General features: G+C 40.0%; 10 protein-coding genes and 1 pseudogene across 14 annotated transcripts; 4 read left to right on the top strand and 7 right to left on the bottom strand.

Moving 5' to 3' along the window:
- Positions 1 to 2,062: 2,062 nt before the first annotated feature.
- Positions 2,063 to 5,754, bottom strand: LOC135465507 (uncharacterized). Its single transcript, XM_064742746.1, has 2 exons — positions 4,570 to 5,754; positions 2,063 to 3,709 (listed from the first exon to the last, which is right to left on the bottom strand). The coding sequence occupies exons 1-2, from the start codon at positions 5,752 to 5,754 to the stop codon at positions 2,063 to 2,065; spliced, it is 2,832 nt and encodes a 943-aa protein (XP_064598816.1).
- Positions 5,755 to 24,969: 19,215 nt separating this feature from the next.
- Positions 24,970 to 29,531, bottom strand: LOC135465506 (solute carrier family 52, riboflavin transporter, member 3-B-like; annotated as a pseudogene).
- Positions 29,532 to 42,932: 13,401 nt separating this feature from the next.
- On the bottom strand, positions 42,933 to 44,721 carry LOC135465505 (solute carrier family 52, riboflavin transporter, member 3-B-like). Its single transcript, XM_064742745.1, has 2 exons — positions 43,519 to 44,721; positions 42,933 to 43,139 (listed from the first exon to the last, which is right to left on the bottom strand). Exons 1-2 carry the CDS (start codon positions 44,719 to 44,721, stop codon positions 42,933 to 42,935), a joined length of 1,410 nt encoding a protein of 469 aa, XP_064598815.1.
- An 11,067-nt stretch (positions 44,722 to 55,788) lies between these two features.
- Positions 55,789 to 58,627, bottom strand: LOC135465504 (solute carrier family 52, riboflavin transporter, member 3-B-like). Its single transcript, XM_064742743.1, has 2 exons — positions 57,383 to 58,627; positions 55,789 to 55,986 (listed from the first exon to the last, which is right to left on the bottom strand). The coding sequence occupies exons 1-2, from the start codon at positions 58,625 to 58,627 to the stop codon at positions 55,789 to 55,791; spliced, it is 1,443 nt and encodes a 480-aa protein (XP_064598813.1).
- Positions 58,628 to 75,064: 16,437 nt separating this feature from the next.
- On the bottom strand, positions 75,065 to 78,473 carry LOC135465637 (solute carrier family 52, riboflavin transporter, member 3-B-like). Its single transcript, XM_064742918.1, is given in 3 exon segments — positions 75,065 to 76,553; positions 77,053 to 77,358; positions 77,361 to 78,473. Coding segments are annotated over 3 exon segments (1,482 nt in total). The 5' UTR covers positions 78,336 to 78,473; the 3' UTR covers positions 75,065 to 76,352.
- Positions 78,474 to 82,134: 3,661 nt separating this feature from the next.
- On the top strand, positions 82,135 to 84,308 carry LOC135465503 (bromodomain-containing protein 9-like). Its single transcript, XM_064742742.1, has 3 exons — positions 82,135 to 82,238; positions 83,788 to 83,950; positions 84,249 to 84,308. The coding sequence occupies exons 1-3, from the start codon at positions 82,135 to 82,137 to the stop codon at positions 84,306 to 84,308; spliced, it is 327 nt and encodes a 108-aa protein (XP_064598812.1).
- On the top strand, positions 83,796 to 103,237 carry LOC135465636 (bromodomain-containing protein 7-like). The gene is made up of 15 exons (XM_064742916.1): positions 83,796 to 83,950; positions 84,249 to 84,468; positions 86,513 to 86,657; positions 86,938 to 87,048; positions 89,181 to 89,356; positions 89,838 to 89,949; positions 90,585 to 90,657; positions 91,111 to 91,221; positions 93,460 to 93,595; positions 94,762 to 94,873; positions 96,440 to 96,508; positions 97,345 to 97,444; positions 100,248 to 100,412; positions 101,649 to 101,689; positions 102,244 to 103,237. The coding sequence occupies exons 2-15, from the start codon at positions 84,356 to 84,358 to the stop codon at positions 102,517 to 102,519; spliced, it is 1,740 nt and encodes a 579-aa protein (XP_064598986.1). The 5' UTR covers positions 83,796 to 83,950; positions 84,249 to 84,355; the 3' UTR covers positions 102,520 to 103,237.
- A 12,208-nt stretch (positions 103,238 to 115,445) lies between these two features.
- On the bottom strand, positions 115,446 to 152,762 carry LOC135465866 (probable E3 ubiquitin-protein ligase MID2). Its single transcript, XM_064743233.1, has 8 exons — positions 152,678 to 152,762; positions 140,235 to 140,434; positions 121,986 to 122,141; positions 119,569 to 120,113; positions 118,375 to 118,470; positions 117,666 to 117,964; positions 116,692 to 116,813; positions 115,446 to 116,291 (listed from the first exon to the last, which is right to left on the bottom strand). The coding sequence occupies exons 2-8, from the start codon at positions 140,311 to 140,313 to the stop codon at positions 115,732 to 115,734; spliced, it is 1,857 nt and encodes a 618-aa protein (XP_064599303.1). The 5' UTR covers positions 140,314 to 140,434; positions 152,678 to 152,762; the 3' UTR covers positions 115,446 to 115,731.
- A 2,004-nt stretch (positions 152,763 to 154,766) lies between these two features.
- On the bottom strand, positions 154,767 to 169,019 carry LOC135465605 (uncharacterized). The gene is made up of 4 exons (XM_064742879.1): positions 168,445 to 169,019; positions 161,867 to 162,064; positions 159,482 to 159,616; positions 154,767 to 158,928 (listed from the first exon to the last, which is right to left on the bottom strand). Exons 1-4 carry the CDS (start codon positions 168,934 to 168,936, stop codon positions 158,803 to 158,805), a joined length of 951 nt encoding a protein of 316 aa, XP_064598949.1. The 5' UTR covers positions 168,937 to 169,019; the 3' UTR covers positions 154,767 to 158,802.
- Positions 169,020 to 169,311: 292 nt separating this feature from the next.
- Positions 169,312 to 195,778, top strand: LOC135465711 (protein VAC14 homolog). The gene is given in 18 exon segments (XM_064743025.1): positions 169,312 to 169,497; positions 169,766 to 169,913; positions 170,316 to 170,483; positions 172,505 to 172,567; positions 173,232 to 173,336; positions 173,987 to 174,096; positions 175,679 to 175,706; positions 175,708 to 175,786; positions 178,279 to 178,417; positions 179,159 to 179,485; positions 181,139 to 181,268; positions 181,685 to 181,750; positions 183,533 to 183,756; positions 185,051 to 185,225; positions 187,590 to 187,708; positions 188,653 to 188,732; positions 189,197 to 189,353; positions 194,914 to 195,778. Coding segments are annotated over 18 exon segments (2,370 nt in total). The 5' UTR covers positions 169,312 to 169,393; the 3' UTR covers positions 195,062 to 195,778.
- A 30,474-nt stretch (positions 195,779 to 226,252) lies between these two features.
- On the top strand, positions 226,253 to 282,573 carry LOC135465907 (protein MTSS 1-like). Of its 5 annotated transcripts, none has more exons than XM_064743284.1 (16): positions 226,253 to 226,649; positions 238,260 to 238,321; positions 238,701 to 238,774; positions 264,618 to 264,702; positions 265,902 to 265,993; positions 266,307 to 266,387; positions 266,862 to 267,016; positions 267,850 to 268,020; positions 268,315 to 268,452; positions 270,650 to 270,772; positions 272,475 to 272,904; positions 273,317 to 273,483; positions 276,426 to 276,569; positions 278,424 to 278,610; positions 279,300 to 279,428; positions 280,758 to 282,573. In XM_064743284.1, the coding sequence occupies exons 1-16, from the start codon at positions 226,578 to 226,580 to the stop codon at positions 281,666 to 281,668; spliced, it is 3,021 nt and encodes a 1,006-aa protein (XP_064599354.1). In that variant the 5' UTR covers positions 226,253 to 226,577; the 3' UTR covers positions 281,669 to 282,573. The 5 variants fall into 5 exon arrangements, with proteins under 5 accessions (XP_064599354.1, XP_064599357.1, XP_064599355.1 ...); XM_064743287.1 differs by lacking the exon at positions 276,426 to 276,569 and adding an exon at positions 274,280 to 274,294; XM_064743285.1 differs by lacking the exon at positions 270,650 to 270,772.
- The last annotated feature ends 5,785 nt before the right edge of the window (positions 282,574 to 288,358 follow it).

The following is a 288,358-nucleotide window of genomic DNA, read 5'->3' as shown; positions in this document are numbered from 1 at the left end:
ACTGCTAGTTGGCAGATAATCAGAAATCGAATCCAGCCTCTTGTCAGTTTACCTTAGCCAGGGTTTTATTCTAACTGTACATGCTTAAATAGCGGACACACCTACGTCCTCTTGTACCATGACTTAAGCAGAATAAGTCATAAATTTTCAATGATATTAATTTCATTTTATTAAACGTCACTCGTCTAAATCCAGAATGACCCAAAATGCTGTGTTTTCATTACATTTAAGGTACAATATCTCTCTGGACACGCCCACATGTTCTTCCTCCTTCTGACAAAACATAATCCCAGCTCCCCTTGATGATATGCCATAAAAGGCTTTAGTTTATTAAAACAGAAGGTGCAGACATATGACACATTTGAGATGTGCATTATTTTATGAGATATGACTTTTATTCTTAACATGCGTCGTTCAAAGTAATTTACAGATGTTAGTGATTTAACCGCGATCAGTGATGCAGTGCTGAAGAAATTTCCGTTCGTCCTCTTTCGTGGTTTGCTATAAGAGTATTCACACTACCGAATAGAATTGTGTCACGAATGATTGTATACTATTGACTGTTTTCTTTTTTTTTTTTTTTGTTAATCCTTAGCTTGTTCGGAAGTTATGGAGGTTCCTGTGATAACACCCTGCTGTGGTCATTCCATTTGCACTGTGGTTGCTTCAGTGTGACAGGAATTGCAGCACCAGGGACCAGATTTGTTTACGTTGACCCGGTAAATGTGTGAGCATGTTTTATTCATCCTACAATGCCTAATGCGCATGTCTTTAAGACAAATTGATATGCACACCATGAGTTCCGTGGTGTTGTCTTAGCTCACTACCTCACCATGTCGTGACGGTCCTTCAGTCCATTTCATTTGACACACAATGCAACATCTACATATTATTATTATACCTCGTACAGTGGTTGTCGATTTTCATTGCTTAATACACGGTCACATGATATTCCACAAAACAATGATGTACAACAATAACGTGTTCAAAGAGCATTTATCTCCCTTTGTGTGCTCTCTGAGGCCTGCTTGTTTATAAAGTAAATATCTGGCCGATGGCTAGCTGCTGCATGGACCTATATTTCGGGGATTTATACTATCAACGTGGGCAGGTGCACTGTTTCCTTTTTCGAGTTAATAAAACGGGTGCGCTCCGTGATACCGAGCCTCCGAACCTCCGTGGCTCAGTTGGTTAGTGCGCTAGCGCAGCGTGATGAACCAGAAGCCTCTCACCAATGCGGTCGCTGTGAGTTCAAGTCCAGCTCATGCTGGCTTCCTCTCCAGCCGTAAGTGGGAATGTCTGGCAGCAACCTGCGAATGGTCGTGGGTTTCTCCTGGGCTCTGCCCGGTTTCCTCCCACCATAATGCTGGCCACCGTAGTATAAGTGAAATATTCTTGAGTACGGCGTAAAACATCGTAAATAAATACCTCAAAGAAAAAGGCTAGGGTTGACAGTGTTATTACGAACAGTAGCTTTGCATTTCCGTCAAAATTCTTCAGTTCAGATAAATTGAGATAAAAGATTATTATTATAACAGAAAAAATTATGTCACACCCGAATAAAGGCAATTTTGGTAGCTAGTATGACTGATTTGACAGAAAGCTGAATACAATCGACAGGCTAAAAGAAAAAGACTATAGTTATCACTGTGTCGTCACTGTTTCGCCGGCCTTGTGTGACAACATGTTAATTATCACACTGTTGTCACTGTTTGGCCGGCCCAGTGTGACAAGACCATATTTATCACACTGTCATCACTGTTTCGCCCGCCCTGTGTGACCAGATGCAAGTTATCAAACTGTCATCACTGTTTGGCCGGTGTTGTGTGGCCAGACCATAGTTATCACCGTGCCATCGCTCTTTTCTTGTGTGACCAGATGCTAGTTATCACACCGTCATCACTGTTTCGCCAGTGTTATGTGACCAGATGCTAGTCATCACACTGCCATCCTAGACTATATTTATCACACTGTTGTCACCCTTTGATTTATTTTTCATTTTAAGTTTGAAAATCACATAGATAGACGGCAAACAAACGCAAGAATGAATGTCGAAATCAGTTTATAGAGTGGTGTCTGTAGAAGTTGTGTATCTGGCTCTTGAGGTCATGGAGGACGGGAATGCCTTATCACCAGATACTCTGGATTTTAGTTCTGTCCAGGTACGCTCATTCACACAATAGGCCAAAAAGATCATAACGCCTTGACTCCCTGTCAAAACGGTAAAAACGTACTCTAGTACAGTAGACTGTAAAATGGCAGCCAGAATCCCGAATATCCAAGTAAAGCCGAAAAGCAGGGACAACTTGATGTAGACAAAAACATGTTGCTTTTTCGATTTGTTGGAGGCTTCCGTCATGTCAGGCACTGATCGTATCACAAGGATTGTCTTCGTGAAAAATATAGCGTTCAGGACAAGAATAAGACCTAGTGGCCCGATAAAGAAAACGCCAATTGCCAAGGGACTATGCAGAAAGCAAATGGTCCCGCCGTATCCGAGGTCTCTTCCTTGGCTTTGAACCGTGTGTGTTACTAGACAAGATGTAATGGTTATCATGGGAACGAAAATGCTACATAGTGTGTACATCATCAGCCTTTTCAAGTCTCTTTTACTATCGCCGACGTAAGCTCGAACACTTGTGAAGACGTTGTACATATGGTATGCAGAGACCAACATCCAAGTAAATGAGGCTATCCAGAAATAGTGAAGAAGTACTCCAAACACCTGACACAATACGACGTTTGTCGTCCGATTAGATGTCGTCAGGAAGAGAAGATGAGAGCAAAACAGATGGAATACAAGCGCCATGCTGTTTTTTCCAGGCAACGTGCGAAGTTTTGGTATTGCGCAGTAGGTGAGGAAAGTCAACAATAGGCCGACAAGAGATGAACTGATGCAGATCAGGGACACGATGGAGAGAGCCATATCTTGAGCATCCCTTACTGGATCTGTTTTGTCCCCAAATATAACTTGAGTGATGTTGGCGATGGTGTCCACACAGATCCTTAGGACTCTTCCACAGCAACGGAATTCGTTTAGGTTTAGCGAAAAGGAATAATTTTCGAATTCCAAAGTGTACGTCAGTGGGTCGAATGTAAAGTTTTCCTCGAAACGATCAGAGTATTCGACAAACGGACAATTTAGTGGTATGGTTTGATACGTCACATTCACGAAGCATTCAGAACGATGACATTTGGGAAATTTCTCAATTGACATTGAGAAATCTTCAGAAATGTTGGTTTGAAGTTTCATACCCGTTGGACGTTCAAACGGTCGTGGACAAAAGTATGGTCTGCTTAGTAATGGGATGAGTTCTCTAGAGACGTTAAAAGAGAAATCCTGAGACAAAACATTGGACAAAGTCTTTTCTAGTTCTGTGGAATTTGCCTGACCGTGTGTAAAGATTTCTCCGCTGACAGTAACGAGCTCTCCTAGCTCAGTCATCTCATATTTCTCATCTTTACCAATGTAGAAGGAAACTGTTAAAAGTGTGACGAGACTTCCGGGGAAATCCATAAGCTGTTCTTGAATTGTGGTTAAGTACTGTCTCATGAAGAGTGATATCTGGGGAATGCGAGCGGAAGAGTTGACTGGTGAAAGAGTGACGTCAAACAGATATCCAATAAAATCCCCACGTTCGACAATCTCTTTGCAGATTCCATCTTTCAAGCTACTTCCATCAGAACAGGTAATATTACGACACTTGTCCTACAAGTATACAATAATAAGAATTCATATGAAGATGATCATCTAATCTGCGGTTCTTAGAATTGGTTATTTAGTTGATTGTTTTGAGCCGTGTGAAATTATTTTTTTCATTTATATCACGGCAGTTCGGTTAACTGCTTCATAAAGGTGAAATGCCCGGATGAAACGACCTAATTCGGCCCCTGATAGAGCTCCTGACTTAAAACCGTTGCATTAAGCGTACATTCAAGTAGAGTATATGTTCAGAGGACAGCGGCCAACCACAAAATCTAGTCGGACTTCAAATGAAAAATTAAAGGTATATTTAATATATACAGTTGCCGAAGGATGTTTTCTCTTACTTCCTTTAAAAGGGCCAAACTTGAGGTAATCTCAAAAAGCAATTGTGTACCGTTTTGTAGCTCACAATATCAACTACAAACGTAATACAGGTGCACAAGTTGATACATGTTTAAAGTGTAAGCACATAAAGTGAGTAAACATTAATGTTCCTCTGCAACTTGTGGTTTTGAGATACACATCTTATGTGTTTTTTTATACAAGAGGGTATTTCTTTGCATATAGTTTCATTTATATCAGATTAAGTATCATATCACTATAACATCAAAATGTATCGCACTCTTTACCAGGGGGCCACTTTCACAAAGATTTCGTGCTTGTACCATATTGCACATATAGGACAATAGTTCGTTAATAGTGACGTAAAACATATCGTACGACAAATATAGGATAAATATACTTAGTACACCGCTTTGTGAAAGTGGCCCCTGTACCATAACATGTAATGTGCACAGAGCCATATTAAACTCCATATGGTCGTTAGGACCTTTTAGATCTATAAACTTAGCGGTAAAACTTACCGAGAAGGGATCAAACACCTTGTCCCTGTCACACATCCGTATTTCCTTCCCAGCTGTTTGAGGCTGTCCGGACTTTGGGTTGAAATCCAATAACACGTTCAGAGGCAGTGGTATAAAAGGACTGAGCACTCTGGTACAACCCATGGATTTGCTCAGCCTTTCTCCGTTGCAAGCAGCACAAAATATATTTCTATACGAGGTGTAACTTGCATCTTCACCGTAATAATGCAATGTGTTTTTAAAAGACAAGCATAGGTTTTCTATCACTGGATCGGAGTTTTCCTTACATGTGTTCACTTTAGAGTGGTAACATTCCCTAGGAGTTACCCCATCAGGTGGATAAGACTCTACTTCACACCATTCATCCGCCAACACACGACGCCACAAATCAGCCTTTGACTTGGCAGTGTTAAGTGCATTATTCGTCCTACAGGCGACATGATGTCTCCAAGCCTGGGCATCAGGCACATCGTGACACTGAGCACAGAATTTGTTCCTATAGGTGATCTGGGAGTTCAAAACCGACACGGGCGTGGCTTGGTCTTGATCGTTTTTATCGTGTCGCTCGCATTTATCTGCTATGATGGGATCAGTGACAGCTGGACACGAACTCACCATAAATAGATCTGATAAGTTCCCCCAAATTGTCCAATATTCCTTCGAACAGGATACGTAAGAGAAAGGAGTTGACGGGAAGTGAGGAGAGTCGCTAAATAATAGATCTGGACAGCAGTCTCCGTAGAAGTGGCACATTTCGTCACATTGACAAGGCATGCATTCAGCAATACAATGACCACTATCTGGTGTTTGGGTTTGATTGCAGAGCCGTCCAGACCCACAGATATACTTCGTAATATCTGTGGCAAGAAACCTGTTAGTGGCGGCCAGATTGAATTCATAGTCCAGTTTTGGAATGGGAGGTGTTAAGAAGTGTTCCTGGGCTCCAGTGTTCCCGTCAGTCATACTGTCTGTGTCATTCACCTGAGATATGCTGTCAGTCGCATTTGTACCGTTTTCTGTTGTCCAGGAATAAATTCTAGACGAATCAGTCTCATTTTGCCGGAAAGGGTCAGAGAGCGCCCAGAGAGGGGTTGTGTTGATGACAGTGTCATTGTTATCGGACCAGCCTAAAAACGACTCTGTCGAGTTATCTGCGGATAACAGGGGCATAACAGCCAATACCATAACTCCATTCAAAACTGTACATCTCCACAAGAATCGCCAACCAGTCGTCATGTCGAAAGCAAGAGATCTCAACCTAACTCCCCAATCATGTGGCGGTATTCGGTTATTTAAGAGGTAGTGGAGGGAGGGGAGGGGTGGAGGAGGGGTTGTGACTCCGTTGTCGTAAGAGCTGCCCTGAAATGTCAATATCACCACTCCTAATGCACTCACCACTCTCAGTACCCTGTGTATCCAGTGTGAGAATTCTTGTCCCCGAGGAGGATAGACAAGGGGATTGAGCGATTGAGAGTGGCGATTTCGAACTGCAAAGTAAACTCCCCTATGCCTCTGTTAATGTACCTCGGAAGAATGAAGTGTGTTGTTGATTTTATACTAAAATGTCAGACCAGGTACCTGGCTCCGCCTGAATTAATCAACGCCCTCGTGTATTTGAATATAGAGTGTGAGGGTGTTGTAAAGCTTGGGTGCATCACTAAGGCAAACTCGTTAGTGTGTGTGTGCGCTAATAACCGTAGCCAGTATCTATCAGTAAATGGATGAGTCCTGATGACCCATGTTAAATTGAGGGTTTATAAATCATCATGCATTAACAAGAAATCGAGAAACAATAAACAATGGGTACAGTAAAACATGGTTATCTTTGTATGTACATTGTCTATGGTTTTCATTATTTCTGTCGACAGTCTAAATAAACATACATTTTAGCAATGTTACATTATTTATGAGAGCGACAGCTGCGTTGTCTATGTCGAGAACTGCTATCAAGTAAACAGCATGTGTATTGGTGTATTCTGAACAGCGTGTCAAAGCATAAAGCGTACTGGAGGAGTTGAATAATCCGAATCAACATGCTACTTTCCGATGTTAATGATGTTACAGTGGTCGTAAATCAACTGGTTTCTTATCTTTGATTAATAAAATTTAAAGATGACTGCCCCGATTCGGGAACAGCCATTGCTTGCTATTCTAATTTCATTTTACATCTTATTTTGTGAAATCACATCGGAAACATAAAGAATGGTACAAATTAGAGATTGTGAACATTATGCTCCCAACTGAAACAGCTGATAACTACAATATTAGCTGATTAATATGCAGATTAATCTAAGGTTAGACGTGAAAAAAAAAAAAAAAAACGTCAATCCCGTTTATGCGTCTCAATCGACACCTCAGCCAAAGTTCAAGGATTTCCTGTGCGTAGGTTCTCAGATATAACTGTCACAAAGACGGACGGACTGACGGGCGAACGGGCGGACGGACGGACGAATGGACGGACGGACGGATGTAACAATAGTCCTTTGACCTACATAAGTCCGAGGTAAGGAAAACTATATATTTAGATGTTTGAATGTGGATATTCTCTATTGGCTTACTACATATACAATCAAAATGGCCGACGGTTACATCGTTTTGAAATAACCAAGCACAAACGGACTGTCCACAGAAACAAACGCAATAAAACAGGTTGGTATTGAAGGGATCGATAACTTAGCATAACTCCAAGTTGTCTTTCGTTCAAATTGTAATTGATAATCGCTGTATTTGTTTGTGCTAAAGCAAGGTTTGTGTACGTTCAATTGCGCACAAACATTTCTCGAATTCTGTACTTTTTTCCAATGGTGCTCTATATGTTGCAGCGGGCTCTAATGCTATAAACGCCATCCGACGGCAATACCGAGTGGAAAGGATCAACATATATACAAATATGTCATTTCCTTCTTGCAAGGAATTTAAAAATTCATATATAGATTAAGTTAGCCTGTATCATATCATAATGAAATCTTGGCCTACTGAGCATATTCAGCCTGGATGAGCATATGGTGTGCACTGGCCAAAAACAAACCCAAAACATTCTAGTATGCATGCACGGCCCAAGCCTTCGGACCAGGAAGATTTAACTCCCATGCTTTTAGCTCTCTTTTCATCACAATACAGACCACAAGTTGGACACAGATCCCATTACAACTTCCGTTTTTCGGGAGGTAATGTAATTACACGAATGTAATTCTGTGTATTTTAGGGTATAAAGTCTTTTTTTTGCAGCCTGTCTGCCGTTTTTGGTGTGCAGGTGCATGCTTGGTATCAAAATGATAGAAATTGTCTAAGCTTTGGGCAGGTATGAGTTTTACTGATGAAAGTTTGAAAGTTTGGGCGAGAGACACAAGGAGATAGGTGGCGATGAGGCTGCAAGTGACATCCCCTTGGCGTTGCCAGGCACCCCTCCCAGCTGCCGGCATAGAAAGGTCCAGATTTTGACGGTCAACCTATGTCAGATTTTAATGGCTTCTTTCTCACAGGCTGGGTCAGGTATGCACCAAACCTTATTGGCCACAGAATTTTGGGTGCTGAGCTACAGCGCTTAACGTTAACATTGTCGCTTATGGAAAATTAATGGGCGTCTGTGGCTAGTTCAAGGAGGAAAATGGTTGATCAGCTTGCAGCATTTGTATTGAGAACAGTATCATGTGCACTGTGTTATCTTTGTGTCGGTTAGTAAGGTGTCTGGTAGGGCAGTCGGCTTTGGGTTGAACACCCTGTTGACGTGCTTAATACCTAAGAATAAATGAATAAGTTTGTCCCGTAAGTGTTAAAAAGTAAAATATCAGTATAGCCAGTACGCATATATCTTCCAGCAGTGATATGTTAGCTTACCGTTAGAACTGTAAAGCAGTATGGCAAAGCATGAGAACACAAAGAATGTTAGCTTTACTGTCAAACGTTGGCCACTTGCAGCTATCTAGATGATCTAGGCAACCGTCTTTGGTGCAGCTGTATTAAGGTATTTTCATTTATTCTCCATCAGATTCGTTAATGCAAGTAGATGACCCACCGTTTTAAATCAGTTTGTTGTCGTTTCTGTCCGATTGTGTTTCTAATACCAACAGTCGAAGTCTGAACAATAAAAAGCATTTCTTGCAATGGGATTCTGTTCCGATTCCGATTCTCTTCCCGGCATGTTTGTAAGATGTCTCCATGCTTTACTTTTAAATTATCGTTCAGAGCTATTATTATCTTTTAGAAACTAGACAATATGTATGTGTTAAAAAATGCAAAATATTTCCATGTTGTCACAATTCGGATAAAGGGAAAAGAGTAAAACGAACACGTTAACTTATCTATGTTCAACTCACGAACCTTACCTTTGTAAATATAGCGATTTGGCCTCCCTTCCGGCTTTGCCAACACTGATGCTGTACCTATGAATAAAGTTAGAAGAGCGTAGCGAGATGCAACGGGCAGAAACATTTATATTAAACCAGGATGTATTGATATTTGAACTTAACGTCGTACTCAACAATGTTTCATTTATATTTGTTTCTTTATTTCTTTATTTCTTTATTTGATTGGAGTTTTAGGCCGTGCTCAAGAATATTTTATACAACGACAACCAGCACTGTAGTTGTGGGAAACCGGGAAGAGCTGGTGGCAAAGGCCATATGGGTTTATATACTGATGACATCATTGTCTAAGAGTCAGCGTGCTAGGGCAGCACAGTGACTCCAGACCCTCTCACTAATGCGGTAGCTATGATTTCAAGTTCAGTTCATGCATGGCTTCTTCTCCGGCGGTACGGGAAAAGATCTCCCAGCAACCTGCGAATGGTCGTAGATTTCCTTCGGGATCTGTACGATTTCCACCCAACATTATGTTGGACCCTGTCGTATAAATGAAATATTTTTGAGTGCGGCGTAAAACCCCAAATAAATAAATAAATAAATAAACAAATAAATAAATCATTGTCTTTGCAGTTTGTTGACATCAAACAACAACCAATAGCCCCGCTATTTACTGGGTGACTGCCTGTTGTTGGATATCTCAGATCTCAGATCTGTTACTTCCAGCAAGACTGATGGTTACCCCCAAAGACCTCAATACAGTAGAAGTAGCACGTCCTTGTGTGAGACTTGGCTGGTGAGAGCTGACAACACTGCACGTTCTCATTTGGCCTCAGGGCTGGATTGCCGAATTACAGCAATGTAATTTCTAGTATCGTGATATAAAAGATTTTTATTGCAACACGTATGTATGTATGTATGAATATGCGTGTAAGTATGTATTCTTGGGGTCTTTCGTCGTACTTAATAATTGTTCATTTACATGACTGTTGCATTATGGCAACACAAAATCCAGACATTTGCGAAATGTTTCACTTACTTATATTTTGGGAATAAATTTAATATATAGACAGCTTGTGAATCAAAAACCTCACAATCAATATACCTACTCCGTAACAGCGGGATGTTTTACGTCAGGGTAAGCCACTCCAGTTTTTCCGAAAAATGGGCTGCCCAATTCATGAAACATAGTTTCCCGCTTGGATCGAGCTTGGATTTACCGGAAGTTTTTATAGCAAATCTGTTACTATGATTTCAAGACCAGTTCATCATGACTTCCCCTCCCTCCGTACCTTGGAAGGTACGCAGCAGCCTGCAGATGGGCGTGGGGTTTGTTCCTCGCGGTTTCCTACCGCCATAACGCTGGCCGTCGTCGTACATGTGAAATATTCATGAGTACGGAGTAAAACACCTATGAAATAAATAAATAATTCTTTTAAAAACAGTATGTATTTGTCCTTGTCCGATTTCAGCGAGGACGCGAGGAGTGGGGATGTAAAAGTCTATTTATCGTACGCTAAGAGAATGTGAGTGAGTGAGTGAGTGAGTGCTTCGGGTTTAACGTCATACTTAATAACTTCTAGTCATATGACGACGAAAGGGAACGTGAAGTACCTGTAACGTGCTTTGGGTCGTCCGAAACCTGTCGGCCTTCGTAAGCGGTCTTCTCTTCACAGCCTGTCATTGTGTTAAAACACATTCGTAGGGAACCAATTGAGTAAAGCATGTATTTTCGTGATTTCCAGGACTTTTGCCATAGTATTACGATGTTATAATAGAAACAAAAGGATGTTATATTACGATACTAGGGATACAAATTTGAACATGCAGTTACTTGATTGTGAAGATCTGTCTTGAACTCTTGATCACAAGAATGAACAACGTAAAACTGACAACACATTTCACTTTGATCCGTGTCGTAGGATGCTAGATCATACTATAGTCTAGTGAGAAGCTTTCGAGTGGCTGTTTTAGGCCGATTTTACCAACCGTTGGCTGATTGGTGAGTTTTAGTTGCGGTTGCATGCACAGTTCAGATGGTTTAAATTCGTCAGAAAAGCATGAGAGACGAACCGATTCGTGAGTTTTAGCTGCGGTTTCATGCGCAGTTCAGATGGTTTAAATTCGTCAGAACAGCATCAGTGACAAACCAAGTGGTGAGTTTTAGCTGCGGTTGCATGCGCAGTTCAGATTGTTTAAAATCGTCAGAACAGCATCAGTGACAAACTGATTGGTGAGCTCTAGCTGTGGTTGCATAGACAGGCCACAGAAAACTGTACCTAAAATGCCGTTTCTTCCTTTTTAGATTCTTTTTACCGAATTAAATGCAGTCAAATGGTTTGATGGCAAGCTGGTCTTACAAGATCATATTAATATGTCGTCAAAGACGTCACACCCACTTTTCCCCGTGAGGTATAGTTTTCCGTCCATAATGGCACATCGCATGAGGAAAGACCTCAGTGAAGCTATTCAGACATCAACGTAAGGTGTACAAAACGTTGTCCCTGGAGGTTCAGCCATGTTTGACAAACGAAACACGCTTCAGCCATATATTTAAAGTTTAACACGCATCAGCATGTACATGTATTACAAGCATAACACGTTTCAGCCATGTACATGTGTTACAAGCATTGAACGTTTAAGCCGTTTAGTACAAACTTAACACGTTTCATCCATGCACATCTATTACAAACATAACACGTTTCAGCCATCTATTAGAAACATAACACGTTTCAGTCATGCGTTACAAGCATAACACCTCCCAGCCATGTATTACAAAAGTTTCAGCCATTCATTAAAACATTCCACGTTTCAGTCAGATATTACAAACATAACAAGTTTGAGCCATTTATTACAAACATTGCACGTATCAGTCATGCACATTTATACAAACACACGTTTCAGTCATGCACATCTATTACCAAAATAACATGTTTCAGTCATCTTTTACAAACATAACACGGTTCAACCATGATTTACAAACGTAACACGCATCAGCCATATACATGCATTTCAAGCATTGATCGTTTCAGCCTTGTAGTAAAAACTTAACACGTTTCAGCCATGCACATCTATTACAAACATAAAAAGGTTCAGCCATGTGTTTAAACATTCCACTTTTCCGTCATGCACATCTATACAAACACGTTTCAGCCAAGCACATCTATTACAAAAATAACATGTTTCAGTCATCTGTTACAAACATAAAACGACAGAGAGATTTATTACAAGCATAATACGTTTCAGACATGTATTGCAAACATAACACGTTTCAGGCATGCACATCTATAACAAACATAACACGTTTCAGCCATGTAATACAAGCCAACATGTACCAGCCCTGTATTACAAGCATAACAAGTTTCAGTCATGTACAATCAGAAGACGTTCAGTCATGTGTTACAAACATAACACGTTTCAGCCATGCACATCTATTACAAATATAACACGTTTCAGGCATGCATTACAAGCGCACTACGTTTCAATCATGAACATGTATTACAAGCGTAACACATTTCGGCCATGAACATGTATTACAAACGTAACACGTTTCAGCCATGAACATATATTACAAGCATAACACCTTTCAACCAAGAACATATATTACAGGCATAACACGTTCAGCCATGAACATGTATTACAAGCGTAACACGTTTCAGCCAGAAACACGTATTACAATCGAAACACCCTTCATCCATGTAATATAAACAATATAAGTTACATCACCATGAAATATATGTGAAACAGAACGAAGCTACCACTGATGGCGATCGGTCTTAATACAATGATCAAGATGGAAGTGTCTACGAATCATGGTTTGGTTGTACTCTCGACAATCTTTCACTGCTCTTTACCGGTTTGATCTCACTATTGTGTCCCAGCCTGTTAACATCGCCCAATATTCCAACGTGTGACAACACTTTTTTCGAACCAGAAGACGCTGGAAACATTTTCAGTTTAATTTCAGGCTTTTTTTTTTAGTTTGTATGCTATCATTTTTCAGTATTTATTTCAAAGTAAGGCTTGGTATTTTCTTGGCTTACTAATTAAACTTTATTTATAATCAAGAAAATTAATCCATTGTATCTTACCATGCTCGCGGACATAAGGAATCGCAATGGAACGCTTTTCTTTGCTCCACAAATAGCCACTAGTCAGCAAGAAAAAGTTTGTCACTTGATGTACTCTCATTACACTCATGCATACAGTTGTTGTTTGTATCAGAGATATGAGGGTTTCTGACGCCTTATTCCAGGAAATAACAAAAAGGTCAAAGAACAGCTGATGGAGTGCTGACTTGGCATTCAAAGTAAAACCGATATTCAAAAATGTCGTAAAAACTGCAGCAATATAGACCTGGCAAAGAGGGTGTAATATTGTCAAACAATTTTTATTGTTCCCGTTGTTGGAGAAACACCCAAAAGGTCATGAAAACGATTTATCATTGCAGATTGTTAGCTCATATGTTCTCACTAACCGAAAGAAACGAACGACGATCTAAACTATATAGACATTATTGCTCCACTCTTTGTTAATAAATCATGTTGTCGATACATACCGTAATTCTTCAACCTTTTCGCATTTTTACAAGGTGTATATTCAAGCATATAATGAAGGAATTATTCTGTGTTGATAAAATTGTGTTGATTGTCAAGCACTGAAACTGACCAATCCCAAAAATGTTGCTTGACCTCCAAAATAAAATGGAAAATGTGCATGAAGTGCACTGAATGTTGCTCTTTCATATACGAAAAGGTTGAGGAATTACGATACCACCTGACCTTCACAATGAAAAAGTAAACGATAAAGCTATTTACCCTTCCTTTGGGTAATTGCCCATGGGCCAGGACCTACGGTGATACCACCCAAGGTGGTCAGTTCTTTGTCAATTTATATTTCTGCATGATAACCCTCACAGATGAGTACTTTGGTGATCTCCCTTTTAATTCACTTTCAAGGTGCTGACTCACAGCTGTCAATGAAGCCGAACTGACTGGTCACTTATTCCCGGTTCCTTGTTGTAGCCTGGGCTGCAGAACCGGGTCATCGCTTACCGCTACATATATGTTTATATAGAAGACATTCATTATACTTCTGTGCACGTATTGTGCACTGGTATAAAGATTTCAACTTGTCCCTCCCTACAACCTTCGTCCATCCATCCGTCTGTCTCTCAATCAGTTCGCCCACCCGCACGTATGTTTGTCTGTTTGTCTCAAATATGCAACAAAAGATTAAATTCTAATACGTGTAAGGTAAATCAACACTTTGGGATATATAATATTAATGGCTCTTTGTGCCGCCCTGAAAGGAAATTGCGTATCAAAAGGATTAATTATATAAACGTTCCACCTCCGTTATATTGGGTAAATATGGGGTCTTTATTATATTAAGGTCTAATATGTATAATGTAAATGGCTCTGATAACAAAACTGTCCCTTGTACCACTCTAGAAAGACATTTTCCAGTGGGTAAATATGGGGTCTTTAGGTTTTCTCTGACCCTTAATTAGATCCACCCACCTTGATCGATCTACCCATAGCTGTGAAAAAATGACTGTGAAATTGAATTAGTTTCCTGTGTGCCACTCTAAATGGCTATTAACCCTGTTCAAATGTCCTCTATCGTGCAAACAAAAGCAAGTTCAAGTCTAGAAATTGGGGTCTTTCTCTCTTTCTGTCTGTTATTGACTCTGGCCATTTGTGCTACTCTAGAAAGACATTCTGGACTGAAAGATTCAATATATGAACGTCCCATCCAATTTTTAGTGAGTAAATATGGGACTTCATGTCCTCCGTAATCCTTAGTTAGAACTATCCATCTGGATCGCCCTGTCCATACCTGTGAAGAAATGGGTATGAAAGCATATTAATTTCCTTTGTGTTGCTCTAAATGCCTATTAAATCTGTTCAAATGTCTGTCCTGTACACAGCACTTAGTTCAGGCCAATAAAAAGGGGTTTCCTGTCTGTAAAGACCCCCAAATGACTGAGACATATGGCAAAACACATATGGTAGTGTGTGGAATAAGCACCAATTGCGCTGTGCTAGAAAGGCATTGTTGACTGAGAGATTCAATATGTGAACGTCCCATCCAAGATTTATTGGGTAAATATAGGGTCTTCATGTTTTCATCGATCTATCCATACCTGTGAAGAAATGGCTATGCAATGGTTAGTTTCTTATGTGCCTCTATAATTGGCTATTCAATCTGTTCAGAGGTCCGCTGTTGTAAAATCCTTGATGGAACGTTAATATGTTGAATGTTGTAAGTGCACAAGGTCCTCTTAGGGCAGCACAATTGGTGGATTTGCCCTAGAGCCATTTAGATAATATATATCAGACCTTAATGCTTTACTGCATATCTAAGTCATTTTGGGTCTACAGAGGCAAGAGGCATTTTATTGATCTTAAGTTTGATTGGTGTTCACGACAGAGAACATTTGAACAGATGTAATAGCCATTTAGAACGGCACAAAACTGGCTAATGCATTTCCATAGTCATTTACTCTTATATATTGATAGAACCTTCATTTATTGAATCTTTGAAGTGCACAATGTTCTCCTGGAGCGGCATAAATGACAGTTTTGTTATAAATATGTGTCATTTTGGGGTCTATATAGACAGGAATACCCCATTTTATTGACGTAAACTTAATCTGGCGTGCGCCACACAGGACTTTTGAAGACATATGAAAGCACTTTACAATGGCAAATTAAATAAATAAAAAATAAAAAAATAAATAAATAAATAAATAACGTGATTCCAAATCATATACTTCTCATTGATGGATACCATGATTAAGATAAAGCTGTCTTCCGGATGACACACAGCCTAACTAATGGCCGTGGAGGACATGAATACCCCATATTCACTCGATGAACATTAGATAGAACGTTCATATTTTGAATCTTCTAAGTGCATAATGTCTTTCTGGAGGGGCACAAGTAGCGGTTTTGTCACCGAAACCATTTAAATTTTACATATTAGACTTCAATCCTTTATTGTAAATGTGGGTCATTTTTGGGTCTATCAAGACAGGAAAACCCCATTTTATTGACCTTAAGTTGGATCGGTGTGCACAACAGAGGACCCTCGAACAGATCTGATAGCCATTTAAAGCGGCAGAAAAGAAATTAATGCGATCATATAACCATTTCTCGACAGGTGTAGATAGGACGATGATGGGTGGGCTTACTTGAGATTCCTAGAGGACTTGAAGACCCCATAGTTTCCCAACAAAACTGAATGGAACATTCATGATTGAAAGCTCCTGGTACACAATGTCTTTGTAGACCCGCACAAATGCCGGTTTTGTCACCAAAGCCATTTACATTATAGATATTTGACGTTAATGTTTTGCTATATAATAATCATTTTAGGGACTATACAGACAGGAAGACTTCATTTTATTGACCTTAAGTTGGACTGGTGTGGACGACAGAGGACATTTAAACAGATTTAAAAGCCATTTTGGAGGCAAAAAAGAAGCTAATGCGACTTCAGAGAAATTTTATCACAGGAAGATGAAGACCCCATATTTACCCCATCAATAAGAATTGCATGGAATATTCATTACTGAATTCTTCTGGTACAAAATGTTTTTCTAGGGCGGCACAAATGGTGGTTTTGTCACTAGAGCCATTTATGTTTTATAGCATGTCTGGGTCATTCGGGGTCGATGCAGACAGGAAATCCCCATTTTATTGACCTTAAGTTGGATTGGTGTGCACGACAGAGCACCTTTGGACAGATTTTATAGCCATTCAGAGCGAGCCAAAAGAAACTAATGCGGTTCCATAGCCATTATTGATCGGACGATCAAGACGGATTTGCCGTAATTAAGAGGGGGGGGGAGGTTCCTCCTCGGCTCAGTTGGTTAGTGCGCCAAGGCAACGTAATGACCCAGGAGCCTATCACCGATGCGGCCGCTGTGAGTTCAAATCCAGCTCATGCTGGCTTCCTCTTGGGCCGTAGGTGGTAAGGTCTGGCAACAGCCTGCGGATAGTCGTGGGTTTCCCCGGGCTCTGCCCGGTTTTCTCCCACCATAATGCTAGCTACCGTCGTATAAATGAAATATTCGTGAACAAAACACCAATCAAGTAAATTAATAAATAAGAATCAGAGAGATCATGAAGACCCCATATTTATCCGATAAACACAATGTCTGTCTAGAGCGACATAATCAAGACTGAAACTAACTGATGTAACGGGTGGACAAATGAGGTATATTTAAGTTTCCTTCTACGAGAAGGTGTTCAGAAAACTCGAGTATGACGTGGAAATGACCAGACACCTTGCACCGTTAAATAAGGGAATAGTCGACATGCGAGTGCATCGTCTGGACCCTCACCTATTTCAGCATAAGGAACCTGGAATAGATAACTAGCCGCTAACTTCAGCTTGGTCAACTATGATGTATTTACCAATAACGTAGTTATTTCATTCCTTACTTAACTTTGAAACAGCTTTATTTTCCCTTTGGAAACATTTCATTTACAGACGTTTTTGTTGCTGACTAAATATATCTTAAGCCTATAACAAATATGTTACCTAGAAGATTGGGAAAAGTATTGCACTGTTGCAATTGCCTGCGGATTTTATTTTACAAAAGCACATTCAGAGGCTATTTTTAAATAGTTTTAGAATGAAAAAAAATGAACTGTATAAAATCAGCCCAAGATGGCCTAGCAGACAGTTTCACAACGGAAATAACTAAATCATAAAGTGTTTTTGCATTCCTAATTTTCATTTGAATTCAGTGTCCCAGTGGTTTTCTGAATGCATTGAATGGATGTATTTTTGAGTGTAGCGCTGCTTTGCGCATTAATGTATTGGTATTGCTTTACACTTCATTTATTCGTCCCAAACCGGTACCTGATTGTTTTTGTCTACACTGTTTTCCAAACTGTTTTCAAAACGAATCATAGTATTGAATCGGAACTTGGTACAGTCCTTTACCTTAGCAAGTTATACATTATGTTCCAGTTTCAAACCGGTGTGTCCAGTTTGTGCAACACTGTAACCTTTTGTCCTAACAGTATTCCTGACTTCAAAACGGTTTATCGTGATGCACGATACTGGTTACAGATCATTTTGGAGTGACGGACCCCTGTATGCGTAATTTGAAAACGATGTTTGACGAAGCACGAATACTATAGTTGAACAAGAAAAAATTGGACAACAATTTACGATTTGTAACTAATTTAGTCCATAAGAGTTTCTCCATCTGCAAAGTTCCACGAAAATCGGTTGCAAAATGTAGGAAGCCTAGTGTGACAAGTTCCCGTTTCACTTATGCCGAGGTTTCCTTATCAAACAGCTGTAACTTCATTATCAAACAGCTGTAACTTCATTATCAAACAGCTGTAACTTCATTATCAAACGGCTGTAACTTCATTATCAAACAGCTGTAACTTCCTTTTCAAACAGCTGTAACTTCATTATCAAACAGCTGTATCTTGGGAATCTGATGAAATGCAAGCAAACAGACACGTGCACATCTAAGTGCACGTCAACACAGCTGTAATGTTTAATCCAGATTGTCGTCTTCAAACAGCGATAACTTGAAATATAACTTATAACTTAAAGATAAAAGAAATGCAACAAAATGCTATCATGCACATGTTCCAACTTCCATGAAAAAAAGCAAATGTGCTGACATGGCCTGATGGCATTGAAATCTCTGTATTCTATTACATCAAAAAATATTTCACGGAATGAAATAATGTTTACCTAAAAATCATATTCAAATTAAAAAACTGATACGCAAAAGTAATCAAAGTAGTAGAAACTGAATGATACTAATTATATATGGAACATATATCGAAAGGTTACATGATAATGGTATTATCTTACTGTCTCATCAAAGTGACAAATCAATGTGAAATTGAATTAGCACAAGACTTCAAAATAAATAATGTATCAGTGTTGAAATAAAATCCACATTTAAAATAGCAATTCACTTCTGAAATATATATTGACATTTTTGAAATCATCCTGCTGCCTACTTTTGAAAAAAGTTTTTAAAATGGTCAATATTTTATCATACAATTTAAAAACAAAACAAAACAAAACTGGCATATGTTTCCAGTACGGCTTCCATACACAACAGGCTTTTATCTACATAAGAGCTAAACGTCTTTATTTATCAGTTTATGCTTTGAAATGTTTTGTACTGGCTGGGCAAAGAGTAAAATATGCTTATTAATGAACTTCTTTAGAATGTCTTAACGCTTCAATGAGTTATTAACACCAATAGGTTTAAAATAGTGGGAAATACGACCAAAAAATGTAGACCATAATCCACAATACCTACCGGTGAAATACAAAAAATGGTGGTTCTGGAGAGCAGAGAAACCAGTGAACGAGTCGTAAAAGTATGTAATAGGGGAATAACAAATAAAACATAATTAGCAAGCGTAAATTACCATCAACCCAATAAAAGCTGCCATCACGTTCGTTTGCACCAGCCCATGTGTAGGCCTGCTTTCCATCAAGACTGCGGCTACTATCTCAAAGATGTGCGCTTTGAACTACCGGCCACCCATGTCTCTGTACTCATTGGCCACAGCTGACAACGTGCGACTCCTCTCGTGCAGGACGTAGAAAAGGTGTCCACGAATGCAGTCCTCCATCCTCCAAGGTTGTTACACCATCCTTGCATTGCGCCCTTGTTAAGGAGACGCTCTGAAGAACAGTATGTGTTACATTAAATTTAGACCAAGTTCGCGCATTTCTTAGTGTAGGCCCTATGTGTTTTTCGTTGTGAATTTCTTTACCGATAAAATTTCGATAGATGTATATGTAGCACGACAACTGTTACTTGATACTTGCCATAATGTTAGTCTTTGCATTGGCTGTCACGTGTATGGCGAGTCTCCTGTGCCAGAAACAGACGCGATAACTCTCACTGTTGTAAAATGGTAATACTGCCGGTCAGAATCATGGTCAGTACATTTGTTTTAACGCTTTACCAAGAAGGCAAAGTATTAATGTGTTATCAGTTTCTTACCAATAGCTTTCATATATTCCCGTTACTGTGATTGAGTTGGCCGTTAAAAGATTAGTATATACGTTAGAATTATGTAAAATAATGGCCAGTAAAAACTATACAAGCTAAAGTTCTTTTCACTTTTTAAAATTTTTCAAAATGTGTTATAATGCATTAGATTCTACGATGACCAGTTGTGACCATAAACTCTCGCGTGACGTCATTTGGCATGATTTTGCACCTTTTAACTGCTAAGTATCTATATTCCAAGTATGTGTGGAAGTAGTGTAATTAGTGGACGCTGCTTATAGTCTTTAGAATTAGCAATTGTGCAACAGGAACGTTTTGTGTGACGTCATTTGTGCTCCCATAGAGATATATTAGCCCTGAAATATTTGGAATCATAAAATGTTTATAGAACGTTCTTAAGGAATAAAACAAACAGTTTCCTTGGACAGGTTTTGATGGCTGTTCTGTTGATGTAAACTTCATTATTTACGAGTGCCTTTCTTTTAAAATAGCACTCCAAATATTATCAGAAAAACTTACCAACGTTGCTGTAGACAATGGGTATAACCGACAGGAAGATGTAAATATACCGATACATCATACTGCCTCCTCAAGTAGGAGTCTGCTCTGGCATTCTTGAGTCTTCTCGGTCAGACCGTGCCCTGAAATTTGTCCAGGTCGTAACTTCATTGTATAGCGAGGTAAATACATCCGTCAGAACACTGATGAATAATGAAGCGGAATGTTCCATTAATTTATAAGTACATCCTGTAAATAGCCGTCAAGAGCAGGTAATGAAGTGACGAACATTTGAACTACGGTGGTTAACTATTCATGCTCCATAATGATCGAGCTTTTGGACAAAGACAGTTGGAACTGTTTTTCTTGTACCGGCCCCACCCCACTCCCAACAAAAGACGACCCAGACTCATCTAGCTTGAACACATCAACCCTGAAATCCACCTTTGCGACTTGGGTCAATTGTATTTTTGGCGACTGGAAGCAATTAAAGAAGGACGTAGGTCGACTTTCGATCGTGAACAACTGGATATAACTCGACGCAGTCGACCCACGCGTGGCGCTTATGTCGAAAAGTTTGACAAAATCTTACGATTGTGAGCCACTGATGGCTTTGATCAGATTCAGTTTCGGTACAACTGTACACAGACCTTTAGCAACGTCACAACATATGACCGGTTCATGATGGCGGGGCCCTTGTATACGATGTGTGGATGTCATTGATATAGTTTCTAATATACCTTTAAGTTGTCTTTTCTTTCGAAATTAAAGGTTTCTTGGAAAATTTTCTTATCCTTTTATTCCAACTTTTCACATTATACCCATATTCAGAAAAAGGACAGACAAATTAACAATCTGTTCTAATTATAGCCCCCTCCTTCGTTTCACTGATCCATGTAGATCAGATGCTTTGTCTGTGCCTTGCAAAAGGTAACGTACAAGCACGGGCTAGGCCTCCACATATCCATGATCTTATTTCTTGCCTCATCTGTGGTGTCGATTTCCATAGCGTAACATATGCATGTAATGCACTAAATGATGCATCACTGTGACCAGTTGAACGCAAGCACGTGTAGATCGACGGGACTGGGTAGAAGTGTATGCTCCGAGTCGCAGAAAAAATAGGATATGCATGGTCAACTCCGAGAAACTGCTGACGCAGCAGTTATCGGTGACCGCAAGCGCGCGTAGATCGACTAAAACCCGTGTCCGATCGTATGCTCACAGTTGCTTGCTGTTGCTCCAAATTGTTTCCCAGTCGCCAAAAAAACCAGTAACTCCCAGTCGCAAGGTCGATCTACGCCCGTCTTCAGAATTATTGATACAATTTTTTTAATGAACGTTACAATGAAACTCGCAGTGAAATAAATATTTCAGTAAGCTTTGGAATTGAGAAACTTAATGAAACAGTGTTTTTACCCGTGTTACATTTGCAAGGATTAGATGGTAGTTCTTACGACTACGAAGTTTGTTCTGACTTCCCGTTTTAGCCTTAGCAGCTGTTTTTAGTGGATTTATATAATATTTAGAATTAAGATTTATTATTTCATAAAATTCTATCGAATGAATTTCAAATTATAGTAAACTTTAACCTGTAGATAGAAAACGTTTGCTGATCGAACACGTTTGATTGTTGTCACATTTTTTAATTATTAAACATGCAATATGCCAGCCGGTGTCCAGTCGGTGTCAGATTCATTTCAGTATAGACATTTTAATTTAATTTAATTTTAATTTATCATTCTTTTTAAAACACTGTTTTAAACACAAATTAGAGTTTACAGACCTATCGCCATAACAAATTCACAACCCATGCGTTCTATTCATGCGGCGCCATAAATGTGACATGTTTAGAAAAAAAAAGTGAATGGAAAAAATTAACAACACAAATTTTAAGGTTTCAGTTTTTTATTAAATAAGTCGTTCGCTTAGTAATCTTAATAAAGATCTCGTGTGCATGAATTAATAGAGATCTCTAGAGCACGTCTTCAAACTGGTGGAATTTAACTTAAGTTATAAGCCTCTATCAGAACAGACACAGGCTGCATTATTGTTTAATGTCGCGATGTACACCCATCGTGTAAGGTTAAGCAAAGAAATACAGTGTAAAGTATTTCAAATGCATCAACACCGCCAGTAAAGCATAAAACATACTTTGTGCTTCAGTTATTTCACAAGTAAGATTTGGAACAAAGCTCAAAACTAATATCACACGGGTGGATCTTTAAAGATCATCATACCAGCCACAGTGGTACATCCTGTGTCAGACCTAGCAAAAGGTTGCTATGGGCGTGACTACCAAGCGTGTGGGCGCGGTTAACTCTCCGCTGCCCATCGTTGGAGTCCCCGGGGCACAATTGCATTCTACCAATTCGACATACCTACTGGGCTTTCCGTACAGGTGAAAATATACTCGTCAAGTGGGAATGCCGGCTAGTAACGTGTCACAGGCCGGTGGTTTAGTCAGGTCATTCTGGTTCCCTTCAGCCATAAAACTGACCATCCTCGGACATCTATGCCTATATGTATAAATATATATCGCTGAATGGATGATACTTCGGCCTGGGACGTGGCTCTACGTGTAATTGTGGGACAAATGTGATGGGCAGATGCGGCTTGATAGATTCTCAAGGATCACGACTAGATCTTGGCTCATTAAGTCGCGGGTTTCAGTCTCCACTGGTTCGGCTGTCTCTGGAAATGAGGAGACTTTTCACGAATCACCATGAACTTGAATCACTTGGGAAATATCCCATTTCCTTCTCATATCTTTCATCGTGATGCATATAATGCATACCTGTCTGAGAACAGCATAACAACACCCGTGAGGACATCAGCAGCTTGCCAGAAGTCTTTGGTTTACATCATGCAGACACTCCGGTGTAATACAAGCCTAAAACTACAACCATCGTATAAGTAAAACACTCTTTAGTACAACAATCAATGATCAGTCAATAGGACAAACGACCAATCAATCAATCAATCAATCAATCAATCAATCAATCAATCAATCAAACAGTCAATCGACCAATCAATCAAGCAATCAATCCATTTATCCTTCAACCAATCAACCAAAGAGTCAATCAATCAACCAATGAATAAATCAACCAATTAACGTCAATCGATTAATCAATCAAACACAGTACTGCTCTTGTGTCTATCTCATATATCGATACATATTTTTCGTACCAGTGAAAAAACCTTGCGCAGTGTGTTTAATAATTTGTTTATAGGGTGTGTAATAACATGTTCTATGTCTTTGAGCGTGTGTAATAGAATGTTCCATGTCCTATAGCGTGTGTAATAACATGGCCTGTGTCCTATAGCATGAGTAATAACATGGCCTATGTCCTATAGCGTCTGTGATAACATGGCCTATGTCTCATAGCGTGTGTAATAACACGGCCATATGCCCCATAGCGCGTGTAATAACACGGCCTATTTCCTATAGCGTATGTAATAACATGGCTTATGTCCTATAGCGTGTGTAATGACATGGCCTATGTCCTATAGCGTGTGTAATAACATGTCCTATGTTCTATAGCGTGTGTAATAACATGTCATATGTGCTATTGCGTGTGTAATAACGTTTTCCATGTCCCATAGCGTGTGTAATATCATAACCTATGTCCTATAGCGGTTGTAACAATATGGCCTGTGTGCGATAGCGTATGTAATAACATGGCCTATATCCTATTGCGTGTGTAATAACATGTACTATGCCTCTCACAATTTTAAGAAAGTGGAAATGTTTTACTTTTTTGATGATTTGATCTATCTTCACTGTGTTCAGTTTACTTGTTGTAATCGCCATCTCTTCATTCCTCAACAAACACAACAAGTAGTAGTTTTCAGGGGAGATAACTCTGAAAAGACCTTCTTATCTTGTTCGTGATTTGTATGTATGTCTTGGGTTTAACGTAATGCTTAACAATTTTTCAGTCATTTGACGACGAGAAGCCATTAAGTGTGTTTACATATATTGTGTCATCTTGTGACAGGGCCAGTCCATGCCGCCAAAGTGCTGCCGCCACTGATGTATCATGCCGAAGACACCAGACATGACACCCCTCCCCCCTCGAATTCACATTATACTGACACCGGGCCAATCAGTCCTTTTTCCTTGCTCTGACCTCTTAGGGCTGAGGGCCAAGCGAGGCTGCAGCAAGTGCCATTTTTAAAGTTTTAATTTAGTTACGACATAACCCGGGCTGTTCGTGATTTATAGTTAGCCCCATTAATGTGGTATGTGTCGCACAAGGCCACCCTAAGTTATCCACAAACTAAAGTAATCGTTATAGACCACTGGTCATTGTAAGTTACCTAAGGCACCCAATTCCACAACTAGGATGCCTGAGGTGGGTGGATGTGGGAGGGGGTGGAGGGGAGCAAAATGGAAATTTAGAAAATCCAAACTTAACTTAGTATGTTCTCGCGCAGACAAGTTTTTGGAAATCCAAGCTGTTCAATATGACAAGATTTATTTTGAGACTTTTACCAAATATACACCTCAAGCTGATATATGGTACAACAGTCCAGCATGCAGCCCACATCACTTAAGCAAGGTACGAGCTAGTGTCACTCTATTGTACTTTCGCTGTGTATGTAAACCTCCAGTGGGCAGGGTGGGGCGGAATGGAAGAGCTGGAAGACATTAATGAGCAAGAAAGTGACCAGAGCACCGAGAAGTGACCCAATCTGTGTGACTACACCAAACCACATCAGCGCGCGCCGACCCTCGCCACGACACACGGTTGCTATGGAAACCTTAGAGTAGGTGATCAATCCCATAGCCAGAACTTGAGACAGTATCTGAAAAAACAATAAATGTGTAATATCATTCCCTGTGAGTTATTATTCTATACAAAATAACTGAGATTGTTTTTTGATTCTTGTTTAACGCAATATGATTTTTTTTATATAATGACGATCTGTGCTATGGCTGGAACGCTTGAAGTCACGAAGGCACTGTTAACATTAGGTACCTGGGGAATCAAAGAGTACCTTTTACTTCGTTTGCACTATTTGAGATGTGGTGCAGAAGTATCAATTCTGGTTTCCCAAAGCATTCTTACACTCAAAACCACTTACCGCCAGGGCTTCTCCTGGAATTTTTCCGACGAGGACGGCTGTGGGGCTGAGGGAGGCCAGAGCGAGGATGTACGCGGCCACCAGAGAAGACAAAAACGTCAGGAAAGCGATGGTGTACTTGGACGTGACCGCCAAGAAGAACGCCACAAAACATGCCACTGGATTAGCAATCTGAGCCAGCGTCACGGCCAGGTGGTAAGTCTCATTGCCGTACGGGAGACAGGCATAGGACTGTAAGGAGGGTAAAGCCCCATTTCCTAGCCCGTTCAACCAGGCCGTCAACACCAGCAGAAACCCGTACTCACATGCGCTTATATTTGTCAATGTGTGCGTTTTTGTCTTTGTTTCCCTGGGTTCCTTGAATGTGTTATAGGTGACAGAGTTTATCTGAGCGGTGTCTACACTGGCCTGAGGTTTGGCTGGGTTAGTGTGGAATACCCGCTGTTACGAGACAGACTTGGACTAACGAAATCCTCCGTGTCCTCTTTCGTGATCTCGTGCACGTTGCACACCTGTTCACGCTTACAGTGTGGGAGGAAGTTCAATAGCGAGAACGAGCTCACGGAAACTACCATCATCAAGAACAAGAACAGGAAAAAGTCTCTGGGAGGGAATCTCGGTGGAAAGTACACGGGTTGTACAGAGTAGCTTGTTTCATTGAACCAAGTTCCATTCAGCAATGTTGCGTTGACGGAAGAGACATTCTTGCAGGACATGACCCCGACCCCCTGTCCAATCGCCACAAGGCTGGGCAGCAAGCCGCTGAGCCCCTCTCCGATAAAGTAAGACGTCATGTAAGGCGTCTTGAAGAAGGGACATGAAGGTAAGGAATACGATAGAGGAGGTGCAATCGACGGTACCCAGAAAGAAATTGAGGAAGAGAAGTGGTGTGCTATGTTCCATTCCACCGATCTCCGTCGTCCAGTTCCACAAGAAGGCGAGGAGTAAGCAGGCGACTGCACCTACGGACAACACAATGAAAACGACAGGCCTCTCCGAGACGATTCGCGGGGCCAACAAGTGCCCCACAGTGTAGAGCAGTGGTCCAATATTCGCCACCTGGATGATGATGATGAGGTAGGAGCCCAGGTTCCACCCCTCGGGCAGGTGCTCTACCAAGATGGGCAGCTCCACCCAAACCCCATTAATGTCCAGCCAGGAGCCGATGCCGAACAGAGCGGCCAGGATGTGGACAAACAGGGACGTCTCCCGCAAGACCTTCCAGCATCGCATCGTCAGTGTCAAACACGAACCTTGAACGAGAAAAGAAGTGAGTCATTAATAAATTTAATATTCTGTCAGCCTGACTCTGCCATAAATAACCCTTGAAATGATGTTTTATTATGATCATGTGTGGATATAGCCTTCCACATGTTTTTGTATCTATATGACGCTCGATATAGTACCCCACATATGTACATGTATGTACACGTAACAAACTGTGACGCTTGATATGGTCTTCCCCATATGTTCTTGTATGTACACGTAACAAACTGTGACGCTCGATATGGTCTTCCCCATAAGTATATGTATGTACATGTAACAAACTGTGACGCTTGATATGGTCTTCCCCATATATTCTTGTATGTACACGTAACAAACTGTGACGTTCGATATGGTCTTCCCCATAAATATATGTATGTACACGTAACAAACTGTGACGCTCGATATGGTCTTCCCCATAAGTATATGTATGTACACGTAACAAACTGTGACGCTCGATATAGTCTTCCTAATATGCATATGTATGTACATGTAACAAACTGTGACGATCGATATGGTCTTCCCCATATGTATATGTATGTGCACGTAACAAACTGCAACGCTCGATATGGTCTTCCACATATGTTATTGTACGTACATATATGTGTAAAATACAGTGGAGCTTGAGATTTCCTGTATCTCTTTGTACATAACAGTCAATCATGCTTGACATGAACGTCCTTACAGATAAATGCTAAAACTGCGAACGACTGAAATCGCTCTAGCGAGAAGAAATCGCACACAAAGTAGGTGGTCCGGTGGCTGACTACGGAGCTCCTACTCACCTGGAAGATTTGATTTACTTGCTGTATCTCACCTGAAGTATTCCCAGGTTAGCTAAGGCACCGACAAAAACTGGTGAAGAAATCTTGTAACATTTGCTACAGAAAAAAACATGACATCTCCGCTGTTAACATACGCAATCCCTCACACATGTGAAATGACAAAAAGTAGCTTTCAGACCCGGCTGGGATAGACCGCGTTTTTAATAGAAATACACAGATCACACATAAAACTCTTTTTCTTTTTGAAACCATAAGTCTGTGACTGATAACTTGAATCTTGTCTCCCTGCGTCAGATGTCTGGCGAAGGGTGCCTGCTTGGGTTTCGCCTATGGTCGTTTTGTTCTTACCAGTAAATAGTTATACACTAGGCTGAGAACTTTGGTTTTTTTATTTATTTTAAATCCCATACTCCAGAATATTTCATCATAGGAACAGATAGTGAAAGAATCATGAGAGGTTTTTTCAAACTATGTTTCTGTTTTAATTTGTCTTTGCCAGTGAAGTTAACAAAATCGTATTTTTGTATGAGGAATCCAGGCTGTTTGGAAAAACTGGGGAGCTGATATACGCGTTGTTCAGTGATTGTAAATCAAGTAGCTCTCGTTGAGATTACAATACATCCGGGACGTTATGGTTAAGTCTGCTAAGACTGTAAAACAGCCCACTGCCCTACATTGGGTCAAGATTTAAGCTTGACCTTATCAGAGTGGGTTCAGGTGAAGGAGAATTTAACAGGCCAGCTGTACCAGGCGGGAATGGGCAGGTGTGGAATTAAAACCTGATCAAAAACCATCAAGCTGAAATTTATCGCTTTATTCTTGGAGACCTGGACACTTCAACTATGATTACGTTAGGACATGCGTTACACCTTGAGTTATGCAACTGGGATGACATTTACACCTGAAGACATGCAAGTACAATTACACTTCCACCTGAAAACATGGAATTAAAACTATAATTACGCCTGGACAAATGGAATTAGAACTACAGTTACACATGAGGACATGGAAGTAGAACTACACCTACACCTGTAGATATGCGATTAGAACTACAGTTACACCCGCAGACATGGGACTAGAACTTCATCTACACCCGCGGACATGAGATTAGAACTTCATCTACACCCGCGGACATGGGATTAGAACTACACCTACACCTGCAGGCATGGAATTAGAACTATGCCATCAGCTATATTACAACATCAGCTATATCCGAAAACTTGGGATTAGAACTACAGTTAAGTTTGAGGACACGGAATTAGAACTACATGTACAAGTACACCTGAAGACATGGAATTAGACCTACAGTTACATCTGCAGAATTACAACATCAGCTATATCCGAAAACTTGGGATTAGGACTACAGTTAAGTTTGAGGACACAGAATTAGAACTACGCCTATATCCGCATACATGGAATTAGAACTACGCCTATATCCGCATACATGGAATTAGAACTACGCCTATATCCGCATACATGGAATTAGAACTACGCCTATATCCGCATACACGGAATTAGAACTACGCCTATATCCGCATACATGGAATTAGAACTACGCCTATATCCGCATACATGGAATTAGAACTACGCCTATACCCGCATACATGGAATTAGAACTACACCTACACCTGAAGACAGACCTGAATTACAGTTACAGCTAAAGACACGGGATTAGAACAACATTAACGCCATACACAGTTACATACAGTTATACACATTTACCTGTCAGTTTTTTTGTATTTTTATACATATACATGTATATTTAGACACATTTCAGAACAAGACAGCCGCAGTATATACTATTGTGATAATGGAGCTAGCTAGGTTATAAGGTAAAGAAAATGTCTTTTGAATTTTTGTTTACCTGTCACTTTCACCACTGACCACAGCCCACCTGTAGGTTACGGGTCACAGTAGAATAGTTATGTGCTAAAACTGTACACACTCACGCGGTCTACCCTCATGCTAAGCCCGCACGAATATCACCCAGGCTACCGGTAGAGGTCGATTAGGCTTGTAGGATGGGGACTATGAAGGACGAATACCGTGCAAAGGTTTAGATCACTGTACAGGAGGGGTTAATACATGTACATGTAATTATATCCCGACGGTAGAGCTCCAAAAAACGGAAACACAGGTAGAGTGAGATAAAGCGTTCGTTTTCTGTGTGTTTCAATAGGTTGTGTACACAGAGGTACATGTACAGCATAAGAACAGAACAGTAGATGTAGGCAGGTTTCGTGTGCTGAAGGCTGAAACAGTTCCTACTACCCTGAGGTTTCTGTTTGAACATACATATCTTACACCCTCACCGCTAACCAGCCCTATCTGGACTTGGAAAGAACCCGAAGCTATAAAACTGTTTGTACCACCATGTGTGCGTGGCTTGTTTGTTTCTTTGTTAGATGGTTGGGTCCACTAGACTCAAGAATATTTAACTTATAATATACGACCGATGCTTTTTTGTGACCGGAATAAAACAACGGGTAGCTTGTTTGTACCTTACGAACTTTTCCACGTGACGTAAAAATGTAGGTCATATTGGTAGAAGATAAATGATTTCTAAGGAATGAACACTAAAGGCTGCATAAATAGTCTTTAAATCTGAAAAAGGTATTATTTATTATTTGTAAAATTATTATTTATTTATTTGACTTGTGTTTTACGCCGTACTCAAGAATATTTCACTTATACGACGGCGGCCAGCATTATAGAGGGAGGAACCCTGGCAGAAACCCACGACCATCCACAAGTTGCTGACAGACCTTCCCACGTACAGTCGGAGAGGAAACCAGCATGAGCTGGACTTGAACTCACAGCAACCACATTGTTAACCACACAGGCTTCTGGGTCATTGCGCCGCGTGGCGTGCTAAACACCTCGTCTACGGAGGCCCCAGTATAGTATTAAAACGCTCCTATGTGGGAATGTAACAGCGTTCATAATGACTTTTTTCTATATTTATTTATTTATTCACGGTCGTGGATCGTGAAATCCACGATCCACTTTTCTATATGTTCCGTATATGTGCAGGGGACAGCATATGCATATAAATATCGTATATGTTAAATATAAAGTTTATTCTAGTCAGCTACGTTGTTTTGCTCTGAACATTTCAGCAAGTTACAAATACTCGTTACAAATAATCACGTGAATATAAACTGGAAAAACTGCGCGATACACCAGTAGACCCCTACGTGGAAGGCGTTTGATGCATAGCGAAATATCGTAGCAATTACAGGTGACAGTTGAAAATTGGGATGGGTGTACTCTATGTAACTAATATAAACTGGACAAACTGGGAAACACACCAGTAGAACCCTACGTGGAAGGCGTTTGATGCATAGCGAAATATCGTAGCAATTACAGGTGACAGTTGAAAATTGGGATGGGTGTACTCTATGTAACTCCCTTCCCCTATTCCCCCCCCCCCCCCCCCCCATGACATATCTAACATACACATGTCAACACCTGGCTCAAGTAGGGATTTATCACCGCCTATTATCATGTTACATAGATAGGAGAGACGCATGCGCGAAAACGTTACACACCGATTAACATATAAAAGTGCGTAGATGCACACGATTATTTGAGATTTTACCCGGAAAACGAACCTAATTCATGTTCTGCTTCTAATTATGGAAGATCACATACATGTAGATATATACATGTAATCAGCTAAATAGCAAACAACTGAATCGGGGAAGGACATGTAATAACGAGTTCATTTTTTATCGTGTGTCAATTGGCTGACCTGTCTGATACATCTTGATACATCAAGATACACCTTGATCCTGCGAAATAATTCATGTGCGTCGGAAGCTATTAACTGCTTTGTGGACATCTTTTATAAGTCAGGGGACATGAGAAAACTTGGGCAAAATCCTTATTTCTAAATGTTCGTGCACGATGCATAGAGCTGAACTGTTACCTACATACTGTATTATGTATGTATCTCATTAAAGTTTCTATACACCTATCCATTTTACTGCAGAAATGAATGGAAAGGGAATTTGATTAGATTGTATTGAATCACTGAAGGGCTTACAGTGTTCGAATACACTATTAAAATACAATCTTGACAGTTTATCTGTTACGCTGAGACAAATTGTGCACTCTGTCACGTTGGAGGACAAATTGTGTACTCTAACTGTCACGTTGGAGGACAAATTGTATGCTCTAAATGTCACGCTTGAAATAAACTGTATACTCTGACAAGCTCCGAATGACTCCTCGTCGTCATATGAGGTTAAGACCTCACGCATTCATTCATTGATTCATTGTACAAGCTGAGTACTGTGTCACAGTCTACGACATGCTGGGTACTGTGTCACACTCTACGACAAACTGGATACTCTAACATTGTAAGAAGCGCACAATAGATAATCTGTCGCTATGTAGGGTACTCTGCCACTGTAAGAAGTGCACACAGGATATGTAACTGTCACGCTGTATGAGACTTTGTCACTTCATGAAGGACACACTGGATACTGTAATTGTCACGCTGTAGGATACTCTGTCACTGTAAGAAGGACACATTGGATACCCTAACTGTCACTCTGTATGGTACTCTGCCACTTTAATAGGACACACTGGTCACTCTAAATGTCACGCTGAAGGATACTTTGTCACTGTAATAGGCCACGCTGAACATTCTAAATGTTACGCTGTATGATACACTGTCGCTGTAATAAGGACACACTGGACACTCTAAATGTCACGCTGAAGGATACTCTGTCACTTTTATAGGACACACTGGACACTCTAAATGTCACTTTGTAGAATACTCTGCCACTGTAATAGGACACACTAGACACTCTAAATGTCACGCTGTAGGATACTCTGTCACTCTTATAGGACACGCTGGACACTCTAAATGTCACGCTGTAGGATACTCAGTCATTGTAATAGGACACACTGGACACTCTAAATGTTACGCTGTAGGATACTCTGTCACTGTAATAGGAAATACTGGACACTCTGAATGTCACTCTTTAGGGTACTCTGTCAGTGTAATAGGACACACTTGACACCCTAAATGTCACACTGAAGGATATTCTATCACTGTAATAGGACACACTGGACACTCTAAATGTTACGCTGTAGGATACTCTGTCACTGTAATAGGAAATACTGGACACTCTGAATGTCACTCTTTAGGGTACTCTGTCAGTGTAATAGGACACACTTGACACCCTAAATGTCACACTGAAGGATATTCTATCACTGTAATAGGACACACTGGACACTCTAAATGTCACGCTGTAGGATACTCAGTCATTGTAATAGGACACACTGGACACTCTAAATGTCACTTTGTTGGGTACTCTATCACTATAATAAGGACAAACTGGACACTCTAAATTTCACACTGTAAATAAACTGTATACTTCATCTAGCTTTGAGCTGACATGAGGGAAGAGCAGGCCGTGACCAAGTGGTTAAGGCGATTGCCTTTCAATCGCTAGGAGAAATCAGGTGGGGGTTCAAGCCCATTCTCGAACATTGCAGATTAAACTACCCCAACTGTTCGTGATTACTTCTTGACAATGAGTTGTCGACGATTTTCGGTTGGCAGTCTGCGGAGTCAAGCGTTCGTTAGCTTTACCGCCTGTCCTCCATCAGAATGGTGAGCATATGTGTGCCATACGTGTGAATGTCAGTCAGCAACTTGCCGGTGGTTCACCCCGGGCACTCCCGTTTCGATCCCACAAAAGCTGACAGCCATCAACACATATTCTTGAATATGACGGTAAACTACTATTAAATAAAATCTAGCATGAACTGGAAAGTTTTGTGACACTTAGGAACAAGATGGGTACTCAAGGCTATTACATTGTAATAAAATCTCTGTCTGCATGAGGTGATCACGATGCAAACATTAAGATGGTGCTGGCCGACCAGTGAAGACCAGAGTGGATTCTTGAACCTTCATTGCTCAATCTAGACCATACAGACCACACACAGATGGTTTGCAGGAAATGAGACACTGTCTGAAATGAAATTATCTGTACATGTCAATGTGGGATGATCATTCGATGGTAGGCCTACTGTATATCGATAACCATCAGCCTCGGATCCTTTTTTTTTCAGACAATAAAATAACCAGAAGTAAAATTTTTCAAAGGTCAAGTGACACGGACCTGCTTCCCGGAGGTAACAATGGCGATCGTGAGTTACATCGGGATCAGTTATCATTCTCGTACCATGACGTGCTCCTTACCGTCGTATGGGACAAAGACTGGGATGAACAGAGACAATTTTACAGCGGGGGGTGGCGGGGGGACAGTGGCCGAGTAGCTCAGGTGCGTGGCTTTCAATCCCTGGGTTTAATCCCATTCTCAGACTGGGAAACTCCTTGAGGAGTGGTTTTGTCCGGGAACTTCGGTTTCTTCCACCCGCCCAAACCCGTCACCGCCATATACGTACAAAAAGTCTTGAGTAAAATCATGAGGCAATGAAATAAATCAGATGAATATTTCACAGTATAGTTTAATTATCGTATATGTTGTTGGATGGGAAGGGTAAAGATGCAAATAGTTAAGTGTACAGCGCATTATCGTGAGTGTCTTAAACTTGCACTATAAACGTGGCACCGGTAAAGAAAGTTCACTGTCACAATTTTTTACGAAATATAGTGCAAGAAAAGGTGTGGATAAAACGCCAATGTAGCAATTCTACAGTAACGTAAGTGTAATTGTAATCATGATAAATAATGTACGTTTCGCCGTAAACAAAATCGTGATACATAATCTTTATCGAAATAACCGTACATTAACAATCAGTAACTGAACATGACATCTGTCACAATCACTCTAAATTTCCAGAAACTTAAAGCTAAAGGGACGCACAGTTCGTCTTGTAGGTCAATACCTTGTATATAACTGTAGTATGGCAATAAAGCAGAAATGCTGGAAGGAGTCAACGTCAGGAATGAACGGTGTTGAACCTTAGTACTTGCATTCCTTCTTCGCTTGGCATAAACAGTCTTATTTCCGTACACCAGTATGAGTGAATACTGGGTTCTAATCTTCATAAAGGTACGTTTTAACTGAAACTATTATATTCAAAGAAATAAGGGCCTAGAGTCAGACTTGAACTCGAGCGATGGAGCTAGACACACTGAGTGGTATCTTCAAGAATATATCGGAATTACATGTCATACTCTTTTATTAAAAATCTCATCAAAGTAGCAAGTTTCTCTTTAATTAAAATAATTGTAATGCTTAGGTATTTTTTACTTTGAAATTTTTCAAATTTTCTTTCCTGTGCCATGAAATGTTTTTTTTAGTGGAATCACCAGTCCAAAGATTAAGATTTTAATTCAGAAGTTACGTGTTTGAGCATGCTCAAAGTGAGACAGGCGGCTTACCAAATACTGACCAGTTACATAATCCATTTTGATGATACGAATAAAAATTCCGGCAAAAAGTTGACTTTCATACATAAGCGACTTTTAATCTGCCTTTTGTTTCTAGCAATAAAATACACGTATATAAATACTCCTGTAGGAGGATTGCTGCATGATAACCAAGCTGTAAAGGTCTACTCACGTACCCGTGGGTGCTGGTATTCCCGTGGGTAGAGGTTTATCCTGGGGAGATGCTAGGCTCTTGTTCCAGCTGTATGACAGAGGAACATACCCTCATCTTCACCTATCGGTGATGTAACGTTACTGTTACGAAGCGGATCGTGTGGATGAAGTTTAGGATTAAAACTGACAATATTCGACTTCAACAAGAACAAATTAATTGCTAAATCAGCCCCGTTGATAGCAGCCTTCTTCCAGTTGTGCATTTGTTAAATGTTTGTCACAAATCGAAACATGTCGTCGCCATTTTGTAAAAGTAACCAACCATTAGCTCCATGCGTGATACCAGCCACTTGATGGTCTATTGACGACTGTGCCTATGACGTACTGTGTCACACTTGGGCGTTGAACCGGCACCAGTGATTGGCTAAGCCCTGGACGCCCAATAACGCCGCCACTTACCATAACACAGAAAGTTATAGTTCTTTTAATTATGTGAACCATGCCTGCGTCATCAGTCGCTGTGCGCCAACAATTTCACCCATTAGTCCTTAACGGACAAACTCTGTCTAACTCTCCAAGACTGACACCTGGAAGGATAGTTTATCTCATGAGGGTACTTACCTGTCCTGACCTCCCACGGGCGTTGAACAGGGGTCAGGTTTACGGATCCTCGAACTTAAGCGTCATTCAACGGCCGATGTTAAGCCTCGTTTTGCGGAGCTCTCAGGGAACATCTTGTCAAAGCCGTATCGGCCGTACGTGCTGTCAACACCATTACAAATTTAGGCCAGGCATGCTTCGTCTAACATTATCCTCTGTACCAGTTAACTGCACCTATTGTTCCCAAGGTCACTTCGTCTCTATGGCATCAGGAGTGTTGTATTTGTTTTTGTAAAATGAACATTACTTTTTTGTTTTCTGTTACCGATTTATGTTTAATGACGTTATCATAACAAGTCAGGTCAGCTGATGTATTTTTGTTGGCATGTAATATCACAGAGCTGACACGATTGGGAACAGCACAAATAGATTACACACATATGTAATTTCCAGGAGAAAAACGCTTTCTACTCCTGATTGTTTAAGTGTGCTTTAGACACACCGGTACATCCTGCTGAGAACAACATATTGTTTATTTGTAAATCGCGTTATTTGTTAAGAATAGCAAATATAATCCGTTATTAAGACAGGCTATAATTAACAGCGCCTGGAATAAAATATGTATCAACTCCGTTCCTTTCTGGCAATTCTTACAGTAGTGTAACAGCTCTCACCTGGATCAATGCCGTTCATTAGGTTATAATGGGTTTCAAATCCTCACATCTTCAATTGCTTGACGAAATTTTTATACCGGACAATGAAACCTTACATGTAGGCGTATCACGCAAAACGCCTAGATGAGACCGCCTTTCCCTCCGGATGTTCTCGTAATCATAACGACATTATGAAGCCGAAATTTTAGCGAGCTTTTTATAAAGATTGCCCACAGAGTTGCCTCCCCTGCAACACGTGGAACATGTCAGGGTTGAATTGTGTTTCTGCCTGATCGGAAATATATTTTTAGATTTTCAGGCAGATGTTTTTTAACAGACACTCATCTGTCCTATAAAACATTTTGTCAAAATTTTACACTACTGTGCATTTAGTAATTTTTGTATTAATAATTTCTTTACGACTAAGCATTTACTGTCTTCACATCCTTCAGCATTGCTTTGGTCATCAGCTGGTATCGAGTGGCAAAGGTCGTTTCAGTGAAATCAAATAGAATTACTTCATACTTTCCTGTGTGGTAGACAGAAAACGTGCCCATAAGGTCTGCCACCGTATATACATAGAAAAATGATATCGGACACAATTATCACAGAAAAATTTGTAGAAAATTCTATAAATTTTGAAAGTCAACAAGATGAAGTTCAGCTCTTTGGATATGGCACTGACGGACAATTCACTCCGAGTAGCCATGTTGTAGAAGCCCTTATGATCTTGGTCAATCACTAGTGCTGAAAGCGTCAAGTGATAATTGGTTGTCACGACAAAAAACCATTACCGTATCTCTCGATTTTACCTGTGGTTTCTTATAGTGGAGACACATATAGACACATATCGATGCAATAAATTAGATTTTGCGGTTAGTTTAATTGTTAAACTGATGTATTTTGGACTACACATTTTTGAGCTGGGAACAAATGAACGTTGTTAACTGCACTGCGGTGGGAAGGTCTGCCAGCAACACAGGAATGGTTGTGGCTCTGCCCCGTTTCCTCCCACTATAATGTTGGAGAAATAAGTGAAATATTTAGTACAGCACACAGCACCAATCGAATACATAATTAAATACGTAAATATTAACTGCACTGGACTAACGAACTGTCATTCGGTGCCTTTGAACACAGTAAAAAGACTGCGTGTGGAAGTTTGTACAACATTATTTACACCTAGAACCTAGAACATTTGTAGTGATAATGGAGAGGTCGGTTTGCCAGACAATGACTACGCGATGAAATTAACAAAAACTATAAAGTATGGATGTTGATATTATCATGGAAAAAGAAATGAACCTTCACGTACACAACATTGGCTATACAGAGTCATTTATGAACTAACAATTTTCCCTCTTTGCAATGGATTTTGCACACAGTTGTAGCATATTACGCCATGTCTCACTATTTCAAAATTCATAAGACTTAACTAAACCTATACACACGAGATATACATGAGTCATGGCGAGTACATATACAACATTTGAAAACTCACTATCACAAGATGTCAAACTTTCTACATAAAGAAGACCTGCGAATCCAGTTTACCTGGTCACTCAACTTTAGTCAAATACCAAATCTGGTTAACACGGTCTCTCAGTTTAAGTCAAATACCAAGTCTTGTTTACATCTCCACCCAACTTTAGCTAAATACTAGATCTAATTTACCCAGTCACTCAAAGTAGTTAAAGACCAAATCTAGTTTACCCATTCACTTAACGTTAGTTAAATACCAAATTTAGTTTACTTCGTCACTCAACTTTAGTTAAATATCAAATCTAGTTTACTCCGTCACTCAACTTTAGTTAAATACCAAATCTAGTTTACCCCGTCACTCAAATTTAGTTGGACACCAAGTCTTGTTTACTCCGTCACTCAACTTTATTTAAGTACCAAATCTAGTTTACCCCGTCACTCAACTTTAGTTAAATACCAAATATAGTTTACCTTGTCACTCGACTTTAGTTAGACACTAAATTTTGTTTAATCCGTCACTCAACTTTAGTTAAATATCAAATCTTGTTTACTCCATCACTCAACATTAGTTAAACACCAAATCAAGTTACTCAAATTTAGTTGGACACCAAGTCTTGTTTACTCCGTCACTCAACTTTAGTTCAGTACCAAATATTGTTTACCCCGTGACTCATCTTTATTTAAGAACCAAATCAAGTTTACCCCGTGACTCAACTTTAGTTAAATACCAAATCTAGTTTCAAATTTAGCTAAATATCGAATCTAGTTTACCCCGTCACTCAACTTTATTTAAGTACCAAATCTATTTTACCCCGTCACTCAACTTTATTTAAGTACCAAATCTAGTTTACCCCGTCACTCAACTTTAGTTAGACACCAAGTCTTGTTTACTCCGTCGCTCAACTTTAGTTAGACACCAAATCTTGTTTACTCCGTCACTCAAATTTAGTTAAATATCAAATCTAGTTTACCCCGTCACTCAACTTTAGTTAGACACCAAATCTTGTTTACTCCGTCACTCAAATTTAGTTAAATATCAAATCTAGTTTACCCCGTCACTCAAATTTCGTTAGACAACAAATCTTGTTTACTCCATCACTCAACCTTATTTAAGTACCAAATCTAGTTTACTCCGTCACTCAACTTTAGTTAAATATCAAATCTTGTTTACTCCATCACTCAACTTTAGTTAAACACGAAATCTTGTCTACCCCGTCACTCAACTTTAGTTAAACACCAAATCTTGTCTACCCCGTCACTCAACTTTAGTTAGACACCAAATCTTATTTACTCCATCACTCAACTTTATTTAAGTACCAAATCTAGTTTACTCCGTCACTCAACTTTAGTTAGACACCAAATCTTGTTTACTCCGTCACTCAACTTTAGTTAAGTACCCAATCTAGTTTACTCCATCACTCAACTTTATTTAAGCACTAAATCTAGTTTACCCCGTCACTGAAATTTAGCTAAATATCAAATCTAGTTTACCCCGTCACTCAACTTTAGTTAAATACCAAATCTTGTGTACTCCTTCACCGAACTTCAGTCAGATACCAAGTCTTGTGTACCCCATCACTCACTTTTAGTGAGATACCAAATTTTGTGCACCCCGTCACTCAGTTTTAGTTAGATACCAAACATTTATTTATTTATTTATTTATTTATTTGTTATTTTACGCTGCACTCACTTGAAGAATATTTCACTTATACAACGACGGCCAGCATTATGGTTGGAGAAAATCGGCCAGAGCCTGGGGAAACCCACGACAATCCGCAGCGGGACTGGTCTTGAACTTACAGCCACCGCATTGGTGGGAGACTCCTTGGTCATTGCGCCGTGCTGGAGTGCTACCCCCCTCGGCCACGGAGGCCCCGATACCCAATAATGTTTACTCCGTCACTCAACTTTAGTTAGATACCATATACCATATTTAATAAGCACTAATGGCAGAGGAAATAAGGCGCCCGTACAAACCGATCTGAGGTGAGTGATGAACAAGTTTTCCAACGTGTGAATTACCGATTCGCATCGCCATATTGATTTAAGGCAGTGGACTTCAACGAACACACTGTATGGCTGACTGTTGGGATCTAAACTGTCGGCGGGGTATAGGAGCTACATTTATACACGAACTATACAGTTACCAGTTCAATTCCAAACTTTTCCAGGGCCCAACTGTCACAGCTTGTGGAACCAATAAGCGGTCGGCGACACTCACTCCACCAGTATAACTGAACTCTAGGGGTTTTTTACGAGTTGCTTTCGAAGCGAAAATAAGCCATTAACAAATGCTCAAATCAGGCACCATCCATTTGTTTGCGATCTTCATCCACGGATCATTGCGCGTTGTTGTTGGCCAAGGAGAGTGCACTTCTATCATCTCAGTATCCGGTTCCTTGCGCATTGTTTAATGTTATTGTATGTTAAATGTGATGACAACACAGCATTTTGATTGATTCTGGAGCAGTGACGTCTAATACCTTACAATTAATATCACTGTATTTTTTTCTACCTTATTCTGCTCAAGCTATGATGGTGCATGTAATTCGCTACTATTTATGCATTTACATGAACAGAATAAAACCCTGACTGAGATAAATTGACAAGAGGTTGTACCTCACCGGTTAAGTTTGACCATCTGTCAAACTGCTATCACACTGTTGTCGCTGCTCTCGTTTTACTTATACTCTTATTACTTATTACTCTTTACTTATATCATATGTGTGACCTCTAGGTCACGCAATGCATCTATACAAGTTTCCTCTTGAGTGCTTTAATTCTGCTGTTGAGATTGACCTTGTGTATTTGCCGCGTGACAGAGGGGGTGGAGGGGGCTCTCCGTGGTTGAGGTGGTTACCCAATATAAGCGTCAAGTCCGACATTCATATACCATTCGTATTCCGTAAAGGGCGTTCCAAGTCGATAATCGCAAGATCCATTTCCAAAACAACGTTTAACACTAACTCCCAAAGACAAAGGTGTGTAAGAAATTATACACATAAGAAATAAAGCCGGTAACACACAAGAGAGAAGCGGTCATCAGTTTTCAATGATGCCGGGGAGACAATGAATATTCCAGTCATGAACTCCATATCAAATTCGTAGTCCGTGAATGAGTTCCATGTCAAATAACAATTAAACAAGTATGTCGCTATCGCTGTGAGTTTAGATACAGCCCATGCTGGCTTCCTCTCCCGCCGTACGTGGGAATGTCTGTCAGCAAGATCTGCTCGATTTCCTACAACCATAATGCTGGCCGCCGTCGTATAATTGAAATATTCTGTAGTACGGCGTAAAACACCAATTAAATAAATAAATATACTGGGCTCACGGAGATTCATAGGAACAGCGGTAACGATGGTAAAAGGTACACTGTTTTAAGTCTGATAAATCCTTACTCGACAATGTCTGCATTCATCTGTTTTCACTGAAAATTCGTGAGAATTTGGTACCGAAACAAAAAGGGGGTCGACGACGTGTGTGTAAATGTTTGCGCAGTTTTGACGTTCTCTGAAAACCACTTGACTTCACCAATGTATACATATCTATGCGTCACACGTGTGGGATTTGCCACCAACTTGCCAAAAGTCGGTGGTTTGGGCCGTGCACTTCGGTTTCCCACACTTACCAAATGGATCCCTGTGGTGGTTTAGGCTGTGCACTCTGGTTTCCCACACTCACCAAACGGATCCCTGTGGTGGTTTGGGCTGTGCACTTCGGTTTCCCACACTTACCAAATGGATCCCTGTGGTGGTTTAGGCTGTGCACTCTGGTTTCCCACACTCACCAAACGGATCCCTGTGGTGGCTTAGGCTGTGCGCTCTGGTTTCCCACACTCACCAAACGGATCCCTGTGGTGGTTTAGGCTGTGCACTCCGGTTCTCTACACTCACCAAACGGATCCCTGTGGTGGTTTAGGCTGTGCACTCCAGTTCTCTACACTCACCAAACGGATCCCTGTGGTGCTTTAGGCTGTGCACTCCGGTTCTCTACACTCACCAAACGGATCCCTGTGGCGGTTTGGGCTGTGCACTCTGGTTTCCCACACCCACCAAACGGATCCCTGTGGTGGTTTAGGCTGTGCACTCTGGTTTCCTACACTTACTAAACGGATCCTTGTGGTGGTTTAGGCTGTGCACTTTGGTTCATTACACTCACCAAACGGATCCCTGTGATATAAGTGAAACGTTTAACATTGAAACGGCGTGTCTTCAGCCAGTGTGGTACCACGATTATCAATGACAGGGTCTTAGGCACGAAATCAATATATAAATAACCCAAGAAACTGTCAGAGATGTAATAAAACCAATTATGTGTTTTATTGTCGAAAACAACAACAACAATTGTAGGCCTATACATTCTTATACAACCTTCTGGGTGGTTAACATTATATTGTGTACAATGCTTAAACTAGTGCTTTCAGCGTTAACCATCAAGGTTGTTGAAGTAAAGGCTGCGGCGGATCGTTCACAAGCTCCATGTAGTAAAATTACAGTAGACAAGCTTGCTAAGGTATTGAAAAACTGCTGCATCGCATTCACAGCTTTGTACAGTCAAACTGCAACAGTCGACCTGGCTGAAGTTTGCGCTCCAGCAGTGAATTTACAAGCTCCGTGAAGACAAACTTACATCAGGCGAGCTTGCTGAAGTACACGATGCGACAGTCCATTTACAAGCTCTATGAAGACAAATTTACTTTTTGCGAGCTTGCTGAAGCACACGTTCCGACAGCGTATTTACAAGCTCCGTGAAGACAAATTTACATCAGGCGAGCTTGCTGAAGTACACGCTGCGACAGTGTATTTACAAACTCCATGAAGACAAATTTACATCATGCGAGCTTGCTGAAGTACAAGCTGCGACAGTGTATTTACAAACTCCATGAAGAAAAATTACATCATGCGAGCTTGCTGAAGTACACTTTGGGACAGAGTATTTACAAGCTCCGTGCATGCTTAGAATAACAGTATATACAGAAAAAATTTAAGACACAGTTTCTAAGCAGCACCAAAACGAAACCTTAAAGTTGGCGTAATACATCTTGGTTAGTCATCAGTCGACGTTAACAGATTGTCCTACATTGTTTGTGTGCTGCGTTTGGGATGCAGACCGACAGAGTTTGGTGATAATCAGCTTTCACCACGGCACGGTGGGGCAGCCACAAACACATTCAAAACGTTCACCAAGTAAAATGTAACCAAGGCTCCTATAAGACTCCCCAGCTGAGTGACAGCTCCATACCACAGCAAAGATTTGCCTCCCCTTTCTCGGAAAATGGCCGCTATGGAGAGTTTGGAGTACGTCAGGAAACTCGTCGCTATCACTTGTGCTCCGACCTGAAATGTTATATGAAAGAGTTACATTAGTTATAGATTAACAACAAACAAAAGTGAACGACAACAAATTCAGAATATACCGTTACGTTGGCCGATACTTACTTCGGTTCCGAAAAACTTTTTCCCAACGTACAGGAACTTACAGGCACATAGACCTACATTTATATGGTACCTGCTACTCATACTATCTAGATGTGATAGTGAGGTAATGCAAATATTAAATCAGTTTATTGGTGAAAAACGAAACAATAAAAAAATAGTCGATGTGTGGTTCGACGCATGCGCATTTCAAAAATGAACAAGACGAAGACCATCCACAACAACAACTCAACAAAACCTCGCATCGCTGCAGCTAAAACAGCCTACACAAACTACTTACAGCTACTATGTCGCCCAGGTTGTCCTCCACCATGAATGGGTCTGGACTCATGGATGCTAAGGTAATAATGTAACTGGAAGCTGCTGTGGCTAGAATCATGAAGACAGTGACGAGGCGCTTGGAAGTCGTTGGTAAGAAGAAGGCGAGGAAACAGACGGTGGGGTCGGCGACATTGGCGAACACTAGAGCCAGGTGATACGGTTGGTTTCCGTACGGTAAGTACGCGTAGGACTGTATAGACGGAATAATACCGTTCTCTAAAGCGTTGATCCAGCCATTGACTGTCAACAGTAAAAAGTAACCCATGGTGGATTCGCTCGAACAGTTAGAAAAGCAAGATTTTACTTTGGACCAACATCCGGCGCTTTCACCCCTGCTGTCGTTTTGGGGTATGCCATCTTGGCATACAGATTCTGGCTTCAGGTCAGCTTGGTACACCACTGACAGTTTCTCTGGGGCTTTCTCCTGCTCGTCCGGTATCGGGTCCTTGGCTTCTACTCTCTCATTCTTGCAGACGGACAAGTGGTTCAGAAGTACAAAGGCCAGGCCGCAGATGACCATAGTGACAAAGATAAACCCGAAGAACTCTCTGGGTGGAAACCTGGGTGGGTAGTACTCGGCCTCCATGTAGAACGTGGTCAGGTTCTCCCCCAGCAAGGTCACGTTCCCCTGGGAGCGGTTCTGACAGCTCATCGCCCCTGCCCCCTGTCCCAGGGCCACCATGCTGGGTAAGAGACTGCTAAGTCCCTGTCCTATGTAGAAAGACGTCATGTACGACGTCTTCAGCTGGGCCATGAACGGCAGGAACACGACGGACGACGTACAGTTTGCCATGGCCAGGAAAAACAGCAGTACGAGAAGAATGGTGCTGTGTTCTACTCCGCCTACCTCGGTGGTTTGCTGCCACAGAAATATGAGAAGCAGGCAGCAAAGAGCAGCCAAGACGATGATGACATAAGCGAACGGCTTCTCGTAGACCCACCTGGGGAAGAGGAGATGTGCGACGGTGTAGAGCAGAGGACCGATGTTGGCCAGTTGGATGGCGATGACAAGGTAGGAGGCTAGGTTCCATCGCTCCGGAAGTCGCTCTACCAGAATCGGAAGTTCAATGAGAATGCCATTTGTTCCGACCCAGGCGCCTATACCAAACAGACAGACGAGGATATGAACCAACAAGGAGGTGTCCTTGTGCTTTTCAAACATGACGTCTTAGTATCTGCAAATACAAAGATGAGCAATGGAAACAAGAGAAATGGTTGAGCCACTCACGCATAGTTGACTTTATACATTGATACCGATATATATTGATACCAATACCAATATGCCGTGCAAATCAGTACGTCACACGTAAAAACGATCGTCACTAACTTCATGGTTAGTATAACGAAGGTATAACGATTGGTTTACCTCGAGCACTCCTGTTTCCTTCGCCTATACAGCTCACTGCCAATGTAAAAACGCTTTGAGTACGGTATTAACCAATTAATTTCTTTGCGGTTATCGTCCATTTTATTCCATTATTTTAACTGCAGGTACAAATTCTGACGATAAATGTTAAATAACTTACCGCAGTGCACAGTAAATTGCTTGTTTCTTTAGTTGCTTGGATAATATACAGCTGCCTAAATATAATAAAAAATTTTCCTCCAACAGAAATAAATTTATCATCTTTCTGTGAAGATGTAACTATCTATTTATGGATCGTTAAAAAAATTGCACAATATGTAAATGCTGATTTAAATGAAAATTTAGACGACTGCAGCAAATCTACGGCAAAGTAGGACATATTACTTCGTCTTGCGGCCCCAAGAGATAGCTGCATGGTAAGAAATTTACAACAAACAAGTTGACCAGTGTGTCTGCTGTAACCTGTCCCAGATATGTGACTTACGGTCATGCTGTATAATGTGATACAGGCACAGGTTGAAATCAGGTACTGGAGTCAGTTACCCATGTTAATTGAATGGGAACCTTTTGTAGGCGATAAAGACGACGCGGTGCGCATGCCCGTGAATTTACAGAACCATTTGTCATACTATTTCCCCCCTTTTTTTAACCATATGAAGCGTATAAATGCTATTTTCATCACGAAACATTTATGTTAGTTTGTGTATTTGATGGTATTTTATCTTGATTTACCCGACTTTTTTTTATGTTATGATCACATTTAAACATTTTCCACTTTTACGATGGCAGTCATCATTAAGGGTGGAGGAACCCGGAGTAAACCACCGGCCTCTGGAAAGTTACTGATCAGCTCTCCACTTGCAGCACACATTATACACTCTGTGTTAGAAAAAGATAAATGATCTTCAGCGGGAGTAAAATTTTGAGTGTAGGATAACACGGAAAGTCCTTGTTCAAAACCGGCATGATATTTTTATAACACCTTGGCAAGACCTTTCAAACTTATTTGTACGTCGAGCTCAGTATACTGAAGGCAACTAGGAAGCATACTATCAAGGTATCGATTAAAAAGTAAACCGTCTGTCTCAGTCATGAAAACGAGTTTTTTTCTGATTTCGTACTTTATTGATATTGCATTTTAATATTCCTGAAGCGGTGTGTCAATATCTTGCTGAAGAAGACCTCTAGTATACCTACGATATAGTACACGTGCCACATAAATTAACCTCAGTATGCACGTGAAGACACCTACATGCATAAATTTGCTCATTTATTTATTTGATTGATCAAGAATATTTCACCTATACCACGGCGGTCAGAATTATGGCGGGGTGGAAACCAGGCAGAGCCCGGGGGAAACCCACGACCATCCGCAGGTGGCTGCAGACCTTCCCACTTACGGCCGGAGTGGAAGCCAGCATGAGCTGGACTCAAACTCACAGCGACCGCATTAGTGAGAGACTCCTGGGTCATTATGCTGCGCTTGCGGGCTAACCAACTGAGCCACGGAGGCCGTAAAATTTGCTCATTAAGGGCACATAAATTAACCCAGTATGCATGTGAAGACAATAACATGCATAAATTTGCCCATTAATGGCAGCATGTAGAATTTGCAAGATCATAAAGGATCGTTAAGTCAAGTATCCCCAACATTTCCTCGACAATCTACAGTTTATCAAGCAAACATTTCTGGGGATCGCAATCTTGTCAGAAACGCTGTAAAAGGCGTCTTCAGTGTGTTTAGGATGACCCAAGCTTAGATGTCTGATTTGTAATTCTAAACAGATATTCACATCCACGAGGGATGCATCGGGCGCATCATCTTCAGAATGCATTATTTTCACAAGGTATGAAAAGGTGCAAAAACACCAAACGTGAAGTACAACGACAATTATACACCTGTAGAAGACTACATTGCAGGCCTACCTGGTGTTGTCTGCTGATTAACCCGGCTTTTGGAAGGCCGGGATTTGTACCCGCGCTGAGGCCTGTAGAGCTTACCAGAGAAACTTGATTAACACACGTCTTCACTATTCACAGGACGACAAATGCTTTGAGCTTAAACGTGATTCGAATTAAAACCTTACCAAACTGACTGAAAACTACATATGAGAAGTTGTCCGGGCTGAGAGCACGTCATGCTCTACGCGGTGTGCACCCACAACAAGGCACCCCTGGCGAGCGGTCGGTGTTACCAGGTTAACTGGTTTGTTATCGCCGTCAGCTTAAGCATAGTGGAGCGGTAAAAAGCGGTAAACCTCCAGCACTCTGTCATCTTACAACCCCCCGTGCTCAGGTAACATAAACCTCAGGTAATGAACGTAAAAATAACCACTATCACGTTACTTTGTGGCCTGCCAATGTGCGAGCACCTCACGTGTCGTGTGCACGCCATAACAACCTTGTGGTCTTCACTGTGAAAACGTCAGCGAGTCCACTCAGAGATTCAACGTTTCCACGCTGCACGGTGCCAGCGCCGGGAGACACGAGTGTCACGGGAACAGCTAAATATAAACTGTCTATACTCGGCTCAAAGGAAACATTAAGAAAATGATCGGCACCATACGTGAATTTTCCGGGGTATATTTGTAGTTTGATTAACCGTCATGATAACTGTAGGCCTAAGCGAAATTCATTTCTCAATTTTCGGTGTACATACTTATGTCTAAAAATAGTTCTAATACAGATTACTAAATTTAGTACACAATGAACATAGTATTTTTTCCTGAAATAGATTAATTTAAAAACCTATCGACTGTAGAAGGATGACTAAAATATACTCCAGTCAAAGTCAAAAGTCATCAAAGTCCATCGTATGAGTGTTTAAAGGAAAAGACTTCTAAAACTCGAAGTAGGCATCAGTAAATAGACCACATAAATATACTTTCATTTTTTTTTTAGATTTTGTGAAAAGACTTATAGAGGTTCAAACATTTGAATTCTAAGGTGGGCTTTATGGCTTTTTGGTAGGTCTGAAATTTGGATTGTCGGCTATGCATGTTGTTATGGTTGGTTAGTTTGGTTAGGTGGAAGGTCTATTTTGTTTGTACGCTGTTTGTTCATAGTCTCTGCAAGGTGACTGTTTGATGTCTGTCTGTTTTTTTTTACACCCATTTGATACTACGTCGTTCTACGATACAGCAATGTGATATTTCGTCGCTCCTCTTGAGAGCAAACTGATGTCCCGTCAGTCTACTTGAAAGATATTTGATGTTCTGTATGCCTACTTGACAGCAAGTTGATGTTCTGTATGTCTACTTAACAGCAATTTGATGTTCTGTATGTCTACTTGACAGCAAGTTGATGTTCTGTATGTCTACTTGACAGCGGTATGACGTTTCGTCGGACTTCTTGAGAGCGATGTGATATTCCGTCAGTGTTTTTGACAGCGTTATGATGTTCTGTCGGTCTACTTGACAGCAATTTGATGTTTCGTCGATTTACTTGACGGCGATATGATGTTCTGTTGGTCTGCTTGACAGCAATTTGATGCTTCGTTGATCTAACTGATAGCGATATGATATTCCCTCGGTCTGCTTACAGCGATTTGATGTTCCATCGGTCTGCTCGACAGCGGTGTTTCGTTCGTCGGATGGGAGACGATACAACACTTCGTTACAACCCGGCAACAAATGCGGGTCATTAACCCCTGCAATCACACATGTCCTAAAATCTTTAGGTTCAAAGAGAAACTGGGCTGAGAGTCTCATCAGGTAGATCTGCAGTCTTCTAAATGTCACATAAATTAGCCTTTGTCGTTCTGACTTACAGGCCTATTAACTACCTGGGGACAAGCACACGGAAGGAAAGTGTTGAGATTTTGTAATTCTTATATGTATTGTGTTTGCGCTCAAGCGAAGTACCGTTTATTACTGACACCTGTCAACGGGAAGATATTATCACTCACTCTCTTTTATGACTGTTGGATTGACGTGTAAGCCAGTGTAAGAGAGTTTTCCTTGTTTTCTAAGAAACGCAGTAATTCAGAAATGTCCACATTCATGCTGAGTTTGAATATTAACAATACAAATGTCATTATTTAACACAGTGACCTAGGTGAAAGGCCTGAATGCAGCTCTCCTTAGTTCCCTTACGTCTTGAGTTCGGTACATATACCTGCTGAAGGACTGTGGTTTTCTCCAAACATAACTCATCTGGGGTTGTTGTTTTTTTTTACCTATAAACCTGACCAATGGTTGTTTAACTGAAATTCTCTTGAGCACAACGGTAACTCCGTTCAAATAAATCGAATACATCAATTATTTAATTTAATTGAGTATGTAAATGCAAAAGACAAATCTAAACGCTTCATAGGTTTCATCACATAACTGATCTGAATTAGGAAGGTGAACTTTAATTCTCTGCTGCCATTCATTTTAAAAACAGAATAAAATAATGATTGTCTGGTTTCGCATGTAACAGTAGGAAAGACATCATATTTTTCAGAAAATGCGATAACAACTTCATGCACGCAAGGAAAGCTGTGCGTACATCTGAGTAAACACAATCAAGATTCTAATCCTAGTATCGTATCTAAATCTCGCCGTCGTTTACGTAATCCACACGTGATCTGCACGTGAACAAATCACATGAGTACTTCTTCTTGGCATGACAAGAGCTGTTCATTGTACACAGTTAGACAGATCAGGCCTCTAACAAGGGTACATGCAGCCATCCCATCATGTCAGCAATCAGACAGCAAGATCCCTTCGCCTGTTTCTTCTTGGATTGTCATTTTTTGAAGCATGTCCAGGATGAGATGAGTAGGCGATAGCTGTTGACAGGGTCACTATGGCCGTGTATCCGCCACAGTTCTTCTGCATCATGCTCTGCAGACATTTTAATCACTAATTTTCTTTTTCTAAGAGAATTTTTTCAACATAACTTTTCCAGCTGTTCATCGGTTCACTTTATGGTCACTACACTAATAATGATCCTTCTGTTTCCCTATATCATTGTTTTTAAGCTCTATTATTTTCACTCTGTTATTGCTCTGCTTCTTCAGCTGTGGTGTAGGCATGTGTGCATCTCAGGTAGGGTTAACCACAATAAGTGATGACTGTGACCTGTGACGGTGGTATCTCCACCATGTTGTCGGACATGGTGCGGTAAACCGCTGACATCTCCCCGGCCGCGCTCCGCTTAACCACTGCTCCTACTTCTACCACTTGATAGCTTAACTACATACACTCTACATACATATAGAATCCTTCACACTTTACCATGTTTGATGAAATACGCTATCATCTTCAAGATTCTAGCAAATGTGCCTCAATCAGCATTGTGCTCTTTCGCACGACAGGTTAAAAAGCATTCTGAAGTGCACAATACATTGACTCCTGTCAGTTCCCAGGTCTTATTAGGAAAATATGGAACATCCTAAGTTTTACTGTGTATGCAGCCATGCATAGAAGTTAAATGTACGAAAACTGTCGAGGGTATAAATCTCAAGGGAAACAGGGATGTTTTATTTCCATTACAGTATAGCGTACTTTTCGTGTATATTATCATGATAACTGTAAACCAACTGTACTGTCTTAAGCTGGCTAATAAAGTGTGTAATCAAATAAAGTGACCCCCCCCCCCCCCAAAAAAAAACCCCAAAAAATACAGCACAACTTGACAAGAAAATCATTATCTTGAAATACGAAATTGCCCTGTATCACATTGCAGTAATTTATCGTTTCCTTTAAGTTTTCATGAAAACCTAAAGTTTCCAGCAGCTTTACAGAGGGGGGCTGACACCTCACAGTACCCTCGGTTATCACCGCTGGGGGAGGCGGGGGTGGGGGGCTATAATATTAGAAGTGTGAGGAGCAAGTTTGTTGTTCTTATATGAAGAAAATGATCGTAAACTCACAGAATGACATATTCTGGAATTAGAAAAAACATCCGAATACCGATTAGCTCTCATTAAGGCTGCAGTTCACTAACCATGGAATTCCCGTTTTTCACCCGTCATATCTGACTTACGTGTAGTTTCTTATAGATTTTGTTCCTATATATATATATGTATACAGTATAAGACAGGATTGACCAGTAGTACTGGCTGTGTTGCGATTGTTGTATTGCAGTCCACACCGTGTGAGGTCCAGGTTGATGTAGATCAGATTTACTATGCCGTTTGAATGAATGTAGATTTGAAGACAATGAAGTCAATGGGCCTCAGTATGAGCAGTGAGTGCACATATCACGGTTGATGAGAGCTGGTTTAATAATTACTAGTCGTGTAACCACAATTCTATATATAGCCACTAATCTGGTCAAAGACAGATAAACTCCTATGAGTATCATGGACCCACGCTCAATAATTTAAAACTGATACAATGCTTAGTGTATGCCCCCCCCCCCTCCCCCCAATCTCCACCTACAACATTTGGTTACAAAAATAAACATCTAAATTACATTTCATTATTTTTTCAATGAAATCAGAATTGCCTCAGCCCGTGAAGGCTGTAGTTTAATCACTTGTAGTCTTTCTTAGTTCAAAGAAATCGTAGTTGATCGCAACTGTACCCGCAAGATCCTTATAGTAGCTATGAAAGATGTGGAACTTTGACCACTCTTTGATGTAAAGGAGAACCTTTACCGCCTAAACATGTTCGGAACTAAGATGTGAAGTGAATTTTCACCCAATGAGATGGCGTTTTGTGAGTAAACATCTAACCTATTACCCATGCATTGCCAGAGAACGATGGCCAATCCAGCTTGGACCCGAAGCGCCATTGCACGGGAAAAGGTACACCATCGGGAACCATTGTTAAAATTTAGAGCGAAAAAAGTTTTCGATATTTAATGCCAGAGCGATCTCCTTCTGTTCGTGTTGGTGAGGAATCAGATATTTTTTACCATTTCGCCCCTAAAATTGGAGCCATTTAGTAATGTCGCAAGAGACAGCCCGAGCTGTACCGGCAGTATTGGAGGCACTTTCCCGCCTAAAGTAATATGGGCCTAAGTTATGTTGTCTGTTCCTACCTGTATGCGACGTCTTGCTAAGTTGTACGTGTCGTCTGTTCCTACCTGTACGTGTTGTCTGTTCCTACCTGTACGTGTTGTCTCTTCCTACCTGTACGTGTTGTCTGTTCCTACCTATACGTGTTGTCTGTTCCTACCTGTACGTGTCGTCTGTTCCTACCTGTACGTGTTGTCTGTTCTACCTATACGTGTCGTCTGTTCCTACCTGTACGTGTTGTTTGTTCCTACCTGTACGTGTCGTCTGTTCCTACCTGTACGTGTTGTCTGTTCTACCTATACGTGTCGTCTGTTCCTACCTGTACGTGTTGTTTGTTCCTAGCTGTACGTGTTGTCTCTTCCTACCTGTACGTGTTGTCTGTTCCTACCTGTACGTGTCGTCTGTTCCTACCTGTACGTGTTGTCTGTTCTACCTATACGTGTCGTCTGTTCTACCTGTATGTGTTGTCTGTTCTACCTGTACGTGTTATCTGTACTACCTGTACGTTTTGTCTGTTCCTACCTGTACGCGACGTTTTGTGAGCAAACTGGTACAATATTACTCGTGGACTGGAGGAGAACAATAATGAGTTAAGCTTGGACCAAAGTTGCCATTGCGTGGGAATGGTACACGATTAGGCAAGCGTGGAATGAATCCCTTTTCCTTACTTCATATTGTACAACTTTGAACGGTTTTAATATAATTACCTTCATCAAAAGTATTCACGCTTAAGTTTGTGTATATTAAAACTTTAATTGGATGCCCTGTCGTGTAATTTTGTAAAAGTGTAACACGGTGAAAGAACGTGTGATTTAGTGAGGAAAATTTTATACTTACATGTATTTCAATAATGGTCCTTGATATACCTTTTTATTTTCTTAGGGGAAATAATTTTACCAAATTGCTAAGTACAGGTATTAGGCAATGGCCAATAACCAGCATGCACGTAGGTTAGTTAACGTTGGTTGATTAGTGCAGCAAAGAGCTTTCCGGCCAGGCAGGGGGACCCGGAAGGTTTTTATGTGTAGGAGGAACTTTTCCCCAAAATACACCCACACCCAGAAGACACTGTTAGAGTGGGATGAGATGCCCCGCGCTGAAACCACAGTGGTTCGTCTCACGTTGTTGGTCAGTTGTAATAACGTCCTGTTTTGTGGCTCGAGAGATAAAAGTGGCTAAATGGGTAGGCTTGTTGTATCGTGCAGACTCGAAGCCGACGAAACTATGGAGAGTCTGGACGTTACGTGATAAGCGCAACTTTCTCCCCTCAGATTCAACTTATTCCGTGCTATCAGGCAGCTTTAGTTCATCAGCTACCAGTGAAGGGGAAAGGCCCACTTCAGGTCTATCACCTGAAGCACGTGACCATCCAGGTAATGTTAGTATGACTTTCATCTCACGAACATTGTCACAACACCGCTACTGACCGATGTGGTTGTACATCTTCAGCAAACCGGAAGTGAAAGCGTCCGGGGATGATCAGGGGCCTGGGAAAGTATCAGATGTGGACAGGGAGAGCTGACAATCGGGCAACTTTCAATACAGAGAAAGGACATAGGGACGTATACTGCTAACTGCGCGCTAAAATATACCAATACTATAGCATTTATGATGATCGCTGTTTGATTGTAAAACATTCATGATTTATATCCAATTTAAACTAAGAAGTGGCTCAATAGCTATGGTGCGCTACCGCCAACGACGAGCAACACGAACTGAGGGTTCAAATCCCGGACTTGGACAGGAGATTTACCCTCTCACTATTCGTTGGTGGCTTGGAAACAGTAAGTAGTGGAGGACGTTCGGAGGGTAGTGTGTGTAGTTCTACATTCGCTAAAGATCATTTATTTCCCACCAGTATGACGTGCACTTCTGTACATCAGACATGAGAAAGCAACATGCCAAAGGTCAGTGGTTCACCACGGGCATTCAGTTTTCCTCTGTTCACCAGACAGCCATCGTATAAGTGTGTACAAAGTATCAAGTAATCAATCCATCAGCGAAAAAAACAGAATTCGCTGAATCACATACGACTACGATCACATTGCCCGCACGCAGAGATAGGGCTGAAACTCGAAGTTCACGACAAATAAACTCTCCTAAAGGAGCAAAAGACAAAAAATGAAAAAGCGTGAAATGGTTTTGTGATATAGCAGAGCCCGGGGAAACCCACGACCATCCGCGGGTTTTTGGCAGACCTTCCCACTTACGGCCGGAGTGGAAGCCAGCATGAGCTGGACTTGAACTCACAGGGACAGCATTGGTGAGAGGCTCCTGGGTCATTACGCTGCGCTAGCGCGCTAACCCAGCTGAGCCACGGAGGCCCCCTCAGTAACAAAAAGAAACGTTTATTGGGAAGAATTGGAAAGTCTCTGTATATGTAGGCCTACAATGAATGACACAAAGACACAAAGAGCAAAAGAGCAATGTAAAACCTGAACAGAGCCATGCACCATACCTCCTCAGGTAGCTTACCTGACACTTTGTATTGTGAAGTACACCTGTAAAACAGTTAGTCATCATTTAACTCTAAGTCTTCCATTGGCTTTGCAGCATGTTTTTTTTAATTTCATTCATAATGTGTACTCTCTGTATCCTAAAATGAACACTAACGTACAAAGGATGTCACATTTTCCTGATAGTTACAAACACGGACATTAACCGCTGTTAATGTTAAACACAAAAGCCAGAATCAGCCACACGTTTAAAACATAAGGCCAGATAGATCTATAGACGGTAATATAAACGTGGGTGTTTAGCGGCATGAGTCCACAGCCTGAGGGGGGGGGGGGGGGCCTCCGTGACTCAGTCGGTTAGCGTGCTAGCGCAGCGTAGTGGCCCAGGAGCCTCCCACCAATGCGGTCGCTGTGAGTTCAAGTCCAGCTTATGCTGGCTTCCTCTTTGGTCGTAAGTGGGAAAATCTGCCGGCGACCTGCGGATGGGTCCTGGGTTTCCCACGGGCTGTGCTCGGTTTCCTCCCACCATAATGCTGGCCGCCGTCGTATAACTCAAATATTCTTGAGTACGGCGTAAAATACCAATCAAATAAATAAATAAATTCTAAGCGATAGACTCTTTCCTGATTATGCAGACAGAAAAGTACATATAAAGAATGGAGAAACGAAGCTACTGTACGTACATGTAGATAATGGATCCGGCTTAATTTGCCTAACAGATGTATTTGTAGGCCTATACACTATACGTGTGGTTTTAGTCTTGGCCTGTTTACCATTTAGGTTTCAATTTTTGCAGAGGTTTTCACTTGGTTGGAAAGTTAGTTGATCGTCGCCTCGCTTCCATGGCGAACATAACTGAAGCTTGTCGTCAGGACATGATCAGGTTACAGTTATACAACTGCCAAGTCTTGCCTTATAAATAACCGCATTACGAAACGGTTAACATCAATTTGTCGATTTCGCACCAACCGCTCAATGTCAGCTGATGATAATTTGTTTTGATGGTAGCTCCATTATGGTGACTGACTCAATGTCAGCCATCTTGTTTCGTTCAGGAGTGATTGTCACCCGACTTTCCACCAAACTGAAAAACTCTAAAAACAACTAAAACAAACACCTTTAACTAAAGATTATACACTGCCATTCAACCCACTGTCGCAAAAGTAAAACTCGCGAAAATAATGAACGTTAAAAAACCATCATAAAATATCAATATTTAAGCGTGTCTTCTATGAGCCAAGCACCGGAATAAAGTCACCGGCCTTAGGTACATATCAATGCTGCGTTACCACGATGACTGACTGGATGTCGACCAGAGTTAATAAGTGGACAAACAAGCTAGGCGTGTGACTACATGCAGTTTCATTAGGGACATTGTTGTTCGCAGAACATACTGCAGATAGCCATCAGTTAATCACCCTCATCCAGAGAGACCATATCCGTCAACTGTTGGTATCAGGAGCACATGGGTGCCGACTGAAACACTTTGCTAACATTGATAAGAACAAACATGATTATGGCACCGAGAGCAGATCCGATCTGAGTGGCCGCTCCGCACCACAACAGAGCTTTCTTTCCTTCAATCCTAAAGATGGCAGCAATGGTGACCTTGGCGTAGCTGAGGCTAAGGATAGTCAACACCCATGACACAATCTGGAATACATGGAAGATAAGGTGATCTCAAAGCTATCAAGCAGACTATCTCAGCTTACATCTCACTACTGTATACATATAAACTACATCTGGTTTACATAATAGCTAAAATAAAAATTAGGTATAAGTGAAGGCCTACTTCTTAGCGATAAAAAACAAACTGACGTGCCAACATATATATATATATATATATATATATATATATATATATATATATAATATATATATATATATATATATATATATATAATTGATTTCTAGAAATTCTCCTCTTGGTATTCCAAGCTCCAAGGGGTAGTCAGGCAGTCTAATGTGGTTAAGTAAGGTCCATTGGGGGGTGAAAATCTCTGGTATTAACATTGCACGATGTATACTCAGACTGGGATATTTATGAATGGGTGTTCGTCGTTTTGATACAGGACTTTTGAAGTATGCGGAAAGTATATGAATCGACAGAAGTCTCGATGAGAAGTTTTTTGTGTAGGAATGCTGTGTGAGAAGTAAACGGGAATGAAGATCAAGTTTTCCAGTTCAGTGTCAGTTTTCAAGTTCAGTGTCAGTTTTTCAGTTCAGTGTCAGTTTTCCAGTTTACTTTCAGTTTTCCAGTCTAGTATCGGTTTTCCGGTCCAGTATCAGTTTTCCAGTTCACTGCCAGTTTTCCAGTTTACTGCCAGTTTTCCAGTTCACTGTCAGTTTTCCAGTTTACTGTCAGTTTTCCAGTTCACTGCCAGTTTTCCAGTTCACTGTCAGTTTTCCAGTTCACTGCCAGTTTTCCAGTTTACTGCCAGTTTTCCAGGTTCACTGCCAGTTTTCCAGTTCACTGCCAGTTTTCCAGTTCACTGCCAGTTTTCCAGTTTACTGTCAGTTTTCCAGTTCACTGCCAGTTTTCCAGTTCACTGCCAGTTTTCCAGTTCACTGACAGTTTTCCAGTTCACTGCCAGTTTTCCAGTTTACTGTCAGTTTCCAGTTTACTGTCAGTTTTCAGTTTAGCGTCGTTTTTATGCTTGTGGAATTACAGAATATTCCCGTTGTGCTATATCCAGACGATGGATATTTGGGTATCAGTGGTAGATTAACTCGGTGTGTCAGGGACAGATTTGATTACAGATTTTTAATGATGTTAACATTGATTTGTTGGGCAAAAATGTTCCCTTGCTTCATAGATTCTATTACACAATGACATGACCTGCAATTTTCAGTATGCGACATACCCAAGTCGAAAAATCAATTTTATCGAAAGAGAACTGACATCATCAAAACCGGAAGTGAGCCTTTCTGCTTTGTACTAATTTTTATTTTCTTCACTTCTTTATTTATTTATTTATTTATTTGTTTATTTTATTATTATTATTTTTAATTGATTTTGTTTTGTTTTTGGCAAAGACGGAAATCTTACCATAATTATTCCTCCTGAAGAGTCACTCTTAAGAAACGGGACCGGGCTCAGAGCAGCCAATGTTATGATATACGATGACAGCAGACTCCCGGTTAATGCGATGGTAGAAATGATGGAGTTAGATTTGGTCGGCAGGACAACAGCCACAAAGCAAGCCAGTGGATTGGAGATACTGGCAAAGATAACAGCCAGATGGTACGGTCCAAGACCGTACGGTATACATGAATAAGTCTGGAGAGAGGGCAGCACGGCGTTTGTCATGCCGTTCATCCAGCCGGTGAGGAGCAGGTAGTAGAAATACATACACCGCGATAGCTGGATATCCTGTATGGGACAGCCCAGTGGGTCGTCCATGATGTGACCGTCTTGTGGGTCTCCCCTACCCTCCACTGACATCAGACCGGTCGTACACACATCCTCGGAAGGATTAAATGGTATCCCGTTTTGGTCCTCGGCAGGCTTGTGGTACGCTTCCAGCTCAACACCGTTCGTCTTTACTTCAACGACAACTTCATACTTAGTTTCACTCCGAAAGACTTTTTCGCTGCGACAAAATGGGTGATGATTTAAGATAATAAACGCCGTGCAACATGCGACCATCATGAAGAACAAAAAAATGAAGAACGTCCTTACGGGAAACCTGGGGGGCAGAAATTCGGGGTAGACCGAATAGGCGGTTTCATTCACCCATTCACTGTTAGTACGTGAAGTGTTTTGGTCGAGGTTTTCCAGTCTCACGCACCTGACTGCACCGGCACCCTGCACTAGAGCTACTAAGCTCGGCAGCAGGCCACTCAACCCCTCCCCAATGAAGTACGTCGTCATGTATTGTTCTTTAAACACGGACATGAACGGCAGGAAGACGACTGATGACGTACAATCCACCAACGCCAAGAAAAACTGTAAGACCAGGAGAGCTACGCTGTGTTCTACACCGGACACAAGGCTTGTCTGCTGCCATAGGAACGCCAGCAACAAACACGCTAACGCGCCAACAATCAAAATGGCATACACCGCTGCACTTTCCTTCATTTTAGACGGCATGAAAACCGTGACGAGAGTGACCACCAGAGGGCCAATGTTGGCCAGCTGTATGATGATGACGAGGTAGGACCCCAAGCTCCACCCTTCCGGTAAATACTGCACCATGACTGGCAACTCCACCCAAACGCCATTGATGTCGATCCAGGAGCCGATGCCGAAAAGACAGACGAGCACGTGCACGCAGATGGAGGTCCAGGACATGTCGCTCAAGACGAGGGATCTGATGTCAGAAACGATAGTACGTTATCATTATGGCAATTTTAATACATTTACTATTAAAAAATAATCACTTCTCACAATATCAAGCTAAGGAAAATTTATTCTTAGAAAATTAATTGAAAATGATTATCTTATCACGCCATGTGTGGCATGATTACTACGCGTGCCTATTCCGTAGCCGATTTGGCCATGTGCCCATTCCAAAACCAATCGACCGCGTGCCGATTCCTCGGCCCATCTGTCACTGAAAGAAGTGACGTAAAGTCCGCAACTCGGCTCTGGTCGGTTAGGCTGTGGCTTTAAGGGGGTATCTCAGACAGCTCACAAAGTGGGGTGGTTTCCTGGGGTCAATCCGCTGTCTTTCCGACTACAGAATGGTATGTAAGAGCCGTTAAACACCAGTCAGACAAATAAATACACATGTGAATTGAGCCCAAGTTCTCTACAAGCCTGTTAAAGCGTCTTTTTTAGAGGTACGGCAGCACAAATAATAGCCTGTGTAGTTTGAAATTATCTTTGGCCAAGGAGACCTCAAGACAGCGTGTCCATCAGAAATGTAAACCCCAACGTCACAAATAGTATACACAAAAATGTCTATATGGTATTTTCGGTTCACTAAAATATTCAAACTAAGAGATTCAAATCGAAGAGATTATCATAAATCCATTTTCCTATCAGTCCTCGTATCTGCTAGGGGAGCTGACATGGGTTGCCGAGGGTTGATACCAGTGGCTGATATTGAAACGGGTACGTCATTATTCGTTGAATACACACTCATCCGCGTGCATTGGAGAGCTCTGCAAAGCAACCCCACTCATGCGAATGGCAGATATCTCTATCAGCCCGGGCCGAACCTATATCAGTCATAGGTTTAGTTTAGTATGTATTATTGGTGGATATGTGATAACACTGTCATTACGACAAAATGCGCTGTAAACACATCCTTCATGATGTTATGCTGGTATGACTGATGGGGCAGTCTCTTTCCCTTCAAAACAGGTGTCGTACGATACCTCAGTTCACCTGTCTTTCAGTCGCAAGGAATAAAAAAAATGTATAGTTAACCTATTCTTTCATCTCTTCTTTAAATCCACATGTCTTCTAATCTTTCAAAGCCATCACGAAGGGAAATAATGAACATACTTACTTTACCGAGGGCAACAATTTTAAGATTAAGCCTGAAATCTGCCTATGGGACGGAGCCCAGGTGCCATCTCCTGAGAACAGCACATAAGTCGTGAGTAAACGCCCGAGTTATGTATTGTCACTTACCTGGCCACTACCGCGTACAGCTGGAAAGTGTCGATTTTATGTGGCTGAAAACTTACGATTGGCCAATCATAAAGTAGAAGTGAGAATGGCTAAGTGGAGAAATAAGGGGTAAAACTAGATACGAATCTTGCTTTTAGGTCCACAGAGGTTGGTCTATTACAAGGCAGGTATGAGCGACGAAAAGGCCCTTGGGGCTATAGCGAAAAAGGTTGGTCAGCCATATTTTTAATCTGGATTCCGTGCGACTGAAAAAGTGAGAGATTCTTGAAAAAAAAATCAGGCGGTTTTATCAATGGAAGATGCAGTATGCGTATATGCCTGACAACAATGCGTATATGCCTGACAACAATGCGTATATGCCTGACAACAATAGCCACACTGGAATTAGTATTTTTATCCTTGATGCACATTTCTTTTGACGCGTAACCCGGACCCTGACTGACTACTTCTATATATTCTATATATCTTTTCTCAAACACAGAAAATTGTTACATTTCAGTGTGTGTTTCTGTACATGCGTTCGTGGTACTGCGCTGAGGATATGCGCACTCTTTCGGCTCTTCAAACTGATACGTTCATTATTAAGACAAACACAGCACACCTAGGCTTAGTAAGAAATTACATGTTGTTAGAGATTTCCTTTAAATAGACTTTATGTGTACACAGCGGTTTTAACATAAGAAATAATTTACATACTCGGAAAGTCAAATGAGATCGTGTGTAAGGTGGTTGACTACGACATAGTTTTAGGTCATCGCCTGGGAGACATTCCCGACTAAATGTCACGAGCTGACCGCATGTTGACTGAGGAGACCTGCCACCGTATATATTGTGTATATATTTCCTCTTACACGCAGACACGCACATTGCCTTTATTTATTTTTACTTATTTGTTTATCTATTTAAATGGTATTTAACCCCGTACTATTAAACATTTCATTTCGTACAGGTTGGCTAAAGGTCAGCATCAAGGTGGGAGGAAACCGAGGGAAACCTAGCGCCGTCCGCAAGTTGTTGACATGCCTTTCCACACATTCCGTTTAATAGAAAACTTATATCTACCGGACTACAAGTAGTGACTATAGCATATATGCTTTATATTTAATGACATTGTGTGATTAGACAGTAATCATCACATATAGTCAGATGAACAAAACAATGTGTCGTACACTTATGCCAAAGTGCAGAGATGGATGTGTTCAATGCAGAGAATGCGCCGGGCAGTGCGGTGTTCTCCACCTATAAATATGCTGGCCATCGTGAACAATTCGAGAGAACGACGTTAATCATCAATGAAATAAATATAAATCAATTAATCAGTATCGATAAATGAACCATTCAAGGGGACTGAAAATTAAATAAAACTACTACCTCAAACAGTATGCATACACCTCGCCAGCTGTCTAACATAGCTCCTGACTTAAAGGGGACATAAACTGGTAATATAAAACGAAAAATATGGTTGTAAGTTGAATGAAAGATGCCAAAAAATGAGAAAAAGATATTCATTTTTGAGGTATATTTTGTATTTCTTGATAGCCCCTGTGTTCATGTTTCCACAGCAAGTGAAAAGCGATGTATCCCCGAGACAAACTACTAATAAGCGTCCAACTCTTTGTGTTAACATTTAAGAACTTTTATCTTTGCAGGATACACAACTTTATGGGTGCAAAAGGGTTAGACAAAATACTTACGTTTTTAGGGGGGTCACCTAAGTGTTAGCGCGATAAAACAATCCATAAAAAGCAGGCTGTCAAAGTGGCCAAGTTTGCACTTACTGTGCTCCCTTGCACAGAATCCTTGTCATGCAGGATTCGTAGCAGGTGCATATTATAGGTTTAAGACATCCCCAGTTTTTATACGCTTAATTTCAATCATTCAGTGATAACCAAGTTAAATCAATATAAATGGACTATTACAAGTTTCCTCCTGGACAAATTTCATTCTGTACTTTAACGAATATTATTCCTCTCTTTGAACTTTATGAACATATGCTGTGTCTTTACTTGTTCTCTTTCTTAGCTGAATGTCACTTCCCTGTAAACCCAAGACAGTAAATCACTTTTCTGACGGCACTCTCTGAATTAAAGCACAGTTACATAGATTCTTCATTCATGATTTCATAGGGTTAAAAATCTGAATCGTGCGTGGGAAGGCCTTCCAGCAATATGTGGGTGGTTGTAGGTTTCCCCCGGGCTTTGCCTGGTTCCCTCCCACTATAACGCTGGCCGCCATCGTATAAGTGCATGAAATATCCTTGAGTATGGCCTAAAATTCTAATCAAATAAATAAAAAAATAAAAATCTACAGCGCTGTCATTTGCCATTTTGTTGATGATTTCTCATCACATCTAAAGATCGTTCTCAGTATTGCACTTATGATTGAAAGGTAGAAGAGACTTACTATACTTACATGTAGTTACAGGTATAGTCACGGAATACACCAGCTGCTACTAAGCCGAAGTCATTTAACTGTAAGAAAACAGATATCTGATAAGTATATCTTACACAGTCTCTTGTAATTATAACACAGAAACATGACCGAAAGACGGTGTCATATTCTGAGATGCCTGAGCATTTCAAAACTGCACTTACAATCAAGAAAAATAGACTAGAAAAACACCACAATAAAAAAAACAGCAACACATAGTGGAGTTTCGTCGCAGCTAAAATATGCTCACAATAATGTGATAAAGTACTCAGTGCATAAGGTGCAACGGCACAGACACTGTCGCACTCCTCACAATTAGAGTTGCCCTGGAAACCATTTGAGTTGGATTTGAACACGCAACCTGATTGGTGAGGGGCCCTTCAACCATCTGGACCAGGGAAGCGCCCTAGTCGATATGACCCTTTGGCGACGCGAGACTACATCATTGTGATTTTTGTACGCATACTCAAGGAAAGTAATTCGTCTGGTTATGGTACCGCTAAGCGGTCCGTAACTACTATACCCCCTTTTGTGTTTCCATGATAGTTACGATCAACTTAGTCGCTGATAACTTTGAGGTACGGACACTAATATAGTCTGTGATCCCCCGTTATCATAGGAAAGGCGATTATATTTCTTTACGCGCACCGTTAGCTAAACATGAGATGTTCAGAATGCAATGATTGGATAATTAATCCAAACGGCTTACATAATTATCTAACCAGGAACATATGCTACAGAAAACGAACACATTATCAATTTCGGATTACCACCTCGTGCATGGAATAATTTAATATTTGATTACTGGCCTGTAAGCACACAGTTGTTCTGTCACACATATCTGTAACCAGAAAAACCGATACGGTTGGCGGCCACTAGAATAACCGTACACGGTTGACTCTTCACTGGTGTCGTGACCAAACTGGCTCCCAGAGCTTGGGAAACCCTGCTGGTGAACGTGATCACGCCTTGGCAGGAGTCCAGCACAATCTACTTTCCAGTACTTATATATAGTAGCAGTACTTAAATCTGTTTTCTTTAGCCAGTCACCTAAATTCAGCTGGCTGTAAAATCAGTCATAATCCCTACTAACATTGCCTTTAGTCAGTGACACGTGACAACATATGCTTTACCCAAGGATGTGTTGGAAATCCATATTCTTGCAAAGAAAATGAAGTTAGAACACTTTTTTCTAGTTTATGATGTTAAACTACATAATCACAGTTTCGAATGTAAGACCTAATTGCCTCGGTTGATTATTATTATTCAAAAACAAGTGGCATGTTTGACAATGGTCGTGGAGAGAAATTTGTTTTAAAATGGCTCCACCAAGAAGCAGTTAGAACAAACCACGCAGTAACACAGCTTACACTACGGTTCAGCGATTAGGCTACATTGTTTTCCATAACAGATTTCCCTAACATCCATCTCTAAAACCATCCTGCTGTGAGATTATACTCTACAAGAGATAAAATAAAATTCATTTATTAAGGTTATATTATACAAATATGGCAGTGTCAGAAAGAGGTTTTAGATTAAAGTCGATAGCAGTTTAGCTATTAAACTGGTGTCGCCCCGTCAAGACATGCTGAACTCCGCCCAATACCCAGCATGTCGATGTTTTTTTTATAATTACATGTACGACGTCACCCGAGGCAAAAGTTCTTGGTGTCGAAACTAAAACTTGTAGAATTTAACATCATGAATTAGAAAGAAGTACTCCAAATTTTTCATACCATAATGTAGAAATACTACCTATCAATCTGAGTTTGTGGTGTTAAGTGTCAGTAACAAAAGACAATTTTTAATGTGAACACGACGGAATTTGCAAAGCACTGAATACAAGCGACTGGCTAGGAGAAACTGAGTTCCCTTTAGCTTACTTAATAGAGTACTGGATTTCGGAGATACGAGTTCAAATCCTGGTCTGACTCACAGTTTTTTTATCCAATCTGGAAAACACAAATACGCCCTCGTTGCTTTCATATCAAAAACTTTGACACAGGCAGAACAAAGAAACCACTGACGTAAAACCCCCTGTGAGTAAGTCAGTGGTTTTATTGTGAAGTGAGTAGGCTACACTTGTACCTTCTGCGGTCACATCGTGTAATTCAAAACATTTTGAAGAGAATGGATTAGTTTATGGTAACATCAAATGCGACAATTAGTTAATGACAAGTGTAGACAATTACAAACTGGGTTAGGACTCCTGTAATATATATACGGAGATAAGTATCTGGTGATCAACGCTGTCATCGCCATGCTGATTTAATCCATTCAGTTATAGTTTGAGATAGTGCTGTGCCGTAAGATTTGCGAAACAAACAAGATTTTTTACGATATATTCTCTCAAGGTGTCTTGTAAGATACATGAACTTGGCAAAGAGAGCGGAGCTCTTACATAAACCATTTCCGTTTCTCTCATACAAAAAGCCTTAAATCTTTACAGGAAAATATAAACAAACAATACTGGTTTTTAATCTGGGGACGTATACATGTCATCGCGTGATTTACAACATGAGTGCACAAGATATTTTGATTTACGACATGAGGCACCTAGACATCTTGGTTTACGACATGAGTTAACAAGACATCTTGGCTTACGACATGAGACTACAAGACATCTTGGTTTACGACATGAGGTTATACGACATCTAGATTTACGACATGCATGAGTCTACAACACATCTTGGTTTACAACCCAATCTCCGCATACATATCAACTGGGTTTTCGGGAAATTCTATTTTAACTGTATACATAAGCATTAGGTTTAGTCTTGAGGACCAGTATTACGTGTATACTAAGACACTTATAGTAATTATAGCTATATATACATGAATGCTTCCTGCTGTCAGTTCACCAGCTGTAGCCCCATACGAGGCCTACTGGCTGAAACGGCTTTTAATTTCACCAGCAGAAAAAAACATCAGCATGTGATGACAAAATGGTACCTGTGTGGAATATGATCATAGTATATCATGCCTTGGGCTAATTAGGTACAATTGCACCTAAAATATCAGAGGATTTCTTGCCATCTCTTTGATGAGGTTTAATGCCATACTCAACAATATGGGTTAGTTTTAAGGGAGGAGAATAACCGAGGGCTCGAAATAAACCATCCGTCTTTGGCAGGAAACTGAGGAGCTTGCATACATTTTCGCACTCAAAGCGAACTCTATCTGTAGGACTATATGCCATTTCGATCCAAAGGAAAACGACCTCCAAAACACGCACATTTACTGGGAGTAATACTTTATATTTTCAAGGTGATAGCTACTCGCATAATGAGAGAATGGCTTCAAACAGGCTTCCTTGTAACATGTATGATACCTTGCAAAGGTGGTGGGGGTGGGGTGGGTTCTTATGTTTCTTTTACCCAGAAAATTTGGGGAACCTTTTCCGACTGTAGTAATTCGGGACTGACCCAGATGGTCTATTGCTCACTCCTGCATTTATGATGACCTTTAGTGCGAAAACGGGAGATTGTGGAAGCCGGATGCGACACTGCTCTCTTTCACATAAAAAACAGTAACAACGATATAATTCCGACAACGCGACAACGTAACGAGCTTCTAACTAGACTTCTTCGATATGCAGTCGAAAATCTCATGTAAATCTCGCGCCCTTGCTCGAATCTCGCCCACTCGTTCATTTCTTGACCAAATCTCGTCTGAACTCGCAACCTCGAAATAACTGATCTGTTTGTTCAAGCTTAAATTGCAACTCAACTCATAAAGAGCCACATTCGGTCAACAACGCGAGATAATTGTGAGATTCGAAAAACAAGGCCATATTCTAACGAGACTGGTGCGCCATTTAGTCCACAATATGACGCGTTGTGGAACCAGGTCTCGACTAAATATCGCATAGTACACTAAATCTCGTCCTAATCTCGTTGTCGTGCAAATCTCGTCAGAATGTCGCATTCTTTGCTCAACATTGTAACTTTCCATTCAATTTGATGAGAGGTCGTCTTACACCCAGGCCACTTGTTAATTAAATGACCCTTACATGTATGTATATGAATGCTTGGGGTTAACGTCATACTTAACAATTTCTTAGTCATATGACGAAGAGGAATCAGTAGATTGTGTGTACATATACCGTGTCTTCTTGTGGCAGGGCGAGTCCATGCCGCCAAAGTGCTGCCGCCACTGAAGAATCATGCCGAAGACACCAGACATGACACTCCACCCAGTCCACCCAGCTTTAACTTCTTAGTGCTGAGAGCCAAGCGAGGCAACGACTAGTACCAAGTCTTTGGTGTGATCCGACCCGGCAGAGCGACTTGTCGCTCATAAAACATGCACGTTATGAAGCCTTAACTGAAAACGATCCGAGACTTACCTGTGCCTGTGACAGTACAGTAGATCTACACGCTCCCTTGTCCGTTGCAGAAGGTCGTGTGTAGTCCCTGTCCTCTACGATCTGTTCTAGTACAGCAGGCCCTATATAACAACCATGTCTGCGTGTGTATCAGTGAGAGATGAAGGACTTCTTCAGTTCACCTCCGACCCAGGCCAGCTCTCGCGGTTCGCACCTGACCATCCATCCCGGTATAAAGCCGTTTATCTGTGACTTTTCTGTAACAGTCCCGGCGTGTGATCTCTCATCTCCCTCATCGCTCAGGCCCCAGCGACACAGACACGTGACGTACGGAACAGTGGACTAACAGTAACACTATGGCTGTCATAACATCCGGTAACCGGAGGATTTTGTTATCACATATACACCTTACACCTTTAGGCTGCAGAAGAAACAGCGACGGAAGGAAGGATTTGTAACTGTGACTTCTTGGTTTAGGTCTGTTGGCTAAAATCTCATTAACTGGAATGACACGTTGATAGTTATTCGACAAATGCTACACACTCCAGCATGCAGACTGAAGCCAGAGAAGAGACGACAGTGTGACACGTGACAAGTGGTCACACATATGCAGTGAAAATGCTACCTGATTTAGGGTTTTATTTGATTTGTTTAATTGATTGGTGGTATACGCCGTAAACTCATGAATATATCACTTATACGGCGGCGGTCAACATTATGGTGGAAGGAAACTGGGCAGAGCCCGGGGGAAATCCACGACCATCCGCAGTTTGCTGATTCAAACCTTTCCACGTGCGGCCCGAGGGGAAGTTCGCAGGAGTTGGACTTGAACACACAGCGACCGCATTGGTGAGAGGCTCCTGGATCATTGCCCCGCGCTAACACATTGTAATCACCTCGGATTCTAGGGTATTGTTGTAACTGTTAATGTGAATGTTTAAAAAGTAGCAACTAATACATCCCCTAGCACCATGGCTTAAGCAGAATTAGGTATTCAAAAGAGCTGTGGTGTCCTAGCAGTGTGGGCCTATAATACATCACTGTTCTAGCATAGCTGGTCAAGTATATACGTGACGATGGTACGATACTTCGAAGTGATGACACGATGGAACAATGCATCGATTCGCAGCTTCGCGTCATCGCTTCGCCTTATCGTGCTACCGCTTTGCTCCACTGCCAGGTGACGGTTAAAGGTATCATCATACGACGATGACCTTAACCGGCTTTCAGAGTTTATGGATGTCAGCCATATATAGCTCCTCACGTGCTTCCTAGCTCAAGGGTAGATATATTGTCGGGTGCTGGATTCGAACTCGGGATCCTAACGCAGAGAAATTTTATCTATTAACGCAGAAACTACTGTAGTTGAGGTAAAGAAATGTGCTATTGTACATTGTATTGGTGAATAAGTAGATTGTAAAAGGTATTTATTTGTATATTTAATTGGTGTTTTACGCCGTAATAAAGAATATTTCACTTATACGACCATCCACAGGTTGGTGCCAGACTTTCTCACTTACGGATTGTAAAATTTAAGAAAGGAAGCTATACTCGTGGCCATATATGGGCCCCTCATTCCTCATTTAAGTGTGAGCTCGATTTCAGCAGTGGTTGGCAACGACAGTATTTTCGTCACAAAATGTTTACAAGCACAACGACTAAAGTAATAAATTTTCTTTAATCGTCTTGAATGGTTGTAGAATGTACGCTTTTATTCTGCTAGCATTTTTTTTTGATTTTCTGAGCATCCAGTAGTGTTTCAAAATCGGAAAGAATGTTATCATTTCAATTCTTGGTGATATAGATCAGTGTAAGAATTCATTTTTCTCCTTATTAATTTTTTGGGAGAAAACTGAATAAAGCCTGAGAAAATAAATATACAAATTCTATTTTCTTCGCCAATTTGCCAATTTCATCTGTCATCGAACATCTGTCCTTTATGTGAGTAAAGATCTTAGTTTTCTCTGGTCTGTGCTAGTTCTTCCCGCAAAAAAAAAACTCAAGTAAATAAATAAACGCAGTTTATTAAATAAAGAAAATAAACGAAATAAATAAATTCATATGCAATTGCCTGAAAATGTACCTGTCAATACCGTCAAACGACGACCGAAGCCTTCCTTCAAAGACTTTCGCCATGTCAGCTTTTCTTTTTAGCTTTACTGCAATCCTGATGGCATCATGGTACCCTGAAGAGATTGATGGCATCCGATAGGCCCTACAGGCTAGACTGCCGTTCTTGTCTGGTCTTTTGCACTATCCAGTTACGCCCAGATATAAAAAAAACTTTCGGAACGCACGGAGGCTGTTTTCCAGTACTTATGCCCTTTTACTGCTTCCTAGCAGTTTTCACATACAGTTTTCAACATCTAATTCACTTCAATTCTGTCTCAGTACATTGTGATGGTAAAGGTAATTTTGAAAATTCCATTCTCAGCACAGGGTCAGATCAATGCATGATCTCATGAATCCACGCGATTGATCAACAGGCTGTTTGAATAGCGTGGTATTCGAATTTGGAGTTGTAACAGCGTGGTATTCGAATTGGAGTTGGAACAGCGCAGTATTCGAACTGAAGATGGAACAGCGCGGTATTCCAATTGGAGCTGGAACAGCGTGGTATTCGAACTGGAGTTAGAACAGTGCTGCATACGAATTGGAGTTGGAACAGCGCGGTATTCGAATTGATGTTGGAACAGCGTCGTATTCGACTTGGAGTGGTAATCGAATTGGAGTTGGAACAGTGCTGCATTTGAGTTGGAGTTGGAACAGCGTGGTAATCGAATTGGAGTTGGAACAGTGCTGCATTCGAGTTGGAGTTGGAACAGCGTAGTAATCGAACTGGAGTTGGAACAGTGCTGCATTCGAATTGGAGTTGGAACAGCGCGGTAATCGAACTGGAGTTGGAACAGCGTGGTATTCGAATTGGAGTTGGAACAGTGCTGCATTCGAATTGGAGTTAGAACAGCGCGGTATTCGAATTGGAGTTGGAACAGCGTCGTATTTGACTTGGCGTTAGGACAGCGCGGTATTCCATTTGGAGTTAAAACAGCGCGTAATTTGCAGGGGTTTTTTTTGCTTAAAAGATTGCCCTGGCCTTCTTCTAAATATATGCGTATAGCGGCCGGTTTCACGAAGCTTAATTAGCGTTAAGTAGCCCTTAGCTAAGTGCATTTTATATCTCTACAACATACGTCGTCATAGCAGTTAAGGGCTAACTTAGCTAAGTAAGCTTCATGAAACCGGCCCCAGGACAACAACAGGCAAGAAGATAAGCAATCTAATTTAATTTACACATGGACAATTAAAGTAACCACGGGAGCATATTCTCAGCACCTCTAATTAATTCTCGGTCTTGACCAAACCACGTGGTTGAAATTAAAGTCGGTCTCTGCTATTTGACCCGAGCGAAATCCGAACTCAGACCGTGTTGCTGGCTTGCATTTTGTACTGAAGGTTGAAAAGTCAATGTTGCTAGACGGCATTTTGCACTAGTAGCTGGCTTACATTTTGTACTGCATGTTGAAATGTCTATGTTGCTAGATGGCATTTTTTACGAGTTGCAGAGTCGATGTTTCTGGCTTGGATTACGCATTTGTTGCACATTTCATGTTGCTGGCTTGCATGTTGTATTGGTTAGACATTCCATGTTGCCGGCTTGCATTTTGTATTGGTTGCAAAGTCCATGTTGCTGGCTTGCAATTTGTATCGGTTAGACATTCCATGTTGTCGGCTTGCATTTTGTATTGATTGCAAAGTCCATGTTGCTGGCTTGCATTTTGTATTGGTTGCAAAGTCCATGTTGCTAGCTTGCACTTCGTACTGATCCCTGTAACGGATTGCCACGTTACGACAGTTGAATCAAAAGTCGATGAAAATGATGAAAATATTATCCTTTTTGAAGACTCTACAGAAGTGACCACCATTTGGTTCTAGTGACATAACCAACTGTTAACGAGTGTGTTTGGCATTCCGCCCTAGTTCGAAAATTTAGAAAAGTGAAAGTTGAAGAAAACGGCAGGGTGAGAGATGTAATTTCTTGAAGTACTGTACAATGTATATACACATTGAAGAAATACATGTGTACATGCACTGTGCAATACCGAATAGATGAGGAAAAATATCAACTTCAGTATCCCAGTAACCTGCGGATGGTCATGGGTTTCCTCCCACAACAATGTCGGTATTGATGCAAGTGAAATAGTCTTGTGTATGTCCTACTGCGTAAACACCGATCAAATATATCCTATAAATATACATCAATAGCGAAAATGATACAAGTGTAAAGCGCATGTACAGAAACAGTCATAATATACCACAAGGTATACAGACTACACATACGATATTACACTAAAAAAATTAATTGGTTAATTATAACAGAAAGTCTGTTGTCTGAGTGATGCTAGAGTGAGCGAGTGCTTAGGGTTTAACGTCGTACTTGACAATTTTTCAGTCAAGTGACAACGTAGGAGCCCTTAGAGTGCATGTACGTGTGTCTCCTTGTTGCAGGAAAGATTTCCACCGCTCTTTTGTCTAGTGCTGCTTCACTGTGACGACTTACCAAGCGGAAGTAAATCACCTCACTCGAGCAATTACACATACGGGTCAACCATTCGTTGCACTGTCACTTTAATGCTGAACGCCAGGCGAAGAAGCTACAACTTTTGTCTTTTAAGGTCTTATATGTGACCCGCCCCAGCACTGACACTGGATCTAACGCCTCCAATTCGGACGCTCTACCAAACGATCCATCAGGACCGGTCAGACTGACAGATGCTAGCATGTATTCACTTATACAATTCTGACATATTCAACATAATATTCTATTAACCTTATAGAATCTTTATGTTAGATTAATAAAATACGTGTGTAATATTTAACAGAATAATCTGCTGAAATAACAGAATAATCTGCTGCAATAACAGAATAATCTGCTGCAATAACAGAATAATCTGCTGCAATAACAGAATATAATCTAGCATCACTAGAATAAAAGAAATTTCTGTTAATTTTAAGAGATTATTGTTTCAGGGTATCTTGTATTGGACACAATAGTTCTCTCGTATATCACACTAGTTATCTTGAATTGGACGCCATAGTTATCTTGTATTGGACGCCATAGTCACCTTGTATTGGACGCCATAGTTATCTTGTATTGGACGCCATAGTTATCTTGGATTGGACGCCATAGTTATCTTGTATTGGACGCCATAGTTATCTTGTATTGGACGCCATAGTCACCTTGTATTGGACGCCATAGTTATCTTGTATTGGACGCCATAGTTATCTTGTATTGGACGCCATAGTTATCTTGTATTGGTCATCATGGGGAAAGGATACACGAAAGGAGAATGGAGTTGAAGTCAAACCAACATCACCACCAAAACCAATCAACACAAATGATGACATTAAACGGTACCAAGCAAGGAACTGGTAAACAATACAAATGCCCTTGCCGGCCGTTTTGACTCGTTTATTTGCATATGCTCCCCGCCCTCATCTGTGCACAAACTTTGTGGAAAGACAATATTGATTCGAGCAAATGTAACTTTAGATGACTGGACTGGATTGGATAATAAATTCAGCTAACTGATACTCGTCACATCCGTTGAATTTACCATTTTTTCCTTTTATTCGTCACCTGTACCCGAGGACTGAAAATTATCCAGTTTAAAGATTGCAGTAAAACTGAACTTTAAGCGATACATGCAAAGTACAATAAGACTAATAACACTTCCGATTCCTCTGTTTTATGCATGTGTTCCGTCAGCGTTCAAGAACATTGGAAACTGTCGTCTTACTAGGACCGCTGGGTCCTGAGGAAAATTGAGGTTTAATGTCAATATTACACTGAGAACACATGAACATGTAACGTTTTAAATTAAATACCAAAACAGATTTCTAATTTAATCGGCACTGAATATTAGCTTTAGTGGCAAGTGTATCAGGTTTTAAGTAAATATATTTAAATTGTAACATTGCAAACTAAATTGGGAATGTGATAACATATATCACAATTAATACAACTCCTCTCATTCAAAATACGACTAATAACACATAACTTTTAAAACAGTAAAATTTTTAAAATTTTAAAATTTCAACACTGGATATGAATGTAACCAGAAGTCCATTATGAGATAGCAGTAACAAGTAAACAAGGCATTGTATGAACACATACATGTGTATATTCCCGTTAGCTTTTGTATGGGTCGAATAGGGGTATGTATATAGGTAAAGTATATCTATTTCCATGACTAGTCTGTGCATTTGCCAGCATATTCATCGAAGCAACTGAACGCAATGACACGGCCAACCTCATAAAAACAGAGCTCTGTAGAATTTGAAAGCCACTCTGTCACCATGCTAACTTTTCTCCGACCAATCAATCCCATAAGGAACTACGACATTTGAAGAATCTTATAGAAACTTCCCACGTTATAAATATCAGCCCGTTGTTAAACAGAACTAATCAGACTTCCATCGTCAGGCCTACGTCGTGTTATCAGTTATCTATAGGAGTTGTATAGGAGAATTCCATTGAGCATTTTCGGTATGCAAACAGCGCAACTATTAAACTGGTGAGGCAAGGTCATTGGAAGATGTCACTCAGAGGTGGCATTCAAGTCTGCTAAAGTACTTCTGACACCGCATAAAGGCAACAGCTTATATACATTTATTTACAAAAGAATAAAATCCAATCCAATTGTGTACAGCATAGATTCACACTCATAGCACCACATACATTATGCACACTTTTGGCTCTACATAGATGATTCACACTTTTAGCACTACATAGATGATTCACACTTTTAGCACTACATACATTCACTTGATCATGACTTTGTGAAAACATGCTACGTTTGTTCGACATGAAAAGCTTCAGCGTTCTAGATTTCAAAATAATGAGAAAATGTTCCGATCCGCTCAACAGTGTACCAATGTACACCAATGTGGTTCTCAATACAATACACAAGACTGAGATCAGACTGGGTAATGACAGAAACAAGCCTTGGCAAATGACTAGCATGTTGGTGCATTAGTCGTGTATATAGATGTACAATCATACACAGCACACGGTTTACCTGCACGATCTGTTTGCTGTCAGGTCAATCATTATCACAACAACACAAACTTTACACCACTTGACACAATCAAACCTAACCTGACCGATGTATACAAGGGTCTAGTATTTGACCCGAGTCAGATCTGCAGATAGCATAACTAAATATAGCCATTTACATTATTCAGTAAACAACGAGTATAACAGCAAAACAAAAACAAAAATACAAAGATACGTGTGTATTCAGCCATCCGTGCTACCGGAGTAATGGCTATATAGTGAAAAAGTGGATATTTCAAAGAATTATCTAAAATACGGGGAGTGAATTACCCTAATCCCTCAACCTTTCCGCATATAAAAGAGCAACTTTCAGCGCAATCTAAGCATATTTTTTACTTGATGTTGGAAACTGCACTGGTCGGATATACCAGTTTCAGCACTTCATAAAAAGACTGTATTTTTTGAATAAACACCTCGCCAACATGTGAAAAGGTTGAAGAACCACAGTATTGTGTTAGTGCTCGCTGCATTATTGCTGCATTCCACCTAAACTATTGTCCATGGTAAAGTTACACGTGCTCATTTTGCCTGCTTCTGAGAATTTTATTGACCTAAGATACCTGTTTTGATGTTTGCCCGGAAGGCAGGGTGATATACTGCTAAAACTGGTAATACGGCACCTAAAGTAATCCAATAGCTTAAAATTTTTGGCGAATGTTTGGATGGAATACAGAGTGATAGCACGTTGTCTTGACTTAATATTGTCATAGCAACCATTAATGACCTTACGTCAAACGTAATACAAGAGTCAACTAATTATTTGTTCTCCCTCAAAACAGTAAAAAGTTGCTATATATATATATATATGTGTGTGTGTGTGTGTGTGTGTGTATATTCAAGTAGAACTAGTATACAAGAAAACATTTATAATAAAAAGACTAAAAGATAAGATCAGGCTTATGCCCAGAAATGTGTAAAATAAAAATACATTTTGTCTTAATATACCAAACTGGTCAATAAACATTCCTCTTAATTTTAAAATGTTTTACGTGACACATCCAGAACTTAACAAGTCATTTAAAAAAAAAACTCCAACATTTTCCAACACACTTCACACATAAATACTTTTTTGTGGCATAAGTATACAATGACAGTGGGAAATACCCACCTTCTAAAATGAAGATTTGATTTACTTTTTTATTTGATTAGTGTTTTACACCAAACTCAAGAATGTTTCACTTATACGACGGTGGCCAGTATTATGGTGTGAGGAAATCTGGTCAGAGTCCTTATGACTCAAATGAAAAAGATCATACCGTATCATACCGAGTATCATGTCAATTACATGTATTGAATAAGATCTGGCACAGTTCCACTGTACCCTAATCTTAACGAAGTTTTGCCTTACATGTATATCAGGTTAACACACCTGTACATTCAGAAGGCATGGCTCTGTAACCTGATGGTAATAGTTTGTTTGTTGGTTTTCACGGAGTTAAACAGGTCTTAGTAGTTTCAACAAAAATCTGACCATATATCAGTAAATCTGTTTCCTTGCTGACTATTCACAGAGTTGCCTCGATAAAGTATTGTGCCACTGACACCAAATCGGACAGTCTGGTCTGTCAGAATTATGACATGGGACTAACAGAAACCTAACTCTTCATCACAGCAAAGCCCGCGTCATAAATTTTCTTCACACTACCAGAGTTTTGACCCAACTCAGGTTTGAACCAGTTTGAGTCAACCTTCAAGGTGGACACTGTAGCACTGGGAACATATCATTAAGATTGAAACATATAGGACATGATGGGTTTCCAAGTACAGCCAGTTGCATGGCTATCTCAGAAAGCTCTTGTCAAGACCTTTGCCCTAACAACGTCAGATAACAAAAGTTTCAAGTCTGTGTACACACCTTACAGGTAAGTCCCTGCTGATGAGGTTATCATTACAATGCGTACACATAACACACTTGACATATTGTACACTATATGTAGGTCACTTGTTCCAATCCACATCACACACTGTCACAGGACAAAACAAGTGAATCTCTCTTTACCAGACAGTGACTTGATGGATAGCACTAAGGAATGAATGATTAAGGTTCAGTGCCACTTTGGCAGCATTGCAGCCATATCATGGTGAGATAGTGCTGGTATTTATTTATTTGATTGGTGTTTTATGTCGTACTACAATATATTTCACTTATACGAAGAAGGCCAGCATGAAGGTGGGAGGAAACCCACGACCTTCCCACATTCAGCCGGAAAGGAAGCCAGCATCAGCTGGAGTTGAACTCACGGCAATCAGGGGGTGACTGGGTGTGAGAACACCTTAGTTCAATGAGCCAACAAGGGCTCCCTATTCAATGGACTATTAAGTTTTAGAGCCATACCCATCTACAATGAGAAAACTCCAGTCCACTAAAATCCATGGGACATGCTTGTACACTATCTTGGGGCAAGGCTGTGCCCCGCTACAAAATGCTTATCTTACGTACGTAACAATCGTCTTCAATTCACCGATAAAAGTACCACTGCTGACATTATCCATCTTGATAAAAAAAAGTCTATACATATCAATATGTAAAATATACACTCTGTTGTTGTTTTTCTTGTAGCTCAAACGGGGCACATAGGTGCTGCAGTGAAGGAGTTCACGATGCTGACTAGGACGAACATGATGATGGCGCCGGCTGCAGAACCGATCTGCGTTGTGGCACCACACCATAACAACCCCTGCCGACCCTCTTTTCTCAAGGCAGTTGCTATGGAGACCTTGGCATAAGTTAGGCACAGCGTAGTCATCACCCAAGAGGATATCTGAAAATATACAGAACCCGAGATGCACACGTAAGTTCTTAGAAAACATTTCACAAAAAGTTGATGCCTTCACCTCCAGGCCATCATTGTGTGAACATTTCATGTTAAAAAAATTGAAGATCCAAAAACCTAGAAATAAAATAAAAATATGGCAGTTAAAATGACACATTTCTGCGATGCATATTCAAATTTTGACAGACATAATTGACCAATCGCCAAAGCACAAATCCTCGAAAATTTGTTTATTTTCACTTTTGTCAGTCAAGTCTATACTGACACTATTCTGAACATATTTTTGTTTTAAAAAAATGTCTGGAATTTCACTTGCATTGTTCTAAGAGAGACAGGAATCAAACAAAATTCTTCTTTTCAGCAAATTTGCCTGTACTTGTTACCATTGCCTAAGTTTTATTATTTCTTACAATCATATTTTTTTAAATATAAAAAATAAGGACTCAACAGGAAACTTCTGACAATAACCCTGAGTGAGATTACATACCACAAGAGCAGCACCAGTAGTCTCCCCTACATAGTAGGGGGTTGGGCTAAGTGAGGCCAGAAGGATAATGTAGCCAGCGACCCCAGAGCCCAGCAGTGTGAGGAATGTAATGACGAGGTTTGACATGGTGGATAGGAAGAAGGCGATGAAACAAGCGAGAGGATTGGAGATGCTTGTCAGTGTGACGGCCAGGTGGTACGGCTCCGTGCCATAGGGTAGACATGAGTAAGACTGGATGGAGGGCAGGACACCGTTAGTTAGAGCATTGATCCAGACAGTCAGCACTAGCAGGTACACATAACTAGGCCATAACTAGGCCGGGAGATCTTCACTGCACTGCTGCTGACATCTGCGGAACTCTTGTCCACCACTGATGAGTATTTACTTTGTTCCCCTTCCAAGAGCCGAGATGAAGAGCTTCCTGATTCAGTCAGGTTTCCACTCTCATCTGTTGTTTTGTTGTCCGTTCCCTTTGACCTTGACTCATAGACAATCTCCTGAACGGCAGGGTCATGGTCACTGGTATGGTCTGCAATATCCTCTACCACCTTTTGAGTGCGGACCATTTCACGTTTGCAAGCAGGGTGATGGTTAAGACACGTGAAGGCGATCCCACACACAAGCATCATAACAAAGAGGAACAAAAAGAAATCCCGCACCGGGAAATTGGGTTCCACATATTCTGGATGTATTGAGAAGCTCGCACCAGTGTGTTGTGTGGTATTGATGATGGTTACATTTGTCTGATTGACACACCTGACAGCACCTGCCCCTTGCCACAAGGCCACCATGCTGGGCAGCAAGCCACTCATACCCTCGCCCACAAAGTACGTCATCATGTACTGTGGCTTAAACACGGACATGAATGGTAAGAAAACAACAGAAGATGTACAATCCACGAGGGCTAAGCAGAACTGCAAAACAAGGAAAGCAGTACTGTGTTCTTTGCCCGCTATAACGCTTGTCCTATCCCACAGGAAGGCCAGTAACAGACAAGACACAGTCCCGATAGTGACAATAACATAGACCACTGGCTTCTCTTGCACTCTGCCCGGGGCCAGGGTGGTTGCCACAGTGAAGACGAGTGGTCCTATGTTAGCCACTTGAGTGATGATGACCAGGTAAGACCCAAGGCTCCAGCCCTCGGGCAGATGCTGGACTAAGATGGGTAACTCTACCCACAGACCGTTTATAGCTATCCATGACCCAATCCCAAGCAGGCAAACGATCAGATGTACAAACAAAGAAGACTGTCGCCTCTCACAACAGTTATCCTTCCCCATCAAGCTTATTGATGTCTTGGATCTTTATACAAAATAAAACCGAACTGCAAAACAAAAAAGTAGCACAATATAAACAAAAGAAATGTCAAGACATGAAGTAACGATCTCATATTAATCAATAAAATATATATCTTCTGAATCAGTAACAAAAAAAGAATCCCATATAGGGCCTTATTCCACAAAAATGAAAGTGAAACCATTAACAGCTTGGCTTATTCTGACAAGTACACTATATATCTGGCTTCCTTGTAATGAATTATGGGAAAATATAGTACTTCATTTGACATCGTGATGCAACTTCACACTACTGATGTAGTTGCAGAGTGGGGTAACTCTATCAGGCAAAGCAGTTGTGAGAGTTATGGAGAAAAACTGCCCCAAATGTGTTGGGCTGACGGTAAGGAACATTTACCGCTGTTCACACACGCATTAGATCTTCCCTAGCATAAATCAACGTCAACCGTGTGGTGTCTGTAATTAACTAACCTGTTGTGAGACTTGCTGAACCAAAAGGGTTCATCACAATCAACTATGCTCATGAAAAATAATCACATTATCCGTGCCTATACCATAGAAGTTCACGAGTTACTGGGATGGTGGTTCAACAAGTCAAACGATACACTGCTATCTGTCAGCCATATGCTGGCAATGTAATGTTTAACCACTTAACCCCACGGACCATGTGGCACTTTCAGAGCACCAATAAAACAAACATACCTAAGTTGATATCCACCTGTGTTGCTAAAACATCACCTGGCTTCAGTGTGAAACATACTGTAATCAGTTAACCATATAGATCAAAATATTTAATCACAGGCTGTCACCTTCAAAGCACTATAGTTTTGCTCCATTTAAACTCGAACCATTAAAAAACTGAACCCAAATCTAAATAGCATGAGCTTAAATAAAAAATACGAAACAGACTTTATTCGGATTTTCTATTATTGTTTTAAAGTTTTGAAATGACACGTACACTGAGACTGGTACAAAAATTAACATTCCATATGTGTTATATTATGTATGTGTAAGGACACTTTCATTTAAATATGCATACACATATCAGAAAACCCTCAACATACACGTATCTAAATAGACTGGTCAGATCATTTCTGAACACTGATGACGGATTGCATTCAAGATGATTCAAGATGACAGACTGAAAGTTTTACACCATTATCTGTAGCTAAACCATGACCTAGACTGAAGACACGACTAAAAAATGAATTGAATATTTGAAGTAGGCCTGACAATGTTTGAAAAAGAGGGTCCATTTATAAAATTTCCTAAGACATATGTACCTCACATCGGACTGATCGATGGTGTGCGGCGTAGGCCTACTTGTGATGGTATGAAGGGTTACTGTCTCTTTTTGTGGGACACTGTTACTGACTGCTGTTGTCAACTGTTGCTGTTGTTGTAGCCTAGCTTGGTAAGCTACATTCAGTTCCCTTCCGGACACTCGTCCCAAATCGGCCTAACCCCAGAGCATAGTAGGTTGTGTAAACGAACAAACTATATAACAAATTACACAAGCACACTCACCTAACATCTGTCACAACCCGGCCTTTCGCCGCCATTTAGGTATACCTTGATACCAAAACAAACCCACGTGTTACAATAGGGGGCGCTGTAGCAACATAAACACAGGTTTACTGCATACTAAACGCAGACACTCCTTTTTAAGAGCTGCAACATGGTCAACGTTTGACAGCAGTCTAATTTCTAGTACGTTATGAAATAGAATTAAAAACAAACATGTTTTTACTTCATTCTTGTTTTTTAATTAACTCGCGGACACAATTAAACACTACATTTGGGTACTTTTCACAATCGAGAAGCGAACATTTTCTTACGACCGCTTTACACTCCAGTATGCATCAGGCTGCTCGTGTTACCATATTACGTTAGTTTTTGAGGAAACAGTATCATGAAGGTATAAACAGAGGGAGGGACAACTCGCCCAGCCAAGGCAACGAGCCGGCCAGACATACCCGTTGTGCCTGTTTCCTCTGAATGAAATCTCCCTTGGTCACGCAGCCTTTATACATATATAGGCCTATACCATATAGACCTCCATGGTTGTACATATTAAAGAGGCTATTGAATTTAAAATGGTAACAGAAGTAGTACATGTATGATTTTATGTGGTTCTAAACCATATTTATGACTAGTTCTGGAGCACACGAAGTGTGGGTTCAAATCTGGGCTTGGACAAGGAATTTGTAGATTTCCCGCTCTCAATGTCGGGCCTCGGTGACGGTCGACGTAATACGATCGTGTGGATGACAGCAGTTTTGCGTTCCGTTGAAGGTATGTGTACATCTGATCGCCAGGATCTTGCCAAACGTCGGTGGTCACTCTCTGAAAAGGATGGCTCCCACCGAGATTACTGAGTACCATCATATAAGTGAAGATTTCTTGAGTATGACTTTAATCAACAATCAAATATATATCTGTATATACAAATCTTCTATATTCATTCTGTTGTCAGACATTAACTTTATAATGAAAGAAGATGATATGAAGAAGATGATCAGCATAATTTCCTGTCATTAACATTATAAGAGACACAGCTGGTGTATATGGATACCCAAATGTTCCATTCTTGAAACACTTATTTTAACTGAATACTAACAAATAAGTTCGATATAATATAAAACAATGTTATCTTTAATACTGGGGGCCATGTAATTACACGTAAGTGCTACACAATACCTACTCTCCTTAGGCAGGGGAGGGTAGTCCATAGGTTAGTATGATCTGGCGTCGACAGAGTATAGGGGGCCTACAATACCCGGTAGGTCTATCTAACGCTTCCAATACCGATACAATAATCTACATGTTTAAACAAGAAAATACAATAATGAATATATATTTATTTTGATTTTTTGTGTGAAAATAAAACCACTCAGTGGTGTCACACTTCTTATTCAACAGTGACTGAATAGCTTTTTCAATGACAGCGCTAGCAAATGTAAACCACCCCCTGTGTAACAAGACAGCGCTAGCAAATGTAAACCACCCCCTGTGTAACAAGACAGCGCCAGCAAATGTAAATGGCTATACAGGCTTACATTATTATGCCAATATGGTCTATCCACTTGAGGAAAAGTTGATTAAATTATTCTGAAAAGTGATAGGGCCAACTGGTGGATGGCCGCGACAGGATTGTTAAGATTTAGCTTTAGCAGCGTTAAAGTCATCAAGCCATATGCTTATTTCCATTTAAATATCGTAGGCCAGTCTTGAACTGCCTTTGTTTGGTCTTTTTTTACGCTGATGGTACATACTTTTATAGGCTAGGAAGTACCAAAACTAAGACTTAAATAGTTACGGGAAATCGTAAACCTATTTGAATGGCTTTAAACATGGAGGTAGAATAGGGAGAAAACTCTAGCTCCATGTTTTAAACAAAAAAAGAACGAGGCCCACTTCGAACTTATCACGATGTAGAGATTCCTTTAAAAGTCTTGTTTACAATGTCGAAACCGTAGTAATGTAAATTTTATCACCGGCATTTTATTTAAATTTATCCCGATTTACGCCCATTACAAACATCTTTCCCATTATTATAAACAAAAATTACGATTTTTGTTTGTCTGTTTGTAGTTTACGCGTTGAGATTCAGCAATACAACAAGAAAATCCATTTTGAGGTTGAAAATCATCCGCATCTCTTTACAGTTTAGTATTTGTATTACCGGCGTCAGTCCGCTGAACCACAACAACACAACAAGATGCTGTTTCTTTGTTAGAGATTTATCTCTTCGTGTCCTTGTACTACTTTCAAATTCGCGACAATGGGGAGCAAAAAACATAAAAGCACAAATCAGAGAAACGATCTCACGACTATGAGCGCGATTCTGCCAAAGAAAGGGGATCCAGAAGTGAAAGAGGGTAAGTTGTATGAGTCACCCCGTGTCCAATTTTCGTTATGCGAAGACAAGTGATTTTGTTTGGAAACATTATAAAGGTGACCCAGAGCGCCGTACATCCACTTCTCTTTTGAGAAGATGTCCCTGGCAAATGAAGATCAACTTATAACGAGCATGTAAGGCTAGCCGTGTATGCCCTGTCGTTGGTAGTCTGTGATTGCCATGGCACTAGGGTTAGTAAAAATTCTATTGGGCCAAAGATAGCTCCAAACCAGTGTCAGAGTGTGCAACATTTAAAGCTTAATGCAGTTGTTGTGGCAGACAAAAAATAATTGTCAAATATGACTCCCTGGCCCTCTTTATGTGCCTTATCTTTTCTTTGTCAATTTAGCATGTTTGTCGCAAGCACAACATCGATAGGTTACTTTCTGTGTCATGTGGCCCTGAGATTCATGTGGTGAAGCACAAAGCAACCCACTGTTCTGACAGCCTCGATATATTTGACAAGAGCTTGTAACTGCACCGTGTTCTTAAATGACGATTGCGCATTCTTGGACGATTCCACACCTCTAACACCAGGGTCATCATACATGTGGAGTTTCACAGGGTGGTGTTCAGGCATGTACAGGAAGTTGGGGAATGGCACAGTATTCACAAATAGTAAATGCTCATGTAACAGTGTGATCTAAATAAACTGCTCACACACCTGTTTGTAGCCACAAAAAATCTCAAAAGATTTTAAAAACACCAAATAATTCATAAACAGAGGTGGTACTAGTATGTCAATGTTTTTGACTGAAAACTCACTGAATTTTCCTCCCATGTACCCCTAGACTGTTTTCACAACTGTGTATGCTCAAGTGCCACCTAGACTGTTTCCACAACTGTGCATGATCCAGTGCCACCACATTCAACTCCTCATGTACCCTAGACTGTTCCCAACAACTGTGTATGCTCAAGTGCCATCACATGCAACTCCCTCATGTACCCTAGACTGTTTCCAACAACTATGTATGATCGAGTGCCATCACACGCAACTCATGTACACCTAAACTGTTCCCACAAGTGTATACGATAAGTGCCCCTCATATGTAACTCCCATGTACCCTAGACTGTTCCCACAACTGTGTATACGTCTAAGTGCCATCACATGTAACTCCCATTAACGAGTAATCCCCATTTATGAAACTGTTCTCTACTCTTCCCTTCTACTAGTGTGATAAAGATTGCAATGGCCAATAGTTAGCTGGAGAGATAAGGTAGATGTATTAAAAGGACGAAAGTTAATTGTCTGTGTCTTATTGCTTTACACACTCTCATACACACTGTAGCACAATCTTATAACACTATATTATACTATACTATATATTAAATTATAAGTGTGCTGTTTGCCAGTAACATTTGATTGTAGTGAATTTACATAACTATGTATGTTCTGTGGGTTAAAGGTGATAAGGGAGAAACACACCCACTGAGGGGGGAAGGGGAGGGTAGAAACTGTAATTTTAATGTCCACTTCAAATAGAGGTTGAGTTGGTTTACTAAGTGTTTAATGTTTATAATGTGTGCTGTTATCAGAACTGGAGAGAAGCCAGGGTTAAAATTGGTTTTGAACCTGAAAGGAGCGTCCACCCCAACCCCGGAGCCTTTAGCTGATGTGTACCATGAAGAGAAAAGACACAAACACAAGAAGAAGAAAAAGAAGAAGTCAAGTGATAAAGAGAAACACAGGCACCATGAGGTATATACATTGTTATCAGATTTCTGTGTTTGCTTGTTTGATGCTGAATGCCATTCTTTATAATTTTTCTTTCATGTGACAGTGGTCATGATTATGTTTGGAGAAAATGGAGTGTGTAACATGAGCTGAGCTTAACCAGAGAAAACTGTATTTGAGCTTGTGACTTCATTGCACAATGTTCAGTTAGACAGTGACAGTACATTTAAGCCAAATAAGCCAGGAATGGCTTTTGTACAATGTAATTCCCACTCGTGTTTTTATCTACTGTAGTTCTGTCTTTATTTTTCTCTCTGAGCAGAGCCGCAAAAGGGAGCGAATGTTGTCAGAAAGTGAATCTGTGACCTTTCCGGACCATTAGAACCTCCAGCCAAGAAGAAAGCTGTGGAGCCAGAACTGGCTGTTCCCATGGAGGAGGAGGTAGAGAAAAAGGGGAGAGAACCCCGGGCTTGCACCATCAGAGATGATGAACCCAGCGTACTGAAGATGTGTCTGGATTACCTTCATAAACAACTTCTCAGGTGGGAGGAAAGCCGTTAAGGAGCAGGCTTCTCAATAGCTATGACATACCACAGAGAGCTATGTCATCTTGTACTCAGACACCCGGTTAAAGCAATACAGTCGCGCAGATATTACATACTTTTGCGTTTTTAAATGCCAGTTGTGTTACAATATGTATCGTCGGTATAATATTTAGATGGAGGAATATGGATTTAAGTTGGAAAGATAGCAAAATCACACTGGTCACTATCAGAATGCTGCTCATATGCTTCAGGCCCATTTGTGTTGAATATTAATGAGGCAAAATGGCCCGCCCTCTTTGTGTTGAATTCGAATACTGGCAGGATTTCTCCGGGTACATACTAGCTACATAAGCAGTGAATATTTTTTATTTCAACATGAGTGATTTAGTTTATGAACAAACTTCAAAAACTTCGGTAGGACATCACAATCAGAATTTATTTTAAAAATCTAAATTTTGGGTGACTGTGTCACTTTAAAGGCAAAGAAAACCTTGAAGTATGCAAGATGAAAGACCGTTGAAAACTGTCCACAAGAATAGTTTGGATTTAATTTTCTTTCAAGTTTTTAAACCCAGAAATTATGCATGTGGATGTTGGGAACTGTGGATTGCAGGGTGACCTCTTCTGATGGTGTTTGGACCATCAGGTTTTAGCCGCTTTAAACAAATGTACACAGGCTTAATTTCAATGTTCTAAATACATATACACTAATACATCTGTGATCTGATACATCTGTGATCTGATACATCTGTGATCTGATAAATCTGTGATCTGATACATCTGTGATTTGATACATCTGTGATTTGAAACATCTGTGATCTGATACATCTGTGATCTGATGCATCTGTGATCTGATACATCTGTGTTTTGATACATCTGTGATTTGATACATCTGTGATTTGATACATCTGTGATTTGAAACATCTGTGATTTGATACATCTGTGATTTGAAACATCTGTGATCTGATACATCTGTGATTTGATATATCTAATACATGTAGATCTGTGAATGCATCCACCAAATGGAGCATTAAACAAACTATTTCAAAGAAAAAATATGGATGTTACCTTGCTGATAACCCCTGTGTCACTACAGACCACTGAAAAATCTCCTGTTTCAAAACCATTTCACTCGGTTAGAAAAATTTTAAAAACAAAATCCAAACCATTTTCATGGACAGTGTTTAGCAATCTTTCAACTGACATGTGCTTTATTTCAGTGTTTTCTTTGCCTTGTGAAGCGATACATGCACATGTAGGATGGGAAAAATCTAACTGAGAGAAAGATCAACAAATCGATTGACAGACAAACAGAGAGTCTTAAAGAGTTTCTTGTGACACCTAACAAGCTGACAGCTCTGTGAGAGGCTTTGAAGTTGTACATGGGAGTTAAAGACAGGGATTTCACCATGGGTCTCAACCAAAATTCTATTGGTGTTTTTGATCTTTTTATTAATAGGGTTCTTCACTTCAAGAATCAGTTTCATTTGGCTTTATCTGGGTGTCTGAGTTTTACCGTGTAGTTCAACTAAATATTACCTTGAGAAGATTATGTCATTATTAACTTTTTTTTTGTCTCTCTTCTATGATGGATCTGTTCTTTTTTTCTCTTCTATGATGGATCTGCTTTTTTCCCTCTCTTTTATGATGGATCTGCTTTTTTCTCTCTCTTCTATGATGGATCTGCTGTTTTCTCTCTCTTCTATGGATCTGCTTTTTCTCTCTCTTGTGTGATGGATCTGCTTTTTTCTCTCTCTTCTATGATGGATCTGCTTTTTTCCCTCTCTTTTATGATGGATCTGCTTTTTTCTCTCTCTTCTATGATGGATCTGCTGTTTTCTCTCTCTTCTATGGATCTGCTTTTGCTCTCTCTTGTGTGATGGATCTGCTTTTGTCTCTCTCTTCTGTGATGGATCTGCTGTTTTTTTTCTCTTCTGATGTCATTGATGGATTTGTTGTTTTTTTTTCTCTTCTAATGTCATTGATGGATCTGTGATTTTTGTGTGTGTTTCACATGTTTTCTGTGTGGATTTCCTTACAGAAAGGACGTACACGGCATATTTGCCTACCCTGTAAATGATCTAATTGCCCCTGGGTACTCCAGCATCATCCAGTACCCCATGGACTTCAGCACTATGGGCCTCAAGCTAGAAGATGAAGACTACAATAGTGTGGCAGAGTATAAGGTATACAGAGCTGGGCTGTAATACTCGCTGTGATAAACTCATGAATAAACATCAGTATAAACTCCAAACAAAGGCATTTAGGCCTTCCCCATTTTCCACATGCCTGATATAGACAGACAAACTGGTTCTCAAGAAAGTCAAAAAAATATATTTTTAGGAGCTAGAAAAGTCGCCAGAGAAATTATGATGATTTTGGACAATTTTCAGTATTTTTTGATGATGTCATGATAGATCTGGTGAATACCTTGGTAGAACCCATTGTTTTGGTTGTTATTTCCAGCGAGATTTTGTCCTGATGTGCAATAATGCCATGACCTATAACCAGCCAGAGACAATATTTTACAAGGAGGCCAAGAGGTTACTACAGAGTGGCTCCAGAATCCTCAGTAAGGTAAGAACTATGCACAGTGTTACATATAGGTAGCAGTAAGACCGTAAAACAGCCCCACGTACATTGTACCACTTCTCCCCTGATGTCAGATGTACAATTTTGACCATCCATAAAGGCCGTCATTAGGTAAGTATTATGCACAGTTTTACATATGTGTAGCCAGAAGACCCTAACACAGCCCCACGTACATTGTACCACTTCTCTCCTGATGTCAGATGTACAATTTTGTCCATCCATAAAGGCCATCATTAGGTAAGTATTATGCACAGTTTTACATATGTGTAGCCAGAAGACCCTAACACAGCCCCACGTACATTGTACCACTTCTCCCCTGATGTCAGATGTACAATTTTGTCCATCCACAAAGGCCGTCATTAGGTAAGTATTATGCACAGTTTTACATATATGTAGCAGTAAGACCCTAACACAGCCCCACGTACATTGTACCACTCCTTCTGCCCTGATGTCAGATGTATGATTTCCCACATCCATAAAGGCTGTCATTAGGTAAGTATTATACACAGTTTTACATATGTTTAGCCGGAAGACCCTAACACAGCCCCATGTACATTGTACCACTTCTCCCCTGATGTCAGATGTACAATTTTGACCATCCATAAAGGCCGTCATTAGGTAAGTATTATACACAGTTTTACATATATATAGCAGTAAGACCCTAACACAGCCCCACGTACATTGTACCACTTCTCCCCTGATGTCAGATGTACAATTTTGACCATCCATAAAGGCCGTCATTAGGTAAGTATTATGCACAGTTTTACATATATGTAGCAGGAAGATCCTAACACAGCCCCACGTACATTGTACCACTTCTCCCCTGATGTCAGATGTACAATTTTGTCCATCCATAAAGGCCGTCATTAGGTAAGTATTATACACAGTTTTACATATATATAGCAGTAAGACCCTAACACAGCCCCACGTACATTGTACCACTTCTCCCCTGATGTCAGATGTACAATTTTGACCATCCATAAAGGCCGTCATTAGGTAAGTATTATGCACAGTTTTACATATATGTAGCAGGAAGATCCTAACACAGCCCCACGTACATTGTACCACTTCTCCCCTGATGTCAGATGTACAATTTTGTCCATCCATAAAGGCCGTCATTAGGTAAGTATTATGCACAGTTTTACATATATGTAGCAGGAAGACCCTAACACAGCCCCACGTACATTGTACCACTCCTTCTGCCCTGATGTCAGATCTATGATCTCCTACATCCATAAAGGCCGTTGTACAAATGAGTAAGTTCAGATTACGTCATTAAAGACCAGTCTATCAATCATTCAATCAATCAGCATGTCCTATGTCTTGGGTAAGATTCTTCAGTAAAAGCCATATGTTGTTATCTTTTGTCCCTCTCTTGTGAATCATGTTCATGTTTATATGGGTTGTGTGGAGTGAGCACCAGAGAGGAGAAAAACATTAACTTTAAATTAAATGATTAAAATGCAATTTGCATATTTGTGTTACATATATGTATCACAATCTGTAAATATAATCCATAAGAACTAGTGTGGTAGCCAGAATTGTTGTAGATCTCTCCATTTCTGTTTTGTGTTGATGCCCAATGACTTGTTTTCTGTTGATGGCTGCGTGCCTTGTTTTCTGTTGATGGCTGTGTGCCTTGTTTTCTGTTGATGGCTGCGTGCCTTGTTTTCTGTTGATGGCTGCGTGCCTTGTTTTCTGTTGATGGCTGTGTGCCTTGTTTTCTGTTGATGGCTGCGTGCCTTGTTTTCTGTTGATGGCTGTGTGCCTTGTTTTCTGTTGATGGCTTCGTGCCTTGTTTTGTGTTGATGGCTTCGTGCCTTGTTTTGTGTTGATGGCCCCATGCCTTGTTTTGTGTTGATGGCCCCATGCCTTGTTTTCTGTTGATGGCCCCATGCCTTGTTTTTTGTTGATGACGCCTCTCCTTGTTTTCTGTTGATGACTCCATGCTTTATTTTCTGTTGATGACTCCACTCCTTGTTTTCTGTTGATGACTCCACTGTTTTCTGCTGATGACTCCACTGTTTTCTGTTAATGAGTCCACTCTGTTTTCTGTTGATGACTCCATGCCTTGTTTTCTGTTGATGACTCCATGCTTTATATTCTGTTGATGACAGGAAAAGCTCTTGTTTTACAAAAGAAGCCTAAGCTTTATGGCCAACATCACCTTGGAAGAGCTGGGCCTGGACCAGGCTGGGGAAGAGCTCACCATCGCAGTTGACATGGCTGCTGAAAAAGCAGCTGAGAGGGAGAGAGCACTGGCCCGCGAGAAGAAGAAAAAACCTAAACAAAAGTAGGACCTATAAGGCTCATAGTTGTATGTTGGCTCAGTGATAATAATGAAATTGTTGAGGCATCAACACGTATAAAATGTAAAAAAAGGTTTCACATACTTTCCTCAATTGTGCAGGGATTTTTGTTTTGGGATAAGGGTTAAGTAGCAAAGGTTTAGCTGTAAGTGTATTTGTCAGTCTGCTCACAATGTATATTTGTTTGATTGGTATTTTATACTATACTGAAGACTATTTCATTTATAGACTGCACCCAAGTGGTAGAATACTGGGCAGATCTCCAGGGTAACCCACGACCCTCTCCAGCTTGCTGCCAGACCCTGCCAGAAAGTATGACCGAAAAGGCATTAGATGGGCTTGAACTTAGAGCAGCCACATTGCTAAAAGGCTCCTGACCTCCTATTGCCCCACTGATCAACACTGTCACTCTGTATGCACCTGCATGTCCCTGTGCTCACCCAGCCATTCTTTGTGTTTGTACAGCAAATTTGAGGCGATTCCTGACAACCTTACCCCTGAGGAGATCCTAGAGCAGGCTCAGATAGCAGCTAAGGGTGCGACAGATAGACTCACCCTCAGGCAGCCTGACAGTAAGGTACATGGGTCACGGCATAGCCAGCAGTAGCGATAGTAACATAAACTTGATATTTACATGACACCTGTTTTATTTTGTGTTTTACAGGAAAGTTCTAAATGGAAATAAAATTTAAAAAATGAAAATTTACATTTTTATTTTATCCCATCTTTACTTTGGTGAGTTCTCCAATCATGGAAATACGTCTTCAACAGGAAAAAAGTGCTGCAGCAGTCCACATTTTTGATAAACTAGAATATTTTTAAGTTTTATTTTTATACCCTCCTAGGACATGAGAAAAAGACATATTGTGCCTGTAAAACAACAGTTTAAATGTGTGGCATTAGGTTTGAAGCATATCAATCTTAATCAATCAGCGATGACATATATGTCATGGGAATGGAATCAAAATGGTGGTTCCTGGAGAAAATAAGAGTTTACATTGCTTACAAGATTAGTGATAAGTGAACAAGGGTTGACAAATAAAACCGTGGGACAAGGCTTGAGGCACACACTGTACCAGAGTAATGAAGAACAGAATTAGAGACTGCTCCAAACATGTTAGTTCAGATACTTAAAACTTGACATTGTATTGATATCCAAGTCACAGTTTGCTCTTTGAGGCTTATATATCAGTTTCTTGGTATCTGTTGCAGTTTGGCTTTTTACGGAGGAGGGATGATGGAAGCACAACATTCAACATCCTTAACCCCGATAACGATGGCATAGGTAAGGCTCAGACTGTACACAGTAATGTTTGTGATTTGTGGACATTCAAATTAGCATGGTGTAAATCTTTATTTGCTTATTTAATTATTTATTTATTTGATTGTACTCCGAAATATACTCATGAATATTTTCATTTGTATGATGGCAGTCTTGTTAGTGGAGGAAACCATTACGCCCCTGGTAAACTGCTGACGGTTAGGAATTCTAACTGAGCTATTCCTTACATGTATGTTGCATACAGACATGCTTGCCACAAGTAGTCAGGTCAGTGTCGAGGCTGGTAGTTTGCTCCAGGAGTCTGTGTCCTGACTCCTCCTACAGCTTTTGGCATAGCTTATACTTTGGTAAACATTTAATTATTCAGAACCTACATGTACAACTTTATCACGAAGACTAATATTTTGTCATCAGTTTTGATTGAAATGTTGAATATATTCACTGTTTTGTGTGTAGTGAGCGAGACGGAACGTATTGTCAGCCTGGGCATGTTGATGGGGAAGCTGACCTCTGGGACAGGAAGTATGGCCGGCTTCAAGGAGGACAAGAGGAACAAGGTTGTGCCAGGTAGGGTTATTCTCACCTGTAACACTAGATCTAGATCATTCTCATCTGTAACACTGGGTCTAGATTATTAGGTGTGTCATTCTCACCTGTAACACTGGGTCTTGATTATTAGGTGTGTCATTCTCACCTGTAACACTGGGTCTAGATTATTAGGTGTGTCATTCTCACCTGTAACACTGGGTCTAGACTATTAGGCATGTCATTCTCACCTGTAACACTGGGTCTAGATTACCAGGTGTGTCATTCTCACCTGTAACACTGGGTCTAGATTATTAGGTGTGTCATTCTCACCTGTAACATAGAGTTTAGATTATTAGGTGTGTCATTCTCACCTGTAACACTGGGTCTAGATTATTAGATGTGTCATTCTCACATGTAACACTGGGTGTAGATTACCAGGTGTGTCATTCTCACCTGTAACACTGGGTCTAGATTATTAGGTGTGTCATTCTCACCTGTAACACTGGGTCTAGATTATTAGGTGTGTCATTCTCATCTGTAACACTGGGTCTAGATTACCAGGTGTGTCATTCTCACCTGTAACACAGAGTCTAGATTACCAGGTGTGTCATTCTCACCTGTAACACAGTCTAGATTACTAGGTGTGTCATTCTCATCTGTAACACAGAGTGTAGCTTACCATGTGTGTCATTCTCACCTGTACCACGGAGTATGGATTACCATATGTGTCATTCTCACCAGTAACACGAAGTCTAGATTACCATGTGTGTCATTCTCACCAGTAACACGAAGTCTAGATTACCATATGTGTCATTCTCACCAGTAACACGGAGTCTAGATTACCATGTGTGTCATTCTCACCAGTAACACGAAGTCTAGATTACCATGTGTGTCATTCTCACCAGTAACACGGAGTCTAGATTACCATGTGTGTCATTCTCACCTGTAACACTGGTTCTAGATTATTAGGTGTGTCATTCTCACCTGTAACATAGAGTCTAGATTACTAGGTGTCATTCTCACCAGTAACACAGACTCTAGATTGCCATGTGTGTCATTCTCACCAGTAACACTGGGTCTAGATTACCAGGTGTGTCATTCTCACCTGTAACACAGAGTCTAGATTATTAGATGTGTCATTCTCTCCTGTAACACAGAGTCTAGACTATTAGGCATGTCATTCTCACCTGTAACACTGGGTCTAGATTATTAGGTGTGTCATTCTCACCTGTAACACTGGGTCTAGATTATTAGGTGTGTCATTCTCACCTGTAACATAGAGTTTAGATTATTAGGTGTATCATTCTCACCTGTAACACAGTCTAGATTATTAGATGTGTCATTCTCACATGTAACACTGGGTCTAGATTACCAGGTGTGTCATTCTCACCTGTAACACTGGGTCTAGATTATTAGATGTGTCATTCTCACCTGTAACACTGGGTCTAGATTATTAGGTGTGTCATTCTCACCTGTAACACCGGGTCTAGATTACCAGGTGTGTCATTCTCACCTGTAACACAGAGTCTAGATTACCAGGTGTGTCATTCTCACCTGTAACACAGTCTAGATTACTAGGTGTGTCATTCTCATCTGTAACACAGAGTGTAGCTTACCATGTGTGTCATTCTCACCTGTACCACGGAGTATGGATTACCATATGTGTCATTCTCACCAGTAACACGAAGTCTAGATTACCAGGTGTGTCATTCTCACCTGTAACACGAAGTCTAGATTACCAGGTGTGTCATTCTCACCAGTAACACGGAGTCTAGATTACCATGTGTGTCATTCTCACCTGTAACACTGGTTCTAGATTATTAGGTGTGTCATTCTCACCTGTAACATAGAGTCTAGATTACTAGGTGTCATTCTCACCAGTAACACAGACTCTAGATTGCCATGTGTGTCATTCTCACCAGTAACACTGGGTCTAGATTACCAGGTGTGTCATTCTCACCTGTAACACAGAGTCTAGATTATTAGGTGTGTCATTCTCACCTGTAACACAGAGTCTAGATTACCATGTGTGTCATTCTCACCTGTAACACAGTCTAGATTACTAGGTGTGTCATTCTCATCTGTAACACAGAGTGTAGCTTACCATGTGTGTCATTCTCACCAGTAACACGGAGTCTAGATTACCATGTGTGTCATTCTCACCAGTAACACAGGGTCTAGATTACCAGATGTGTCATTCTCACCTGTAACAAGAGCATATTGGCAGCCTGTGCAGCATTTGTTGTTCTTCTTACACTTATGTCATTTTTTTTTCAGTGAGTTACTTAAATTATGGGCCCTTCAGTTCCTTCGCCCCGACCTACGACTCGTCCTTTGCCAATGTTACCAAAGAGGAATCAGACTTGCTGCTGTCTACGTATGGGGATGACACAGGAGTGCAATATGCCAGAAGGTATGTCTAAAACCACACACTACCTCCTCAGCTGGGGAAAGGTGACTGCTACAAGAACCCTACATAACATGATGTCCCTAAACCAGTGGTGATTCTCAATTGCCCTGGGCTGATCTGGAGAGTTCAGATGTTGACATACACTTCTCACAGCTGCAGGCCAGGCCCACAACGAGGTTCATTTTTCTGTGTGACACTAAATTTAAATGCTGCGCAGCAGGCCAGGCCCCGGGATTATGAAACGATATTAGACTTAAGTCAAAATTTTAAATCACTTTAAAATTGTTACTTCTAATGTAACAAGGTCAAGATAATGCTTGACAACATAAGTTTTGGGTGTGTTATTGCACAACAAATTTCAACTAAAATAACGGACAGGAATATACCAAATTTAATGATTAAAATTTTGTCTAGGATTGCTTCATTATCCCCAGGTCTGTTGAAATACTGCACAGGGGGACGTCATTTGGCTTTGTGACAGTGCAATCCATAGAGCTGTCTGCAGTCGACGCAGCTTGCAGGATTTCTCTTAGTTCGGCTCTGCATACATGTATACATGAATGGCTTTCTATTTGATAAATATTGTTGGGTCAGAATCATTATCCAGGTGTGGAGAAGGGTATGTGCGGATTTATACCTGCGGTGCCGAGGGTTCAAATCCCCATGAACCCATCTCAAGATGCGGATAACTTATAACATCATCTGAAATACAGTGGTGACAGTATAGCCAAGATGATAACACCTGTTGTAGGTTTCTGTGCCTGATCTTAGGTATAGCTTTTGAACCTGGTCTCGTATCAGTAAGTGGCTTGTCATGTGCAAGGTGAAGAAGAGAATTTTGTGGTCTGCGTTAAAACACTGAAGTTTTTTTCAAAATAAGTTTTGAAAGAATTAATTAATGTACATTGAGGGTGTATTATTTATGATGTATCAGACTAAAACATGTTTACCTAACAGGTATGAAGAGCATGACAGTTGCTCTGTCCATCAGTGATGTGAACCTGCATGCTGTACATATAACTCTATCTGGTGGCTTCCATGTTTCATGCAGTAGAGAGCTTATTTTGAAAGGCATATGTGTCATTGGTGATGTTCTTTCCACGTACATGTATTGTTAGCTTCAACTGAACAGAAAGTTTTATATTTTGTTCATGGCTTTGTCCCTTTAGTGTGCTAAACTTTGTGGAGAATGCTGGAAGTTTTGCTGTCAAAATGGTGGATGAGATTTTAGACAACCTGACCAAAGGTGAACATATGAAGACTCAGAGGACTTTAGACCAGGTGAGAACTTATATTTATTTGATGTCTAACACCATATTGTCAAGAATATTTCACAATAAAGACCAAGAAAACATTCACATGAAGTCTGTATGTATGGCAAATGGAAGACCATGTCTATGGAAATAGTTCCATCTGTGTGTAAAGTACAGGTGTAGCTTACATTGTACCCTGAAAGTCGGCGCCGGCGTCCAATAATAAAGAAAGCAATGTTAAACAAAATATTAAGGTGACATCTAAAAAAGCACTGCAGATGTTGAGCTCAGTGTTTGCACATATGTAGAGCACAATTGCATTAGGAGAATATTCCAGCACAGATTCGATGTGTACATATAAATTACAGCGAATTACCAAATTCACGATTTCAGTTCTTTATGCATTGAGTCCAAGTTTTGCATTCACATGTCTGATACAGGCGAGCTCTTTAGTAGCCTTGCTATCAGTTCTAAGTTTAGAATTTTTTACAATGACTTAAATGCATTTGAAACATTGGATTCTATAGTGGCCTGTTGCGTTCATATCATGAACATATCATGACATGACATCAGTGTCTGTTTTTTAACACACAGACTTACTAGACTTTCAAAATTGAGCTATTCTGTTGTGTTCAGATCATGACCAGTGACATGACATCAGTGTCTGTTTTTTAACACACAGACTTACTAGACTTTCAAAATTGAGCTATTCTGTTGTGTTCAGATCATGACCAGTGACATGACAGTGTCTGTTTTTTAACACACAGACTTACTAGACTTTCAAAATTGAGCTATTCTGTGGTGGCCTGTTGTGTTCAGATCATGACCAGTGACATGACATCAGTGTCTGTTTTTTAACACACAGACTTACTAGACTTTCAAAATTGAGCTATTCTGTGGTGGCCTGTTGTGTTCATATCATGACCAGTGACATGACAGTGTCTGTTTTTTAACACACAGACTTACTAGACTTTCAAAATTGAGCTATGAATACATTCTCGCAATGGACCTTGAAGCCAAGTGTTTTAAGCCATAAATATGGATGTGACATCATTGATGCCCACTGGGTCCCAACATATCAACTCACAATCCCATGTTTCAAAAGTATTTTACTTGGTCGGAAAAGTTCTAAATAGACATAAAATCGTACTATTTTCTGGAACAGTTTTTACTGATTTGTCTTTCATTTTAGCGTTTTCGTTAAAACATGTCTACTGCAGCCGTCAGTGGTATACAAAGAGGAAAGGGGAATAACTGGTGTAAATCCACTAGTCTTTGGCAGTTTCTCCTTTCTTTGACACAAAGATTTCCACCACCAAAGTGGGTTTACTGTCTATGTGTGCCATCTTGTTTAATAGAAGGCAAGTGATCTAAGTGGACTTCCCGTACAGGTACCTTTGTCTGCTTATGTCGCCAGTTACCAATTTACTTTCAGTTCCTTAAATTCCGTGGCATCCCAAGTCTGGATCAGAATAAATTTGTACAGAGGGCTGTTGCGCAGCCAGACTTTGAAATGCTCAGATCTATTAGGGAAGCTTTTTCTAACTGTGTTAATACCTTCATTTATACACTGATCATTTTTTCATATTAACAGAATGCAAAAGATGGTACAGAGAAGGCTGAGGGTCAGGATAAATCAGACAAGAAAAAGAAAAAGTCCAAGGTTTGATGTCTTGTTTCTCAGTGATCTGTGTCTGTGTGTTACCCATGTGATACTGTCATTCTTCAACCCTTTAGCATATTTGCCAGGTGTTGTTTCAAGCGTATTCTGCAGCCGATGTTCTGTTTAGACTGATAAAATATTTGCTGTCACCCCATGAAATTCAACCAATCTAACCAATGTAGTTTTGTCAACAAAAACAAATTATGCATAAATGTGCATAAATGGTGCTGAAAGTTGCTCCTTCATAAGCGAAAAGGGTGAGGAATTATCGTATACAGGTTTTTACCATATTCTCTGTTGTATAAAGATGAGGACTTTAATACATGTATATATACGTCAACCCGTGCCATATATATGGTTTGTATATGTATATTATTATTCTTATTATGATTACTATGTAATAATGGACAGTTTATCTCTACATGATCATTCTGTCCAACAGTGGGGTTTTTGGGTGATCTGCAGAAGTCTGATAAAACACAATATCAGCCTGTTTTCACTTGCCCATTAATCATTGTATTTTCTGTATTTTACCTGAGCAAAAAGAAAAAAGGATTAGGTATTTACTGCAAATACACGGAAGATACGACTAGATGTAAATGTCTTTTGTATGAACTTGCAGGAATTTGCCTTCCTTGTCGTGGTTATTTATTTATTTGAGTGGTGTCTTATGCCATACCCAAGAATATTTCACTTATGTGGCATTGACCAGGAGGGAACTGGGCAGAGCCCGGGAAAACCACGACCCTCTGCAGCTTTCTCATGGTGATGTCCGCATCCAAAATCCAGCTGACCCTGTTGTCTATTCTAAGCTGATCTTTTGTCCCTATCCCCAGGGCTCCAAGTCTCCAACGGCTAAACCAGAGACAGTGGACATTAACTCAGTCAGATCTTTGGCACAGATGGGCGTGGATGTCTCCTTCCTGGACACCTTTGGTGAGTATCCTTGTCACCCAGATGATCATTGCCAGGCATGTATGAACTGTGAATGTTACCAGCATGTTTATTGTTACTGTCCAAAAGGAAAACTACACAAGGCACATGGATTTAGACTCATGTCAGGTTGTTTCCCCTGAAAATGTGTTTGACTGTATGTATCATGCACAACAAACCATTTGTCCTGTGTCTCATGTCTCACGGTTCCTCTGTGACAGATCATTTGTCCTGTGTCTCCCCTGTGACAGATCATTTGTCCTGTGTCTCATGTCTCATGGTTCCTGTGTGACAGATCATTTGTCCTGTGTCTCATGTCTCACGGTTCCTGTGTGACAGATCATTTGTCCTGTGTCTCATGTCTCACAGTTCCTCTGTGACAGATCATTTGTCCTGTGTCTCATGTCTCACAGTTCCTGTGTGACAGATCACTTGTCCTGTGTCTCATGTCTCACGGTTCCTCTGTGACAGATCATTTGTCTTGTGTCTCATGTCTCACAGTTCCTCTGAAACAGATCACTTGTCCTGTGTCTCATGTCTCACAGTTCCTCTGTGACAGATCATTTGTCTTGTGTCTCATGTTTTTCCCTCTGACAGAACTTTTGTTTCATGTCTCACATTTTTCTCAAACCAGCCATTTGTCTCCTTTCTCATATTTTCTCCCAGATAAACCATTATCTTGTGTCTCATTTGTGCCTCATGTTTTCACCCTCACAGACCTTTTTATCTCACGTCTGGTATTTTCTGTCTTCAGACCACTTGTCTTGTGTCTCATGTGTCAAATTTCCTCCCTGACACAAATCTGACATTTTTTTCCTGACAGGCCATTTCTCTCATGTTTCATGTTTTCTTCCTGACAGACAATTTGTCTCATGTATCAAATTTTCTCCCTGACAGACCATTTGTCTGGTGTCTCACATCTAACGTTTTCTTCCTGACATACCCTATGTCTGGTGCCTCACATCTAGCGTTTTCTTTCTGACAGACAATTTGTCTCATGTATCAAGTTTCTCCCTGACAGTCTATATGTCTGGTGTCTCACATCTAGCATTTTCTTCCTGACAGACCATATGCCTGGTGTCTCACATCTAGCGTTTTCTTCTTGACAGACCATTTGTCTCATGAATCAAGTTTTCTCCCTGACAGACCTTATGTCTGGTGCCTCACATCGAACGTTTTCTTCCTGGTAGTCTATATGTCTGTTGCCTCACATCTAGCGTTTTCTCCCTGACCGTCTATATGCCTGGTGCCTCACATCTAGCATTTTCTTCCTGACAGTCTATATGTCTGGTGTCTCACATCTAGCGTTTTCTCCCTGACAGACCATATGCCTGGTGTCTCACATCTAGCATTTTCTTCCTGACAGACCATATGTCTGGTGCCTCACATCTAGCGTTTTTTTCCTGGTAGACTATATGTCTGGTGCCTCACATCTAGCGTTTTCTCCCTGACAGTCTATATGTCTGGTGCCTCACATCGAACGTTTTCTTCCTGGTAGTCTATATGTCTGTTGCCTCACATCTAGCGTTTTCTCCCTGACTGTCTATATGCCTGGTGTCTCACATCTAGCATTTTCTTCCTGACAGACCATTTGCCTGGTGTCTCACATCTAGCGTTTTCTTCTTGACAGACCATTTGTCTCATGAATCAAGTTTTCTCCCTGACAGACCCAATGCCTGGTGCCTCACATCTAGCGTTTTCTTCCTGACAGACCATATGCCTGGTGTCTCACATCTAGCATTTTTTTCCTGACAGACCATATGTCTGGTGTCTCACATCTAACATTTTCTCCCTGACAGTCTATATGTCTGGTGCCTCACATCTAGCGTTTTCTCCCTGACAGACCATATGTCTGGTGTCTCACATCTAACGTTTTCTCCCTGACAGTCTATATGTCTGGTGTCTCACATCTAGCGTTTTCTTCCTGACAGACCATATGCCTGGTGTCTCACGTCTAGCATTTTCTTCCTGACAGACCATATGTCTGGTGCCTCACGTCTAGCATTTTCTCCCTGACAGTATATATGTCTGGTGTCTCACATCTAAAGCTTTCTTCCTGACAGACCATATGTCTCGTGTCTCATGTTTCTTCCCTGACAGTCCATATGTCTGGTGTCTCACATCTAGCGTTTTCTTCCTGACAGACCATTTGTCTGGTGTCTCACATCAAACTTTTTCTTCCTGACAGACCATATGTCTCATGTCTCATGTTTCTTCCCTGACAGACCATTTGTCTCATGTCTCATGTTTCTTCCCTGACAGACCATATGTCTGGTGTCTCACATCAAACTTTTTCTTCCTGACAGACCATATGTCTCATGTCTCATGTTTTTTCCCTGACAGACCATATGCCTGGTGTCTCACGTCTAGCATTTTCTTCCCTGACAGCCCATATGTCTTATGTCTCATGTCTCTTCCCTGACAGTCCATATGTCTGGTGTCTCACATCAAACTTTTTCTTCCTGACAGACCATATGTCTGGTGTCTCACATCAAACTTTTTCTTCCCTGACAGACCATATGTCTCATGTCTCATGTTTCTTCCCTGACAGTCCATATGTCTGGTGTCTCACATCAAACTTTTTTTCTTCCTGACAGACCATATGTCTGGTGTCTCACATCAAACTTTTTCTTCCCTGACAGACCATATGTCTCATGTCTCTTCCCTGACAGCCCATATGTCTCATGTTTCTTCCCTGACAGCCCATATGTCTCATGTCTCTTCCCTGACAGACCATATGTCTCATGTCTCATGTTTCTTCCCTTACAGTCCATATGTCTCATGTCTCATGTTTCTTCCCTGACAGAGAAAGAGATGAAGGAGAAGAAAATCCAGGAGACTCAGCAGAAGCTTGACAACACGGCTGAGCTCATCCAGAACCTGCAGAAAACACAGCACGAGCGCCTCAGCATGAAGCCTCCGCATCATTTGGCTCACGTGCCCGGGCCGTCAGAGAAAGAGGTCAAACTAGGTATGAAGGCTTATCACACACACACCAGGGACATGTATAGCCCAAAACATGGCAAATCAATGCCCAGTTTTTCAGAATGTAGTACAAGCATTAATAGAGAGGACATTATTACAGGTTACTGGATTTGCAACTAAGTCTAGGTTTACATTCACTGTTTATTATTTATATATATTTTTTGTCAGGACTTGAAAGGTGCCCCTTGTGATATTAATTATATTTCTGCAGTATTTCTGAACACTGTGTTTCACCTAAAGTTCCAAGGAGTGTTTTACACTTGATACATTTTGCTTTAGTTTTTGGTGAAGTTTGATTAATTTCTTGTCAGGAAAACTGTTGGCATCAAAAATATCATCAAGGCCTTTATGTGCTGTTGAAGGTGCACTGTTGAAGGTGCACTGTTACATACCAAACTTTGGGTGAAATACAGCGTGTATGACAGAGCAACTTACGCTATAAGTATAATATGAGGCCTCCATGGCTGAGGTGTTTAGCGTGCCAGCATGGCGCAATGACCCAGGAGCCTCTCACCAATGCAGTCGCTTTGAATTCAAGCCCAGCTCATGCTGTCTTCCTGGCTGTATGTGGGAAGTCTGCCAGTAACCTACTGATGGTTGTGGGTTCCCCGGGCTCTGCTCGGTTTCCTCCCACTAGAATGCTGGCCGCCGCAAGACCTGCTGATGGTCGTGGGTTCCCCAGGCTCTGCTCGGTCTCCTTCCACTAGAATGCTGGCCGCCGCAAGACCTACTGATGGTCGTGGGTTTCCCAGGCTCTGCTCGGTTTCCTCTAACTAGAATGCTGGCCGCCGCAAGACCTGCTGATGGTCGTGGGTTCCCCAGGCTCTGTTCGGTTTCCTCTAACTAGAATGCTGGCCACCGCAAGACCTGCTGATGGTCGTGGGTTCCCCAGGCTCTGCTCAGTTTTCTCCCACTAGAATGCTGGCCGCCGCAAGACCTGCTGATGGTCGTGGGTTCCCTGGGCTCTGCTTGGTTTCCTCCCACCAGAATGCTGGCTGCCGCCAGACTATGGCATAAAATACCAATCAAAATAAATATAAATATAATATACTAAACTACCAGTCCTTGAAAATTAGGTAGGTGTAAATGCTAAGTGGTAATGTCTGAAGATAACTCATTTAGAAAAGTGTATGTCTTAATTTATGTTAAAATAGTGATCCACACAATGTGCACAATCTTATGACTGAGAGATGGGTACAAAATATGTCGTCTTTTGTTTTAGCTGATAAAGTCTGTCAGGAGTTGAAAGAGCTGGCGAAGGAGGTAGGCTTCCCTTTGTGTACTGATGTTTGACAAGTGTTCAGACACACTGGAAACTGTCTTAACAAGTCATGAAGTCTTAACTGAGTCTTAACCAGATTCAGTCACTTCATAACCTCTCATATGTTCTATATGCACCTGTTGAATCATGTGAGCACCTGCAACCATAAAATGTGGGAAGTGCTTGTTTTTTTTTTTTGTTTAACATGACAACAGCATGACATTTCTGCCTACTGTGAAGTCAGTGTTTAACAGTTTGCTCTTCTCATGTTGTGGCTGTTTATCTGTTTACATATGTTAACAAAAAACTGAAGCCAGATGTCAAGTAATTTTCAGTTTGTAATGTTCAACACCACTAGAGAATATATTGTACATGTACTTCATATAATCATTGTACATGTATTTATTATTGAGAAACTGAGTTCACACATCTGAAACATATTATTTCCTGGAGCATTGGTTATTTTGATGTAAGGTGAAATTTGAAAAATCCAGAAAACATACATCATGTAGCTTTTACACAAATGGTTATTCTAACTTACTCATGTCTTCCTCAGGTGGCCCCAGGAGCGATATCCTCTGTGAAGAGCATCCGGCAGGCAATGGGCGTGTCCCTCAGCCCCGTGGTAGGGGCAGGTGGTGAGGACGGAGGGGATGCCCACTCACAGGCCCCGACACAGCTTAGCCATGACGATGCAGTCACAGCAGACATAGATCGTGAGCTGCAGGAGTTCCTGGAACAGGGTCCTGGGCTTAAGGTGTGTGAGTCCCCAAGTCTGGAGAAGGACATGGATATAACAGACTCTCCACTGGCCCAAGTACCACTGTCATAGCTACCACTGATATCAGTACCACTGTCATAGCTACCACTGATATCAGCATCACTATCATAGCTGCCACTGATATCAGTACCACTGTCATAGCTACCACTGATATCAGTACCACTGTAATAGCTACCACTGGCCCCAGTACCACTGTCATAGCTACCTCTGGTATCAGTACCACCGTCATAGCTACCACTGGTATCAGTACTACTGTTATAGCTACCACTGTCCCCAGTACCACTGTCATAGCTACCACTGATTTCAGCACCACTGTCATAGCTACCACTGGTATCAGTGCCACTGTCATAGCCACCACTGATATCCATACTGCTGTCAGAAGTACCAAAATCATAGATACCATTGGTATCATTACCATTGTCATAGCTAACACTGGTATCAGTAGTGCTGTCAGATGTACCACTATCATAGTTACCATTAGTATCAGTTCCGCTGTCATAGCTACCACTAGTATCAGTTCCGCTGTCATAGCTACCACTGGCTCCAGTACCACTGTCGTAGCCACCACTGGGCCCAGTACCACTGTCATAGCTACCACTGGCCCCATTACCACTGTCATAGCTACCACTGGCCCCAGTGCCACTGTCGTAGCTCTGCCATAGCTACCACTGGCCCCAGTACCACTGTCATAGCTACCACTGGGCCCAGTACCACTGTCATAGCTACCACTGGGCCCAGTACCACTGTCATAGCTACCACTGGGCTCAGTATCACTGTCATAGCTACCACTGGCCCCAATACCACTGTCATAGCTACCACTGTCCCCATTACCACTGTGATAGCAACCACTGTCCCCAGTACCACTGTCGTAGCTACCACTGTCCCCAGTACCACTGTCGTAGCTATGTCATAACTATCACTGGCCCCAGTACCACTGTCATAGCTACCTCTGTCCCCATTACCACTGTCGTAGCTACCACTGTCCCCAGTACCACTGTTGTAGCTACCACTGTCCCCAGTACCACTGTCGTAGCTACCACTGGCCCCATTACCACTGTCCCCAGTACCACTGTCGTAACTACCACTGGCCCCAGTACCACTGTTGTAGCTACCACTGGCTCCAGTACCACTATCGTAGCTAAATGTACCATTGATACCATACAGTGTTTCATTATTTGCATTAGATCACATTCACTCTTTGAATCAATACAGTCATGAAGTATTGAAGAGAATATTAATGCAACGAAGACTTCACCATAGGACAGTGTTTGTAAATTTTTTAGCATGTCTACCATTTTGTATCATTCCCATAATCTGCTAAATTGTTTGTTTATTTATACCACCGATGACACATATTGCTACATATTCGTGTTGGGGCATATATTTATACCATTGTTCATGTTTGCAAGATGGTCAAGTCCTGTAATCTGTTAACTTGTTCACAATGAAATAGTTACACTAATTTACAGGAAATTCTTCACTTTTGGACTGCAGACAAACCGTTTAATCTATGTGTGTATATCTCTTGCCGGCAAAGAATGCCTCCATTTTGTGCAAAATATCTCACACTGGTATTCTTACCACTACTCATTTCCTATTTCATCAGTCAAATCATCAGAAAATCAAGAAGTGAAATACTCAGTAACATGAGTACGGCATTATGACTCAATGAATTAAATAAACTAATGCATGGAATGCTTACCATATACATGGCGTATGTTTGAGGCCTACCACAGGGTATTTGGGGGGGGGGGGGGTGGTCTGCTCTGTTAAGGCTTAGAGATGCATTCGTTCATAAGCTTGATTATTGTACAGGTACGTGGGTTTCCCCCAGGCTCTGCCCGGTTTCCACCCACCATAATGCTGGCCGCCGTCGTATAAGTGAAGTATTCTTGAGTACAGCGTAAAACACCAATCAAGTAAATAAATAAATAAACAAATACAGGTACATGTAATGTTAAACAAAATCTACATGTATATTTTAGAATATGAATTTGTTCTCTACTCTGGTAGAATATGAACTTGTTCTGTACTCTGGTAGAATATGAACTTGTTCTGTACTCTGGTAGAATATGGCCTGGTTCTATACTCCCGTAGAATAAAGTCTGGTTCTGTACTCTGGTAGAATATGAATTTGTTCTGTACTCTGGTAGAATATGAACTTGTTCTGTACTCTGGTAGAATATGAACTTGTTCTGTACTCTGGTAGAATATGATCTTGTTCTGTACTCTGGTAGAATATGGCCTGGTTCTATACTCCCGTAGAATAAAGTCTGGTTCTGTACTCTGGTAGAATATGGTCTGGTTGAATATGGTCTGGTTCTGCACTCTGGTAGAATATGGTCTGGTTCTGTGCTGTGGTAGAATATGGTCTGGTTCTGCACTCTGGTAGAATATGGTCTGTTTCTGTACTTGAGTAGAATAAGGTCTTGCTTTGCTCTGAGGTAAAATAAGGTCTTGTTCTGTACTCTGGTAGAATATGGTCTGGTTCTGTGCTCTGGTAGAATATGGTCTGGTTCTGTGCTCTGGTAGAATATGGTCTGGTTCTGTACTCTGGTAGAATATGGTCTGGTTCTGTACTCTGGTAGAATATGGCCTGGTTCTGTGCTCTGGTAGAATATGGCCTTGTTCTGTACTCTGATAGACTATTGTCTTGTTCTGTACTCTGGTAGACCATGGTCTTGTTCTGTACTCTGGTGGACTATTGTCTTGTTCTGTACTCTGGTAGACTATTGTCTTGTTCTGTACAATGTGGTTTTATGTGTGCTAATCTACTTCACATGGGTACTAGTTATTATCTTAAGATAAGGTTAAGGCACTGTGTTGTAAGGCACTGGCACCGGTAATTAATGGTGTTGAGGAACTAGAGAATGAAGCACTAGGACATTAATAATGTTCCATAGGGGCCAGTGTATTACAGTTAAGTCAGGCTTAATCTTCACACCAGTCTCATCCCAAGACAAAGTAAACAAGACTTTAATCCGGATTAAAGTTAATACCAGGCTTACCGCCTAATACACAGTCAAATGTTGGACCCTGGTGATGGTATTTGAACACAAGCCACAGTATTCTACTCAAGTTTTGAACCATCCTTCATAGGAAACACAAGTCAGTGTAATATTTTCATAGGTGTTTGGTGAACAAGAGAGGAAAACGCCATTTATTGATTTGACCATCAGTGTCTCTAGAAAATGACTACAGCTTTCTGTGTTTTTGTCATAAAAACAGCATTATTAATTCATTTGCTATTATTTTGGTGCATGTAATAAATTCCTTATTTATTACAGTGGTGAATGTGATTAAGTCGTTTTTTTACTCTTGTTAATGTAATGATGTCGTCATTCTGCATAAGCTGTAAATTTAAGCTGCATTGTCAGTCATCCATTGTCCAGCTGTAAATAAATCATCCATGTACACGTTTAAAGCTCTGAGTTTGGGTGTTTTTATGACACTTGTAGGACTACAGGTTGTAAAACAGCCTCAATGAACTGAAGAATTACAATCTGGAAGCTGCTGATAATGACGAACCTTTCCCAACTTGGAGTTGACGTCTTTCTACGTTTGACAGTGATAATGACGAACCTTTCCCAACTATCCATGGAGTTAACAGCCTTCTACATTTGACAGTGATAATGACAAACCTTTCCCAACTTTCCATGAAGTTGACATCCTTCTACGTTTGACAGTGATAATGACAAACCTTTCCCAACTTTCCATAGAGTTGATATCCTTCTACGTTTGACAGTGATAATGACAAACCTTTCCCAACTTTCCATAGAGTTGATATCCTTCTACGTTTGACAGTGATAATGACAAACCTTTCCCAACTTTCCATGGAGTTGACCTCCTTCTACGTTTGACAGTGATAATGACAAACCTTTCCCAACTTTCCATAGAGTTGATATCCTTCTACATTTGACAGTGATAATGACAAACCTTTCCCAACTTTCCGTGGAGTTGACATCCTTCTACGTTTGACAGTGATAATGACAAACCTTTCCCAACTTTCCATGGAGTTGACCACTTTCTACGTTTGACAGTGATAATGACGAACCTTTCCCAACTTAACATGGAGTTGACTTCCTTCTACGTTTGACAGTGATAATGACGAACCTTTCCCAACTTTCCATGGAGTTGACGTCCTTCTACGTTTGACAAGAATAATGACAAACCTTTCCCAACTTTCCATGGAGCTGACGTCCTTCTACGTTTGACAAGAATAATGACAAACCTTTCCCAACTTTCCATGGAGCTGACGTCCTTCTACGTTTGACAAGAATAATGACAAACCTTTCCCAACTTTCCATGGAGTCGACGTCCTTCTACGTTTGACAAGAATAATGACAAACCTTTCCCAACTTTCCATGGAGCTGACGTCCTAGGTTTGACAGTGATAATGACGAACCTTTCCCAACTTTCCATGGAGCTGACGTCCTTCTACGTTTGACGGGATTTATCGGTTTATTGGTCAGGTCGCGTAGGAAAAGTTCAACACATCGAACATACAAAACCATGTGCGAAAACGCTAAAATGGTAATTCTTAAGTGCGGCAGCCGTGCACAGTCCTTTAGGGGTGAGGTAAAAAGTACCCCCAAACTAATTATATTGTTCACAATCCCGTATGCGGATAAGGTCCTTTTATACATTCATTATGACATTCTGATCACTGAAAGTTAATTCTTAAGTTCCCTGCCCATGCATTAAGCCACTAGAGAACGGTCTAATTAATGCTAATTATGACTTTATCGGTTATGTCATGTATGAGGAAATATTTTTACCAAAAGATACCTAACGATATGCTAATTATAAAATGGTAATTCTTAAGTTCCAACTCAAAGCTAAAAACCATTTAAGAATGGGTCAAAGGTCAATATTTCGGCTAATTTACCTTAAAACAAGAGCACTATTGAGTACAAGGATGAAACTTATACATTCCTCATGACAACCTGATCACTAGTGACCAATTCTTAGGTCTTCAGCGTACGTACTAAACCACTTATTAACGTCAGTTATGATTTTCCCTATGTCATGTTGATTACGAGAATGATTTTCAGACGAAGAGTAGTAGTGAAGCTTTAGCATGCAACTATACCCTTAAGAACGGATCAAAAGTTATCTATCGACCAGCGCGCATCAGGACTGACGTTTCAAAGTTTGCATCTGTGCAACGTGATTTATAAATTCATCCATTTATCTGGCTTGTGTTAATTAATACAATTTCGTACTCTTTCGTACCTTCTCCAGAGGAGTGCCGACCATGGCCAGGTGCTTGACAAGCCATAGGACTTAAAACCCCAGAATAAACAGTGCTATCTTGGTGGGAACACGAGTCAATGCTTTAATATAATGAACCAAGCCACTGAAGAACCACCTATGTAACGCTTTTCTGACATCTGTTGATATAATGTCGGGTGAACTTGTGAAACAAGATGCAGCAGGATATGGTCATTATAAACTGGTAATTCTAAATGTGTTCAATGCATGTTTGGTTTATAAGAATGGACCAGATTTAATGAAATGGCTGAAATTATTTTCCGAAAAGAGATAATCGCATAAACCCTATCGGGTACATGATTGAAAGTTGCCTTTTTTAAAAAGAAAATGTGAACAGAAAGACTGCCATTGCTTTTGAATGTCACAAATTCACTTGGAGTTATATTTGGACATCACTGACTGCGTCTTTCCTGGAGAAAGATAGCTTGACCTTATTTGTCGTGGGTTGAATTGTTCTTCTTTCTACATTTGCCCAGAACAGATGGAGTTGGAGAATGATAGCTTGACGTTACTCGTCGTGGGTTGATTTGTTCTACATTCTACATTTGCCCAGAACAGATGGAGTTGGAGAATGATAGCTTGACGTTACTCGTCGTGTGTTGATTTGTTCTACTTTCTACATTTGCCCAGAACAGATGGAGTTGGAGAATGATAGCTTGAAGTTACTCGTCGTGGGTTGATTTGTTCTACATTCTACATTTGCCTAGAACAGATGGAGTTGGAGAATGATAGCTTGAAGTTACTCGTCGTGGGTTGATTTGTTCTACTTTCTACATTTGTCAAGAACAGATGGAATTCCAGCCCTAACATGCAAAAACAAGCCGCACAGTGACATGTCATTCTGAAAGTGTATTAACAACAATAAGAAACAATATGACAATAGGGTAATATGACAGCATTTTCTCCTTAAGATTCACTTCACTTAATTCAGAGCTAGCAACAGAAAAATATTAGAAAAATATTTATTATCTGAATTGGACTTCAGCAGAAGATTAGGAAAAACGTCTCGTTCTAGGATTTTTAAGATGCCGTATTTCACCGGTTACCATTTGCCAGTTATTGCACTGTCGTCATTGCTCTGTTTTTTCTCTCTGTGCTGTATGCCTTAATCATATTCCTGTTTATCTGGTGACGAGACTTCATCTGATGTTGTAACAACCAGTGTCGATGTTAAACCAGTAATGAAGTAGCTCACCAAAAATAACCAGCAGTGAACAAATAAAACACCCAGTGGTGAAATAAAACCACTAGTGAAATAAAAATGACCAGTACTTACATACCAGTTATGACACAAAAATCAACCAGTAATGATATAAAACGTGTTTTTTTTTTCAATGGGAAGCTAAAAATTGGGAAATCATTTTTCTGCCCAATGGAGTCATCACATTTACAGTGTTAGCCAACAACGCTTCAAGGTGCTGATCTAAACAAACACACCTTTGTCCTAAACCCAAAAATCGTTGATAACAGGTGCAGTTTGTAGTATAAACATTTATATTTCTTGCAGGAACGTACAATGTTATTTAACCTATTCTGATGATAGTCAAAATTTTATATACTCAGCATGACCAACAGTTTCATGTCACGTTACACAAATGACCTGTTTTTCTCCACTCGTCAAATAAAAGATAAAGAAAATTAAAAGGGGTATATCTAAATTCGTATATGAAAAAATCCAATTTTATGTCACCACTCTTTGTTTTTTACTTCAGGACTGGCATTTCAGAACTGCTTCATTTTTATTTCCTAGTTGTTTTATTTCATTACTAGTTAGTTACTTTGTGAGTTTTTTCTGTACAGGAGTTTTGTATCACCACTGGTTGTAACAGATGTCTTTCCTCGTCATCCGGATCACGTTGTATTCAATCTGGAACCATTGTGTCCGGGAGCTAGAGTATATTATTGTTGTTCAGACATTTTTCAGACATGTCACAGTGCTGCTTGTTTTGCAAGTTGGAGTTGCAGCTTCATCTGTTATCGACCAATGTAGAAGGCAGATGGCAATGTTTAGGCTGCGGCTCTACGGTGCGCCTGGCGATGGTTCGAAGAGCACGAAATTGTATTATTAAATAAAAGTCAGCTAAATGCATGAATTTAAAGATCTAGCTCGTTAGCTGCAAACTTTAGCACGACAGTCCTGTTGTCTCGCTCTCTAGATAACTTTTGATCCGCTCATAAGTGTATACGAACATGTTGAAACTTTATTAGCATTTTAAAATCAGCATATGTCAAAGTACCTTTTTCGTCAAAAATTCATTCTCGTACTCGACATGACATAGGAAAAATCACATCTGATGTTAATTAGTGGTTTAGTACATAAGCTGAACACTCAAAAATTGGTTTTTAGTGATTAGATTGTCATAAGGAATGTATAAAATGAGTTTTATCCTCATGCACCGATGCACCGTGACCGATAAAATTAGTTTTGGGGTACTTATCACGCCGCCCCGAAAGGACTGTGCACGGCTGCAGCACTTAAGAAGCACCATTTTGGTGTTTTCACACGTTTTCACGCATGTTCATTGTGTTAAACTTTTCGTACACGACCTGACCGATAAACCTCTGCAGGCTCCTGGACTATGTTACATTGGCAAGATTTGTCTACACACAAATCTATGCGTCGAAATAGACATTCTACCATACCTTCAGACAGACCAGTAAGTCCAAACGTTTTACTATTGCTGCAGAATTAATAATGCGTGGAAATTCATAGGAGGAAAACCTTCCTATGAACCTTTATATGTGCTTATATTAGCATGACAGTAATATTTAATTCTTCATCCGAACTGTCACTTGTGCATGAGATAAACCACCAACCTTCGGTAAGTTAGTGACTAACTTGCCCACATGAACAGCAGGTCTTGACGAATGTGAAGATGGCGCAGGCTGGCCATAGCTGTCATCTGATGCTTAATGGGATGACTGTATGTACATGTATAGCAGCCGTTTAGGCCCCGGATGCTATGAATGTTTTAAAAGCGTTTTGAGCCAACAAAAGTACAAATATTAAACTGATATGAACGAAACTTGCAAAATTGGGAGCTCCAGCCGTCTTCATGTGGCTGGTGACTGAGGCGTGGCACTGAAGGCCTGACCCAAGCCAGATCCGAGCTATGTAAAAACACACCATTCTTTGCTAGGTGTTCATAACGCTGCAGTGTTTGTGAATTACGGTATCTGTTTGCTAAATTTAAGAGCACTGCTACACAAACACCATGACGTATTACACCAAACAACTAAAACAGTTTATTCATTCAGTGCTTCTTGCTTTTTTTTTCTTCTGCTATTGGTGTTTTGAATTTTGAATGTTTCACTTCTAACGTGGTGGTCTGTTTTCTGAGAGGAGAACACTTAAGTAAGCACCACCCTGCACCAGGTACCTGAAAAACCTGCCAATTTATAATCACAGCAGGAATAGTGCCGAGAGCTGGATTTGAGCCTGGGACCTCACTGGTCACTGTTAAAGCTACATGCACGTACACCGCTTCTAAAGAGACACATGAAATGTTTGCTTGTTTCTTAGTATTCAATTTATGAGGTGTAATACTTATTTGTTTGGTGTTTTACGCCGTACTCAAGAATATTTCACTCATACGAGGGTGGCCAGCATTATGGTGGGAGGAAACCGGCATAGCCGGGAAAGTCACGACCATCCTCAGGTTTCTGGCAGACCTTCTGAGGTGTAATAACACACATGTATAAATGTACAAAATACCTTCTCAGCTTTGTTCTTGGAGTGTAAAAATGGCTTAAAACTAGTTCTCTGAAGGCTTCAGGAGTCAATTCAGAAATAAGTACTGGTGGGTTGCAGTCGTGCCAGCAACCCTGGTCAGGAAATGCTGGGAGGAAAGCTGGTGGAGGGAAACCCACGGCTATTTGCAGGTTGCTTACAGACCTTTCTAAGAACCACAAGCATAAGTCTTTGCTAGGCTTGACTCCACTTGGGATGAAACGCCAGGCATCCTGTTTACCATGCAAACATAGATCCCATGACCTTAATATTTGCTACAGCAGTGATGTCTTGGGAAGACCTTTTGTTGGTAAGACAATCTGAAGTATTTTCTTCTCTAAATCAAATTTATCTGCATAAACGAATGACGATACACAGATGGATGTAAATAATGAATATCTTACGTCGGGAAACACAACACACAACTTATCTCTGTTTTTTAAATGATGGGATGTTTAATTCCTCTGCAAATTCAGACAGGAACCTGATGATTTAACAACACAAAAATGTATATATATATATATATGTCTGATGATTCACAATATAAATCATGAAGTCCATCAGCAATATCACTGCAGTCAGCAAAAAACCAAAGCTAATTGCCACAAATTAAACAACTTCAATTCCCCTTAGTTTCTGTAGCCCAGACAATAGGAACATTTTTATAGGGTTATTCATGCTGCCCTAGAGTCTCTAATGTGGAAAGGTTACACCGTCATGTAAGGACGTAGTCATGTGACCATTTGTCTGGGTATTACATGTATACACTCTATCAAGTAAACTCCACGGAGAAAACACACATACGACACTGCTGTATTCAAAATTTATCACATCAGTTATGGAAGCTCTCTACAACCTCTCATTGCATATCCCACATTGCATGATTTCTTGACACTATTGCTTCTGTATGGCTTGATCATCAATAATTTGTAGTGCTATCAGGGTACATGTATACACATGCTGTTCTAGTCATATTTCGACATTATTATACAATAAATATGTTCTAAAAATTCAAAAATATACAAACATTCATAGGTTATAAAATGTTTTGACCCGGAAACAATTTTTTCACAAGATGAAACTAATTATTATGGATTTCTGAACAAAAACATGAATGTAATTTTTAAACAAAAGAAACAAAAATGGAACATGAACATGGCAAATAGGTGTGACTGGATACAAAATTTAACTGACACAGACACAAAGGAAATGAAGACAATGAGGGATTAAAGAGGAAAGAAAAAAAAGAAAAAAAAAGAAAAAGGAAAACAAAAAGCAAAAATGAACAGGAAAGTAGTTTAACTTTTAACTTGACAAATTTTGTGAAAAAAAAAGAAAACCAAAAAAAAAAAAAAAAACCAACCCAAACATATCAAATGTATTTAAGAACTTAATTTTTTTCAGACTTCACAAACATTTTAAGACAAAAAATATAATTCATAGGATAAGAATTTTTTTTAAGGAACATTATAAACCTATTTCTAAATATTTTTGTAAATTATTTTAAAACAGTAATAAAACCTTCCACACATGTACCAAGAATTGTTTTTCTCGGAAGTTGTTTAAAATTTTTATCATTTCAAACTTGAAAACAATGTTAAAACCTTAGGAGTTTAAGTATAACACTTATCACTTTAATTTCACTTTGTGAGGTACATCATCAGGAGCACAAACATTTTCAAAAAATCATGTACACGTACTTTCAATACACTATGATTTCTCTCAGCACATATCACCTAATTTATACAAATATTGCATTTTTCTGTAAATATGATAAATGACATCCACTTCTGTTTCACGAGATCCAGGGTGTGATCCAAGAGATGATACCTCCAAAACCTGATACAGGTAAGTAATGCCCCAGCAATTTCCTCAAATGCTGGATTTAAATAAAAATTGTCTCCTTCAGCCTCACCATGTATGAGGCAGAATATTTTTCACAACTTCAAAACGTTTTGATTAACACTCAGCATATACTGGATATCATAAAGATTAAAGTATTTGTATAATATGACTTGGTCACATTATAAACTCTACATGACTGTTTAATGGCTGTTAGGCTAGGTAAATCACATCACAATTTTACAAGCATACTGATGAATGGCACAGCACAGTATATCACACCTGGCAAGTCAATGGCACTACCACAGTTATTTCCCTTTACTTCTGTTGCTCTCTACTAAAACTACTTAAAACTTTGATCATCAAATGTTGCAAGTTGTTGAACTGTACGGAAAGCCATAATGTTCCTAAAATCTAAAATCAGGTCTTGTTTAATGTGCTTTATAAACAAGCTGGGTGTACACATGCACATTTGTGTTAGTATCAATGTTTGCATGGATTGGTTTCAGTGAATTTGTACCAGTGAGTGAATCTGTATCAGTGTGTCAGTAAATCAATTTGTGTCAGTGAATCTGTATCAGTGTCAGTAAATCAATTTGTGTCAGTGAATCTGTATCAGTGTGTCAGTATGTCAATTTGTGTCAGTGAATCTACATCAGTGTGTCAGTTTGTTTCAGTGAATCTGTATCAGTGTCACTAAGTCAATTTGTGTCAGTGAATCTACATCAGTGTGTCAGTTTGTGTCAGTGAATCTGTATCAGTATGTCAATTTGTGTCAGTGAATTTGTATCAGTGTCACTAAGTCAATTTGTGTCAGTGAATCTGTATCAGTGTCACTAAGTCAATTTGTGTCAGTGAATCTGTATCAGTGTGTCAGTACATTAATTTGTATCAGTGTGTCTGTGAATCTGTATCGGTGTGTCTGTATGTCAATTTGTATCAGTGTGTCAGTTAGTCTGTATCGGTGTGTGAATCTGCATCGGTGTGTCTGTATGTCAATTTGTATCAGTGTGTCAGTTAGTCTGTATCAGTGTGTGAACTTGTATCAGCATGTTAAAAGCCCTTACAAAACCCCACACAAAACCCCATACCAAACCAACACTCCAGTTGACAAGAATTCTGTACGCAACATGGAATTTGCACCCAGGTTATGGTGTTTTACCCTGAAATACAGAACATCCACCGCCCAATGGGGTGTTTGTACATTTGGACAGACGTGCTAAGTTTCCACCCACAACTTTGTCCTGCACCCCCGTCTCCTTGAGTCACACTGCAGTTGTGCAAAGTTACTCTCCACCAAACTTGCACTTGTCATCCACTGAGACTGATGATGCAGACAAGGTTATGTATGGTTCTATTTGGAATTTTTACACAAGGATTTATCATTAGAAACTACTGACTTTCCCTGTACACCTGTTCCCTGTTTTAAGAGGGAACTGCACGTAGGTAAAACTAGGTGTCTACACTAGAGAACAATCTGCCAAGTTGTCTTGTCAAAGATCTGGGGCTCACCCAAATGATAAAATCGTGAACACTTATTACAGTACATGCCCTCAAATTACAGCCTACCCAATACAATCACCGTGTAGATCAGATAGTCTGTTTGACCACCGAATGGCAAAAAAGCGCCGGCGTTCTGAACTGCATACACACCCCAAGTCTATAACGCAAAACAATAGCTGAACTCAATATCTGATAGGTTCTACGTGAGCTCTCAAATTTCAGCAATAATGAAACAGCTAAGGTAAAAAAAAGCTCTTCTTGGGATATACATCACAGAAATGTCACTTTCCAGGACAGCATCAGACGCATGTTGCATCACGCACTTCCGCTTTCCTGCACTAAGTTAAAGGCCTTTCTGTAGTGACCTGTACTTGATCTATCCAGCACTGAATCAGCACATGGAAATCTGTAGTTTCATTTTCTAGCACTGATAACACATGTAGTTTGTAAAACAACATCTTTACCATTCCAGTAGTGAATCAGTTCACATGTGGAAATGCTGTAGGTATAGTAGGTCAATTTTCAGCACTGAATCAGACTTAAACATGTTTTCATTTTTCAGCACTGAATCAGACTTAAACATGTTTTCATTTTTCAGCACCGAATCAGACCTAAATATTTTGTCATTTTTCCAGCAATGAATCAGACCTAAACATGTTTTCATTTTTCCAGCACTGAATCAGACCTAAATATTTTGTCATTTTCCCAGCACTGAATCAGACCTAAACAGGTTTTCATTTTTCCAGCACTGAAGCAGACCTAAACATGTTTTCATTTTTCCAGCACTTAATCAGACCTAAACATGTTTTCATTTTCCCAGCACTAAATCAGACTCCAGGTGACAACAATGTCATAGAGTGTCCCAGATAAATCTGAGTCAGTGCTGGAGATGTTCTCACATTTGCAGCAGTGACTCAGACATATGTGGGAAACTGTATTTTCACTCTCTGACTAACAGTAAACACAGGATAAATGGCATCTTTGAACATTTTTTTGCTGACAAACTTTTTTCCCTGGAGGGTATCTCCCCAGGAGGTGCTTGTGATCATGTAGGCTAGCACTATGTAATCTTCAGCTTCCAGGTTTACGTACATCGTCACAGAGAGAGGCAGGTTTTCCAGGGGCATCAAACTCTCCACCTTACTGTCATGGACAAACACGAGGTTACCCCCGGAGCAGACAAGCCCATACGAGTTCCGATTCATTCCTACCAGGTCTTTGATATTCAGCACCTCACTGCCCACCCCTACCCCAAATAAGTAGCCGGTTTTAACGTCCCCGATGTGACTGCTGTTCTTCTCTATGGTTACAGTCCATGCCACGCTTCGGGACAGCTGCTCAGCGGTGAAGGTAGTGGAGTTGAACCCCCAGGTCATTAAGCACTTGTTCTGAATGCGAGGCGCATCCACTTTACCTGGGGAGGTGGGTGATTGGAAGGCTGGCCGAATCTCGGTACAGCGATGGGACTCGTTTCCTAGTAATAAATCAAAGGAAACAAGTTTAGCTGATTTTTTTATTTGCCTGTCTTTTGTTTACTGCATACTCTAGAACGCAAACAATACAGAGAAGTAGGGTATACCAATTCCGTGTCCAAGACCGGGATTGAATCCCCACCATATACGCCTGGTCTAGCTGCAGGATCAAGTTTGAGTACAAACACAAGTACAAGTCATCAATAAACATCTCCCAACTTTAATTTAACTTTTAAGGAAAGCGTGAACTGTTCATCACACAATACTATTCCTAAAGTGCAGGAAAAATTTGATTCTGGAGAAAAGTTAAAATAAAGATTATCACCTACGTTAATAAAGTGGGAAAAAGGATAAATGTCAAACCGGACCTTAACATGAGAAAATAAGCGACAAGTTTCTTACGTAGGAAGAGATCAATTGTGGATTCAGTTTTGTTCCTGAATTGAGCCAGACTGGACTTGAGCTCCTTCTGAATTGTCTTGTCTTTGAGCACTGATTCACAAAGCTCCTCTGAACTGGTTAGGCTACAAGACAAAATGTTACCATACAACCAAACTTACAACAGCATGCCTAACAGTAACTGAACCATCATGGCACAGTTGTAGCTCAATGAACTCTGTGAGCCATTCCAGCCAGATACTAAAATTGAAACGCATGCAACAGATTGAATTCTTAACGATCTCATATGAATGATTAGTGTCTACTCCCATGCTAAATAATAGTACATTTATTCAGTAATATTACATTTACAGTAATAGTGGCCACTTTTATGGGTTGAGGAAACTGCAGTGCTGAGAGTAAAACACTAGCCTTTGGCAACTATTTGCCAAACTTTAATGTGAATATCTAATCCAGCTTAATGTGTCTGTCACATTTGATTCTACTAATAAAGCTACACAACCTCATGTAACACTATGAAAACTATCTTATATCAGTGTTTCTTGTTGCTTGCTGCCACTTGGGCCTGAAGATGAATACAGAGGGATCACACATCTTCAAAGCTCACAAAAATATGGTTGAAATAAGGAAAACTTGATATGAAACCCCATTCATTCATCTTCAAAAGAACCAACTCAGAAAGAGAATATGATGTGATATGATATGTACAACTGAAATACCAACATCTCTTACCCAACCCATCTTTCATGCATGGCCCATCTTTCAACAAATTTCTCACTTTTTTTGTGTCTTTGACTTGTTTTATGGGGTGATGCCCAAAACTCATTACATGCCAGACCACAAGAAGCATTATCTGACATTATCTGATTGATGTTTGATGAGAACTCTGCCCATTCGGGCTGCAGTGAAACCAACACTTCAGCCAAACAAGATCCCACACACTGATGTCATTGCAACAATAAGTATAAGAGACATACTGTTCAGAGAACTGTCGGACGTGCTTCCTGATGGGCTCCACCTCCGTGGCTCTTTCCAGCAGCGTGTTCGTTCCATCTTCCTCCAGCATCTTCTTACACGTTTCCGTCATATTGTCCATCCTCTTGAGCCGTCGTCGGTTGTCGTCAATCTGCGTCCTCAGCTGCTTGTTCAGGCTGGACTTTAACTCACCCAGGTGAGCCAACGTGGCATCTTTCTGCTGCCTTAATGTCGCGACAATGTCGTCCACAAATCGCCGGTACTGGTACTCCACTTTCTGAGCTGCATCGCGGTGAAGGCTCTGTACAACAATGTAGCAAAGCATGCTGTATAAGTACAATACAGAATTTGTATTCAACTCTGATTACATTGTACTTCTGATCCAATATTAAATCTTTCTCTCTTCTTACGTCAAAACTGGCTTAACTAAAACATTCTGACATATATTAAATCTATCAAAATTGATACATAAATTTCATATTGCAACATGCTATCACAAAAGGATGTGATGTTCCGGCAACTTGATCCAACATTTGTTGTTGTGATTGTTTCTGTATTAATGCTAATTTGACGATGGATCTTAACAACGTGAGAAATGGCTAACAAACATGGGACTAACAAACCCATGTCGGAGTGACTGAGTCATATTGCAGCCTGAATAAATCCCACCCACCCCTGAAACTCTTTCAAACCATACATCTAACAGTTCACCTCTGTTTCATCTAAGACCTCTTCTAGTTTATGATTCTGCTCAGACAACTTGGATAACATCATCTCCAAACTGTCCTTGCTCTGACTCACGGAAGCCTGTAAACAACAACAACAACAATAAAATGTAGCATTATATACATGTACTAGAAAAGCAATCAGACTGAATACACGTAAGCAGCTTATATGTACATGCAAAACCAAATTCATATCCATCATCCAGTCACAACAATGTGAACAAAACTGATCAAGGGAGGTAATCCAACCCTGATCCAATCTCAGGGATTCCCTGTCAAAAGCTGAGGATCATGACATGCATACCTCTTTACTACTGATCCACTTAGTACAAACAAAAAAGTCCAGATATTGACTGGTTGACAGCTGGTAGTTAACTGTTCCCACAAGCTTTACACTGGGCTTCTATTTCAGCACACGAATGAGTACAAGGCCATGACTGCCTCACAAGAGTTTAGTTTTATACCTTATTATAATTTGGAAACTAGAATCAATGCGACACATTTTTAGCAGTTTAGCAGTAAACCTACATGTGCACACATATGATAAGAGACACTTATTAACTCAGTGGGAACCTGGTCACGGACTATGGACTCAGGAAAGGCAAGATCTGTTCAGAATTTATTTACTTTAAAGGAACCGGCCCCGATAGGTAGAGTGTCCGCTTCGGGAGCGGTAGATCCAGGATAAATCCTGGGTTGATTCACACCTAAGACCTTAAAAGAGGAAGTTGTAACTTCCTCGCTTGGCGTTCAGCATGAAGGGGATAGTGCAACGACTGGTTGAAATATATATCAGTACAATGGCTCGTGCAGGGCAGCTTACTTGCCTTCAGCAAGCCGTCTCAGTGAAGCAGCACTAGGTAAAAGAGCAGTGGAAATCTGTCCTGCAACAAGGAGGCACATTACATGCACTCTAAGGATTCCTTCACTGTCATATATAAAATTGTTAAGTACGACGTTAAACCCCATGCACTCATTTACTTAAAGGGTTTTTCAGTGAAAAAAAGTTATCTTCACTCCCACCAAGTTCACAGTAGTTGGAAACTCTCTAACTCACATGTCTTTGTAACATAAGCATATGAAGAGTACTAAATACTCTGCTGATGGTCAGTATGTCAACAGAACCCTGTCCCTCCCAGCCTCTACAACAACAACTCTTTCCCTCCCCTGGGGCACCCACCTTTGTCTGTTTGAGGGCTGTTTCCTGGTCCACCACCTGATGCCCAGAGTGTTTGCCCATGCCCTCACACACACACAAGGGACAGACGAGCACCTGGCACACACGACAAAATATAGAGACGGCTTCACTCTCATGGTCCTTACACAACACTTCCTTCACTTCCTGGCTCACTTTGACTGGGCGTGTCAGTTTGTGCCGGGCTAAAGCCCCGCGCTTAGGGTGGAACTTCTCCAGACACACTTTGCAATAGAGAACTCCACACTGCTGGCAGAACCACATGGCCTTAGCAGGTGGCTTAGTTTCACACAGTCCACAGTTTTCATTGGTTGCCTCATCCTTGAAGACGGGTGCATCAAACACGGGCGTTTCTGTAGGGCTATGAGGGTGTTCGAATGACGCGTCTAAACTGCGACTTTTGGTCAATGTTTGCACTTTAATCTCCTGATAACGAAACACTACATTTTCCAGTGCTAAATTCCTAGGCAAACGCGAGATCTTTTCTCCTGATACACTGTGCTGCTTTCTACATGAGGGACACTCAAGACCTGGAAAGTCACAAATCAACAAATGTTAGTTATATTTGCTTTTGTAAACCTAATAATTGTCTAATGGAACAAGTCACCATAAGGTTTAACAAATAGGACACATGGATACATTCCGATGAAGGGATTGAAGTGCAGATACACAGACGGCATTCCCATTTCCTCTCATCACTTAAGCAGGGGACAATTATTTGATTTGATTGACCATACTTTTTACTTCATATCCAAATGTGGTCAGAGTTAAGGAAACCAGTAAAAGCCTTGTGGAGACCAACACACTCCACTTGGTACCAAATCACCTTCTTTATTAAAGCAATAGTTGAAACACAAGTAGCTGGATTTGAACAAACCACTCAAAATTCGCATGCTTTATCCTGTAAGGTCCTGGTTATCACTTATTTTTGTTATTTATTTATTTATCTGATTTGCGTTTTACGCTGTACTCAAGAATATTTCACTTCTACGACAGCCGCCAGCATTATGGTAGGAGGAAACTGGGCACTGCACGAGGGAAACCCACGGCCATAAATGGGAAGGTCTGTCAGCAACCTGTGAATGAGAGGAACACTCATTTTTGTACCGTTACAGGTAAATAATTTAATTTTCTCGAATTTACTCTTGTAAGTTGCAATCTGATGGTCAAATTTTTGTGTTTTATATTCCAATAAACCAAAAAAAAGAATGATGCCACACCCCCATTGTACTACTTTTTCGAAGAATAGAACTGACAAGAGACTGAAGAGAGTCAAATGAGAAACACTATAAAGGTACCTGCTTTCACCGGTATTATATTCACTTTCACAAACAGGAGCATCAGTGCAAGTTCTGTTGAATGTCTTGGCTGAATTTTGTAATCAGACTGTTTAATCAGTATTGCTTACTTCAGTATTAGCTCGATCACAGACATGTGCTGGGTCAGCAAGCGCATATGCATAGCCAAGTGCGAGTACACAGAATAAAAACAAGCCAGTTTGATCAAAATCACTTTCCAACTGATGTTTAAATACACTCCATTGTTTTTGGATAAGCAGTATGTTAGAAATACTGAGATATCATCCATATATTACAACTACACGTTTTGAAACCGGGATGACTAAGTCACCTGTGTAGCCTGCACACTCCCACATGTCCTTGGCGTGCAACAATGACAGCAGCTGTCTTATGAACAGCTCAAACATGTTGTCGCCCATAAAATGCATCTCACGAAATAAATTCAACCCCTTCAGCATCTTCTGCGCCCAAATCTCTGCGCAGTTCAGAATTCACCTTCTAAACATTGAATTATTCACAATTCTATTCGAAACCACCCGCCTCGTCCTTTCACTCGCTGTGCACAGGTTGTTTAGTAACGGCAGAACTTCGATCACCAATTTCATTGGCCCTAAGAATCTGATTCATGAAATGTGTATTCTGGAGCCTGCAGCGTTCCCTTCTTCAAAATAAACGACCAACAGTTCTTACAGTTTGGAATGAAAATAAAACACTAGATAACATCCTTTTATTCCTTAAATTAAATTATAAGGATTGACTGTTATATTTTTTAGGTTTACTGGGGTATAAATGAAAAAAAACGCTGTCCAAACTACACGGACTCATACAGTTTGCACTGCTGTGTAAATGTTTGCACAGCATTTTTTTCATTTATACCCAATACACCTAGAAAATATTACAGTCAATCCTTAAATATTGAACTACCTCAGTGCTATATTCACATTATATGCTAGAAGAGCTTTATATAAAACTTTACAAACCTGCTTGCCTTATTGTGCTATAATGTAGTTATGAGAAATATGACTTTAAATAAGCAGTTTTGCAATTGTGGTATGTGGTAATGAAAGAATGAGATGTGGCAGGTCTAGGCTGAGGTAATATTACCATCCTGGCTCTGTTTCTTGCGACTGGCGAGAATATCCTGTAGACATTTCTTACAGATGCTGTGTGAGCATGGTAACATGAGAGGATCTGCAAACAACTCCAAACACACCGGGCATGTCAGTTCATCCTCCATCGTGTTCACATTGTATGTCAGGTCTGAAAACAGCAAAAACGGAGCAGGCGTTTATTTATTTATTTATTTGACTGGTGTTTTACGTCGTACTCAAGATATTTCACTTACACGACAGCGGCCAGAACTATGGTAGGTGGAAACCGGGCAAAGCTTGGGGAAACCCCCGGCCATCCGCAGGCTGCTGGCAGACCTTACCACGTATGGCCAGAGAGGAAGCCAGCATGAGCTGGACTTGAACTCACAGCGACCGCACTGGTGAGAGGCTCCTGGGTCATTACACTGCGCTAGTGCGCTAACCAACTGCGCCACGGAAGCCCCCCGGGGCAGGTACAGTAGATACCCAACAGCACTGTCCTCTGGTTATTGTCACATTACAATCATTGAAATACTTTGCTAAGAAATAATAAATCTTCACTAACACACTGATTAATCACAGCAAATAAGCAATCATACAAGAACATCAACAGGTAAGAACATCATGAGAAAAATGGGGTACTTTCTTTGATGAAGTGTAACATAGCACTGAACCTAAAGTGACCAGTTCAGTTTACCTAATTACTAATCTAATCCACACATCAGTTTGTCCACAATGCATCCAGCAGCTAGCCCAATTGATATAGACATGATAGATGCAGGTACGTCTTCATTACACTTAAAACCTATAAGACAAATAAATATCCTTACAAAGAAGTCACTGAACATCTAAACTATGCTGATGTCTCAGATTTTTGTCCCATACGGTTGAGGGCCTAAACTCACAAAGCAGGTATGTATTTCTGACAAATGTTGTAACCACTTGTAATGACCTTTATAACCATGTACAGCTAAAGTCTGACAAATGTTGTAACCACCTGTAATCACCATCATCTTCATAACCATGTACAGCTGAAGTTTGACAAATGTTGTAACCACCTGTAATCACCATCATCTTCATAACCATGTACAGCTGAAGTTTGACAAATGTTGTGACCACCTGTAATCACCTTTATAACCATGTACAGCTAAAGTCTGACAAATAGTGTAACCACCTGTAATCACCTTTATAACCATGTACAGCTAAAGTCTGACAAATGTTGTAACCACCTGTAATCACCATCATCTTTATGACCATGTACAGCTAAAGTCTGACAAATGCTGTAACCACCTGTAATCACCTTTATAACCATGTAAAGCTAAAGTCTGACAAATGTTGTGACCACCTGTAATCACCTTTATAACCATGTACAGCTAAAGTCTGACAAATGTTGTAACCACCTGTAATCACCATCATCTTTATGACCATGTACAGCTAAAGTCTGACAAAGTCTTACCTACGTCCAGTTCAGTTTCTCTTCTACTTCATCTATATCCTCTATATTTCACCTTTTGTTCACTTGGAGGTAATAATTTCAATTGCCATGGTTGCAATTAAAAGCTGTCACTGCAGTACATATCTGTCTACGCATGTGAGTGCTGCACTTACGATCAACTTGCCTAACAGTTGTTACACCCGGCTTTGAATAACCCCCATGTATATAATACGATCGTCATGGTACAAAATAGGTCAAGCGGTAAGAGAGTGGTAATTATAGGCAAACAAGTCTCAGAATGTCACAGTTACTGTAACTTTAACGTACACATATACATCTATACACACTTCCTGGCTTGAAATTCTAGATTTCTTTCTTTTCTTTATTTTTTTATTTATGCAATTGGTTTTTAAGACCACACCCAGGAATTACGAATTCTACTTACACAACAGCCGTCATGTTTATGAGTGGGTAGAGTGCCCAGAACAAACCACTGCCACACCCCAGACGCCTGACAATAACAACACTGGACTTGAGCCAGTGACCATGAGCTGGACCTAATGTCAGTTTTCAGGCCCATGGTATTTACATGTACATGCATACCATCATGAAACGGTTAAAGGGCAAACTCTCAAAACTTTTCAGGACTTTATACAGTTTGGCAACTGTAGGACAAAGGCAAGGAACTTTTACTGCTTGGAGGTAAGCTGTATGCCTGTTTACAAGTTTTAACTGTTCCTAGCAACGCAACAAAGGCTATATTAAGCAGCTCCTAAAAGCTTTGACAAATCTGAGGTATGTTCACTAATGTACAAGTTATCTTCACTGTTAAACAACCATCAAAAGATGTATGTAAACCTCTGGGTTTTTTCTTTAGGCTTGGATAGGCTAATCATTTGGATAACACCGTAGGTTACGTTTCACCTGTATCAGAAAACCTGATTCTGGTGAAACCACAAACCTCAATTTAGCAGCCTTTAGTAGAAACCACAGGTACTGGTATTTAATTCCCTGCAAACATCATGCGGCATCAGTCCAATCCCACTGTTTGGTTTTGTACACTGTATACAGTATGTACAACTACTACATCTCATATGTATTGGTTTTTATATGTACCTGTCATACCTGCTGACACAGCTTCATAACCTCTGATCTTATCACAGGTTACAGGAGTAGGACCAAACACCTAAATGTGCCGAACAATAGGTCCCCTGGAGGAGGAGAACCTAATAGACTACAGGTCATGGCCTACCCCAAAAGGGACATCAAACAGGGAAGTTAGTACAAGAAACAAGGTTTACATGCTAAGTCAAGTGAGACAGAATCTAACTTCAGAAGCAGGTTACCTTAATACACCCATCAGTGTTGGGTTTACACAAAGGTGCACAAAGTGCGCACTTTGTCATTTCAAACGGACAATAAGAGCCATTTTATATGGCTATTATATGGTGCATCCATCCTCACAGCTTATGCTGCCATTGTATTAAAACACTGCTAAATTTTAGAGTTATACATGTACATGTAGCTGTAAAGATCACTAGCTATAAAGGGCTAAAATAATTATGCAAAAATATGTGAAAATGAAAATATCCTCTGTAACATCTTTACTCGGATGAAATTGAGTGTAGAAAAATTCAGTGAAATAATAAGTTTTTTGCTTGGAAACATAAGGAAAAAATGATAATGAACAAACAGACCAACAGACCTGGGCCCAGCCTCAAATATTTTTTTTTTATCATACACTATTTTGTACATACCGCTGTCCTATAGGAGTGATTACTGTATATCAAACTGGGCAGAAGAGCCCATGTCACTGTATCTCCATATCTGTATGCCATGGGGATAAGAAAACCCTTTCAGAATCAGTTGTTTCACGTTACACCACTGTTCAATGAAAATCTTGTTCACAAAAATTAACTCTTAAAGTTCCAATAAATCAGTGTTTTTTATAATTTGTGGATCATAGGAAAGAATCTGAATTTTGTCAATATTTTATGCATGAGCTCATCACTTGTATGTATTTGTCATAAAACTTTTGCTAATGTTCTAATATTTTGACAAAAGCCGGTAACTACAAACACAAGACACAATACTGTCATTTACTGATTTTATTAAGTGGTGTGTATCAGTTTTAATACATATACATTTTATTAATGACGTTTTGAAGAAAGAAAAATTTAAATCTGAGACTCAAATCTGCTTTTTCAGAAAGTGACAGTGATCCCTGATATTAGTGCCTCCAGAGTTGACAAACCCCTCCACTATTTTAGTCCTTATTTCTATCAACTGTGCCTAACTTTGTATGAATCTAAAATAATCTTCCACTATAAAACAGTCTTGCAAAATACTAGTTAATATTCATCACACAGTATTTGCAAATATTTATGTAAATATATGTATCTTAAACACACACATCCAATTACTATTTCCTACACATTTAGACAATGTTAAACACGTGCCCGACATTATGTTCCATTCCACTGCTTCTGACCCCATCAATCAAACAACTCTGTGCACTGTATTACAAGTGTCAAAACAATCGCCTCAGCCATATCAGAAAATATGCATACCAAAAGTACATCTGATTTACAAATACACACACTGTTTCTGCACTAATTAATAACTGTCCACGTGGCACGATTATGCCCCAAGCACACACACATTTCCCTCAAAGTGTTCATCTTCTCAGGTGGACAACTCGTCTTGCACTATCGATTTTCCAGAACAGGTTACTGGACAATCTATGCCCACATTACAGGTATTAATAGAGCCCTGCCATGTTTACGAGGCATACGCCGTGTGCTTATTGATGCGTGTGTCTGTCAGAGCTGGTCAGTATGTCACAGCTCGTCACCAATCATCAACTGTCATACCTGATATTGATGCGCGTGTCCGTCAGAGCTGGTCAGTATGTCACAGCTCGTCACCAATCATCAACTGTCATACCTGATATTGATGCGCGTGTCAGTCAGAGCTGGTCAGTATGTCACAGCTCGTCACCAATCACCAACTGTCATCCCTGATATTGATGCGCGTGTCAGTCAGAGCTGGTCAGTATGTCACAGCTCCTTACCAATCATCAACTGTCATACCTGATATTGATGCGCGTGTCAGTCAGAGCTGGTCAGTATGTCACAGCTCGTCACCAATCACCAACTGTCATGCCTGATATTGATGCGCGTGTCAGTCAGAGCTGGTCAGTATGTCACAGCTCGTCACCAATCATCAACTGTCATACCTGATATTGATGCGCGTGTCAGTCAGAGCTGGTCAGTATGTCACAGCTCGTCACCAATCGTCAACTGTCATACCTGATATTGATGCGCGTGTCCGTCAGAGCTGGTCAGTATGTCACAGCTCGTCACCAATCGTCAACTGTCATACCTGATATTGATGCGCGTGTCCATCAGAGCTGGTCAGTATGTCACAGCTCATCACCAATCGTCAACTGTCATACCTGATACTGATGCGCGTGTCCATCAGAGCTGGTCAGTATGTCACAGCTCGTCACCAATCACCAACTGTCATACCTGATATTGATGCGCGTGTCAGTCAGAGCTGGTCAGCCCGTCACAGCTCGTCACCAATCATCAACTGTCATACCTGATATTGATGCGCGTGTCAGTCAGAGCTGGTCAGTATGTCACAGCTCCTTACCAATCATCAACTGTCATACCTGATATTGATGCGCGTGTCCGTCAGAGCTGGTCAGTATGTCACAGCTCGTCACCAATCACCAACTGTCATGCCTGATATTGATGCGTGTGTCCGTCAGAGCTGGTCAGTAGGTCACAACTCGTCACCAATCATCAACTGTCATACCTGATATTGATGCACGTGTCCGTCAGAGCTGGTCAGTATGTCACAGCTCGTCACCAATCGTCAACTGTCATACCTGATATTGATGCGCGTGTCCGTCAGAGCTGGTCAGTATGTCACAGCTCGTCACCAATCGTCAACTGTCATGCCTGATATTGATGCGTGGGTCCGTCACAGCTGGTCAGTATGTCACAGCTCGTCACCAATCGTCAACTGTCATACCTGATATTGATGCGCGTGTCCGTCAGAGCTGGTCAGTATGTCACAGCTCGTCACCAATCGTCAACTGTCATACCTGATATTGATGCGCGTGTCAGTCAGAGCTGGTCAGTATGTCACAGCTCGTCACCATTCGTCAACTGTCATACCTGATATTGATGCGCGTGTCCGTCAGAGCTGGTCAGTATGTCACAGCTCGTCACCAATCATCAACTGTCATACCTGATATTGATGCGCGTGTCCGTCAGAGCTGGTCAGTATGTCACAGCTCGTCACCAATCGTCAACTGTCATACCTGATATTGATGCGCGTGTCAGTCAGAGCTGGTCAGTATGTCACAGCTCGTCACCAATCGTCAACTGTCATACCTGATATTGATGCGCGTGTCAGTCAGAGCTGGTCAGTATGTCACAGCTCGTCACCAATCATCAACTGTCATACCTGATATTGATGCGCGTGTCAGTCAGAGCTGGTCAGTATGTCACAGCTCGTCACCAATCACCAACTGTCATACCTGATATTAATGCACGTGTCCGTCAGAGCTGGTCAGTACGTCAGAGCTGGTCAGCACGTCACAGCTCATCATCAATCATCAACTGTCATACCTGATATTGATGCGCGTGTCCGTCAGAGCTGGTCAGTAGGTCAGAGCTGGTCAGTAGGTCACAGTTCCTCACCAATCATCAACTGTCATACCTGATATTGATGCGCGTGTCCGTCAGAGCTGGTCAGTATGCCACAGCTCGTCACCAATCATCAACTGTCATACCTGATATTGATGCGTGTGTCCGTCAGAGCTAGGCATTATGTCTAAGCATACATCTGGTCTCTTAATGTTTCACCTATACCTGTAAAATCTATGCAAATTAATTGTGGTCAATATTTAATCCTGAAGGTTATTGTTAAATAATAATTAGATCCCCTATCCTAACAGCAAACTGAAATAACTGTACCTCATGGTCGGTTCTCACAGATAACTAATACATGGTGACTTCCTTTTTCTCAGATGGTGACATAGTAAAGTTAAATATAACAAATTTAACAAGCAAACTTAAATATAAATAATCCCCAGGTCACATAGTGGACCTAAGTGGACATAATCTGATTATTTGTCAATTTTTCACATTTCATAACTGATATTAACATAACACATAGGTAGGCTCTAAAGCCTAGCATGACAGGCCATTCTAAAGCTCATCTGCATGCAGACTGCTGCTTTGCACACATCATCTAACAACATCCATGTTTATATCATTTCCAGGGTAAATAGCAACTGACATAATCATATCAACATGTATGTGGTTTTTCAGGTCTTGTGACCTATATTCACACAACACATACAGCCTTCAAAACCTCACCTCAAACAAGCTATCAGTTCACTAACAAGCTATCAGCCCACTAACAAGCTATCAGCCCACTAACAAGCTATTAGCCCACTACTAACAAGCTATCAGCCCACTAACAAGTTATCAGCCACTAACAAGCTATCAGCCCACTATCAGCCCACTAACAAGCAGCCATGTTTTACCAAAATAATTCAGCCAATTAATACACGTCATTAAGTCGCTCTGAAATCTAGCGTGTCTGTCGAGATGAATGCCATTTACAAGGTTATCAAGGCACATAAACACTGGCTTCACAACCTTTTTGTATTAAATACAGATATTGGAGAATTCACTGATCTTTGCTATTAACTTCATACAGTAAATGACATCAGATTATGTCCATTGTTAACATCAGGTTTCACCCATTGCTAACATCAGATTTCATCCATCACTGACGTCAGATTTCACCCATTGCTAACATTAGATTTCACCCATCACTGACGTCAGATTTCGTCCATTGCTAACATCACATTTCACCCATTACTGACGTCAGATTTCACCCATTGCTTACATCAGGTTTCACCCATTACTGATGTCAGATTTCACCCATTGCTAACGTCAGATTTCACCCATTACTGACGTCAGAGTTCACCCATTACTGACGTCAGAGTTCACCCATTACTGACGTCAGATTTCACACATTGCTGACATCAGATTTCACCCATTACTGACGTCAGAGTTCACCCATACTGACGTCAGAGTTCATCCATTACCGACGTCAGATTTCACCCATTACAAAGCTCATCCATTACTGACGTCAGATTTTACCCATTACTGATGTCAGGTTTCACCCATTACTGATGTCAGATTTCACCCATTACTGATGTCAGAGTTCATCCATTACTGTTCACAGATTTCATCCATTACTGATGTCATTCATCAATTTCTGACCTCAGGGTTGGCCCATCATTGCGTGGTGTATATTACCTATAAATTCTATGAGTTTTATAGAATTTAGAAAGGTGTTTTAGGTATGTTTCAAAGGTAGAATTATATCCTTCTAAAACTTTGAGTCAGAACAAAAGTAAGAATTCATGACATTTATTGGCCTCTTACAATGCATTTTATTGGCTGGAATTACAGGTCATTTACTAAATGTGCATCAATATGTAACTGCTTAATCAATGTACCCTTCTCTTCAGTACCTAGCCTGTACATCCTCTGCCAAACTGTCAGTACTAACAGGCATCCACCCACATACTTAATGAGTCATTGTGCTGGGTATAACGCGTACATGTACCAGGTGAGGTCAAGTTTACCTGGATTATGATGTAAATGCACACCTGAGTTGATTGTAGTTACTAAAACATCTTACTCTCTGGAACATATGCGAGTTCATACATACATGTACAAAGTCAGACACGAATTATCCTAACCCAATCATCTTGGGGGAGACAGGTATGACTAATGAGCGGTGGTGGCGGAGTAGGGGATGGGGGAGGGGGGGGGTTTGTAGCGGTGAGTGAAGGAGACATGTCTGAGCATGTACTGTAGTTCATTAGCACACAGCCAGGGCCCATAAACCTTTCACTCTCATAACTGCAACTGTTTAAGCCACTAGAACTAACTTAAAATATTTTACGATGATGTGTATGGCCTTAGTTATTAAAACCCAATACCCAGCAATAATAAAACATCAAATCTATATCTCAAACGACTCATTCATCATCGTACACTGATTAAATTTGAGCAGATTAGTGCTAAGTTGTTTCAAAACACGTACTGCTCTGAGTGATACCGGTGGCTTACCTGTACATAAAGATTAGAGAAGCCTGTACAACATGACACAGGTATGACACCATCATTATCAGTGGTAGGTATACAACTTAACACACTCTGCACAAAGGTGTGACCAAGTACAGCTATAACAGCTACATGTATGTGTAAACCACAACACACACACATATACACAAAGCATCAACATAGTACAGCAAAATGATCCAAATCCTACCTGAGCAAATCAAAAATCTTTTGCTTACTTAGTACATTTTGATCCAATCATCGTCTTGGTGTCTTTCTTCTACGCAACACCAGCAGTGCGAGCTTAACGAGCAGGTAAAGACTATCATCCAGTAACTGACGCAGGTGGGTGGACACCCCCTTACCTGTGTACATCAGGACAGGTGAGACCCATGCTTGGCTGCACATCATACGTACACTAAACATAAGGCAAACAGACTTCAAACAGACTTCAAACAGATCAGGCCGCCAGCTATACATCAGTTTGTCATAACTTGAATCAAAGAATTAGGTCCATAAGAAACAAGTATATCAAGCTGCTATTTCCTCATAGCTATTTCTATTTTCTTTTCCTACAAGATCAATGCCTGGGGGATGTATAAGAGTACAGTCATGTTATAGACAGAAAGTGGATGGTAAAACAGAAAACACTCGGGAGATATATAAGAGTACAGGCCTGTTACAGACAGACAGTGGATGGTAGAACAGAAAACACCCGGGGAATATATAAGAGTATAGGCCTGTTACAGACAGACAGTCTGTAGTGGATGGTAAAACAGTGGATGATAAAACAGAAAACACCTGGGGCATATATATAACAGTACAGGCCTGTTACAGACAGACAGTGGATGGTAAAACAGACATATAAGTGTATATAACCATTACAGACAGTGGATGGTAGAACAGAAAACACCTGGGGGATAGATATAACAGTACAGGCCTGTTACAGACAGACAGTAGACGGTAGAACAGAAAACACCCAGGGGATATATAAGAGTATAGGCCTGTTACAGACAGACAGTGAATGGTAAAACAGAAAACACCTGGGGATATATATAACAGTACAAGACTGTTACAGACAGACAGTGGATGGTAAAACAGCAAAAACCTAGGGGATACATGTATATAAAAGTACAGGCCTGTTAGACAGAAAGTGGATGGTAAAAGAGAAAACACCTGGGGCATATATATATAACAGTACAGGACTGTTACAGACAGAAAGTGGATGGTAAAACAGGAAACACCTGGGGGATATATAAGAGTACAGGCCTGTTACAGACAGACAGTGGATGGTAAAACAGAAAACACCTGGGGCATATATGTAACAGTACAGGCCTGTTACAGACAGGCAGTGGATGGTAAAACAGACATATAAGTGTATATCACCATTACAGACAGTGGATGGTAGAACAGAAAACACCTGGGGGACAGATATAACAGTACAGGCCTGTTACAGACAGACAGTGGATGGTAGAACAGAAAACACCCGGGGGATATATAAGAGTACAGGCTTGTTACAGACAGACAGTGGATGGTAAAACAGAAAACACCTGGGGCATAAAAATAACAGTACAGGCCTGTTACAGACACAGTGGATGGTAAAACAGACATATAAGTGTATATCACCATTACAGACAGTGGATGGTAAAACAGAAAACACCTGGGGGATATATATGAGTACAGGCCTGTTGCAGACACACAGTGGATGGTAAAACAGTCATGTATGTGTATATAACCATTACAGACAGTAGATGGTAAAACGGAAAACACCGAGGGGGATACATAAGATTTTTTTTTTTTTTTTTGATTGGTGTTTTACGCCGTACTCAAGAATATTTCACTTATACGACGGTGGCCAGCATTATGGTGGGTGGAAACCGGGCAGAGCCTGGGGGAAACCCATGACCATCCGCAGGTTGCTGCCAGACCTTCCCACATACGGCCGGAGAGGAAGGCAGCATGAGCTGGTCTGGGGATATATAAGAGTACATGTATACAACTGTGAGGGGGAGGGAGCCGATGGTGAAACAGAAAACACCCGTGGGATATATGAGTATATAACCATTACAGGCAGACAGCGTATGGTGAAACAGAAAACACCTGGGGAACATGTCAGAGTATAAAACCAATAGCGACAGATAGCAAATGGTGAAACAAAGAACACCTGGGGAATATGTCAGAGTATAAAACCAATAGTGACAGACAGCAAATGGTAAAACAGAAAACACCTGGGGAACATGTCAGAGTACAAAACTATTAGAGACAGATAGCAAATGGTAAAACAGAAAACACCTGGGGAACATGTCAGAGTATAAAACCAATAGCGACAGATAGCAAATGGTAAAACAGAAAACACCTGGGGAACATGTCAGAGTACAAAACCATTAGAGACAAATAGCAAATGGTAAAACACAAAACACCTGGGGAACATGTCAGAGTATAAAACCATTAGAGACAGATAGCAAATGGTAAAACAGAAAACACCTGGGGAACATGTCAGAGTATAAAACCAATAGCGACAGATAGCAAATGGTAAAACAGAGAACACCTGGGGAATATGTCAGAGTATAAAACCAATAGCGACAGATAGCAAATGGTAAAACAGAGAACACCTGGGGAATATGTCAGAGTATAAAACCAATAGCGACAGATAGCAAATGGTAAAACAGAAAACACCTGGGGAACATGTCAGAGTACAAAACTATTAGAGACAGATAGCAAATGGTAAAACAGAAAACACCTGGGGAACATGTCAGAGTATAAAACCAATAGCGACAGATAGCAAATGGTAAAACAGAAAACACCTGGGGAACATGTCAGAGTACAAAACCATTAGAGACAAATAGCAAATGGTAAAACAGAAAACACCTGGGGAACATGTCAGAGTATAAAACCATTAGAGACAGATAGCAAATGGTAAAACAGAAAACACCTGGGGAACATGTCAGAGTATAAAACCAATAGCGACAGATAGCAAATGGTAAAACAGAGAACACCTGGGGAATATGTCAGAGTATAAAACCAATAGCGACAGATAGCAAATGGTAAAACAGAAAACACCTGGGGAACATGTCAGAGTACAAAACCATTAGAGACAGATAGCAAATGGTAAAACAGAAAACACCTGGGGAACATGTCAGAGTACAAAACCATTAGAGACAGATAGCAAATGGTAAAACAGAGAACACCTGGGGAACATGTCAGAGTATAAAACCAATAGCGACAGATAGCAAATGGTAAAACAGAGAACACCTGGGGAATATGTCAGAGTATAAAACCAATAGCGACAGATAGCAAATGGTAAAACAGAAAACACCTGGGAAACATGTCAGAGTACAAAACTATTAGAGACAGATAGCAAATGGTAAAACAGAAAACACCTGGGGAACATGTCAGAGTACAAAACCATTAGAGACAGATAGCAAATGGTAAAACACAGAACACCTGGGGAACATGTCAGAGTATAAAACCAATAGCGACAGATAGCAAATGGTAAAACAGAGAACACCTGGGGAATATGTCAGAGTATAAAACCAATAGCGACAGATAGCAAATGGTAAAACAGAAAACACCTGGGGAACATGTCAGAGTACAAAACCATTAGAGACAGATAGCAAATGGTAAAACAGAAAACACCTGGGGAACATGTCAGAGTACAAAACCATTAGAGACAGATAGCAAATGGTAAAACAGAGAACACCTGGGGAACATGTCAGAGTATAAAACCAATAGCGACAGATAGCAAATGGTAAAACAGAGAACACCTGGGGAATATGTCAGAGTATAAAACCAATAGCGACAGATAGCAAATGGTAAAACAGAAAACACCTGGGAAACATGTCAGAGTACAAAACTATTAGAGACAGATAGCAAATGGTAAAACAGAAAACACCTGGGGAACATGTCAGAGTATAAAACCATTAGAGACAGATAGCAAATGGTAAAACACAGAACACCTGGGGAACATGTCAGAGTATAAAACCAATAGCGACAGATAGCAAATGGTAAAACAGAAAACACCTGGGGAACATGTCAGAGTACAAAACCATTAGAGACAGATAGCAAATGGTAAAACAGAAAACACCTGGGGAACATGTCAGAGTATAAAACCAATAGCGACAGATAGCAAATGGTAAAACAGAAAACACCTGGGGAACATGTCAGAGTACAAAACCATTAGAGACAGATAGCAAATGGTAAAACAGAGAACACCTGGGTTCATCAGCTGGTAAACCACTGACATGACTGGTGAGCCACTGGCTGCTTGTCCCACAACTGGGGAGCCTCTGAGGTTAGAATGCCAGCATGCTGCAATGACCAAGGAGCCTCTCACTAATGCAGTCTCTGTGAGGTCAACTCCACCTCATGCTGGCTTCCTCTCTGGTCGTATGTGGGAAGGTCTACAGCAACCTATGAATGGTTGTAGGGTTTCCCCCGAGCTCTGCCCGCTTTCCTCCTAGCATAATGTTGGCCGCCGTCATATCAGTGAAATATTCTTGAGTATGGCGTAAAACACAAAATGCCACAAGTGACTTCTGTCGTGCTGGTGGAAGCAAAGTGGCCACTCCCAACAGCATTGTTAGCCTCTTACTGACACAGACACCTCAAGAACACTGAAAGCAAGAGAAGCTGTCCAGTTTATAGGAATTGTGCACATTATCTATCCAGTGAATGAATGAATAATTGGGGTTTAACGTCGTACTTATTAATTTTTCAGCTATATGATGATGAGAAGTCAGTAGGTGTGTGTACACATAGCCTACCGTGTCTTATTGTGACACAGCAAGTACATTTTGCCAAAGTACTTCCGTCATGCCGAAGACACCAGACAATTAAGACAACCACACTATAGTGACACCAGGCCAAGTAGTCCTGTATCCTTGCTCTAACCTCTAAGTGCTGAGCACCAAGCCAGGCAGCAACAAGTATAACAAGTCTTTGGTGTAATCCAAACTGGATTTGATCTCTGGTCTCCCTACATCTAAACAGTAAAAACCCACCAGTGCATGTACCTGGAAAATGATGAAATGTGACCTCACTGATCAGAGCTTATCATCTGTAGTGTGACACCCTAGACCACTCAGATAACCCACCAGCAAAAGTACCAGTAAAATTATAACATGTGACCTCACAGATCTATGATTGTCATCTGTAGTGTGACACCCTAGACCACTCAGTCAGTGATAACCCAAAAGTACATGTACCAGGAAAATTATAACATGTGACCTCACTGATCTATGATTGTCATCTGTAGTGTGACACCCTAGACCACACAGCCAGTGATAACCCAAAAGTACATGTACCAGGAAAATTATAACATGTGACCTCACTGATCTATGATTATCATCTGTAGTGTGACACCCTAGACCACTCAGTCAGTGATAACCCAAAAGTACATGTACCAGGAAAATTATAACATGTGACCTCACTCATCAAGGATTATCATCTGTAGTGTGACACTTTAGACCACTCAGTCAGTGATAACCCATCAGTACATGTACCAGGAAAATTATGACATGTGACCTCACTCATCAAGGATTATCATCTGTAGTGTGACACCTTAGACCACTCAGTCAGTGATAACCCACCAGCACATGTACCAGGAAAATTATAACATGTGACCACACTGATCTATGATTGTGATCGGTAGTGTGACATCCTAGACCACTCAGCCAGAGATAACACACCAGCACAAGTACCAGGAAAATTATAACATGTGACCACACTGATCTATGATTGTGATCGGTAGTGTGACACTTTAGACCACTCAGTCAGTGATAACCCACCAGCACATGTACCAGGAAAATTATAACATGTGACCACACTGATCAAGGATTATCATCTGTAGTGTGACACCCTAGACCACACAGCCAGTGATAACCCATCAGTACATGTACTAGGAAAATTATGACGTTAACCACATAAATCCTACTGCATGAATGAGAATGGGTCTACAGGTATCAGGCCACAAAATATTATTATAAAACAGACAAAACGTCGCCTCACAACATAATAAGACAGACCCAGGAGGAAATGACACCCATACGCTTTGTCCTTGCGCAACTATGTTAATTAAACAGAACAAAAAAAACCCTGTTTATTAAACTTAGGATTACAATTAAGCTTATAGTATTTGACCTAAAATTTTGTTCATGGCTAACTTACTCATAATGACGAATTCTGCGAGTTCTACATATTGATCTTAGAAAGATGACTTGTGGTTTGTTTCCAAGGTAGGTGGGAAAATTTGGTAACTTTCACCACCAAAAGTCAATTTTTTTTGTATTTATCTTTAAAAATGCACATCTTTGAAAAAAATATTTAGGGTAAATACAGTAACTACATGAAATTTGTTTCTCTTCTGACTACTTCTGCGCCAGAATAAATTTTTATCAAAGGCCAGGACATCTTTAACCGAAAACTGTTTGGCTTGACTCAATTAAACCTCATTACCATTAAAATATTAACATTTGAAGTGAGTTTAATTTATCCTTGATTTCTATGCAGCATCTTGAGTAATCAGCATTCTGAATTATCACTCTACACACAGGTGTTGGGGAAATTTCCTACCATGTTTAGTAAAGGTACACAAACCATCCACGTGTTAAGTGTTAAATTAACAAGCAGTACAAAGGAACAGGTAAGCCAATTAATGAACAGCATCCTGACTTTTTGTTTACCTTATCAGACTATAAGTAGTTTTTATGCACAGCTTGTATAACTAAAGCAAAAAATAACACAGAAAACTAAATGAACAAGACCTATCTTATCTGTAGTTACACGTAATTGTATGTTCTTGGCTGGGTAAAAGATCGCAAACACGTACATCAAATCATTTTCTGAGAGTAGCTTTATTTGTAAGCGAATATTGCCTTGTTAAGAGGTATAAGCAAGTAAGCCTACAGCACCACAAAGATGCCATGTCTCACCTCCAAATATCACAGTTTTTGTTATGCACTGTGGAAAGGAACTATTGGTTATACATACACATGTAAACATACAACTGTACCAGAGTAAGCTATTTATTTGATCACTATGGGAGACAGATGCGGCCACTAGCATTTTGGAGCCGCGTCTTTCAATACACGCTAGTTGAGAACTAGAGAGTCAAGATTAACAAAAACCCGCGCAAAAAATCGTGTGGTTTTGCTTAATCTCGACCCGGGGGTGTTATAACGGGATGCACAAATCGAGAATGCGAGATTAGATAAACCGTGCAATATTATTGCTAATCTTGACCAGTTTGTCAAAGATCATAGTTTTTTGTTAATCTCACATTCTTGAATTCTTGACTCACGCATCCCATCACAAAACCCGCACGCTGACACCACACGTCAAGAGTACCAAAATCCACCCAATTTTTGTAGTTATTCTTGCGGGGTATTTAACAAACTGCTTGAGATTAGCAATAATATCGTGCGGTTTCATTGATCTCGCATTGTCAAGTTCTAGACTTGTGCTTCCTGTCATAGAACCTGCAGGTCCAGATAAGGCAAAACCTCGTGATTTTTTGGCACAAGGTTCTTGTTAATCTGGACCCGCTTGTACCTGAGTGGCAATGTTGCTCAGAATCCACTAAATTGTTGCATAATGTATCTTTAAGGTGAAGCACTGACTCATATTTGTATCCTAAGTTCACATCGCAACAATGTTGCCCAGCATCCACTGAACTGGTACAGGATATTGTCTTACCGCAAAGAAACTGATGCACATAATACACCTGATACATCATAACAATGCCACTCACAGTTCTTTACATTTTTCAGTAGCTTAAAAGCAAATTTTAACAAATAGGTTTAAGAATCTAACAAGTACCCTTAAAAAATCTGCTAAACAATGCAGATGTTATTTTAATTCTGCCTTCTGCATGTTAACATCAGAATGTAACAAACAGCACACAACTCTGACTTTAGTCTTAAATGTCAATGATGAACAAAAGACTCTTTAACAGCTTCTAACTGTAAGCTTTTAACTGATATAAAATGAAGTGTTAAGCTGCCCTTTGCTCTTAATTGATACAGTATCAAACAAAACACACTTTGTTTACGTACATTTACAGGGAAACATGCTGTTCACTGTGACAAATTTTATAACAAACATCACTGACAAGTGTGTCTAGGTTAACACCTGCCCAACATTACAACTAATTCTTTACCGCCAAATTTGAAAGCTTCATTTAACATAATGCTGAATTTATGGGCACAGAATTTCAAACTGTTATATATTTATCTTTTAATTATAAAGCTTAATTACATGTTTGCAACTTGAGCTTGTATAAGACTGGGTTTGTGGTAAAACCCTGAGGGTGTTTTTTTTTCTTAATCCGCAATATGGACACTGGAAGTGGTTATGGGAACAAGGTGTGTATAAGCAGATATGCATAACATTCACACAGAACAGTAATCTACTCAACACTCCTCCTACAGGTATATCTGTATTCACACATACTCCTACAACAGGTATATTTGCACTCACACATACTCCTACTACAGGTATATCTGTATTCACATACTCCTACAAAAGGTATATCTGTAATCACACACACTCCTACTACAGGTATATCTGTATTCACACATACTCATACTACAGGTATATCTGTATTCACACATACTCCTACAAGAGGTATATCTGTAATCACACATACTCCTACTACAGGTATATCTGTATTCACACATACTCCTACTACAGGTATATCTGTAATCACACATACTCCTACTACAGGTATATCTGTATTCAAACATACTCCTACCACAGGTATATCTGTAATTCAACATACTCCTACTACAGGTATATCTGTATTCACACATACTCCTACCACAGGTATATCTGTGATCACATACTCCTACTACAGGTATATCGGTAATCACGCATACTCCTACTACAGGTATATCTGTATTCACACATACTCACACATACTCCTACTACAGGTATATCGGTAATCACGCATACTCCTACTACAGGTATATCTGTATTCACACATACTCACACATACTCCTACTACTTGTAAATCTGTATCCACACATATTCCTACTATAGATACAGGTATATCTGTATTCACACACACACTCACACATACTCCTACTACATGTAAATCTGTATCCACATATACTCCTACCACACATATATCTGCATCCACACATACTCGCTTTCAAATAGCCCACACATAACTATTCCCACCATTTCTCCAAACTTTCTCCTTCCAACAAGGTGCCTCCGTGGCTCAGTCTGTTAGCGCGCTAGCGCAGCGTAATGACCCAGGAGCCTCTCACCAATGCAGTCGCTGTGAGTTCAAGTCCAGCTCATGCTGGCTTCCTCTCTGGCCGTAAGTGGGAAGGTCTGCCAGCAACCTGCAGATGGTCGTGGGTTTCCCCCGGGCTGTGCCCAGTTTCCACCCACCATAATGCTGGCCGCCGTCGCATAAGTGAAATATTCTTGAGTACGGCGTAAAACACCAATCAAATAAATAAATAAATCCTTCCAACAAAACAAAACCTCAGCAAGCACCTTCAATTTTTTCTCTCCATCATATGAGCGATTCTCCTGCTATACATGTTTACCACCTGACATGCATGAGCATTTATGTGGCCAACAGGTGTGTTTTTCATAATACGACCTTACTAAAACAGCACAGATGTACATGTAGATGTAGACAAGGGGAACTCACCCATGGAGGCTGACTTTGGGTGGATGGGGATGGGCGTTGTGGACGGGCTGGCTAGGGGTGTACTGGACACAGAACTCATCCTGACTGGCCTGAATTCAAGAGCGAACACAAAGATGTTAAGAAATATCCGACGTTAATGAGGTCAGTAGGAGATCTCAGGATTCTGTATACATCGTAATGTCCAGTTGGGTGAAAACTGCCTGAAAAAGACAATAAAATCACAGGTAAATACAGGTTGAATTACAGTGGAAATACATGTAGATAATTGACTGCTTAATTAGCTGACCATTATTTATATATTTGATTGGTGTTTTACTCAAGTGTATTTTACTTACATCACTGTGGTAAACATTATGGTGGGAGGAAACCAGACCTTCCCACCTGACAATTATACCACTGTCTAATAACAAGTATACATGTACCTAATTCATGCCACAATTTGAACTTGTAAATTTACAAATGACTAACACCTATATGTATATGCAGAAAGCATACAACCATGTTACCTAGCAACCAGCTTTGCTTGCAATGACCAAAATAAGTGAAGGTATGATCATAGCACACACCTAAATAATCCAAAGGAATGGTTTTTAAAAATACATCAGTCTATACCTGGCCAATGACTAGGGCTGATCAATGTCCAACTAACAAAGCTGGCTAAGTAATCTCTGCTATCTACAAGTACAGGTAAGAGAGGTATAAAGAAGGTATAATCTAGTCCTGTCCAGGAGGACAACTACCTGGTAGCTGTTACCTTTGTAACCAAGATACACCCCTAAATCCTTATGTTCACTCAATCTCCACACATCACCTCAGATTGCCTCATTTCCTCATCCTGGTTCATGCCTTAATTATTGTGTTTAAACATTTGCATATTTAATGCAAAAGTTCCTTAACCAGATGCATCCTCCAGATAACAAATATCATAAAGACCTGATCCTCTTAATAACTAACACCATAAACATCTGGTCATCATCCAAATAACTAACACCATAAACATCTGGTCATCATCCAAATAACTAACACCATAAACACCTGGTCATCATCCAGATAACTAACACCATATACACCTGCTCATCCTCTTGATAACAAACACCATAAGTAGGGGACTGGGGGGCTGTAGGAGACTAAGAACTAACAGGGGTGGGCATTGTATTAACCTTGGTGACAACAGATGAAGCTAATTTAGGAAGCCTGACATCTACATACTTAAGAATCTTTCATTTACACCACAATGGCCAGCAGAGACGAAGCCTTACTAACCTTATACCTGCAAACAGTATCATAAAACCGATGTTTTTAAATTAATTTATAAAATTCCACAATGATTACCTGTACATCATTTCTGTGATCAATGGAATAAAGTTCACAGAACAATGAATGAAAATCCACCCTGATGGACTTGAACCATAACCCAAGGCACAGTCCTAGTCATGAACACAACCAGTATGACTAAATACTGTACCACTTGGGTTCCTCACAACCCTTGTCTCTCTAAGTTCTTTCTGCTTTTCCAACCACCTTGGAGTTTCTAATTACTGGTATTATTGCAGCTGAGACTGGTGTGGAATGCTGAAGTACAAACAACTTCTCACACTCAAAAGGTAAATATTTCTGCCAGGCCTAGGGAATGTTTTTACTGAGAGGGTGATTGTTGGCTGTTGGCTGTAGCCAGGGCACACAGGAGCAGGAAGGGCACTTATCAACCTGAGGGTCAGGGAATAAACACTGAGCTAACAGCTTCACCATCTGCCATGTGTCTGTCCAGTGGGAAGCCTCATATACCCAGATGTACAGGTCCTTACTAGAAGACAGGTCCATGCCCCTTTACACCACATAACACTCTGTCACTGTCAAGGCCCTGATCTTGTGGCATCACACTGAGCTTTATAGAACATGGCTTTGTGATATTGGGACAAGCCTCCATGGCCAAGTGGTTAGCATGTCAGTGCAGCACAATGACTAGGGAGTCTCTTAACAATGCGGCTACTGTGAGTTCAAGCCCAGCAGCATACATGTATGGATGATCAGGGGGGCTCTGCTCAGTTTCTCCCCATGCACCATTATCCTAGCCACGGTTATAATAATGAAATAGTGTTGAGTACAGTGTAAAACACCAATGACGTAAATACATAAACGTACGCTTGGTGTTTCACATGGTACTTTTTTTCAGTCATATGATGAGGAGAAAAATGAAGAAATGGGACTAGCATGCAAATGGTCAGTACATGTGTATGAATGTCGTACATGATTGAGGCACAATAGCATCTTGGGTCCAAGCTGAATCTTTGCACTGGACACAGATAAACCACAAGCAGATGCCAATCTCACCTGCAAAATGTCACCACACAGGTAGGGGTGAACAGCAGACTAGATACATATAGCTGTAAGGCCCTAATTACATGTACCTCAGCCAGGTAAATATGAAAGGTTCCCCATGGTATAGTGTGGAATGGAAAAGAGAGTACAAGCAGTGTAAAGCAGAAGAGCTATTATAATAATCTAATGCACTGACTTGGTTCAAAACTTCTACCTGTAGATGTACATGAATGTATATAAACAGGAGAGTAGCAGCTCCACGGCTCAATTTGTCTTGATAAATTTCAATTAATTTCAAGTAAGGTTTCAAGGTAAAGTTACAGTATTCATAGAACCACCGATCAATATACATGTAACCTACGTGTACAAAGGCCACATGGAGACATTGTCTAGAAACACTGTAACATGGTACACCAGATGAGAGGTGAGCAGACAGAGAGATCAAGTTAGTAGATGACAAGCAGGTGGACAAACCACAAACCCATTTTACTACACTGTAGGTATGAAGTGGGCCACAAAGATACATGTAACTGTGTACAGGCTTTCAAAGCTTTACATTACAGGATCTGACAGATTATTGTTCAATGTTATTGTATTTTCACACTCCTACGAATGCTCAGGGCAAACCACCAAATTTAGGCAAGTTGCTGTTGAGCTAGCAGGCCACACTGGTGACAACACTCTGGGTGCATAAAACTGTTAGCCATTCCATTCTCACCAAATAGGAATGGAAGAGAATCTAGAAGTTTGGGCAGCATTATGGTGGGAGGAAACCGGGCAGAGTCCTGGGAAAATACTCATGACTGCACACTGCTGGCAAACCTTCCCACATTATATATGATATATTACTTTATGATAAATGGCCGAATGCTTTCATGTCACAAGACCTACATGTACTAAGATACACTGCAAACATGCAAACTGTTATGTCTCCATCATTCTTGCCAGCCTGCCAGCCTTCGAAAACAGCTGTCAACCTTGCTGATCTGCACATATACATGTAGTGATACAACAAGAGGTGAGAACATGCAGGTAGATACAACACAGTTACACACATGCACATGTACACGTACCTTCTCATAAACATAAATCCCCAAAAAAAAAATTTCTAATCACTTGCGAAGATTAATGTATGTCAAATTAAAATAACAAAAGTACCATTGCAAACACCTATAAAAATAGTTAAAATGTCAACTTCTCCACCTCAACACTGCAACACCTGTTAAAACACTTACATGACGTGCTAGCATACAAAGCCTTGGATATCTAGCTGACTTTGACTATTACTCACCACTGTACACGTTCATATCAGCATAACAACTTCTCCAGTGTTACCTGTCACTCTAAAGTGAACACACCTGAATGTTACCTACTGCATATGCACAGGTGTTTAGGTACATGCAATCTGTAGTGTTGTACACCAGCCAATCCAGAACACACACATACACAAGTACATTCACAAGATGATACCCAACACCTGGAGTATCCTCATACAAAGGTACTTATATGTACGCACAATGGTGGGCATGTTCCTTGATACCCCTGGTCAGTACAGTACTGCACAACACACAAAGCTACATGTTCGGTTGGGGGGTGGGGTTGGTTGATAGAGGACTGCGCATGCTGATATACTGTTACACCGATCCAGGTGTGGGTTACAGGCCTCTCAGTCATCTTAACCAGCCAGACCCTGTGGTGGGGTGGAGGAATTCCCCCTCTAGCACTTGGGGTATCATCACACAATACCTCAGGGATGTCAGAACTTGTACATGTATGAATCCCAATATATCTCCATTACATGTTGCTACAGAATGTACATGTACAGGTGCTGTATGTGAGCACCAGTCCGTCCATTCCACACAAATATGTATACCACAGGCAATCTGTATTATCAGCCATTACAGCCTGGTACTAACTCCACACAGCAAACATGAACACCAATTACATGTAAGCATTTAATAGTCCATTCTAATATGTCAGTTATAAAATTGCCTGGGATTGCAAGAATTGTCTTGGCTTGAATTTGCTTAGTTATTTGATTGGTATATCGCCATGTTCAAGAAATGTTCATTTATCAATGTAAACTACTGGGCAAACCCCTTGACTTAAATCAGCGATCAAAACAGCGAGACTTCAATGCAAACATGCATCCTCCAGAAATCACCAATGTTCCTACAATTAAAGCATGCCAGCACTTAATTTAGCCATCAAAGTCAATGATGTCCCTTTTTGCACAAACATACACTCCATGTATTCACAATTTGAACTCCAAAATTTAATTATTTCTGTATGACTACATTATCAAGTCACTATGGCCACGTGACCTTACCTGTGTGGTATAGCAGTTAGCCGTAGGTAATCCATACATCAGCATGAACATGTGTTGCAGGAGCTGTCCGACACATTCACATTGCTGTACCAGTACTTATGAATCCTGCTCAGAATATGACAACCTGGCTCCTAACTACACGTACATACATCTGATATTGATTAAACCATTATACTCTCATAACTTACACTACATTTCCCCCCTAATCAGGTCAGAAGACATCTCCAATGTGTTCATGCTAATCTATGTATTGTGCGCTGTCATTTACTTGCGGTCTGAATGAAACTCCCAACCAATGGTTACGCTATCAAATCACCAATGAAACGTCAAGTCTCAATAGGTCATGTATGGGAAGAACAATTAAATCCTTTTTATGGTAAAATAACATTATTTTACTCAGTGAACTGCAGTAAAATTGTGGATTTTCATAAAATGGATGAAATAGAAATGATATATTTTATTCTAATACTAATCAACAGAGCAAGTAAAATGTCCATTAAGTCACTCGGTCGTCATAAAATTCCATGATCCATCAGAGCTATCAAAATCTACGTAATTCAAGACAAATATAATTTACTGAATAGCTAAAGATCTCATTCTCTATAACCAGTTGTGTAATATTCTGGAACTCTGTCCTGGTCAATAATGAATCATCTACAACATGGATCCGCAATATAAAATCCCAAAATTGCTGCCAGCATCATTCACATATTTAAAAAAAAACAAGAAAAAAAAAACATGATCAAGAGATATCATACTTGGTCCCATTCACATCACTGGAATGATTTCAAACACAAAATTGTAAAAAGGTATGGCTTCTTTAACAAGAAAACAATCAGAAAAACAGTCAAAACTTAATAAGATAAAAAATTCCATATGCTTGGGGCTTGATGTCTTACTCAACAAAGGTTTCACTGATTCCATCCGGTAATCATTCATGTAAGTTATTGGAGACAAGACACTACATAAGAGAGAGCCTGCAATGCCACCATACACCTATACAACACATCATATACCCATTTTCACTATAATCAGATCCCAGACTTTCGCCTCATCTAACTATATGTACATGGATAAAACTTTGCAATTTGTAACTTATAACAAGCCCATCACAAAAATAACTGGGGAATGCACACAAGTCCAACAAAATCTAAAGATTTTACCGACTTTGGTATTTCTGAACTCATGCAGGATAATTTCAACCAGAGGTGCTTGCACAGAGCCTTACTCGCTTATAAAATCACAATAACATATTGTGATTTACCTGCATATATCAGCTGTGATACTTGTATGCCTGTCCACAGACCATTTCCTTGTACCCTTGTACATACAACCTAGCGTAAGCCTATACACAGTCCTAACATGGTTTATCTCACCCCCAATTGGACGGGTCTTTGTGCTGCCAATCAGAGGGGACAAATGTCTGCAATCTGACAAAAGCTTGTGTACAGAGAGCAAAAACACTATACTCAAATGGGCAATAGACCAGACAGTTATTCATAAATGTTTTTATTCATTAATGCTGTTATTAAACCCGTTATTAAGACATACTGATGTGGAGACTTGATCAATGTACTGGATGCCAAGGGTCTACTTGGTAGGAAAGCCACCAATGATTCAGTGCAATACATTAATATCAGAACATAAAAAGGCACTTATTGGTTTGCCTGTCTGATGACAAAAGCACAAAAACAGCAAACAGTATACTGTAACCATGGTAACCCTTACAAGTACATGTGATATGGAATATCAGGAGTAACTACATGTATGTTCATGAGCTTGACTGTCAGTCCACTTCAGTCAAAAATGACTGGATTAGTTACTCGGTTACCCAACCACCAATTCTCTATTGCAGTCTATTGCAAGCAATATTCCTCTCAATTCAAGATCATGCTGACACAGCACCAGTTTTTTGGCAAACAAATTCATGCCAGGCTACCAGTATTGTTTATTATCCACTGCTACATTTGCCACTTCGCAAACTAAACTTTCAATTCCTACAGTAATGTCACATGTACAAAAATAATACAGCCAAACTGGCTGAATTCAGTTCAATCTGCTTCACATCCAGAAGGCTTTAACTGTAGGTTTATAGTCAGACACTAGTTAGCATAATCAATGAAAGGAGTAGAACATATGTCAGGAGATTGTATATACTAGTACCTTAGATGACCTAAAATTTCGACCACAAAAGTGCATTTTTAGAGGCAAATAAATGTCACAAAATATTATTTTGATTGTTGAAACTTACAATATTCCAGTTGAGAACCATCCCATGTTCCAAACAAACCTCCAAACACCTTTCTAAAATCAACAGAACTCTTAGGATCACGAAAAATGAGCAAGTTAGTCATGGACAAAATTGATGGTCATTTAGGGTGTGCTCTGAGTCATTGATATTAATTAGTAATATACATAACGGTTACAGTGACTGTCCCTAACACATTCAGCCAAAATCACTTTCTGGACTTCCTCCTAAACAGTATATCTGCATGACAATTATTTCCTAATCGCTGTAATTATCAACAGAAACAGTCACGTGCATCTTCATCATGCATCACAGGAACTTACAAAGAATGGCAGGTACATGGGCTGGAGCATCCACTAGCATCCCACACTACACATGGGTGTGATTTATCACTGTGTTGTTGTTGTACAGCGTGGCTGTAGGTCAGTTACAGCTGCATCTCTCAAATACATCGGTGTAGTACACATGTACTATAATCCCACAACTGTGCATGCACAACTCAATAGATGCAGACATAAAAAAACCATTGGTCAGGAAGTTACTAGAAGATAATTCTGCAACAGACATTATGCCTACATGCATACTTATATCTCACCTGGAATCAGAAGCTGTTTGATTCTGTTTTGCTTGTTCCAACTGAACAGTAAGTGAATACACATACACGTACTAAGATAAATGTACTAATGATTAGTCAATTAACCGTTATGTATATTACTAATTAATATCAACGACTGATTCAGAGTGAGCGTGAGTGACATGCTGTAATTCATAATGAATCACAGTTAGAATGGCCAGGTATATCACAAGTTGCTCAGTCATACAAAACACAGACTATACAAACAGTAAATGGCTATCCCCACTTTGAAGATAAGTAAATAATGTCTCCCATCCCCAACTGTTGTGTCTAAGAATATACATGTACATTACTCAACAGCAGAGCTATTTTATCCACATCAACTTGTACATGCAATTCATGTTTAATCAGGCCAGCAATGAATGAAAGGTTCATGAGAGAAAATGAAAACCAGCCTATATTGATGAGATACTTCATGTCAGCATAAAACTGACATGTTTTTACCTGCTTGGTGCTCTGGTCAGTTAATACGATATGAAAGTTAATTCCCTGAGTGTTCAGACAGTGCGTAAAAGGTATATATAAATGAATCAGTTTCTATCTTATATACAAATTACCCTTATTAAAACTTCCAAAGTCAGATTTGATCTCCTGCATGACACCAATGATCCACATTAAACTGAGTTGATCACAGCTTTCATCAAACTGAATATAAAACCCCAAGAAGAAAATGTAAATATTTTTCTTCAACATGTATGACACAGCATTCTACACGGATATGAAAAAGCATCATGGAAAATATCCTAGGGCAGTCAGACGGGTGTAGAATCTGTGAGTAAAACTTGACAAAATGGCGAGGAGTGATGATCAGTGCACGAGTATACATGTATCATCCTGTGCTGCAATCAGGACAATAGACCAGAAAGCTACAGATCTGACAAATACAAACTCATACCTCTCAATGATTCTCTGTCCTGGAGGGGTGTTACCATGGCAACTATTGATTAGAGCAAAAGTACTCTCCTAAGCTCTCTTACTTCATTAGACAGAAAAAGCGGGCAGGCAAAAAAACAGGGCGAGTTGTGCAATAAAATGCCCGATAACTAATTAGCCTGTTTGTAACTGCTTAACCCGGCCAGCTAGCAGCAAAAGAGAAAAGTGAATGCCACAGGGCCACAAGGCTGTACTTACAACCAGATTAATAGTTGTACTGATGAGCACTGTATCACAGGTTAAAAAGGAAATGAACACAAAAAAAAATCTGCAAAGTAATGTGCTAATTCAAGCATTACAACACACTTTCGTACAACCCTGACTAAGATTTAACTTTCGAAATTCTCTTCTGTACAAAGACAGAGATACTGCGACATCGATCAATATTTATTTAAATACTTGTATACTATATAGTAAGGCCTGTTATATTATCACGTGCCTGTACTTACACCTCTGTAGTGGTATTATCTCAAGCATACATATATGTAACTACTGAACTACATGTAGGTATCAGTATTTAATATATCTGGTTGACTGTTGTTTAACTTCACATAGAAATGCCTTGAGTTCCTCGAGGAAACCACTGCCCCGTGACAGCATGCGGAACTAAGCTCCTATTTTTCAGCTGTATGGTATAAATACATACAGAGCACATGAGAGTTGCAGTTGATCTTACAGAGCACATGAGAGTTGCAGTTGATCTTACAGAGCACATGAGAGTTGCAGCTGATCTTACAGAGCACATGAGAGTTGCAGTTGATCTTACAGAGCACATGAGAGTTGCAGCTGATCTCACAGAGCACATGAGAGTTGCAGTTGATCTTACAGAGCACATGAGAGTTGCAGTTGATCTTACAGAGCACATGAGAGTTGCAGCTGATCTTACAGAGCACATGAGAGTTGCAGCTGATCTCACAGAGCACATGAGAGTTGCAGCTGATCTCACAGAGCACATGAGAGTTGCAGCTGATCTCACAGAGTACATGAGAGTTGCAGTTGATCTTACACTTTAGCTTAATAAGCTGAATATCATAGAATATGTCTTATCACAGGAACAAGTTTATGATTGACTTCTGGTTCACCAAAGCATTCTGGGTCTCCGTGGTGACTCCAGACAAGACATCGACAGAACAAAAGCCTCACATGTAGGTTACTTTACCTGTAACTCCACAAGAGTAACTGGTCCTCCTCCAGGTACACACAGCACCCACTAATAACCCTACTCCTTGCTTTAGGGTGGTCCTGAAATATTAAGCCTAGCTGGCCTGTTCTATTCAGCCACTGTATTCACCCCTCAGTTCAGTTAATTAATATTTAAATACATGCCGCTAGTTATCTAGCATCTCATTTCATCCTAGCTAATCTGCAATTATCTGTGTTAAATCCCACCACTGTCATTTGTTAAAAGTGACTTAAACTGCCACTTTCATAACTATGTGAATACAAATATCTTTTACTAGAATGTATACATATATATATATAGTCTCACATGCATATGAAAGTATTTCCTAGGAGGACTGAGTCCCATGGATAGGGCTTGATCTTGCAAGCTGACCTCACAAAGAGAATTAGGGGTCATTCTGGGTTAACTTTGTGCTGAAGACCATACACTGTATATGATGTCTGCAAACACCACAAGGGATAGACACAGTGCAGGTGATGCACTACACGGGATATACACCGTGGAGGTGATGCACTACACGGAATATACACAGTGCAGGTGATGCACTACACGGGATATACACAGTGCAGGTGATGCACTACACGGAATATACACAGTGCAGGTGATGCACTACACGGGATATACACAGTGCAGGTGATGCACTACACGGAATATACACAGTGCAGGTAATGCACTACACGGGATATACACAGTGCAGGTGATGCACTACACGGAATATACACAGTGCAGGTGATGCACTACACGGGATATACACCGTGCAGGTGATGCACTACACGGAATATACACAGTGCAGGTGATGCACTACACGGGATATACACAGTGCAGGTGATGCACTACACGGGATATACACCGTGCAGTTGATGCACTACACAGGATATACACAGTGCAGGTGATTGATGCACCACACAGGATATACACAGTCCAGGTGATGCACTACACGGGATATACACAGTGCAGGTGGTCACTACACGGGATATACACAGTGCAGGTGATGCACTACACGGGATATACACAGTGCAGGTGATGCACTACACGGGATATACACAGTGCAGGTGATGAACTACACAGAATATACACAGTGCAGGTGATTGATGCACCACACAGGATATACACAGTCCAGGTGATGCACTACACGGGATATACACAGTGCAGGGTGTGCACTACACGGGATATACACAGTGCAGGTGATGCACTACACGGGATATACACAGTGCAGGTGATGCTCTACACAGGATATGCACAGTGCAGGTAATGCAGAAATTATCATCCCCCCAAAAATATTTTCATCAGAGCTAGCTTTCTGTATAAGACAAAATGGCCATCTAAAAAAGCACTGTAACGTTCTAAGTAATGTGGGCAGCTTGAGTATTTGCCAATTATATCACACGCAGAAAAAGACTTTCCAGGCTTTTATACATGTAAGTAAATTTGATTGGTGTTCTACGTCGAACTCCAAGAACATTTCATTGATACAATGGCAGTCAGCATTATAGTGGGAAAAAAACCAAGCAGAGTCCCAGAGAAACCCAAAACCATTCACAAAATGCTGGAAGACCTTCCCACGTACAGCCAGATAGGAAGCCAGCATTATCTGGACATGAACTCACAGCGACCACATTGGTAAGAGGCTCCTGGGCTATTGTGCCCCGCTGGAACACTAACCATCTCGGCCCCTTACAACTTCATAATTTCAAAGCATACATCATAAGATTTGACTGGTGTTTTTTTTTTACGCTGCATTCAAGAATATTTCATGGCTGGAAGAAAATGAAGTAAACAAGCAAACTTTGTCAGGTACATACACCTGACAACCCTCCACAGTCCTCACTAAATTGTGAAGCAGAGCTGAAGTCTAACCACAACCTCTCTTGCATACCTGGTCAAGGGCCTGACAGCGAACCAGCTCTCGAATGAGCCTGAAAAAAATTGTAATATCACCATAGGGGTATATTATACTGTAGCCATATTTCAACTTCTCTTTTCATAAGTACTGGGCTGACATAGTATCATATGACCTTCCAGCCCAGCCTAAAACTGAACACAAGCACCGGTATCCAAATACATCTTCGTGGAGCTGATTATTCCTGAACTAACGTAAACGCATGATTACACCTCACTTACTCTCCTTATTATTTAATACATCATTAACCATGGCAAATATCTTATTTCTCCAAAAGAATGTGTTTCGTCTGTAACTAATATAACAGATAAATTAGTCCCAGGCTTTGTGAAACAGCCAGTTCAGCATGTTCACCTTGACCTGGATTAATTATACACATAGACTAAGACTGGCAGGGAGCCCATCCATTCAATGGGAAGAAACAGTTTATAAGATCGCAACATAAAATATATTCTTTGCATCACGCAGTCTCTGGGACTGTTTAGAACGTAGCGAAGCTTTGAAATGGAAGTGTGGAATCGTGGGAAAGCACTGTACAAAATGCCAAGTTCGCCAAATGAAGTGAGTAAATTACACACGTACTGCAAAAACCAAAAGTAAGTCTGTTGGTAGGTGTATGTAATAATGAGACATTGGAACAGAAATGTTCTCGTTGTGACTACTTGACAACACAGAGCGACTCTTACAGATGACATGACATTGACAAGAGGTTGACTGGCCAGCCTCCAGTAGCAACAGAAAAAATGTGGGAAGAAAAAGCGTGGTCATTTTTCATCTACTCTTCTCAGTTTTTCAGCGTCTAAAACCTTTACTTTTCACGATAAGAATACGTTAGTAACTCTCCTCGGCAACCAGTAAATTACCTGAGAATAATTTAACATCAAACGCTATGCATACCTGTGCCAAACAGCTTGTTTTCAGATCTTTAACCAACAAACGGTTCCGCTGTTTTTACCGCCTCAGTATGTCGGCAAACACCTGCTGTGGATTCTCCTCGACACCGTTTGTTTTCGGTCCAACCGGAAGTCACTGTCAACCTGCTTACAGCTTCAAGCGATTCACGCGTCCCTTGCCCGTATCGCATTTGTATATCTGATGAGTACAAAGAAAGGTACCCGTCTGAAAGGTAATTCCTGTGCCCTTGAGGAGATCAGTGGTATATTTGATTGTTACTTTGACAAGGAGATTGACAACAGCTTATCATGCACGTCAGGTTGGTCACATGCCACACGTGCTTGTATAAACATCAGCTGTATACCGTCGATCGAAGGGCTTTAGAAAAAGTGTCATCTGTTTCAACTCCCAACTCTGATTGCTCATGATTTATTGTAGATAACAAACTGCAGTCATTAATAATTTTGTTAACATTCAAACATTTAAACCTATTTAAACATTTTGCCTGAACGATCTTGGAATTGAATGGCTTCAGTTGCTAAAGTTTCAATGCATTGAAAGTAGGTCGCATGAGAGACATACTTAGTAAAAGCATAACTTAAACTTGAAAAATTCACAAGTTTATCTGTATTTATTGATCAGTTGACCAAAGAAGATTCAGTAGAGTAAATTATTTATTATTTCATTGAATTTTTGTAGCAATATCAACTCATGCTGTATTAAGCTGGTATAGCTCTATGTGCATGGTGGACATGATGCATTCCACCAATGATAACTACCATTCTTGTCATGCATCATGCATAGGTGTATGCAATAATGAGTTTGACAATGGAGCAGAAATGTTCTCGTGACTACAACACAGAGCGACTCTTACAGAGTACCGGTACTAGCTTTGTTGCTTGGTTTACCAGGGCAATCATACATAATGAAGAAATCCATGAATTAAAAATTAATGGCATTTCACTTTAACTTGACAAATGTTTACCATATGATGTTGCCTGGGATATGAAATAAAATATGGAAGATGATGATATATAGCGTAGCTTGCTCGACACAATAAGTGTTAGGTCATTTACTGTGTATTTGCACATATTGTTTTGTATATAGATGTAGACACCGATTTACTGACCATGCAGAGTCAATTTAGTTACAAAAATTTTCATTTTTGGACTTGTACTGTAAATGATATCAGAACTGAGGATAATTAATATTTATGCATTTATTTATATCATTGTTGTTTTTACACAATTAACTAAGGATTTGAATTATGACCTTAATACTAGTCCAGCTCTCGAACATTTGAGCTGTTGTGTATTTTTTGTTTGCTACTGCTAGTGTAAGAACTAGAAAGCTGGTCTTGTTACACCCTTCTGTGAAAGCCAGTCAGCCCATCATCGTACACCGGGCTGAGCAGAATGCCCTTTGTCCAGCTATTTAAAACAACTACAGTAATGCACAATTCATCTTGCATTCATTGAATACCGCTTGTCTTCCACTCACATGAAGGTCATGATTTATTTATTTATTTATTTATTTGATAGGTGTTTTACACCATACTCAAGAATATTTCACCTATACGACGGCGGCCAGTATTATGGTGGGTGGATACCGGGCACAGCCCGGGGGGAAACCCACGACCATCCGCAGGTTGCTGGCAGACCTTCCCACTTACGGCCGGAGAGGAAGCCAGTATGAGCTGGACTTGAACTCACAGCGACTGCATTGGTGAGATCTCTTGGATCATTACGCTGCACTAGTGCGCTAACTGAGCCACAGAGGCCCCTCATGATGGGCATGAAGAAATTTGATCAGTATAATTTAGCAAAGGTCAGTGCTTTATGCCGAGCTGTCCAATGACCTGTAACCTACCTACAAAAGTGATTGACTGACATCGTATACATGAAAAATTCTTGAGTAAGGCATTAAGCAACATCAAATTCAGAGTGACAAGAGTTGTCTCCCCTGATCCCCACAACTTTCAGTATTGGTTTGTGCTGAAACTATATTATATGTTGTGCTATGTCATGTTGAAAAAAAAAAAAGAAAAACAAAATAAAAGCAAACTGTAATACAACTGCAAAAGTCTGCACTTTATTTATTTGTTCTCAACATAAAAAGAATATAATGTATAACATTCATTTTCATGATTACACTGATCAAAGAACTGACAGGAATATACAATTCCATACTTAAAGCCATCACAGTCAGCAGTTATACACATGTACTGGAGACGCAAAAGCCTTTGACAAAGCTACAACATAATTCATAAGTTTTTGAGATTCCAACTGATACTGATAAATATGAAGACTGTCAAGATTGAATGAAAATGTTTAACGCTGCATTACCTGAAAAATGAAATACCGGTAATCCAATTAACATTTAACTTTGTAACCATTAACAATAGCATTCACTCTCAGGAAACTGCAGTTCTAACACTGGGATTGTTTTAAAATAACAGGAAATGCTATAATAATGTTATCTTCATCATATAATCCATTAAAAAATTGGTAGAACACACAAGATTTTGGTTTTTGACTTTCTATGCCTCTGTTGGCTCTTGGGGACCAGGTGGCCGGTGGTTTTCACAGATCACAGGACATGATTCAGATGGTTGGATATCGTTTACATTACACCACCACATGCAAGATTGAATTCGCATACATTATAGTCTCAGACAATGAACACCTGTGCATCACACAGGTAGACAAGTTTGTTTATTACTTGCCTAAGATGTATGGTTGTACTACACTCACTCTGGTTTTGTGTAAGGAGAAAAACTGATCATCATTCCTATGATGACATGAATAATTCACGGCAAATATTTATGATTATTAATCATTACATGATATTCTAGTATTTCCACAAGCAATTATTAGCTTGAAACGTGGCATGTTCTGAAAACCATTTTCTCATTAGAAATGTAAGACATTACCATATTCCTTTCTTAAAGAGATACAGAACTGACGCTGATTTGCTGACAGTGAAGATTAGGGTTTTCTGGGTTAAACACTAGGGCCTTGGTCACACTTGAAGAAATCTGCCATACCTAAAATTCAGCTCCGGCAGACATAGCCTGGACTTGCTTATCACTCACACCAGCCAATCACAATGTAACTGATTCTGTATCCCTTTAAGGCTATCCATTAAAAATAAATGCAGGGCTGTACTGGAGGACTAGTGATCAGGTTTACTCGGCTTTACTCCACACATAAACTGGACAGCCGTCATACAAACCAGAGTATGGCATTAAACACAATGGAATCAAATAATAAAGACAATTCTCTGAGAATAAAGTGAAGAGTCTGAAACAAATGGTTTCATATCTATACCATGAGTCTACTCCAACAAAGAAAACTACAATGAAATAAAATATAACATCTCAAACATAAACTACTGCGATGTTTTACAGCTACTGAACAACTCTATTGCATAAATAAATAAAAAAACATACAAGGGTAGATAACTTATTAATGAACCTGAAAGTAATACTTGCTGTCCTGAAATGCTGCTGACTGATGGCAAAACATCAGCAAAGAAAACGTCTTGTCCAGGTATTTTATCTAAAATATCATCCACGACAAAGTTACCAATTGTACTAGATTTTGAGAGGTCTGTAGATCTTAGCAAGTCTTTCTGAAGTTTGCTTGGATTAGGTACAGGTAGTATGATATGCCACTGGGAAAATATTAGTTTCTTTTATTTGCCTCTAAAATGCACTTTTTTTTTACGTTGGTAAACCTGAAGGAATAGCCTTAACCACACAGTAGTTTGTCCAGATTCATGTTCAGTACTTGAAGAGTAATATATACAATCAGAATACAATATACTACAGGAACAAGACTTAGTTCACTGGAAGACCATGGGGATGACAAGTATAATACACAACACAAATATTTACACTGATTATAGCTATCATCTGACTATATACACACACTGAGCATTACAATGAAAAGCGGGCAGCTTTGTGCATTTCAACTTGGGTGGGTATATACAGCGTTAAATATTATCCATGAAATATAACTATAATTTATTGAATTACTAATAATCTAAATATTTCCGGAAATAAGTCATGAATCATAGATAATATTAATTACTTTATAAAAATGTGCCCGCCCTTTTTAAGATGCACTATCAGCCCTCTGTAGCCATAAAGAGACGTCATGGCACAAAGGAATTCCACCATGATGTTGTAACACTGAATTTCAAACCTCGCATATTGACTAGTTTCACAAACAACACTAAAATAATGATGTGTCAAAATAATGTTGTAAATGCCATACCACAGCACAGGTATAATTGCTCTGATAAAGTGTTAACTGTTATATTATTCACTGGTTAATACAAAACTAAGCAGGTACACATACATCTATCATGGAACATGCATTAATTTAAACTGTAAACTGTAAATGTATATTGTACTGTATTAACAGAACCCCAATTTGGTTAGTCTGAACAGGCAAATTTTTGTCTTCTGAGGAAAAATGGAAACATATCTTTTTTGGTGTTTTTCTTTGCTCTGGGAAACCAAGGAGGCAATGTTTTCCCATTTATATGACTACAGTCTCAACTGATGTATAGGCATCAAGGATGTACATTAAAGGTGAAGTACAGTTTCAAATGTATTAATACGCAAAGGTGAAACCAAGGCATCTTTTCTGGCCTTAAAGTCTCCAGGTTTACTCTACAAACATCATGATAATTTCAAAATGGCAAGAAACTTGGCCAAAAATGTTCAGTTGATGGTGAGTGTATATGCTGATAGGATTTGGCCTCTTTTTTGAACATTTTTCATTCCTACATTCAAGAGATGTATGGATCAATGACAGGTGGTTGCAAGGAACTCAATACAAAGGTATCAAATCAATATTAGGTTATTAATTTTACTGATTTAACATAAATAAAATGAATTTGTCCTTCAAGAATATTAATATTTAGAGGATTACTTTATATTCACTTACAATTACGTAGATCAATGTTAACATTTACAGGTACTCAGCATTCTTTACCGCTTTTTACACAAGACATGCAAAAACTCAGATCTTTGGTTTTCAACGACATGCCCGTCAAACAGTGACGATATATAAATGTTAATGACATATACAAATGCTTTTTTAAAATAAAATATATATGTTTTAAAATTCCCAAAAATAAAAAGTAACAAAACAACATGTATCATAGTGGAATGAGTCAATGTTTTTCTAAATTAATGTAGAGGGTATGTTTAAATCCCACCCCACCCCCCATATATATGTGACAGTGTTACATATCACTCAGCGTGTATGACTAGCAGATATACACCTTTACTTTAACAATAGTTTCAAATATACCAGGATGAGCAAATCTCTTAAAAGTTTTAGTACCATGAAATGAAATGTAAGGTACCTGTATTCATAACTCATTTTAAGTAAACTTTATGTAATACATACATACATTAAATATCTTCTCATGATACCACTGCACCAAAAGACTAGAACTGTCACACAGTCAGAAGAGCTTTTATACGGCAATACTGCCAAAATAGTTACCCATTAACTTTCTCGTTCTAAAAATTGAAAAGCTCATCTAAATGCAATAATACTGGTTACACAGAGGCAAGTCAAGGTTAGTATTTAGATTCAAACTACAGTGCAGGTCAACACTTTGTTTACCCCATGACAAAAAACAACAACGTTGGTCCAGTGCCACCGCTTTCATGTAAATGAATATACCTGAACCTCAGGACACACATAGCTGTGAGACAGACCCCATTATATGCAGGTTTCAAAATATGACATTATGACAACAGAGTAATGTCCCTTTGGGGTAGTGACATTGCTTTATTAAATAGTATAAGGTCAATGTGCCCATTTTAACATGAGTTGTAGATGTATGTAAAATAAAGAAAACTATACAGGATCAGATTAATGCTACATCTTTGGTGGGTTTGTGTGCCAAGTTCTGCAAATGTAATGATATTCAGCCGGTAGCTTTTCTGTGCCAAACGGTGGCAATGTGTCATCATCCACATGGATGTCACTCTGTAGTCACCATGACCTAACTCGAGAACTGCACAAGTTCCACTTGTTTGGCCTAAAGAGAGAAATGTGCCTGGTACATGTAGGTTAACAGAGAACCTGGTGCAGTATTAATTACGCTATCTCATCTGCCTCCATTAGCCTCTGTCGCCTGAACTGATGCAGCTCCAGCCACCTCCACTTCTTGTAACCATGGACAGCAGTAGCCAGGTAAAGGAACATGGCCATGTAACCCAGCACCTGAAACATGTAGCACAGGTTATACATCCTCAGGTGAGAACAGCTAGTAACATACAGGTGAGTAAACTACTACTTGTAGTACCATACATGACCTAAACTTTCATTCATAAGAAAATCTGGTAATTCTTCCTGATTCTGGTTGTTTATAATTAACTGATGGTGGAAAGGTGTTTTGAGGTTTGTTTGGAAGGTAGAATTGTTTCAGCACCAATAGTACTATTTTATGAACATCGTTGTTTTACAACAGAAGTCACTTTTGGGGTGGTGGATAACATTTACCAGAGAAAACTACTGTACATGAATCAGTGAACTGTGAACTATATGACTCAGGAATACCAATAAGTTAGGGGGTGAGTGAATGAGTGCTTGGGATTCAACGTCGTACTTAACAGTCATATGACGATGAAGAAATCCTTAGAATGCATGCAATGTGCCTCCTTATTGCAGGACGGATTTCCACCGCTCTTTTATCTAGTGCTGCTTCACTGAGATGACTTTCCCGCCGCCCTGCCAGAGCCATTATACTGATACGGGTACTACCACATTTCCTTACCACACATAACACTAGACGCCTAATTGTCTGTTCTGGAACGTCTGTTCCCATCTTCTGGTAGAAGTCAAAAGCACTGGCCACAAGAGAGGAGCCTACCAGATACAGGAAAGTGAATGTACCATACAGTACCAGGTCCTACAACAAGATACAAGGAGGTGAATGTACCATACAGTACCAGGTCCTTCAACAAGATACAAGGAGGTGAATGTACCATACAGTACTAGGTCCTTCAACAAGATACAGGAAGGTGACTGTGCCATACAGTATCAGGTCCTACAACAAGACACAGGAAGGTGAATGTACCATACAGTATCAGGTCCTACAACAAGATACAGGAAGGTGAATGTACCATACAGTACCAGGTCGTTCAACAAGATACAGGAAGGTGAATGTACCATACAGTATCAGGTCCTACAACAAGATACAGGAAGGTGAATGAACCATACAGTATCAGGTCCTACAACAAGATACAGGAAGGTGAATGTACCATACAGTACCAGGTCCTTCAATAAGATACAGGAAGGTGAATGTACCATACAGTATCAGGTCCTACAACAAGATACAAGGAGGTGAATGTACCATACAGTACCAGGTCCTTCAACAAGATACAGGAAGGTGAATGTACCATACAGTATAAGGTCCTACAACAAGATACAGGGAGGTGAATGTACCATACAGTACCAGGTCCTTCAACAAGATACAGGAAGGTGAATGTACCATACAGTATCAGGTCCTACAACAAGATACAGGGAGGTGAATGTACCATACAGTACCAGGTCCTTCAACAAGATACAAGGAGATGAATGTACCAAACAGTACCAGGCCCTTCAACAAGATACAAAAGGTGAAGGTACCATACAGTACTAGGTCCTTCAACAAGATACAAGGAGGTGAATGTACCATACAGTACCAGGTCCTTTAACAAGATACAGGAAGGTGAATGCATGCACATGTATCAGATAAGATTGAGTACAATAACATGAAAGCCAAATGAGGACAAGAAGAAACCACTGGTTGCCTTGTGTACTTAGAGGACATATCTGTACTGAGGAACCCAATAACTGCACTTCATAAGGTTTCTAGGTCAGAATGAGCTATTACGTCACAGACTGGCCTATGAACAAAAGTCTTCTTGAGGTAACTTGTGATTTCCTAGAAACTAATTAAAAGCCAGATAAAAGCAGACAGCACTTTTCAAGGCTTCCTGTTCTAGGTGGAGAAGCGTAGTCTTATCTTTGTCAAAGCCTACTTTAGAAATTTAATATAATAACAGGTCGAACAACATTTATGTATTAATGTACAGGGAATAAAAATGCCCTTCGCTGATAATTTGATAACAAGGGAAAGACATGTCAAAGGGTGATACAAGTACATGTATTTTCTTAATTCTTATGGGTATACATGTAATGTCCCATGTTACAGGCTGACAACTGCAAGTGGGCTAAATATGGCTGTTCTGAGTTTAGACAAATTTGTTTACAACCTATGAGTACATGTAATAAAATTCCCTAAATAAAGGGTAATTCAGGAACAAAAACACACACTATAACACACACTACAACACACACACTGTAACACACACTATAACACACGCACTATAACACACACTATAACACAGTGTAACACACACCATAACATACACAACGCACACTATAACACACACTAAAACACACACACTATAACACACTGTAACACACACCACAACACACACTATAAAACACACCAAAACACACAAACTAAAACACACACCATAACACACACTGTAACACACACTATAACACACACACACTGTAAAACACACACACTGTAACACACACTATAACACACTGTAAAACACACACACTATAACACACACCATAACACACACTATAACACACACTGTAACACACTATAACGCACACTGTAAAACACACACACTATAACACACACACTGTAACACACTATCACACACACCATAACACACATTATCACACACACTGTAACACACACCATAACACACACTCTATAACACACACTATAACATGCATTATAACACACACTATAACACATGCACTAACACACACATACTATAACATACACTATAACACACTCCATAACACACACCATAACACACACACTATAACATACACTATAACTACCTCAAACAGACTTTCTGATCGTGTAACTTATATGTTTAGATATTTAATAGCATAGTTGTATGTGCATGAGATAAATTACAGATGGAGATTGGTGAGACACTGAACAAACTTTGCTTGAAAGGTAATTTATTCTGATTCTGAGTGTTTAATGTCATTCCTGGGAATTTTTCACCTCCGTTCTAAGTGTGAAACCAGATTGCTCAACCTGTAAAATCCAATCATCAGACAAATTAACTTATATACATACCAGTAGAGGCCAATTGAGTGGGAACGTGGTGATAAGGCCTGTCGTATAGGTCACTAACATCACCAGGCTTGTCAGAATGGTCAATACCAACACAAAAACCATGATACGAAAATGCCAGCTCAAGGGTAAGAGAAGGTAGCTCTCATATTTCCCAGATCCAGATGTGGTCAGACTGATCAGACAGATCATTGATAAGGACTACAATGAGAGGAAAAAAACAAAAAATGAGTTCTCAGTGATGTGAGTACCTGTACATGTACCTGTAACTAGGTGTATCATGTGCATGCCAAAACAGAAGCTTTGAAATTTGAAACACATAATAAGGTTCTGCACTCGGCTCAACTAAATTTAAAATATTCCAAGAAAGTTCAAACAAGCAGGTACATTCAGCCTACATCAGGTAAGACCATAATCATCAGGTTACATCCGTGATCATGATCTGATGTAAGACTCATGCCCTGATGTGTAAAATGTCTCATATTCTAAACCCAGCTCTCTGACCTAGCTGAGAAAGCTCCTTTGTTTTTTCTCAATTCTGTGAGGTTTCCCTCACCTGTATAGATGTGCTTCATGCAGTGTTAAGGTCAGACATGCTCATGTTATGTGATATGTAAAATGGTAAACAGGTAAATTTATAGGCCTTCAGACAAATCAAATATGCTAATGCAGAGCACAATATTACAGAGACATAACCAGACATGCCATCCCAGATGTTACAGCACAGGTCAGACACACCTCATTGCGGGTGTTACAGCCCAGAGTTAGATAGTGCTTGTATGTCACTCTGTTACACATATATTTCCAACACGTTTTACCATGCCACATTTTCTTCAAGAGATGTAACATAGCATTGTCTGTCTAACACAAAAACGCCAACGCAAAAGCTGCCTGTCATGGATGCAGGCCTACATTTACATCTAATTTAGTTTACTTAAATCCATCTCAAATTTTCTGCTGTGCAGCACTTCTCTGATAATGAATCCTACATGTAGTGATATATCAATAGGTCACGCAGGACAGGCCTACACGTTCACATGTGTGGGTGCAAGAATCAGGGATGTAACAAGCAGGAATTATTGTCTTTGTGCCATGCAGGTAGCAATTTAATACAATTTGACAGGTAGCAGCTGAGGTACATAACAAGCATTAATTCTGATACATGTATACGGCATGGTTGGCTATGTATATGTATGTGTGTGTACACATACAACTGTACATATCTCAGCTCTATAAAAGAATTATGTTAACTATTCAGAGTTCACCCTACATTTATGATCAAATTAACACTTAATCTGTGCACATCAGAAATGGAAAGCTCACTGAATTAGAGGCAAATATCTAAAACTGACTAAGTAGTCATTTTGTTACACTCTACTGTTTACACTGAATTAGGTGCAGTGATGCATGTAAGAATCCAGTGTGTGGTGGGTTTTTGGTCCACAATAATAGAATTACATCTGTTCTGTAATCCATATTACAGTCAAACATATACAGCCGATTGGAACTCTTCTGTGTGTGGAGGGACATTGTGCGTATCTACTATGTGCGATTCATGTGACAATGTGCATGCACCTCTGACGCTATTTCCTGTATTTTCCCATAGCTAACCACAGTGTAATCAGTCATGTAACCATATTTGCTTCACTTGGCGTTTGATGGCGTATCCATAATTTTGTGCGTAATGCCCTTTTAGTTAACACTACCCGTACATTCCACCTGTGTTCAAATGTAACGGCCATGTTCTGCACAGTATGTGCTTTGATACCTGTCTCACTCCAACTTTGCGAACTGTTAGGGCAGTGGCGGTAATGTAACATTTACATATCTTTGTTCAAACCCTTTTTGGGAGTAAAGTTCTCACTGAAAGCTGTTAACTTGTCTGTATGCTACACGAGTTTTCATTTCAAGGGAGGTAACTCTTAAGGTCAATTGCCATATTATATGTCATCCTCAATTGTCTCACATTACTCGCTGTAAGAGAAACTTACAGTTTTTCCTTTTCTTTTACAGCTTTTTACCCCTTCCCTTATTTGGAAGTTCCCATATCACAGTACATATGGTTGGGATACATTCTCCAGCTTCCTGTTCTATAGCTGGAACTTATGGGAGGTCAGTTAACTGCAATCCTACACTGGAGAGGCAGTATAACATCCACATGTCTTACATACTTTCATCTACAGATAAATCTAGTGGCATTCACGAACTTAAAACTTTCCTCATGTATATGTACATAATGCCGTATCTAGAAAAAATTCAATGTTCTGATTATAACCTTTGAAGGTGACAATGTGATTGTGCACACATTTCATAAAATGCAAATTTGTGTTAATGCCAGACTTTTTATTAGTACTGCTAATTAAACCATCATATGGTTGTTCAATTGATTTGTCAGTTTTAATATGGCTTAAAAGGATCTGTTTGCGAGCCCAAACATTTTCCAGAACTAGAATCGCTCTAGATATTGCCCTGTATGCTGAAGTATAACTTAGACTGACTAGACACACATGCACACTGACATTCTGGCAGAAATCAATGTGCTGTCATTGTGCCAACCATTCTATCAGTATGGTGTATAAAGCCTACAAGCAGCGTAATGACCCAGGAGCCTCTCACCAGTGTGGTCGCTGTGAGTTCAAGTCCAGCTCATGCTGGCCTCCACTCCAGCCATACATGGGAAGGTCTGTCAGCAACCTGCAGATGGTCATGGGTTTCCCCCGCGCTCGGCCCAGTTTCCACCCACCATAATGTGGCCGCTATCGTATAAGTGAAATATTCTTGAGCACAGTGCAAAACACCCATCAAATAAATAAATAAATCAAATATAGAGCCAACCATGTGGTTCATACACTGAGCTGTCTTTACTGTCGTGAAAAACAAGGTACATGTATTACATAGCAGGGGGAGAGGGTGGGGAGTGGTTGCATCATACTTCTCAGACTTTTATACTTCTATCAAGTATCACGCTAATAAAGTTAAGGCTCTCTGGGAGTAATCTGTACCAAAACTGATCTTTGGCTCACACTGCTGGCCCCAGAATCATGTAGTGATTTTAGCCTTAAGTTTAGATTTCATATCACTTTAAAAATTTTTTTTCTTATGTAACATTATCAAAATATTGTTTGGCAACATAATTTCTGGGTAAATCATTGTAAAACAAATTTTAGCTAACATAATGAAAAGGAAAGTACCTACTTTAATGACTGGAATTTTGACTGAAGTCTAAGGTTGCTTTGTGATCCCGAGGCCAGATTCCACCCAAATTAAGATAACAGCAGACAAAAAACCTTTATTGTTATACAAATCCTTCATTTTTCCTAGGGCATGCATTTATGTAATCCCTGCAACAGGATCAGTAAGCCTACATTTATTACACATAGCTTTCGCCTCCAATTAAGCTGTAACTGTACCTGACTGCCTGCAGGCCATGATAATATCCACATATTATACTGAGGCCTTCCACAAAATTAACAACGTGCAGACATTCTAGTAAGACTACGCCACTCTGGAGACTTACTTCTTATTACCTGTAATTAAGCTTACAGCTGGGACATGACACAAAACATGCTGTAACTAAACTGATAGTGGAGCGTTAATAGACTGGCACAAATGTGGAGTCGGCTTTGGAATACCATGGATCTCGATCACTAATTCATCCATTTGCAGGCCTATAGTGCCCAGTAATTCTAAGAGTAGCACTGGTAACAGATGTTACAGCGACAAGCTAATCTTAATCAGCAATCGTATAACACCATCCGACACCTGTGAATATAGCAAACACTGAGGATATATTAGCTGCAGCCGATTAGCCTGAACCGTGCTCACAGGTGGCTTTAATAGAAACCATCGTGGATGTGTGTATACATGTGTGTGTTGGTGTGTGTGCGTGTATCTAAGAGTATTGTAAGTCTTCAACATTTTCGCATGTTTGCAGAGTGTTTATTCAAGCGTATTCTAAACATTATTCTGTGTAGACTGAGAAGCCATATTATTGGCCAATCCAATCCATTTAGTTTAGTCTTCAAAATAAATCAAACTAAAATACAGTGTGCAGAAAATGTACTGAAAGTTGCTCTTTCACATGCGAAAAGCCTACATAGAAAATTCTGTTGGTCATGTTGGTCGTGACAATGACATATGCATGCATGTACAAGCTTAAGCTTGTAATGCCTAACTATTCATGCATAATGCCCATGTGTGCAAAGACCTCGGGCTACACATAGCCTACATTTTCAGCCTTGCATAGCAAGATACACATGTTCATCAGTGTTCTTTGTTTACATGTGGTTTGTATGTATACCATCCCTGTGCACCACATGTACGTGTATAATTAGGCCTTTTATATAACTTTGCGAAGCCAGCTTGCAGCTAAGATAGTTTGTCTACATCAGCAGTACAACTGATGGTTAATTGTATAGGCCTTTGATATAACTGTCACTGTCAGCCTTCGGCCAGGGGGATCTCCGTCCAATCCATTAACGCAGAATAAGCTGCTGTCGCTGCTGGTATTGATCTATGACAGGACTCTATGCCATACACACAGTACACTGATTAAAACACTTGCCGCCAGCATTTCTCTTCTATCCGTTAGCAAGACACAAACCCATGATGTGTACATGTAGGCTGTTAACACTCATATCCATGTGCAGGCAGACAGGTGTAACACAGGAAACTATCAAATCAACGTAATTCTGGTTTATGTACACAAATGTACACTAACCCCATTTTCTTCTGTACTTCTACACATACTGTAATAAGCCTTCTTACTGGACTGTTCTTGATGAAAGGTTTACCAACTTCTTTTACAAAAACTAGTACTCAGCTGTCTGCCTTTTTACTCAAAATCAAGAAGATTCGTAATTTTCACATCTAAAGCTGGTTCTTAAATCCATGAACTGAGCTGAGCTAAGCTAAGCACAAAGAAGTTTCCTCTTAAACTTCCAGTCAAGGCACAATCCTGGGAAATACCACTACTTAACTTATCGCATATCTCACACATGTACATGGCAGTTGCTACTCTTTCCTACATTTTCTCCCACCTCATACAGTACATTAAAAGTCTACAGTTGAGGAACAACAGAGTTTTTCTCCCAATCTACTATTCATTACGTATGTCTAAGCAAAACATTTTGACAATATTTTCATCTGCTTTGTCCATGTAAACCTCCTCTAGGTTTAGTTCTTCATTTTCTTCCCACTAAGTCAGAATACGATACATGATTAATGATCACAACAAATTTCTTCAACACTTAAACTTTTTTTCTGCCTCCCTGGGAGGGTACATGTATTTGCAGATACCTTCACAACGCTAGTAAATAGGCACTCTAAATGGCCTGATTTGATATATATATATGCAGATGTGTAGATACCAGGCTGGCAAATACCAATATCAGTACATATATATATGTAGATCATGGATCATGCACTATGTAGTTCAAATGAGTGATTATGGCTTTACACCACATCTGAATTGTCACCCATACATGTGCATGTATTTATAGTAATACCATTGTTTGTTTCATAATACATGTAAAAATATTTTTATAACAAAACTTTTCGTTTTTACATTTTATGACAGTGTCTCCTTGTTTGTTAGTAATCAGTTCCAGTCATTGAATATCCATACATGTATAATGCTGCCTCACTGGAAAGCATAGTGCCCCACCCACTCACAGTTCCATGCTGAGACACCGGACTGACTAGTACTTGCACATTCCTTTATTCTACAAGCGTGGCAAGCCAGAAATGTAACTGCCCATTCAAAGTTCTCAAGTATGACCTAACTCGGATTTGAGCTCTTGGTCTGGGATTTTATATGGTAATAACATTGTTTTCATTCATAATAAAAATGTTTTTATAATATATCACAGCTTTTTCTCCAAAAAACCCAGTCCAGCAAAGTTTATTTTGTAGATATATATATTTAATGTCACTTTCTACATTTTATGAGTCTCTCCCATCTTGTAAGCAGACCAGTTCCAATGCTGACATATTTATGGTGGTATGTCACTGAAACACCATGCTCACGACACCAGACATGTTCCCCCACAAAGTCACAGCCTGCCAAATCACACCAGTCCAACTAGTATGTTGCATTTATTCATTTATTCTGTGTGGCAAGCAAGTAACTTGATTGCTCATTCAAAGTTCTCAAGTTCCTAAATCTGCTAGCTCCAACTTTCAGATTTTGAAGAAGAAACAAAGTTTATCGAAACAGAAGAAATGTAACACATGGTCATCTAAGCAGAACCATCAGATGTAACATGTGCAGATCTAAACAGACTGAATGACAAGTGCATGCAAACCAAATGAGCTCTTGTCTACTTTTTTCACTTAGTCCTGGTTTCTCAACACATCATGTAGTATGTTTTGAGAGAAACCTATTAAAGTAGATTCAAGTAGATAGCAGCTCAGAACACCTGTCACATGTAGGCATAAAAACAGAACAATAAAAACGTCATATGTGTACACCTAAATTAATTATTCTTCTAAACCGAACGACCGAATGCACACCTAAAGAGAACACATGGCACATGTATACATTTAGACAGAACAATAAGTATAGGCCTACAATTACTTACCACCTGCAGCACCCTGAAGATGCCGGGGCATGAGCGGAGGTACCTGTTATTGTACTGGATGACAATGGTATCTGTCCTGGAGTTGGCGCGAGTTTGTTTGCCTGATTTCTGCCGCTGACCATCACCAGTTACAGTTACTGACGGTGTCCTGTCTAACTCTGTGGTCACCGTCCGTGGCTGCCCTCCACTCGTCCCGCTTCCGCTATTCGTTTGGTTTCTGTTTGAGCGCCCTGTCAGCGGCAATGCTGTTGTCAGTTTAACCTGTCTTCTGTCAGGTTCGCACAGTATTTTCATCGGTTCTTCATCGTCAGCACTGTCTTGCCTACTGTCATCGTCCAGGGGAGAGCGACTGACGGCACTGACACTTGAGTCCACGACGCAGTCTTCGCAGTATCCGGATTTCCCCGATGCTACTTTGGCAAAACCAGGCGTCGTTCCAGTCACTTGCCTTTCTATTCCTTGACACGACAAGTCTCTCTCAGACTCTTCCATTATTTAGCCAGATTGCATTCTCTTAAGCTGTCAAATTTTGTCAATACCTCTTGAATTCTGAAAGACAACCATCTTATCTTTTTCTTGCCTTCCACACTGGCCCAAGCTGTCAACTATCAAGTAGCCACGCCCCCTTTTAATATTTAGATGTATCCCATACACCATTGAAAAAGCTAAAACGAAACATTATCTAGCAGACACGATTAAAGCCTTGACAAAATTTTGACACAAGTCGAATTAAATGTGTTTTGTTTATGATTCTGTAAGTGAAGATTATCATTGCTGTAAATCTTGATGAGAGATTTTCTTTTGTATTATTGTATTGGTGTAAGCGATTTCAAGTCACATGACAGATTTTACAAAATGGCAGTGAGAAGCAGACGGCAAAGCCGGTGACACGGATGCTGGTGGTGATACGGCAGAGTTTTTGTGCCGTTAAAGATACCCTGGTCTCAAGATGAGTGACAGAGATCAGTATTTACCTCTAACGCCCAACCTGGTCAGATCTCTCAATGATAAACTCTACGAGAAGAGAAAGGTTGCGGCCTTGGAAATCGAAAAGTGGGTGTTCACTCAGACTCCTGTACCAGATTTCTAGCTGATTTGTGCACTGTTATTTCCTCCCACCTGTACTTGTAATCAGAACACTTTGACACTGTTTGATTGACTTCACTGTTGTTTTATCAATAGCTCTCATACAATTGCATCTGTTTACATTTTTCACAGATGACAAAAAAAAAAAATAAAAATCAAAAAAAAAAATAAAAAAATATAAAGAGTAATACAGAAACTAAAACCTTTTAGTTCTAATTTCCTTCTTTGTTCGCAGAATGGTGAAAGATTATTTGGCAGTCAATCAGAGATCTCAGGTTGATAAACTCATAAAGGTGCTCGATGATTTTGCTATTTCGCACAATCCAAATACCAGGAAAGGGGGCCTCATTGGTCTGGCTGCCACTGCCATAGGACTGGGAAAGGTAACTCCGTATTTTAAATATTTTCAGAAAACATGTTGGCCTACTGATAAGCTGAGGTTTTTGATTTGTATAGTGGTTTTCTTTGACAGGCTTAGGATATATTTTCTTTTTATGAAAAGATTGTAATGTTTATAGGTATTTGTGTGGTATTTGATACTTTTGCAGAGCATATGACTGAGTTTTGAATATTCAGCACTTCAGAGATTTGTGATGAACATGCTTCAAGAAAAAAAATAATCATAATCTTACATATGAAATATTTGTAAGAACAGCATTAAAAAACATAATCAAATAAAGTTGTGTGAAACAACTTTAAGTGATGAAACCTTAGGTCATATAAGTGAACATAATCAGTTCTCAGTATATTAAGTAGTGTTTGTGAGACTTAGTGTTTGTTTTCAGGAATCCTCGCTGTATGTGCACACACTGGTCAGGCCAGTCATATCTTGCTTTCATGACCAAGACAGCAGGGTGAGGTACTATGCCTGTGAAGCTCTCTATAACATTGTCAAGGTGGCCAGAGGGGCAGTTCTGGTTTTCTTCAATGACATCTTTGATGGACTAGCAAAGGTTAGATATTGTTTTCTCTGACATTTAGGACATCTTTGATTTAATCAGTGACAAGGATCAGTAAACTTGAGTAAGTTTTGGCCCATCCATCCATCTCATATGTATCTTTCATTGTCTAACAAATACATGCGATGTTGCCTTTTGGGAATTGCAGCTGATGTTAAAGGACAAGACAGCATCTGGCTAAAGCATATTTCAATCGAAAGTTGGATAATCAAGCTTTCTAAAAAGTATTATACTTTATTGTGAGATTTTACCGGATAACGTGTAGAACACAATGACAATACTGCATAAATGGCTGATGTGAATCAAGGTAGCTGTCTTGAGAATTTTATCCAGTTAAACACGTTGCTATCAGGTTGAGTGGCATAAGCTGTGAGGTAGCCTTTACCCATTCACTCCATGAAATGATGTGATAACGCAGAACTACAGCATAAGACGTGTAGCTGAAGGGCCATTTCTCACAGTGTTGTGGGACATTTATGCATCATTTACGGACCACCACAGACGTAAAATCAGTTGATTTACAAGCCGTGTAATACTCAATGACAGTATCACAAATTATGTCAGACAGCAGTATACTAACTTGGCCCAAACAGCATTCATCTCCCTAGTAGACCTTATGCTGACATGGACAAGCTGTTCGTGTGTTACAAATACATTTTTTGTCCTTCATGTTAGCATTTAGTCAGCCTGCAGTTGCTAAATAACAAATGCCAGTGAAAAGTTCATTAGGGATGCCGAAGGTTTATGGGAATGAAAATACGGATGATTAAAATGAATTAAGTCTAATAATCTAATATTTTTTCTCTGAATTTATTAGAACTGAAGAATTTAAATTTTGCCCTTTCCTTTGCATCTAAGGGACATTTTTTCTATTTTCTTCTATAAAATACAGAAAAATTATTGAAATGTCTTGTTGAAGCCGAGGTGCTTTCTCTGACGTCTGCGATAACTAGGTCAGCACTGGTCTCATCTTAGAAGCCACCACTACAAAACTGAAGCATGAAATCCAGTGACAGTCGAATGCCTAGATGAGCCTCAGTGATGTTTAAATTCTTTTCCATTTTTTTTAGAAAAAAAGCATGAATCCAGTTGTACAACAATCCTGTTGTAATTTTGTAAACATTTAATAGCGGTCAAAAGCCTATGACCTGAACCAGGAATACCCAACTGTGCATTTACAGGCTACTCATAATCTGTATAAATGGCATAGTAGGCCCACTGTATGATGAACAGTTCAATCAGTGGAAGAAATATATCCTTCCAGTATTCCCAATTTCCGAGAAAGCTATTTATCACTTGCCCTTCATCGCCGGCGTCCACAACTTTTATCTGCTTAGACTATTATACAGGAAATACCTTGGTCGTTAGAGAGCTAGGGTAAACCTTGCTGTCAGTAATGGAGACACGCTGAAGCTGTAACAACATGAAGTTTCACTAAACTTTCACTAGGTGGAAAAAAATCTAAAAATGTATTTAATGCCGGTTTAAGATACTAAGAATTGTAGTCTTTCAGTGGACATAAACATTAGTCAGGTGCTGTTTTTCACTTTAAATTATCCTGTGCCTTAAACTATGCCTTGGTTTGTGAATTGTATTGTGGGTTTTTTTTGTCTAGATCTGATTTCTGGTGGCAGGTCCAGACCTTTAGTTTATAATTTGTATCTTTACATTTGTGTAAACTCTTATGTAGAGTGGGAACAGCTTTCCTCAAATATTTCTGAATTTAAACGGAACAGTGACATAAGGCAATAATCATATACATAAATTGAAACAGTAATTTCTATATCTGAGACTGCTCTTTGGGTTGTCTTTTGTGGGCTCCATCCTTTACAGTGCATATGTCCTAAAGTCTTCCCATCAATTCAATCTGTAGATATATGTGAGCAATAAAACTGTGTTGCTTGCAGTGGAGAATAGGGTTCAGAGATGTGATGAATGCATTTGTTAAGCAGATTTTTGTGTTAAATTTGAATTTATTTAGGATGTATCAAAGCTATGATTTTGGTCCTTTGCAGTTGGCAACAGACCCTGATCAAAATGTGAAGAATGGAACAGAATTATTAGACAGATTAATGAAGGTATGACTTCTCATATATACTTTCTGATGTAGTTTTGGCAAGGTTATGACTTCCCTCAAGAGAAGAAACTCTTCTTCTGGAAATAGTCCATAGACTCACATTGTTTTTCTTTCTGCTGGATGTATTTTAGGTATTTAAAATTCTGAATCCTTTTGATGCTGAAGCTTTATGATTCAGCTTCCTACATACATATACGTGTATGCTCGCTGAATTGTTGACCAAGAAATTTCCGTGCAGTGCATGCAAGGAATCAGATTCTTTTGAATTGAAATAACCAAAAACATGGTGGTTTAAACATGGTTTAAAGAAAAATGAACATTAAACATACAAGATTTAAAAACTTGCTCTAATGCGAACATATATTCAGAAACTGGCCATCATTAAAAATGTATATTCTGACCAACCCTTAAAAAAGAAAAAAATCTCCCTACTCTCACACTTTTATTTTTTTTTTCAGTGTTAGGTATCTACCCTATCTTCTCCATTAGCAAGACAAATTTGTTTGACTATCAGTCTGCTGTGTTTCTTCTCAAAGTGTCTCTTATGCCCAACAAACAAGTTTTGAATGATTGCTAAATTGTAGTTTGTGCCTACTGTATCAATGGTATCTAGATTATCTATTTAGTGTTTCTGTTTACAAAAGATCTGTACACTTTTTTTGTAGGATATAGTTACAGAGACTTCATTTGACTTGGTGACATTCATCCCCCTGCTCAGAGAGAGAGTTTACAGTAAAAACCCATTTGCCAGACAGTTTGTTGTTTCTTGGGTAAGTTGTGTATGATCAAGAGGACAAGTAATGGGGTAAAGGGATGTGGGTTACAGTCGAGCCAATAAACATGCACTGCACATGATTGTTAACATGTGATTTTAATACTGATGCTAAAGCTTTGGTTTTTCGGGTTTAAAGACATACCTGGATAGTTGCTTTCCAGATTATAACAAAGAATTACCCAACCCAGCTTGGATTCTTCAATAAAAATCATACATATTTCATAGAGACCTATTTTAGGACAAAATCATTTAAAGTTAGTTAGACATGTTTTTATACTCCGGTGTGACGTTGAGTGGGTAATACATTCTTCAAACTTAGATGACAAAGACTTGTATCACTGTTATACTTGTAAGATAAGGTGCATGAGTGCCATTGACCAACTGAGGACCCAGAGAAACTGGGACTGGCCTGCTACACTGGACGTGATGAAATGACAGAAATAATGTTGAAAGAAAACATCACACCCTAAGCTTAGGAAGCATGAAATCCACAACGTTACCTGATATTTACCGAATCATCCCGGAGTTTCAGTTATCATTTTTGTATGCTGTAGAGAGATATAAAAATGATAAGTATGAGTTGTGGCTCTTGAATGAGGCGTAATAACAACATAAAAGTATTTAATGTGTGTTAATAACTTCCAGATTTCTGTGTTAGATGCTGTTCCTGATATCAACATGCTGATCCTACTGCCAGAGATTTTAGATGGTCTGTTTCAAATTTTGGGAGACACGAACCAAGAAATTAGAAAAATGTAAGTTACCTCCACTAAGGAATGTCTCTTTTTGCTGGTGTGTGTGTTTTTTTTGGTTTTTTTTGTGTTGTTTGGGTTTGTTCGTGTGCCTTACAGAAAATCTTTGTGAGAGATTAAAAAACAATTTGGGCCTTGGACTAAGAACCATTCTGGTAAATTTTGTGCACAGGCTGGCCTTGGACTAAGAACCAGTCTGGTAAATTTTGTGCACAGACTGGCCTTGGACTAAGAACCAGCCTGGTAAATTTTGTGCACAGGCTGGCCTTGGACTAAGAACCAGTCTGGTAAATTTTGTGCACAGGCTGGCCTTGGACTAAGAACCATTCTGGTAAATTTTGTGCACAGGCTGGCCTTGGACTAAGAACCATTCTGGTAAATTTTGTGCACAGGCTGGCCTTGGACTAAGAACCAGTCTGGTAAATTTTGTGCACAGGCTGGCCTTGGACTAAGAACCATTCTGGTAAATTTTGTGCACAGGCTGGCCTTGGACTAAGAACCATTCTGGTAAATTTTGTGCACAGGCTGGCCTTGGACTAAGAACCATACTGGTAAATTTTGTGCACAGAGCTGGCCTTGGACTAAGAACCAGTCTGGTAAATTTTGTGCACAGGCTGGCCTTGGACTAAGAACCATTCTGGTAAATTTTGTGCACAGACTGGCCTTGGACTAAGAACCAGTCTGGTAAATTTTGTACACAGACTGGCCTTGGACTAAGGACCGATCTGGTAAATTTTGTGCACAGGCTGGCCTTGGACTAAGAACCAGTCTGGTAAATTTTGTGTACAGACTGGCCTTGGACTAAGAACCATTCTGGTAAATTTTGTGCACAGGCTGGCCTTGGACTAAGAACCATTCTGGTAAATTTTGTGCACAGGCTGCCTTGGACTAAGAACCAGTCTGGTAAATTTTGTACACAGACTGGCCTTGGACTAAGGACCGATCTGGTAAATTTTGTGCACAGGCTGGCCTTGGACTAAGGACCGGTCTGGTAAATTTTGTGTACAGGCGGGAAATGCTTTTTATTCCTGTGTACTTTTAACTTTTTGGTTTTAGTCTGAAAATTTATAGATTTATAGATTTGTGGAACGTTCTTTGTTGGAGTGCCTTCTAGGTTGATATGTATGTAGTGCAAATTCAACAGTACCTTCTAATTCCGGGGGCATACCAATTTGTCAAAGCTCTAGAAATGAGTGTTATTTATGTCGAATGCATATCGTCCCTCCTTCCTGACTTTCTGCGCATTTTCATTTCTCCATGGCAAGATAGTAGATGATTTTGTATCAAGTCCATGTTAGACAAGCTTTGGTTTGTGTGTTCCTGATAATATTTCTGACAATGTTACCATGTAATAAGACTTCATGTGGTTTCCATTGTGTGTCTGTTCTATTTACAAAGCCTACTGAGTTGTCGTTGGTATACATGTAGAATGTGTCAAATAATGATAATGTTGTGATGTAAAGAAATTATATTTTATTCTTAAAGCGATATCATTTTTACCATGAACCATGGTTATACCTTTTTTTTTCACTATGTAGAAAGTAGAACGTTAATTCCATTTCACTGTTTATCCTACACTGAAAAGGGCTGAAGCAGTTCTAGCAGAATTTCTTCAAGGAATTGAACGGTCCAAAGAATGGAGTAAACTTTGCTGGAATGGCTAACATTCTTATTTTACACATACAAAGTCCAGGTAAGTTTGATTTCTTTTGGTTGTCAACATGCCATATACTTAATTGTGAGATTGATATACACATGTAACACATTTTTCTTTTCAAATTTCTGGGTGGGCTCAGTACTATTCACACACAGGGAACTTTCAAGATTCCCCTGTTTTCATTGTTCTCTGGGCATGGATGGCAATTAATGTTCCATGCATTAAAAAAGGGCACTATCAGAGATTTTTGCAAAATCCACACAATCGTCTCAGATTTTTTCTGTTTTCCAAGAAAAGCTGAAATTATTACCTTTTAGAAAATATCAGATTTGTACCAGCACTCTTTATAATGTTGAAATGATTCTAAAGTTTAAATGTTATATGGCAGGACACAGTGTAAATTTTTACAAACTTTAATACCAATTTTAAACAGTAATACATGCTCAGATGAAGTTCATATTGTGTGAAAGGTAAATTTTAGGGCTATTTTAAAATAATAACAAACATTCAATTGTAGTTGCGCAGATTGATGTTTTTGTTCAAAAATCTCTGGTTTAGCCTCCTTAAACAACAATATAAACATGAAGAGAAGAAATCAAATATCTGGTTTAAAGTGAAAGACAGCACCTGACTAATGTTTATGTCCACTGAGAGACTACTATTTAAAGTATCTTAAACAGGCCTTAAATGTTTTTTTAGATGTTTTTCAACCCAGTAAAAGTATAGTGAAACTTCATCTTCACACAGCTTCATCACATCTCTATTATTGAGGGGGGGACCGGCCCGGATAGCACAGTTGGTAGAGCGTCCGCTTCGGGACCGGTAGATCCAGGATCAATCCTTGATCGAGTCACACCTAAGACTTTAAAAGAGGAAGTTGTAACTTACTTGCTTGGCGTTCAGCATGAAGGGGATAGTGCAACAACTGGTTGACCCGTATCAGTATAATGGCTCGGGCGGGGCGGCTTACTTGCCTTCGGTAAGTCGTCTCAGTGAAGCAGCACTAAATAAAAGAGCGGTGGAAATCCGTCCTGCAACAAGGAGGCACATTACACGTACATGCACCCTAATGATTCTTTCGTCATCATATGACTGAAAAATTGTTGAGTACGACGTTAAACCCCAAGCACTCACTCACTATTATTGAGGGCACGGGGATGTCATGTTTACTCTAACTCTTTATCATCAAAGGCATTCCTGGTTCTGGTCGTAGCCCCGGAGGGGTAGACTGGTGATTAACATTTTGAGCCCTATTTAAATGTTTACAAAATCGCAATAAGATTGTTGTACAACTAGATTGATGCTCACTTCTGAGTAAAATTGAAATTATTCTAAGCGCCAGTGGGGCTGCATAATGTAGTCAATCGTCGCTGGATTTTATACTTCAGTTTTGTAGCGGCGACTTCTAAGGTGAGAGCCGTGCTAACTTAGGCATTAGAGAAAAAAAAATGATAAATCATAAGATTGAATTTATATTAAGGGTTGTTCGGTGAGATGCCGTCTTCTCATTCCCGCAAACCTTCGGCATCACCGATGAATTTAGCAGTGTCTCTGATATTTGTTATTTAGAAGCTGCTGACTAAACGCTAAAATGAATGACAAAAAATGTATTTGTATAACTTGACTAAGTAGACGTAGAGTCTGTTGGCAGATGAATGCGGTTTGGGCCGAGATGGTATGCTACTGTACTTACTGTCAGACATAATTTGTGATACTGTCATTGAATATTACACGACTTGTAAATCAACTTATTTTACGTCTGTGGTGGTCTGTGGTGGACCTGTCCCACAAGTAACAGCGTGTGAAGTGGCTACTGGTAAATAAATCGTTAATCGTTAATAATGTCTTATGCAGTAGTTCTGTGTTTATTCATGGAGTGATTGAGTAAAGGCTACGTCACAACTTAAGCTGTGCAATTATAGCAGTGTGTGTGATTGGATAAAATTCTCAAGATGGCTGCCTCAATTCACACAAGATATTGTTCAGTATTGCCATTTTGTTCTACTTGTTATTCGGTGAAATGACATTAAGATAATAAAGTATGATAATTTTTAGAAAGCTTGAGTAGCCTGCTTTCAAATAAAATATGTTTTATCCAGGCGCTGTCTTGTCATTTAATAGTGCTATACTACTCTCAGATAAGAATGCTCATAACTAATGATATAAATTTTAGCTCCCTGATGAAAAATGTTGCAGCATTTAAGTCAGGTATTCAAGCTGAAGGTAATAGAGAGAAATGTAATTTTTGGGGCTGGAAAAGCATGGTAAAAAAAGTTACAGAGCCTATACAAGCTAAGCACACATAAACCAAGTTTTCATGATTTCTTAGTGTACATGTAAGTGGTATCAAAATAAGTGAAATGTCAACACCTTTTTCAACAGCCTGGGTTATTCATGGACCCAGATGATTACATGGAGATTGTTGTGGGGAATGGTGTACTAGTCTCATACATTGTATATGCATTTCCTCTCTGGTTGTCCGTAGGAAGGTTTGCCTTCATGTAGAAATGATCTCTTATCTGTTTCAGACAATCTCATCCAGTTCACAGCAATTTTATGGTTGAAGAAATTCCTGGCCCTGTCTGAGAGAGCCATGCTGCCATTTGCGTCGGGAATAATTAGTGCAATTCTGCCATGTTTGGCGTATGAAGAGGAGAATAGGAGAAAGTATCCTTAACCTGACAACAAGTCACCATGGTTGATTAATTTCTGAAAGACAATCCTGCTGCAAGGATCCTATTATATTCTGATAGGATTATTATCCTATCACCCACAAATCATCTTGCTGTACCAGGTTGGTAGAATGTCAGGTGAAGTTCTATGTGAATAACACCAATTTATGCATACCCGTACACGCCTTGAAGTCAGGAGACCAGAGATCAAACCCAGGTCAGGTGATACCAAGGACTTCGAAACTGGTACTTGTTGCTGTCTCAATCGAAGCTCAGCACTGATGTGTCATAGCAAGAAAACATGACTGGTTGGCCTGTTGTCAGTATAATGTGACTGGGTCAGGCGTCATGTCTGGTGTCTTTGACATGATACTTCAATATCGGCAGAACTTTGTAGCATGGACTCGCAAACCACAAGAAAACACAATATATGTAATACACCTAATGACTTTTCATCATCATATGACTGAAAAAATTTCAAGTGTGACATTAAACCCTAAGCATGTCTAAATACATACATACATATACATACGAGCTGATCACCCTTAATAACCACAGTGTGTACAACAGAGAGGTTAGTTAGTTAAAAACTCATGAGGCATGCAGGATATTTTGACTTGTTTGAAGTAAAATAAAACAGAATTTAATTATAAGGTTTCTACATGCAAATGTGTGTCATTTATATTTATCACAAGAGGTTTCCATGTATGCCTACATTGCCTTAACGTATTTCTAGTGTTCGGGAATCTGCCAAGTCTGTTAACCTGAGTCTGCAGAAACTGATCAGCTCGGAAGATGATAGGCCCACTCCAGAGCCTCAGCGCAAAAACTCCCCAATGGATCAACAGAGCAAGAAAAAAGGGGAACCTCTGGACCAAAGTGCGAAGAAAGGTGGGAATGAGACAGTGGCTGAACAGCTGACGAAGAAGAATGAGCAGACAAGTGAACAGGTGACCAAGAGAAATGGTCCATCCACGGATCAGGTGGACAATCAGACAAACAGTGTAGTGGAGGGCAAGAAAGAAGGCAGCACAAAATCCACAGAGCAGGCAGATTCCTCAGAGTATGTGTTAGTATGGTGGCAGATTTGTGATGAAGGACTTCTGCTGGCACTCGCAAATGTCCCAAATTCACATCAGTTTTTTGAAATGGCTATAAAATTAAAAAAAAAAAATACAAATGTTTTTGGTGACTAATTTATTTACTTAAGAAAATGTACAAACTTATACAAAAACTTCTTGGCAAAGTTTTATCTTGTACTTTCCAGGCATGAGAGTGTTCTGGGATTTTTACTGGATTATATGGAAGCTGATTTGTGACGGGTTTATATTGAGGTAGATTTGAGAGAGGTTTATATTGAAGCAGATTTGGAAGAGGTTTATATCAAGGCTGATTTGTGAGAGGTTTACATGTTTACTGAGACAGATTTTTGAGATGTTTATAATGATGCAGATTTGTGAGGTTTATATTGAGGCTGATTTGAGAGAGGATTATATTGAGGCTGGTTTGTGATAGGTTTATATTGGGACTGATTTGGGATAGGTTTACATTTAGGCTGATTTGTGAGAGGTTTATATTGAGGCTGATTTGTGAGAGGTTTATAGTGAGGCTGATTTGTGTGAGGTTTATATTGAGGCTGACTTGTGACAGGTTTATATCTAGGGTGATTTGTGATAGGTTTGTATTGAGGCTGAATTGTGAGAGGTTTATATTGAGGCTGACCTGTGACAGGTTATATCAAGGCTGATTTGTGATAGGTTTATTTTGAGACTGATTTGTGAGAGGTTTATATTGAGGCTGATTTGTGAGAGGTTTATTTTGAGACTGATTTGTGAGAGGTTTATATTGAGGCTGATTTCTGATAGGTTTATATTGAGGCTGATTTGTGACAGGTTTATATTGAGGCTGATTTGTGACGGGTTTACATTGAGACTGATTTGTTTGAGGTTTATATTGAGGCTGACTTGTGACAGGTTTATATCAAGGGTGATTTGATATAGGTTTATTTTGAGACTGATTTGTGAGAGGTTTATATTGAGGCTGACCTGTGACAGGTTTATATCAAGGCTGATTTGTGATAGGTTTATTTTGAGACTGATTTGTGAGAGGTTTATATTGAGGATGATTTGTGAGAGGTTTATTTTGAGACTGATTTGTGAGAGGCTTATATTAAGGCTGATTTCTGATAGGTTTATATTGAGACTGATTTCTGACAGGTTTATATTGAGGCTGATTTCTGACAGGTTTACATTGAGACTGATTTGTTTGAGGTTTATATTGAGGCTGATTTGTGACAGATTTATATTGAGACTGATTTGTTTGAGGTTTATATTGAGGCTGATTTCTGACAGGTTTACATTGAGACTGATTTGTTTGAGGTTTATATTGAGGCTGATTTGTGACAGATTTATATTGAGGTTGATTTGGGATGGGTTACTGACAGTAATTCTTGTTATGTTGTACGTCATTGTACATGCATTATGCTGCAATTCATGTTTAATGTCTGTAGGCACTGTCTGTCAGCTTGAGATAGTCATTAAATAGTGTCCTGTTCTCATTCTGTGGCACTTTGATTTATCTTTCCAGCGTATTTATCCAGCTGGAGGTTGAGTCAGTAGTTCACATGTATTATCATTGTTTGTCTCTTGCAGCATATTCATTCAGCAGGAGGTTGAGTCAGTAGTTCACATGTATTATCATTGTTTGTCTCTTGCAGCATATTCATTCAGCTGGAGGTTGAGTCCGTGATCCGTGTACTCAGCAAACTCCTTGATCACTTCTCCATGCAGACACGTATAGCTGCTCTCAGATGGTTCAGTCATCTCCTCCTCAAGATTCCTAATAAGGTTTTAATTCTGATTCTCTCTTCTCTTAAATATATATATATATATATATATATATATATATATATATATATATATATATATTTTGTCATGCTGTTGGCAGTTGTGGGAAATATCATTGAAATGTATAAATGAGCAATGGAATGTATTACAATAAGCCACATAGTATGTATACAATGTGTAGAGTAATTAATGCACTTCTCATTTTTAAAATCAAAACTTTTTTTATATATCAGAGTCATTTATTTTTTTTATAAAGAAACAATGTCTTGTGGTTATTCGCATTATCATCTTTTTACATTGAAATAACTTGGTTACAAACAGGCAGGTTAATGACAAAATGAAGATAGTAATTTGCATGTGAAGAGTATTTTTGCATTCTGTTAACATTCTTAAGATTGTATTGTTGTTTTTTGCAGACATTCCGCTATGCTGATATGATATTCCCTTTGTTGATGAAGAAACTTTGCGATACTTCAGATGAGGTATGTATGTGTATATGTTTACTGGAATTACATGAGCAGCGATATGTAAAGCCATTATAGGAGCATTCTCAAACTAAAATACTTAAGTCAATCCAGTGTCCTTATAGGGTAGAGATTCTTTGATCCCAACATTTTAAAGTCTTTTACAGCCTTTTACAGCCTACTTCAGAAGTTTTAGTCTACAGTATATGTCAGCCAAAAATACTCATACGTTAGTTTTTAGAATAGTTAGCTCTTGCAGCCATTAAGTGCACTTCATATCTCCACAACATACATTGTCTTTGGCAGTTAAGTGCTTACATAGCTAACTGTATTTAGCTTTACTTCACACACATAACTGACTAGTCGTAGGGTTCACTAGACTGTCAAGATCATTTACATATGAGTGGCATTTATCATCACCACAATAAAACATTGGCACTATTAATCATTACCAAGAAATGACTGGCACTATTCATCACTGCCGAATAATGAAAAGAATTTTTCGTCACTACAAGATAATGACTAGCATTTTTCATCGCTACCAAATAATGGCTGGAATTATTCATGATGACCAGATAATGACTGGCATTATTCATCTCTACTAAGTACGACGTTAAACCCCAAGCACTCAGTCACTCATCTCTGCCAAGTGATGGCTGGCATTTTTCAACACTACCAAATAGTGACTAGGATTTTCCATCACTAACTAATAATGACTAGGATTTTCCATCACTACCAAATAATGACTAGGATTTTCCATCACTACCAAATAATGACTAGGATTTTCCATCACTAACAAATAATGACTAGGATTTTCCATCACTAACAAATAATGACTAGGATTTTCCATCACTAACAAATAATGACTAGGATTTTCCATCACTACAAAGTAATGAAAAGGGTTGGCTTCCTCTGGTCTGAGTTCAGTGTCCTTAAAGGAGATCTCCAGTGACCTTATTGTCACACTAAATGTTCCCTAGATGCAAGGTCTCATGCTGGCTTCCTCTCCAGTCATACGTGGGAAGGACTGCCAGCAACCTGCAGATGGTCGTGGGTTTCCCTGACCTTGGTTTCTACCCACCATAATGCTGGCCGCCGTTGTATAAGTGAAATATTCTTGAGTAAGGCATGAAAACACCAGTCAAATAAATAAATAAATAAATAGATGCAAAGTAAGGCATGTGCCCTGTAACCGTTGTAGGGTAAAGGGTAGTGACACAGTACAGATTGTGTCGAAACCTGTTGTTTGAAATGTAAGTTGAGGATATAAAACCTCATCCCTTTCTTTTTGTATGTCTGGCTGAATTAGCAAATCTCATATGACTGTGATTGAGTCCTCCATGATAAAAGGGTGTTTTTGATGAAATCTCTTCCATATTTTCTCAATCTGTGGCATTTTCGGCCTTATAAGTAAACCTTATAGTATCGTGGGTTGTGTTACTGCCATTGCAAGCCACACTTTGGCATGGAATAATCTCAGAATTAGTCGTAAAAGTGTAACAGTTGTCTCCTGTTGTCTGTGTTGTACGCATAGAGTAGCCCCACATTCCTGCAGCGAATGTTTGATCATCAAATTCTACCTTTTTTCTTCCGCTTTCAACATTTTAAATGGTCAGAATCGTTTCAGGGGACATCTCACCATCTATGTGCAGTTTGGATTCAGCTCAGGACTGGGGTTCTAGTTTAATTAGTGATGTAATCTTTCATTCTTGTCGATGTATCTTTTCTATATTGAAGTCAAAATACACATTGTATGTGTGAACAGTGAACAGTTAATCTGGAACTTTTTATGTTGCCCAGGTTGTATTACTGGATCTGGAAGCACTAGCCGAGATCTCCTCTAACCCTGCAGGTGAAGCCACGCCTCCAGACCCCGCCACTTTAACCCTCCCCTCCCCAGTGAGGGATGTGTTAGACTCACAGAAAGGCACAAACAAATACTTCACAAAGTTCATGGGCAGTTTGATGAAACTATTCAGTACTGACCGGCAACTCCTGGACGATCGTGGACCGTTCATTATTAGGTAACTAACAGTGCCAGCTTCTGAACGAACAGGCACCATTCATTATTAGGTTAACACATGTTAACTCATCATTAAGAAAATTTCAACAAACATCATGTTAATGTCAGTATTTATTAGAATAACATGATTTAAACAGGCAACATAGTCAACCGCTTAGTGCCACCAGTTCCCTGAATACCAAAACACTTGTTTCATCTAATAATTTGCGCAAATCGAAAGTAACATCCTCTAAACGGAAAGTGGGCAGTTCTGCTGAAGAATTGAAGCTAAAGACGTAGTTTTAATGTCTAACATCATCCCCAGGCAAGGAGACAAATTTGATATACATCTGCAAACTGAGAGTGGGACAGGCCAAAATAAAAACTTTTTTGTATGTTGCAAAATTGAAAACCTCAAAAAACTGCCACCAAAACAGCACCGAAATGCATGAATCTTTGGTACATAGTAGACCCTGAGATGATCTTTGGTACATGGTAGACCTCGAGATGATCTTTGGTACATGGTAGACCTCGAGATGATCTTTAGTACATAGTAGACCTCGAGATGATCTTTGGTACATAGTAGACCTTGAGATGATCTTTGGTACATGGATCTTTGGTACGTAGTAGACCTCGAGATGATCTTTGGCAAGTAATAACTTCAGTTACATGACCTGGTGGCCTGGTGTTGAAGTGAAAATATTTGAAAGTCACTCTTGTCAGAATCTCATGTCCGTTTGACTTGAAATTTAGCATATATACATGTAGCAAGCTTTCCCTGAGAGCTATTTGAGAAGAAAAAGAGTGCAGTGCAAGAATTTGAATTTGTTAAACATTTTGCCTGATGTTATTTGACACCCTGCTCACCTATTGGGTCTTTTTTCTTACCTTAGATGTACACTTTTGTCGCAAATTACAATCAAAGTGTAAAAAGTGTAATTCACCAGTATTTGCTGGTCACTTGGAAGAACTGTTACAGCTATAAGGAAAGTGGAAAGGGCTATAAAATTGTTGAACTGTGTTAAAAAACACAGGACTTGCAGGCCTATAGAATTGTCCAAAGACTGATGTGCTACATTTGGTGCATTTACATGCACATACTATGTAGAGTACACACAATATATTGAAGGCTAGGAAGCATGTACTTCTAATTAAATTGTTTCTATCCCAGTGCATAAAAACAGCATGCATATGTCGGAAATACTGACTTGAAACTCAGCATGGCTGCTTCAGCAGCTATATTTTGTCTTTGTATTTGTCTTATTTCACTGCGCAGTATTTTTCTGAAATATGCAGTATTTGTTTTTTATTGACAGACAATTGTCCCTGTTGCTGAACGCTGAGGATATATTCCGGTCTATGTCTGAGATTCTAGTTCATGAGAGAGATCTGCAGTTTGCTTGTACCATGGTACAGACGCTAAACCTTATCCTCCTCACCTCTACAGAACTGTTTGAGCTCCGCAACCAGCTCAAAGATCTCAAAACTAAGGTGAGGAAGATTCTAAACTGGTTCTGTCCTTGTTAGAACAGGTTAGTTATCGGTGTGATTCTGAAGTGTTTATGTCATTGTTAAGATTGTTTAAATAAGTGCACAGGTACTGTGTTCACACATAACTAGCACGAAGATCTCAAAATATTTAAACTTATGTATTTATTTATTGATTTATTGATTTATTTATTTACTTGATTGGTGTTTTACACTGTACTCAAGAATATTTCACTTATACAATGGCGGCCAGCATTGTGGTGGGAGGAAATCGGGCAGGGCCTGGGGGAAAACCTCGACCATCCGCAGGTTGCTGCAGACCCTTATTTGATTGTTTTCCCAGCCAGTAAAATTGAATCTGAGGCTTGCAGTCCTCCCTAAAATTTTCCTAATTTCTCAATCTTTTCGCATGTAAAAGAGCAACTTTAAGTGCAGTTTATGCACATTTTTAATTTGATTTTGGACACAAAATAACATTTGTTCATTGGGCTAATTTCAGGGCTTCACAAAAAGAAGAATTTTATCAGTCTACACAGAATAATGCCCTAAGAATATACTTAAAGGATTAGTGTCCGGATTGGTTATTTTTATTCATAATTAGCTACCCTTGTATATATTGTTAAAATAAGTGTAAAAAAAATGTTGGAAAAAAGTACAGTAATCTGGGTAATATGGGAATAAAATCACTAGATAATGAGGCTGGGTTTATGCGTTTTTTCCGCCAACACTGCTGATGGTCTTCGCCGAATGACGTCGTACAAGTCCAACAGCTACAAGCTGTCAGAACTTCGCCATTTGGTTCAGTGTTAAAAAGCCACACAAGTGACAACGAGCATATCGAATTGCTCCACGAAATGATTTGCTTTTCTACATGCGGTTGTAAAAACAGGTCTTCGAAGAACCCGGGAGTTAGTTTCAAGTTTACAGACGATTTAGCCCTCAGGAAAGCGTGGTTTCATGGCACAAGACGGAAGGTTTTTTATACAACCATGTGTTGTATAAAAATGAATGTCACTTTGATTAAAATTACTCATCAGAGGTGCAAAAACAAGTGAGACCTGTGTGGATACTGCCTGGGAATAATATAACGGTTAGAGAGGTCCCAGATAATGCAGATATTGCAAAAGCAGTCTTACATAGTGATAATCCATCCCCCATGGTTTTATTCTCTGATCCAGATGTCACCGCAGTGACACCGCAGGGAACAAAAGAGGATTAAAGCCCCTGTTTATAATACACAGAAATGTAGACCTACAGTGTAACTTGGGATAATGCTATGGTTTACCAGTCTGTATTGATAGTGTGGCTGGAAATGCCGGGACAAAGATCAAATTCAGCGTCTGAACGCTTGGAATCTGAAGTCTGTCCAGAGACGCCAGTGTCATAAATTGAAACTTCAACATCCTCCACTATGGATTCAAATTGATACTGCTTTATATTTGCTTCTGGGTAGTTAGAATCCATATCGAAAATGACGTCGTTTTGATACGAATTCCCAGGTTATATAGGCCAGCGAGATTTGAGTTGACTATCTATGACGTCACCCGCTGAGCTTTACCGGGCGACCGGCTGGAGATCGGCTGTGGTGGCAGATCTATTGTTTTGGTGGATTTGAAGTCATAATTACGTTTCTCAGAGATGATCCTGGTAACAGTGTTCAACAGGTTATAATCTTCATACTTAGGAGATGTAGCTAAGTGTGGACACTAATCCCTTAAATAAACACCTTGCAAATTTGTGTAAAGGTTGAAGAATTACAGTATATATAACTGACAGATCAGTATGGAATGCGAAGCTTCCTTGGCTGAAATGGTTAGTGCAGTGAACCAGGAGCCTCTCACCAGTGTGGTCGCTGTGAGTTCAACTCCAGCTCTGGCTGACTTCCTCTCTGGCCATATGTGGGAAGGTTTGTAAGGTGCACATGGTTGTGGGTTTCCCTGAGTCTGGTTTCTTCCCACCACAATACTGGCCGTCGTCTTACAAGTGAAGTATTCTTGAGAGCAGGGTAAAACACCAATTAAACAAACAAACAAACAAATAAATGTGCTTTGTCATACTCCAGTTTTTACCTTGTTCTTTCAAGTACTTTTCTTTGATTATTAGAAGGGTCACTTTATACACGTATTCAGTAAGTATGCTAACACATATATGTATACAGACTCCATGTTAAAGCACATATGGTGGGAAGGTTGTTGGCATTGAAAATATCATGTCCAGATGCCGTTGTTGTTGTTTTAGATTTAAGGTTACAGTTATTAGATATTCAATATATATATATATATGTACATATCCCATGTTATTGGAATCTGCATTTCTCTAGCCATGCTGGTTACAAATACATGTATGTTTGTGCTTATGTTGTTACAGGAGAGCTGTTCGTTGTTCTGCTGTCTGTACAGGTCCTGGTGTCACAGCCCAGTGGCCACCGTCTCTCTCTGTTACCTCACACAGAACTACAAACATGCCTGTGATCTTACCCAGACATTGTATCCTTTCTTTGCGGCAGATAGTTAGAAAATCCATGTACCTTTTCAACCTCTAAGGCACTTTCTTCAGTGAAATTTATGCCTACAATTATTATGAAAATGACGCCCAAATTCATTTGTTGTATCACTAAAGATGCAAGCTTCATAAAACTGTGCGTATTATTTCTGTACACCTCATAGCTCTCTGGGAATGTTTCAAAATATTGGTCACAGTGGTTTTTGAAAAAGTTGAAGAATTAGGGTAGTTGTCTATTTATGCCTATTTCAGGATTTGAACTGGGTGTTGCTCAGTGGGAAAGATGTTTGATTTCTTACCATGCGACACACAATGTGCAGGTTCAATCCCAGCCATGGACAGAATTTTGTATATTCCAGAGCTCCCCTGTGGTTTTAAAATTTTGTACCTATATTTTTTGGTGTTAATATTAATAGGTAATTCTTAAACTCTTAAATTTTGGATGGTATCATTCTCATGTCAGATGTCATAATAGTTTCATGCTCTAACACATTCACATGATGATATGTGTGAAACGCTGCCAACTCATCTGACATTCAGCCCAGGTCATTGATTTGTTCATTCATTATAATAATAATAGTAATAATATCTTCATTTATCAAAGGTAGCTCAGTCAATTTACAGTGAGACAGTTCTTATCTGACATACCCGAGGTCTTCACAGAGAAAATGATATATAGGAAACTTCAGAGTCATATTAAAAAAATGAAACAAGATAAAGTGTCATGTAGTCTGAAAGATGAATCTGCATATGTACATACATACAAAAAACAACACAACCACTAGTGCTGCCCCCACAACTGTCCCCGCCTGCAGGAGAAACAGCAGAGTGGGAGACGGCCCATTACTCGCCTCTTCCTGCCCCCATGCTGGTTGGAACCCCCTACCCACATTCTCTGTTCTTGTCACCCTTAACCGTCCTTCTTCAGCGGTAGTTTGGAACTGACCGTGGATTTCCTGAAGGAGATTGATAAACTTGTGCAATTGATAGAGTCACCCATATTTGCCTGTAAGTACTGTATCACTTATATACACAGGAATCTCATACTTTAGGTCTGATGTTAAAGTTCTCTTAACTCAAAACTATGCTTTAACATCAAAAAACATGAAACATTGTGCAACATACATGTAGTAAGGGAAGAAATAACCTGAAAAAGAGTATTGTTTCTAATGTAGCCAATATATTTACATATAGAAAAAGAATGGAGGCAGTTTTTTTCAGTCCTGTCAATTGTTAAGAACTGACCACTGGCGTCAATTCAAATATGAAAGGAATTCCCTTTGATCTAATGCTCAAGCTCCACTCAAGTGTGTTGAATTTTTTATTGGTTGTAGGATTTCTGTAAGCAGTAAAGTTTACCAAACCGTGGTTGTGTGATTGAGGATAAGTATACTTGATCAGCTCCATGGAAATGTCATAATGTCGCTGTAACGTACATGTACCTACGGATGCAGTTGTCGTTGTTGTTTCAGATTTAAGGTTACAGTTATTAGATATTCAGCATAACCAGTATCTGCTGAAGAGTTTATACGGACTGCTTATGTTACTGCCTCAGTCAGAAGCCTTCAAGATGCTGCGCTACAGGCTGGAATGTGTTCCACACTTCCATCTGGCTGCTCCCTCAGAAAAGTAAGTCATGGTGTCAGATAAGGGCCTGGATTTGAAGCATTACATGTATGTGGTAATTGGTTATTTGGTGTTGGGCTTAATATCGTTTGTAAATCCATAATTATTTAATAAAATTCAATCATCACAAGTGGTAACCTGGATTCAGTCATTTATGGTTTTGATGTCATATACATACATATACATGTAGCAGCTCTAAACCAATCATTAGTGCTCTCTTTGGCCATGTGAGGAGAATGCTGGAGGCATGAACAAGGCAAATTTAACTCAGGTGAGATGCATTTAAGCCTTGAATAAGATTTTGCCATAATTATTAAAAAACAAATTGTTGGCGAGGAACTGTGTCTGGAAAATTAGTCAAAGTATGTCTGGCATTGACGTTTCAGAGCTCTAGAGTTGATAAAACTAAGAAATGTGCAGCGATTCACCCAGCTATCCCCACATTATTTCTCCCCCTGCTATTAGCAAAGAACCTGAATGCTTGAAACTGTGAAGTGCTACCATCTGAAGGCAGACCAATTGGCCCTGACTTCAGCTGACCCCAGAATATTATTCCTAGTAACCTCTTCTGTGTTTACAATGTACTTTCCATTAAATATATATTTATGTTCTCTTTCTCAAGATGCATTTTGTTCTTGTTTGCCTTCAGTTATTGTTTGCCTTCAGTTGATGTTTGCCTTCAGGCTGTTAATATTGTGAGATTTTATCATTATTGAAGGGAAATCACTCTAATGTACAGGGTCTTAGGTAAGGTGACCCAGGTGCCATTATGAGGTGGAGTAGTCCCCCTTTATTAAACAGATACAGTGCTGTTCATTAATTTTTTAAATACAAGTACCATTTGGCTGTATATTTCAGTATATATACAGAAAGGTCTGTACATATATGATTTGTACATGTAGCTATTAGAATGCATGTATATATGTGCTAACAAGTTACTATATTCATCAACAATTTTATTTTAAAGGCAAAATGCCAGTATTTCCTTCCGTGATAAGTGATATCTCACTGGCTAGAGTTACATACGACTTTTGGTATAACACACCCTGGACGCCATGATGTCACAAAGAAACATCTTGTTTTATGATCTTCCAATCCGAGCTTAGCAGATTACCAGCTAAGTCAACTTTAGCATTTCTTATGTCACACAACCAAAACATGTCATACAAGATGTCATGTGTGACGTCACATTATACACAGGAAATGATAATGCATATGAAAACCCACTCATTAACACTTCGCGTCTTGTGGGTTATCATTTTCATCTCTCACTCGAAAAATATTTATGATATTCAACCTTGACTGAGCAATATCCTCTATATCTTTCACTGATAGAGCGAGGAGCAGTTAATGTACACATAAGTAGGCCTTTATATATATGACTAAGCCTATATATTTTTCAGAATGCTACTGTACTGTAGGTCTGTATGAGGTACATAAGTATTTTTATTGACCAACACTTGTGCCAAAAACCATCGATAGTGTTGTAGTCTGTGTTGTACTGTGCAAAGTAGATCAGGAAAACGTCCATGAGACAGATTGTATAAAATGTGCACTCTAATGTTTCAATAGAACATTTATGGTAATGAATGGATACACTAGAGAACAGCCCCATGGAGAAGCTTTACTTGTTGTTTTATATACAACCAGTGCCACACATCCTGTTTACTTGTCTGTGGCTGGGCAAGGTCAAAGTGACAGGCACAGATTTTAGGATTTATTGTACTCTAAATGATGCAAACTGATTGTTCTCAGCCCTGATCGATTATATAGGGTGGTTATAAAACAGTAAAATACACCAGGAACAACTCAATACTCAAAGCATTCAATACTCATTCTTCTAGCACATTTGTTGTACAGGAAATATTTGCAATTTATTTTATAATCAGTTTTAGATATAGTTATCACACGACTGAGGCTCATTGACCAATGAAATGATCATGTGATCATTCTATAACTATTACATATATGATTATGTTGAACTAGTTGAACTAGAACTAATTATAAGGAAAATAAATAATTGCACTTAAGAGGTAAATTATCTGAGTCGTTATAATGTAATCTTTGACCTTAGTCATATACTACCAGTGAAAATATCATGATTTCTTGAAAGGAGCATGTTTTTGTTCTTGTAACTATTTATGAAAATGACCGTAATTCCTCATCCTTTTCACAAAAGAAAAAGCAGCTTTCAGTGCAAGTTATGCACATTTTTACGATGATTTAAAGACGAAACTGCCTTGGTTGAACTGACCAGTTTCAGGGCATCACAAAAAGTATAATTTTATCAGTCTACACTGCAGAATAATTTCTGTAGAATATACTTGATTAGACACCTTGCAAACATGCGAAAAGGTTGAAGAATTATGGTGAGTCATTGTTGACTTATGTGAAGTACAATATTATGTGATTACGAAAATGTGTATTCACTAAGCAGAGATAGTAAAGTGCAAACTTGTAATATATGCACTTGTGTACATGTGCTTTCCTGACGAATGTTGAGTAGGCATCACCTTAATCTTGGTGTAGATCAAGGTGGGCGGGCCTAATGCAAAACTGGTTGGGATGGTAACAGTTTTGGTGGGAACCAAGTCAAGAATAAAGTGGATGTAGAGATCCTTTAGTGATTTTTTTACGAACATTTGCTACTTGCTTTCTTGGATAAATAGATCTGTTTACTTAACTGACCATAATATTGGGTTATAGCATGAGTGAAGCATTTATATGGTGGAGTATGATGAGTTTATAATGAGTAGGTGTGGTTGATTTGCCCACATTAAGATAATTGAGGTGGATGTCAGTCTGCGGTGGTAAGATCTTATCAGAGAATTATTGACATTATACCATTGTAGGATGATATTACCAGTAGTTAGGAAGAATAGGTGAGTACAACACGTGGTAATGGCCAAGCCTGTAACCTGCTCCAAAATCTGCACCACTCACCTATATGTATAGTATACAGGCTTCTCTGTCTTCAGCCTACTATATCTGCCTGTACATATATTTAGGTACAAAGTGGTGAAGAGGGAGCGTGGGTAGGGGTTTGAGGAGGGGGGGGAGGGGGAGATAGTACATGCATATATAAAATATCCTGGTATATATTCATGCATTATCTGTTTCTGTGTAAAGTTTCCCATGAAGAAAACTAATTTTGTTGTGAACATTTAGGTTCAAATGCAAGTGATTTTTATACTCGTATTAAAGACTTAATTTCAGTCAAAAAGTATCCAAATTTACGTGTCAATGAAAATATCAAAATTTGTTTTCATTTGCTCATTGAAAGTATCTTTTTTCAAGTTAAATATGCATCTGCATGTTAGAGTTGTTAATTAATACACATGTTCATGTAAGCCTATTAAGATTTTAAAAAATGTCAAGTCTTTCTCAGTCAGAAGTATAAAGTGCCTCATATCTGTCCACTGACTCTTATGGGGATGCGTGTTCAAATCTTACACCTGATGATTGTGTAGTGTCTGTATATATCAGAAGGTTTGTCCAGAACCTGATAGGTAATGCTATCCTTTAGGCTTATACAAGGTTGCCTCCACCTGCCTGTGGGACTGATAACAGAAATATCACTAATCACTTGTATTGAAGCATAGACATAAATCAGTTGAACTGATACGAAATAGTGGAGCTGGAGGTTGTTTGCCTAGCTAGCTGGGTCTCTATAAACAGTAGAGGTACAGGTACCTTTACAAACATATCATTACACTTGAGGGTCATCACAGAGACTTGATGGCCCTAAGGATACACTTACCCTGTGGGAAATTATCTGTGTATTTATTCATTGGTGTTTATTGCCTTATTCAAGAAGCGTTTACTAATTTACAATGTACAGTGGCCAGTGTGATGGATAGAAGAAACCAGAAATCTTCAAATATAAAACTGGCTTTTCTGAGGCAGAAAGCCTCTCACCAATGCGGTCGCTGTGAGTTCAAGTCCAGCTCATGCTGGCTTCCTCTCTGGTCATAAGTGGGAAGGTCTGCCAAGCTACCTGCGGATGGTTGTGGGTTTCCCCCTTGCTGTGCCCGGTTTCCTCCCACCATAATGCTGGCCGCCGGCGTATAAGTGAAATATTCTCGAGTTCGGCGTTAAACGATAATCAAATAAATAAATAAATTTCTGAGGCAGAAAATTAATGTTGCACCATATAAGTATGTTGCATGCAATGCTGTGCACATATTGAATTGCGGGGAAGCATGATCAAAGGTTATCATTTAGCGATTGCACCCTAGTTGTACATGACACTTAATCCCAAAGGGGGGTGAATGCTATTTTAAACTCCATCTTGTCTTCATTATCAGTGGGTGTGGATATAGATGTCACTTCAAGAGGTGTGCTAACGGCATATGGTTTTATGTTCCAGTGTGTAACGTTGGACACATGGCTTTGTTTATATTCATAACAATTGTAAATACCAATTGTTCACATACCTGTGCCTGTTCCAGGTGAAAAAAGATGGGGGATTAAAGGATTGCATATGATAAGAGCATGCTAGTCCATTGGTGACTAAAATATGATCAGCTGATTCAAAGATCAAAGGTTATACAGATACCTCTATACATGTAACTAACAGTGTAATGGATCATTCAAAGTCAACATTAAGTTGGGGGGGTGGGGGTTAGGTTTTTTTATGATAGAATTATTTGTCCATGTAGCCTATATGTAGATGTGTATATGCATGCACATTGGAATGTGGCTGAACAGTATGTAGCCAAGCTGTGATGATGGTTCAGCCAAGCTGTGATGATGGTTCAGCCAAGCTGTGATGATGGTTCAAGTACATTACTACACAAGTACATTATACATTAGAGCATTATCTGTCCAACTGCAGGCAGTCATTATCCACTGTATGCATGTAGACAGAGACACGAGCGTTTGTAGGTCCAACGTGACACAGCTGAGCACAGTGTATGTGTAATCGTATACATTTACACCGCTAATATTTAGCATTCCATCAGCGGTGCTTTTAGGGATTTTTTGGGCTACCACTGTCAGAACTTGCTGGAATTTAGAGTTGTAAAAAGTTTTTATCGAAAGTTTTTACTTTGACTCAATAAAACTTAACATTATATATTTTCAAAGCTGTCAGTTTGTATTGTTTTAAATGTTGCATTCTGTGGTAATTTTAAACATCTGTAATCATCTCATTTTATGATAGTTAAAGTACCACGTCAGTTATGAGGTCAAATCCAGCCCTGGTCATTTTCTCTATTTTTAGGAAGCCGTATAGGTTGTTTTAATTAAAGGATAGTCTTTTTTGAGAAGTAGCTGTAGTTTTATTGGTTCAGCTTTTAGTTGTATCAATTCTTTCTTTTGTTTTTCATCCTGGATTTATGTTTGGAATTCTATTTATTATTCTTTAAAAATGTTGTGTTGTTTTTTAAATCCAGCTGTGGTGTTAATGTGAAAATGTGAACAAATCATTTAGCATAAGTTTAGCATAAGTGTGTTATTCTTGTTCAGACCTAGATGATGAGATCATTCCATACTGGCCGATGAAAATAAATGTGCCTAAATGTTCACATATAATTTCTGATTATACATTGTATTTTTGCAGACCTAAGTCTTTGGCCCCTGAAAAACGCCCCCTTGTGAGCAAAATCAACTTTGACGAACTCTTAGCGCACTTCCTACAAGTACAAGAGCAACATCGAGGAGCCAAGCGTCGAAACGCCAAATCATCACGGAGCAGGGAGGACAATTAACTGTAATGCTGAAGTCTGGGACATTTAAGTCTATGCTATTAGTTATTTGCTCCTGTATAACACTGACATCTGGGACATCTAAATCTACACAGTCAGCTATTCATACCTGTATAACACTGTCATTTGGGACATATAAGTCCACACTGTCAGTTATTCACACCTGTGTTTATGTATGTATGTGTCCCGTTAATGGTTGTATGTATTGAGATTTACCTGTCATTTAACAGATACCTCAGTGTAGACCAAAACATTATATACAGACTAAAGCAGTACATATTGTAACCCAGCTGTGAAAAGTGATCTTGGGCTGATTTTCCACGAAAATCAGTCATTTTTCACTTCAAAACACAGGTGTACAGCTCATTTTTAGGACCAAGAAGTTACCATTTAGACCACCTTATAAATGTCATCTAAAGACAAATTCATAAAAAATTTCAGCTTACAGTACCAAAAACTAAGCACTGTCATGAGAGTTTAGAGTTTTGGAAATTACTTTGTTTAATCGGCCCCTTCACTCCAGTTCAGGCCGAGTCATCTGCAGCTTCCTGTCAAAGAGGTCTGTCAACCAAGGCAGTAATGTTTCTCGAAGTTCTGCCCAGTTTACTGTGTAAAATGCTCAGCTGTGAGTCATCTGCGGCTTTGAATCAAGAATGTCTTTGAACCAAGGCAAGTGGGGCTCTCAAAGTTTGCCCAGTTTGCTGTGTGAAATGATCAACATGCCACCTTAAGCTGAGTCACCTGCAGCCTTGAGTCAAGAATGTCTTTGAACCAAGGCAAGTGGAGTTCTCAAAGTTTGCCCAGTTTGCTGTGTGAAGTGATCAACATGCCACCTTAAGCTGAGTCATCTGCAGCCTTGAGTCAAGAATGTCTTTGAACCAAGGCAAGTGTAGTTCTCAAAGTTTGCCCAGTTTGCTGTGTGAAGTGATCAACATGCCACCTTAAGCTGAGTCATCTGCAGCCTTGAGTCAAGAATGTCTTTGAACCAAGGCAAGTGGAGTTCTCAAAGTTTGCCCAGTTTGCTGTGTGAAATGATCAACATGCCACCTTAAGCTGAGTCACCTGCAGCCTTGAGTCAAGAATGTCTTTGAACCAAGGCAAGTGGAGTTCTCAAAGTTTGCCCAGTTTGCTGTGTGAAGTGATCAACATGCCACCTTAAGCTGAGTCATCTGCAGCCTTGAGTCAAGAATGTCTTTGAACCAAGGCAAGTGTAGTTCTCAAAGTTTGCCCAGTTTGCTGTGTGAAGTGATCAACATGCCACCTTAAGCTGAGTCATCTGCAGCCTTGAGTCAAGAATGTCTTTGAACCAAGGCAAGTGGAGTTCTCAAAGTTTGCCCAGTTTGCTGTGTGAAATGATCAAGATGCCACCTTAAGCTGAGTCACCTGCAGCCTTGAGTCAAGAATGTCTTTGAACCAAGGCAAGTGGATTTCTCAAAGTTTTGCCCAGTTTGCTGTGTGAAGTGATCAACATGCCAGCTTAAGCTGAGTCATCTGCAGCCTTGAGTCAAGAATGTCTTTGAACCAAGGCAAGTGGAGTTCTCAAAGTTTGCCCAGTTTGCTGTGTGAAGTGATCAACATGCCACCTTAAGCTGAGTCATCTGCAGCCTTGAGTCAAGAATGTCTTTGAATCAAGGCAAGTGTAGTTCTCAAAGTTTGCCCAGTTTGCTGTGTGAAATGATCAACATGCCAGCTTTAAGCTGAGTCATCTGCAGCCTTGAGTCAAGAATGTCTTTGAACCAAGGCAAGTGTAGTTCTCAAAGTTTGCCCAGTTTGCTGTGTGAAATGATCAAGATGCCACCTTAAGCTGAGTCATCTGCAGCCTTGAGACCAGAAGGTTTGTCAACCAAGGCATGTGAGTTTCTCAAAAGCTCTTCCCTGTGACCTACATGTGTAACCCTGGCAATAGTCATGTAAGTCAAATGTGACATAAAAACCCCAATCCGATAATTTGAACAATTAATAAATAATTATGAGCTTTGCATGAACAAGTACTCAAAAACATCCTGTAACAAAAATTTGTATAAAGCCATGTATATACATGTACATATTTTATTTAAGGGATAATATATTATAAATGTCTTAGGAGTAAAAATTGTTGGTAAATGTACTTGATTTAAGTCAAGCATATTTTCATTAAATGTCTTTAGGCGCCTCTATGATAAAACATTTTTACAGCGTTTGTCCTTTCGGGAATATTGTATCACTGTTGGCTCCATATAGACATGTACATATGCGTGAATTATCTCCTACACAATTACAGTAAAAAGGGGCATTGTATTGTGTTGAGTAATGTCATATACATGAATTACCTCCTGCACATTTACAGTAAAAAGGGGCAGTGTATTGTGTTGAGTAATGTCATATACATGAACTATTTCCTGCACATTTACAGTAAAAAGGGGCAGTGTATTGTGTTGAGTAATGTCATATACATGAACTATTTCCTGCACATTTACAGTAAAAAGGGGCAGTGTATTGTGTTGAGTAATGTCATATACATGTACTATCTCCTGCACATTTACAGTAAAAAGGGGCAGTGTATTGTGTTGAGTAATGTCATATGCATGAATTATCTTGTGCACAATTACAGTAAAAAGGGGCAGTGTATTGCGTTGAGTAATGTCATATACATGAATTATCTCCTACACAATTACAGTAAAAAGGGGCATTGTATTGTGTTGAGTAATGTCATATACATGAATTATCTCCTACACAATTACAGTAAAAAGGGGCAGTGTATTGTGTTGAGTAATGTCATATACATGAATTATCTCCTACACAATTACAGTAAAAAGGGGCAGTGTATTGCGTTGAGTAATGTCATATACATGAATTATCTCCTACACAATTACAGTAAAAAGGGGCATTGTATTGTGTTGAGTAATGTCATATACATGAATTATCTCCTGCACATTTACAGTAAAAAGGGGCATTGTATTGTGTTGAGTAATGTCATATACATGAATTATCTCCTACACAATTACAGTAAAAAGGGGCAGTGTATTGTGTTGAGTAATGTCATATACATGAATTATCTCCTACACAATTACAGTAAAAAGGGGCAGTGTATTGCGTTGAGTAATGTCATATACATGAATTATCTCCTACACAATTACAGTAAAAAGGGGCATTGTATTGTGTTGAGTAATGTCATATACATGAATTATCTCCTACACAATTACAGTAAAAAGGGGCAGTGTATTGCGTTGAGTAATGTCATATACATGAATTACCTCCTGCACAATTACAGTAAAAAGGGGCATTGTATTGTGTTCAGTAATGTCATATACGTGTATGGTGACATTTGTGAAATAGAGTAGGCCTGCTTTTTTTCTCATCTGGAAGCCTGCATTAATTCTTTGGCAATGAATTCAACTGTTTTAGAACTGGTCATCTTGAACTACAAAATATTGATCATGTGGACAGGTAGTCTGTGAAGCCAACTAATATCTATCTGTAAATTGAATATCAGCACAATGTTTATAATGTCCTAAATGGAAATGTATCAACAGTACAGCATAATTAATATTACACAAATCACACAAGAATTATCTTTTAAGCAGCTACTTGTAATTTGTCAAAGACCTTTTCTGTTTAGCCGTATGTGCTTGTAGATGTAAATTGCTTTGTATATATGATGGATTATCATCAGATGTATTATATATATATATTTACATAGGGTTACAGCTGTACATGTATGTATTAAGATGTGCAAGAAAGGTTGTGAGCATGTTTATCTGGGTGTTGACCATTGTTGTGCGATTGTTAGGAACACATGTCCATCTTGTGTTTGGGTGTTATCGAAACTGTAAATATGTATGCATGTTTTGTGACAGTTGTGAGCAGGGACCAATAAGAATAATCCTAGACCTGGACCAATCCAGGTACTAACTGACATGTACATGTATTCATTGGTTTGACGTACGTCTATCTGCATTTCTGCAGTGCAAAAGAGCAAAGCATCCTGGCCCAGGGATCACAAAGCAATCTTAGACTTAAGTCAAAATTTCAATCGGCAAATTTGGTATGTTCCTTTCCACTGCTTTAGTTAGAGTCATTGTACAGTAACTTACCCAGAATTTACGTTGTCAACCAATGACCTTGTTACATATGAAATAACAAGCTATGGGGCTATATCCCCATGCTTTCAGTGCTTCAGGAGATAAAACATGAAAATCAGTTTGACCATCATTTGCATAACTCGCAGTAACCTTACAGGATTTCAGTTGCCTAGTGAAGGCTTTAGTCATCAAAGAAATGGAGAAGAGAAGAGAAGCTAATATAACAGCTGAATTCTTGTAATATACATGTCGCAGTTATTTTAAAAATTTTGTTCTATTATTGTCAAATTTTCATGCATACTTTATTTAAACAAATCATTTTATTAATAGTAATGTGTCTGTTAGTGGCCCTGGTTGAGGAGTGGTTTGTTGGTGTGGGTGCGTGGGTGAGACGTGACGAGGGTAGGATGTGGTTTATAGTGTGAGACAAGCCTATTACATCCACATTGTGGTACAGACAGTAAGGGCCCTGACGTGGACAAGGCATTGCACCAACAGAATGGTGAAATATCAAACTGTTGAACCCTATAATGATGTATTATTAAACCTGATGGTTCATAACCACAGCTATAAAGGTACATTGTAATTTATTTTTTACTGACTAAAATTACATTTTTGCAGATGTTGTGTAGTTGTTTTATCATGTATGATGGACATCCTGCTAAGTGCTGTTGTTCAGTTATATTTTCTATAAGCATCCTGCTTGCATAGGCGTGACTGGTAGCTGCACACACACACACACGGATCAACATAGTGAGAGTGTGACTTCCCTGTTCAAAAGTGAGTGTGATGTCTACAAGTTTAGGATGTTGAATTAAACATTTACTCATAATGTTAACAGAATTTTGATGGAACCAGCAGGCTGAGGGTTAAAACAAGCACTGGTCGGACTGGCATGTGATTTGTGAATGTTGCTTTGTTACATACATCTATATACAAACAAAAAATCATCCAAAAATATGGCATCTACTCTGTGATAATAGTTGTGTACGGAGAGTTGTCAGTGACAGAACGTGTCCTAAATTCACCCATGAATCAGTAGCACAATGTGTCGGATTTTGAGGGTTCTAGTGATCTTAGAAAGGTGTTTTGAGTGGCGTTTTTTTTTTTTTTTTTGGAAGGTAGAGCGACATCCTGCTGGAAAAGTCCAAGTTCCATCTCCACTGATGTAATATTGTTACATTTACTTGCACTTAAAAAAGCAAGTTTCGAGGCGAGGTTTTAGGTCATTTACCGTAGTGACAGGTTAGAGTAGCAGAAGACTGGACTGAGCACCTTTGTGGGAACTCTATGTCTCAGAATGTACAGAACAGCACAGTGCACATTTATTTGCAGACTGGTATTAATGTATAACACCAGATCTTTACTCTCGCAGAACTCTGATACAGAAATCTAGCCTGAGTTTTGATTTACAACTGTTTATGAATCCATCAGAAGTCAGTGGGAAAGTTTAACTTAAATCATCCAGATAAACACTTCTGGCAACCCCCCCCCCCCCCACCCCCCCACACACACACCCCCCTCACCCCTGTTTATATCCTCCCTCCTGCATCCGTGCAATATTACAGGGTCACCGTTTATGGCTTAACCTTGAGCCTTAGTGTGTGTATATGTTAGTAATAGCCAGGTTCAGATGGCTCTATCAGTGCAATAGGCTCAGTTAAAAGCTGTTCTGTGTTTGGCATTAGGTTACGTCAAGCCCTGGTTATCAGTCGTATTAGCTCTGAGGAGCACCTGTACACTGGGACTCCGCTACAGCGACAGATTGGCAATGTCGTCTCTTGAACTTGAACTGTTACCGATATCTTTTGCCTTCTTGAGCAAAGGACATATGCTATCATGATATTAGTAAGTCTGCTCATGATAAGGTTGTTACAAAGAATTCTTGTACTGTTTGGTTTATTCCAAGTAAATACATTTTTCGAGAAGGAAGCCTGAACTAAAGGGACCTTTCACAAGTAGACCCAATTACAAAACATGATTGCAGTGTACCATGTTATCTGAAATCCATGAATATATTTTGCTTCCTTGAAGTGCCGTTAGTGTAACAAGGCCCCTGTAAAGAATTCTGTGATCATTGGTTTACTCTGACAAAATCAGTTTCTGACTTTTAAGAAATCCATAAAATCTGAAAAATTTTGAATAAAGTGAAACTTTATTGGGTGTTTTGAAAACAGAATCTTCTTGTCATCCATAATAAAGTGTCTATTATGTTTTGAAATAACCACTTCCTTCTTGTATACACAAGAGCCCTGTGTGGACAACCAGGAGTCAGATGATGTCATATTTTAGGCCATGGATATTGTCATAATTTTCACTCTTGCACTCGAGGTTAAGCGGGCGGAATCCGGTTTAGAGTATGGTAATTGAGTTGAACTCATTTGAGTTTCCTGAAGTTATAGACAGTTCTGGTAACTCACTAAAACAATGGCTGCTCTTATAACATTCTGGAACTTGAAAGTTGTGTTGTTCTGGCTAACAATACAATCAAAAGTTTTTATTCAGGATTCTCAAAAACATCCTCATTCAAAAGGATACAGAATCTTTTCTGATTGGCTGGTATGAGAGATAGACAAGTCCAGGCTATGCCTTGTCTAAGCTAAATTTTAAGTGTGGTACATTTACTCAAGTGAGACTAAGGCTGGAAGATTTATACTGGGCAACCCTATTTCCACCGTTAGCCAATCAACGTCAAGTCTGTATCGTTTTAATGCTTGAACATTTTGAAGCTGGCACATAGTTGTATTAGTGTAGTCAAAACTTCAAATTTCATTTTCATGGTTATGAAATTTAAAATTAACTTATAGTTTTGAACATCTGTCAGATTTTAACTTTTGTCATAAACAGGGTTTTTTTGGTAAAGGGTGGCGCCTAAACCATTCTTAGCCGGACAACATTTTGCTAAATATAACATCAGGGCAATCTCGGACCACCATCATATGTGTGCCTAGTGCTTTATGACTAATGTGCGGTTAACTTATTCTCAAACTTTGTTTAGTTTTAAACAGAAACATGCATGGTTATTGGTACGTGCTTTGCATCTCCTTTTAGTTTTTACTTATTCTGTCGACTAGTGTAGTTTTGCACACATTTACTTTGAAGGTAAACCATAGGCCTTCCAGTCTTTCCCATCCAGTTCCTGATATATCCATCACCCCAGTCTAGTTATTTGTTGTACTATAGAGCTGAAACTGTTGAGTTAAATGTTCCGGTGCAGGTAAAAGTCACAGTTAAGTTTTACTCCTCTGAGGGAATAGCAAACTTTGATGGAACTTGTTGCATATAAGAAGGTTACAATTTGCAATAGATCGAAAGCATTATTCTAACAAGGTCTAGTTGGGTCGGTCATAATTGTTGAATTGATAGGGAACCATGGCGCTCTCTACAACTTGCTAAATATTCTGTATGTTTACATTTAATTTATTATTAATGACAATAAATTTGTATTTTTTTTTTAATTATTCAAATTCCAGGTAACAGGTGTATCAGCAAGTTACAAGGTAGCTACTGTACCATATTTACATGTATATTGGGTCTGTCATACACTGTGTCATTGACAAATAAATGTTGTATAGTAAACAATGTACACTGACTTGTCTCTATTATTGTCTCTTGATTTTTGCTGGTTTTTTTTTTTTTTTTTTTTAAGAAATGTCATTCTTGAGTAAATCATTACACTGAAGCAGAACAAGCTGTGGACTAAACAAGTACTTCCATTGTATAATAGTTCACAAATCCGGATTTGGATCCGTTTTTCTGACAGGATTGTTGATTGAAGAACTAGGTTACAGAATGAATTTTAAAGTTTTTCTGTAGCCTGATTTATCCGTTCAAAGCTCTGCATCTGTTCCTTAGCTTACTGAGCTCAAGGTCACTAAGCCATTGGCGCCATCTGTAGACCCTTGTCAACTGAAAGCGTTTTATAATGAAGCGAAGTGGTTCGCTTTTGTTTTTCGAACAAGTACTCGCAAAGAAATAATCTCTTAAATTTAACAGAATCTATGTTGCCTGAGTGATGCTAGAACTTATTCTATTGCAGGGGATTATTCTGTTACATAGGACACGTATTCCATTAATACAACATAAAGATTCTACCAGATCAACAGAATATTATGCCGAATATGACAGTATATTTTGTTACAGTAACAGAATACATTTTTGAAGCAAAACATAATAAACTAAACTGTTAATGATTGGTGTGCGGACGCTTGTTTACACTGGAGATTGTGAGACAAGAACATTAAGCGACAGGATTGTAATTAGCCTTGTCATGGGCATGCAACAGGGTCGACGGCACTGAACCCAGTCGCTAAGAATTGAATTAGGATTAGGTGTGGTATGGACGTAATAAAATTCCATTTGTTATGTAGTAATATGAGACCGGTATTGTAATTATTCTTTCAATATAAATTCGACTTGTAGCACTTTGTCGCAGAATGACGTATCGCGAAGAACTATTGCCTGGTCGGCTTGAAATCGTCCTGTACAGTGTGTAACCTGTCTCAATGTGTGTGCACGCCAAGCATTGTTTAAACTTTTGCCATACTTTCACATTAGCTATCCATAGTCAGCAGTTTCCGTTGGATGGAAGAGCTCATAGTTGAATCAGCGCGGACAACTAGCATTTGGAGAACATGAAAACGGGAGACTTTTCTTGGTGGGCCAACAGGTTACCTTGTGAGGTGGTAATAAGGTGATAGGTAACTAAACCTGAAGCCGAACTGTCTTATGTTGGGTCGGGTTTGTGTTTGCAGATCACGTTTCTGACAAGTATCCCCTTCATCATGCTTAGCTGGTCGAGCAAAAAAGGGCGACTCCATAAGCGTGCCAAAATCTAAAGAGGAAGCACACACGGTGTTCATTGTCCAAGTGCCAATCGTATTCCCGTCGTTATTGTAAAGAGCTGCTGTCTTCGATCGGCACCGTGCCCAGAATCCGTCATGACCATTCTTCGTTTCGAGATGCAGGCTGGAAATGGGATATCCGCGTGTTGGTTGATCCCACTTGTGTAACCAATTATCTTAAGTACAGTAACCTGCCTTCAAAGTGAAACTTTCCCAGACGTGTACGCACGTGACGAATTCGCATCTCCTGCGCGTGCCAAGATTTGTGAACAACCTGCCAAGAGTCGTACGCATCGTAGTAGACACTCATTCTTATACATCAAGCAAAAAATATTTACACAGACAGAGCAGCTTGGAATGGAGAGATTTTTGGGGTTACGGCACCAATATTAACAGGTATATTTACAACCAAGATAGCGTATATTTTGACGTCAAAGACGACGTATAATTTGGTAAAGGTTTACAAAATTACAATTTAGAAAGCACATATTTAGTTCACAACATATAGTTGGAGACAGATTATGTATAAAATACAGGTAGCGTATACTTAAAACACATAGCGTATCTTTAGAACACACATATCGTATGTTTACAACATAATTATCGTATACTGACACATACAAAATAAATATTGTATATTTGTAGCACACTAGTACATGTATGTATTAGTATATGTGATTTTTCGTTGTCTTCGATGTCATGTCGGTATGTAACCAAGTTACGTTTTCAACTTTGTCCTTTAGCCGCGTGGTAAGTACGTTTACCATTTCCTGTTTGAGAGGCACACGAGCTGGGGTTCAATCCCAGCCTCGGCCATGAAACAGTTTCCGAGGTCATGCGCCAAAGTTATAGGTTCACATCGCTGGTGTATATGCATGAAGGACCGTTTAGCTGGTATTCCATGAACTTGGATGATGGAAACTTTCAATGTTGTTTTCGCTTTTAATACAGTGTTCATAGCATTAAGGAGTAAACCAAAGCTATTGACAGCTATCTTGGAAACCTTCAGACAACAAGCCAAGAATATATATATATATATATATATATATATATATCATATAATTGATTTAATTTAATTATTGTTTTAATAATGACGGTTGTTCTGAGTTCGAGTTCAGCTCATGCTGAATTCCTCTCAGGAAGGTTCTCTAGCAACCTGAGGATGGTCGTAGGTTTCCCGCGGGCGCTGCCCGGTTTCCTTTCACTATTATACTGGCCGCCAGTAAGTGAAGTACTCTTGAGTACGGCGTAAAACATCAATCAAATAAAAAAATAGATGAATAAAAATTGTGTGGACCAGGGGAGACACTGGTGTGAAACACAGAATGTCTCCCCTGATCCACACAATTTTTATTCACCTATTTTTTTATTTGATTGATGTTTTACGCCGTACTCAAGAGTACTTCACTTACTGGCGGCCAATATAATAGTGAAAGGAAACCGGGCAGCGCCCGCGGGAAACCTACGACCATCCTCAGGTTGCTAGAGAACCTTCCTGAGAGGAATTCAGCATGAGCTGAACTCGAACTCAGAACAACCGCATTGGTAAGAGGCTCTTGCGTTATTGCACCGCGCTGGCACGCTAAACACCTCGGCCACAGAGGCCCTCGAAATATGTATAGAAGATAACCACTGCATAACGTTCACATCAGTTTTGTTCTGCTGAGTAATCAACTTTCCACCTACATGTCAGATCTTCATTGAGATATCGTCAAACAAGAACAAAGAACATCCCTGTTCCTGCCCTGTGTTTTAAAGGTAAAACTTTCGCCATTTGGAGTTAAGTGTTAATAAACACATCCTGTTTTGATTTGCGTGAACGCGCCAGCTTGTTTAGACCCAAGATGCCGACTGGCGTAGTGTTATTATTTTTGGTAAAGTTCCACAGAATAGTGTATAGAATAACATCACAACCATCGAGAGGTCACATCTTAAATTAGCCATCTTCGTGTTGCTAGTTTTTCTGACGTCAATTAGCCCCCGAGGGATTCACTCCTGTCAACATGTCGACCATCGGTTGGAAAACCTATCTATACGTGCTGAGGTCTGGCATATGTACACGCACGTATTGTAAAGTCTCCCTCAGGCGTTAAGTGCTATTCACCTTACTAATTATAGATACACCTATCGAAATTGTCATCCAATAACCCATCCGGGCCGCAACACGGCAGAGAGCTTAGCCTGTTGATCCATTCACTACTTATCGTAAGATATAAATAAGGCGCAATTCCCTAGTGCATGAAAACAACCCCTAAGCTCATAAGACAACGTCCCACACAGAGAATTGGTCAACTTGGATTGCAAACATAACGAACTAATTACCAGGCCTACTTAATCATGTAACGGTAATAGTAAGACTTAAAGTTGTGAATATTTAAGATACTATCTGATAACTTATATATGACCAGCTTTATATGTAATTTACTTATATATTTATTTATTTATTTTATTGGTGTTTTACGCCGTACGTAGAATGTTTCCGTTATACGACGGCGGCCAGCATTATGTTGAGAGGCAGCCGGTCAGAGCTCGGGGGTGGGGGTGGGGGTGGGGGGAACTCACGACCATCCGCAGGTTTTATATATGTTATAACGTGCTTCATGCGTGGTTACAATGAACTGTCGCTTATATGAAAACTGCATAGTTTTGTTGAATGTTATTAAATTATTGCAGGAAAATTTATACAGGGTATTAAAGTAAATGGTAAAGAATTGTGACATGACGCATCCTGTAACATCATCACGCGAAATAGATACGTCCATATCTTGGAGCTGCATGCTCTCCGTGGCCTGTCAGTTTTGCATTGGTACATGTTTGAGCCTGTTTTTATTTGGCATTTTTTTCATTCCGTGGACTTGCATGTACTGTTCGATTCTTCCATTTTCCCACGCTCTTGTCTATATTTGTATCCCTGTTTTGTCCGTTTCCACTCTGACATCAGTCTACACATACAGTTCCGAGTTTACCTCTGTCGCCATGTGCCAGCCGCGATGCGCTGTGTTCTCTATATACATGTACCACAGTCCTGCACATGATGCTAGTTACACGAGTTATTACCAAAAGCTGTTTTTCATGCAGTAAAAATAAATCTACGGCTGCTCCTGTTTTCTGTTAGTAACACCATTTCCTGCTGCTTTGTCACGTGGCGGCGTCTTGGTATTACCCCATCTTACTGCACGCATGCAGCTGGGTACCGATATAAGGCTGTACTGATGCGCCATCAATTGTCCTGTATAAACGACGTCGCGTGTCTGTCTTGAGATTAATGTCTGATTAGGTCAAAAGTAACATTTTGGAATCTGGAAAATCTTGCACATCTGTCATGTGTTACGTAATTGGCTAAACCGAATCATAGTCTGGGTGTCTTCAAGCGTTGTTACCCCACAGAAGGGTATCACGTTAAAGAGCATGTTCAGATCTTTCTACTTAACAATGGTCTAACTAACATCGTGTTATTTACTTTATCTTTCATCTTGAGTCGGTTTTTCTGCGCCATCTATGGTTTCAGTGTGCCGAAACAAAACACATGGATGCCAAAACCACATCTGCTCTAAACGCTCTATACATAGAGCCTGTGTTTGACATTAACTGTGGCGTCAGTGTACTCATAATGCGTCTTTCCCAGATTGAAGCTGTTCCTGGGTCTTCTTTTTGTTTTTTGTTTTTTTTTTTTAACATTAACATTCGATAGAGACAAAGGCTAAAGTGTTATTTGTCTCATAATATTTCCATAGTCAAATACTGTATCTGAGTATACTGAATTTGGAACCTGCACCATATCAAAATGGCAAAGCTCCATTTTCAGCTCAACAGTGATACTTTTCACAAGGTCGTATTTAAGTCCAAGCTTAAGCAGATCTGTTGGGTGGAAGCGCAGTTAATGCACAGTGAACGATCAGTCGATATGGATAGGCAATACGAATGTTGTACACTGATTTTAAAATTTAGAATATACAACCGAATAGCTTGACTGCGAATACTACAGTGTGGGGAACTACTAGTATTGTGTGGGATTTCTAGACTCTGGAATACCCTTGACTTAATACTTTTGGAACAGCTCACTGCATGCTGAGAGATAGGAGACACGGCTTAACTCTTAAGATGCTGCCTAGGTGTTAATTGGTAACATTTCTATGTTTTGAGTCTAAGATTGGAAAATTTACCCAATGTGTAAAAAAACTGCTATTATGCCTACTGTCATACAGGCGATATAGGCAATTAACATTTATGTTCGGATAAAAAAGGCAAGTGAGACGCACCATCTGTGCATGTCACCATGTTGTCATCTTGACTCCAACGACGGAGGACATATTTCTGCTACCACCTGAGCTCAGATCGGGCTATAGTACCAAATACTACTTATAGGCCGTGTGTATATGTTTACTGAGACTTTGCGAACAGAAGTGTATAGAGCTGTGTAAAGAATATACGCTGTCTTTCTTCTGGAATATTCTAGAGCACAGCGTAAAAAACACCAGTCAGAAAAACTTTCTTCAGGGCATGTCGTATTTATTAAGCGTAGTATACGCCTACACATTGCTATGCATATAGTCATCTGTGATGTGTCCACATCAGATGAGGTGTGATATCCGACAAGCACTAATCCTTTATACATCACAGTTTGTACAGTTCGAGTTATATACATCTACATATACATCACAGTTTGTACAGTTCGAGTTATATACATGTACATCTACATCACAGTTTGTACAATTCGAGTTATATACATGTACATATACATCACAGTTTGTACAGTTCGAGTTATATACATGTACATCTACATCACAGTTTGTACAGTTCGAGTTATATACATGTACATCTACATCACAGTTTGTACAGTTCGAGTTATATACATGTACATCTACATCACAGTTTGTACAGTTCGAGTTATATACATGTACATATACATCACAGTTTGTACAATTCGAGTTATATACATGTACATCTACATCACAGTTTGTACAATTCGAGTTATATACATGTACATCTACATCACAGTTTGTACAGTTCGAGTTATATACATGTACATCTACATCACAGTTTGTACAATTCGAGTTATATACATGTACATATACATCACAGTTTGTACAGTTCGAGTTATATACATGTACATCTACATCACAGTTTGTAATTTTTATTCATAGTGTAGGGTTCAAAGAGTGGAAATTGCGACAGCCTTGTCTTATCTTGTCACTTGCTAAATCCACCTAATTTCGACAGATATGGTCCACATATAAGCGCTAAAATGGTTTTCCAAATTTTGACTGAAGTGAAAACCAGCATATATTGATATCTGCTCACCGATACTGCACTATTCATCTAATTTGTTCCAAACTTTGACACAAACCTCCATCTTACCCTGATGCTATTATATATAAGTAGGTTAGTGTTTTTGTGTAATGTCCTATGGTGGAGACAAATATAGTTCCTGCACAGTTGGTGCACATTGACGTGGGTGTGGCGTAAGCCTTTGCATCATATCCAGCCTGAAATACACCTATAGGACGACATTTATTTGTCTGTGTATTTATGTTACACCAGCTGTGTCAACGCCCCACCCCCTGTATATGGGACGGTGTTCGGGACAGTTGGAAAGGCCACTCAAAAGAATAGACAATAAAAAGGTGACTGTGGGCGTTGTTACGCATAGCAACGTTATGAAAGCTGAACAGGTTCAAATGTCATCTGTTTGAATTTTATTTGGGTATACTTTTGGCATTCCGTGTTTGTAACTCAATACGAATATATGTACCAGCTCGGCTTCAGATCAATTGATACTTGTATATGTAACAAGACTGAGCTTAGTACACATTGGCGCGTGCCCGGTGGGTTACACCAGAGTCTTGTGTAGATCTGTTAACGTATATACTGGTAAGTTGTGATGTAAGGGCCCCTGCCAAGACGCATACAATCTTGTTTTTGTTTTACTCATTTATTTCTATGGTTTATTGGTTTATTACGCCCATACTTAAGAACATTTAGCTTATATAATGGAGAACTACCCGACAGAAATCCCCGAACGGCCATCGACAAGCTTCTGACAAACTTCCTGGCTTAAAGCCGCAGTTTTATAGGTCATAGGTCAGCCATTCTAAGGGAAAACACCATGCAGTGTGGCCAGCGAGAGAAATTAGATGTTTGTATAAAGAATGCAAAGCATGTTCCAAGCCAGGCCAAGTATATTACTGTTTAGATCGGTGATTCACTGGACATCGGTGTTTTTTCCCAGTACTCCGATTTCCTAAAACCTATAAACCTTGCTCCCATCGTACAAGTGAAAAAGTCTGTGAGTCTGATCTTTTGTGATCTTTACAGAACAGTTTCGTTTACTGCAGGAGACAGAAAAAGAGAGTAAATCAACCAAGCTAATCGTTTCTACACATAACATCGTTGAAATCAACCCCATATTTATCGAACGGTAATCATCCTCGATATAGCTGGTCACTATAAAATTTCACAAAGGCTCTATTCTTGGTAGAAATCTATATCGATTTGTCCGCGATACTCTGAGATTTAGCGACTTGAAATGCCAAGTGTTTTTCAACTACATTGAATACGTCGATTATTTGATCGCTGGTTCGTCTCAAAACCAAGTTACATACATGTGTGTTTTTCAGTTCCCGGATATGTAGACAAAGATCCTTCACAATAAGGTCGCTGGGTCGAATCCAGCTGTCGCTAGCAACCGACACTTACTTTGCCAAGTACTTGGCGAAAAGCGATGCGCGTTGGTTACGACAAACAGCAGCCAGGCCTGTGCTGTTTTGGTGGCGTCTTGATACTATGTTCGATGCGCGTTTTGAATAGAAGGAGCTTCCAAGCCCCTAAAATGGAAAGGTAATATTTTACAGGTAATATTATAAAGGTTTCCTTTTTTCAATAAAATGAAATTTTACCCAAATTGTGCTGTAGCACAGTTGTAGAACTACATATACACAAATCCATGATCAAAGTTAGGGGCAAGACCCAGTCATTCATTTCTTAGTGACCTCGGCCCAGTTGTTCGAAAATCTATTGACTAATATTGATAGTAAGTCATATTTTATGTTTAAGATTTTAGCCAAATTCAGCCGCCAATGTAGTTGTTCCAAACCAAAGTACAAGAGCAACAGATTTAGTTCATATTTAATGTACAGTTTTGAGCAACCGACCCCAGGCCTTCAAGTTGGAATGGACCAATAAAGGCGTTTTGAATTTAAAAGTACAGATTTTCTGCCATTGCCCCTTAACGAAACCGCGTATTTTAAGTGGCAGAAGAATTATCTTCCCTTATTTATAGATAATCGCCCAAAATTGTCAAGGTTTGGCTTCATGGTCAAGGGGGCTGATCAATTATAGGTTGGACAGGCAATTTGCCACATGTGGATGCTGGTGCTACCATGCGTGTAGTTCCAATAATGATCAGGGGTGCTCAAATAATCGGTTTTACGGTATGGTCTTTAGTGGCTATATATAGAATCGCCTTTGTGAACCCTCTTTACCTTATCAGCATGAAAAAGTCACAACAGACTGTCTTTTACTAGGCTTATATTACATCAGCAGGACCATCGAATGTCTACCCAGCTGATTTGTATATTGGGTGCACTTATTTTACCATTCAGTTATTTTCAGTTATTATACAGATAACTTTAACAACACATAACAGTTGTAAAATGAAATAGATAAAATATAAAATTTTACATTTATCCTAACTATGAGCTTTTTATGTTGCCTATAGTTTAATGGAATCTTAATTTTTCGCGTGAAAAACGTTGCAGATTTTTCTTTACTTTCAATTTTGTAGTTATTTGGGAGATTTTGTGCTCCTAATTGATGATGTTTGAACAAACCATTATCAGGACATTGCAAGCATATGTGTGTGGGTCTAATTACTTTATGTCACGTTTCAAAGTGTGCCTCACGAATGTTTCGCAATAAAACGCTTTTTATTAATTTCTGTAAATGGTAGTAAGACTTGTAAGTAGGTCTACAATCCTGTACCTTCAAGTCGGCCGAGCACAGTTGGTAGAGTGTCCGCTTCGCGGTAGATTCAGGGTCAATCCTGGGTCGAGTCACACCTAAGACCTTAAAAGAGGAATTTGTAACTTCCTCGCTTAGCTTTCAGCATGAAGGGGATAGTGCAACGACTTTTTGACCCGTATCAGTATAATGGCTCGTGCGGTGCTGCTTACTTGCCTTCGATAAGGCGTCTCAGTGACAAAAGAGCGGTGGAAATTCGTCCTGAAACAAAGAGGCACATTACTTGCACTCTAAGGATTCCTTCGTCGTCATATGAGTGAAAAATTGTTAACAGCGACGTTAACCACTCGCACTCACTCAAGTCGGCCGTAGCCCGAACGTTACTCGCCTTTACAACTTAGGTCACACGCCGTTGCCGTGGAAATGACGTACTTCAGAACGTTCTGGAAATTTAGGTTGTCATGACACAGATTGTAAATCAATGTCTCCACGATACTATAATACCAACAAGAGGTGTGTTGAAGAAATCAATAGGGAGCGAATACTTCCAACCAAAGGAATCCGCAATGCAGTAAGACAAGTCTAAAAGTGCCTGCCTACGGCCAGGATTACAGGACACCAGAGCAATCAACTTTCTCTCACCTATATATGGACAATTCCGGGAGAAACCTTTTGACCAATTACTCGTCTGTGGACAGCATTGCTGGCATTCATTGCCTTCTTAAAGGCGAAAGACCATTGGGAGATAAGGCGATTGTAAATAAATACGGGTCTTTCTCTGTCGACTGGATCGAATTCGCAATTCTGGTCGTAGTTAAGTGGGTCTCTCCTGCCAATTTGGCTCGTGTGTATCTGAAAAAGGACATCTAACACTGGCACACGTGGTTAAACCTGGACTAAGTCAGAAGCTATTGAAAAGCGTTTATTTCCCAGAGGCTATCAAGAAAACTTGACTTTCTTCACTCAGAGAAACTCATTCGGCTCTTGGTAAGAAATGCATGACAGTTGGCCGAAGTTTATAGTAACGTGCTACATGTATGTTTGCCCAAATTTAATAGCAGCAATTGTGTGACCTTGTGTCTTCACATGTTACCCAAAGCCTTTGCATTTGTAACAACAGGCGTTCTTTTGAAAAATCGAGTTTTTATATCATCAACAAAACTTGATTTGTTAATAACTTTTTTGTATATAGCGTGATTTTTGGGGTTCATTTATAACATCTAGAATCTTTGCATCGAAACAGACATTTGTATACCAGCCGTCAACTAAAATATAGTATATAAGACACACTACTATAGTCTTTAAAGGAAAGATATTCAGCAATTTATTGTTATAATTTGAGTTATGTGTGACGAATATCATGTATTCAGCTAAACATGGACTCTCCATTGCCCTTCAACAAGCAAGCGCTCCATTGTCCTTCTTGAAAATGTCGAGATTTCTGAATTCATTGACTATTTGTAAATAAGGTCTATGCAAATAGTTTTGAGCTGGTGACCTAATGCCTTAAGCTATGCGAGATTGTAAGATTCGTGACCAGATTCTCCGGCATGGGGAAGGTGGATCAATGGTGTCTATCTGTCAGTACAGGGACCACCGACTCGTGAAGGAATCGGTCAAGTCAGGGATTCCAGCAGTTTTAACACCTGTTTGTAGAGACAAGCCCCGGGGGAAAAAGGGGGAAGGGGAAGGGGCAACTATAGGCTGCTATGCATCTCCATTCGAGAAGAATCAATAGAACTTAAAAGCGTTATTTCATTACTCAAGCACTGCTGACCTTGGCACTGATGACGGCGAACCAAATTGGAACTGGCTCCACACTCCAGCTGACGAAGAGTTGGTTTGTGTGTGTGTGGAAGGTGGTGGTGGGTGGGTGGGTTTGGGTGGTGGTGGGGGGGGGGGGGGGGTGATGACAATCTTAACGCCTCCACAACATCACTTCTGATCAGTCCAATGGTCGGAAAAGCTCGGGAATGCCTGGATGAAAGGACTGTGGCCATTAGAGAAAGGACTTAGCAGTGGTCTAAGAATCTTCACCGAACCAATTATCAGCCGTCGTTCAGACATCATCTGCGTTTAGTGCTACTTATATAACACATAGCTTGAGAAATACTTTATGATAGCCCCTCATCATGTGCCAGGAAGATTCATAATATGCATGCTTCTCCACGCATGTAACAGTTTCATTTCTTGAATCTCATATATTTCATGGGGTTTTACATTGTACACTGTGATAAATCAAAATAATTGCACGTGGACTCACCTTCGAAATGGTCAAATAAAATTCCTCATGATGAACCAATTTTCCGGTACCGGAAGGTACTTTTTGTCATTCGTTACAACTTGAAAAGAATTATTCCTTGTAAACATGCATTTGGGTATTGATTTCTTTATTAACGCTATCAAATCTGCCATTTAGCGGTGATAACTACCAAAGTGAAATCGATGTAATCATTTCGCTAGATAAGACGCCCCGCGGCGGAACTAGCAGAGTCACTTCCGGTCGATTTGCACTGCTTGGTCACGTCTTAATGCGGTTTTAGTCACGTGTCCTGATAATGAGCGGAATTTCATGAACATGACAATTTTTTAGCTCACCATATCTGGTCGATAAGCTCTAATTCACGTGAACTGTTGAATTGAGAGTGACACACAATGAATGAATCAAATCGATGCTTCATCAAGACCACAAAACACGAGGTTCAAGGTGGCAATGAAACAGTGGGGTTTTAGGCTCAAGGCACAACTCCTAACAGGGACATATTTATTTATTGGTGCTTTTACTTATACGGCGTCTGCCAAATTTATGGGGGCTGGAAACAGGAGTACACGGCGCAAACCTATGAAAGCCGATAACGGCCATGCGTGCTCTCGTCCTTTCTACTCATTATTTTGTCCAAAAAAATGCGAAAGGACGAAACAATGAAAAGGCGAGGCAAAAATGCGAGGCAGAACCACCCAAAACCAACGTTATCATGTTGGGAAGAGTTTCTGCTTTGACTTCCTGTTCATGCCAATATCTGTTTAAACGCCTTATCGCCTTTCTGCAAATACTTTTGTGACGCGGTTTATAGTGAAAATAAGGTTTTCAACTTTGCACATGTAGGTTGTTTCTACTTGATAAAACCAAAATATACCGAATTGTAGGCCCCTTTCATCGGTTATAAGTTGCTGGGCCCGTGGTCGCGTCCACATTGTATTATACATTCTTCAGTGTTGGTTTGTGAACCCAATCGGATATTTAGTTAAATGTCTATAAGAGCCCATCACTGGAAGTTTGGTTTCAATGGCAGACCATCTTGATGCTATTTGAGATGAAGCCTCCTGGTTGGATTGTTCTTACCTGTGTTGTCAGGCTCAACAGTTATACACATACATGTTTTACCTCATACCACATGTATATACCATACGTCAATACAGTACAGTACGTGTGCTGTTGTGTTTTTTGTCAAGCTCAGCAGTGTGTTTCACGTGTGCATGAATAATGATGAGTAGAGTCGATTATAAGTATGTCCTCTTTTTTGGAATTAGGAACCTATTGTTGGCCATGCATGCGTGGTATCGATTCTATATAGTTTGTTCCCACAAAAGAAGTCATATAAACATATTCGATATATAAAGGGATGGCTGATGTTGAAAGAACCGGTATACCTGTGATCTATAAGCGGGGGTATTATATGCTTGACCAGTGACCAGGTTTTCGCCGCTCGCCCCAACTGGGGGGCCTTAGTTTAACCCCACCCCTCGCTGAGAACTGACACTGTAACCCCAACTCGTGTGACCACCTCAAGCTTTAACCTGTTTATTCCCGATATAAATACCCCGACCCCAGCCCCAACTAAACTGTTTATTAATCTCGGGGTCAAGTATCGTGAAACACATCATAATTCCAGTGGTCAGTGTGGGTTGATAACAGGCTGTGACGAGTCCAGTCCGCCCATGTGATGGTCACAACAGGGTCCTGTTTTGGGAAAGCTAGGGGTCATATATCCCCACCGGCACGCGGCTATCTGATAGGTGACACACAAGATTAACACTCCTGTCACAGAGAAGTTTTCTATTTTCTCAGCGGTCGGTATTGAACCCTAACTGGTATGGTACATGACAGATACTGGGTGGCCTAATTTTGGGTGGTTTTATTTGATTTGATTTTATTTGGTGAATAAGTCAAATCAAATAGCATAAAACCAAACGTACCCAAATTAACTTTTGTGGCTTCTGGTCACCTTTGTTCAAAACTATGGCAAAACTTACAAAGTGAAATAAAGAAGTAGGCGTTTCAAGCGAAAAAAACACTGAAAAATTTCTTTGAAAGTGCCTGTACTTGAAGAATTTTTAGAGATACCGTGCCTGTTTCGCCCGGTGCGATATGTCGTAACGTCTCGTTGAATATAAATAGGGCAAACTTCATGTCATAAGATTTGGTCAGTAATCGGTCGACAGTTCATTGCCTACGATTTCGTCGAATTCTGCAAGACCTTACGACAAATCGCCCCTCGTGAATGTGACTTTAATACACTTGAACCAGTTGGAAATTTGTCAATAAAGAAAGCAATGTATGTGTGTAATGCGTCTTTTGGTATTGTTCACCCGTGACTGTACATTCTTCGCGTTTTGTATTAACGTATATACCTGTATTTGTCTTGTGCAGTACCTGTAGTTCTGGTCATTGGGTACATTAAAACACATATATAGGCTTATATGTGCTGTAAGAAAACGCATTTCGACAGATAATGTGTCAGAAAGAGGTATACATGCATCAATGGATTCTATAAGAAATCAACCCGGCACCGAGGTTTTTGAGTTTGGATAAATGGCTTGTTATGTGGATATATCTTGACATGTAAGGGGTGAATTCAACGTATAATAGTTGGCTACTGAACTGAATATATTATGAGTATATTATCAGTGCTTCGTGACGGGAATTTGGCAAAGCTGTTGTTGACGAAGTTAAAACAGAACTGGAAACTTCTCATGCTCATTACGTGTGGGCAGGCAATACGGGTTAAGCGTAAGCTGTGAATTCCGGTCACGTTCCGTTTGAATGTGTCAGTTGACATGTTTATGACGATGTATTTACGTCACTATTCTTATAGTCTGAATTGGCTACTGTGCACGTGACGCAAAGCCGTTAATCTTCTGATATCTCGAGCTGTTGATCCTCAGAAATCACTGACTAGGAAGTTAATATCAGCATCAATTTACAAGTAGGTTAATATTAGTGGATTGAGAAGCCGCCTTGTATTTTTTAAATATATTTATTAATTTATTTATTTGATTGGTGTTTTACGCCGTATTCAAGAATATTTCACTTATACGACGGCGGCAAGCATTATGTTGGGAGGAAATCAGGCAGAGCCCGGTGGAAACCCACGACCATCCGCAAGTTGCTACCTTCCCACGTACGGCCGGAGAGGAAGTTTCAGATATAAGAATAAGCCAACGTTGTTTTTGTAGCATCCAAACCCAGATCTGCATTTTTGACCTTGTTAATGGTCTTTCATGCCAAGTATATATAAGATCTGATTGATTTCATTCATTGTTACTTAAGGCCACGAACAAGAATTGTTCACTTATATGATGGCGGTCAGTGTTATGGATGGACAAAACCGGAGTAAACCATCGGCCTTTGGCAAAGTTAGTAACAAACTTCCACAAGAGGTCTATAACGAACATTAGATTACGCAAATGGCCAGACGTGCTTAGCCACCAGTTGTCACCAAGACTCCACAAACAGTCAGAACGGTAAATTTACAAATTCCTTGTCCAAGGCCGGATGGAACCTGCTCTTCGCGAGTCTTACTGATTGAAAGCCATATACATCGGGCATTTGTGTAATACGCCAATACAACATATGGGCTAATTGCAGAATAGCGTCACGATTATAGTGGTAACACTATGGATATAATTCCATTCATTAAATTACGTGTTAAATTTTCTTACCATTTACTTGAGAACGCTTACATTCCTTGAATTGTACACGAGCCGTAGAGCCTAGTTTGATTCACATTTATCTATAAGGCCTGAAGCCAGTTACACTTAAACTAATTACGTTAAACCCAGAGACTTCCATCGGGAACGCATATTCCACACTCACCATGCGTGATTGACATAAATTATGACTTTATTGGTATCGGGGCTTGTACAATGTGGGAGTGCAGACCATAGCACCGGTCTGATTAGCACTATATAGTAATGATTAGTAATTATAGCTGCATGAGAAGGAAGCTGTGGCTATGTAGAGTGTAATAAATTCTGGTTGGTAATGCTAGTAATCCACTCAGTCTAAATTACCCCAGGTACCCGTGGTGAGTATATGGGCTTCCAAGACTGACCGTGACAAGCACAAACATCAGGCACATAAACATCAGCTGCTATTGCACACTGGCCACGATACCAGCGTCAGGCCCAATGTCTTACGTGACGAGGTGCCAAAAGTATTATTTGTCAAGACAATGTGTCTTATGTGTCAAGACATCAAGACAAGTTGCCAAAACGTGCGTGTTAAGGTTATTTCATTAAACGCCTCCACTCTAAGTTTCTTAAGTTTGACAATACCGGTAAGTATAATTCTCCTCTGAGTACATATGGCCAGAACGTCCAGAATCTCTGACCAGATGCCAAATGTCTTACGTGACCAGATGGTAATATGTCATGTGACCAGATGCCAAATGTCTTACGTGACCAGATGCTAAATGTCGCATGTGACAAGATACCAAATGTATTATGTGACCAGATGCCAAATATCTCAAATGACTAGATGGCAAATGTCTTATGTGACCAGATGCTAAATGCTTTGTGTGACCAGATGCCAAATGTCTTATGCGACTAGATGCCAAATGCCTTACGTGGCCAGTTGCCAAATGCTTTATTTGACCAGATGCCAACTGTCTTACATGACTAAATGCCAATTGTCTCATGTGACCAAATGCGAAATGCTTTCTGTCACCAGATGACAAATATCTTAGGTCACCAGATACCAAACGTCTCATGTAACCAGTTGCCAATTGCCTTATATATCCAGGTGCCAACTGTCTTTAATACATGTATGTGACCAAATACCAAATGTCTGATGTGACCAGACGCCAATTGTCTTACGTGACCAATTGCCAAATGTCATGTGATCATATACCAAATGTCTCATATGATCAGACGCCAACTGCCGCATGTGACCAGTCGCCATAAGTCTTATGTCACCAGATACCAAATGTCTTACATGTTTAGATGCTAAATGTCTTATTTGACCAGATGCCAAATGTATTACGTGATCAGATGCCACATGTTACGTTGTTGTTATTCCTTTATCTAACCTTAGTTTGACCCAACACCTGGGGCGATCGGTGGTCACTTTGTCCAAAGCACCTGTTTCAAAAAGCAGAATGGCGTCGCTTGATCTTTCACCAACTCCATTGCCTACATACGTGTAAATTGGCTTTATAAGTTAAGGGTTAATGAGATAATATGAAGGACAAATTATGCATATGTGATTAATTTACGGAAAGCTTAGCAAATGGATAGATAATACACAACTCCAAGTAAATGTCGTGAACGTCAGTTTGGGTTCGTGTTATTAAAAAGGAGATTGACGACGCATTGGATAGACAAATGTGAAAGATATAGACTTCACAGCTTCTGCTTTACGCAGAAGTTATGTTTGATTGCTGTTTTACCCTCACTGAAGAATATTTCACTTACACGAAGACGGCCGGAGGTTAGGAAAGCGTATGATTGTTTAGGATGAAATACATCATTTCATTCAATCAATGATTATTTGTGATCGATTTTGCTGAAGGGCGAATGAAACAGGAAATAAATGTTCTTCGTCATTTTTTTATCGTTTAGTATTTATTTACTTCACTGACGTTTCACGCCGTACTTGCGAATTTTTCGCTTGCATATGAAGGCGGTCAGGTGTAAGGGTGGGGGATACCGCAGTGCCCGGAGTAAATCACCCTTTGTCAGTACCTGAAAACCCTCCTGACTTAAAACCGCATCCGAACCTGCCACTTTTGGGCTCGATCACGAGCTCAGCCTCAGTGGGCAAGGGTGTTATATGTAGTCGCAGCTAGCAGAGATTCAACCACCAGAGCCTGCACGATCGCCTCAGTTGATTCTAAATGAACAGGGGAAGCTTGTAAATGTAGGCTAATTTGGGTACCTGGCAATGATCGTGCCGAGCGGAATTAAGCTGTTCCCGGGAAGGAGGCTCGGTGACAGCCCAGCGATCTTAGTTACCGACAAGTGTGGACTGATATGTATATTAGGACGATTCCAGTCAATATCCGGTATAGAATGAGTATCCCATCCATAAATGGGGATTGAAGGGGAAGGTGGGGGCTGCGGAGGATGGGATACATGTACCATTCGACAATGACATGTGTCAAGGTAACGGTGTTAACCTGGGGAGGTGATGTCCACAAACGTGGAAGAATATAGAAGAGATGTTGACTGCCAGTCGGTCGCTTAAAGCCCTATTCTCTCCACCACTGATATAGGCAAATGACCAGTGAGGTTTGAATCCAGCTGTCGCTAATTGCTTCGACTGCGCCTTTACGTCGGGAGGTTCGTCAGATATGCGGAGAAGGGCGGTGGTTTACTGGATCCAGGCATCCCAGTCTTCTCTAACACAAATCCGAGAGCAACCATACCTGAGGCTTTATGATATGAAATACTAAATAAATAAATAAATAAATATCAATAAATAAACTGCAACGTACAATGGAGACATAGAGGAAGTCCTGACACATTCAGATGTGACTGGAGATGTACAGTATTCGAGTGATGTCGTATCGTGTGTATAATATAAAGAGAAGAGGGGGGGGGGGGGGCGGGAGGAAGGGATGTAGGAAGGCATGACTTTAATCTAAGGATGGTAAGAAATGGACGAATCAGGTTTGGTTCTACATGAAACAGTACCACACAAACAAGGTTGCGTGGCATGTAGCCACAAATCGAATGCTGATATGTGATCTTATAGAAGTCACACAGGCAACGTAAAATGATGAACAGATATCATCACGAGACCTATGTACAAGACTTGAGGTGCTACCTTAGATTATGTCAAGACGAATGAACCTGGCCACTTGCAAAAAGGATCCTACTATAAGGCTGGCAGCCGTCGTATAAGTTAAATATTTTTGACTTCAGCGTAAAACATCAGTCAAATCAATAAACAAATTAAATAAAAGAAACCCACCTGTATAAATTTAAGGGCTCACAGGCATGATTAGCAAAACAGTCTAAAACCTAAAGCCATCTAAAAATCTAAAGCCATCTAAAATCTAGATCTAGCACCGGGATCTAAGCACAGACCTCACAAATTCCATGCCACATAAACATTGCCACATTACATGTATATAATACAAAACGATGAATTTTATGTTTTATTTTTGAAATGACATCCCATTAAAGTTCTTGCGCAAATGGCTCAGTGTAGGAGAAGAATAGAAGAAAGTACGACGGACGAGGATGCAATGGTATTTTTATACAGCCATATCAGCGTGAACGTCGCGGAAGGGTGGGGGTGTTGGAACCTACAAGCCATTACCTCAAAATATTTCCCGGACGATGATTGCAATCTTTGCAGTTCTCATCATCATTGATTCTGTTTTCCAAATAGGATTTTATGAATTGCCCGTGGAATTGGAGCTTGTGGGCCTATATTGTCCCCCCCCCTCCCCCACCAAAGCTGGTAGTCGAGTCAACGTGTGGGAGAATACGAGATAGGCCAAGCCACGCAGCTAAAGGTAGAAACAGAGCAAGAGATTTGGAAATCGATAAGGCCAACATTTCTGACCGATTCCATGAACATCCAAACGAGTCTGACAGGTTACAATACGTTTGGACAGAATCACATATGCTTGTGACAAGTGAGACATCTCTGTGCCTTCCCGAGTATATTGGTTAAGCAGGTTTGCTTCTTCGACACAGACTTCGAGCTGTCATATGCTATACAAATTCTTACATTTTCTTTCTCCAGAAGGTGCATGGCAAAGAGGTTAGAAGGTTAGAGTTTCCGTCACTTGCAAGAACGGGATCTCAGTTTAGTTTCAAGGCGTCATGCCTCACTTCAAAATTGGTATTGTCTTTCTACAGGTACTTCTCCACTTGGTAATGCGAAAGGACGCTTTATTGCTGTACTCTGTATATAGGTGTCTTCAACAGGATGTTTCAGTGAGACAGGACTGTTATAATATCATAATATTAGTGTAGGGATTGCATAGTGTGATACTGATAACTTGGGTTCTGTGTCGTACATGGTCTTAGATAAGTGTTACGAATTAGTGAGTATGTCTTAGTGCCACTTCGGTAATAGTGTGATACGTCGATATATATATATATATATATATATATATATATATATATATATATATATATATATATATATATATATATATATATATATATATATATATATATATATATATATATATATATATATATATATATATATATATATACCGTACCATATATCCTTTTAGTTCGTAAAAAAGGCTATCTACAGCAGATAATGCTTGGAATGGCACTGATTCCACTGGCCTAGAAGCAAAAGCATGCAGAACATTGCTTGCCGGGGAAGAAATTGAACATGGTAAATCCCTGTTTGTCCTGTGACATTCGGGTGAATTGCATGACAGTGGATTTATACACCGTGTCGTCTAGCGGTATCCCAGCTCTCATTCTAAAAGCTGAGCAACGATCGACGTGGGACTAAGTTAAGAAGTGAGCAATTTGAATGATTCAAGAATTGTTCTGGAGTAACGACACGGTGCCTTTATTGAGAGCACACAGAAGTGTTTGTAGCTGAATTGGTCTGAACACCTAGCACCATTCGCCAAAATGTCCAGGGAATTAATATGCTGAGCATATGAAACACCAAGGGAATAAAACACAAACGACAAGCCGAGGTGCGAGTCAAACGGAATCAATGGAAATTTCCCCGTCATTTGATTACAAGAGAATATCTGACCTTGACCTTTTGTGCTTGTTGACCGGAAACCGGTAATGATACTACAGAAGATCGAAGGATGGTAAACATCGAGTACTGGGGTTGAAATGTCATGTCACGTGCAGCCTATATGCGAAGATCGCGAAGTAACCATGAAGACAGCAGCCATGCATTTCCCACAGGGATGGCCTCATAATAGCCTATGGCAATTGGTGAAGTGGATGTTTGATGGATGTATGTCAAACCAATAAACCGTTTTTGTGGCCTGCGCATACTTTGGCTCTTCCAAAATCTCAGTCACCAAACCTGTCTTTTATAATTGCCCATTCAAACAATCAAATAATCAGTCAATCATTCAATCATTCACTCTATCAATCAAATTACCACAGTGCAATTATTGCCGGCAAAATCCAACACATAAACCGGGCGTGCAAGAAGTGCACTTCATAGGAATTATAAATGTTTTAAATATATTTGACTGTTTATGTCACCGCAGTAACGAAATAATTATAAAAGATAACTTTAAATAGAACCATTTTCTTGGACAGTGATTAATGGTTTTATCTGACCGGTACCTTTATCAGCAATAAGAACTGACAAAACACAAACAGAACACAAAAAAATCAGGTATTGAAAATTTAAAGAATTCTCCTTGTTCTGTGGAGTTGCTGAATTAATGTGTAATGTTTACTGCAAAGATTTCTCTTTATCGGAAGCAGGCGGCTATATGGCTAAACTGTTCTGATGATGAGCTTTAACGAAATGTAGGAATATATGGAAGCGATATTGATGTCGTAGATCATTCCTCCTGTGGGAATCGGACACTGAGGTTTTCTCCCGTTACGTATAGTCACCGTATCGGCAGTTACTTGACTATAATGGGCAAAACCCTGTGATTTCCCCAACAGTGTCAGAGTGGACACGGCATAAGCCCATTTGCATCACTGTGAATATACTGGAATTTTCTTCTTCGGTGTGGAAGAAAACAGCTGAACTCAGGCCCTGATTACACGGGATGGGATGGGGGTGGAGAGGGCCTTCTGATGGGTTTGTGAACAAGGGATCGGATCTCGAACATGCCGATAAGCTCGGCTTAGTTTTCCGGGATTTATATACATTGACACTGAAAATGAAAAGTGAAACAATTGGCGATCTTCACACGCAAAATTGCTTACACATGTGTATGTTCGAAGATATATTCAGCTATGTGAAAACAATCCGATAAAGATTGTTACATATTGAAATGTTTTTATCTCTTCTTTTGTCAGCATACCTTAAATGTATCAAATAGCTCTTGTTCAGGAAGACGTCACGCTGAGACGTATATATATCTAACTACTTTGTAAGCAGAAAAACTGCAGCCCAAAGACTTATAGATTAGACACCCCATTACGGCCTTCCTGCATGCATTGCAACCTCAAGCATTTTGTTGACCCAGGTGTCCAATTTATAGCGTTGTATCCAGAATAATGGCCAGGTAAAGTCGCGTGTTTCCAGTCCACATGCTTAAGTGATCAAGTTAGTAAATAAACTTCTTGAAGAATTGTAAAGACTTAAAAAGACCTATGAATCACCCGCTGAATACACGACAGGCCGACGACTTGATATAAAGACAGGCTAGAATGAAACAACAGAATTGTTTTGGCAAATCTATTACCGGCGCAATAGTTTAACTTCATGCCACGTGCAGGGTGTGTATCTTTATGTCGAGGGCTCTTCGCGGAACAAAAATTGTATGAGTATATGTAATGGCCAATTTTACATATCAGGAAATGCATTCCCCGATGTGCTGATACATTTGCGGTCTATCTCCGTCACATAGGCATTTGCGTGTTCATGTATAGGCCTATAAACTGCAGCATGCAAGCAGTCTCGTGTGACTTTAGGTTATAAATTGCCTTGATCAAGATTAGAAGCCTTAATTCATGCAAGTGTCACAGTGACTTAACTTCATGACATGCTTGTATAAAGCGGCTGACTTTTCCTGCCAAGATTCTACGTAAAATCGGTTTAATCTGCACTTACACAGCGTGGATTATCTTGAGTACACAGACTGACCGACTGGCACGTAAATTCCCACAACGCACAATCACATTCAGCAACTACAGGGGTGGGGGTCTAATAGCCACCGCCCCTCCCCCCCCTCCCTCCTCCCGTCCCTCCTCTAACCTCTCTGTATAAGCTTAATCCAATTCGTCCCCCTCATAGTCAGTCGGCTATGAAATGACTCAGTAGATAAGTATGCCTGAATTTGATGGTACCGCGGTGAGTGAGTTCCAATTCGGATAACGTTAGAAAATGCATCACGATATATATGTATATACAACTTGAAAAATCGAGATATTAAATCAGGTACTAGGCCTAATATATACATATATAAGATTAACAGTAGAATGTCCCCACTGCATGCTGTCTGTATATATATATATATATATATATATATATATATATATATATATATATATATATATATATATATATATATATATATATATATATATATATATATACAAAGCATTCGTATCCTTTCACACCGCCACAACTGCCTGGATTCGACCTGCAGAGAATCATTGGTATGATTAGGTTATATCCATATATATATATATTATAGACTTGGTACTGACCTACATGTTTATAAGGGCATTTTCGTAATTTAGGACAGAAGTGTAAAATTTCAAAGCTGGTTATAGGCCTATATCTATACAGGCTATTAATGAAAACAATCGATTTGCATATCCATATATATATATATACATGTCAGTGTGGCGATTTTTTTTATGTACAGCCTATAATCCATATGATGGCCTGCATATAGCCTTTTTTTTAACATGTAGGGCTACTTGACACGAGTCACTCATTATGCCAAATATGAAAATCCTTGTCATTTCAAAAAAACAGCCTCCTAATAAAACATAGTACAGATAAAATTTGGGTGGGTTGAGGACACGAGAACATAGCAGTGTGTAAATATATAGACATTTCTATACAGTGTATGTTCATGCAGATCTATGCAAAAATAGGCCTATATAGGCCCTATATGCCTACACCCGTTATAGGCCAGCATTACCACATTAATGTGTTTATGTTCACATATATATATTCCTCCGTCTATCTTTCCATTTCATCTCGCAACAATATTCGCTGGGTGTTACTTATGCATTCATTTTCCGGGCACAAGGTGCGATCCAAATCAGTTAACGACAAAAAAACAACACCTCGTTAAATATGCCGATTTAAACACACCGCTAGGTGATTAACGACTTAGTCTAGACCCTCTCGTACTGCCTGACAGCTACAAGTCGAACCGACCAATCAGCTGCCATTGGCCTTGTCACGTGACTCACAGGAGCAAGAGCCATACACATTGGCGTTGAGAAAGGCAGAGCGCAATCAAAGTTGGCACGAAACATTCATGTATTCGTAGTGATATGTGTTTTACTCCTTGAATTCACCGGATCTTGATCTCAAGGAACGATCACGATGAATTGGTTTACCTGTTCAGTCTGTCAGCTTTCATCGGAGGTTCGTTTAGCAGAGAGCTGACGTTGCGATCACGGATTTCTTGAGACTTGTGCGAGATAAAGCAAGAACCGAGCGACCCGCAGGATTTCACTTACTACTGTGGATCAAGTACCGTATTTACTGGAATTTTACCCACTTCTTGCCCGTTGGATCGGGATTTCATTTAGTGAGGTGTTGAATCAGAAATGGATGGGAATATAGAGAAAGACTGTACGGCACTTGGTGCCTTGTTTAACCACATTGTGAACGATTTGAGGGTAAGTTTAGGCCTGAGGTTTTGCCAACATGGCCGGCCAGTGTGACAACACGCATGGGCAGTCGTGTCGGAATTGCTCTAACAGCTTTCCCATGTGATCAAATGTAATGACCGATCATGATTTATTCACAATATTGATCGAAGTAAGAGGAAAAGGTGATAATAGATTTTAAAAAATATAGAGTTATTGATTTGGACCACATGATTAATGGACTAACCTGTTAAACGAGCAAAGGATTCAATTATCGATTCATCTTGAAAAGTGGGGAATGAACAAAATATTATGTATTTTGACAGATCATTACTTTAGTGCTTTGTGAAATTAGCTTGGAGAGCAGGGGCCACATATTGCTAAACATGTAGCATAAGTGAACACTACCACTACCGAATACATCTAATTTGAATCAACATGAACATCCAGTGCTAGTATTAAGGGTAAGATATGATATAATACTTACATGTACTGCTAAGGTAATCGAAAACACAATTAAATACTGGTCCATGTTTTTAAAGAAACTTTTAGCTTACTATTTTAAATTACAGTAGTTTAGACAATATTGTTTCAATTTGAGGACATGTCATGAAAATTAAGTTGTTCAGTCATTCCCTGTATGTACTGATTTTAAGTAAAAGGCCATTGGAGAAGTGTGTAGAAGGTAATTGCTGTGAACATTGGTGTGCTGTTTGCTTCTTTCTGTCATTGTGGAGGTACAAAGGGAAAGCCAGGTGTGTTGGCTGATCCCTCACCTGACGTAGATACATGTACTAAGTAACAAAGTCTAGACATCTATAATGAGGTCAACATGTCTGTCACAAGACTGCATGTAAATTGAGGAGCAGTCATGTCCCTCATGTACACGCTTTTATTGTTCACTGGCAACACAAACATATGTACATGTGGATCTGGTTGTACTGGCATGAAGCTGGCCTATTGATAAGGCTCACTAAATGGTGTTACATTTTCAAAGTATTCAACATGTTTATTATATAAGAAAGGGATTGGATTGTCCCCAAAACTGGGAGTGTTACAACAGGATTTAGTCACACCTATGATTACCTATTACAGGTTGACGAAGGAGCGAGTTACAACAGCTTTGTTTACTTTGTGTTCATATGTAGGAGGACTTAATGCACATTCAAAGGGGCGCTACATAATAGAGTAGGCAGACTGTTGGGTTTGTCTGGTACGCTGATCAGGGACATATTTTTATTCATTTGGTTAAACAAATTAAATCTGTAGAAACTTTGATTTGCATGGTACATGTATGATTTAACTATATCAGGAATTTTCAAGAATGATCCAATGTGTAGTTCTCGTCATCCATGATCTTATTTACTAATTTGTTCTCACGCCAACATGGTAGACGGTACATGTAAACAGTGAGTGAAGGTAAGCCTGCATGTTAGCACATGTCATGTAATTACAGCGAAGGAGATAATAGACAAAGACAGGATTGGTGGAGAAGATGAAAATCAGAACACAGTGTTAAGTAGAGTTATGCGAGTTGGAGTAAGAGGTGTGCAAAGAAAACAAGATTACATATAAATTAAAATCCAGTATGTACGTGTATGTGCTATAATCCAGTATGTTCAGTACATGTTTGTGCTATAATCCAGTACATTCATACGTGTATATGAATATGCATATGGCATAAATTACGTTTACACTAAAGTACATTTCAAACAGCAGTAGTGGAATTTAAAAACACTGTTGCTAGTTCCTACAGAAAGATATTTATTAATTTACGGTCAACTTCATTACAAACTTTAAGTTTAGCTCCTGAACACTGTCATTGATCATTCAGCTTGTTAGCAAACAGTTTTTACACAAGTAAAGGATGATTGAAACTCCAACAGTCTCGGTGATGTTACTGGAGAAAGGTTGCATACATGGACGTGTGTCATATACATATACGTATATTGTCACCAAGGGTCTGTGTTTTATTGACCAATCAGATAGCTCTATAGTGTAGAATTAAAGACCTGAGTTGATAAAAATAACCGAGATCAAAGCAGGATTGAAATTCCTGTACTGTAGGGTTAGCAGGGATGATAAGAGCGAGAAACAAAATGCAGGCCATTATGATGATAACACCCTTAAAAAATTATGTTCTTTATAGCTGTAGACATACTGTGTAATCTGTACAGCCTGGATCAATCCCTGGATGTGAGTGGTTTTCCAATAAACCTATAAAAAGTTTAGTATGAAAAACCTTCATGGACTGATATATTGACAGGTGGGTAGAAAATTGCCAAGCTGCCTTGCTCACTTACTTAGGACTGTCAAAGGTTTACTTTGTTTTTAGATGCCCAAGTGTTTCATTGCCTGCAGGCATTGTCAGATCAAAACAAAGCCAGCAGTCAAGTTGCTATCAGTGCGCACCTGAACTTGAGAGATTCTCCTCTAGTTATTAGCCTGAGGTTGTCAGTCTGCTCACTCAACCTTACCACTGACCAAAAGTCCATGTTGACTTGAAGATGTGAGTGTGGTAATTGACAAGTAAACTTGAACAGGGTTTTCCCAACAATCTCTGAGCATACAGTAACTTCTACGTCTTAAATCAAGCACCTGCATGCAATTCGCATGCAGGTGCTTGATTTAAGACCTGCGAATTGCATGCAGTAAAAGTTGAACATGGACACTTGTTGTGATCAGTAGAACTGGGTGCCACTTGGTCACTAAGCTCATGGTCAAGCATAGGGTCTGTAAAGCAAACATTTGGAGGTGAGCTCAGGGGCCAGTTTCACAAAGATGTCGTGCATGTGGTGATAATCTCACATATAGGACAATGGTATAGTAATAGTGACATACAAAATATTGTACAACAGATGTACGATAAAGAAGTGTTGTATGCCATTTCGTGAAACTGGACTGGATTATCATGTTAATGTAGTTGTAGTATGCTCTATTATGTTAACATTGATGTGTTAACTTACATGTTAGTATGTGCAGTCTAACATACAATATGTACATGTAAGTATAGGGTTTAAAATATTGCATACAGTTATTTAGTAAATTGAAGTGCAGGGCATGATTGGCATGTTGGCAAGTAATTTCTGACACTTCAAATGCATGTAGTGTTAATCTTTTATGGCAGATTTAGACTGAACAGCAGGATATAATGCATGACCACGTGTTATCTTCAGTAACAGTCTGTATCCAGTTTAATGTTGGTCTTCCTCCTGGGCTTGTCTGGGATGCCACAGTTTCCCCTCAACCCTTACATACACCTCTACCCATTTCCCCTTTCGGTTTGCCTTGATGTTGTCAGCATCCTGTTAACTATTTAAACTGTTCGATATTCTATAGCCTGTTGGAAAAGCAGATGGTGCATTAGAGACTTATCATTACACACCTTGGTTTTCCTGTTTAAATTACACCCACGTGCGGTTAGCCCCTACAGTATCCGCAGTAGGTGTTATGCAAGTCTACACTACAGATACTTGTACACTCCTTTTCAGGCTCCTCTTCCAGTGGTACATGTAGTTGCATGTAATACTACTGTGAATTGGCAGATATTCCCCCACCCACCCATTTTGTTCCTGCATAGACCAACAATATATATATATATATATATACACACACACACACACACACACACACACACACCCATACAGCACACAAGGAGTAATTACAGTAAAATATTTACAGTGGTGTTGATAGCTTTTCATTGAAGTGAGTCCCCGGGGCCCAAAGGTGGCTAAACGAGTGGGTCCTCTCAGAAATGAGTGGGTCCCGAATAAAAGTTTTTTCTTTGAAGTTAAACTTCTGTTTGATTTAATAATTTTAAGAATTAACTGGCTTTTGGATGACTGAAACTATGAACATGAGATCTCTTCTGCGCCTGATAGATGCCCACTAAGGGTGCCATCGAGAAAAAAATTACGCTTCAGTTTCCGAACTGTGGGAAACATTATTTTAGTGACTGAATATACATTGTATGTTTAGATTGCTACATGTCCTTTACAATTCATTCTTCAGATCGATACTGGTACTGGTTTTTTTTTTTTTCAGTAATATAAGGATTTATAACTTGAGTATAAAATATAGAAACTGGTCCACTATCAAGCATTGTACTATTTATTCATTTTGAAATATCTCTAAAAAGCAGTCTTGTATTTATGAGACAATAGTTCATAAACAATACACAACACGTAAATTGTGTAGGACAAGTTTGTATGTGAGTTACCATATTCAGCAGTGTTCAACAAGAACATGTTATGTGCATGTATTTGTTGAAGTTTTTAAAGAATTTACGCACAGGTTGTTGTGTTAATATTTTCTAATGTACTGTAGTTTATCTTGGGGCGTTTGTTGTGTATTTTGGGCAATGTTTTTGAATCAACAGCTGAACTTGTGATTTTATTTATTTATTTATTTGATTGGTGTTTTACGCTGTACTGAAGAATATTTCACTTATACGACGGCAGCCAGCATTATGGTGGGAGGAAACTGGCCAGGGCCTGGGGTGAAAGCCACGACCATCCGCAGGTTGCTGATAGACCTTCCCACGTACGGCCGAAGAGGAGAACTTGCGATGTTGTATCCATGTGTTATGTGTGCGTGTGATTACATCAAAACCTTGTTGTGTTTCCTTGGACTCGTACATGTACACACATATGTATTCATTATATTAAAAAGATTATAAGGCTGTTAATACAAGTAATTGGTCAACTTTCTACAGTGCTTTGTGGGTAGGTTTTGTAGGTATTGTCACTGGTGTGCATGCACAATGTGTACTACCAGTACAAGGACAGAAACTGTCTCAGTTAGACCACTGTCTTTTATTACATATACATATACACCATGTATATGTACACATCACATACATATATATGTACAGCATGAAAAGGATGGTGCAACAACAGCTCAACCCGTGTCAGTATAATGGCTCGGGCGGGGCGGCTTAATTGCCTTCAGTAAGTCGTCTCAGTGAAGCAGCACTAGATAAAAGAGCCGTGGAAGACCATCCTGCGAAAAAAGAGGCACATTACATACACCCGAAGGATTCATTCGTCTCCACCTCAGTGGTATAAATTAAACTGTTCCATACATGCGATACTTCTGGATCTTGTTCATCAGTTTGGCTGCTTGTTAAGTGTCCTCCTTCAGTCAGGTTCAGGTCCACGAGGCTTTATGTTAGGACTGGAATGGTACCTACAGATGTACATGTACCTGATGAAGGTACGATGGTTTCTTCTTTATGAAGGTTAGAGTTGAGTATAAACCGTTAGGTACATGAAAGACAACAAACACGTCTACATGTACAACCGATATTTGACGAAGGATAGAAATGAATCTTCAGGACCAAGCATCTTGTTTTAGTATACCAGGAACTCTATTTGGAGTACACATGATGTGTGTTGAGGAGATCTAGGACTACATGATCTCTGGGGGCCCATTTCTCGGATGGGCCGTGCACTAGATTGCCTCTCCCTGGTGGATTAGCAGGATATGATACATGGACTTCATGCATGCTGCACTGGTTGGTAGATATGGTAACAATGCATCTATTATTTTAGCCTTGGCATCTTGCCCATGCCTGTCAGGATGTTTTATTACACCTCCAAACCGCCCTCCTCCCCCCCCCCCCCCCCTCCAACAGTGGGGAGATGATGGTTATGGTGCCTCATTAGGGTTGTTTTAGTCTGTAACCATTACTGCATCCATATGAATTGGCATGACCTGTGAACAGTGGGTACACATAGATGAGAGTATGTGACCAGTTCATTAAGCAGTGTGCTTAAGTTGCATGTTGTAATGCAAGATTGCAGTCGTTTTTATGCTACATGGACTAAATTACATTACATGATTGCACTGCCTTTTAGAATTACAAGACCTGTATTGTATGTCACATGTAAATTTTAGATATACATGTGCATCTCATTGTTATACGTGTAATTCTGAAAGGTACAGTTGTGTAATGGTACACGTACATATACAGTGTAAACCGTGTTATTTGTGCGTCAGCATTTCACAATAAACATGTACATGTATGTACATTATATATACTTCATGTACGTGACATGCAGTTAGATGTATTGGTATTAGTCATTTGATGTTAAAACATTACTTGTTGGAAGTTTTGTAAATAGGGTCTGCATTTATTTAAGTAGGTAAAGTATATGCATGTGCCATGCAGTTGAGGCAACAGTGCTGCTTTGTAATAAATATACATGGTGATGCTAGAGCATTAGATTCCAAAAGGATCCTTGGACAGAACAAGCCCCACCCCTCTCTCTTAGGAAGTAGTGTCTAATATTTCTCTGTTTACAATGAATACCTTGTCATATAATTCTGGTTTCTTCATGGATGGGTTACGTTGTATGTAGTGTCATTTCATGTTAACCTTGTTAAGGATGATACATGTGCATTTGTTAAAAAAAAACAAAGAACAGATTCTTTATTTAGTTCAAATCATTGAACTGTAGCTCCTGTGACCTGTGACTTTGCCACATGATTGAACAGGCTTTGGTTGTTGTCAGTTGCCTGGTTGATGCCTCACCTCCTCAGCTGTATGATATCAGCTGCCTGCCTATGTCAATGCCCCCAGGCTCCTGGGATTTGATAATGCCCAGGACACAGGGCCTAAAGTGGACATGAATGCCAAAATGCTGATGAGTTATCATTCTACTCAAACAACATATTCACAAGAAATAATAAATGCTTTATACAGATCAAAATTTGCTGAAAAAATTAAATCCAACTGGTGCCAGTATAAATATGGAACAAACGTAGGAAGTATTTGACAGAGGCTTGTTTTTCTGTAGGATTTGAGTATCGAAGTCTCTGATGTACTAAAGCCTAAAGTCTGTGATGTTTTGTTGTTGTTGTCTGCTATTGCTCACATGGTAGTCTTGTCTTGCCTCGTAAGACTCAACTTTCTACAGATTGACATATCGTGTACGGTCACTTTATACACGTATATGTAAGTAACATGTATGTTGATGCTCCGTTGGTTACTAATTATGCCGTGACAGTGGCGGAAGAATCTTCCAGAGAGCTTTAACTCTATAACAGATTGTACTGGATTACAGTTGTGGAAAACAACAGAAATGCTGAGCCTGTAAAAGATGAGGTCCCTTAAGTTGATGTGGTAACTGTGCTAATGCTAAACCAAGTAGTTTTTATTGTTATGGTTTAGAAAATGTGTTTGAAAGTATTCCCTTGTACCAATGAATCTTTTACAAGGAAGTCTGAGAAAGGTACAGTTATTGATCGGGCTGCTTCAGTGCTTTTAGATACTGTCCAGAACCACTTTCTAATACTGTATATGTAACTCGTTTGCTGTCTTTAAAAATCTCATTATCTTTACTGGGGCACATTTGGCCTTGGGAATACCTGTTTTTTACTGTATGTAGAAGAAGGCCCCAAAACAGTGAAGAAGGGGATGAAGTGAGGAAGAACATGTGTGACACTTGCATCAGAGGATACACTGTACATATGTGGCAAAGTTGACAGAAACCATGAATACATGTACATGTATAATGGAAATAGCTTTCAACAGTATTATTGCCAAGCATTTGTACCTGTATACTGTAATGTTTTGGATTGATTGATTTATTTATTTGTTTGGTATTTTATGCCATACACAAAAATATTTCACTTTTATGATGGCGGCCAGTATTATGGTGGGAGGAAAGTGTGCAGGGATAGTCCACTATCCACTGTTGTATAAGTGAAATATTCTTAAATACACTGTAAACACCAGTCAAATAATAAATAAGTCTGTACACAGCAACTTATTTGTTTACATGGACATGGTGTGTATGTTCAAGTGCTCAGCTTTGGATCTCTTTCAGTTCCTAGGAGACCAGTATCAGTGTAGAACACCATTAGACACAGCACTGTAGTGAGCTGTGAGTCATTGGTTGATGCTTGAAAGCTCCCCTTGTACTTTCTCAACCAGATGGTGTGTTGGTTTTCTGAGACTTTCAATCCGCCATTACTAGATCTCCTGATCAAATGGCTGAACATTGCAGCTTTTCATTGCTTGGCACAAAGTGTTGACTAGACACAAAGTTGCTGTGTTCTGTATATATACAGGGTCCATGCCGCCAAAGTGCTGCTGCCACTGAAATACATGATACCATACCGAAGACACCAGACATGACACCCTACCCAGTCACATTATACTGACACTGTGCCAGCCAGTCCTGTTTCCTTGTTCTGAGCTCTAATTGCTGAGTGTCAAGCGAGGCAGTAACAATACATGTTAAATTACAAAGATGAACTGTTACATTTGTCAGACATAATCTGTGTTAACATCTTCAAAGGTTACACAGGTAAAATCTGAATGGGGAGACCCATGTTCCCCTATCATCGTCAGACAGGTCCTTCCTTTTGTCTAATAACCGAAAGGAGGAAATGTCACGTGTTTAATATTCATGCACACGTGCATATATGTAGTGTGTTAATAAGACAAGGGTTTAGTAGATGTCAGATTTGACATTCATATCTAATCACAGATTCCTGTGAAAATGTCACACCGTTATTAAACAATAGGACCTGGCTGCATATAGTAGTATCATTATGAATATATTACCCTGGGGTCTCCCCCAATGGTTGCCAGATGACATAGACTTAACATGGCTGTGACATTGAGGCATTGTTATTACCTTGGGGGCATTACAAAGCTCAGTTTTAATACATACATAAATGACTCTGACAGTTGTAAAAAGATTGCATAAATTGACCTTTGAACAGTGACCATTCACATTATTATTATGAACAGGTGTTAGTTGCTAAGTTCACCAAGCTATACATATAATTGCAGTTTTATAAGTACTGGAACGTCAAGAAAAAACCTTAACAATTGATGACAAAGGCACATTAACATGTACATGTACGTTTAAGCAGTTATGTGAACTTCCAATAGTTGTATTAAGCTCCTCAGAGTTAATGCAAGTATTAGCTCATTGTTTTCTGTCTAGGGATGATAAATTACATGTACCTGTACATGTACATATTTGGCCATAACCGAATAATGGGCATCCATAATGTACATGTACATTAATTTGTTGCATGTCAAGCTATAGCTGCTTGTATACACTTGTACATGTACTTGAACAAATGACACTCTGTACATTCAAGATTTAACGTGTCAGTTAATGGTGCAGGGATCAATGAAGGACTAAATGTACCCGTAACTACATGTATGTGACAACAAAAGAGTCTTTTGTCATAAAGTTCTGTTGTGGGTTGAAGCAGATCAGTGATATTTTGTAGCCTGGACTTATTGTGGATGTTGGTTTAGCTTGAAAATGGTTGGTGTTTCTATTCCTGTGGTACTTTAACAGCGTAAGTAAACACCCAGTAATTAAAACCACTGGCAGTTTTATATGATGTCCCTGGAGTGTATAAAGCAGCTGCAGATGCAGTGGTGGAAAGGACACTTGTTTTTCAGTGGTGAAGTGGGATTAGGGTTTGGCTGGGACATTTGATACAAAGACATGTTTGGGTTGTTTAGATTGAGGGGAATTGGACCTGCCTGGGAGGTGTTGTTTATAAACTTTGTGAGCCTTATTACATCAGTTTGTGGAGTTCAACAAGTGTCGGCTCCTAGAGAAACCTATAGTACAGTTTGATAGTGCAGCCTGTACACTCACATCATTTGTAAAAAACTGAATGTCTGCTGTGAATGGACGACAAGCTTTGGCTGAGTGGTGTTTGGATGCCTTTAATTTTCTTAGGCAGGTGTAGGTTCAAACCCAACCTTGGGATTCCCCTGGTTTTGCTGTTCATTGGGTTTGGTCACAGTAAGCTGTTAGTGATGTTCATGTTGCTGTTTGTGCAATTAAACATTTATTTAAGGCTTCTTGCTTTCCACCATTATGATGTTCATAGATGTCACATGCGAGAGAGGGAGGGAGAGAGAGAGAGAGAGAGAGATTGCCAGTAACCTGTTTTTAAGCTCAATGGTTTAACAAGGGCACTTCGGCTTTTCCCATCTATAAAACTGACTGCAATCACATATATGTAGGTGAAGATGTTTAGAGTATGGCATTCAAAAACATAAATAAGTAAATAAATACTCTGCTAGAACTAAGCTGCAGAACTGTTTGTTGTAAAAAAGAAAACAAAACAAGTTACATGTACATTGATGTTGTGTATATGTGTATGAACACTGTAGTTGTACACGTTGCTGTATATGCGAATTATGTGTACATTTGTTTCGTCTGCAGTGGGGATGCAGACGGTGAAGTGCACATGTACAGCACATGTACTTAAATATCTTAGCACAAATTGTACCTATAAGTGTACTAGTTCTTGTACATGTATTAATACGCTCTTGCCATGTTAGACTTAGTTACAGTGTGTGTATAGACACTGGTAAATCTGTCTGCCATGGTCTGCTGGGAGAGTTGAAAGGGTTGACCTGGGGTAATTTTAGAACTCTCTTAATGGTTATTTTGGTTTATCTGTCATGTCCTCCAGTGTCTGTTTTCTCTCAAAACAGTCCCTGGGTTTGGAGACTGAGCATTTTCTCCAGGTACAGAATTCATGTACATGTGTAAAGGTGTCCTGGGTTAGGCCTCTGTTCAGCCAGTGTGCTTTCTTCACCTAAAATACAACCCTTCAGTGAACACTCACACCACTGCTGATAACAACTGACTTACCACTGTTTGTTTGTAATTCTTAGACTGAAAAATTGGATGGCAGTGCTTAAACAAGGCTAAACATGTAGGTCAGCTGGTGAAAGCTTTAATAGAAAGCTGTAACAAGTTAGCTGAGTAATACATTTACAGGGTACCACCAGTTGTGTGCATACATGGACATGTAGAAATTACAGAGTACAGCATATTGATGGTCCCGTATGCATGTAGCTTGTACATGGATGTGACACCTGATCTACATGCTCCACGTACATGTACAAGCAGAAGGGAAATGTGGAGTGGAATCAGGCTATATTAATGTAATTAATAACTGCAATAGTGGATATGACAGCGGAAGTGGTTTGAGGAGTCTACACTCTGTGGAGCCTGGTAGGCTTGGTTGACAAGGACTTACAAGTACATATAGGTCTCAGTGCTAGAGATGTGTAGTCAAACATGTGTAGGATATTAACCTTTTGTACATCTGCAGGAATACCAATAATTTGTTGATCTGACATCACGTATTAAAGCTCTACACATGGAAATGTGACATAAATACACAAACATGTATAAACTTCTGTGTACAAGTACACAGCTTTGACATTGATTGATATCAAATGTTTTGATTGGTGGGGACAGATGGGGTATCAAAATTAGTTTTGGAGAAATGAGGATGGAGAAATCATAGCTGAAAGGGATCATTCAGTGTGAGATAAGAAATGGATAAGGTGTTATCCCTATTATTATAACGAGAAGCTGCCAAGTTGTCAGCAGATCTTTTATCAATGTATCTTGCTATAAATTTCATACACGAGTAACTGCCATTTGGATTGTTGAATGATACATGCAGGTTGTTAATTACAGACACACATGCTTTTACATAAACTTATACATGTACATGCATGTTTCATTTATTTTATCGGTTTTTAGTAAATACGTGCTTGTAATGTTTGCCTTCCTGAATGTGATGACGTCTAATGATGGGATGTTGTTTGTTTTCTTTGTTTTTTCACAGAGTAGTTCACCAGTATGGGAAGATTTTACAGTGAAGGCCACAAAGCTACATACAACGTTAAGGTGAGCTGGTGAAGTCATTTTGCACACACTGGTTCACAGTGTAGTTTAAAAATACACATGTACATACAGGTGATGAATGGTATACAAGTAGCTAAGTCTTCGTTACAATGTAGGTACATCTATGCCAACACTCTGTACATGAATGATAATAGCTGTATTGTTATTCTGTTACCTAGGTTCTGTGTTTCAAAAGTTGGATTCCTTATACATTGTTATAATGCTGAAGGTATTAACTTATTTTAAAGTGTTGCATTGTGTCAGACTTGGTTTTGACGTTGGTTAGAACTGATTTGCCTATCAGCCATTGTGTAGACCTGTTGAATACTGGTAACATTGCATTGCACTTGTACATTAAGTCACTGCTGCTGTTTTATTGCAGGACTACGTTGGTGGCCATCAGTTCATTTTTAGAAGCATTTCAGAAGGTGGCAGACATGGCCACAAATACAAGAGGTGAGTACAGACTGATTTCTTTGTGCTGCACACGTGGGCTTGTGGAATGTTCAATCCATCACCACTCAAAACACTTGTAATAGGCTTTTGCTCTGTTAGAATACAGCATAATAGGCAGCATCGCTGTAGGAAAACCCATATCCATGTAATGTGCAAGGAAAAGTGTACGCAGATTGTCAGTGACTCAGCCAGTTGTGTGTAACTGTGGCTTCCATTCTGACACATGATGTGTTGCCCGTCTCATAACACATGTACATGTGACCACTCTACATTGACTGAAATACATGTACGTGTGACCACTCTACATTGACTGAAATACTTGTACGTGTGACCACTCTACATTGACTGAAATACTTGTACATGTGACCACTCTACATTGACTGAAATTCATGTACATGTGACCACTCTACATTGACTGAAATACATGTACATGTGACCACTCTACATTGGCTGAAATACATGTACATGTGACCACTCTACATTGACTGAAATACATGTACATGTGACCACTCTACATTGACTGAAATACTTGTACATGTGACCACTCTACATTGGCTGAAATACATGTACATGTGACCACTCTACATTGGCTGAAATACGTTTACATGTGACCACTCTACATTGACTGAAATACATGTACATGTGACCACTCTACATTGACTGAAATACTTGTACATGTGACCACTCTACATTGACTGAAATACATGTACATGTGACCACTCTACATTGTCTGAAATACTTGTACATGTGACCACTCTACATTGACTGAAATACTTGTACATGTGACCACTCTACATTGACTGAAATACATGTACATGTGACCACTCTACATTGACTGAAATACATGTACATGTGACCACTCTACCTTGACTGAAATACATGTACATGTGACCACTCTACATTGGCTGAAATACTTGTATGTGTGACCACTCTACATTGACTGAAATACATGTACGTGTGACCACTCTACATTGACTGAAATACATGTACATGTGACCACTCTACATTGGCTGAAATACTTGTACATGTGACCACTCTACATTGACTGAAATACTTGTACGTGTGACCACTCTACATTGGCTGAAATACTTGTACGTGTGACCACTCTACATTGACTGAAATACATGTACGTTTGACCACTCTACATTGGCTGAAATACATGTACATGTGACCACTCTACATTGACTGAAATACATGTACATGTGACCACTCTACATTGACTGAAATACTTGTACATGTGACCACTCTACATTGACTGAAATACATGTACATGTGACCACTCTACATTGACTGAAATACATGTACGCGTGACCACTCTACATTGACTGAAATACTTGTACATGTGACCACTCTACATTGACTGAAATACATGTACATGTGACCACTCTACATTGACTGAAATACATGTACATGTGACCACTCTACATTGGCTGAAATACATGTACATGTGACCACTCTACATTGACTGAAATACATGTACATGTGACCACTCTACATTGGCTGAAATACTTGTACATGTGACCACTCTACATTGACTGAAATACATGTACATGTGACCACTCTACATTGACTGAAATACATGTACGTGTGACCACTCTACATTGACTGAAATACATGTACGTGTGACCACTCTACATTGACTGAAATACATGTACATGTGACCACTCTACATTGGCTGAAATACATGTACATGTGACCACTCTACGTTGACTGAAATACGTGTACATGCAGTGATGTACATGCAGTGATGTGAGCCTATGGTTGAACAGTTTCTGTACATAAAACAGTCAAATTGGGTGAGTGATTACACATCCAAGTATACATGTAAACAATTGTACATTGTACTTTCATAAATGCAAAAATTGAAGCCAACATAGTAACCCTGGAGCATCAGGAGATAGATATCCCCTGTGTAGTATGTGTGGTGTGTGGCTGATGTGTTCATGTAGCTGATGTATGATGTACAGCCTGCTTTTGCCTGCTACCCTGATATCTGCACCATGTGCAGTTGATTGACATGTCTGGGATGCATCTCTCTCCCCGCAGAACAGAACACAAGCTCCGCATTCTGCACAGGTCATTACATAAATAGTGGCCCTGCCCATGTGGATACCTCTGATCTGGGCCCAGCTGGGGCGGGTTTACTGGCTGTGGGGATTAATCCATCCAAAACGGCTCACAGAACATGTGTTAGATGGTAAATGTTACAACCACGAGCATCATGCCCAGAAAGCCAGAGTGCTGAACTATTCGTAGGACTCGGTGGTGTTGCAAAGTCAGTCCCAGTTTAGTGATTTACATATTATGCAGACATGGATTATGGACATAAAATTTTATGTTTTATGACTACTGAATAGACAAAGTCAGTGTACATGAACAGAATCATTTGCCACATCTTTAATTTGTTTGGTGTAAAATGCCAATGTTCATGTTTGTTGTTTTAACCTTTGAAAATTTTTGTCAGATATGATTGGCTTTGTTTGGGAATTATTGTTCATGTGTTTTTGACTGTTTCCCTTTTTTAAAGCAAGACGTTGGCTCTAGACATCTGAGCGGACTTGTTTTGTTTCTACATTTAGTTGTTAAAGAGAATAAATAGAAATGGTCAAATCTTGTGCATGGATATACATGTACCCGCAAGAGTTTTGTTGGCAGAACAATGTTTTCAGACTCTTTTAGTCTGGGTGAGAATGTTCATGGCTCAAGTTGCGTATGTGTTTGTTTGTGTCTGTCGGTGTGTCTGTCGGTGTATCTGTCGGTGTGTCTGTCTGTCCGTGTGTCTGTCGGTGTGTCTGTCTGTCGGTGTGTCTGTGAGCAGGATTATGCCAGCACAACACTCATACTTGTCATTGTCATCATGACACGCTCACCTGAGATCCACTAAGTGAAGAATCATGTTACCTGGACGGGCTTAATTGAAGTTTGCTGTGAAGACAATGGGTAGCTGCTGTGCACTTGTGTTGACGAGTTTATAGTCTGACATGCAGACACAGACAAAGGCTTACACACTCTACATGTCTACATGTAAACGTAGTTCAGTTACAGCCTCAGGACGTTTTCTGGGGGACGTTGCCCTGGCTTTGTTTTGTTGGTTTGTCGGCTTAGTACATGTATGTTGTGGTCTGGAACGTTCTGATCTTAGCTCAGTAAGCATTCAGTAAGGTCAGCTTGGTTGCAGATACTGGAGTAACGGATAGCTGTCATTAGGGGACAAGTACATGTAAAGGTGTTAGCAAGATGATTGTACTTTTGGTTTTCCACACTCTGGTAATACCTCAGTTATAGTTTTCAGGTACGGAACCAAAATTGGAAAAAGATGATTTGTTGATCTATTGGTTGAAGTACTAGTCTGTAAATGTCCAGCTGTTTCTTATGTTGCAAATATGCATGTATGGGTAGAGACGGCTACATGCACGCTATTTTTAGTCGGTGACTTTATGGCACATTTGTCTAACTGAAAAGTATACAAGCGTTTGGCTGAAGGGTGAACATCTGTATGTGCCTGTAAACTGTTGTTTTGTCGATGCGTTTGATGTGTTATTGTTTATGGCGTGTCTGTCTGAAACGATTTTTAATTCACATCATCTGGTGGTAAAACCGTAATAAACTGCCTGGGGGTAACCAGGTGGAGACGGCTGGAGCGATCAGAATAGTAGTTGTCAACAGGTTCAGGGTATACAGTGTCTTCAGGTGTATTAGTAACCACAACACATAGTGTTTGTCTCAGGAAATACCAGCCCTGCACCTAGACGCATTAGCAGTAATGCTTGAGCGCGTCAGACTTGATGACAAGGTAGGGCACATGTCATTATGTTTGATTATCACTCCCTTATGCAATCAGGGACACACATGCCAATAATGAGACTAAAGGGTGTATGTTTAGCTGCTTTGTCATGGAATGTGTGTGGGTATTCTAGCATCTAGGTGTGCCAGGTCGACCTAACCAGATACCTAGGTAATCACACCACTAAGCAATCACCTCAACATAAGCTCACGAACTCACTCACCTGTATGTGCTATCATGCTCATTCTCTTGAGCCAAACATTGTACGGGTGACTGACCTGGTGTGAGTGCAAGTCTCCACTAGTGACGTTTACATGTTCTTTAGTGATGCAGCACTCTGGTTGTAGTGACATGCAAGTGTTTCACAACAAAGAATCAAAGTTTTATTTTATGATTGAAACAGAGCTAAAAGCATCTTAAAACTGTAAGCCAAAATTAAACAAACTCTATTATTATCTACATTGCACATTGGTAATTCTACCTTTTTTATCTGGCGGAGAAAGTTGTGTTCTAGCATTTTTACTATTTGCGTTCATCGCACTATGATATTTTGTATTACAGCAGGAAACTAAAACATATTGTGCTGACCGATGGATCCTTGATGTTACCACACACTGATTGTTGTTGACACTACATGTGAACGTTAGCCTTGATGTGTGTATGTGCATGGAATAAGGTTGACTGACTTGTCAGAAGGGTGATACATGTGTGCATGTATAAATGTGCACAGTATCTGTTTCGTGTGATCCGAGAGAGAGAGTTGTCAGACTGGTTTGACAAGTGTTCTTATGTAAAATTGTGCTGTTTAAATAAAATTTCAGACGACTTTATTATTGACTTGTCATTGTTGTTCTGATTGCTTTGGCAATTCTTTTGGCAATGGTAGCATGGAGGTTAACATAGTCTAGAGTAAGGAACAAACCCATGCAGGCTGGGCAGATATTTCCTGTCTTATGGTATACCTTTAGAATGGGAGCCCACATGTACCCTTTTTCTTCTAATTTTTGTGACATCTGGTCTGCTGTTTTTAGTCAGTATACATGTAATTGTGGCAGGAATATTTAGTTTCTTTTTCTCACATGGTTAGACCATCTAATGCACATTATACTCATATCTTCACTTTTCCGAAAGGCTGATAAAGAAATGTAATCTTCTACTTTCGGCACTCCGTCCCAACAATTAGAGAATTATGGTATTGTGTAAGTGTTTACCTGCACCAGGTTGATCTGAACCACAATCATACAGTGCCCACATGTACACTACACACAGGACATGGATATGTTAGCTATTGCAGGATGGTTACTAGAAACACATGCAAACTCTGACACTAGCATGCTATCAGGCAGTCTCTGTGCAAGCTGTCAGTTCTGACATCTTGATGGCAACTATGTTGGCTCAGATGGGCATTCATCTACTGAAAGTGACTACCCACTTCAAAGGCAGTATGCGGACAGGACATTAAACTGAGGATCTGTCAGTGAATGGTGTTAAAAGAGTTTTGGTCAAGCTTGGCTTGCACATGTACATGTATTTGTAGATGAAAAGAGAAAAGGGCTAACTCTCAAGAGCACCATGTTTCTACAAGAGTGTACATACACACATTGTGAAGTGCCTCAGTTGTAATACTTCCACTGTTCAGCTGCCATTTTTCTCCTCAAATTATGCAGGAAGATCAAATCAGACCCGTTCTCTTACACGTGTCTGTCTAATGTACATGTATTTCATGTACTTTGGAAGAACATTGTCATTCCATTTCGCACAAATTTCCACTGCTTTTTGTAGCAAGCATCATTTGATCAATGTAATTAATTGACCACATTCATGTACATCACAAGCAGCTAAATTTTTACATGTGTGGTGAATTTAAGTCTTTTCTATGTAGTTGGTGTAGACTGAAATCTTTCAGTGCATCTCACAAAAGAAAAGCCAAAACAAAATGACATTGGTATCACATGTACATACATGTATGTCTTCACATTTAGTCGCAATTTTTCTGCAAAAGTTTATTTTTTATGAAATATATGTGAGGTACCTAAAGCTGAACATATATACATGTACATGTTAGTTTATACATATACATAAGGAGAATGTGTGAACATATCACATGTGTTCTATATATGCATACCATTATGTACATGTAGACAATGTTTATATATTCCCTGCTCCTCAAAGCATCTACTGTTACCTGTGTACATGTACCTAATACAAGTGCAGCATGTGTAGAAAACATTTACTCCATGATAATGGCCAGCCTGTATTATGGATGTGGGGAGAGATGGACCAGGACTGTGGAGATTAGCCTTGTGATGGTTGTTAATCTGCTGGATTGTGTAACCAGCATGGGAATGGCCAGGGGTTATTTTCTGTCCCCTGTAAACACAGCCCTAATGGTCTGGGGAAGATGCTAGGTCACAGCATGGCCAGCAACAGCTATATTTACACTCTGCAAAAAGACTCATTAAGGCTCATCACCCAGTGACCTACATGTGGGGGTCAGGTGCTTTGTGTGCTGGGGCAGTGGTGGAAGTGGAGTTTGTTGGGGGGTGGGGGAGGTGTCTGTGTTTGTCAGTCTATACATGTACATACACATGCACAGGATAACATCATGAGAACTTTGCAATATTTACATGCACAATACCGAACGAACAGGATGGGAATCACAGGGCTCTTGCATATCAATGTCAGGCTATTTGTAACAACTCTTATAAGGTACACGTGTTTTTGCATGGTTATGCACTGCATATGTGGTGTGGTTTATGCACTGCATATGTGGTTTGGTTATGCACTGCAAATGTGGTGTGGTTATGCTCTGCCTATGTGGTGTGGTTATGCTCTGCATACGTGGTGTGGTTATGCTCTGCATATGTGGTGTGGTTATGCTCTGCATACGTGGTGTGCTTATGCCACTTGCCATACTTGGTGTGGTTATGCACTGCATACTTGGTGTGGTTATGCTCTGCATACGTGGTGTGTTATGCTCTGCATACTGTAGTTGCTCTTCATACGTGGTGTGGTTATGCAATGCATACTTGGTGTGGTTATGCACTGCATACTTGTGTGGTTATGCACTGCATACATGGTGTGGTTATGCTTCTGCATATATGGTGTGGTTATGCTCTGCATACATGGTGTGGTTCTGCTCTACATACGTGGTGTGGTTATGCACTACATACATGGTGTGGATATGCATATAGTTTAATGGCATTTTATTATTGAAGACATTTTAGCTTGATGTTTGAAAGAGGAAAATTGCCTGAGTACTGTTAGGGCAGCTGTTAGGGGCATCTCCTTTGCATGTTGGCCCAAAACTGCTGAGATTACTAAAAATCCATGTGATTGATGAGCGGGCCTACAAACAGTTTAGAGGAAATATTTCATGTGCAGATTGTGGAATAAAGCGACAACTGTTGGTTTCATTGTAATTGTTTGGGCCGGCCAGTCTGTATAGGGTGGAGAAGTAATTCAGTACTCTGTGGTAATCTAATTGTTGGCAATATAATGACTCCTCTTTGGCCTGTGTGAGTCACCAGTAGTGTGGGTGACCAGTTTAGATATGCCCCTCTTCCCCCTGCCTAATTAGTGCTGGCTGTTCCCAGCACCTCATCCCTACCCCAGTTATCTGCGCACCCAACTGAGCTGGTACTCTCTCCCATCTGTCTGTACCTTACATAAAACTCTCCAAGACATTATCAGTCTGTGTTCATGTTGCAGGGGGTGTCTTACCACTCCTTGTAATATTAGTCTGCTGCATTTATATTAACATCTGTGTGGATTGATACAACACACTGAATATGTTACTGTGTTGGTGTCATTAATGTCGTCTGCTGATATAGTGTATTCCTATGTTTTTGTGATTCATACCAAAATTGTAACAGACAGGAAAATACATGGTGACTTTGTAATTAATGTTAAGTACATGTTTTTGCTCCCGTTTGTGTTTTACCTTCCTGTTCTTAAGAGTGTGTTATTTGTGTCCTGGCTTTTAAAGTACCTTGTTCTACTTACCCTTAATGGAAAAGAAGCCCAATTTGCATGACCTAATCCCTTCAGAATGGGACACACAAGCCAAGGGACTTCTGACATGAGGATAATTGGAACCTTACATGTGATTCACTGGTTTGAACACGAAGACAACCAGGAAAACGTGTCCAAAAGTACACCAAGCACTGACTAGAAATTGACTGTGTGGGAACCTGAAGCTGAATGTGCACTGAATGTACAGCCTTGAAAGGCACACCTGTGCTGTGCTGTACTGTACTCAGACACTGAATGTACAGCCTTGAAAGGCACACCTGTGCTGTGCTGTACTGTACTCAGAAACTACATGTACCTATGTTATACCGGTGACTCTGCCGAGCAGTAGCCATCTACATTTAGTCTCACTGACACTTCCAGGATGGTATCCGGAGTCCATCTTCAGGGATGTAGAGAGGTGAATTTTGATATGAATATCTGAGGAAGCAGTGGAGTATCAGGTATACCAGGTTATCCTAGGGCATGATGGACTGCTGACAGACAGGACATAGACTGACTGCCATGGCAGACTGTTCTCATCTTCACCACACACTCTTCCTCATCCACCAAGAAAACAACTCTAGCCTTATTTATTTGTATGGTATCATTTTGACAAATGACATTTTGGACCTTTTTTGATATGGTCTGGTTGGCATGAAATACACCTAAATTTTATACACACTTACCCTTCAGACTCTTATCAGTGGTGGTCACAAGGTTTCTTTCCCTGTATCGGCTAGGTATCATTGCAGTGTATGGAGTGCATGTGGATGATCATAGTCCCTTCACAGTAATACAATATGTACATGTAGTTGGTCTGGGCAATCTGGACAATTTCTTTATGCTGGGAGTTAAGATTTGAATCAGTGAATCTTCGTGCTATGCTTACATGTGGCAGTGAATGTGCAGTCGGTCTTTAGTCTGTGCAGATTTGCCTGTTTTCATTGAGGAGAATCTGCAAGGCTGAAGCACTGTATTTGCATACATTTTTCCTGTGACCATATTTATGGGTGTGCCTGATGACAGGGTAATACAGCCCTGTGTAGCTGATACTTGTGTAATCTTGTCACCATCAGGACTTCCCTCACCATGGAACCGCTATTACCCACCTTAATTCCTCAGTCTTCTCACGCTGGTATGACCTCTGACATTCTGCACTCTGGGCCTGTGTCCATAACACAGAGACACGAATCATACAGAAACCTACATGTCCTGTATGTGGACGTGCATATTACATTTACAAGTTGGTTACAATGTCACACATGTATAGTCATCCGTAGGAAGAAGTCCTGACTGACCATTTACCACTTTTTCATGATGTCCATGCCTTGTACATTGTGCCAATAAACTACATGTATACATGCACAGTGTACAGTCAGAGACTTATGTAGATAATCTGTGAGGACGATTTGTTCAGATTGTCATTTTTATGTCTGTGTATACACATAAATATACTAACATTCATTGCAGAAGTTGAAATGAAGAAGTAGAGTGAGCATGTAATTGTTATCACACACGTACAAGAGTAGATTTGTTGTGATTGCAACTTTGCTAACATTACAGTTGTCAGGGATTTTGGTTGGTAGATAGCACTGTTGTATTGTAATTAATGTATTTGTTAATCCTGGTGCTCTGTGTACATGTAAGGATCTTATGGCTGGGCTTTCGGGCCATAAGTGGGAAGGTCTGTCAGCAACCTGCAGATTGCCGTGGGTTTCCCCAGGGCTCTGCCCGGTTTCCTCCCACCATAATGCTGGCCACCATCATACAAGTGAAATATTTTTGGGTATGGCATAAAACACCAATCAGATAAATAAATAAATCTTATGGCTGGGGGACACCTGCTTGGCTTAGAACCTACATACCAGGGATTTGTGAAAGAAACAGGAAGGGGTAAATGTCATTGACTGGTAACACACCTGTTGAATGTACAGTAGGTACACAGAAACCTGATATAGCCAGATAGTAAATACACAGCTCAGCCAAGTTAACCCAGACTACTGTTTACCTGTTTACATAGTATGTCCTTGCTTTGTGCAACCCTCAACAGCTTCCAAACCACCTACCATAAAAATCAATCTTTTGACACACTATTTTCTATGCTGGAGATCCGTCTTTCATGTGGCAGCCGGGTTGGATTTCTACAGAGCCAGCTGCGACAATTCAGTAGGACTTCCGCTAGGCTTGACTTGGTTTGTGTCTTTGCTGCGTCATTTTTGAATCCTCTTCTTTAGTAGCACAGCCATGTATATTGTGGGTGTTGTGGGTTCTTTGTACTGCTTGAACTGGTCTCTACAACGTTTAGTCTCAACTCTGGCTTTTGTCACAACTCATAGCACTGCACTGTGAACAGGAGACACAAGTACGTGTATGTAATACACTATTTTCATGGACAGCATTTTCTATTCCTGTAGTGGTCCACAGTCACTTGGTTTACAACAGATACATGTACCTTCAGGAAGGAGTACTTGTTTGCTTTAATATCTTTTCAGGTGATAAACAAATTAAACGTTGAAGAGAATAGTGCTAGCTCTCTTAGGTAATCACTATATAACCTTCAGACACAGTAAGATGTGGTAAGCACCTCTATGAATCTGTCTGTCTGTTTAATCGGTCAAATTTTTTACCTTTTATCTTTGAACATGGGTTGGTTGGTCCAGACAAACCATGCTTAACTGCTAATACACTTCTGAATGACTGTGTTCCAGGGTGCTCCTTCCCCCTCCACTGTCCACTCTTTCAGTTAGAATCCAGGGCAGGGTGGGGGTGGGGGGGCTGACATTTGGTTCTGATATAAGGCTTAGTGCTTTAATGGGTTCTTGCCTCTTGGTCCATGGTTTGCCTTGGGGGTTGGTGGACTGGAGACATGGTTGTGAAGGTTGGGGGAGAACATACATGTAGTTTTGTGGATGGGCCCCATTAAGCTGACCATGCGTTAGGACAACAACTGCTGGCTTTGGTTTCCTGGGGAAGTGGAAGAGATGCCAGAGAGACAGACATCTGTATGCCAAGGCTTGCTTTTGCTGTTGTGGGATCTTCCGGAGAAGCTGATGGGACCAATACAAATGGTTTTAGTTCCAAGCCCATCACTGCTTGTCTAGTGAATCTGGTGTACATGAAGAATATAAGTAAGCTGGGCAGAAACCAATCTTAGCATTACTGTTGATTAACACATTACCTCAAAGTGAGGAATGCAACCTTGCAGTATTCTTGGAATCTATCCGTGAAATTGAACCAATTGAAGCTGATCTAGTTTACTTTATTACTAGTATATACTGTACATGTATACAGGAGACTGCACAGACTGTTTGAATATCAGCTGTATGTGAGCATATATATTTCCTGGAGCTGGATAAGACTACACTGTGTAAAGTGTACAGGATATTAATAGTAAGGCATTGATGTGAGAATTTTCGTCTTCGAGGAAGGCTGAAATATTATTGAGTGGCACTGTTAGTTTGCAGTCTGTCCACATATTGCAGATGTGTTTGCATTGGAATTGCACATGTACTTGAAACTGCAACTTTGTTGGATACTGATCATGAAGGGCAGAATATTTTTTTCTGAAATTCCTTAGGATTGACTGGGGTTGCCATTACTGTGAGTGTCTGTCAGTTTGATTGGGTGGAGAATATCCGGCTGTAGAAAACATGTAACTGCAGGCCATAAAGTGATGTGGAGTGATGCCTGTCTGGGTTTATCGGTAATCCATAGAACAGTTTGTGACAGCAGACATTACCAGAGATAAGGCAGTGGCCTCACAGAGAAGATGGATTATGCAATAAAACTAGTGTTGCAGAGCCTAAGTTATTTTCTCTTCTTCCTGCTGTGTGTTCCAGAGCTTCTCACCAGGGCAGTGGATTGAGCGATGTCTTCCACAAACAGATTCTTGACATTTCTGGAATTCATTGTCTCATTTCCCTCTAGTTAATGAGATGAGACTTATGATCACACACAAACACTTTTTGTTACATTTAATAGCCAGTTACAGATTTGTGAATATAGAGTTGCTGCTGGGACTTGAGTGTACAAGGACTGTACTGTTTACATGTACATACATACGGTGCACATGTTACATACAGGCTCTGGTTATAATACATGTACATGGACTGTTCCAAATTAGCGAATAAAAGGCTCATCTTTATTTATTTAGTTGATTGGTGTTTAACATCGAATTTGAATTCTTCACTCATACAATGAGAGTCAGGGTTTTACATGCAGATGGAGGAAACCAATGTGCCTGGAGTATGTGTAATCCACTGGCCTTGATTTGAGCAGGCAGCTTCATAAGTCAGTGAGGATCCTCACTGATATCCATATCGTACACATTTATCGCTCATGTATCGTGTCATTCTTCGTAAATGTGCTTGTCCCTCATTTTCCCATACATGTACATCATGTGCCCATACATGTGCTTATTCAGGCACATCATGTGCCCATACAGGTACATCAGGTGCCCATAAATGTGTTTATACATGTACACCATGTGCCCATACATATACATCATTTGCCCATAAATGTACATCATGTGCTCATACATGTACATCGCCATACATGTACATCATGTGTTCATACGTGTACATCACTTGCCCATACATGTACATCATGTGCTCATACATGTACATCACTTGCCCATACATGTACATCGCCATACATGTACATCATGTGTTCATACGTGTACATCATGTGCTCGTTGTCATATGACTGAAAAGTTGTCAAGTACGATGTTAAACCCCAAACACTTGCTCACGTACATCGTGTGTTCATGTGAAGCCTGTACCTACTGCCATCCAGCCTGTGTAGACTGGACAGAGGACAACACCTGGGTTACTGGCTGATGAGGTGTGGAGCTCTAGGTGTTAGTGGCCTGTTCCTGTTTGACCTACCCTGGGGTCAGTGTCTTACCATGGTGCGAGGCGATCAGTAGGTGAGGAGCAGTCTAAGGAGAGGGCTGAGCACTTGGCCAGAGAATGACCAGCTGTATAAACACTGGCACTGCTTGCAGAGATAGCCATTGCATCTTGACCAGACCTGTTACAGGTTAATGTTTCTAACAATAAATCTGCAGGTTTATGCTTTGCACGTAACACACATGTGCATGTACATGTTAGCCATGGGTTAAGAAGGTTAGATGCATACACATACATGTACATGTTAGCCATGGGTTAAGAAGGTTAGATGCATACACATACATGTACATGTTAGCCATGGGTTAAGAAGGTTAGATGCATACACATACATGTACATGTTAGCCACGTATTAAGAAGGTTAGATTCATACATGTACATGTTAGCCAGGTGTAAAGAAGGTTAGATGCAGGAACACAATTCTGTATCTGCTCTACAGTTACATGTACATTTAGGTAAGCTTGAGAAAACTAATTTTCTCCTAAGGTTGAATGTAGTTGACATATACTTGTATCCACACATGGATCAGTGTTAAGTGCACAGCTTTTCTGTCCTTTGTTTGAAGTCTGGTGAAGTGAGTAGAATGTGCTACATGTGCATACAAGTACGTGTACTTTATCATTGGGGTCCCATCACACCTACGTGTAGAAGGGACTGTGTGTAGACATCAACTACAGGTGCATACAAGTACGTGTACTTTATCATTGGGGCCCCATCACACCTATGTGTAAAAGGGACTGTGTGTAGACATTAGCCTCTGGGAGGGGGCATGTGATGTGATGCTGCCCCTGTAGCCAGGTTCCACCCACTGCAGCCCCTAACAGCAGCTCCCTGGCTGTTGGCCCCAGGCCTATGGATACTAATGGACCTTAATTGATTTACTGACCCCTCTGACTCAGACAGCCAAACTAAACATAGGTCTGACCATGTCCAAAAATAAACACCCCTAACTGGTATAAAAAATGTTACTGTTGTCTTTTTTTTGTGTAGGACTGATGCCTGTTGTGAGGGTATCTACATGTACTGGCATCTGGACTTAAAACTGGACTGTTTTTCTCCTGCCCCTGCCTAGAGTCTGGTCTAAGTTTCTGTAGGATTGACAGTGTTGAAGTTTAGAGCATTATTCCATCTTTTGCATAATACACGTAACTGTTAGCCACAATGTTAGGATTGGAAACAAGTAATGAAGCCGGATCCATGACATCCAGGAGAGAAAATGTACTTGGGTGGTGTACATTTATTAGTTCATATTCCTGAATTGTAATAATTTTCAGATTAATTAACACTTTTCTGCTTCTGTCTCTCTGAAAGTAGCCTTGTCTACACATTTTTATGTCTTATTCCTTGATGGGTAGGTGTAGGTGTTGGACTTACTGTTGGGAGAGAAAAGAAGTTTTCCCATCTCCATGTACAGTACATGTCATGATGATGGCTATATGCATACATGCACATGTGTGTTAGGGGGATTCACAGGCTGTAAGCTGATGCTAAGTGATGTTCATGATAATTTACCAGGCTCAGAAAAACACATATACACGAAGCTCGACCAAATGTTTGGTGTGTCAACAGAGTTCTTCCTGTTTTTTGTAGCTGCTGTTTTGAGGGCCTTCTATGTTCTGTCAGACTAACCTGCCTGGGCTTAACATGTACCTCCATTTAAAACATTTAATATACTGGTACAGGTGCAAAGTATTTGTAAATGTGTACAGGGGAAATGTTGCCTTTTGAATGTGAAACTTTTCTGCATGTAGGCTGCTGATATGTACATGCTATATCTATAGCTTATATGTGCATCATGTGGCTTTATTCCTAGACTAAAGCTACATATATGCAAGTACATGTTCTGTACATGTATTCCACAGATGCTTGGTCATGAACGTGTGTATATGTGTGTGTGTGTCTGTGTCATGTGGGGTGATCAGGCCTGACTTACAATACATGGGCTAAGTAGTGCTGGCTCAGGGAGCTACAGAACTCCCTGAAGGTCATGCATACATGTACATTACCTGTGGGTACATAAGTAAATGCATGTAAATACACTCTAGTTCATTCAAACGAATGTTTACCGAATTGGCAAATGAAATTAGGTACTATTATTGTACAGATTTATTTAAAACCATGGTTCATCATCATTTTATATTTGTGTATTTCGGTATGACATCTCAAATGGATGTGTCTAGTGTTAATATGGACATACATGTAGACAAATGTCAGTATATTTTTGTGTCTTCCTTTCACATCCTGTGTACACATGGGCACATGGATGTTACATCTGTTTTTAAGGCATTTCCTCTCGTTAGTGCACTGATATAATATGAAGTATATTTTTTGAAACATGTGATTTGGTATAATAGTTTAAATGTTGTTAACATGGTGTAATGGATGTGACAGCTGGCTGTCTGGGTATGTGTATTTGTTTACTGATACTGTTTGTACATTTCATTTCCTTGTAAGCCAGATGTCTGTCAAATTCTCACATACATGCAGACTGACTGGTGATATCTGCAGAGTTGCTGTTCTCCTGATTGAGGACTGTGGCTTCACTGGCCTGTCATGGTACAGCAGTGTTGTGTAAGAGGAGAGACTAGGGACAGGCGGGCTGGGATTGTGGGGCTGGAGACTGTAGTCATGGGCCAGGGCTGTGATGGATGTGCCATTAAGAGGTTTATCTGAGGGGCTACTGTGCAGGGTCAGAACTCTGATTAAACAGTCACTAATCCACCATAACACAGCATCCCCTCCAAATGATCGATGTTTACATGAGCATAATTACATCAGTCTTCAACAACAACAGCTGCTACCCTTACGTGGATGTGTACACCTCTTATTTGGTCATTTGTAGTGTGTCTGTTTGAAGACTTCCTTGGCATCCATTGTAAATCTATGTATTCTTGATTTGCACACATGTAGGAACAAGTGCAGATTTTTTTTTATGTATTCACGTATTTTTTTTATTTGGTAGTAAATTAGATTTATTGGCAATTCATCTTATGTGTATTATGCGCTGTTTCCTCTGTATACATACATGCATCTTTTTTTGATAATTGTCTCTGATCTGATACAAGTATATGTACAGGTAATGAATTTGTTTAGTTTAAACCACCCCAGTTTTAGAGAAGTGCTACTGTTGCAGATCCAGAGACAGGTAATACAACCAGACGTATTGAGAGCGCTGTGTGCTCCCACAATCAGGTATAGCACAATGCCCACATGTATCACACTAACCCTGGGACAACAGCCTGTCACGTCTAATCAGCAGCCTCATCCAGAGTGTATGGCAAATCACGGCGGATACATCTCTCTGTGGCTTCCTGTCAGTAATGATGATACCGTGGGCTGGTAGGAAGTCCCTGAAGTCCCTGAGCCTCTGTCCTGTAAGCTTACATGGATGTACATACATAGCAGCACGAGAGGTCACCTTGACAGTGTTACGGGTTTGACGTCTACACACCATCAGAAAAATTACAGTCTTCACCATGCATGTACATGTAGATGCGGTAAACGAACAAAAATTCCATTCCAAAAATTGCATTTCTTATGGGGGAAATAAATATAAAATGTTTTTATTTGATGCCGAAACATTTTTCCAATATATGATACTTCTCTCTAAACCAACCCCAAAACACCTTTTGTGGGGCCTTCATGGCTCAGTTGGTTAGAGCCCTAGAGCAGAGTAAAAACCCAGGAGCCTCTCCCTCTCCGTCCGTACGTGGGTATATCTTAAAGCAACCTGTGGATGGTCGTGGGTTTCCCCGGGCTCTGCCTTGTTTCCATACATGCTATACATACCATTGGCTGCCGTCGAAATTTCCTTGAGTACGGTGTAATTGTCAGAATCAATAAAAATATGCAGCTTAGCCATGGGCAAAATGTTTAGGTCGTTTACTGTTTGTGCAGATCTATGTAAATTTCTCTAATGTTGCTTCACAGTGTTTACTAGGGTAGAACCGGGGGGTGTTTTGTTGAGTAGTCATGTATGCACATGTACCTGTGCGTGTACAGGTAGCTTGTGTAAGTTAGAGACAAGCAGAATTGTGTACTTGAGGCTGAGCAGTAGAGTGATTTGATGCAAGGCCATCAGTGGTCAAACCTTGGGTTCATGAGAGGTCATATCATTATCAGGTGATATGACCTATGTCTTACTTACATGTCTTACAAGTTGACCACAGTCAAGTTGATTAGATTAAATCGTGCACATGCATGTTCTCAGAGTCCAGATTGATTATGTTCTACTGTTGAATCGAGTGCATGAGCAGCTTATCTGCTGTCTGCCTGCCAACATTGGGCTATCCTATACAAGAATGAGCAGTATCTGTCACTTTCCTGCTTTCAGTTTTGATATCTCAATCTGTTTTCTAACCAGCTACGTACAGTACATGGGGAATAAACAAACCTGGTACTAAAGTTGTATTTTTGACTTCTTCATATTTTGATAATGCTCATATAACCTGTTCATGTATTTACATACTGTACCTGTGGAGTAGTAGAAGGCCTCTGGAAGAGCACATAGTTTTATTTGATGTGGGCTGTCCTCTTCACATGTAAATGTTTCAATTCATTGTATCTATACAGGCACATGTAAGTTACATGTACATGGAAATGTCCTGTAACATTTACTGTTCACATATTTACATTATATACATACATTTACATGTATACATGTATATGCACAAGTGTACGGAACCAAAACTTGCACATTGGCCTGAATCTGGAGGATGTTTTCAGCAAGGCCTTCTTTTTACATACATGTACTTGAGACACAACAGACCAGGCTGCCAATGTTCTGGTTTTGTTACTCTGTTTTGCAGACATACACACATGCAACTCTCCTCACACTGTGAGTCATACTGAACACAGAGGCAAAAAGTACAGCCTGGGAAACTTACAGCTCCCTGTCTTGTGCTATACTAGTGACTGTTATCTTTGGGGGACAGTTATCCTGGGAGAGGTCAGGGTCCTGTCACAGGGCTGGGGGGGTTGGGAGTTGGTGGGGGGGGGGGGGGGGGGGAATGTAAGCTATAGCTGTCAGTTGTTAATATGACAGATAAGTTGTACAAGAGCAGGAGCTCTGATAACCCACATAATCTGCCCTTCTCATTTGCACAGGTTATGTGTACATATTTGTATAGTATAATTTGTGTTAAGCCTGGATTATGTATATATTTCAGACTTGCCTACTTGTAATACGCGTAGACGGCATACACGAAAGACAACAAAACCCAAGTCCGATTTTGTTTTTCAATTTTATACAAGTCGGTTTTTTAGTATCAGATCCACTATTTTAGCATTCACATTACAGTGAGGATTTGGTAGGAAACACCCAACTTGCGAATTAATATAGCTTGAATGTAGCGCACAATGGGTTTCCGAATGGTGACCAGTTTATTCTGTCTTTTTATGTCAACCCTTGTCGTTTAGCACACTTTGCCAGGCAAAATGGCTGGCGACTAAATACCTGGCAGTGATGTGCATGAAGACAGCAGATATAAAAGCGTGAATACACTTACAGGGAGAAATTCTTGAACATGCACGCCTTAATTCTCAGAATTACAGGTGAGCGTTTCGACAGGAAAATCCACATCATCACATGATCAGTACATGTCCCCCGGTCTAGATTGGCTGTCAAACTCAATGAGTTCAAGATTGCACCTATCACGAACTCTTTTAGGGTATCCATGAATGTGACATTTGTTCAAATCTGCAATTTTTTTTACAGTGCGATGAGCAAACCGTCAAAAAAAAGCCTGATCACAGTAAATATACTGAACACATCAAAGCTTAAACACCAGCTAAACATGCCAAATCCTTATTAACGTCATTATCTTGAAGTTTAACATGCAGAATTTGGGGGCACCTTAACCCCTTTTTGGGAAATTCCTAGCATCTCTGTTTTAGTGACACAAGTGAAAGGTTACTGTAATTAAAACTATTTACATTGGTGTTTTTATTTGAAGTGATTTTGAAGAAGGGTTAAAATATATCTGCCACATTATTGTCAAATAATGTTTATTTTATCAAATAAAATTTGATTTGTACACATAAACCTGAGTGTTTGTACACATAATATTCGCTATGGGTAAGCACGTCTGATATTTGTGTATACTATCATGTAGAAATTTGAGAAAGTTTGTTTGTTTACGTATACTTTTAAGTATACCCTAAGTAACTTTTGACATACATTTTTACTTGTCCTTCAGACATAGTGTAACTCTGAAAAACAAAAGACTCCATATGGCTTGATATTTCAGCATTTAAATCTTGTCATCGTCAGGAGAAGCACCAAAACATTGTGTCATATTGAGTATATAGGACTCGTCTGTATTATGTCAATCTATGGAACACAAGGTATGCTGTATGTATATGAATTTGTTTACTTACATGTGTAGAAGGTCGTCACACTGTCAGAACATACATGCACAGTTATAGAGCATGTACACAAAACATGAAACCCACATCTTATGTATAATTATGTTGAGCACCATTTGCTTACATTTGCACAGCCCATAATTGATCTGTGTGAGTTAGTGATAAGTGATGTGATAAAGTCACTCCACCTAGGATGATTACAATGTCATTATCACACTAATAAGCCTTGACAGATCATAAATTTCCATATTTTCACATAAAAATGGTCTTCAATGATTCAGTGGTTTTGAAGTGGCGCATTGTGCTGCATCCAAGGGCCATCTGTAACCTAGGCAGTAGCAGATCAGACATACTGCGTATTTAGATACAGAACATACATGTACATGTGTCTAGTACTCATCCTAGGTACAGCACATTGATCATATGCGCATGTAGGTATGCAAATTGTACATGTGTACATCACATGTGTGGGAGGAAGCAGTGTTTTAGCGCACAGTATAAGATCACAGATACATCTACATACACGTACTCTCACATATCCATAGCTTTGAGCGCACCGGCCTGGATAGCACTGTTGGTAGAGCGTCCGCTTCGGGACCAGTAGATCCAGGATCAATCCTTGATCGAGTCACACCTAAGACTTTAAAAGAGGAAGTTGTAACTTCCTCGCTTGGCGTTCAGCATGAAGGGGATAGTGCAACGACTGGTTGACCCGCATCAGTATAATTGCTCGGGCGGGGCGGCTTACTTGCCTTCGGTAAGTCGTCTTAGTGAAGCAGCACTAAATAAAAGAGCGGTGGAAATCCGTCCTGCAACAAGGAGGCACATTACACGTGCATGCACCCTAAGGATTCCTTCGTCATCATATGACTGAAAAATTGTTGAGTACGACGTTAAACCCCAAGCACTCACTCACTCACCATAGCTTTGAGCATCCAGGCTCCCTTCAAGGACCAGGAGGTGATGAACATGGAGTAACATTGTAAACGGGACAAATCCTGATTTTTGCAGATTTGTAAAGCTTACAGGAAAATGAAACTATCATATTTGCAGGTTGGACATTCTGATCACTTTTCCAGAAAGAAATTGCTTGTCTAAAAGCTGTATTTTACATTATTCATGCTAAAATCTGACTCAAGGCCTATCTAACCTGGGTTAAATTTGGTGTCTTTTTCACCTGCAGTACTATAGTCATGTGACTAAAAAGTGTGGTGATTATTGGCTCAGAGCAGCTATGACATCACTTCTAACTTTGAATAGCTTCTTAATTCACCACTGTCAAAGAGGTTTGGGTGGTGTGTGTACAGGCTGTACTGTGATGTTCTGCTCCACAGTGTAATATGTATAGCCTGCTGGTATGTGTACTTTTACATGTTTGCCTACTTAAGGGTATCTGATGTGATCTCAGCATGTGCCAGCATTCTTGCCCGTGCCACAGTCTCCCAGAATCAATGAGCAGTTCAGAATGGAAGGCGACCAGGTCTGAGAATTGACCCCCAAGGCCACAAATAGCAACCGGCCCCAAACCAGCCTATTGATTTCACAGACTACCAATAAATGTCTTAAGTGGTTGGTCCGGAGAGTGATCATGCCCAAGTCCTGAGTGAAAAGATGGTCTCCTATTGCAGCATGTGGAGGAGGCAAATGTATGCTACTTGTGGTACTCTGAAACCAGTCAAATATTGAAATCTCTCTGTAGATTTTGCTGCATGTACATAGATACAGTCATACTGTTACACATGTCAAGGCTTTTGATATTGGTGGCTCTCTGTAATAGTCCAATATAGATGCCTCCATGTTGGTGGTTGGGTCTATGCACAACATTGACTGTAATACTAGCTAACCCACGCGGACGGGTTCTTGCTGTATGTTGTATTGTCTATTCCAGTGAAGTCAGTGCCATCAAATTATACAAGCATGCATACAGCTAAGGCTGGATATACATGTACATGTAAACATTGAGTTTATATACATGTTCATGTATTTGGTAATCTTGGCACTGTCCATCCTATGACCTCTGCATGTATACACATGTTTAGATTCTCTACACTGTGGTTGTGAACACTCACATATATGTTGTACAGTTTCATGTGTGATGTACATGTACCTGAACAAGAACTTCTACCTGTGTGAAGTGTATGCATTTCCATGGTGAACCATATTGGATCAGCACAGAACCATCCATTTGGCTGATTGTCTGAGTCAATATGTGATGGAGGCTGCTAGCAGTATTTGTATGCATGTGTAACTGGGGGGCAACAGCACAAGGCTTCTGCTGCGCGTACACGTTCCTCCAGGCTGTGCAGTACATGGACACAGCGCCTGGGAAACGCAGGCCTGTTGGACATGTGCTGTAGTGAATGAGACCCAGGTCTTTCAGAGCACCCAGTCTCTCATTCACCCAGCTCAGCTGGCCTTTGTTTAAAGATGCCTGTTTCCATTCATGCTGTCATTTGTCAATGGTCTGCTGGCCTGAGGGTCATTCGGTCACCACATCCCACTGACCATTTATGTAGCCTTATGAGGGCGAAGGGAGAGATGGAGATGTGGTACCTTTCATAAACAGGAACATTGATGGAGCAGAAAATGTGGCAGTATGCATGTTTCATTGTCATACTATTACATGTACATGAGTAACAATGAGCTGTTGCACTCACTGACACACATGATTCCTTTGGAGAGCTGCCTGATGACATGTTACTGATGCTAGGGTTCCTTTCCCAGGTCATGATGACGTCCCGATTTAGGCCGCACAATAATCCAGCAGAAACGGATTTGATTGTTGCATTGTAGACATATGTTACAATCTTTTTTGCTGTAAGTTGCATAAAGTCCTGCTTCACACTAGCGCCATTTCACAAAATAAAAAGAAACTGCATCTGCGAGATTAATGAGAGTTAATCTGCACTAACTCACTATTTGATATCTATTACACTGTCCTGTTGTAATATTGGATTTGGTAATTAACTATAACTAAAACTCATGCATTTGTGCACATGAATTTACTGATATTAAAATACTGAATACCAAATGTGCGTCTGTGTAACCCTAGCCTAAGTGTTTGTCTTTTATCTTGTGGTGAGTGCTGCAGTTAAAGAAAGTGTGAAATTTTTGTTTAACTCCTAGGTTTAGCCTTGAACAGGTCAGCTCCCTGTAAATGGATGGACACCATTAGAATCATGTACATCTACATGCATGTGCAGAATTATTTTAATATTTGCATGAATGTTCACTTTCTCTGCAACATTTCTCCTTTTCCTACTCCTGTGTATCTCAAATCTATCTCTGTACGATACTAAGCCGAAACATTAATAAACAGTGCATGACAGTAGCAAACATTTATCCCCTTTGTATATCAACCTTTTCTGAATTTATGCGAATAAATATACAGATTAGTCCCCCTGATGAATTGTTTCCCTTTGAAGAGGTCTCCCCAGACTTGTAGCTGTTCTCAGGAGGGTTGAATTGTCAGAAAGACCGGTGGGAGGCTGCTTAAATAACACAGACAGTAGCAAGTGCTGGGGGACAAAGTACATGTGCATGTATATACATGTAGTCCGCTATGACCAACAGTGGAGGCTGCAGTAGGTACTGTAAGATGACTTTACCTACAACCTGCTTATTCTAGGTTTGATGCAGAGGTGCAGACCAGGAACTAAGTTGGGCTGTTAGTAGAATATGTAGAGTACATCTGTTGTAGATAATTTTGCCATGATGTGATCCTCTTGATGCTCAAAATTAATATACATGTAGTGTTCAGGTTCATTTAACCTGCAGTGATGATTTCCCTGTGCACACACATGTACAGTACATGTAATATTGATATTTGGTACATCCTGTATAAGGCTTTGACCTTGAATTTAAGGAGAAGCTTTTAATGAGGTTTGACAAATTTGTCCCAGTGTACAAGTACCTAGAGACTTACACGGTAACCTGCATGGCGATGATGAAGCTGTTACCATGACTACAAATGAGCGCAAATATGAAAACATCTTCATGTCCATCCACATGCATATATATACATATACATGTAATGAGGAACAAGCACCTGTCTGAAGTAATTTGATGATGTATCTGGCGCTTGCTTTGGCTAAAGTCCTCCATCAAACTGAAGAATGACTCTCTCAGGCCTCAGCTGACCACTCAGTAGCCAGAGGATATGTGACAAAAAAAAAAAGCAATAATTGTGTATTTGTTCTCCGTTCAGCTGTATGAAGGCTCATGAATGGGTAAAAAGCTCTCACTTCTGGTGATTTATTACATATAACACTAAGTAGCACCTCTGTTAAACTGCTCTATTTTTAGCTCTGCTTTGCCTTTTTCTGGTTACATTTTTTCATGAACGTTTGTCACATGTCATCTGTTTTATCATGTACATGTGTGATGTGAATTCCTATCATGTACAAAGTAATGTAGATGTATGACACCTGCTCCACTAGTAGTGTTTACACAGGTACACTGTTAGTAGTACAACCAGCCCATCTATGAAGTGCTGTATAAAGTTTTCATAATGGTGAACTTGTAAAACTCCTTCCTGTCTTTATCAAGACTGTCCAAACCTGTGAACTTATTTGTTCTTCCTTTATTACATCACAATTATCGGTGTACTCATAAAATATATATGAATTACACTGCAACGTCACAGAGGAAAATGATGCAGTTCTGCTCTCATTTGAACTGTCGGTTTTAGCTGGTCCTTCAGTGTCCCACTGATACTGTACCTGTGTATGTACCTGGAAACTGCAACGCTGCAGCCTGGGACAAAGATTGCTTGTATACTCTGTAAGCGTGTTCATGTACTAGCGCACAAAAGATGTGATCTTTGATTAGCACATCAAAGATTAATTTATGAGAGCTTACAGTACATATAGGATGTTGGTCCGCTCAAAGCCAAGATCTAACACTGGATTATCACGTCAGCTGGACTGTGATCAGTATATTGTGTAGAGATCTGTGCATTTGTGTGAGAGATTTAACATCTGCTTTTCTTAAGAACCACATTATATTTTTGAACATGAGTTTGTATATCTGGATAACAGCATTTGATGTATTGGTTTGCAGTGTTTCCATGTACATGTACACTGTCAAACAATAGACACGTGTAAAGCACAAGTTGTTATCCACATACCTGTACAAATTCCTAATTGCACATTTGCACAGCATGTCCCCTTGTGCGTGTGTTTAACGTGTATTTATATGTGTATGACAATCACATTGAGATGTCAGACTTTGCACAGCTCGTGCATGAACAACAGCTGGCACTATCATGTTTAAATTTGAGGGCAGATTATAGTTCAGTGTGATATTGTACTGCTGTGTACTTGTATTGACAGTTGACTGACCTGGATACAAAATTTGATTCAAATGCTATGGAAGGTTTGTGTGGCTGTGGTTTGCTGACGTCAGTCTGTGGTGTATGGTTGTCACTAATCTGTGGTGTATGGCTGCTGATTACAGCCATGTGGCCTGGGGTGTGTTACAGTATGTGACATGTCCTCTTACCTCCACCCACATGTGGGATCTAGCACCGTGGGTTACTGGGTTCAGGGCACAGCTGGCATCCACTCACACCCAGTGTCCCATCTACCCCTTTGTTCTCTCCCCAAGGGTCAGTAATCACTGCTAAATCTGTTCACAGTGACAACACTACTGCCTGTGATCATGCCAGATTAGCCTGTGTCAACATACAATGATCAGTACTACACCAGATCATTGACCAGGGCGTTTGCTTACGAATGTAGGACATTCCTATTTTTGCAAATTTTAGGCAAATTTGACAAAACTTTCCAGTTTGTAAATGTTTTAAATGTTTTAATGATTAAGATCCACTCTGACCATGGATAATGGAGGACAGACCACAGAAGATTTTATCAGATATATTCACATATAGGGAGGGGAAAATATCTAGAGGGGAAAAATTCTGGGGGGGAGGGGGGAGATGTACAGGGGGGATTATGTCCGGGGGTGGGTGGGTGGCTGGAATATCTGTACCCCTTTACTCACATGTATATTTACATACTCACACGTGTCCATATTTATAAGTGATTAATTATGGCTTAACACTGTTTATTTTTATGGTTACATGTACATTATCAAAAGCCAGGAAAAAGCTAGTAATGCACTGTAATGCAGAGAAAATGCAGACATGTACAGACTATTTACCATGAATTTGAATTCAGCATTGCTGAAATCCATCAATGTTTCTTTTTACTGAGTTAAGCACTCTCCTTGTACATTTGTGGAAAAACTTCTAAACTTTTAACAGTATTTACAAATGTTCCCTGAAATGCTTTTAAATTCATACATCTCGCATACATACTGTAAATCTTTAACCTTTTCAACCACTAAATCACTTTTCATTGGAATTTATGCATACAGTTGTTATGAGGATGATGCTGAAAATTATTAGATTGTGTCATTAAAGATGGAAGCTTCATAAAACTGTGCACCCCGACAGTTCTGTCAGAATGTGTCAAAGTATTGTTACAGAGGGGGCTGAAAAGGTTGAGGAATTAGGGTATTCTGTATATGTACTGTGTCTGGTCAAAACACATTTCTTTGCCTTTGTGTGACTTTTCCCGAATCTATACCACTGGCCTTTACCTCTGTATTTATACGTGTATCTTACTGTATGTCTTCATTTTTATAAGTGAAAGAATTCTTCTGGGTAAAATAATACATTTTTGGTAATATACAGTATGTGTATTCCTACAATTGTTACAATAGTGTTAAATTTAAATTCCTGACCATGTTCTTACTTGTATATTTGCAGGTGCGACCAAAGATATAGGGTTAGCCTTAACACGGTTATGTTTAAGACATCGCAGTATAGAGAGCAAACTCAAGTCTTTCACAAGGTGAGTGTGATGTTCACTATATGTAATAATAGAAATTTGGGTATGGACTTTTGTGCTTTCCCCTTACTGTTCCCTGATACAGCGTATGATGTAAATGGTAACAGATAGCTGTCACTGTCACCTTTCACCAGATTCCTGACATATCCCCTAATATACAGGTAAGGCCATAGTCAATCCAATAGGAGCTGGCGTAGAGCACATGGCTTTAGTGGTCAAGATCTTTGTCTCAAAGAACCTGTTAGACTGCTTTGCCAGCGAGAACCCTAGTGCCATTTTCTCTTCTGCTGTTTCAGGTTCACATGGTTCATAATCGTCAGTGTACAATTATTATAACTCTGCTAATGACTCATTGTGCATTTCACGCTCTGATGACCAGGCCTGTTTACTGGTGTTTAAGTCCGGGCGTAAGTTCTAAAGGACCTGCTTGTTAACATCATTATTCTCATCACAAAAACATTCTCACGACTGCTGTGTACATTCTGACTGTCACCCAGATTTTGTACCAGCTGAGTGAACCAAACTGTATGTTATTCATGCACATATATAGTATAACAGTACCACATATGGTGCTTGCTGCGTGATGAGCACGCAGCAAGGTGAAAGTTTAGGTCATTTACCAAGCAGACTGGTCAATAATTATACCTAGAGCTGTGTGTGTGTATCTATTAGGTATATATACTGTATATTCCCGAGATACATGAAAAGTTTAGAATAGGGGATTTCTGAGTTGGAGCTCTTTTGTCATCAAAGATAAAAACAGTTCTACTGTGTCATGTGATGAGTGAAAAATGTTTGGCAACTTTTTAATGTCGACATTAATTTACCAGTTGCCTGTCTCACCCTTTTCCAGAAGCACAAATGACACTTCTTTCCTGTAAGAACTTCCCATTTTCACAACTGTCCAGTTTCTCAATTTTCTCATTCGTCTAGCCTAAATTACTTTGTATGAAACTTTTTTCGGATGCCCATTTTATAGTACACATGATGAAAAATGGTTTCCTAACACATTTGACAGGTCACATGATACAGTCCGACCTCATCTGCCTTTTTCGATAAGAGTTCGAACTCGATACTAACCTATTATACTACCGTGTGTATATACAGCAACTCATCTGGTGTGAATATTTTTCTTTCAAGTTTTATGTACTCATGTGCTCATGTAGCAATTTATAAATGTTGTTTATATGTGTATGTTGTAGTTCTATCACAGACAACATGGTCAGTCCTATACAGGAAAAACTTGAGGACTGGAAGAAAGCTGTGGTTCAAATAGATAAAGATCATAATAAAGGTAAGCGAGAGAGTTTTCGTGCCAAGGGAGACTACTCTGTCACAGTGATATATATTTCTGAGTTAGTGCCCTTGTTTGCACGTGGACATGTTTACATTTGTATGTGCTTGGCAAAATGTTTGTGAACAAAGGAATGTTTTTGTTTATCAGAATTTGTGTTGTGAAGCGTCAGAACCTATACAGAAAATGAGTTTTTTTTTAATTTATGTTTTTATTTAATTTATTTTAATGTTTTAAATGGCAAAATAAGAATATATATGTCTTTGAAAAAATTTACCCTTACATTGGACCTAATTTTTGTCTCTTTTCACAGAGTGTAAAAAGGCGAGGGCAGAAATAAAGAAAGCTGCTTCTGACACTGTCAGGTTACAGAAAAAAGTGAAAAAGGGATCAAGTAAGTTCATTGTTGACACATATCTGTAACGAAGGTGACAAGAAACCCCAATAAAATATGAAGTAAGGTTCATTATACAGACAGCTGAAAACTAGGAAGGAATTTTTAGGAACATTATTTCAGTAATCTTCTACTCATGAGTAAAAAGAGTTATTCCAACATTTGGTGCCATGATTAGGGTTTGAAAAACTTCATATGACGTCAGAGTTCCTAAACTGTGATAATAAAGTTTGTAAAGCCCACCCTAGAATTCAAATGACAAATATCTATAAAATAAATGAAGTATATTTATACATAGTGTTAAGTGGTCTGTTTAGTGATGCCTAGTTCGATTTTTAGATCATCTTTTCCTTCATCTCTAATCTCTAGAATCGCCTGTACTTCTGTGTGTTAAAGAGATTGTCAGTGTTTCCCATGATAGATGTATTTGGATTGAGGAGGTCTGTAGCTGGATACTCTGTTGTGACTTAACAGGTAAGGACATGCAATCCAAGCTGGACCACGCTCTGCATGATGTTCACGGGAAGTTCCGAGAACTGGAGGAGGCTGAAAAGTCTGCTGTGAGGAAGGCTCTGATAGAGGAGAGGAGTCGATTCTGCTTGTTTGTCACAGCACTACGACCTTTTGTGGTAGGTGTATTGTAGGAGGCATTTGTAATCTGTGACATGTACAATTAGCTCTATCCTTGACATGACACCCCTAATGGTAGCTATGTAGATGTATTTGTTAGCTCTGATTGCTGTAACAGGAGACTCATACTGGCTTGTACGTGGGAAGGTCTGCCAGCAACCTGTGGATGGTCATGGGTTTCTCTCAGGTTATGCCTGATTTCCTCCCACCTTAATGCTGGCCACCATTGTACAAGTGAAATATTCTTGAGTAGGGTGTAAATCACAAATCAAATAAGTATATTATTATTTGATTAGTGTTTTTATGCCCTACTCAAGGATATTGCACTTGTACAACGACGGCCAGCTTTATGAAGGGAGGAAACTCAGGAAAGCCCAGAGGAAACGCACAACCATCATCAGGCTGCTGGAAGACCTGGCTGACCCAGAAGCGGTTCACCAATGCGGTAGCTTGTGAGTTCAAGTCCAGCTCCTGCTGGCTTTCTCTCTGGCCGTACGTGGGAAAGTCTGGCAGCAACCTGCAGATGGTCGTGGATTTCCTCCTGGCTCGACCCAGTTTTTCCCCACCATAAAAATATTCTTGAAATATTCTTGAGTGTAGTGTAAAATACCAATGAAATAAAAAAAAAAAAAAATAAACAAATAGTAGATGAGCTCTAATTTGTTTTGTCAGCTCTCTGCAGCCTTGTGAATAGAAGTAAACTTTGTTGGAAAGATTTAGCTGGATGTTGACATTATAATGTCTCGTATGCATTTTTTTCTCTTAATTTGCCTTTTTGATCGAGAAAGTCACTCTCTGTACTTACCTGTCCACATTTCCCCACCCCCAACAGGAGAATGAGATCAACCTGCTGACAGAGGTGACCCACCTTCAGGAGATCATGGACAGCTTGGTTAAGAACTCCTCCAACCCTGAGCGCCTACCCCAGGCCAGCGAGCAGGTTCTCTTAGACCTTAAGGGCACTGATATCTCCACGTGGTCACTCCAGGACAACATCAAACATGTAAATGTCAATTATGGTCATTCATCTATTTGACTATTACTTGATATCATTCTTAAGATTTAACATTAGTTCTGTCATTCTTCAACCTTTTCACATGTTTGCAAGGTGTTTATTCAAGCAAATTATGAGGGCATTATTCTGTGTTGACTGATAAAAGTATACTTTTTGCGATGCCCTGAAATTGGCCAGTCCAACCAATGTAGTTTTGTCTCCAAAATCAAATTAAAAACATGCATAAATTGCACCTAATTGGCTCTTTCATAGTTGAATGTTTTTGTTGTTGCTGTATCACAGAGCCCACCAAGTTCGCCCAGCTCCATGGGGTCACGGAAGTCAAGTATGTGTAGTATAAGCAGCTTGAACAGTTCGTCGAGTGGCTCCTCCAAATCTCACTCTCCCAGTCATCACTTCCGACCCCGCAGTGTCTCCCAGGTAAGACAGATACGCCTGTACACAGATCATTAGTGCCTTATTTCATTAGCATGGTCAAATGAGGATAGTTTATATAGTATGTACTTATGACGTCACGTCTGTATCTAAATGATGGAGCTATTTAGTTTTGGAATTCAGTGTTACAGTCTTGTTAGGTTCATTTGTCTTGATACTGTTACGCATTCTCAGCAGAGGGCAGGAGTGCCAAATTACTGGATTATGTCAGGATTATATATCTGCCATAATTAGCATGGTCAGGTATATATTATTCAGATAGTGCATTTTGTGGGGTGGGACATCAGGTATTGTCAGATTAAGAGAAGTGATATTCAACAAGGATGAAGCCTGAGTGGAAAATCACTTGTCGAGAGCTGGCAATTCCTAATGTCCCACCTCACAGGATGCACCTTATATTTTATTATACTGATAAAACAGTACCTTTTCAAGTTGTACTGTAAATTGCCAAATTTGTACGTCGATAAGGGAGCTATAATTGCTTTCCAGTTGTTTATTTTACGAACAAGCAGATGCCAGAAGGCTCTCAAAGGGAGATAACTGCTGTGGAATAACCACACCTGATAAGTGGATATTAGCACGAGATCTTTGAATATTGCCTCGTGAACGTGGGATAATACTTTGTGAGTGTGACGTTGCGTTCTTGGCGCACGTGATTGTTTTACATCATCTTTTGCGGAATATCATTGTGACCAGTGGAAACCGAGAATTACCCTATGAGGTATAATGATTACATTTATGACTTTGTTTATAGCGTATGTGTGGATTTATTTCTGCATATACTCGTGTGTATTGAACCCTAGTCTTATGATTTATTGATCACAGCATTCCAGGGTAGATCATTCCTTCATAAACCATGCATTACGATATTTACTCTGGTCAAGTAACATATTATATGCATATCATACAGCACTAACAGCTTCAAGCTCAATTGCTTTACCATTTCTCCTGTAACATGGGAGGGGGCTCCTGCAGTAGATATTGACCTGTCCCGTGCGTGCTAGTGAGATGTGGTTAGTGAAGATATGCATAGTCTTAGATGTTGAATAGGGTAGGATCAGGTAAATACAACACTTTTATGTCTGGCAAATTTCAGTAGCTATTTCTGTTATCCAAATAAATGACACAAAATGGTTGCAGGAAAAATTTCGGCATTCTGATTAAACAGGTTAATGGCTTTCACTTTCTATTCATTGGAGACTTGCACATACATGTACACATACTCTCATGTTGTGAAGACATAATTGCTAAATGCCAGGCATTTAACTATATGTGTCTCATATCTTGGTGGTCTTATTTTTCTTGTCAACTCATATTTATCCTCTTGAGTGCAATAAATCTTGTATTTTTGATCCAGAAATTAATTTAAAAGTAAAGAATATGGACATGTCTGCATGGACAACTGGATAAGCCTCAGTCTTTACATGGAGCATTGTAATGTTTTCTGTTACTTTCATCACTACTATGCTGTAGGCATTTTTTTTCTTTCTGCGCATGAAAGTGAAGAATGACATTAAGATATTTTGCCAGTTTTGCACGTAGTTTTTGACCACAGTGGTTTTGCCGGCTGAGTGAGGTATGTTCTGTGGAATGTGTACAGCATGTCAGTCAGACTGTGATAATGGATGATTGACAGGTACAGACTGGACCAGGAAATTGGCAACACAGCTCTCACAGTACCTTTTAATATTTACAACAAACAAGTTATTTGAACCCTTGTCCTGCCAGAGGCTGATATTGACACAGAGTTGGGCAAAGCGAGTACAAATTCTGTTGTCCAGTGATCATTAGTTTAGGATCCCAAACTCAATTCTGTAAATTCTTTTGATGAGTTCAAAAACGGCTTCAATTAGCCCCTTCCTGCCAGCTGCTTGTAGTTGAGGTATTCACCTTACATGGTAGGACAAGGGTTAACAGCACTGAAAGCAGTGAAACTTTTTTTGAAATGGTATTAAATTGAATAAATAAAAAATATTGGGTACGAGTATTCCCCTGTATTAAATAGATGTTTGGAAATCAAAATTTTGAGCTGGTCCTTGAGAAAGCACAACCAAACTGTTGACAACTTCATAAAGCAGTTGTGCCTGGTCTGGTTTGCCATAGTGTACTGTGTATCACCCTGACCCTCAGCCCTTCTCCTCGTTTCGTCTGGCTAAGCCTCATGTTTTTTCCCGTCTGACAGCCGATCCCTGTTGGCACTGTTCGCTTGACCAGTGTCTCGTCCCAGGACTCTGGTTTTACCTCTCAGGATACCATATTTCAGAGACCAGCCACCCCGAAATCTCTTGATCTTAGACATCAGCAGGTATGCCTGTCCCAGTGTACGTGTTGTGCTCCCCTGCTGTTAACTGCACCCCATCAGGTTTATTATGTGCCTTCTTCTCCTCTCTCTCACCACCCCCCCCCCCCCCCAATATTGTGCAACCCAGACACTTCATGTTGTGTCCCAGGTATTTCACCCAACATTGTTGTGTTCATTGTTCCACCCATCCCTATGTATTGTGTCCCCATTGTTCCTTCTTGCGCTGAGTGTTCCAGCCATCCGCCTGTGGTGTGTTCCACTGTCTGCTTGATCCACTCATAGACATCCTGTCCCCCTTGCACAAGTCTAATGCTCAGTTACGGCCGTTGTTGTTATTTTTGCTATTTCATGCATTTTCACTACTTTTCAACTTCATTATATGATATAGTTATTTATTTATTTGATTGGTGTTTTACGCCGTACTCATGAATATTTCACGTATACGACGGCGGCCAGCATTATGGTGGGTAGAGACCGGGCAGAGCCTGGGGGAACCCCACGACCATCCGCAGGTTACTGTCAGACCTTCCCACGTTCCACCAGAGAGGAAGCCAGTAAGAGCTGGACTAGCGACTCACAGCGTCCGCATTGGTGAGAAACTCCCAGGTCATTACGCTGAGCTAGCGCGCTAACCAACTGAGCCACGGAGGCCCCACTTCATTATATGAAATGTTTATTTTTTTTTTTTGTTGCTTGATGTCAAAAGTTTGGTTAGCCTGTCCTGTTTTTTGGGAAGATGTCCACAAGGTCACACAATTTTTCACCTCTAGACACAACCTACATACTTTTCCTGATCAACACTACATGTACATATGGATACTGAGTACTCAGAATAAAAACCAGTCTACTGTTGTGTAAATGTGAGTAGAAAGCAAATCTTCGTTGACTAATGAATATATTATATTGACCAGATGCCATGTGGAGTATGTTTGATGGAAGATGTACGGTTTCTTTGCAGTCAATTGTAACAGAATGAAAAAGAAAAGAGAGTTGCAAGTAATTTTTTAAGCATAAATTATGAGCTGGGTCTTTCAGAAGGTATCCAAACTGTTCACCACTGGCGATGTACATATAGTGGGTGATACGTAGGCCTTACATACACAGTCTGTTAGTTCCACCTGTATGCACCATACGTATTACAACTCACGATGTGTGCGTCTTTCTGAGCTGTCATTTTCTTCTGATTCTATCCATTTGAACCTTTCACTTTCTTCAGATTGCTATTCTACCATGTCTGGCAGCTGTGCATAGCCCACCTTCACCCTCACTTCCTCGTCCACAGGATGTCCCTCTCTTGTGATTATCAAATATTACATGTACTAATTTCTCAAATTGTGGATTTATCTGTGTATGGATAATTATCTTGAAGGTTTATGTAAATGGTAATGGTAAAGGTAGGAATCGGTTAACTACAGTCCCTATCCACATTTGTGTCCAATTTTTCTTTACTCTTCACTGGGTAGCATTTCTGGTTAAGGGTCTTTTGCTTGGCTGATCTACATATACCTGCTTTGCTGCTTTATGTCTTTACATGTACAAACAATGCTTAGATTTGCTTAAATTGTATTTAGTTACATTATGAGTACAAGTGTCCATGTGTTACCTTATGGTCTTATGGCTGTTATTTTTTCTGAATTTTTTATGCCGTTATCCATCAATATAAAATGTCTTAGTGTACTTGTGATTGATAACGATGTTGTTGTAGGGCAATAATGCCGAAGCAGGCAGTACAGGGGAGAGCACCCCTACCGACTCCACCCCGTCTACGCCATCAGAGCAGGCCAACACCCCATCAGCTAGCTCCACTTGGAACAACTGGCCTGAACAGCCAAAGATGGGGTCTAGCCAGGATAGCAGCCGACCACACACAATATCCACAGCCTACGAGAGGTCACATGCCCGACCTGCCTTGTCTGCCACACTGTTCGAGCCCCCAGTGCCGGAGGTGCCCGAGAAGGAAGGTTCTGCAGTCCTAAGGCACCCCCCACCCTCCCTAGGTGCCCGACCAGAGAGCAGTACCTCTCACTACGCCAGACCAGCCACCATCAACAAGCTCCAGTCAGTGATGCCCTCACTGGGACCTAAACCTAAGTCTAAGGCCGTCCCGCCTCCTGTCGTGCCCATGATGGAAACAGGTGAGGCAGTGGTCTACGGCAAACGGGTTATAAATATGAGGATTTCCAAGCTGCTAGGGTAACATGCACCTCAATGTCCTTGTCATAAATTCTTTAGCATTTCTTCTTGTCAAGTTACATATGTTCCTGTCAGTGCTGAGATGATACGTGACTACACTACAACATGGTTTCAGTGTAAATGATCACTGGTAATAAAGATGCTCACTCTGTTGACTAGTTTACGTAACAGAGCACAGGCTACTTGTCCAAACATGTATATTGGTGCATTGTAACAAGCGGAAGTTGGTCACAGGTTTGTTGTCAAAGTGGAAACACAGACGGAACTAAAGGTAAGTCCGACTCTATCTGTGGGATGCTGAAATCCTGCCATTTGCACACCTGAATGACTAAACACATGTGGTATGTTGTACAGATGAGCTGCCGGTGTATGTTAACATGAACGAGCTAGCCAGCATGGAGGCTGAGAAAAGACAGCACGAGGGGAAGGACGGAGGAGAGACTGACAGCAATGCCCAGACACCTGTCACCCCCCAGGACCAGGGGGGACTGACCACACCCCAGTCAGCGGGGCCAACACAGGTAAACAGCTCACCTGCCCAATATCACAATCTACAGAACCCTGAAACAAACCAGCCTCTAGTGAAGTAATGTGGATTAAATTAACGCTTTGCCTCTTTTAGGATTATCTACCTAATTTACAAGTGTATGTGTGTTGGGGTTCATGTCATCTAGACCTACTTTATAGAACTGTACATGGGGGCTGAACCAAATTGGGATCACTGTTCTACTGCTTCACTTTGTGGGATTGTATGTGATAGGACACTATGCATGCCTTCTACTTTTACTGTTGTAGCTTGCATCTTTTGGCAAGCGATTAGACACACGGTCTCTGCGGTGTAGACACTTGTAAATACACGTACACGTATTTGTAATTTATTCACATTATTTCTTTCTTGTGTGTTTATTGTTTCTGCATATTCAGTTTTTATGAGCACCTGTGTGTGATTCTGTTGCTCCTATCACTACACCTGATAACACAATACACACAGGTTGCACGCCGTAGACTTGTACTGTTCTCCATTGCCTTCGTGATGCAGTTGCACTCAAATGTCAACCTCAAATCTTACTCAGAAGCAGTGCAATATTTGCTTAATATTGCCAGGCTACAAACAACAGGTAGTATCATAAATCTAAGTAGTGTCAGTTGGCATTTACATGACATGAACATCGGTTTTAGTTCTGCAATCTCTACACTCTCTGAGGTGTGATAGGGTCACTTTAGCTTTAGGAGCCAAACTTACTAAGGGTCCTGTAGAGAAGGAGCCTCCAAGCCTTGCCAATATGACTGACTGTTTTTCACTCTGCTCTACTCTAGGCTGACTACCTGCAGGTAAAACTACTTTTTGCTCTCCCTTGGTTTGTGTTTCATTGCTTGGTTCTGGTATATCTTGATCGGCGGTCAGACATGAGGGAAGCTGATGACCCATCATGATTGGAGGCCACACTTTAATAACTTAAAGGAGAAGAAAATTTAAATATCAAACAAATACCATTGAAAAGAGTATGCATTTCCTCCCAGGTGCATGCCATAAAAATTCTAGTATGTACCTCAAGTTGATAAAGTATGAATAAAGTGCCAAAATCCGCTCTAGGCGACAACATTTTACCTAAGAACTAGTCCTGAAGTCTTCTGTGTTAGGAGGAGAATTGCAGTCGGAAACTGCCGAAGTGCAGTTCATACATTTTCGGTAGAACTCTTCTTCTCAGAAGACAGCAAACAGTACAGTTTGTTTTCCACTTGATGATCGGTACACCGGAATGTTGGACGTGGGTGAGAGGCAACACACCCCCAGCATATATTACAGGGTAGGGTATTAAAGATGGAGGACGCGATGAACTCAGCAATTTATGCTAGCTTTGTCATTTTCAGACTTTATGCGTATGGCGAGGAAAAATCGCAAAATTATGTAGCAGCCACCAGATAGAAAAAAATATGCTCTTTTCAGCCTATAATGTCATTGTTTTAAGTTTTCTCCTCCTTTAAATAAAACTACATGTAGTAGATTTGATGTTGTCATGGATGATAATAAAGTCACTGTCCAAGAACTAGTAGTTATGGGGACAGAATTTGTAGTGTAAAATGACTGGATCAAGCAGTAGTGATAAATTTGTTGTTTCTTGATGCTCCTTGTTAGACTGTAGAGCATTTGTTTTGATATGCACACTGCATAAAGTAGTAGTTATAACATAGGTTTTAGATAAGAGTGTTTTGATTTAGTTGAATCCTTGCTTAAATGTTGTTAATGTTTTATGCTAAACTTCCGTTTGACTAATCTGCATGTTCCCATTGAGTTCTCCATCAAAGCCTTTGTATGATTTCTGTTTGTTAGGCGCATGTTTTCATTTGTGTTCTTATTTTGTTTTTGTTTTTGTTTTTGTATTACTCATGCCAGTTTCAAATCAGTTTGTTTGCATTGTCGTCAGTTGGATATTTCTTTGATAAAGGGGATTCAATGTATCACATATACAAATATTAAGGACAGGGAGGTAGTAAAATTGAGCACAAGTACACCACTCTCATTCTCACATTTAAATTACATTGTACAACTACTGCACACATTACAGAATGTTACAAAGTGGTGAAATAATACAGTAGATTCACAAATGTGCGTGATGTGACTTTCCTTGTTAGGGTGCATATATTTGGTTTGGAATTTGATAGTTTGGGAAATTCATGTAAAAAATTAAAGTACCACAAAATATATACATATATATGTATTAAGGGCTTCAGTGAAAAAAAAAAATAGGGGAAATTGAATCAAACCATATTTCTCAAAAAATGTTTTCATAAAAGTAGACATAAACAAATTGAGGGTAAATGCAAACAAGAACCCATTTTTCTGGAAGTTTTGTTATGAAGAGAGATGCACAGGAACATGTCAGGTGTACCTGAATCTGCCAGCTGTTCAGTACAAATACATGTGTGTTGTGCAGTCTCTTGTGAACACCTCAGCTGAACAATATATGTATGTTGTCGAGTCTCTTGTGAACATGTCAGCTGAACAATACATATATGTGGTCCAGTATCTTGTGAACATGTCAGCTGTACAGTACATATATGTTGTCCAGTCTCTTGTGAACATTGCAGCTGTACAATACATATATGTTGTCCAGTCTCTTGTGAACACTTCAGCTGAACAATACATATATGTTGTCCAGTCTCTTGTGAACACGTCAGCTGTACAATACATATATGTTGTCCAGTCTCTTGTGAACATGTCAGCTGTACAATACTTGTATCTGATGCAGTCTCTTCTGAACATGTCAGCTGTACATGTGTCTCAGGCAGTCTCTTCTGAACATGTCAGCTGTACAATACATGTATCTCATGTAGTCTCTTGTGAACACGTCAGCTGTACAATTCATGTGTCTCGTGCAGTCTGATGTGAACATGTACATTATGTTGTGTGTGGCCACTAACACTGGATGCCCTTCCCATTTCCTTTCCATGCCATTCTCAGTCTCCGAGCGACCTGGATATTCAGGAGGCCATCCGCGATCTAGAAAACTGTACTGCCGCTCTTCACAGTGATTATGAAGAACCGGTAGAGCTGAGCAGTGCCCCCAAGCCTCCCAAAGGGCCCAATCAGGTCCTTCCTCCGCAGGCAAGGATTGGCTAGTCTAGCTGACTCTCCCCCTCATCTCTACTCTCTGTGCTGTTAGCTTAGACTGGTCATTTATCTGTTGGTTTGTTCTGTGCAGCGTGGCTGTGTGGCATGCTTTACCCAGGCCATGTACTCGGCTCGTGTGGCTGTGCCAGTACTGTACTTATACTCAAAGGGTGTCGTGTTACAAACTTGCATACTACATGTACTTATACTCAGCGGTGTCTTATTACAGACTACATGTACTTATACTTAGCAGTGTCTTATTACAAACTACATGTACTTATACTCAGCGGTGTCTTATTACAGACTACATGTACTTATACTTAGCGGTGTCTTATTATAAACTACATGTACTGATACTCAGGAGTAACTTTATTATTATTATTATTATTACAAACTACATGTACATTTTACTTACATATGTACTCAACAGTGTCTTCTTACAAACTATACGTACTTTTACTGAATTTGTGCGGTAAGATTGAAATGTTAACATGCAGTAATAATTAACCATAAAACTTCAGAAACCATTAACTTTATTAACAGTGGGAACTAATTGTGAAATATTGTAGTATTAACAGATGAATGCGTACTGTTCTGTATTACAAGATAAAGTAAAGACGTAGGAGATCATCAAAGTATGTGTTTGTCGCAATCAAAATACTACCAGAGATGAATCTAGAAATGTCACATGAGATGGTTGATTGGAAATATTCACTGATATCTATAGCTGATATGTGCAAGTGTTGCAAATACTCCAAATCTACCATTAACTGATTGAGTGATACCAGTGATGTCATTCTGCACAGCTCCATTTTATTCTTATGATTGTCCATCTTTTTTTAATTACAAGAGACACTTCTGGTTCTGGTACTTTATTTTCTGTGATTTATGAATTACAAAGTACATAATACACATCTTTTTGCCACAGATATGAAAACATTAATGATGTTTTTGTATTGCTTTTAGTCTTAACCAGTTAAGTGTACACGAGTGACCAGAATGTCAACTTTTATAACTCATTAGCCATTCAGCTGATACAGACTGTTGATGAGAATTGTGGGGATTTTTATGATAAAGCCTGATGGTGAAGCGGAGTAATCTCCCCTTGGCCTCTCCTCCCTGTCATCATTAGGTGTGGATTGCATCTCCCCTCAGCTTACCCCCCCTTATCACCAACCAGGGCTATTAGTAGATCAGAGGGTTAGTGCTGTAGCCTCCTACTCCTCATAACCTTCAGTGTGGAATGCTTTGTGTGTAGGCTTCTGGTGTTGGCTTCGGTTCTAGGTGTTGGCTTCAGTTCTAGGTGTTGGTGGTACCACATGTACTGGGGAAGTGATGGGTTTGTGTGGTTGTGCTGATGCCTGCACTTTGGTGAATACTTGCTATTAAATTCCAGGCATATTTTAATCTTTATTAAGTACACAATACAATAGTTTTTTTGTTTTTGTTTTTCTTTATTACATACTTGCTTCTCTTCTGACAAACTTTATTGATTTGTATCAAACTCATGCTATTAGTATTGTTGTTAGTGCTTCAATGGTAAATTCAGTATCTCTGTTTTGTCATATGTACCATATTTGTAAATTGCTTTTAATTTCTATCTGCTTTGACACATGTTTGAATTTATCTTTTTTACAACCTGTAGTGAGCTTTCATGTGTGCTTTGTACATGACAACTTCTAATTTTTTGTGCATATATATTTTTTTTGCATTCATTGAATCTGTTTGGTCTCATGGAACTTTTTCACATGTTTTGAAATAACCTTACTTGCCTAAAAAAATATTACTCTATGACATTGATGAAATCTTGGTGTTTTAATTCAAGACACAATCCGTCTGCTATTTCAGAAACTTCAGAACTCTTTGGAGCTGGCTGAGGCTATCCGAGAATTGGAAGCCAGTACAGCTGCATTGACAACTGCTTATGACCAACCAGATGGGAGCAATGCGAGCCGTGGCTCTCTGCAGTGTTCCAGTGGCTACGGGACCATGAACAGTACGCCATCGGGCTCGGAGGACACCATTACTACAGGAGGTATGTCTGACACAATTCAGCAGGGACGGGGAATGGGGTTGGTGTTGTCTTGTCTTATCTCATTGCATGAACTGCCTGGTCTTAGAGCCATAGTGTGTACTATTATTGCGCAAAACAAACCACAAGCAACTAAGATTGATTTAGAGACCGTAAACTAACACTCTACCAAGTTGTGATGTTTATGGCTTTGCCTGCAGTCAGACATATCTGCTCAAAGTGCAAGTGTACAATTGACATAATAGTGGCTACAGCTTTGTTTGGAATGATTTTCATAAAATGTTTGGCCGTCATGGTGCCACGTGCTGTGGTCTGGTTTAACATATCTCCAAAATGATACATTTAGACATGACAAGTTTCTAAACTATTGTTTACTGGATCAAGGTGGACTGTTTAATTCCACTTTTTGCTATCTACACCTCGGCCAGCATGTAGACGTATGGCTTGATGAACTAATACTGGGCTGTTGACTTAAAATTCACCAATATTTCTGTATGTCTAAGCTCATTTGTGCATGTTTTCTATGATAAAATTTCTCAGTATTGTCATCCTTCTCTTTTTCGTATGTTATAAAACTGAAATGTACGTGCTTGTTTCTAAAATGAATGTGACTCGATCAATTACTTAACATTTTGATTTCTCTTTACTTTTGTTTATTTTGTTGTGTGTTTTTTATGTTGTGTTAATTGCAGAGTTGCTTGTTACCCCTGTTGATATCATGTTGCCTGACCGAGAAAAGTATTTCACGATCCCTCGCAATAGTGAGTTTCTACGGGCGTACAAGGCTACCCTGGAAGCTCGCAGGCCTGCATCCACAGCAGGTGTGTAAGGGGCTCTTAGCCAGGAACTACAATTTAAAGTTAAACTTACAGATAACTGACAGAATTCATCCTGGAATGTGTACACACATGAACAGTATTGATGCTGGCACATGTACCATCAGGAACACTGAATCCTGTGACCGTCACATATAAACAAAGTCTATTTTTTTTTTGATGGTTTTATGAAATCAATACAACTCTTTTCATCAGTGCAAAGTATTCTTTCGTGAAGCTGAGTTTTTGAATCCAAAGTTGTGGAAATGTTGGTTTGGGAGTTTAGAGATTTATTTGTATTAGTAGTTTGGGTTTACGAGTACACATACTTACTATTGTTTTTACTCTGAAGGGCGATATTAATGTGGGAAGATCTATCAGCAACCTGCAGATGGTGGTTGGTTCCCGGCCAGGCTCTGTCCAGTTTCCTCCCACCATAATTCTGGCCGCCATCGTATAAGTGAAATATTCTTGAGTATGGCGTAAAACACGAATCAGAGGAATAAATAAATAAATACAATGAAGGGTATTGACAGGTATCAGGTCATCATCATTGCATGTCCTTCTGCATGTCGTCTCTTCTCTGGCACTTTCTCAGCAGCGAGCATTTTGCTTATTGAGACATACCTTTAATCAGAACATGTTGTGGATCCTGTGGCAAATTTAACCGTTACCATAGAAATGAACAGGTTTTGTTGATGTTACTTGTACATGCAGCTATACATGTATGTTGTTCTTAAAGTTGTAGAGTTCTTTTTGTTATGCCGCTCTCACACATTATGCCTTTTAAATATAGACATGAAAAGTTCACACAAATTTTCCGGAGTAGGAAGTTATTAACGCAATTTGATGAGAAGGTTTGTTTTCCATGCAAAAACGTCTCATGTAATGATGTCATGAGGAAATGGTTAACTCAGGAAATGAATATTAGCCTAGAGATTCATTGGCTAAACGAAGCAAGATATGCACCTTTGATTTGTGTTTCTCAAAGTTTCTTATATATGAAATGTAGATATCTAGAAAGGCAGGGAATGGAGTGCACGTAATTATCCATGAATTGAAATGAGCGGCAGACCCTGCTTTCTAGCTCTGCATGTATACTGCATGTACCTGTACATAGTTACATATATACTGGAGTCTGCAGGACTGCTGGAGCCTGTTTTATTTGTGCCTACAGTTTTCTGTGCATGCTCATTGTCAAAACATTTGTGAATCACTATAAGACTGGTGTAGTTTAGGAATCGTGTATGTATCAGTGTAACGACATCCATGCTCATTGCAGTGTTTTTGTGCATTCAGAAGTAACGACTGATGATGTTTGCTTACTGTCTGCAGGAATTCCTGTCACACAAGTGGGAATAGGTTCATTGAAGCGGAATGCTAAGCCACCCCCTCCTGTGCGCCGCAGTTCATCTATAACAGGAGGTCCTCCACCAGTGCTCCAGAAAACCCGCCGCTCTCCCCCTAAAGGCCCTCCTGCGAATGCCCGCATCGTGCTGGATGGTCAGCACAGTATGTTACACAGACGTAGCCACAGCAGCGGCAGCGAGCAAGCACACGAGGCCCTGGTCAAGATGAAGCATACTAAGAGTGCAGACATGTTGGACGGACACTCTCATTATGCCACCCCCGAGGTAGGTGGGCAGGTGATCGCCCCATCAGCCGAAGTCAATGCCCCGCCCTCACCCCAGTATGCTGTTCCTCATGTGACGGGGGCTGAGCCGCCTGTGAGCCAAGCCCAGCCCATCTCTGGTATCGTACAGAGTCTGAACGCCAAGTTTGCTGCTCTTCAGCAGACGCAAGTACAACAACAACAACAGCCAATACAGCAGTTACCGCCACAACAAGCAAAACAGCAAACACCCCAACAACAACAACAACGACAGCCTCCTCAGACCCGCCCCAAACCACAGCATCAAGTCCAAAACCCCAAGGCTCAGCCGGCAGTGTCAGCAGAGGAACACGGCCATGCGTATGGACAGACATACGGACAGAGTCAGAACCACAGTTCAGTGTATGCTGAGGTGCACACTGAGCGTGTGCCACTACATCCACACCCTGAGGCCGAGGAGGACTTCCCGGATTTACCTCCCCCTCCATCTGAGGAAGAGTTGGCAGAAATGAATGCCCAGTTTGGGAAAAAGCCAATGGATGTTGTCAGAGACTCGCTGGTGACTGAGCTTAAACATGGGCCACAGTTACGGCGGACAGGAACGCTAGAAAAAACAGAAACCTATCAGATTTAGAACCTAAATATATATATATTGCATTGAGGCAATGTTTTAAAGACAATATTCTGACCATGTATTCAGAAAACTTTGAGTTTTGTGAGTGGCCATGTACTTGTAGAAGTTTGAAAACATATAAGATCACCCATTTATTTATCTGGTGCTGAAAGATGTAAATGCAAAATGTGTATTCAGAAGTTTGAATTTGGTCCAATATAAAATATTTATATCAAAGATTTGCTTATTACGCATGCTGCAGGAGAGAAGTACAGCCATGCTCATTGCTTCATTGTGTATAATAGTACCACTCAAGTCAGCTCATGGTGCACAGAGGTTCAGAAGTTCATTTTGGACACATAAGTTCAGACGTTCGTTTTGGTCAGAGGTTCAGAAGTTCATTTTGGACACATAGGCTCAGACGTTCATTTTACTCAGATGTTGAGAAGTTCATTTTGGACACATAGGATTAGAAGTTCATTTGGACAGAGGTTCAGAAGTTCATTTTGGACATGGAGGTCCAGAAGTTTCTTTTGAACAAAGAGGGTTAGTTCATTTGGATACAGAGGCTCAGAAGTTTATGGTTCCAATGATTTCTATGGTGTGGTAAAGTTTTAGGAAAATGTGTTGATGTTGATGTTTGACTACCAGCAGATACTTTTAAGATGATCACTGAACTTGTGGACCAGCATTTATTATATAGGACATCAGTTTTGTATTGGATGTTTGATGCATAATTTCTTCTTTAAGAAAGACCATGTGGAACGTATAATTTTGTTTGCTGAATGCAGGTGTACATTGAGTATGATCCTTAGACATGGCAAGTGTTGATGAGCTGACTTGATAATGGGCTTAGCATTTTCGCATTCAGTTTGAAAATTGATTGGTTGTTCATATGTTAAAATCTGGACCTAGTCCCCCCCCCCCCCCCACCCCCCCCACCAAAATATCTGAATCTCAACTAGATAGCTCAATAGTGGTATATATTTATGTATGGAGGTACATGCTTGTTGCTAAAAGGAGCTTTTTATTCGTGTAATTAGTAGATAAGCCATTGCTGTTATTGATGTTGTTGTTTGCTGAGCTGTCATGTGTCTCGATCTGTATGTTATGTTTTTGGATGGAATGAATTGTGATATTTATTATGTACCTATCTAGTGGATTTTGTTTTATGTTTAATTTTTTAATTTTTCCTTTTTTTTATGTTATTGCTTAAATGTTGTTGAAAATTGAACACAATATGCATTTGTGTATGACAGCCTAGTTTGCCCCATGCGATCACCAGCCATGAATCAGAGTGGTCTGTACAGTGAGTATACAGCATGTACAATATGTACAGCCTGTTGCACAGATTTGCTCTAACTTCTGGCTGTACAGTAGTTGTTCCACTGGGTCAGTTGTGTGCAGACCTGTCTGATGGCAAAAGAGTTTTGTCTGGAATCAAAAAGGGCTGTTTTCTGTCAGAAGGTGTCAGTGTTCATACCAACATGGTAAACATGTCTACAGTGCTAGTTTTTATCACTTACACTTTGCAGGTAGGTATTTTTTTGTTTTTTTTTTTGCTCATTTGATTGACAAAAATAACAACACACAAATGTGGCCTTTTTTCTTGCCATTTTATTGTTTTTGCTTTACTCATTCTCAGTTCCACAGCTTATTGTTTTGTGTATGATGAACTGACCTCTCTTTGACCTTAAACCATGTCCTAACCTGAAATTCGGAAGGTGACAATCCCAGTCCTCAATGGGCCACGCTCTCCTCTTCTAATACTTTTTGTGTTTTTCATGTTTGTGTCATCTTTGCTGAACTTGTTATCGTCCATTCTTGGGTATAGCCGATCCTCAGGAGAAGTTTAGTCTGCCACAATCAATGTACAGAAACCATATATTGAAGTTTTTGACTTTGTGTTGGGGTATACATAGATGAGGTACCTTCATTTCATTGGTCTTCATTGGAATCAAAATGAAGCTTCTAGAACCAACCTTTCTGTAAAGATACGAAACAAAAAGCAGTGGCCCTATACCTATATGATCAAAGGGTCAACTGTGTAAAAGTCTATTAAAAGTTAAGCCAGGCTTGAATCTTAATGCCAGTCTTCACCCAATACACAAGTAGAACTTAAGTCCACCTTAAAATTAAAACCCTCAAAATTTTCAATAATATTCAAATTTTTGAATACTTGTAACGTTCAGCAGTTTAGGCACTTAATACTTGTTCAAGCGTTTTGGTTATAGAAAATAGGGGTGAGTGGAGGGGATGTGTTAGGCATCTGTCATAATATATGTTGCCACACCTATGTTTTGAATTAAGCTTCGTTTTCATCCTTGGTAGATTAAATATGGGGAGTTCTGATTGTTTTGTTCAAGCTTGTCTTACACCTGTTTTGGGATGCCTCTCTGCTGTCTACCTGCCAAGTTCTACTTACAGAAGCCATCATCATAATATATTTAATCCGCCATGTGTTGTCATTTGTGTGTTGTGATAATTACATTTTTGACAGTTAACCCTAGTTCATATTGTTGAAGTATATTAAAACAACTGGAAAATGCCAGGTTTTGTTGGAAGACTCCGTCACAATGGTCACCTTTACTTAGATTATTAAGTACAAGAGTTATGGGCCTTGGGTAAATGCCACCTCGTACAAAAGTGAAAAGATTAGCACGATTACATGGAATGGGGTCAAAGGAAACCGTTATCGTAGTAAATGTCCACCTATAGCAAAATACACATTAGCATGCATGTAGGAAGAGGCTTACGACGTCTGCCAAACGCTGGGCTTTATAGAAGATGGTTTCTCCTATCAGCCGTCGGTGTGTTGATGAATACGTTGGTGACATAGTGGGCAGTTTAGTGGTTGGCTCTCCACAGTGCTGGTATATGCGACCAGGAACATTTTTTCCTACATTAAATTGCGGCTTGAAGTTTGCCATGCTCTTTAATTTTTGTCTGTATGATTGTTTATTACTTTCTTAACTTTGTTTTAAAAGTTGATCACGGACACTTGCTACAATGGTCACCTTTACTTAGATTATTAAGTACAAGAGTTATGGGCCTTGGTGTACAAATGATCGATTGTCACAGTAAGGTTTACTGTACTATACCGGCCTGCTCTGAATGAATATCGATATTATGGCTGTCATTCTGTAGGTTTTTTTTATGAAGACATTTAAGGTTACAAAGCTCACTGTTAATTCATGGCATGATTGAGCTAATGGTGTCCTAGCATGACCACTATAATGATAAACCCTGACCAATGAAAATATTCCGGAAACGCGAGTCCTCGCACTGACCACAGCCAGTTAATTACATAGGCCATCTATCTACACGTGTACATACATTTATCTATCCGCATTCTTAAACAATAAAAGGTCACTGGATACAATGGAGTGCACCCCTTACCCTTTCTACTGATGGATAATAAAGAATTGTGAATGACATATGATTGTGTTTATGTCTTCGTACATGTTTTTGTATTCTTCGGGTTTTACGTTGTACTTAAATTTTGAGTCATTAAACGTGTGTACATATACTCTGTTCTCTTGTGGCAGGGCGAGTATATGCCGTCAAAGTGCTGCCGCCATTCCGTCACATTATGCTGAAATCGGGCATATCTCTAACTTAAAATCGCTGAACTACAAGTGAGGCAGAAACAAGTATATTTTTGTCATTGAGAGCTCTGCGCGGTTTCCTCCAATCAATACTGGCCGTATAAATGAAGTATTCTTGAGGATGGAGTGAAACACGAGTCAAAGAAATATGTCTTTGGTTTAACCTGACCCGGGTTTGATCCTTGGTCTCCCGACTCGGATGCTCTAACCATTAGTCCACCTAAGTGGTCCCTGCCGACTTCGAGGCGGATGCTCTAACCATTAGTCCACCGAAGTGGTTAATCCGACTTCAAGGCGGATGGTTTAACCATTAGTCCACAGATGTGGTTCCCTCGACACCGAGGTTGATGCTCTAACCATTAGTCCACAGATGTGGTTCCCCCGACATTGAGGCTGATGCTCTAACCATTAGTCCACCTTAGTGGTTAATCCGACTTCGAAGCGGATGGTGTAACCATTAGCCCACGGAAGCTGCTCCTCCCGACTTCTAAGCGGATGCTCTAACCATTAGTCCACCGAAGTGGTGAATCCGACTTCGAAGCGGATGGTTTATCCATTAGTCCACCGAAGCGGTCCCTCCCGGCTTCGAAACGGATGCTCTAACGATTAGTCCACCGAAGTGGTTAATCCGATTTCGAGGCGGATGGTTTAACCATTAGTCTACAGATGTGGTTCCCCTGACATCGAAACGGATGCTCTAACCATTAGTCCACGGAAGTTGTCCCTCCCGACTTCGAGGCGGATGCTCTAACCATCAGTACAGCGAAGCGGACCCTCCCGACATCGAGGCGGATGCTCTAACCATTAGTCCACAGAAGTGGTTTCCCCGACTTCGAGGCGGATGGTCTAACCATGAGTCCACGGAAAAGGTCCCTCCCAACTTCAAGGCGGATACTCTAACCACCGAAGCGGTCGGGTACATGTTTATAGTCGTGTGTAACTATTATACGCGGTTTTACTTTTGGCTGATCGTATACAAGTATTGTCAGTCTTATCCAGTGCTCACACACCCTTCCGAACTGTCAGGCAAGAACTCATATTTGACTAGTTCTATGGGGCTGTGTTTATGCATGTTTCTACATAAACATAGCCCCATAGAGCTAACATTTGACCAGCCATCAGTATTGTTGCAAATACTTCAACCAAATGTCCCACACATTGGTTACAGATGTTAAGTCTTTGTGTGATGTTAAGACATCACTGTTGTTTTTGTAGCGTTCCGAGGAGGAGCCTCGGGTGTGGCGGATACACCCATTCCTGGCATGCCGAGCAATGGTAATAGGCGTCCAACATTGAGAACGTATCAACAAGCCTGGTGTCCGTGTAATTTGAAATGTTGGAATTTACCCACTTGACGTCTTCAACACTGAGGCTTCACTATTAGGCTTCACTGAGGCTTTACTGAATAGGTTTTAGTCGAGGTCACTCGCGATATGGGCAAAAGGTTTTGATATAGCCTAGGTAACCTTATGAAGCAGAAGTGAACAAACTAGCTTACTACGCCAACGCCTCCACGTTATAACTGATGTGGCGTAAAGCCGTGTTCATCTCCTCTATATCATCAATAGTTTGCATTGACGGAGAATTTGTAGACACCCCAGGCCCGGGCTTTTTTTTTTTTTTTTTTTTTTGGTGTGTGGTGGGTGGGGGACCAGGTAACAGTGAGTGGTCAACAACACTCGTGTGGCCTTTTGCCCATTATGATTGGAGTTCCCTGTATGTGCCTTGTTCTCTCATCGCATGGGTTTCCCTTGAAGCTCCCCAAAACTTCTAATAGCAATAAATAATGGGTTCTCTACTACAAAACAGTCTTGTATCATGACAGGGTGAGCTGTTGAGCAAAAATCAATTCTGTAATGCCAGATTGTCACATTGGCAACTAAAATAGTGTTACAGCTCGTCTTAAAACGCTCATTTGAACTTCCACCTTGCACCCATAACGTTGACCACCGTCAAAGAAGTGAAATGTTCTTAAGAAACCGTTTAGACAAATAAGTATAAAATAAGCATATTTAGGAACCAGATGGCTGTAACAGATGAAACATCAAACAACACATGTGATATCTATACTAGTCAAGCTTCTTGCTCGACCTTTGTTGTTTAAAATCTTTGGGAATTGATGCTAATACAGAGATGCCTAATGGTTAGCCTGCATGGTGAACTACTGGAACCGGGTACAATACTGTTGTACGATTAGGGCGTTAAGCCATATATCAGTATAGATAGATCAGTACTGCTGTACAAAGAGACACAGTGCCCGCGTGGCACAGTGGAAGAGGGTGTTCTCGCCCCAGCCGATCGGTGTCTCATCAATGAGATCACATGTTCAAACCCAGCTCTCGATGGTTCTGCTGTCAGCAATCTCGTTTTCGTTGAAAAATAACACGATCCTTTCGCAATGCAACCTTACATTTTGTAGTAGATTTTTAGTTACCAAAATTTGTCACCTCAAAGACACTCAACTATATGACAAACCAACCATTAATTTGATCTGCCTTTGTCTCGAAATTCTCTTCAAATGCAGAAAGGACTGAAAGACATACATTATGTCTTACTCCCCATTCATGCACACCCCCATTTCGTGGAAGTTGAATTTAAGCGTCACGGGTCGTTCCAAGGACCAAAGTCACATCTACACTTTCACAAACCGAATAATGAAATTGGCTCATATATATTTTCATTCATACCGTATCTCTTTTCATATGAAACCCAGCAAAGGAGGAAAGAAAGACGCCTCAGCCCCATGGTTTCTGACGAGAATCCCTGAAGAACTAGTTTGGAGTACTTGCTCAGACACCGAGGGGATACAGGTTAATTAAATTCGTTCATATCTATTTTCTGTTGATCACATGTCAATTCGTGACAAAGTATATGCCTTCGGTAGGGATGCCTTTCCGCTGGGTTGTGCACGTTTTCACATGTTGGCTGATTATGCTTCGTCACACGCTTGAAGTATCCACGGCATAAGTCCTCTAACTCAGTGAAGATTATCCTGAGCCTGTATATGTTTTGAGGGCCGAGGATGGTCATATAGGCCTACAACCAACCAGCCGTACGCTTCAGGTATCGCGCTCAAACGTAGCACTCCACATCTCCATCACCT

This window comes from Liolophura sinensis, chromosome 5 (assembly GCF_032854445.1).
Source record: "Liolophura sinensis isolate JHLJ2023 chromosome 5, CUHK_Ljap_v2, whole genome shotgun sequence".
Classification (NCBI taxonomy): Eukaryota; Metazoa; Mollusca; class Polyplacophora; order Chitonida; family Chitonidae; genus Liolophura; species Liolophura sinensis.
The sequence above is the reverse complement of the archived record's forward strand: the minus strand, read 5'-3'. Positions and strand labels throughout refer to the sequence as shown.

Excerpts from the sequence above, each read along its gene's own strand:
- LOC135465507 (XM_064742746.1), bottom strand. The coding sequence starts at position 5,754 with ATGGTATTGGCTGTTATGCCCCTGTTATCCGCAGATAACTCGACAGAG. Across the intron at positions 3,710-4,569 it reads AGGTGTTTGATCCCTTCTCG|GACAAGTGTCGTAATATTAC; the intron begins GTAAGTTTTACC and ends GTATACTTGTAG.
- LOC135465505 (XM_064742745.1), bottom strand. The coding sequence starts at position 44,721 with ATGTTTGAAAAGCACAAGGACACCTCCTTGTTGGTTCATATCCTCGTC. Across the intron at positions 43,140-43,518 it reads ACCTGGGCGACATAGTAGCT|GTCGGAGCACAAGTGATAGC; the intron begins GTAAGTAGTTTG and ends ATAACATTTCAG.
- LOC135465504 (XM_064742743.1), bottom strand. The coding sequence starts at position 58,627 with ATGTCCTGGACCTCCATCTGCGTGCACGTGCTCGTCTGTCTTTTCGGC. Across the intron at positions 55,987-57,382 it reads CTTCAGGAGGAATAATTATG|ATTGTGTCATGGGTGTTGAC; the intron begins GTAAGATTTCCG and ends CATGTATTCCAG.
- LOC135465503 (XM_064742742.1), top strand. The coding sequence starts at position 82,135 with ATGGGGAGCAAAAAACATAAAAGCACAAATCAGAGAAACGATCTCACG. Across the intron at positions 82,239-83,787 it reads GAAGTGAAAGAGGGTAAGTT|AACTGGAGAGAAGCCAGGGT; the intron begins GTATGAGTCACC and ends TGCTGTTATCAG. Across the intron at positions 83,951-84,248 it reads AGAAACACAGGCACCATGAG|AGCCGCAAAAGGGAGCGAAT; the intron begins GTATATACATTG and ends CTCTCTGAGCAG.
- LOC135465636 (XM_064742916.1), top strand. The coding sequence starts at position 84,356 with ATGGAGGAGGAGGTAGAGAAAAAGGGGAGAGAACCCCGGGCTTGCACC. Across the intron at positions 90,658-91,110 it reads CCCCGATAACGATGGCATAG|TGAGCGAGACGGAACGTATT; the intron begins GTAAGGCTCAGA and ends TTTTGTGTGTAG. Across the intron at positions 96,509-97,344 it reads AGAAAAAGAAAAAGTCCAAG|GGCTCCAAGTCTCCAACGGC; the intron begins GTTTGATGTCTT and ends CCCTATCCCCAG.
- LOC135465866 (XM_064743233.1), bottom strand. The coding sequence starts at position 140,313 with ATGAGTTCTGTGTCCAGTACACCCCTAGCCAGCCCGTCCACAACGCCC. Across the intron at positions 117,965-118,374 it reads AGGTCTTAGATGAAACAGAG|AGCCTTCACCGCGATGCAGC; the intron begins GTGAACTGTTAG and ends ATTGTTGTACAG. Across the intron at positions 116,292-116,691 it reads CACAATTGATCTCTTCCTAC|GAAACGAGTCCCATCGCTGT; the intron begins GTAAGAAACTTG and ends ATTTATTACTAG.
- LOC135465605 (XM_064742879.1), bottom strand. The coding sequence starts at position 168,936 with ATGGAAGAGTCTGAGAGAGACTTGTCGTGTCAAGGAATAGAAAGGCAA. Across the intron at positions 162,065-168,444 it reads TCTTCAGGGTGCTGCAGGTG|TCCTTATCAATGATCTGTCT; the intron begins GTAAGTAATTGT and ends CTCTCATTGTAG. Across the intron at positions 159,617-161,866 it reads CACTCAATTGGCCTCTACTG|GACCTGGTACTGTATGGTAC; the intron begins GTATGTATATAA and ends ATCTTGTTGTAG.
- LOC135465907 (XM_064743284.1), top strand. The coding sequence starts at position 226,578 with ATGGATGGGAATATAGAGAAAGACTGTACGGCACTTGGTGCCTTGTTT. Across the intron at positions 265,994-266,306 it reads AGATAAAGATCATAATAAAG|AGTGTAAAAAGGCGAGGGCA; the intron begins GTAAGCGAGAGA and ends CTCTTTTCACAG. Across the intron at positions 270,773-272,474 it reads TTGATCTTAGACATCAGCAG|GGCAATAATGCCGAAGCAGG; the intron begins GTATGCCTGTCC and ends ATGTTGTTGTAG.